At 44.1% G+C, this 288358-nt stretch overlaps 3 protein-coding genes across 3 annotated transcripts; 1 reads left to right on the top strand and 2 right to left on the bottom strand.

The window, feature by feature from the left end:
• The first annotated feature begins 34947 nt into the window (after positions 1-34947).
• LOC134612071 (olfactory receptor 5V1-like) lies at positions 34948-35886 on the top strand. The gene has a single exon (XM_063456451.1). It carries the CDS (start codon positions 34948-34950, stop codon positions 35884-35886), a length of 939 nt encoding a protein of 312 aa, XP_063312521.1.
• Positions 35887-65997: 30111 nt separating this feature from the next.
• On the bottom strand, positions 65998-66963 carry LOC134612072 (olfactory receptor 6F1-like). The gene has a single exon (XM_063456452.1). The coding sequence runs from the start codon at positions 66961-66963 to the stop codon at positions 65998-66000; it is 966 nt and encodes a 321-aa protein (XP_063312522.1).
• Positions 66964-96060: 29097 nt separating this feature from the next.
• LOC134611179 (cytosolic phospholipase A2 gamma-like) lies at positions 96061-218973 on the bottom strand. Its single transcript, XM_063454803.1, has 14 exons — positions 218843-218973; positions 217028-217226; positions 216167-216284; positions 215934-216074; positions 195730-195783; positions 170864-170920; positions 170266-170388; positions 137654-137704; positions 133656-133691; positions 112627-112719; positions 111717-111818; positions 108741-108892; positions 105631-105811; positions 96061-96283 (listed from the first exon to the last, which is right to left on the bottom strand). The coding sequence occupies exons 1-14, from the start codon at positions 218932-218934 to the stop codon at positions 96129-96131; spliced, it is 1554 nt and encodes a 517-aa protein (XP_063310873.1). The 5' UTR covers positions 218935-218973; the 3' UTR covers positions 96061-96128.
• Positions 218974-288358: the final 69385 nt, after the last annotated feature.

Below are 288358 nucleotides of genomic sequence, written 5' to 3' on the forward strand. Positions count from 1 at the left end.
ACAATTTGCAAAGCCTTCTTTTTGTCAGAAATCATATGTTTAGGGAAGAAGGTGGACTTTTCTTTGAGATCTTTTGTATATAGTTGTTGTCTTGTATAGGAATCAGAGAATCGTTTTTTCCATAAAAAAATGTCTTTAAAGATAGTTTTCTAATAAGATGATTGAGATCAATAAACAAATCAAATTGGTAAAATCTGATGTGGGTGCAAATTTAAGACCTTTCTTAAAAATTTGTTTCTGTTCTGTGGAGAGATCTTTTTGTGTTAAGTTAAAAATTCCCTCTACATCAGTCTCCTGTTCCGCTTCTCCCTGTAAGTTAGTTCTTCTTCTCCTTCTTCTTCTTCTATGGTTCTCTGTCTCTTCCCGGGAGATTCTTGGGGGAGTGTCTTCTGGGACCACTGCAATCTGTTGGTAGTTGGGTCCTTCCGAAAAAAACGAAGAAGAAGAAGATGGTGTGTCTACTGGAATGGAGTCAGATCTTGGTCGTACGTAGTGTTTTTTGACGATCGTTACTGATTCTGAGTCTTTTCCTCTCCTATTCTCAATTTAAAGAAAATAGGGTAAAAGGCGCTCGCTATAGAAGATTGTGAGCAGTCAGCAGTATACAAAGCAAGGATTCCCAAAACCTTGTGAATAGAAAAACAGAAAAAAAGGCGTATACCGCGCCTAGTAATTTATGAAATATAAAATATACATACATATATTAATAGTCCAATAAGTCAATAAGTGTGAAACCTCAGAAAAAAAATTAGAATACAAATAATAGTGCAATACAGTAAATACGTTTATGAAATAGTGAATATAACTATGTATAATTCACTCACACTTGTGTGAGTTATAACAGAGCTCAGCTGTGATGCGCTTGGACGGTACGATCCCCATCTCAGGATATGTAGTTGTATTTTTCACGGATATCTCCAAAATACAATGTGCGTCATAGATATAAAAAAGAAATAGCAGCCAATGGTGAAGTAAGAACTAATGATAAAATAAATAGTAAATAGTATTGTACTTACAATTGCTAGAGCATAAAACCTGCTCCAGTGTAAACAGCTTAGGTGGTATAATCCCCACCAAGGATGTACAGGATCCAGGAAGTAGGGATGAATGAGTATAGAAAGTAACTATAAAAAGAATACTTTAATATTGTCAGGGTCTTACCTGAGTTGGGAGTCTGTAGCGCAGATATGTCGCTCACCCTTGCAGATAGCCACAGGCCGAGGTGGTCAGGTAAGAATTCACCTGGCCTGTGGGTCTGTGCACGGGGGCTGTGCAGGATGCAGTACCAAATTCGCAGGACAGGCAAGGACAGAACCAGCAGGATAGTCGAGGGATAGCCGAGGTCAAAGGATGCCAGAGGTCAGAATAAACGTAGTCACAAGCCGAGGTCAAATATACGAAGCAGAATAAACAGGAACACTGGTACGACACAGGAACACTAGATCAAAGACTTGACAATGAGTACAGGGCGAGGCTGGGTTTAAATACCCTGCTGATGAAGATCAGAGTCAGGTGAGATACAGACAAGTCAAGGTGCAGCCCCCGGTGTAGTAGCCAAGCCAGGATGAACAAGACCGGAATCAGTAGTCTCTGGTAAAGCTGCTGTGGCTCAGAGGCAGAGAGCAGGACTAGGATAGATAAGTACCCCGGTTCAAGTCCCCTGTTGGGAATTCCAGGAGCGACCACGTCTGGCCGTCTGTCTCACAGGTGAGTACCCTGACAGTACCTCCCCCTTCAAAAATGACCTCTGGGCGTAAGTAGGCTCCTCATTGAAATAATCCGTCTCTCCAGAGTCACTCTCAGAATCCATCGAGTCCCCATAGTGAAAGTCCTCAGTATGGAATCCCTGATTAGCTCGGGATTTCCCAGTACCAGCTTCTGGTACGGCTGACGATTGGTCTAGGCTCCGGGTAGGGGTGACAAAAACTTCCACAACTTCGGGAGGGACAGTGCTCGCAGCTAGCAGTGCTTTTTCGAACACTTCCAGGTCTTTTTTACAGACCGTAGTGCCATTAGAAGCAATGACACAATCCTTAGGTAAATCCTTTTCAAGTGAGCAGGAAGTAGTGGTGGTACTACAGGAAGCAACTTTGGTAGTAGATGCAGACGACTCTGGAGCAGGAGGTATAGCATTCTCCATGGAAGCCAAGCCTGGACAGGAATAACGGCTCTCTTGTAGCTCTTTAGGCTGATAAGCGGTGTACACCGGACGAAGAGTATTATTACCCAGTCGGAGAGCTGGAGGTCTAGGAGGGCGAACAGGACAAAGCGTGATGAAGTGTCCTCCTTCTCCACAGTAAAAACACAGACCATGGCTTCTCCTTCGGTCCCTCTCCCCAGGTGTGACTTTGCAGTGGACACGTCCAATTTGCATAGGTTCCTCAGGATCAAGTGGAACACAGGATACCTCTGGAGTTTTCCTGGGAACTGGATCATAAGAGGGTATCACTGGGGTGTGGTGATAGTACTCGGTTCCTTGGTGACGTAGACTCCGCGATTTTTTAGTAGGTGGAGCTGGCTTGGGCTTAGTGGTCCTGCACTGTGAGTCCAAAGCAATAATAAAGGATTCCCAGCTGACAAGGACAGGACTCTTCCTCTGCAACATTTGGTAAGACCAAACTTTAATGCGTCCAGACAACAGGTTGATAGCCGCTCTGACCCTGATGAAATCCGTGGCGTAAGTTCGAGGCTTTAAAGAGAACAATACCTCGCAATCCATCCTGAATGACTGGAAGGACGTGTAGTTACCATCAAATCTGTCGGGCATGATGACAAAGGGTTCCGGAGCTGGATGTACTGCGCCTTTAAGAGAAAAAAGTTCCTGCTGCAACTCCGAAACAGTCTGGGCCAGGCTGGACACTTGCTGGAGTGAGGGTGAGCACATTTCTGCGGACTCCATATTGGTCAAGTCTTTTGTCAGGGTCTTACCTGAGTTGGGAGTCTGTAGCGCAGATATGTCGCTCACCCTTGCAGATAGCCACAGGCCGAGGTGGTCAGGTAAGAATTCACCTGGCCTGTGGGTCTGTGCACGGGGGCTGTGCAGGATGCAGTACCAAATTCGCAGGACAGGCAAGGACAGAACCAGCAGGATAGTCGAGGGATAGCCGAGGTCAAAGGATGCCAGAGGTCAGAATAAACGTAGTCACAAGCCGAGGTCAAATATACGAAGCAGAATAAACAGGAACACTGGTACGACACAGGAACACTAGATCAAAGACTTGACAATGAGTACAGGGCGAGGCTGGGTTTAAATACCCTGCTGATGAAGATCAGAGTCAGGTGAGATACAGACAAGTCAAGGTGCAGCCCCGGGTGTAGTAGCCAAGCCAGGATGAACAAGACCGGAATCAGTAGTCTCTGGTAAAGCTGCTGTGGCTCAGAGGCAGAGAGCAGGACTAGGATAGATAAGTACCCCGGTTCAAGTCCCCTGTTGGGAATTCCAGGAGCGACCACGTCTGGCCGTCTGTCTCACAGGTGAGTACCCTGACAAACATAAACAAATAAAAGTGAAAAACCATAAAAGCGTATAAAATATATAAAAGAAAGTCCCACTTAACGCGTTTCGCCTGGTAGGCTTCTTCAGAAGTGTGGTATGGCTTCTTTTACAGTCCGTTTTTATATGTTTCTAAATTGGTGAATGGTTTCCTGGTGTGTCTTCTTCCTGGTTCCTGGTTTCGATTGACACGCATGCGTCATACCGGAAATTACGTAGCATGCGTGTCATACCGGAAATGACGCGGTGCATACGTCATAACGGAAATGGCTGCGGCGGAGGTTAAGGATCCGTGTATTATTGTTGCGCTACTATGGAACGCACGCATCGTTCAAGAATGGCGTGCATTGCGTTCCAAAGCGCTGCTTGTAAATATCCAATAGTGGGGAATGTGGGCATAAGTCCCATCCTTGTATTTGCAGTAATATTATGGCGGCCATGTTTGTAGTGGGCATGGAGGGTAAACAGAAAATATCACTCAGTGTTGATGTTTATGTATACAAACATTGTAGTATTTAGAAAAAAATATATAAATAAATATTATAAAGCACATAATGAAGTATTAAAATGTGTACATAAATTAAAATGTACTAGAGACAATCAATAACAAACTCCTTATATATAATGATAGTGCATTATAGGGAAACCTGTTATTAAAGTGCATATTTAGTGATGTTTGAAGAACAGGGAGTTGTAAAAAAAGATTGTTGAAACTGTTGAAAATAAAAAATGTTAAAATAAAAGAAAATAGGGCTGATAATAGATAAAAAGAGTGATGTTATAAAAAGTGATTATAAAAAATTAAATAAATCAAAATCAACATTCAACCCATTGGGGTGCAAGGTATCTAGCTGGTAGACTCACTGCATTTCAATTTGTCCAATCTTTTTTAACAACATCTCCTCCTCTCCAGTGATTATTAACAATAGCAATCCCAGTAAAAGTAAGGTGTTTAGGGTCATTGTTATGCATGCAAAAATGGGCAGGTACAGAGTGTTTTTTTATACCTTTTTCTGCAATGTTCTGCTATTCTTGTTTTTAATGGTCTAATAGTTCTGCCCACATATTGGAGGCCACACGGGCATTCCAATAGATATATTACGTTTTTGCTGTTGCATGTAATGACCTCTTTAATGTTATATATTTTCCCAGTATTATTTGACTTAATATTAGTAGTGGTTCTTTTTGTTGTTTTCGTTTTTCTACACGCCATTGCATTTGTAGAAACCTTTTCTATCCATAAAATTATCAATTTTGTTGGGACTTGTTCTTGTAAAATTTTTTGTTAAATGCATTTTTAAATTGGGTGCTCCTCTGAATATTATTTTCGGTTTCGCAGGGATTATTTTTTTTTAAATGTAGTCTTCCTTTAATAAGTGCCAGTGTTTTGTAAAAAAATTTTTCAATTGTTTATTTTTATTATTATAATCTAGTATAATTGGTAAGGTGAAATCTGGTTTGCTTTGATTAGCTTGAATTTTAGCTTTGTGTATAAGTTGATTCCTGTTTATTGCAGCCGTTTGATTAATTGTTGATTCGATATGATCAGCATTATATCCTTTTTGTAAAAAACGTTCTTTTAATGTGTTAGCTTGTTTTAAAAACGTAGACGTATCTGAACAGTTTCTTTTAAGGCGCATTATTTGGCTTTTTTGTATACTGTCTAGCCATATTTTATTATGACAGCTATCAGTGCTTATATAGTTATTTACATTTACGTCTTTAAAGTGTGTTTTAGTTTGTATTTTATTATCTTTAATATATATTCAGATCCAGACAGTATACCAAAAAGCCAAATAATGCGCCTTAAAAGAAACTGGGATTGCTATTGTTAATAATCACTGGAGAGGAGGAGATGTTGTTAAAAAGATTGGACAAATTGAAATGCAGTGGGTCTACCAGCTAGATACCCTGCACCCCAATGGGTTGAATGTTGATTTTGATTTATTTAATTTTTTATAATCACTTTTTATAACATCACTCTTTTTTTTATCTATTATCAGCCCTATTTTCTTTTATTTTAACATTTTTTATTTTCAACAGTTTCAACAATCCTTTTTTACAACTCCCTGTTCTTCAAACATCACTAAATATGCACTTTAATAACAGGTTTCCCTATAATGCACTATCATTATATATAAGGAGTTTGTTATTGATTGTCTCTAGTACATTTTAATTTATGTACACATTTTAATACTTCATTATGTGCTTTATAATATTTATTTATATATTTTTTCTAAATACTACAATGTTTGTATACATAAACATCAACACTGAGTGATTTTATTTTCTGTTTACCCTCCATGCCCACTACAAACATGGCCGCCATAATATTACTGCAAATACAAGGATGGGACTTATGCCCACATTCCCCACTATTGGATATTCACAAGCAGCGTTTTGGAACGCAACGCACGCCATTCTTGAACAATGCGTGTGTTCCATAGTAGCGCAACAATAATACACGGATCCTTAATCTCCGCCGCAGTCATTTCCGTTATGACGTATGCACCGCGTCATTTCCGGTATGACACGCGCGCTACATCATTTCCAGTATGACGCGTGCGTGTCAATCGAAACCAGGAACCAGGAAGAAGACACACCAGGAAACCATTCACCAATTTAGAAACATATAAAAACGGACTATAAAAGAAGCCATACCACACTTCTGAAGAAGCCTACCAGGCGAAACGCGTTAAGTGGGACTTTCTTTTATATATTTTATACTCTTTTATGTTTTTTCACTTTTATTTGTTTATATTAAAGTATACTTTTTATAGTTACTTTCTATACTCATTCATATCTACTTCCTGGATCCTGTACATCCTTGGTGGGGATTATACCACCTAAGCTGTTTACACTGGAGCAGGTTTTATGCTCTAGCAATTGTAAGTACAATACTATTTACTATTTTTTTATCATTAGTACTTACTTCACCATTGGCTGCTATTTCTTTTTTATATCTACGACGCACATTGTATTTTGGAGATATCCGTGAAAAATACAACTACATATCCTGAGACGGGGATCGTACCGTCCAAGCGCATCACAGCTGAGCTCTTTTATAGCTAACACAAATGTGAGTGAATTATACATAGTTATATTCACTATTTCATAAACGTATTTACTGCATTGCACTATTATTTGTATTCTAATTTTTTCTGAGGTTTCACACTTATTGGAATATTCAAGAATATATGTATGTACATTTTATATTTCATAAATTACTAGGCGCGGTATACGCCTTTTTTTCTGTTTTTTGCTACCTATTCTCAATTGTTTTTCCTCTGCCATTAGTTATAGGGTCTCTTGGTATTCCATTTTTAACTACTGAACTATAACTTTTTCTATAATTTTTATATGTGTAGTTCCTTGGCCCTTGGGTGTTAGATTCCCAATAGGTGTTTCTATGTTGTGTTGTTGGTCTTTCTCTGTAATCTCTCGTCCTATTCTTACGTTGAGGTGTGTGTGTGTCAAAATGAGAATTTCGCCTCATTCCTATTTCTACAGGGACTTCTCTCTCGTGTTCTTCCACCTTTATTTTGTTTTCTCACATTACCTGTTTTATAATCATTAACATCTCTAAGGTACTTCTTTTTTTTTGGTTTCTATAATGCTGTTTTCAATTCTGTCTACTTTTGTTCTAATCTCTTTAACTATATTGTTAAAAATTTCTGGACTGGTATTTTCAAAAAGATTTTCTTTCCACTTTACGATGTCCTCATTTAGTTTGGACAGGCTTTCTTCCCTCCTAGCTACAATGTAGCCCATAAGGCTGAAAGAAAAGCCATCCAGCCTTTGGTTCCAACCTGTCATAAAGTGTGGATCATCTCTATCCGAGGTTGGGTCCTTTGTGAATCTGAGACCTCTAGGGGTAATTCTTTCATTAACATATTTATTTAAGGTCGCTATTTCCCATTTGGTTTTCATTTATTTAATTAGCGCTTTCTCTAAATTATATTCACTTCTGTCTACATTACTATAGTCTTGTGTTTGAGTTCTGTCTTTCCCTCCTATAAAACACATATCTCTATTGTCAATCCGATAATTCGTATTTTCAAGGAATGCCATTTTAAATCAGACAACGCTCGACTCAGTGAGAGGATACAATCAAAGTGAAAATACAAATAAAAAAACACTCTAAAACACCCGTGTGGTAACCTTTCTATCCACACTAAAATCAAATAGAAATTGTGACGAGACCAATCTTGCCACATTGCATTGGAAGAGTCTGGTTGCCCGCCTGCTGCCTTTGGATTATGGACCGGCAGCTAAAGGGTTAATTTTACTGTGCAGAAGGATTTATTTCTCCCTTTCTGCACAGCCGTTCGGTAGATTCTATCTACCGAACAAACAGCTTCTTTTCAGCCTCCCCAGAGCTGTGGGAAGCCGGCCGGCGCTGTTAATGGGCCACCCAGAAGCTGGAGTGCGCCCTCCATTTACTTCCCTGAAGCCGCGGTTAACCGCGGCTTAACGAGCGTGTGCCGGCAGTCCAAAATTCTTCCTCACTTGACGCGTTTCGCCGAAGCTTTGGCGAAACGCGTCAAGTGAGGAAGAATTTTGGACTTTTATACAGGACTGGTTTTATAGTGTATTATTCACTTTTTACTTATTGTATTAAAGTATATATAATTTTTAAACCATCCAGTCATTTTTTTTGTCCTCCTTCCTATTTAATACTGCTTTGCTGCTATACCTGGGTCCACTATATCCCGAGGTGGGGATTATTCCACCTGAAATTCTCCAAACTAGAGCAGGTCGTTGCTCTAGTATATGTCAGTAGGATCATCTACTTGATGTAGAATTATTAAAAAAACCTTTATTAAACCTGTATTAAATTTCTCCACTAACTCCATTTAACTTCATTATATGACAGATTTTCCTAACAGCATTTAGAATATTAGAAAGAGAATGTATTGTATGTATTTTCTAGAAGGATATGACTAACACCGGAATTATCAAGTTCCTGTAATATGTAACAAAGTATACCATAGCTAGCCCATGCTAATGAAATGTCCATTCTCTAAAAAGCCTGAGAAACTAACCTTGAAGCTAAACGGTGCCAAGTACTCAAAATGGCTGGCTGCCAGATTCCCCCTCCCATCGAGTGAGCCTCGTGCTATTGAAGAATGGCGCCTAAAATCTTATGTCCCATCCCTGTCAGAAATGACGACATCCCATGATGGGAGGATGCCCCACTAACCACTTAGTACTTGAGCCAATTACTAATATAGATGGGAGGGCATTTAACTTACCACTTAATACATAGACCAATTAATGATGTTTATTTGTTGTTATCTTGATATTCTATGATGATGTAATATTGCCTTTAAAAGGGTCTGCATACCTGTTTTTTAACCAGATGCCATTAAATTTTCTGAAGTTATTTTAACCTGAACTGCATGTGTCAGTGTGAATTTACTTCTGCGTATACGCAATTTAATCATCTCAGATTTGGACAGGAACAGATAGTCATTCAAACATATTTGTTTGCTTAAATTAATCTATATCAATTTGGCGCCCAACGTGGGGCTTTGGGTTATGACCTATCTGGCAGCCGTCCAAGAAGACCTGGGTAGATGAATCCTAGGGGAGGGAAGGAGATTGATCACCTCTGAATACACGGAGGAGACTGCAGCAGGCCCGGTATGTTTCTTTTCCCCTTTGATTTATCTGTCCAAGTGTCTGTGACTGCTGCCAAGAGGACATCAAAGACAGGTAATATCTTGCCCAGAGAACCTATACCTTATTTGTTAATACTTTTTACCTGCATTTTTGACTATCTGTTGCCTGGGTGTGTTTGTATTGGTCTGTCTTTAGCTTAAGTGCCCGGGTAGAGTGTTTATCTGTGTACCCCTTTTGGGATAAAGGGGGGGTGGACCTGTGGTAGTTTGCCTGGGGGTCCTCTGTTTGTCTGTTTACCCCTTTTGGGATAAAGGGGGGTGGACCTGTGGGTGTTTGCCTGGGGGTCCTCTGTTGCCTGTTTACCCCTTTTAGGAGCCACGTGGCTGTGGCTGCAGGGAAAAAGGGGGGTGGACCTGTGGAAGTTTTCCTGGGGGTCTTCTTTGCCTGTTTACCTCTTTTAGGTGCTGGGTAGCTGCAGCAGTAAGGAAAAAGAGGAGGGGGGAATCTGTGGAGGGGTGTAGACTCATTGCTTCCTGGGGATTCCCCATGGTGTCACTTTGATAGCCTAGCTAGCCTCATTGTGCACATAACTCTGCTTGCAGAGAGGTGGTACCCTCCAGCTTCGAGCGCTGAGGCTGGTGGCATTCTAATTTTATTTGTGGCGGGTGGATTCAAGCAGGCATTGCTGTCTCCAGCACCACGTGGTAGTGAGACTTACGGGTGGGTCCGTAGGGGCGCTACGGGAGTGAGGGATAGTGGTGGCCACACTTAGTGGACCGCTGTAACAAGGGAGGCTATACAGGATTCGGGTCGGAGATGGTTGCTGTTTCCTGTGGCCGCTGGTAGTGAGACTGAAGTCATTCTCCGAGCGGGGACACTACGAGGTTGAGGGAGGTGGCTTTGGCCACATGAGTAAAGGAAAGGGATTACTGTTGAATTTATTTGAACTGTGATGCATGCACGCATTTACTCTACTTCCTGTTTTATTTACACTTTCCACTCCTATTTCTCTTGTGAGAGAAGTGATTGGTCACACACTTCTCACTTCGCTCCAATCCGTGGCTACCTCGGGTAGGTGGAATTAGTGACTAGTCTACGTTTTGGGAAAACGCACTTGGGGGACCCACCCTTCAAGTGGCAGTCGAGCATTGTAGACACTCTGTTTAAAACCTTCTTTCCTCTATATCTGGGACGCCTTTTATAGGGGGAATGGGACAGGGATTAGGAAAGCCCGGTAAGGGCTGGCTAGCGTGTGATCTAGTTGAGGACAGAGAAGGTGAAGAGATGGTTAAAGGAGTTGAAAGGATTGCTAAGGTGTGTAAGATTGCTGTGCCTTCATGTGGTAGATTACAGCCAGAGAGCTGGCACAGATTACTAACAAGAGAAGAAAGGCAAGCTTACAGATAATGATTTGCTTCATACAAGCAGAAGCCTGGTACATAGTAGCAAGAGCTATTCAGCAGGAAGGTTGGGTTGAGGAAGAACTAGATCACAAAGGGTTAAGAATGTATGTATATCATAATAATTGTTCTTGTATTTTGTGTTAGCCATTAGATGGCAGAGGACCACCCTGGTAGAAGGTGGGGGTTTTGTATTGAGTTTCACTGAGGTTATTACTATATTAGGATTGACCTGGCTGGATCAGGAGAGATTTGCTGTGTTTCTCAGTATAGGTAAATGTTGTGTTTTTGTGTCCCTTTGCTTGCAATAACTGTAACGTAACTGTCCTTCCAGTTCTGACATGGTTAAATCTTGTGCCTGTGGTTTCTCTCCTCTCTTGCTTCCCCCCCCCCTTCCTCCCTCCCTCTCCTGCTTCTGTTCTCCGTGTGCGGAGGTTCGGGGGGGGGGGAGGAGGGAGGGGGTTGCATTCTTGCGATTCAGTTTTTGTCTCTTCAGTGTTAGCAATGGAATTTGTCTTATTTAATCCGTCAAGTCTGTCCATAGTTTAGTATTTCATTTTGCCGAACAGAATGTTGCTTCTCTGATTTATTTTATTAGGCTATAATTTAGTGTAAAGCTGAAATGCCCTAAAAGAAAATGGCCCCTAGAACAAAAGAAGGTTGTCCTTAAGTGACATCAGTCCTGGCTCCTAACCTTACTTCTGCCCTTACCATATCAGTGAGGTCATTTCCGCCCATATATCGTGTCACTTCTGGCCATGGCTGACGAGACCTACTCCTATCATGCTCATCCTATCTTAAGACATGCTGTCTTCCTTAAATCCCACATATTATGAACAAGAAAGTTACAATTACTAAAATAATCCTGCTATTAGTTTCCCTATATCAGAAAAGTGTCTGTGATAAGTGATGGTTAATATGTAGATAGAATATATATATATATATATATATATATATCGATTCACGTGTAAGTAACAAATGTGTTTTAACTTTGTGTACAAAAATTGATAACATGCTGGAAGAAGGGTTATCTTAAAGAATATTTACTAAAAGAAATTTCTAATAAACAAAGATTTCTTGAACAAATGGTAATACAATTAAGGATTGGTTTCAAAATGTTTTGATCTAATTGAAAAGGAACCAGTAAACATTATAAGCCTAACTATTAACAAATGGGTAAGGGGGGAGTGTGTTCCAATCTGTCTTTATTGGATAATGTTTGCCTCCAAGATTAAAGACTGACTAACATTATTTTTGTTGTAAGCCCAGATATTTTATTATTGCATATGCATAGAAGTTGAGACTTTGGGCATTATAATGTATTGATTCCAGATCTGTTACTAGCAGCAAGTGCATTACATAGGAACATAGAATGTGACGGCAGATAAGAACCATTCGGCCCATCTAGTCTGCCCAGTATTCTAAATACTTTCATTAGTCCCTGGCCTTATCTTATAGTTAGGATAGCCTTATGCCTATCCCACGCATGCTTAAACTCCTTTACTGTGTTAACCTCTACCACTTCAGCTGGAAGGCTATTCCATGCATCCACTACCCTCTCAGTAAAGTAATACTTCCTGATATTATTTTTAAACCTTTGTCCCTCTATTTTAAGACTATGTCCCCTTGTTGTGGTAGTTTTCCTTCTTTTAAATATAGTCTCCACTTTTACTGTGTTGTTTCCTTTTATGTATTTAAATGCCTTTATCATATTTCCCCTGTCTCGTCTTTCCACCAAGCTATACATGTTAAGATCCTTTAACCTTTCCTGGTAAAGTTCTATCCTACAATCCTTGAACCAGTTTAGTAGCCCTTCTTTAAACTCTCTCTAAGGTATCCATATCCTTCTGAGGATATGGTCTCCGGCACTGTATACAGTGCTCCAAGTGAGGTCTCACCAGTGTTCTGTACAATGGCATGAGCATTTCCCTCTTCCTACTGCTAATACCTCTCCCTATGCAACCAAGCATTCTGCTAGCATTTCCTGCTGCTCTATTACATTGTACATTGTCATTAACAGCCAGAAACTGGAAAACAAGAAAGGTGAATTAATGTATAGCTATTTATAAAGCTTAACAAAATCTCCATTATCTTTTCCATTTATTTTGCAGAAGACAATGTTATTTGTCTATTTTGTATGTTTTTAAAAAAAAAAAAAATACATTATCAGTGAAGAGTAGAATAAGTTTTATCCCATTTGCGAGACATAAAATTGTGATAATGTATATTTGTGATATAAGTAAGAATTACATTTTGAGATGTTAGAAATAAATAAATAAAATAAAGAACGGAGAGTCAGGGATAGCGTCTGTCTCCACGGGCACAAGTCTGGTGTGGGAGATGTAGTGGGTTAGCCACTGCGGGACACCCACGGAGTGAAGCGTTCGAGGCCTGTGCAGACAAGATGAGCATGTTAGCCTTTTATTATTTTTCTCTAGGGAAAGCATAGGGTCAGTTAATAGTTGTTGTACATGGGCTATTTGCAGCCTCCATAGCGGAAGAGAATCCTACCTGCCTCCTAATTCCTACCTAGTCTTGACTTCTGATGTATCCTCCACTGCTACATCAACTGTCTGCTCCCTTACCTGCCCACCCCCACTTACTCCTTCCACCGATCCCTCCCCTTCATCTACAGTCCCCTCTACTCCACTTTCTCCTCCTACTCCTCCCTCTACTCCACCTTCTCCTCCTCCTACTCCTCTCTCCTCCTCCTTCTCCTCTACTCCTCCTCCTACTCCTCTCTCTACTCCACCTTCTCCTCCTCCTACTCCTTCCTCCTGCTCTTACTCCTCCCTCCTCCTCCTACTCCTCCCTCTACTCCACCTTCTCCTCCTACTCCTCCCTCTACTCCACCTTCTCCTCCCTCTACTCCACCTTCTCCTCCTCCTACTCCTCTCTCCTCCTCCTTCTCCTCTACTCCTCCTCCTACTCCTCTCTCTACTCCACCTTCTCCTCCTCCAACTCCTTCCTCCTGCTCTTACTCCTCCCTCCTCCTCCTACTCCTCCCTCTACTCCACCTTCTCCTCCTACTCTCCCTCTACTCCACCTTCTCCTCCTCCTACTCCACCTTCTCCTCCTCCTACTCCTCTCTCCTCCTCCTTCTACTCTACTCCTCCTCCTACTCCTCCCTCTACTCCACCTTCTCCTCCTCCTACTCCACCTTCTCCTCTTCCTACTTCTCCTGTCCTTCCTACTCCACTTTCTCCCCCTCTCGCTCCATCCACTACTCATTCCTCCATCTCCCCACCACCATATCTATATCCTTTATATGCTTCCTCCCTTCTTATTCCTTACCAATTTCCTCCGCCCATAGACAACTCTGCCTCTACCTGACAACATTATATTCTGAAGAAAAGTTGCTCTGGCCACTCTTCCGCCACTTCCCAGGGGGGAATACCACACTAACGAAAAATTATTTAGACTGGTGGAGGTGCACTTCATCATGAAAGACCTGTTTTGGGCACTCTCAAGGAAATTGTGTGGTCCTGACCCAGATACCCATGGAAGTAAGACACCTGTATCATCACTGGGAGGTGACTGTCCCTCATGTTTTCTTCACTAAGTCCCCAGAAATCTCATGAAAGGAACCTGACTCATTAGAACAAAAACATGAAACACTAAAAATCAATATCAGCTCTCTACGGAGGGGGGTCAGCAAGAGAACTGTAAATAGAAAGACAAATACCCCCAATCTCACACAGAAATAGGTGAGGAAACCTCTTCTACTGCTCCTCATGGTTGCTTTGAACAGATGAAAGAAGAAACAAGATACCTCTCAACAGGTCATGCAGTAGCTTTGCCAGATCCTGACTCCACTCTGTTTGCGGATAAAGAGGAAAGGTACCATACTGGATTTGCTGTTGCTACAGAAGATCAGGTACGTCAAGCATCTTCACTTTCCTCACCCACATCTGCTCAAGATGCTGAATTGACAGCCTTCTCAGTGGCATGCAAAATGCCTGAAGGAAGACATGCCAATACCTACACTGACTCAAGATATGCCCTGGGTGCGGCACATGATTTTGGATCAATCTGGAAGACAAGAAGAAGCACCACTCAGCTGACCAAGCTGCCAACCAAGCCACAAGTGCACCAAGGGAAGTGGACAGAAGGGTGTCCGCTGAAGAAACTTCTATACTCACCATGTAGATCCTATCCACAGATCTCAAGCTTCTGAAAGAATGACAAGCAGCTGCTGACCCTGAAGAAATACAAAGCTGAAAAACAGAAAGGGGCAACCCTTGAAGACGGGCTGTACTCCAACACGCTCAAGTTCTGTTTACCAAAAAAACATGTACTGGGCAGTGGGCCCATGGAACTTTATACCTATCCAAGACCCTCATGAACTCTTTGATCTCTAAATACTCTGAAGCACCTAGAATTACTCCTCTAACCATCAGTTACTGCCGATCCTGTGTCATTTGTGCCAAGGACAGCTCCGGCAGAAGAGGAGGAGAATCCTAAGCACCTAGTTAACTCTCACTATCCCTTTCAAGAATCCAAGTGACTATATCCAGGTGCCAAAGAGCTGCCGGGTCAAATATGCACTAGTTATAAAAGACATTTTGTCAGGATGGCCAGAAGCCTAGCCGGTCATCAATGTGACAACCAAGACCATATACCCAATAGTGCATTGTGAAAGTTGCAGAGATCACTCAGTGGATTCACTGTTCCAAATTCAAGACTCTCTCTGCAACATGGGAAGTAACATTTGTTGATTTTGACAAACCTTTGACTCTAAAGGAAAAATTACTTGTTAGAAGACAAAAAGATATCAACAAGTAGGTGGTTGATGGCCATAATAATGCCTGACCACCTGCCATCGATGGAAAGCCGAGGACCCCAAAAGGAGACCTCGTGAAGCTAAAGAGATCCAAACGCCAAGCTTCCTCAGGATTATCTGCCCATCCTGAGTTTGTGGTGACATTAATATTGACTAAATGATCCGAGTCCACCTACACTGATGTAGCGTGGGACAGGTTTAATACTATGATGAATAAGCAAATGTGCCCTAGCCAAGGTTATTATGTCCATACACATAATACATGACAAGGTACTCTTGACACACCACATTCATGCTTCAGCACACGAAGAGGAGCACGCCTCTAAAGGGAAGTTTGACACATATATACATATATATTGATGCCATAGGTGTGCCAAGGGGGGGTACCAGATGATTTCGCAGTTAAAGGAAAGTTTGAGTCCATTTTCCCAACCGTCACTAATAATAATAATAATATTTTAATTCGCATTTATTATATCTATTGCAACCAACAACGTTTTGTCAACTACACCAGAGATGCCCTCCAGGGCTTGGCCGAACAGTTGTAGGCCACATCCCAGATGACCTTCCAGAACAGAATGGCCTTAGACATGATTCTAGCTGAGAAGGGGGGTGTATGTAAAATACTACCTGTCACCATGACTTGTTGTGCCCATATTCCAGATAACACAGGTCCATATGGTAATGTAAGCTTGTCTATTTTATGATGTCCCTCTGAAGAACTAAGAAGACTTTAAGAACCGTTACTTCATAGGGTTTTGTGCCTTTGGGCTAACATGTCTTCTGGAACTAACAAATAAAGTTTATCTTTTTAGAATCTAACATTTCATAGGGGGGACTGATGTAGAATTATTAAAAAACCTTTATTAAACCTGTATTAAATTTCTCCACTAACTCCATTTAACTTCATTATATGACAGATTTTCCTAACAGCATTTAGAATATTAGAAAGAGAATGTATTGTATGTATTTTCTAGAAGGATATGACTAACACCGGAATTATCAAGTTCCTGTAATATGTAACAAAGTATACCATAGCTAGCCCATGCTAATGAAATGTCCATTCTCTAAAAAGCCTGAGAAACTAACCTTGAAGCTAAACGGTGCCAAGTACTCAAAATGGCTGGCTGCCAGATTCCCCCTCCCATCGAGTGAGCCTCGTGCTAAAGAACAATGGCGCCTAAAATCTTATGTCCCATCCCTGTCAGAAATGACGACATCCCATGATGGGAGGATGCCCCACTAACCACTTAGTACTTGAGCCAATTACTAATATAGATGGGAGGGCATTTAACTTACCACTTAATACATAGACCAATTAATGATGTTTATTTGTTGTTATCTTGATATTCTATGATGATGTAATATTGCCTTTAAAAGGGTCTGCATACCCGTTTTTTAACCAGATGCCATTAAATTTTCTGAAGTTATTTTAACCTGAACTGCATGTGTCAGTGTGAATTTACTTCTGCGTATACGCAATTTAATCATCTCAGATTTGGACAGGAACAGATAGTCATTCAAACATATTTGTTTGCTTAAATTAATCTATATCATACTCTTACTACAATATTTTATATTTACGTAGTAGACCATGTGGCGTATTTTACTCTTGTTTTTCATATAACGAATACTTACACTTATAAACTCACCAACGATCTGGAACCTCAAGAAATCCATAGACGGGGATTATTCCGTCCAAGCTCTTAACACCGAGCTGATATAGCTCCTCAAAGTGTGAGTGTGAATATAACACCTTTGTTCTTGTGGAATTATATCGTTCATACATACTGTACCATTATTTGTATCTTTGTTTCTCCCTTTTTTTTAAGTTACTCCGCTGGCCAGCATTTCTACTAAACGTATGTACAATTTCTGATCTTTAGCGCTGTTCACCTTTCTATTTTATCTGTCTTTTTGCAAGCTTTAGTCTTGCTTTTAATATTTGCATTTTATTGTTATTTTATTTGTTTATTAAAAGAAGTTTAGTCCCCTATTACTATTTGGTGTGGGCATTTCCTCTGAAACCAGCAAAGGATCATCTGCACATCTAAAGGGAGTGGGATCCCTTCTGATCATCCCACAGGTGTCCAGATTGAGTCATACTTTCTGTCTCTCTCCTTGTGAGTACTGAATTATAGATTTTATGTCTTATTATTTCCATACTGTATGATATCGCACTAGGTGCTCGTTTACTATTTCATCTTTACAACCTCCATACTTTACTAAATATTGGGAGAGGGACCTGTGGCATCCACTGACAGAGGATCAATGGACGGACGTCTTCGTGAACACGCATAAATCCTCGATCAGCACCAAATACCAGGAATCGGGAACAAGATGGTAACTCACTGGTACAAGACCCCTGAGAATCTCTCTAATGCGGGCTTCCACTGTGACCCAGATTGCTGGAGATGTGACGGAATTAGGCACGCAGTTCCACATATAGTGGAGCTGCCAAAACATCAAACCCTATTAGAAGAGGGTGCATGGAATTATCACCACAATAATGGACGCAAGTATTGACTTCACTCCTGAAGCCTATCTCCTGCACGTCACCTTAATGCCAACCACAAAGTACAAGAAGACAGTGATACCGCACATGCTTAATGCAGAGCACAGTCTCATACCCTGTCACTGGAAATAGAAGACGTTCCCTTCCACTAGAGATTGGATACGAAGGGTGTAAGAAATACGGGAGATCGAGGAAGTCATCCTCACGTCAGCGGGCAGGACCCAACGATACCACCAGATTTGGTACCTCTGGACAAAATGGCTCTCAGATGGCCTAAATGATGGGCCGGGAGGGAACGGGGTGAACTAAGACCAAACACTCAACTTTGCTGGGGACGGGGGAGTGGGTTGGGGTATGGGGGATGGGGCGTGGGGGGAGATAGGGCGGGGTGGTGGGGGGCTTCGGGGGCACTTTCTACACTGCATTGGTTGCAGACTCGCTCCTCTTTTCTGCCACTTCCTGGTGTTTCTTCCCCCCGTCTCCTCCCCTCCCCCTATTTTCCCCTCCCTCTTGTCTCCTCCCGGACGACGCCTCCGGCGGTGCAGGTTCTGTAACAGACACTCCAGGGAAGTCTACCCCTGATGTATACAAGTCGGGCTATACAACATTCCAGTCTCTACACCGACCAAGACACAAAAGGCCACAGATGGACATACTGCCGAGACCAAAAGGGGTGCAAGGTCCCGGCTAGACATTAAAAATTTGAAACACAAAAGGACAGGAAAGGGAAAATGATAAAGGGGAACGAAACCGAAGGAAGGGAAAAACCCAAGTTAAGGAAAGAAGGCCTAAAACTGCCCACACGTTTAAGAGCAAACATGTCACAGCCTCGGGCAACACTTTGACAAGACTACAATCCTCTCTCTATACTCGAAAGTCCTAGTGACATGCGTTAGACCGCAGCTTATGAGATCAATGAGGTATCCCCCAACTGGTTGTATCACTCGGACACACTCTCAACCAGTCAGTCCTGAGTACACTGTAGTTTTACACCCTCAGACAGGGGCACAGGCAAACCTCCTGAGAACAAGACACTCCCCCTTGCCTCCCCCCCCCTTTTTTTTTCCTTCCTCTCCCTCGGTAGAATTACATTACACTGCCTCCAGCTATATAAAAACGAGAGGACTGGTCCTATATAACTCCTATCAATAGATAAGGTATCAAGATGGATGTCAGCACTCACACAGCTATATCCATAGCAGGCAGTAGTTCTGTTACGATACAAGTTACTGTTAATGTTAATATTAATCTGCATAAATGTTTGGCGGATGTTGTTACAAACACTAGTTGTACTCACGTAAGGATATACCTACAAGAAAATCGATGGGTCCGCAGGAATCTTATTGAGGACACTGTCGGAGCGGGCCCCACCCAGATTTACAATTGTTAATATTAAATTGAGGTCTAAGTCAGGTCATGTGAAAATGTTTTGCTTCTTACCCTAATAGAATAATTTCCTTTGGCTATTATCATGATATAAATAACATGCTTTAAAAGTAATAATATAGACAGAGCATTGCAGAAAAAAATGTAGAAGATGTATTTTTACTGTTAACAGAACCATGATGATTACATATTCCAACAAATTCTCAGACATTGTGTTCTTAGTGTCCTATAATATAACATATAAGAACTACTTTCAAGCAGTTGATGGGTTACAAACACAGGTGTAAATCATCATAAGAAAAAACAAAACAAAACTACAAGTTCTCAGAAGACCAGCATATCCCTGAAGGTTACCCTGTCGCCTGTCCCATTAGCCCTGCAAATAAAGTTATAAAACGGTGGGGAGGTTAAATTTGATAAAATTATAAAGATAAATGCAGAGTAAATGAGAATTCCTTTGAAGATATTATCGTAAACATGTGTTTAGAGACAATATACATCTCTATCTTAAAACAGGTACATGTTATTTGTGACATGCATTTTTTAAATTGCTGCATTTTTATTGTTATGAATGCAGACACAGAAGCAGTGTCTAATTTAAATCCGAGAGACATAATACATTGCATTTTGCTCAAAGCAAGACAAAAACAAAAACAAACACAAAAAAAACCAACATAGTATTTAATTATTTCGACCTGTTTTGTGCAACAAAATTGAGAATTGAGAAAATATTATATAGAGGAACGCTGTGAACTAACTTCACTGTAAGTCAAATCTCTTAATTTCATACATTTATTCAGTCTCTCCTTTAGATGTGCCTAATAAAGTATTCATTTTCTTTTTGAGATTAGCAGAGTTCTGGAGGGTCAACATGAGGCTTAGAAGAACAGGATAACATAACCTAAAATATAAAGGCACAAATTATAGGGGTAATATCAGGACATTGTTCTTTAGAAAACATCATGTAGAGTCACAGAATGACCTTCAGCAGACACATTCTTTGAAAACTATCAAGATGCGTAGAATAGACAAACTGCTGTTATGAGCAGGAAACAAGATAAAGCAATAATAAATTACTACTTTTAGACATGAAATGGGCAGACTAGCTGCACTATTTAGTTGTTTTTTCCAAAATACATACTCTATATTTCCAAATGTGAGTGTTCTATGCATTCAGTCTTAAAGATATCTACCATCATACCGCCACTACATAAGGTCTTTATTCACATTTTCAATCTCTGATCCAGGTTTCTATCAATGAGAAACTAACAGAAAAAAATCAAAAGTATAACATGATATCTCACTTCTTGACTTGACATTATCAAGTGATTTCAGTTAATTTACAGTTTACAGTTAATGATAATGATTTCCTATGGGAAAACATTGGATTGCCTGAGATCACCAAGATTGACCATCTCAGTAATGGAGTCATGGCCAGCTGTGGCGAGTCCGGTGTGGTGTGGGAGCAAATGTAAGTAAACTCACCTATCTCATGATCGGATGGGGCCAGGACCTAAATAGTTAGTTTAATGCTATAGTGCCAGGAATACATGTTTATTATCCTGACACTATAGTGTCCCTTTAATATCGTACTGCATTACACCACAGGAAAGGGTAACAGTCAACTCTTTTCCTGAAATCATGTCTAAGACCTCACAAAAGACTCAAGATAGATGTCAGTGCTGTGAAAAATGCATATTTACTAGTGCAGGGTCTTCTAGATCGTTTACTAAACTTTGCATCGTTGGTAACTGAGCAGAAAATTTAGGCCAAAATAGCAAGTTGAAAAAATAAAAATCACTTTGGCTATTTTGGTTTACAGCTTGCAAATGTCTGTTCAATATCCAACTATTTCCACTTTCTGAATATCCATGTATCAGCAGCTTGCTAATCCTTTATGCTATTGTAAACTTAGCTCAGTTATCAAGGTTTTCGCTTTTTATTATAATACATACTCAAATAAATTATTCCAAATGTCCTTACTTAACTTAGGTTAAGCTTAGCTTGGAGGAAGACGAGGCAGGGGGGATATGATAAAAACATTTAAATACATGAATGGAATAAACACAGTAAAGGAGGAGACTATATTTAAAAGAAGAAAAACTACCACAACAAGAGGACATAGTCTTAAATTAGAGGGACAAAGGTTTACAAATAATATCTGGAAGTATGGAATGCATGGAATAGCCTTCCAGCTGAAGTGGTAGAGGTTAACACAGTAAAGGAGTTTAAGCATGCATGGGATAGGAATAAGGCTTTCCTAATTATAAGATAAGGCCAGGGACTAATGAAAGTATTTAGAAAAATAGACTAGATGGACCGAATGGTCCTTATCTGCCGTCACATTCTATATTTATATATTCTGGGATGTCATTTTTAGCTTATTTACAGATATTAAATGGTTGGAATGGTTTCCTGGAAAATAAGTTTGTTGTCCTACACACTTATAGGGGTGTGCTATGTAGCAAAAAGAACAGGGTATTCAGCCCAAGAGTACATTTTAGGCAACTCCCACATATTTTTACATAAGCCCTCTTAAAACGCCATCCCTCAAAAAAGTGTTTTGTCTACCTTTAACTATCCATAAAAAGCAGAAAGTGATTGAGCTATGTTAATAGGTCATGACTGCAATCCTTAAGGGGTAAAAATAGAAAATAAAAAAAATAAATATATGATGATGGCAAGGATGCTATTAATACATAAATATTTATTCTGTTGTTTATTCTGTAGTAGTAACACCGAAATAATTATTAGTTAGACAGACCGTGGGTGTGTAAATAAAATGCTAATATAAATGTGATTATAATTTGTTATCATGCAACTGGATCAGTAGAATGGGAGTTATTGGAAAATATTGAATTACAGCTGTTATTTCTCTACCAATGTTATATGTAGAAAGAGAAATAATTATTCTAATTACAAATTGCCCAATAAACTAATTTTGCTAATTCTCTCTATGTGCCAAATTAATTGACAAACTTTAAACAATATTTTTCAATAACCAACTTGGTAAAAGTACAATAACAGGGGATTTTTTTGAAAATCTGAAATTTAATTTCTGTTTGTAGGGTCTATCCTAGCGCTGTTGGTACCAGACTGTCTGTGCCACACAGTGAGTGCCAGTAGCCAAGGGCATAGGAACAAAAATGGGAAGGGGGTACTTTCAACAAAGAAATTATGCCCTCTCCCTTACCAAAATTGTGACACAATAAGATTTTGTACAGGCAAATAAAAACACTGCACTATTTTAAAACCAAAATTATAATGAATTATCACATTCACTAAACAATGATTTGTGGTTAAATTAAAAATTAATAAAACAACAGGCTACAATAGAAGAAATTACGTTAATACGTTAGCAGACATTTCCAGCTGTCTAAATTTTTTTGCCTAGTTTTTGCATTTTTTAAAATTAATTGTTTGGTGAATTAATGTGTACATTTGTGTGCACTATCAGTTGTTTGTGCTTATTGATTTGAATATAGATCAATATAGATATAGAGTGCACGTCAGAGCAAATTTATGAGTACAGTTATGGATCTGTGTATAGTGCCTGTAAGCTTTACCGGATATATTTTGCCATCGTCTACGAATTGTTTCATGGTCATGAATGCAAGGCCTTATTTGTGTATATTGAGTCATTGTTCTAAAAATCCTTATTTGGTCAGTGTAGGTGCATGTTTGTGTGTATTTTTATTGTTTGCAAATGTTTGTGTTTCTTTGTAAAGATTTGTAGCACATGTTTGTGAATTGAGTGAATGTACTTTTAATTATTTTTTGTAATTGTGTTTTCATACATGTATTTATGCACTTTAATTTTGTACATATTTATGGCTGTATTTGTGTGGTATTTCAATGATTGTGAATGCAGGGCTCTATTTGTGTGAAAAGTCATTCTATGTGTGTGAATACAGGAGTATGATTGTGAATGGTAAGTGTGTGTAGTTGCAAGGGTTTTTTGTGTGAAAGGTCAGTGAATGTGCATGCAAGGTTTAATTTGTGCAATGTCCGTGTGCAAATTTAGGAAATCTACATGTGTGGTGTGTCATTGTGTAACAAAACAGGAGTGTATTCCTGTAAAACACCAATTTATTTAAATGTATTTGTGAGAATGGTCAGTGTGTGTGTTTGTGGGAATCTATATGTGTGAAAGGTCAATGTGTGTTTGCAGGTGGGTCTCTTTGTGTGAATGATCAGTATACGTTTGCAGGGGTCCATTTGTGAAAATGATCAGTGTGCATGTGTGTTTGCAAGGATCTAAAGGTGGTACTTGTGCAGTGTCAATATGTGTGAATGCAGTATGTTTAGTGTGTCATACTAGGCCCCATATGTTTCCATACCAGTTATCACTGCCCCTTTACCTGTTAACATTAGTGATGTCGCGAACATAAAATTTTCCGTTCGCGAACGGCGAACGCGAACTTCTGCAAATGTTCGCGAATGGGCGAACCGGGCAAACCGCCATAGACTTCAATGGGCAGGCGAATTTTAAAACCCACAGGGACTCTTTCTGGCCACAATAGTGATGGAAAAGTTGTTTCAACGGGACTAACACCTGGACTGTGGCATGCCGGAGGGGGATCCATGGCAAAACTCCCATGGAAAATTACATAGTTGATGCAGAGTTTGGTTTTAATCCATAAAGGGCATAAATCACCTAACATTCCTAAATTGTTTGGAATAACGTGCTTTAAAACATCAGGTATGATGTTGTATCGATCAGGTAGTGTAAGGGTTACGCCCGCTTCACAGTGACAGACCAAACTCCCCGTTTAACGCACCGCAAACAACCGCAAACAGTCCATTTGCACAACCGCAAACTCCCCATTTGCACAAGGTTGGATACCAAGCTAGCCATGTCCCGTTCCTTGTCCTCACTGATGTCATTGAAGGCAGTGGCGGATCCAGAAGCTAATCTCGGGAGGGGCACTGGCAGATTATTTTAAGAAACAATCCAGGCACAATAACCACTACAGCTCTCTGTAGTGGTTTTGGTGCCAGGAGTTGCTGTGGCGCCCTCCCAGAGTAAGTAGTCAAACTGTTTAAAAAAATGTTTGATAACTTACCCATGTCTGCCGGGATAGGGGTTGTAGTGTGTATGTGTGTGAGGGGTGCAGTGTGTGTGAGGGTCGCAGTATGTGTATGAAGGGGTAGTGCGTGTGTGAGAGGGGTGCAGTGTATGTATGGGGTAGCAATATGTATATTGGGAGCAGTGTGTTTGTGTGTAAATGGTGCAGTGTGTGTATTGGGAGCAGTGTGTTTGTGCGTGAGTGGTGCAGTGTGTTTTTGTGTGAGGGGTGCTGTGTGTGTGTATGGGGGGCAGTGAGTGTATTGGGGGCTATGTGTAAGGGGGGCTGTGTGTGTGTGTGTAAGGGGGGCTGTGTGTGTGTGTGTAAGGGGGGCTGTGTGTGTGTGTAAGGGGGGCTATGTGTGTAAGGGGGGCTATGTATGTAAGGGGGGGCTGTGTGTGTAAGAGGGGGGGCTGTGTGTGTAAGAGGGGGCTGTGTGTGTATGGGGGGGCTGTGTGTGTAAGGGGGGGCTGTGTGTGTAAGGGGGGGCTGTGTATGTAAGGGGGGTGTGGGTAAGGGGGGGGACTGTTTATGTAAGGGGGGGCTGTGTATGTAAGAGGGGGGCTGTGTATGTAAGAGGGGGGCTGTGTAGGTAAGAGGGGGGGCTGTGTAGGTAAGGGGGGGGCTGTGTAGGTAAGGGGGGGCTGTGTAGGTAAGGGGGGGCTGTGTAGGTAAGGGGGGCTGTGTAGGTAAGGGGGGGCTGTGTAGGTAAGGGGGGGCTGTGTAGGTAAGGGGGGGGCTGTGTATGTAAGAGGGGGGGTTGTGTAGGTAAGAGGGGGGGCTGTGTATGTAAGGGGGGGCTGTGTATGTAAGGGGGGGCTGTGTATGTAAGGGGGGGCTGTGTAGGTAAGGGGGGGCTGTGTATGTAAGGGGGGGCTGTGCAGGTAAGGGGGGCTGTGTGGTGCAGTGTGTGAGGGGATAGGGGGGCAGATAAAATATATATTTTTTTGTTTTCATTATTAAATAATTAAATAAATAAAGCTAATGTCCCCCCTCCCTTCTTACCTTTGCTGAGGGAGGGGGAGACATTGCTTTCTCTTCCATTCCCTGGTGGTTCTAGTGGGGGAGTGAACTCTAACCTGCAGCTCAGGCTAGAGTTCACTCTCGCGAGAACGGAGCGTTGCCATGGTAACGCTCCGTGCTCGCGAGAGGAGAACCCGGCGGAGCTGCAGGTAAGAGCTCCCCCGGGTTCTCTCTCTCACTCCCTCCCCTGCCGGCCGCCCAGCAATCTGCCTGTGTGGGCCGGGGAGGGAGATCACTGATCTCCGGTCCGTGCAGGCAATCAGCAGGGCTGGTGCTTGGATAGCACCAGCCCTACGTGGGCCGGCAGGGGAGAGCCTCAGGCAGCAATATTTTCTCGGGGGGGGCAATTGCCCCGTTGCCCCCCCCCCTGGATCCGCCAATGATTGAAGGTCTCTTCCTCCACCCAGCCACGTACAACACCAAGGGTCCCCGAAAGGTGACAGGCCCCCTGTATTTTTTTTTTAAATGTACACTATTGTTACACCAGATATGAGTTGTACTGGTGTGACACTGTGCCCTGGCAGGCCCTGAAACGCACACGTGTGAAGGAAACTGACTGCTATTATTTCACAGTCAAATTTCTAGTTTTTTTTTTAATGTACTGTGTACCAGATATGAGTTGCACTGGTGTGACACTGTGCCCTGGCAGGCCCTGAAACGCACACGTGTAAAGGAAACTGACTGCTATTATATTACAGTCAAAATTTTTTTTTTTTTTTAAATGCAAGCTATTGTGACACCAGATATGAGTGGTGGCACTGGGACCACCTTAAAAATATTGGATATCGCTAAAAATCATGATCACTATATACTTTCTCTACAAACCTCTAAAACGATCCAAACTACTCATCCATCCGCTATACCACTTTATCCCACCTAGAACTAGTGCCCAGTTAAAATACTCTTACTTACCCACACTCAGTCATGCCACACACATTTCACCACTACTCTCACTGAATCCCTCTGACTACGGCTAAATTCATCTTCTACATCAGAACACTACTCCTAAGATTGGGTTGTATCCATGTCTCGGGTCTTTCATTTAGAATAGGGGCAGCTTTGGTCTCCTTCAACACTGACACTCCAGTGCATATTATTAAAAGATTGGGCAGATGGAAATTCTCAGTCTACAACCGATATATTCCTCATCCTGAGAAAGAAATGAGGAAAGCTTTTAACAGTTTGGCTTTGTAAATTTGATGCAATAAGTGTGTTTTTCTTTAATACCTTTTCACCCTCTTTGCATGAACCCGATTTACATATATTACTAATATGTTTCTGAACATATATATTATATTATTCACTCACTCACTCACTCACTCACTCACTCTCTGGGCCGGCCTAAGACATCATGCTGCCTAGGTCCAACAATAAATGACTATGGGGGATAATGTATAATAAACACAGGTTACTGGCTATGGGAGGATAATGTATAATAAACACAGGTTACTGGCTATGGGAGGATAATGTATAATAAACACAGGTTACTGGCTATGGGGGGGGGATAATGTATAATAAACACAGGTTACTGGCTATGGGGGGATAATGTATAATAAACACAGGTTACTGGCTATGGAGGGATAATGTATAATAAACACAGGTTACTGGTTATGGGGGATAATGTATAATAAAGACAGGTTACTGGCTATGGAGGATAATGTATAATAAACACAAACACAAAAAAATAATAATAAAAAAAAAAAGAATGCAGCTTCAGAATTAATCTAAATTGTATGCTGTCTAGGAGGTGGGAGGGTCTGGGAGGGAAGGTCTGCTGCTGATTGGCTGGAATGTGTCTGCTGACTGTGAGGTACAGGGTCAAAGTTTACTCAATGATGACGAATAGGGGGCGGACCGAACATTGCATATGTTCGCCATCCGTGGCGAACGCGAACACGCTATGTTCGCCAGGAACTATTCGCCAGCGAACCCTTCGGGACATCACTAGTTAACATCTGTTTCATTCAACAGTAGATAATCCAGACGTTCAACAGGGTAGGAACTTCAACAGGATTTATTAGGAACAGAAACACAAAAAATATACATTTATTTTCTCCCAAGCCTTAGTCATGTATAAATAAGGATTGATGCTCAAACATATATTTTTTTGAGTTCCTGTTTCTAATACATCCTTTTTGAAGTTCCTGCCTTGTTGAGATTAGGGATTCTCTACTTTTGGCATCTTGTTTTTAGGCAGTGGTCCTTCATAACAGAGTGCACAAGGCTGGGCTTTGATTTGCTGTTCCCTAGAGTGCCACATCATATTACTACTGAACTTCTGTTTCAGTGTTATTTTTCTCTCTTCAAGTTGTCTTCATGTAGTCTTTTTTTTTATATATAAATCTTATTTTTCATTAAAGTTTATAACAAGTAAGATAGAGGGAAAATAAATTAGATCTAGGCACTCAGGATTGCTGCAGGAAGGTAGTTAATTGGAACAAAAAGTGCAATGTTTCGGCCTACACAAAGGCCTTTATCAAGCTTGTGTAACATGCTCATCCTGACCTCGCGATGACGACGTCGGCGTGCGTGTGACGTCACGCGTGAGATGCGCATGCACGTTCTTGGGTCAAAGGCCGGGTACGGCCTATCAGATTAATGGGAAATGTATTTAAACTCCTTTCTTACCTTTCCTCATTACCCTGTCATGGTTTCCCTAGTGGTTGTCCGAGAGTGTGTGTGACAAACTCCCCTTTTTAAGTGAGCTTGCCATGAGTTCTTGGAGCGGCCTGCTTGCCAGCCTTCTGCCAACAGACTATGGGCCCTGCAGGGAAACCTGTAAAAGACTACTGAACATGATCAACTCTTAGCACTGATTTCCCCAGAACTGTTTTGGGCATGGGGCCATGCTTGCTGTCGGTCAAAACTATGACTTCCAGGAAATTCCTGAACCCCTGAACCGACCTGGGTGATTTTTGGATATGTTGTTCACTCAGATCAGGTCTATCAGGTATGGGGCTTTGTGTGTTTCCAAAGTACTTTCTGGGGTTTCATAAAATTGTATGTTTTCTCTGTGCTCAGAGATAATTAGGTTAGATTAGTACTGTGCCTGATTCAATTATCTCCCAAGCACAGAGGAGAGATTCTATTGTTTGTGTATAGGAGTGTCTCACTGTATGACTCTGTTTTTATTGGTTTGTTCACTTTGTGTCCCTGTGCCCCACAAGGTCCACCTGGGTGTCGCCCTTGTTGGGAAACTTGCATAAAAGGCTAGTGTGCCTCCATTAAAATGCTATTTTAGCTTATACTCCAAAACTGTGGGAAAGAAGATTTGCTCCTGTGTCTGCTGTTCCAGCTGTCGGGAGACTCAACGGGGAAGTCCTTGTAAGGACTAGAGCTAATTCCCCATCCGGTTCCAGAGCTCCCAGGAATGAGTGTCGTCCAGTACCTGGGGGTACCAGAGCTCATTCCCCATTCGGCTCCAGGAAGGAGGTGGCGGCTCCTGGACCCCAGTCAAGCCATGGTGACAGAGGGCAAGAGTGCTCAAGTTTTACCCACTGTTCCAGCTAGGAAGCAGTCCTTGGCGGAGTTACCCAGTTGGGGTACCAGGTGATCCGTTACAGTGTGTTTCTGATCGTTTATTTCTGGTTATTGACTTTGGCTTCATTTGACTTCCCTGTATTGTGGTATCCCTGACTTTTGGCTTTCTCTCATCGTTGTGTCTCATGCTGCATCCCTGACCTCGGGAAGTATTCGGACTATTCTCTGGTACGTTAAGTTCGGGCACTCTAAGGTCCAGTAAGACGTTACCTGTTAGTCCTAGGCAGGGGCGGACTGACCGGTCGGGCACTTCGGACATGGTCCGAGGGCCCGGCCGGGAGGGGGGCCCGCCATCAGGGGGCCCGGCCGCCCCTTTAAATGCTGCAGCCGCCTGAGCGCTCTCTTAAGAGCCTCAGGCGGCTGCAGCTTCTCACCTCCCCTCCCCTGTAGCTGTGCGGTCCGCGGTCCCGGCCGGAGTGATAGGAAAGTGCTCAGTGTGCACCTTCCTGTCAGTCCGGCCGGGTACAGGAAACAGAAACTTCTGTTCCGCGCGGAACAGGAGTTTCTGTTTCCTGTACCCGGCCGGACTGACAGGAAGGTGCACACTCAGTGTGTGTGCACCTTCCTATCACTCCGGCCGGGCACCGCGGACCGCACAGCAGCTCGGCCACGCTACAGGGGAGGGGTTAAAAAGAGAGTGGGGGGGGTTAAAAAGAGTGGGGGGGTTTAAAAGAGAGAGGGAGGGAGGGGGGCTGTTAAAAGAGAGTGGGAGGGAGGGGGTTAAAAGAGAGTGGGAGGGGGGGTTAAAAAGAGAGTGGGGGGGGTGGTAAAAAGAGAGTGGGAGGGGGGGTTAAAAAGAGAGTGGGAGGGGGGGTAAAAAGAGAGTGGGGGGGTGGGTTAAAAAGAGAGTGGGAGGGGGGGTTAAAAAGAGAGTGGGGGGGGTTAAAAAGAGAGTGGGGGGGGTTAAAAAGAGAGTGGGAGGGGGGGGGTAAAAAGAGAGTGGGAGGGGGGGTTAAAAAGAGAGTGGGAGGGGGGGTTAAAAAGAGAGTGGGGATAGAGTGGGGTGGGGGGTTAAAAAGAGTGGGGGGGTTAAAAGAGAGTGGGGGGGTGTTAAAAAGAGAGTGGGGGGGGTTAAAAAGAGAGTGGGAGGGGGTTAAAAAGAGTGGGAGGGGGGTTAAAAAGAGAGTGGGAGGGGGGGTAAAAAGAGAGTGGGAGGGGGGTAAAAAGAGAGTGGGAGGGGGTAAAAAGAGAGTGGGGGTTAAAAAGAGAGTGGGAGGGGGGTAAAAAGAGAGAGGGGGTGTAAAAAGAGAGGGAAGGGGGTAAAGAGGGAAGGGGGTAAAGAGGGAAGGGGGTAAAGAGGGAGGGGGGGTAAAAAGAGAGAGGGAGAGGGGTAAAAAGAGAGAGGGAGGGGGGTAAAAAGAGAGAGAGAGGGTGGGTAAAAAGAGAGAGGGGGGGTAAAAATAGAGAGGGAGGGGGGGTAAGAAGAGAGAGGGAGGGGTAAGAAGAGAGAGGGAGGGGGTAAAAAGAGAGGCAGGGGGAGTAGGAAGAGAGGGAGGGGGAGTAAGAAGAGGGTGGGAGTAAGAAGGGGAGTAAGAAGAGGGGGAAGGGGGGTAAGAAGAGGGGGAGGGGTGGAGTAAGAGGAGGGCAATTGCCCCCTCCCCTGTCCGCAGGCACCGTGCGGGCAGTCGGCAGGGGAGGGAGGAAGAGAGGACCCGGGAGCTCAGCCTGCAGCTCCTCTGGGTCCTTCTTGCGCGAGCACAGATCGTTGCCGCGGTTACCACGGCAACGTTACGGCTCTTGCGAGAGTAAACTCTAGCCCTGGAGCTACGGGCTAGAGTTCACTCTCAACACTGTGACCACCAGGGATTCCTGGTGGTCGCAGTGGTGAGAGTGAACTCTAGCCCCATAAACACACTGCCCCCACACACCATACACATTTACACACATTGCCTCACACACACATACACTGCCCACCCATACACACACAGCCCCCCATACACACACACACTGCCCCCACACACACCATACACATTTACACACATTGCCTCACACACACATACACTGCCCACCCATACACACACAGCCCCCCATACTAACATTGCCACACACATACACAGCCCCCTCATACACACATTGCCCCACACACCCTACACATTCACACACTACACCCACTCACACACACTGCACCCCTTACACATTGCACCACTGCTCCTATACCCTACTACAGCCTCATATCCCAGCAGACCCCAGGTAAGTTGTCAAACTGTTCTTAAACAGTTTGACTACTTACTCTGGGAGGGGGGCCCGGCCCTCCTGGCACCATAACGACTACACAGAGCAGTAGTGGTTATTGTGCATGTATTATTTCTTTAAATAATCTACAAGTGCCCCAGTAGCCAGCAAGCCAGCCAGCCCAGAGGCCGGCCAGCCAGCCAGCCCACAGGCTGGCCAGTAGCCAGCCAGCCAGCCCACAGGCCACCAGTTAGGCTTACAGCCAGCAAGCCCACAGCCTGCCAACCGCAGCCAGCAAGCCACAGCCTGCCAGCCAGCAAGCCACAGCCTGCCAGCCAGCAAGCCACAGCCAGCAAGCCACAGCCTGCCAGCCGCAGCCAGCAAGCCCACAGCCTGCCAGTCGCAGCCAGCAAGCCCACAGCCTGCCGGCAGTAGCCAGCAAGCCCACAGCCTGCCAGCCGCAGCCAGTAAGCCCACAGCCTTCCAGCAAGCCCACAGACTGCCAGCCAGCAACAGTAATTAAGGTAAGAGGAGCCAACTTGGCCTAGGTATCAGCGAGCTATGTTGTGTTGCTATATTGTGAATAGGAACCAGAGTGTTGGAGACCCCCCTCCAGGCCCCATTAGACTCCATTGTAGTCTCTAATGGGACCTGGAGGAAATTCTTTCTAACACACTCTCTAAAGGACACTGAGATAGCCTCTGCTAGAAAGACCCCCCTCCATGGCCCATTAGCCCTCAATTGTAGTCTCTACTGGGGCCTTGAAGGGATTATTGCACTTTTGTTCCTTGTGTCTAAAGATTGTGTAGGGTGTGGCTGGAGGCGGTGCATGGAGGCGGGACATGGGTGGCGCTTGATGCGGAGTGTAGGTGGGGCCTGTAAGGGGGCCCTTGATTTATTTTGCCCGGGGGCCCTGAGGGTTCTCAGTCCGCCCCTGGTCCTAGGTGTGATACAGCTTGGTAAAGGCCACTGTGTAGGCCCGAAACGTTGCACTTTTTGTTCCAATAAACATGCCTTCCTGCAGCAATCCTGAGTGCCTGTACCTAATTTATTTTATATACTAAACTGGGTTTTGCCAACCATGGCCCTGAAAAAGCACAGGGATTCCTAAGTGTGATTGTCGAATCCTCAGTTTGTGAATTACTAAAGTAACAGAATGGGACAAGCAGGTCCTAAAAAGAGTACAGTTAAAGATCTGTGATGCAGGAGATGTCAGAATCAAACATAAAAAAAGACAACAGACATTAAGGTGTGAATGGTTTACCTCTTTCACCCTTGGCTACCTGGTAGAGGTTAGGGAACAAAACAATGGCTGTGCCATCTACCAATATGAATCTGCCCAGAGAGCAAAGAGGAGGGCTATGGCTGAGAACATGACAGAAATACACCTTCATTGCAATTATTGTTATATATAGGTGTATAGGTGCGTACTGGAGTTGTCAGCAAATCATTGGAATGTCTCTTACATTATGAAGCAATACCCCTGCCCTAGTCAGTTTTTGTCTTATCTCCTCAGTGCGAGTTGGAGATGGTAAGAGTGGACCCAGCAGCCGCTCTGTCCCATCCATCTCCCCAATCCAGAGATACAAATTGCCTGTGTGGGGGTGCAGAGTGCCAATCAAGGATGTGCTTTGGCTTGGTGGTATTTTTTAAAATCGGATAGAGACAATGCCTCCACTGCCTAGCAAGACAGAATAAGTCATGACTCAGGCGGATCTCTCTACCCTCCAGACATATCAGATCACACCAGTTTTCAAAGAGGTAAAAAATGCTTTTGGTGAAATGGGGACTGTTTGGAAAAGTTAGAGCAGTCTTGGTAAGATGTTCATTTTGAGAACTGCTACACATCCCAACCAGGAAAAATATGGGTACAACCACTGTTTGAAGTCTGCCTGAATTTTATGCAGCAAGGGTAGAAAGTTGGACCAGTAGAGTTCTGCTGGGTCCCCCGTCATTGACCATTCAGGTGGTTATATAAAGCTGTAATCCAGGTCCCTCAGTTTATCACCAAATTCCATCTCTTTTAGAGTGGTGAACAAGAAGGTCCAATTAACATGGTCGAACGCGTTCTCGGCATCTGTGGATAGTAAAAGCAGGCATCTAGTCTCGCATCAATCCAGGTGTTGTATGGTAAATAAGCATAGAGTGCTATCTTTAGCCTCTCGACCTGGGAAAAATCCTGTTTAATCTGGGTTTATTAGATCTGGGAGCAGTAGCTGCATTTGTGTGCTAATACTTTCGTGAACAGTTTAACATCCATGTTCAGGAATGAGATAGGACAGTAACTGACACATACTTCAGGATCTTTATCAGATTTCAAGAGAACCGTGATTGTGGCTGCCCCGATGACTTGTTGCAGAACTCTACCCCATCCGCCGCCAACTTATTTAGGGTCTTTGTCAATTTGGCACAAAGTATTGAGAGAATGTCTTGTAATGTTCCTTAGAATCTTTCTTTGTTCCACTTTTTGTCTTTAATAATGAGCTGCAATCCATGAGTGAAGTTTAAGAGCTCAATGGGAAGCCAGCGATAAGGTCATGACTTTAAATTAGATCCTTTATAGCTTTGGTAACAAAATCATTAGCCAACTTGATCTTCTAGTAGACAGATTTACCCTGATTTATATTCATCTTCAGGTTATAAAACCATGTCATGATGGCCCTGAAATAGCACAATGAAAAGCGATTCATGGTTGAAACCCTGCACCATTATTCTGGTAGGCCTTAATCAGTTTACGATCCATGGGTTAGAGGTATTTTTTAGAGATGATAAGGATTGTCTGACAAGAGGAATACAATGTTCTGTAACTCTAGCATTGACACTTCAGTAACCTGCAGATCCTCTTCATTTTCTAAAACAATTCTTATGGGCTTCTTTGTTTCTTCTCCCTTGTATCTATTAGGTAGACAATGGCTTTGATATTGGGGAACCACAGTTCTTGTAGCGTGACACGCACCTCTTTGATTTGTAAACTAGATGACCTAAACATGTATTCAGAAGACATACAAAATATAATAAATATGATGTAAGTATTATCATAAAATTTCAGTGTATCTTGCAGTCAGTGACAAAACTATTGCCAATGCAGCCAGTTCACTGGCACTGTGGCCCGCATGCTGAAGTGCCTATCGGGTGGTACCAGTGTGGTGCTGTGGCCTCGTAACAGAACAAATGGGCCTCTGTAATATCAGCAATGCTGGGAGAAAGCAAAAGCTGGAAACATCCTCCCAGATATATTGGGAGCTGTGTCAGAGGTAGAGCAGGCACAGGCAAGAAGCAGGCACAGGAAGAGGTGTAGAAACATATGCCACTGCTGCCAGAAACATATGCCACTGAACTATTGCACAGTGCTGTGTTCATTGGCTGAGAATTGCGCAGTGCTGTATTCATTGGCTGAGAATATCAGCTGATGCTCTTAGCCAGTGTGTAACCTCTGCACAGCAGGACTTAGCTCAGTGGAGCTTATTTTACCAGGAAATAATGGAACGTGTTCCTGGGTGCACACCCAAGTGAAAGGTACAGCACATGGCTATGCTTGACACATAGACGATCCTTGTTTTTAAAGTAATAGTGTTATAAACCACCAATTCAGTTAACATTTCCATAAGAAAGTAACTCTAGATATGTTGGTGCAATATAAGCATAATGTATGTGATACTATTCCTATACTTATGGCTACTCCTTTAACAGCATTGACATTATTTTTCTACCCTTTAACCTATTTCACTCATCATCAGATGTATTTTTATTCAAAATGTTAATTTTCTTTTGTTACTTGAAATATCCTGTTTTTCTTCTGTTTTCCACAGTCCAATTTTTGTGTTCTATATTTTACTTTACTGTAATGGCATAATGAGAAATGTAAATACATTTCCAATTTGAAAAAGTTGAAAAAAGAAAAATAATAATAATACATTCCACACTTTTGTAGGCATGATAAGATGTACTGGATGAACTGGACAGCAGAGGCAGATTTCACACTTGCTGGTTTGTCCAGTGATGAAAGAATACAGCATTTTATATTTCCTATATTTTTACTCTTATACCTTATGTCAATCTGTGGAAATGTCATAATTGCAACAACAATATGGACAGAACATAAACTCCATACTCCTATGTACTTCTTCCTGGGAAATCTCTCATTCCTGGATATTTGCTACTCATCAGTGACTGTGCCCAAAATGTTGATACCATTGGTTGGTGGGAGCACCAAGATATCTTACACAGGTTGCATGTCTCAACTCTATTTCTATGTGTCCTGCTGTAGCACAGAGTGCTTACTACTCTCTGTCATGGGCTTTGACCGATATATTGCTATCTGCAATCCCATGCACTACACTATTATTATGAACAAAAGAACATGCCTCCAACTGGCCATTGGTATTTGGCTGGTTGGCTTTCTCACATCTATCATACATACAGTCTTCACTGCTCGTTTGCCCTACTGTAATTCTCACATGATCTCACATTTCTTTTGTGATATTCCTCCTTTGCTAAAGCTTGCATGTTCAGATACTTTCCAGAACAAGTTACTTATCCTCACAGCTGGTGGCTTTTTAGGACTAAGTTCCTTTGTACTGACTTTGGTCTCTTATATCCAAATTATTAATGCTATCTTGAAAATACGCACAAAGTTGGGAAGAAGCAAAGCATTCTCAACATGTGCTTCACATCTTGTTGTGGTCATCCTATTCTTTGGCAGTATAAGTTTCATGTACATGAGGCCAACATCCATCTACTCACTGGAGCAAGACCAACTTGTTTCTCTTTTATATGCTGTAGTAACTCCCGCCTTGAATCCTATCATCTATACATTGAGAAATAAAGAGGTTAAGCAAGCTCTAAAGAATATCCTTTGTAAAACTTTAATTCTAAAATGAAACTTGTTTACTCAATTAAGTTTTAGCATTCCAGTCATGTATATGGCTTGACACAGACATATCTAATTATTTTCTTCTCTCCCTTTTATAACTTGTATTCTGAAAGTGCGGAGTGGCCTTCAACAAACCCCTTATGTTGGCTCAATTTGGTCCACCATTTCAGGTGTTTGAGGACATTGGACAGAAGGGAACATCAATGCCTCTGTTGATTTTTTTTTTTTATAAAAATAGAATCTTTATAAAAAAAAAAACTAATTTAGATTGCATAGAAAATTTACTGAAATGTTACTAAAGCTTTCTGAACCAGCTGATTTTTGACAAAATGTTGCAAAGTGCTAGCTTTTCCACAAATTTTCACATCTTGCAATTTCCCATAAATTCATCAATTACAGTGATGGGAACAGGTATCTACTCCTGTGATGCTCAATAAATGTATTTGACATGTCACTGCACATATGCAGATATATTCATTGAGGATCATGTGATCTCATGGGTTCCTACACAGTCCTTTGTTTTGTACTGTCACACAAACCATGTGCACAATAATACAACAGTGATATAGCTCCTGATGTTTCAAGCCACTAGTACCAAGCTGATGTTGGTGCAGTTCCAGAAGATGAGTAATGAGAAGGAAGAAAGCAGGTATGTTCTTCAGTTAAATCTAACTTCAATACATTGCAACAATGTGCAATGTAAATCAGCAGTGGCCAAGGCCAGTAAGGTATTGTCATGCATGAAAAAGGGCATTCATTCTTGGGACGAGAATATCATTTTGCCTCTTTATAAATAACTGGTAAGACCACATATTGAATATGCTGTGCAATTTTGGGCACCTGTTCTAAAGAAGGATATTATGGCACTAGAAAAAGTATAGAGGCGGGCTACAAAATTAATAAAAGGAATGGAACATATCAGCTATGAAGAAAGGTTAACAAATTTAAACCTATTAAGTTTAGAAAAACGTCGCCTGAGAAGGGATATGATAACATTATATAAATATATTCGGGGCCAATACAAACCATTGTGTGGAAATCTACTCACAAACCGGACTTTACATAGGACACGAGGCCATGCGTTTAGACTGCAAGAAAGAAGATTTCGTCTAAGGCAAAGGAAAGGTTTTTTTACTGTAAGAACAATCCGGATGTGGAATACGGATCCATACAGATGTTGAAACAGCTACTGGATGCATACTTGCAAAAACAGAATATTCAAGGATATAATCTTTCAATGTAGGGTAATAACTACTTGATCCAAGAATAAATCTGACTGCCATTCTGGGGTCAAGAAGGATTTTTTTTCCTAGCTTGTTGCAAAATTGTGCTTCAAACTGTTTTTTTTGCCTTCTTTTGGATCAACAGCAAAAAAACAAATGTGAGGAAGGCTGAACTTGATGGACGCAAGTCTCTTTTCAGCTATGTAACTATGTAACTATGTAACATTGATTACTTTAAACAATTGACTTCATTTTGTTGCCATCTGCGCTACATACACATTCAGGGGATCATAACAAATTAAACTCAATAAAACCTGACTTCTCTGACTTCTATGCCCCCCTCCATTGCTGGTTGCAGCTTCAATAAGGAACCATCTGCTACTGGACAGTTGACTCTCAAACATTCATTAGTTTCCTATTTAGAAAACTGGAGAAAAAAACTGGAGAAAGATACAAACAGAGTAAGTGTAGTGATGTCGCGAACACAAAATTGTCGGTTCGCGAACGGCGGACGCGAACTTCCGCAAACGTTCGCGATTCGGCGAACCAGGCAAACCGCCATTGACTTCAATGGGCAGGACATGTGTCAACTTGCCCAAATGCAATGCCGCCAACAAATTTCTTCTGTTGTCACAAACCACTTTGCCGATCTCCAGTTGGTGCGGAGTCAGCCACTGATCCACCTGTGCGTTCAGCAGGGGCGGGCTGGGAAGGGGGGCAGGGAGGCAATTGCCCCCCAGGCCGCCCTAAACCCAGGGCCACCCACACCCAGCAAAGAAAGGAAAAATCAGAATCCCCTGCCTCTGGCTGAGGAGTCAGATTTTTCAACTTACCTCACTCTCCCTGCAGCCTGCAGTCAGTGGAGTCGGCCGGCCTCTCCTGATGATGTCCGGAGGAGGGGGCGTGACTTTCACTGCTCTTCTCACAGGACCGCTGGGGAGTCTGGGAGAAGAGCAGAGGAAGCCACGCCCCCTCCTCCTGACATCAACAGGAGAGGACGACTTTACTGGCTGCTACTGTATGCTGGTTGCTGCTCCTGTTGGCTGCTGTCCATCCCTCCCTGGCCTAAGGTAAGACTCAGGGACGGGGGAAATACACTTTAGTGGGTTTTTTTTTATTCCCCTCCTCAGTCCCTGTCCCCTTAGTCAGCCACTGTCCTCTCCTCAACCCCTGTCCTCTCCTCAGCCCCTGTCCTCTCCTCAGCCTCTGTCCTCTCCTCAGCCCCTGTCCTCTCCTCAGCCCCTGTCACCCTTCCTCAGCCCTGTCCCCTTAGTCAGCCCCTGTCCACCCTCCTCAGCCCCTGTCCCCCCTCCTCAGCCCCTGTCCCCTTAGCCAGCCCCTGTCCCCTCCTCAGCCCCTGTCCCCATCTCAGCACCTGTCCCCACCTCAGCCCCTGTCTCCACCTAAGCCCCTGTCCCCACCTCAGCCTTAGTCAGCCCCTGTCTCCACCTCAGCCCCTGTCCCCACCTCCCCTTCGTCAGCCCCTGTCCCCTTAGTCAGCTCCTACCTCAGCCCCTGCCCCCCTCCATAGCCCATCTCCTACCTCAGCCCCTGTCCCCCCTCCTCAGCCCCTGTCCCCTACCTCAGCCCTTGTCCCCCCTCCTCAGCCCCTGTCCCCTTGGTCAGCCCCTGTCCCACCCTTTCCCTGATCCTTTCCCCCCTCTCAGCTCCTGCCCCCTTCCTCAGCCCCATGCCCCCCACCACAGCCCCATAACACCCCCACTACAGCTCCTCTCCCCCAATTGCAACCCATATTACCCACACCACAGCCCCTTTCCCAAATTACCACTACCACCCCCTGTCCCCCACTACAGCCCTGTCCCCTTACTCAGCCCCTGTCCACTGGTTTTAAAAGTGTAAAGTTTGGGTGTGTGTGTATGAGTATGTCTGTGTGTATGAGTATGTCTGTGTGTGTCAGTATGTCTTTGTCAGTCAGTATGTCAGTATGTCTGTGTGTGTGTGCGTCAGTATGTCAGTATGTCTGTGTGTGCGTTAGTATGTCAGTATGTCTGTGTGTGTGCGCATCAGTATGTCTGTGTGTGTGAATCAGTATGTCTGTCTATGTGTGTGCATCAGTATGTCTGTCTATGTGTGTGCAAGTATGTCTGTCTATGTGTGTGCAAGTATGTCTCTGTGTGTGTGCCAGTTTGTCTGTGTGTGTGTCAGCCAGTATGTCTGTGTGTGTGTGTCAGTATGTCTGTCTGTCTGAGTCAGTATGCCTGTAACAGTGTGTCTTTCTGTGTGTGTCTGTGTGAGTACCAGTATGTATCTCTGTGTGTGTGTCAGTATGTGTGCAAGTATGTCTCTGTGTGTGCCAATTTGTCTGTGTCAGCCAGTATGCCTGTGTGTGTCAGTATGTCTGTCTGTCTGAGTCAGTATGCCTGTAACAATGTGTCTTTCTGTGTGTGTGTGTGTGTCTGTGTGCCTGTCAGTGAGTGTGTGAGTGTGCCTGTCAGTGAGTGTGTGTTTTTTAGTGTGTGCCAAATCAGCAAGTGTGTGTGCCTGTCATTGATTGTCTTTTTAGGTGACTGCTTCCCTTTCCCCCCACACACACACTTTCAATCACATGGGAAAGGTGTTATTACTCTCCTCTTGGTGCAATGGGCCACTTGACTGGATTTGCCCCCCAGGCCTAAGGCTGCCAGCCCTCCCCTGGCGTTCAGGGCGGACATGAGTGCTGGTCTGGTGTGACTCTCTGCTTTCAGGCAAGTCAACCCCAAGACGGCGTGACACTGCCGTATCCGGGATGTGGAACAGTACCTGGGGAGCTGGGGGTGTGCCGTTGATGTGGAGCAACATGCAGCAGCAGAAGAGGACTCAGCCGAGGAGGTTATGGAAGAAGATGGAGTAGGAGGAGTAGAGGAGGTGGCAGCAGGCCTGACTGCAAGTCGTGGCGGTGTCAGCAACTCCTCTGCAGAGCCATGCATTCCATGCTTGGCAGCCGTCAGCAGGTTTACCCAATGTGCAGTGTAGGTGATATACCTGCCCTGACCATGCTTTGCAGACCAGGTATCAGAGGTCAGATGGACCCTTGCCCCAACACTGTGTGCCAGACATGCCATTACTTCCTTTTGCACAATCGAGTACAGGTTGGGGATTGCCTTTTGTGCAAAGAAATTTCGTCTGGGTACCTTCCACTGCGGTGTCCCAATAGCTACAATTTTTTTGAATGCCTAAGACTCCACCAGCTTGTGTGGTAAAAGCTGGCGGGCTAATAGTTCAGACAAGCCAGCTGTCAGACGCTGGGCAAGGGGGTGACTTTCTGACATTGGCTTCTTACGCTCAAACATGTCCTTGACAGATACCTGACTGTGGGCAGATGAGCGGGAACTGCTCAAGGCGAGAGACGGAGTGGTGGATGGTTGAGAGGGGGCAAGGAGGACAGCAGTGGTTGACGTGGCTGAAGATGCTGGACCAGGAGGAGGATTGCAGCTTTGAGTTTGTGTGCTGCTTGTACTCATGTGTTGATCCCATAGGCGTTTGTGATGTGAGATCATGTGCCTACGCAAATCAGTTGTACCTAGGTGGGTGTTGGACTTCCCATGACTCAGTTTCCTTTGGCACAGGTTGCAAATGGCATCACTGTTGTCAGAGGCAGACTCACAAAAAAATGCCACACTGCTGAGCTCTGCAATGACGGCATTCTGGTGGTGGCAACAGCATGTGTTGATTGGCGTGCTGTTGGGCTGACCCCGGGTGCCGATGCAGGCTGTCTGACTGTGCCACTAGCTCCTTGTGACGACCTTCCCCTGCTTCCAACTCGTCTCCTCCTCCTCCTCTCTGTCTCCCCATCTGAACTTTCGCCCTGTTCTTCTTCTTGCCGAGCAGGCACCCACGTGACATCCATGGACGCATCGTCATCATCAACCGCTTCACTTGTATCTGACAACTCAGCAAAGGAAGCAGCAGCGGGTACAACATCATCATCATCACACCGTACGTCCATGTGTGTAATGCTGCCTGCCTGAGATATATCCCTGTTATCTACATCCTCTGGCAATAATGGTTGCGCATCACTCATTTCTTCAAACGGATGTGTAAATAACTCCTCTGACATACCAAGTGAAGCGGCTGTGGTGCTAGTGTTGGTGGTGGCGGCAGGCGGGTGAATGGTATCTTGAGAGGTGCCCGAAGCTAAGCTGGAGGAGGATGGTGCATCAAGGTTCCGAGCGGAAGCTGAAGAAGATTGGGTGTCCTGTGTTAGCCAGTCAACTATGTCCTCAGAACTTTTCAAGTTCAGGGTACGTGGCCTCTGAAAACTGGGCATTATTCTAGGGCAAAAGTGAATCACAGCACCACGACCATGACGGCCCCTGCGGGGTGGCCTGCCTCTGCCTGTCATTTTTTTTTGGATAAGTGGTACTATGCGTGCAAGCTACTGTGCGACCAGATATGAGTGGCACTGTGCAGTGGCAGAGGTTGGCAGAGTACACGCTGTAGGCCTGACACACCCGCTTGAAGACAACTAACTGCTATTCAATCTATAGCAGTGAAAGAACATTTTTTGTTTTTAAATCAACGCTATTGTGACACCAGATATGAGTGGCAATGTGCACTTGCAGAGGTTGGCAGAGTACATGCTGAAGGCCTGACACCCAGACGCTTGCAGACAACTAACTGCTATTAGCTTACAGTGAAAAACTTTTTTTTCTTTTTAAAGGCACGCTGTAGAGACACCAGATATGAGTGGCAAAGTACACTGGCAGAGGTTGGCAGAGTACACGCTGAAGGCCTGACACCCAGACGCTTGCAGATAACTAACTGCTATTAGCTTACAGTGAAAAACTGTTTTTCTTTTTAAAGGCACGCTATAGTGACACCAGATATGAGTGGCAAAGTGCACTTGCAGTGGTTGGCAGAGTACACGCTGAAGGCCTGACACCCGCTTTAAGGACACTGACTGCTATTAGCTTACAGTGAAAAACTTTTTTTGTTTTTAAAGGCTAGCTATAGAGACACCAGATATGAGTGGCAAAGTACACTGGCAGAGGTTGGCAGAGTACACGCTGAAGGCCTGACACCCAGACGCTTGCATACAACTAACTGCTATTAGCTTACAGTGAAAAACTTTTTTCTTTTTAAAGGTACGCTATTGTGACACCAGATATGAGTGGCAAAGTACACTGGCAGAGGTTGGCAGAGTACACGCTGAAGGCCTGACACCCAGACGCTTGTAGACAACTAACTGCTATTAGCTTACAGTGAAAAACTTTTTTCTTTTTAAAGGCAGGCTATAGAGACACCAGATATGAGTGGCAAAGTACACTGGCAGAGGTTGGCAGAGTACACACTGAAGGCCTGACACCCAGACGCTTGCAGACAACTAACTGCTATTAGCTTACATTGAAAAACGTTTTTTTCTTTTTAAAGGCATGCTATTGTGACACCAGATATGAGTGGCAAAGTACACTTGCAGAGGTTGGCAGAGTACACGCTGAAGGCCTGACACCCAGACGCTTGCAGACAACTAACTGCTATTCAATCTATTACAGTGAAAAAACATTTTTTGTTTTTTAAATGCAAGCTTAAGCTATTGTGACACCAGATATGAGTGGTGGCAGTGGGCAAGTGGGCACACTATCCACTGTGAGCCTTACACAGAAGCTGGCAGGCAGGCAACTGCAATTACTACAAAAAAAAAAAGACTGATGTTCTAGCCCTAAAAAGGGCTTTTTGGGGTGCTGTCCTTACAGCAGAGATCAGATGAGTCCTTCAGGACTGTAGTGGACACTGAATACCCTAGCCTAGCTATCAATTTCCCTATCAAATGAGCAGCAGCTACACTTTCCCTCATCTATCTAAGAATGCAGCTTCAGAATGAATTTAAAATGAATGCTGTACAGGAGGTGGGAGGTTCTGGAATGGAGGGTCTGCTGCTAATTTGCTGGAATGTGTCTGCTGACCATGAGGCACAGGGTCAAAGTTTACTCAATGATGACGAATAGGGGGCGGATCGAACAGTTCAGTACATCACTAAGTAAGTGAGAAAGATACAAATGTGAGCAAGTGATTTAGATGAAGTTGTTATTGTGTCTACATTTTCTTTTAAAATATTTTTTATACATTTTGCATCAATAGCCTTATTGTTATTGTTCTTATTGTCTACGTTTCTTGAAAGATTGTGAAACTTAAATGTCTTCTTCATAATGTTTTAAGGATCGCAAATGTCTTACTTAATGCAACACTTAGATGCAGAAAGAGGACAGATAGAAGTATTCCCTGATTGCACACTAGAACCACCAATATAAGTTATGCAAATATTTAATGAACCAATAATAGGCATATATTGCATACAGCAAAAAATACAGAGTGACAATATAGAGGCATAAAAATAAAACAGTAATAATTTACCAAACTTCTCTCAAGCCTAGTCTGGCAGAAACACAGGTCCCCAATACCCCCAATGTTTTGGCACCAACTGGCTGCCTTTTACAAGGTTATAATTTTTTTTTTGTTTTATTGGTTACCATTTCAAGTGTACATTATTGTCTCAGTCATTCTTGTCTCTTTAAACAGTATTTGTCTGTGCACAGTTGTTAAGCTTTAATACACAATATAGCTGTAATATTATTATTCATAACGTCAAAAATAAATAAATGACTGTGCACACACAATGTAAAAATATAAATGCTACCACCATCATTTCAAAAGGTGCTGAGTGTAAACTGAGTGTCATGTTATATTTCATTGGTCTAAACAATAAAAAGCAGTAATAATTATCAAAGTGGGGATGACACGCATATTCATGAACCATAACTGAATAGCTGTATGCTCGATAAAACAATTGCGTCATTTTTAAGGTAAGGTAATAAAATAATGAGACATTAAACAAATTAAAGAACCATACATAAACTGATTACCCACAGCATTAAAACCACTGACAGGTGAAGCAAATGACATTGATTATATTGTTACAAAGGCACCTTTCAAGTAGTGGTATTTATTAGGAAGCAAGTGAACAGTCAGTTCTTGAATGTCATGTGTTGGAAGCAGGAAAAGTGTTCAAGGGAAACGATATCAGTGACTTTTACAGGGGCCAAATAGTAATGGCTAGGTGACTGGGTCAGAGCATCTCCAAAACATCAAGTCTTGTGTGGTGTTCCAAATATTCGGTGGTTAATACTTACCAAAAGTGGAACAAGGGAGGGCAACCAGTGAACCATCATGGATGGCTTATGCTCATTGTGGCAAGTGGTGAGCGAATGCCAGTCCATCTGGTCTAAACACACAGAGCTACTGTATCTCAAATTGCTGAAAAACCTTAATGCTGGCCATAATAGAAAGGTGTCAGAATATCCAATTGAATATCTCTGTACTGCCTCTAATCTGTCCAAAAATCCATTTCCTCTATCAGACCACAATCTGCTGACATCACCATACCTCGTAGCCAGATTACACCACCTTCAGCACATCAATCTCACAGAAACCTCCACTGTCTTGACCTACTGCGATTCTCCACGAAGTTCCAAACTCTCCGTCTCAAACCTCACCTGCCTGGCACAACTCTGCTTCCTCCCTTTACAACGTAATACTCTCCTCTCACCCAGACACCGTGGCCTTCTACATTTAAATGCAGCAATCGTGCCCAATTACATCAAGTTTCACCTTTTCCTCTATATATTTATTTAAAGTTATTTCATAACTATGCTCTCCCATGAACCCAAAAGCTTATTTCACACTTCTATCTCTCTTCTTTTGCCCTGTTGTTCCTCCTTCTCCTCCTACTAACTTGACCGCCACAACCTTTGCAACTCACTTCACTGAGAAGATTTCTACATCTCTCTGCTTTCCCTACCAATACTTTCCCCAATTGCACCCCCTCCGCTGTTATATACTCATTTGCACTTGTTACAATGGAAAAGGGTTCCTTCCCTGCTCTGGTCCTCCCGCCCCACTACCTGTTCCATCAATTCTATTCTCTCGTATCTCATCCACATCCATCTGTTTCTCACTCTTTCTCTTGCTTTGCCTCTCACTAACATTTTAAATCTCTCCCTCTTTTCTGGCATGTTTGAAGGGCATATCCTTTGCCCTTCAAACATGCAAACATCACCCCAATTCTGAAAAAATACCCAACCTAACTTCCCATCCAAATACCACCATATTTCGCTACTGCTGTTTGCCTGTAAGATCCTTAAAAGAGTTGTGTATGCGAGATTAACAGACTTCTTCGAATCCAACTCTATGCTTGGCCCACTTCAGTCTAGATTCCATTCTTGTCACTCTGTCTGAAACAGCTGTGACCCAACCATCCAATGATCTATTCGTTGCAAAATCCCGTAATCTCTATCCTATCCTAATTCTCCTTGACCTTGATGACACTGTTGATCATCAACGGCTTCTTCTCATCCTCTGCATGCTCGGTCTATACTGCTCTCTACTGGTACTCCTTCTACCTCTCTCACTGCTCTTTCAGTGTTTCTTTCTCTGGCTCTGCTTCTTCTCCCCAATCCCTCTCTGTTGGTGTTCCCCAAGGCTCTGTCCTTGGTTCCCTATTATTCTCGATCTATACTGCATCCCTTGATAAACTCATCAGCTCCATTAACTTCCAATTAAATTTCTATGCAGATGCCAAGCAAATCTATCTACCCTCTCCTGATCTCTTGCCGCCACTCTTTACTCATGTCTCTAACTGGATAATAATAAACACGGTATCACCATTTATAATTCCGACTTCCAGTTTAATTTATATTTAAAGGTGTGGTTCCAAGATTTATCCACTAATCTTTTAATAGCATTGCTTTATTTTTTTTTCTATACAATGCTACAATTGTAAGATAATCAATTTTATAACATGACAGGAGTCTTTATATTTGCTTAAGCCTCTCTTTACTAGAACTCCACAGCAGCACATTAACACAGAAAGAATCAACCAATCAGAAAAAAGTAAGATACAATAAAACTCCCCTTCCCATATAGTACTTCCTCTTTCTTTGCTGCTCCTCACCAGCACAGGTCAGGGTACCACTGTCTCTTGCTCTTGTGGGTTGCTGTGGATTTTATATTATTGTAATTTTGTGGATTACAATATTGCTTTACCGATTCAGATTGCCTTTTCTGTAACTCTCACACTCTCCTGCTACCTTTCTATTCTTACTATTTGAACTATCCACCTTGAGACTGTTTTCCTTACTAGGCCTTACTTGCCTCTAGCTTGCTACCTCTTTACTTCCAGAGGTTATTTGTGTGGGTGCCCCCTATCTGTTTTTGTTTTTCCCTTGTTGTGTCTCCTGCTCGGGGACCTCAGGAGGCTCTGCTTCTACCCCCTCCGGTCGACCCTGAGTGTGGGTACCGCGGAGTACGTTTTTGGCGGTCCCACAACTTTAGCACAAGCCTTTTTTTTACTCTCTCCAGCCGCACGCCAGCAATGCTGCCAGGCCAGGTGGAGTATCTACCAGGCATGACGAACCTGACAGCAGACTGGTTCTCCAGACACTGGAGGGAAGCCAGTGACTAGAGACTCCATTGCTCGATTTTCCTGGACAACATGAGGGGCCCATTCACGGTGGATCTATTTGCCTTCCGGACAAACTTTCAGGTTCCGACGTTTCTTCAGTTGGCTCCCGAACCCAGAATGCACTGCGGTGGATGCCTTTCTTCAAACCGTTTCCCCCGTTCGCTATAATTTCCAGGTTTCTTTTGCAGGTACAACGTCAATGGGTCTCCTTGGTGTTGCTGACTCTGCTTTGGCAAGGTCAGACTTGGTTTATGTAACTTCTGGAGTTCTCCCATCGGGATCCACTCCTCCTCCTATTAACCCTCATCCTCTAGTAGTGGACGGCCACCTATGTTTGGTGGCCTGGACTCTTTCCAGGGTAGCTGTAATGTCAATGACTTATCACAGATGGCTAGGGTCCTCCTCTGCGACTCCTGGGTCCTTGGTACGCAGAGATGCTATTTGTCCGCTTGGAACACTTGGTGTTGTTGGTGCCTGGAACAGAGTGCTGATCCCTTCTATGGCCCCTGTATTCGTACTGTTCTGTTAACGTGGCCAGATCAGTGATCTCAGCGGCTCACGTGCTCCTTAGAGGTTCTCGAATCAGGATCCATTGGTATGTAGACTCCTCAGAGGTATCAGACTATCCCACCCTCCGGCGCCTAAGTACACCTCCCTTTGGGATGTAGGTATGATGTGGCGAAACCAACCTCGCCTCTGGGCCCTGGAGAAGCCTGTTTGCCCGCCTCCTACCTGCTGACTATGGCCCCTGGGTTATTTGGGGCATATTGTATTTTATTGTGCGACTGCTGGCCCTTTAAGCACAGTGAATGGTATTTTATAGTACTGCTGCTGGCCCTTTAAGAACTGTCTGGGGACATATTGAGACTTTGGGTAACAATACCCTTTAAGACTATGGCCCCTGAAAACGTATGGACTTTTATTGGGTGTGTATGGCCCTTTAAGAACCGTCTGGGGACATCTTATAACTGTGGTGAACAATGCTCCTTTAAGACTATGTCCCCAGACCTGTAAAATAACTTGTTCCTGGCTTTCTCCCACTTGGTTCAGTAAATAGGGCTTACTGAACCAAGTACCACACAGGCGGACCACCCAGAAGTTAAAGTATGCAGGCAATTTACCTCCTAGGCTGTGAGGTTACTGCAGGTTAATTGCCGACCGCTGGGTGGCCTCAGTTCGTGCAAACGAACACGTGGCGGCGGCCATCTTTGTTCATTCAGATGCGGTCAGCGGTGTATGCTAAAGATTCTGTGGAACTAAAATCGGCTACACATTTTACCGAACACCGCTGACCCTTACCTTCTCCATCATTTCGTTTATTTTGTCGTTTTTCGGCATGAAATTGACCGACCGCACAGCCCAAATCTATGGAACTGTTTTGGGCAGGAAAATGTGCTTGCGGTCGGTCATAAAGGGACCTCCAGCTAACTTTTGATCCACTGGAGGGATTTGCCTGATTTTTGGAAGGGTGTATGTTTAAAGTGTGCAGATTCTAAATATGCAGTTTTTAGGAAGATTGGATGTATGGATTTAAAGTTATAGCACATGTATAAAAACTGTAGTTTTCCTGGCTGTATAATTATGTTAACTGGTTTTCTGAGGGGAGGGGATGTGTGGGTTGTACCATGTATCTGACTGGTTATTTTATGCCTCCCCCTGGGTGTGGCCTGTATGTGTACAATGGTAATAAAAGCCAGGCTGGATGTGCCAGACCAGAGTTCCTGTTTTACCCTCAAAGTGAAGTGTCGTCTCATTATTGGGGGAAGGATTGATTGCATGCTGTTCCAGTTGACTGCTAGGAGTGTACGCCTATTCGTATGGTTCCTATTCAACGGTCTACAGCATTCATATGCTTGAGAGTACTCATATGCTTCTCTGATTCGGTGATTGTGGTGTCTGCCAGAGTGCTTGGAGTCCTCAGGAAGCGCTAGGAGCATCCATTAACGGAGGTACCAAGTCGGGGTGCCAGGCGATCCGTTACATATGGTTTTAGGTTTCCTCTAGGACTGGCCGGATAACCAGGATCTTTCACTACGACAATTATCGGCTACATTTGCTCTGCTTTTATGCCTCATTTCCTTTCGTCGGGTCTCCGATGTTCGGGCGTTCAATATCGACGCATTTACTTTCTAGGTAGGAAGCTGTGCAGTCAAAATGAAATTCAACATTTTATTCAAATATATAATTGTATACTCACAATGGAAGTTCAAGAGAGTCCAACGTGAACTTTAGTGCAAAATATCAATCTAATAAAATCTGATAAATACTTCATAGTTATAGTACGTTTGGATTAACAGTGAGGCTTGCTCCTCAGTTAAATTCTTTATATAAATTGTGACCACATTCTCTTTTTTTTTTTTTTTACCAATCTAATGAGCTTGTTTAGGGACCAATGGCAGGGGCTGTCCATAACTTCATCTCCTCATTAATCAAATCTACCTCTTGGCCAAATTTATTCTGCTTCTATTTACATTGTACCAAGAGTAGCTTCCCATGTGTCATCCCTAACCCTCATTTAATTAACTATTAATCTGAGAAAAACACATAATGGTGTAACTAATTTGGTAATCCAGTTTTCAATTAATTACAATGCAGTGTTGAATGAACATCTGTAAGGGGTGATTTAAATCTCTCTTGATTTAGTATTTATTGCTAGCTGGCTCAAAGAAAATGCAATAAAGAAAACTTAAAAAAAAAAAAATAACAAAAACAAGCAACAAGAACAAAACAAATAAACCCCACAGAAGTAGAGAACACACTCCCTGATCTTAGAAACAGGCATTGGACTTTATTTGTTTATTTCTTCCAAACTATAGTTTCCAATACAAACCATTGTGTGGAAATCTATTCACAAACATGACAATACATAGGACACAAGATCATGCGTTTAGACTGGAAGAAAGAAGATTCAGTCTAAGGCAAAGGAAAGGTTGTTTTACTGTAAGAACAGTAAGGATGTGGGATTCTCTGCCTGAAGAAGTGGTTTTATCAGAGTCCGTGCAGATGTTTAAACAGCAACTAGATGCATACTTGCGAAAACATATTATTCAATTATATAATTTTTCAATTGTAGGGTAATAGCTTCTTGATTCAAGGATAAATCTGACTGCCATTCTGGGGTCAAGAGGAATTTTTTTCCTAGTTTGTTTCAAAATTGGAAGTGCTTCAAACTGTTTTTTTTTTTTTTTGCCTTCTTTTAAATCAACAGCAAAAAAGGCTGAATTTGATGGACGCATGTCTTTTTTCACCCTATGTAACTACATAACTATGTTTCTATTTTATAGGAATTGAATTTCATTTCACTTTAAGATTGTTTTTAGTACTGTTTTGTCTTTCTTTTAGTTATATAGTTTTTGTAGACCTGTCAACACACTTAAGTCCTACAATGAACTCCACTGTTTAAAAACAAACAAAAAAAAACATATTGGTTTACCTGTTAAGAATTATTTATGGAATGTAGAATATTGCCTATTATTATTATTACTGGCATTTATTAAGCACCAACATATCCCATAGTCTACATTAATCTAATTTTTCTTGTACTTATCATGGAATTATCATATGAGGGAACATTTGTGTATGCTTTACTTTTCACGTTTTAATGACAATAATACACTAAAGATTATATTGCATTCAATTGGTGTGATCTTGGCCTTCAGCAAACACAAATGTTAGTGGGATCATGCATTATTATTAAATATAAAATGATTGTGAATTTCATACTGTGGAGGCAACCTAATTAAATTCCGTCTCTATTTTCTTTTCTCTTCTAGATAAAAAAATAATATATCTCCACATGTAATACAATTCCTTTTTTTCAGACCTTCACCATTATACGAACGTATTCTTCCATCTCAATTATCAAAATTGACATTTTCATTCCAATTTGACTTGTCTCTTAATTATTTGTGGAAATGTGAAGTTTAGGCCCAACTGTCTCTTTTACTTTGTTAATGCAGAAATGAAAACTGGACAGCCATTTCTGATTTTGTTCTTCTGGGATTTGAGCAATCTGAGGAAATTAAAATGCTTGTCTTTCCCTTGTTTCTAATTGCATATCTTATGACTACTGTTGGTAACTTTTGGATGGCCATAATCATTTGGACCTCTCCTCAGCTTCACACTGCCATGTACTTTTTTCCTCTTTCTATGTATTTTCCTCAACCATTAGTCCTAAAATGTTGAGCAACGCATCTCTGGTCTTGGGTATGCAGCACAGATGTATTTTGCCGTGTCCTGTGGAAGTTCAGAATGCTTTATACTTGTGTTCATGGCTTATGACAGATGTACGCCTATCTGCAGGCCATTGCATTATTTTATCGTTATGACTAAGCATTACTGTATGCAGTTATTGGCAATATCTTATATTTCTGGCTTTCTTCACTCTATCATTCACACAGCTGCCACTTTCAGTTCTCCAGTGTGTCACTCAGACATTCACCACTTCTTTTGCCATTGCTGAAACTTTTTTTGTAAAGAAACTCTTGTTAATGAGATCCTTCTATACACATTCAGTGGGTTCATCAACACTAGTTGCCTTCTTGCCACTGTGATATCTCACATTTGTATCATGGAAGTTATCCTAAAAATAAACACCTCAGATGGAAGGTTAAAAATGTTCTCCATCTGAACATCTCACCTAATATCTGTGTCATTATTCTATGGTAGTGTTCTATTACATAGTTACATAGTTACATAGCTGAAAAGAGAGTTGTGTCCATCAAGTTCAGCCTTCCTCACATTTTTTTTGCTGTTGATCCACAAGAAGGCAAAAAAAAACAGTTTGAAGCACAATTTTGCAACAAGCTAGGAAAAAAAATCCTTCTTGACCCCAGAATGGCAATCAGATTTATCCTTGGATCAAGCAGTTATTACCCTACATTGAAAGATTATATCCTTGAATATTCTGTTTTCAATTATGCATCTAGTAGCTGTTTGAACATCTGTATGGACTCTGATAAAACCACTTCTTCAGGTGGGGAATTCCACATCCTTATTGTTCTTAGAGTAAAAAAACCTTTCCTTTGCCTTAGACGAAATCTTCTTTCTTCCAGTCTAAACGCATGACCTTGTGTCCTATGTAAAGTCCGGTTTGTGATTAGATTTCCACACAATGGTTTGTATTGGCCCTGAATATATTTGTATAATGTTATCATATCCCCTCTCAGGCGACGTTTTTCTAAACTAAAGAGGTTTAAATTTGTTAACCTTTCTTCATAGCTGATATGTTCCATTCCTTTTATTAATTTTGTAGCCCGATTCTAGCTATCAAGATCACGATCTGTCAGCATCTGTGTTTTATTTCCTTGTTATACCAATGCTGGATCCTTTCATTTATAGTTTGAGAAGTAGAGAAGTTAAGATTGTTTTTATGAAAAAATAGCTGTGGAACATATACATTTCTGATGCCTAATAGCAGAGGAAACAGACTCAAGACCAAAAATAATTTTCAAATAAGTAGACATGTTGATACATGGGCAGAGTTGCTTTCAAAGAGAAAATCCACCCAGTAAGACAAAGAGTTTCAGCCATCAACTAGATACCAAGAAAACAGACAGGTGAGTGAAACTAGTTCTATTCAAACTTAACCTTAACTAATTCATAAAAATAAAATAAAAGATGGAAATTTCCATACAGTCTTTTGAGTGCATCTATATCTCTCTGTATGCTGCTTTTTTCTTTTAGTGCAGACTAACTGGCAAATAAATAGGTGTCAGTAACATGGGCGTCAACAGGAATTTTTCACATAAAGCCAGGGTGAACAGCGTTTTCACAACTATGGTGTCAGGAATACAGGTGATACTCAAAAAATTAGAATAAAGTTCAAAAGTTCATTTATTTCAGTAATGCAACGTAAAAGGGGAAACTAATGCATGAGATAGACGCATTACATGCAAGATAGTTCAAGCCGTGATTTGTCATAAGTGCAATGATTATAGCTTACAGCTCTTGCCAGCAGCTCCGCCGGGTTCCTAATAAGGGATGGCAGCAGCACGGTCCCCCCTTCCCCCCTTCCTATATAAGGTAAGAAGGGAGTGGGGATATTAGCTAAACGGCCCCCACACCCCACACATTACACACAAACAGCACACACACACATACATCACCCTTACACACACAGCACCCACACACACACACTAACAGCACCCTCCTAACATCACCCTGACACACACAGCACCCTTACACATACATACACACACACACACACACACACACAGCACACCCTAACAGCACCCTTACACACACAGCACCCACACACACACACTAACAGCACCCTCCTAACATCACCCTGACACACACAGCACCCTTACACATACACACACACAGCACACACTAACAGCACCCTTACACACACAGCACCCTCACACACACAGCACCATTACACACAGCACCCTTACACATACACACACAGCACACAAAACAGCACCCTTACACACAGCACCCTTACACATACACACACAGCACACACCAACAGCACCCTTACACACACAGCACCCTTACACATACACACACACAGCACACACCAACAGCACCCTCACACACACAGCACCATTACACACAGCACCCTTATACATACACACACACAGCACACACTAACAGCACCCTTACACACAAAACCCTTACACATACACACACACAGCACACACTAACATCACCCTTACACACACAGCACCCATACACATACACACACACAGCACACACCAACAGCACCCTTACACAAACATCACCCTCACACACACAGCACTCTCACACACACACACAGCACCTTCACACACACAAATAACTTACACACACAGCGCCTACACACACATACAGTGCCTGCACACACACAGCGCCTACACACACACTCAAACAGCACCCTCACACACAGCGCCCTTACACACACACAGCACCCTTACACAAACACAGTGCCTTCACACACACAGCGCCTTCACACACAGCACCTACACACACACGCACAGCACCTACACACAGCACCCTCACACACACACACAGCAGCATGTGTGTGTGTGTGTGTGTATGTATGTATCTCTCTCTCTCTCAGTGTCATGAAGGGGAGGGGCATAGTCAGTATCACATAAAGCCAGGGTGAACAGCGTTTTCACAACTATGGTGTCAGGAATACAGGTGATACTCAAAAAATTAGAATAAAGTGCAAAAGTTCATTTATTTCAGTAATGCAACGTAAAAGGGGAAACTAATGTATGAGATAGACGCATTACATGCAAAGAAAGATAGTTCAAGCCGTGATTTGTCATAAGTGTGATGATTATAGCTTACAGCTCTTGCCAGCAGCTCCGCCGGGTTCCTAATAAGGGATGGCAGCAGCACGGTCCCCTTTTCCTATATAAGGTAAGACGGGAGTGGGGATATTAACTAAATGGCCCCCACACCCCACACATTACACACAAACAGCACACACACACATACATCACCCTTACACACACAGCACCCCCCCACACACACACACTAACAGCACCCTCCTAACATCACCCTGACACACACACAGCACCCTTACACATACACACACAGCACACACTAACAGCACCCTTACACACACAGCACCCTCACACACACAGCACCATTACACACAGCACCCTTACACAAACACACACACCACACACTAACAGCACCCTTAAACACAGCACCCTTACACATACACACACACAGCACACACTAACAGCACCCTTACACACACAGCACCCTTACATATACACACACACAGCACACACTAACAGCACCCTTACACACACAGTACCCTTACACACACAGCGCCCTTACACACACAGCGCCCTCACACACACAGCGCTCTCTCACACACACACAGCGCCTTCACACACACAAATCGCCTACACACAGTGCCTACACACACATTCAGTGCCTGCACACACACAGCGTCTACACACACACACAGCACCCTCACACACAGCGCCCTTACACAAACACAGCATCCTTACACAAACACAGCGCCTTCACACACACAGCGCCTTCACACACAGCACCTACACACACACAGCACCTACACACAGCACCCTCACACACACAAAGCAGTATATGTGTGTGTGTGTGTGTATGTATGTATCTCTCTCTCTCTCTATATGGCACAGTCAGACAGCATGCATCGGCACCCGGGGTCAGCCAGACAGCACGCCAATCAACGCATGCTGTTGCCACCACCAGAATGCCGTCATTGCAGAGCTCAGCAGTGTGGCATTTTTTTGTGTGTCTGCCTCTGAAAACAGCGATGCCATTTGCAACCTGTGCCAAAATAAACTGAGTCGTGGGAAGTCCAACACCCACCTAGGTACAACTGCTTTGCGAAGGCACATGATCGCGCATCACAAACGCCTATGGGATCAACACATGAGTACAAGCAGCACACAAACTCAAAGCCGCCATCCTCCTCCTGGTCCAGCATCTTCAGCCACGTTAACCACTGCTGTCCTCCTTGCCCCATCTCAACCATCCGCCCCTCCGTCTCTCACCTTGAGCAGTTCCTGCTCATCTGCCCACAGTCAGGTGTCTGTCAAGGACATGTTTGAGCGTAAGAAGCCAATGTCACAAAGTCACCCCCTTGCCCGGCGTCTGACAGCTGGCTTGACTAAATTCTTAGCCCGCCAGCTTTTACCATACAAGCTGGTGGAGTCTGAGGCGTTCAAAAAATTTGTAGCTATTGGGACACCGCAGTGGAAGGTACCCGGACGAAATTTCTTTGCACAAAAGGCAATCCCCAACCTGTACTCGATTGTGCAAAAGGAAGTAATGGCATGTCTGGCACACAGTGTTGGGGCAAGGGTCCATCTGACCACTGATACCTGGTCTGCAAAGCATGGTCAGGGCAGGTATATCACCTACACTGCGCATTGGGTAAATTTGCTGACGGCTGCCAAGCATGGAATGCGTGGCTCTGCAGAGGAGTTGGTGACACCGCCACGACTTGCAGACAGGCCTGCTGCCACCTCCTCTACTCCTCCTACTCCATCCTCTTCCATAACCTCCTCGGCTGAGTCGTCTTCTGCTGCTGCGTCTTTCTCCACATCAACGGCACCCCCCCAGCTCCCCAGGTACTGTTCCACAGTACCACGCCGTGACCGTGCAGTGACTATGCAGGGTCACGCCGTCTTGGGGTTGACTTGCCTGAAAGCAGAGAGTCACACCGGACCAGCACTCCTGGCCGCCCTCAACGCACAGGTGGATCAGTGGCTGACTCCGCACCAACTGGAGATCAGCAAAGTGGTTTGTGACAACGGAAGAAATTTGTTGGCGGCATTGCATTTGGGCAAGTTGACACATGTGCCGTACATGGCACATGTGTGTAATCTGATCGTACAACACTTTGTGCATAAGTACCCAGGCTTACAGGACGTCCTTAAACAGGCCAGGAAGGTGTGTGGCCATTTCAGGCGTTCCTACACGGCCGTGGCGCACTTTTCCGATATCCAGCGGCGAAACAACATGCCAGTGAGGCGCTTAATTTGTGACAGCCCGACACGTTGGAATTCAACACTCCTAATGTTCGACCGCCTGCTCCAACATTAAAAAGCCGTTAACGAGTATTTGTATGACCGGGGTGCTAGGACAGCCTCTGCGGAGCTGTGAATTTTTTTGCCACGTTACTGGACGCTCATGCGCAATGCCTGTAGGCTCATGCGTCCATTTGAGGAGTCGACAAACCTAGTCAGTCGCACCGAAGGCACCATCAGCGACAACATACCATTTGTTTTCTTCCTGGAGCGTGCCCTGCGAAGAGTGCTGGATTAGGCCGTAGATGAGCGTGAAAAGGAAGAGTTGTGGTCACCATCACCACCAGAAACAGCCTTATCAGCATCGCTTGCTGTACCTGCGGCAACGCTGGAAGAGGATTGTGAGGAAGAGGAGTCAGAGGAGGAATGTGGCTTTGAGGAGGAGGAAGACCAACCACAACAGGCATCCCAGGGTGCTCGTTGTCACCTATCTGGTACCCATGGTGTTGTACGTGGCTGGGGGGAAGAACATACCTTCAGAGAGATCACTGAGGACGAGGAACAGGACATAAGTAGCTCGGCATCCAACCTTGTGCAAATGGGGTCTTTCATGCTGTCGTGCCTGTTGAGGGACCCTCGTATAAAAAGGCTGAAGAAAAACGACCTGTAATGGGTGTCCACACTACTAGACCCCCGGTATAAGCAGAAAGTGCCTGAAATGTTACCGAATTACGGCAAGTCGGAAAGGATGCAGCAGTTCCAAAATCAATTAAAAAGTATGCTTTACACAGCGTATAAGGGTGATGTCACAGCACAACGGGAATCTAACAGGGGAAGAGGTGAAAGAATCCTCCTCCTCCCACGACCACGCCGGCAAGGACAGGACGCTTTACAGATGTGTTGTTGATGGAGGACATGCAGAGCTTTTTAAGTCCTACGCATCGCCACAGCCCTTGGGGGTCCACCCTCAGAGAACGACTCGACCGACAGGTAGCAGACTACTTCGCCTTAACTGCAGATATCGACACTCTGAGGAGCGATGAACCCCTTGACTATTGGGTGTGCAGGCTAGACCTGTGGCCTGAGCTATCCCAATTTGCGATAGAACTTCTGGCCTGCCCCACTTCAAGTGTCCTGTCAGAAAGGACCTTCAGTGCAGCAGGAGGTATTGTCACTGAGAAGAGAAGTCGCCTAGGTCAAAAAAGTCTAGATTACCTCACCTTTATTAAGATGAATGAGGGATGGATCCCGAAGGGACTGACAGTGGGCGATACATTTGACTAAAAAAGGCCTGATGAGGGGGACTACTTAACACACCACTCCTATCTGGTGGCACATTAGATTGCACGCACAGTGCCCCAAATTTGAAGTAGGAGGACCGACCAAACATGTTTTTCCATCACCCGCTTCCTAAAATCGATGCCTTATATACACGTCTCCTGATAGCGGACGTAACAGGGATTAAACTGATAAGAATAGTACTACTTAACACACCACTCCTATCTGGTGGCACATTAGATTGCACGTGCAGTGCCCCAAAATTGAAGTAGGAGGACCGACCAAGCATCTTTTTCCATCTCCCGCTTCCTAAAATCGATGCCTTATATACACGTCCCCTGATAGGAGACGTAACAGGGATTAAACTGATAGGAATAGTACTACTTAACACACCACTCCTATCTGGTGGCACATTAGATTGCACGTGCAGTGCCCCAAATTTGAAGTAGGAGGACCGACCAAGCATGTTTTTCCATCTCCCGCTTCCTAAAATCGATGCCTTATATACACGTCCTCTGAAAGGAGACATAACAGGGGTTAAACTGATAGGAATAGTACTACTTAACACACCACTCCTATCTGGTGGCACATTAGATTGCACGCGCAGTGCCCCAAATTTGAAGTAGGAGGACAGACCAAGCATGTTTTTCCATCTCCCGCTTCCTAAAATTGATGTCTTATATACACGTCCCCTGATAGGAGACGTAAGAGGGATTAAACTGATAGGAGTGGTGTGTTAAGTAGTACTATTCCTATCTGGTGGCACATTAGATTGCACGCGCAGTGCCCCAAATTTGAAGTAGGAGGACCGACCAAGCATCTTTTTCCATCTCCCGCTTCCTAAAATCGATGCCTTATATACACGTCCCCTGATAGGAGACGTAACAGGGATTAAACTGATAGGAATAGTACTACTTAACACACCACTCCTATCTGGTGGCACATTAGATTGCACGTGCAGTGCCCCAAATTTGAAGTAGGAGGACCGACCAAGCATGTTTTTCCATCTCCCGCTTCCTAAAATCGATGCCTTATATACACGTCCTCTGAAAGGAGACATAACAGGGATTAAACTGATAGGAATAGTACTACTTAACACACCACTCCTATCTGGTGGCACATTAGATTGCACGCGCAGTGCCCCAAATTTGAAGTAGGAGGACCGACCAAGCATGTTTTTCCATCTCCTGCTTCCTAAAATTGATGCCTTATATACACGTCCCCTGATAGGAGACGTAACAGGGATTAAACTGATAGGAATAGTACTACTTAACACACCACTCCTATCTGGTGGCACATTAGATTGCACGCGCAGTGCCCCAAATTTGAAGTAGGAGGACCGACCAAGCATGTTTTTCCATCTCCCGCTTCCTAAAATTGATGCCTTATATACACGTCCCCTGATAGGAGACGTAACAGGGATTAAACTGACAGGAATAGTACTACTTAACACACCACTCCTATCTGGTGGCACATTAGATTGCACGCGCAGTGCCCCAAATTTGAAGTAGGAGGACCGACCAAGCATGTTTTTCCATCTCCCGCTTCCTAAAATCGATGCCTTATATACACGTCCCCTGATAGGAGACGTAACAGGGATTAAACTGATAGGAGTAGTACTACTTAACACACCACTCCTATCTGGTGGCACATTAGATGGCACGCGCAGTGCCCCAAATTTGAAGTAGGAGGACCGACCAAGCATCTTTTTCCATCTCCCGCTTCCTAAAATCGATGCCTTATATACACGTCACCTGATAGGGGACGTAACAGGGATTAAACTGATAGGAATAGTACTACTTAACACACCACTCCTATCTGGTGGCACATTAGATTGTGCTGCAGTGCCCCAAATTTGAAGTAGGAGGACCGACCAAGCATGTTTTTCCATCTCCCGCATCCTAAAATCGATGCCTTATATACACGTCCCCTGGTAGGGGGCGTAACAGGGATTAAACTGATAAGAATAGTACTACTTAACAAACCACTCCTATCTGGTGGCACATTAGATTGCACGCGCAGTGCCCCAAATTTGAAGTAGGAGGACCGACCAAGCATCTTTTTCCATCTCCCGCTTCCTAAAATTGATGCCTTATATACACGTCCCCTGATAGGAGACGTAACAGGGATTAAACTGACAGGAATAGTACTACTTAACACACCACTCCTATCTGGTGGCACATTAGATTGCACGCGCAGTGCCCCAAATTTGAAGTAGGAGGACCGACCAAGCATGTTTTTCCATCTCCCGCTTCCTAAAATCGATGCCTTATATACACGTCCCCTGATAGGAGACGTAACAGGGATTAAACTGATGGGAGTAGTACTACTTAACACACCACTCCTATCTGGTGGCACATTAGATGGCACGCGCAGTGCCCCAAATTTGAAGTAGGAGGACCGACCAAGCATCTTTTTCCATCTCCCGCTTCCTAAAATCGATGCCTTATATACACGTCACCTGATAGGGGACGTAACAGGGATTAAACTGATAGGAATAGTACTACTTAACACACCACTCCTATCTGGTGGCACATTAGATTGCGCTGCAGTGCCCCAAATTTGAAGTAGGAGGACCGACCAAGCATGTTTTTCCATCTCCCGCATCCTAAAATCGATGCCTTATATACACGTCCCCTGGTAGGGGGCGTAACAGGGATTAAACTGATAAGAATAGTACTACTTAACAAACCACTCCTATCTGGTGGCACATTAGATTGCACGCGCAGTGCCCCAAATTTGAAGTAGGAGGACCGACCAAGCATCTTTTTCCATCTCCCGCTTCCTAAAATCGATGCCTTATATATACGTCCCCTGATAGGGGACGTAACAGGGATTAAACTGATAGGAATAGTACTACTTAATACACCTTATAATAACGCAGAGAGAGGCAACGAAGAGAGAGGAGTCTGAAGAAGAGGAGTCAGAGGAGGAAGGTGGCTTTGAGGAGGTGGAAGACTAAACACAGCAGGCGTCCCAGGGGTGTTGTACGTGGCTGGGTGGAGGAAGAGACCTTCAATGACATCAGTGAGGACAAGGAACGGGACATGGCTAGCTTGGTATCCAACCTTGTGCAAATGGGAAGTTTGCGGTTGTGCAAATGGACTGTGTGCGGTTGTTTGCGGTGCGTTAAACGGGGAGTTTGGTCTGTCACTGTGAAGCTGGCGTAACCCTTACACTACCTGATCGATACAACATCATACCTGATGGTTTAAAGCAGGTTATTCCAAACAATTTAGGAATGTTAGGTGATTTATGCCCTTTATGGATTAAAACCAGACTCTGCATCAACTATGTAATTTTCCATGGGAGTTTTGCCATGGATCCCCCTCCGGCATGCCACAGTCCAGGTGTTAGTCCCCTTGAAACAACTTTTCCATCACTATTGTGGCCAGAAAGAGTCCCTGTGGGTTTTAAAATTTGCCTGCCCATTGAAGTCTATGGTGGTTCGCCCGGTTCGACCGTTCGCGAACATTTGCGGAAGTTCGCGTTCGCCATTCGCGAACCGAAAATTTTATGTTCGCGACATCACTATCCTTGATACCATTGGTCCACTTTTGCATGTTTATGCTTAACCAGTGGCATATTTTTAGGGTAAATATCCTGGGCCTAGATTGCAATGATGGAGAATTAAATGTATTTTATAGTGGACAACTGCTTTTTTATTCTTTATTCTTTTATTTTTGTATTCTTTATTTTTGCTGTGTTTGAGAATACAGGTGCAACCTGTAAGGCCACAACTCCAATACAGGAGTAGAGATTGACATTGAATTACACACATATTGAAGGCATAAACATATAGTAGTGTTACATTATGTGGCATTTGCTATCTTCGCACTTTGTTATAATGTATAGTAAAATTCAAGCTAATTAAATATGTCTAAGCCCTAAGGCAATTCAACATATGTATTCAAAAGTGTATTATTAGACATGAAAGTGTAAGGCAAGAATAGTTAGATTAAGCTAAATAAAATAATAGAGTTAATCCTAAGGAGTTGTTACAAAAAAGATGAAAACCACTAGAGCCCCATATGATAATACTTCAGGTACTTCCATGTGTTATGAAGCTGCTATATGAGGCATGGATGCAAACTCCCAATACGAGGTCATCTAATGAGCGAGTCCAAGCATCACAGCAGGCCCAGACTTATGCACTCTGCCAGCCCCAGGCCACAGCGAAAGCCTGCATCTTGTATCCAGCCAGTATTGGAAGTCCCAGAGAGGATTGTCCCCCTGAGTGTTAGGTGGCGATGTGAGGGTTTGTCCCCTCAAGGCTCAAAGCCCAGGTAAGCATTGTGGAGATCGGTCCTGCCAGCCTGGTATCGGGATGGAAGCAGCCAATAGCTCTCCTCTGGTAGTCAGGGTGTCACATGTGTGATGACTTTGTGCCTCAGTAGAATGTCCTGGTATCTGGAACAATTCTGCTAGATTTAGCGGTGCACGCATGCCTCATCCGGTTTAGCCTGTTGGAGAGCTGTGTGGTCGGTTTCACAGTGTTGTGGTAGGCAGCCATTTTGGTAGTGTAGCGTGGGAATTTGAGTGTCAAGGAATCTTGTCATTTTCTGCCTCTCATTGTGGGATCCCTCCAGTAGGGACTTGGATGACCCCCACAGGTCCAAATGGGGGGGAGGAGGGGGGCAGGGTCATTTGGAGTGTCGGAGTGCTGATGTGTGAGAATTGGATGTTATAGCAGGGCAGCAGCAGTCCACCCGGCTCCTCTCTTTACTAGGCCACAGATTCCGAAGCTTTGTGTTGCCCCAGGAGCTCCAAAACACCCGATCTCAGAATCTGCTTGGACACCATCAGCCACTTGCGGGATTTGCTGTTTGTTCCTGGCTCTAAAGAGGCCCAGAAGCTATTGGATTCAACTTAAAAAGTCAGTCCCTGCAGGAGCCTCTACTGCCTACAACTGGTTAGCATGGTGGTACAGCCCCACTCCCCCGCTTTTTTATTCTTTAATGTGGCCTTGCAGTGTTGCCCACTAGCCACTTGAAAATTCAGCCCTGATATGTAGAAATTCTCAACTGGTGAGCATTTGAAGGACTCTCCAGACTGGCAATGGCAAGTAACTTTTAGGCCTGTCTAGTAGTGGCGAGCTTGAAATACTATCCATCCAGTTGAGGGTTTTCCAATGGCAGAAAAGCCCTAGAGGTCATTACTCGAAAGGGTACAACTTTTGAATGAAGGTGGCTCCAATCATCATAACCACTATAGTGTGCTGTGGTGATTATGGTGCCAGGAGTGTCCTGCCCTTATATATAGTCAAATCATTGCCTGTGGTCTGTCACGGGCTGCTCTCCACCTCTTCTCTTTTGCCCTAAAGAGCCAGCTAGGAGCTTCCACTAGCTCTCCTGAGAGCCAGCACATTGATTGGGAGCTTTCTTATGGTATGGATAATGAAAATGCAATTTTTACGCATAAAAAAAATGAAACTAAATTATGTGACTAATTAATAACTTTTCTTAAAAACAGTGGCAGAAACCCTAAGTGAATATGTTTTTCTACTTCTTTGGTATATACGTTTTGGATTTCATGACTGCTATGAAACCTACAGTCCCTGCATTTTGCTGCTACATGTCAGAAATACCAGGTGCTTGAGCCCAAAGAAAAACTATATAACAGATAGGTGCAGATGGCATCACGTCTCTCTGTTAGGCTTATTCTCTCTTACCATGAACAGCAAGCTGTTGATGAAATTTTATGTGTCCTGATGAAAGCTCCGACCGGGAGCTGAAAAGTTGACATCTCTGGATTAACCAAGAATAAATCAGATGAACAAAGCCTAGAGTGCCGGTATTTTTTGATATTCCTATATTGCTGTGACTTGGCACCAGGTATTTAATACTTTTTTTAGTAGGAGTGCAAGAGGTTGATCTGTTTGGTATATATCAATATACAGGGAGTGCAGAATTATTAGGCAAATTAGTATTTTGACCACAGCATCCTCTTTATGCATGTTGTCTTGTTGTCTTACTCCAAGCTGTATAGGCTTGAAAGCCTACTACCAATTAAGCATATTAGGTGATGTGCATCTCTGTAATGAGAAGGGGTGTGGTCTAATGACATCAACACCCTATATCAGGTGTGCATAATTATTAGGCAACTTCCTTTCCTTTGGCAAAATGGGTCAAAAGAAGGACTTGACAGGCTCAGAAAAGTCAAAAATAGTGAGATATCTTGCAGAGGGATGCAGCACTCTTAAAATTGCAAAGCTTCTGAAGCGTGATCATCGAACAATCAAGCGTTTCATTCAAAATAGTCAACAGGGTCGCAAGAAGCGTGTGGAGAAACCAAGGCGCAAAATAACTGCCCATGAACTGAGAAAAGTCAAGCGTGCAGCTGCCAAGATGCCACTTGCCACCAGTTTGGCCATATTTCAGAGCTGCAACATCACTGGAGTGCCCAAAAGCACAAGGTGTGCAATACTCAGAGACATGGCCAAGGTAAGAAAGGCTGAAAGACGACCACCACTGAACAAGACACACAAGCTGAAACGTCAAGACTGGGCCAAGAAATATCTCAAGACTGATTTTTCTAAGGTTTTATGGACTGATGAAATGAGTCTTGATGGGCCAGATGGATGGGCCCGTGGCTGGATTGGTAAAGGGCAGAGAGCTCCAGTCCGACTCAGACGCCAGCAAGGTGGAGGTGGAGTACTGGTTTGGGCTGGTATCATCAAAGATGAGCTTGTGGGGCCTTTTCGGGTTGAGGATGGAGTCAAGCTCAACTCCCAGTCCTACTGCCAGTTTCTGGAAGACACCTTCTTCAAGCAGTGGTACAGGAAGAAGTCTGCATCCTTCAAGAAAAACATGATTTTCATGCAGGACAATGCTCCATCACACGCGTCCAAGTACTCCACAGCGTGGCTGGCAAGAAAGGGTATAAAAGAAGAAAATCTAATGACATGGCCTCCTTGTTCACCTGATCTGAACCCCATTGAGAACCTGTGGTCCATCATCAAATGTGAGATTTACAAGGAGGGAAAACAGTACACCTCTCTGAACAGTGTCTGGGAGGCTGTGGTTGCTGCTGCATGCAATGTTGATGGTGAACAGATCAAAACACTGACAGAATCCATGGATGGCAGGCTTTTGAGTGTCCTTGCAAAGAAAGGTGGCTATATTGGTCACTGATTTGTTTTTGTTATGTTTTTGAATGTCAGAAATGTATATTTGTGAATATTGAGATGTTATATTGGTTTCACTGGTAAAAATAAATAATTGAAATGGGTATATATTTGTTTTTTGTTAAGTTGCGTAATAATTATGCACAGTAATAGTCACCTGCACACACAGATATCCCCCTAAAATAGCTAAAACTAAAAACAAACTAAAAACTACTTCCAAAAATATTCAGCTTTGATATTAATGAGTTTTTTGGGTTCATTGAGAACATGGTTGTTGTTCAATAATAAAATTAATCCTCAAAAATACAACTTGCCTAATAATTCTGCACTCCCTGTATATACTTGTATCTGTATTTTAAATAACATTATATGTGAGGGAACAATTAATGTGAAAAGGGTAAATAATCATGGAATAAAAACATAGCAAAATTCCAAGTTAGTTTTGCTTCTAAAGTTAGTGAATTATTTTAGCTCTTTCAATCTTAAACTGTTAATACTACATACAATAAAACATATAGAACATTCCGCTTACTAAAGTATTTGTATTATGTTTACTTCATACATTTTGCATTTTTCTCACCATTCATGTATTTATGTACTTACGTCAACCTATTCTGAATAGTTTCTTATTTGTTATTTCTCCTCTCAGGTAGTGTCAGTAAAGTATAATTTAATTTGTTTTCATAATTTTCCAATATATAAAAGTCATATGATATACCTACAAAGAGAAGCTGTTGGCACAGCAGGGAAGAACTGTACTGGGGATGGAGGGTTTGTCTGCCTTAAGGGACAAGTGGGAAGTGGATATATAGAAAACGCTCTTCCCACATTATCACTCATTGCTGCATTGGATCATGGTAAAGGATCTTTGGTCAGTCTGCCAGGAAGCTGGAAGTTGCATTCAGTGTGTGAAGGCTTCAATGATATGATGCTCAACCTCCTTGGAGTCTCTATGAATATGGATTGTAGCTTTCAGTCTGATCAGGCGGAGTAACATGATTCTCTAGACCTGGTAGTGGCAGTAGCCATGCTATAATAGCAGTAGTAGGCAGAGAGGTTAAGAGAAACACCAGGGGTAAGTGGGGATTAAGTAAAATTCAAAGGGATAAGAGCATGTCAGGAGACACACAAAGGTGAAATGGGGGATAAAAGGCACACAATGGGGCTAAGAAAATACATATTAGGTAGGGCAGGAGGCGGTGAGGGGTGCAGAGATATCTAAAAAAGATGTGGAGCAACACATCAAATATTTTACAATTTTGGGAGGATGTTGCCAATACACAATTTATCCCCATGTGCCAAATAACTATAGTAACTGGGTCATAAACCATCTGCATTTGATCAACTATTTTTTTTCCTCCTTCATTATCTCTAAAAATCCCAATATAATATAAATGGAAGAAAGTCCAACCCTGTGTGTACATTAAATGCAAACTATATAAATACACATTGTTTTTTTTTCAATTCATATGTCTAAAATAAATAAATTAGACCAGGCATAGCAAACAAGCATTTAGTCTCAAGATGCTTTGCCAGTCGGTAGCCAGCTTTTGGTCACTCCTGAATTTCACTAGACCTTAAAATAAAAAGAATTAGTCATTTTTCCTTGCACCTTCTTTAATGCTTGCTTGAATTCTCTGTTTCTGAGTGTGTATATGAGAGGATTTAAAAATGGAGTTATGACAGAATAAAAGAGAGATAAAATTTTATCTTTGTCAGACAAATAGGAGGCTCTTGGCCGTACATACAAAAAGACACAAGTACCATAAAATATTATGACTACAGTCAAGTGTGCTGCACATGTAGAGAAAGCTTTTTGGCGCCCAAGACTGGATGGAATTTTGAGGATGGTCTTGATTATGAATGAATAAGAGATAGTCGAAAAACTGAAAGAGCTGAGCACCACCACCCAGGCAAAAGCGAAGAAAATAGTTTCACTAACCGATGTGTCTGAACAGGATATTTTTACCAGAGGGACAAAATCACAGAAAAAATGATTGATGACATTAGGCCCACAAAAATGTAACATAGCAATTGGAACTGTTAATGTCCAACCAGTAAAAAATCCACTCATCCAAGATCCAACAGCCAGATAATTACATATTCTTTCATTCATAATATATGAATAACGTAGTGGGCTGCAGATTGCTGCATACCTGTCATAAGCCATGACAGTGAGAAGGAAAAACTCAGTAGGCCCAACAGAAAAGACAAAGCAGAGCTGAGTCAAACAACCCATTCGTGAAATGGTCCTGTCTTGTGTGATGAGGTAATTCAATGTTTTAGGAACAACAGCCGTTGAGCACCAAGTATCCAACACAGCAAAATTACTGAGGAAGAAGTACATCGGAAGGTGAAGGTGAGACTCTACTAACACTGTGATAATTATGAGAAGGTTGGTTACAAGTGTTAACATGTATATAACCAAAAGAATAGAAAAGTAAAATAGTTGTAGTGGAACTGAGCCAGAGAAGCCTCGAAAAATGAAGAAGGTTACTTCAGTATGATTTCCAAGTATGTGCCCAATATCACTCATCTATGAAGACAAAGATTTGCACTTCGGTGATAAGATCTGTCAAAAATATTTTGTAGATTAGCAGTTTATTTTCCTTATGATATCATTAAAATGTACAAATGTGGAAGATTTGACACCAATGTGATTACGATTACTATAAGTCACAGAAATATTTATTGGCTTTATTTCAAAAGCTATGATAGATCAGTTCTCAAAGGCTATCTGAAACTGACCATATTCATGTTACACTATAAATGCTGATAAGAGGAAAAATAGCAGATCTAAGCAATTTTAAAGCCGACATCAGTTACTTTTGATACATGACAACTGCTGTCAATGAAATACTTAGGAAATACAGCAATGTAAAAAACTACTTAAAGTGGATGGGTGGAGTGAGTGATAATGGTTAAGTGCAGGCAAGACAGTAAAGATAGAATCTATACAAAATAATAGGGCACCACACTCACTTAATATTTACCAGCTTCATATGGAATATCTCGAATTATAGAGAAAACAGAAAAAACAATTAGTAAAAATTATGTACTTTGTAATGTAATGTATTAAAAATAAGAGTTAAAATAAATATTTTAAATATTGGCACAAAACACGTGTGTGCAATTAGCAATATGAAGCCTGGGTAGGCTTTAAACCCATATGGCTAGCAGCTTACTTTTCAAAGCACAGAATTCATGATACACATAACCAAAGTGCAAGTGTTAAAGAGCAGATTAAATTAAGTAAAGGGTGCTCCAAATGACTGCTAAAAAAGCAGCTGAACCCAACTTTCCTTCACAGCACACAACTCACAACACAGAATTAAAGTGCAAATGTAAAAAGTGCATAAATTGTTCAAGAAAAGTGCTTTGAAGACTGCTTATACCAAATCTCAGGGTTCTTCTTAACAGGGCTCAACACATTTTGTCGATCATCTGACTTCCTCAGGAGATTCTATCTTCTTTCCCGGTCTTCTTCCTTTTAACCCCTTAAGGACCAAACTTCTGAAATAAAAGGGAATCATGACATGTCACACATGTCATGTGTCCTTAAGGGGTTAAATCCGTCTCGTAGGGTGACCGTGCATGCGCGAACCACGCTGAACATAACGCCATACATCATGATGCTCGAGCGGCTGCTTCGCGCATGCGCGGCTGTCCACCCTGGAACGCAAACTAACTTTATTGAGAATTTACACAACCACATCTCTGAACTTGCAAACTTTAAACAGTTCAGATTATTAGCGCTTCGTATTTACATACATGCCTATATTTAAATGATTCACTAACAGAGAGTACTAGCCCAATAGAAGGATATATGAATAGGACTTCATGTATAAAATTTATATCAAAAAAGAACTAAGGAAAATGGAAAAAAATCATGGAAAAAATTAAAACAAATATACTTAAATGAAAAATGTATGCCGGATAGTCCATTCATATATGTATAATGTATATGTTAAAACCCAAATTTTCCAATAACATTAGGAAATTGTAAAACACATTAGGGGCATTCTGTATAACACAAGATTATATAAATGGATCAAACAATAATAATAATTTTCTATTATATAGAGATCTTATACTTCGAAAGAGAGTGGTTGATTATCATATAATATATATCCTTTAAATTATATCATATGAGTATATAAGAGAACTATTCAATGATAAAAATTGAAAAATTACAGAAATTAGTTCATCAGAGGTATATAATATTGTAATGGTTCGGATATTCATATTCAAATAATACATAATATGTAAATGGGACATCTTTAAAAAACATATTTAACCCCTTAAGGACCAAACTTCTGGAATAAAAGGGAATCATGACATGTCACACACGTCATGTGTCCTTAAGGGGTTAAATGACACATATAAAAATTCCTATATAAAAAAGGGAAAAATGGGAAGGAGGAAGATAAAATATAAAATGAGTGAAATAAAATTGGATGAGATGAAAACAAGAAATAATGGTTAATAACATTATGTACAATACAGAGTTTATTCTCTAAAAACCGTTACGTATGTAAAAAAATATATACAAATATAAACAATATGTACGATAATTAATAACATGGTGTACAGTAGAAAAATCGTTCTATAAGAGCCAATATATCTAAATCCGTATTAAGACCTGAAGGTACAGAAGATTTTAATCTGTATATCCACTCTGCTTCCCTCATGGCCAACATTTTTTCTGTATCACCACCTCTCCAATGAGGGGTGATGGTATCAATTCCAATACATACAAAATTGTGGAAATTGAAACCCTTGCAAGTTGTGCAGTGTCTGGAGATGCTATGTTTTAAATTATTTTTGTTAATACCATTAAAATGTTCTAAAAACCTTATATGTAATTTTCTAATGGTGCATCCAACGTATTTACACCGCAGTTACATTGCAATAAATAAACCAAAACATTGCTTTGGCAATTGATAAAATGTTTAATTTAAAAACTTCTTTCGTAACAAAGCTTTGGAATTCCGTGGTCTTGTTGGCTTGAAACTTTCCAGTTTGTTTTTTCTGCTAAAAAGCTAAAATTCTCTTTAAATTTTTCCTTTCCGGGTAAAATGCTTGGAGCTAAAATACTTTTCAGATTATTAGTTTTTTTATACATCACTCATGGTTTATGAGGTAAAATTTTCTTTTCACCCAACGAAACGCAAGTACCTGCGGATTTAAAAGGAAGAAGACCGGGAAAGAATCCCCTGAGGAAGTCAGATGATCGACGAAATGCGTTGAGCCCTGTCAAGACGAACCCTGAGATTTGGTATAAGCAGTCTTCAAAGCACTTTTTCTTGAACAATTTATGCACTTTTTACATTTGCACTTTAATTCTGTGCTGTACGTTGTGTGCTGTGAAGGGAAAGTTGGTGTCAGCTGCTTTAGCACTTGCACTTTGGTTATGTGTATCATGAATTCTATGCTGTGAAAAGTAAGCTGCTAGCCATAAGGGTTTCATATTGCTAATTGCACACTTGGGTTTTGTGCCAATATTCAATATATTTATTTTAACTTTTATTTTCAATAAATTGTACATCATTTTTACTAACAGTTGTGACAGAACCGTCTGTCTTTTATTCTTCCTCCATTCGTCTGTTTGTTCGGTTATTCCCTTGCCCGTACAGTCCCCATGTGTTCCCTTGTTTTATACCGAAGAAATACCGAACAACTGACCACCGGAGAGCTGGTGTGTGCTGCCAATTGACCTCCCAGAAGCTGTGGTTAACCGCAGCTTAATTGACTAACGTTGGGTGGTCGTGGTTACACAGAGCTTACACACGGTGGCAGCAGTCTGCAGCTCACGAACGGCCAGCGGTGCTCCATACCAAACTTATGGAACTGAAAACGGATACTTTTACACACAAACACCGCTGAGACGCCAGCCTTCCTGCTTCTGCCTTCGGCTGTTTAACCGAACACTGGTTTCTGCAGTATTTAACCATGTGAATGCTGTTAACCCAGATAGCTATGCTGTGGAGCCTATTCGTGTAATAAAAGACTTTAGCTCCATGGCTATTGAACCGTATGTGTGTTGTCTGAGCGCCATTCAATAATAATGTGCGCTCAGACCTAAGCTATCTGGGGATATGTTACATGTGTATATTTCAGGTAATAAGTGTAACATTGTATATTTTATTGTATTTTATTGTCCCGGAGTCACCACGTGGATATTGGTGATTTGCCTCTGTCCTGGGAGATAATTGGATTACTTCCCAATTATCTCCCGGATAGAGAGGAGGGAATTGTGATGCATTGTGGGAATGTTTTACCACTGTATGTCTGTCATTGGTACTTGTCTGTCCTGTGTCTTCCATCTGGTCCCCTAGAGGAGTGTCCACCAGGTGGGAGACCTGCATAAATACTGGGCAGGTAGCCCTCAAAAAAACAGATTCCTGTTTTACACTCAATACGGAGCCTTGTCTCGCACTTGGGGGGAATTACTACTGTGGGTTATTTTTTCGCCTGTTCCAGGAGAGGAGAACATCGTATGTTTCCAGTCCGGTGGGTTTGAGTGATCATGAACTGCTGCACTCTTCAAAAGGTGAATCCCTTGACCGGTATTAACCCTCACTATACCAGGTTATACCGTAACAATAGTTTTTTCTGATTTCTCTCTAATTTGAGATATTCCATATGAAGCTGGTAGATTGTAAGGATAACATCATGTAGGTAACCATAAGTCTTATTTAGAATGAGGTATGATATGAGTAATGCATTCAGGCACACATTTTAAATGTTGGCTAAACTAGTTTCCCCTCTTCCAAAAAAAAAATAAGTTTTCTGAAAATGAATCAAAATACACCATGTTACTCTATAAAGGGGCACTGTAGATATTCAGACCACTTCAGCTCATTGAAGTGGTCTGGGTGCAAACTCCCATCACCCTTAACTTTCAACATAAAATCATTGCAGTTTTTAACTCCTCCTCTAGTCGCCCTTTAATATATATATTTTTTTACATATTGAAATACCAGTTCATGCCGCAATCTAGTAAATTTTCAAGGTGCAATGCATGTGAAATGTTGCAGTTGTAATGACTTAACCCCTTAAGGACCAAACTTCTGGAACAAAAGGGAATCATGACATGTCACACATGTTATGTGTCCTTAAGGGGTTAAAAAACAGAAATAAACAATTGAAAGAACTTTCATTGAACTTTAAGACTCAGCCTGTCAGAGCAACTGGCTGCCAGATTCAACACATTGGTGTTAAACCATTTGTTTAACTCCTTGAGGTAAGCCAGCGCCGAGGACCTCCTCAGACCATAACAACTTAATTCCAATTAAGTTGTTATGGTGCTTAAGGTGTTCCTTTAATTCAACCCCCCTAGCTATATTTGTATGGCACATTTATCATTAAAGGATCACTATAGGGTCAGGAACACAAACATGTATTCCTGACCCTATAGTGCTAAACCCACCATTTAGGTGACTTCCCCCCCTTAGCACCCCTATAAAAGTATAAAACTCACCTTATTTTCAGTGCCGCACGGGTATGCCGGCACTGGCTCCACCCCCTTTGTGACATAATTGAAATGGCCGATTTCTTTGCTCAAATCGGCACGGGGCGGGGCCAAATGCTGTTTTGGACAATCAGGACCTCCTCATTGAGATGCATTGAATCAATGCATCTGTATGAGGAAAATTCAGCGTCTTCATGCAGAGCGTGGGGACGCTGAATGGCAGGGCTGCTTACTGTGCAGCCCTGAGCCAGGAAGCCCCTCCAGTGGCCATCTGAGGAGTGGCCACTTGGAGGTGTCCCTAGGGGCAATGTAAACACTGCCTTTTTCACTGTAAGCTAATAACAGTTAGTTGTCTGCAAGCGTCTGGGTGTCAGGCCTTCAGCGTGTACTCTGCCAACCTCAGCAAGTGCACTTTGCCACTCATATCTGGTGTGACTATAGCGTGCCTTTAAAAACAAAAAAGGTTTTTCACTGTAAGCTAATAGCAGTCAGTTGTTTGCAAGCGTCTGGGTGTCAGGCCTTCAGCGTGTACTCTGCCAACCTCAGCAAGTGCACTTTGCCACTCATATCTGGTGTGACTATAGCGTGCCTTTAAAAACAAAAAAAGTTTTTCACTGTAAGCTAATAGCAGTTAGTTGTCTGCAAGCGTCTGGGTGTCAGGCCTTCAGCGTGTACTCTGCCAACCTCAGCAAGTGCACTTTGCCACTCATATCTGGTGTGACTATAGCGTGCCTTTAAAAACAAAAAACGTTTTTCACTGTAAGCTAATAGCAGTTAGTTGTCTGCAAGCGTCTGGGTGTCAGGCCTTCAGCGTGTACTCTGCCAACCTCAGCAAGTGCACTTTGCCACTCATATCTGGTGTGACTATAGCATGCCTTTAAAACCAAATAATGTTTTTCACTGTAAGCTAATAGCAGTTAGTTGTCTGCAAGCGTCTGGGTGTCAGGCCTTCAGCGTGTACTCTGCCAACCTCAGCAAGTGCACTTTGCCACTCATATCTGGTGTGACTATAGCGTGCCTTTAAAAACAAAAAAGGTTTTTCACTGTAAGCTAATAGCAGTCAGTTGTTTGCAAGCGTCTGGGTGTCAGGCCTTCAGCGTGTACTCTGCCAACCTCAGCAAGTGCACTTTGCCACTCATATCTGGTGTGACTATAGCGTGCCTTTAAAAACAAAAAAAGTTTTTCACTGTAAGCTAATAGCAGTTAGTTGTCTGCAAGCGTCTGGGTGTCAGGCCTTCAGCGTGTACTCTGCCAACCTCAGCAAGTGCACTTTGCCACTCATATCTGGTGTGACTATAGCGTGCCTTTAAAAACAAAAAACGTTTTTCACTGTAAGCTAATAGCAGTTAGTTGTCTGCAAGCGTCTGGGTGTCAGGCCTTCAGCGTGTACTCTGCCAACCTCAGCAAGTGCACTTTGCCACTCATATCTGGTGTGACTATAGCATGCCTTTAAAACCAAATAATGTTTTTCACTGTAAGCTAATAGCAGTTAGTTGTCTGCAAGCGTCTGGGTGTCAGGCCTTCAGCGTGTACTCTGCCAACCTCAGCAAGTGCACTTTGCCACTCATATCTGGTGTGACTATAGCGTGCCTTTAAAAACAAAAAACGTTTTTCACTTTAAGCTAATAGCAGTTAGTTGTCTGCAAGCGTCTGGGTGTCAGGCCTTCAGCGTGTACTCTGCCAACCTCAGCAAGTGCACTTTGCCACTCATATCTGGTGTGACTATAGCATGCCTTTAAAACCAAAAAATGTTTTTCACTGTAAGCTAATAGCAGTTAGTTGTCTGCAAGCGTCTGGGTGTCAGGTCTTCAGCGTGTACTCTGCCAACCTCAGCAAGTGCACTTTGCCACTCATATCTGGTGTGACTATAGCGTGCCTTTAAAAACAAAAAAAGTTTTTCACTGTAAGCTAATAGCAGTTAGTTGTCTGCAAGCGTCTGGGTGTCAGGCCTTCAGTGTGTACTCTGCCAACCTCAGCAAGTGCACTTTGCCACTCATATCTGATGTGACTATAGCGTGCCTTTAAAAACAAAAAAAGTTTTTCACTGTAAGCTAATAGCAGTTAGTTGTCTGCAAGCGTCTGGGTATCAGGCCTTCAGCGTGTACTCAGCCAACCTCAGCAAGTGCACTTTGCCACTCATTTCTGGTATGACTATAGCGTGCCTTTAAAAACAAAAAAAGTTTTTCACTGTAAGCTAATAGCAGTTAGTTGTCTTCAAGCGGGTGTGTCAGGCCAACAGCGTGTACTCTGCCAACCTCTGCAAGTGCACATTGCCACTCATATCTGGTGTCACAATAGCGTGCATTTAAAAACAAAAAACCTTTTCACTGTTATAGATTGAATAGCAGTTAGTTGTCTTCAAGCGGGTGTGTCAGGCCTACAGCGCGCACTCTGCCAACCTCTACCACTGCACAGTGCCACTCATATCTGGTCTATGTCTCAGGCAGGCAGCATTACACACATGGACGTACGGTGTGATGATGATGATGTTGTACCCGCTGCTGCTTCCTTTGCTGAGTTGTCAGATACAAGTGTAACGGTTGATGATGACGATGCGTCCATGGATGTAACGTGGGTGCCCGCTCGGCAAGAAGAAGAACAGGATGAAAGTTCAGATGGGGAGACAGAGAGGAGGAGGAGGAGACGAGTTGGAAGCAAGGGGAGGTCGTCGCAAGGAGCTAGTGGCACAGTCAGACAGCATGCATCGGCACCCCGGGGTCAGCCCGACAGCACGCCAATCAACGCATGCTGTGTCCACCACTAGAATGCCGTCATTGCAGAGCTCAGCAGTGTGGCATTTGTTTTGTGTGTCTGCCTCTGACAACAGTGATGCCATTTGCAACCTGTGCCAAAAGAAACTGAGTCGTGGGAAGTCCAACACCCAGCTAGGTACAACTGCTTTGCGTAGGCACATGATCGCACATCACAAACGCCTATGGGATCAACACATGAGTACAAGCAGCACACAAACTCAAAGCCGCCATCCTCCTCCTGGTCCAGCATCTTCAGCCACGTCAACCACTGCTGTCCTCCTTGCCCCCTCTCAACCATCCGCCACTCCGTCTCTCGCCTTGAGCAGTTCCCGCTCATCTGCCCACAGTCAGGTGTCTGTCAAGGACATGTTTGTGCGTAAGAAGCCAATGTCAGAAAGTCACCCCCTTGCCCAGCGTCTGACAGCTGGCTTGTCCGAACTATTAACCCGCCAGCTTTTTTTTTTTAATTCTTTATTTTTGCAGTGCAAAAAATCATAACAGCAGGCGTGTGGTGCCCCAATAGCATTCCTCACGCTGATCATCAACATTTTTAACAATGGGGTTTTCATAAATCCGTGCACATTTTTTAGTTATTTATGTCGAGATTGTCCACGTTTACACATTACACTGAATATACAATTAAAATGTGGTCCTAGTTTAGCTGAGCAGGTCTAACGAAACCTTGGCGGCACAATGCGTTATAAACTTTATGGAGCATTAAATCTAGGCACTGGCTTATCTAACTGATCTAGGACACTTGAATACAAATAATGTAACATCGCTAACTATAGTATAAAATATTCAAAGATCTTGTTACCCTGACTAGGCACAGGAAAAGCATTGAAAAGTAGTTAACAGCTGACTGATGATTAGTATAGTAGTACCTAGTTGGAATAATACTTATAAAAGTTACACTATGTGTACACAGCTAGGGGGCGTCATACAGCAGTTAGCATTGCTAATTGTGCATAGGGAAATCACAGCTGGCTTTCAATACCATAACAGCTAGGAAAAGCATTTTTCGTTGATATGTATTTTTATTTCTTCTTAGATAACCAAAAAATTCTGAGACGACATTGGCAGGGCTATTCACTTGTGTTATCTGTCATGAATTGTAATTTGAATGTTAATTTGAACTGTGGGGCACAAGAACTTGAATAGAAAACATCTTTAAGCCAACTATGTTTTCACTAAGCTTAGTGAATAACTAACATTAACGAGTCGGATTAAACGCACTCTGCACTCGGGGACTGATCTGTTTAAATGACCCCACTCTGGGCCCTAAATGGTAAAACGGGCATACGAAAGGTACACATGGCACTTAAAATCAGAAAATATGTAAAACATTTTTAGATATACTGGAAATTAGTACACCAATACGATTAAGCACGTTGATTAATAAAATAAAGAAATGTTACCGTAATCTATCAAAGCGGCTTGAGAAAATATATGTTTAAAAAGATACAAAAATATCAAAATCTGCTTATAAAAAAGAAATACTGCCTTAAAATTCAAAATGCAAGTATGAATATTAGCACACACAAGCTATCTACCAAATGTGAAAACTATTATTTAGCTTTTCTGGCAACTAAAACTAACATACTACAGAGTTTACTATATTCAGTGCAATATCTAAAGGAAGTACTGGCTAAAAAATTCAATGCAAAACTAGCAAAGTTGTAAAAAACTGTATTAAGTCGGTTGTTTTCTTTTTATCTGGTAAATAAAATGTTTCTACATTATATCACACAGCTATTTGTCGTCTTCAAAAAATTCTTCTTGTGGTTTTGTCTTTCTCTACTTTCAGGATTCATGTTTGCACGTTTTTTTTCAGAATTTGCCAGGAATCTATTTTTGAAGTTGTTCCCCTCCTCTTGACACGATCAATGACCTGAGAGTCTCCGTAAGCAGGGTTGACCTGTTAGTCCCGTTTTCCATTCAAGTTGCGCATGATGTCCCGGCTAGGTTTCTAGGGACAAATGTTGGAGCCTCGGCGTTGCCCCAATATGGAGGGAGCGTGGAGTTTGTTGGAGGCTTCGATGTGAGTAGCGAGTCCGGGGGGAGACCCAGTTGCCCCAGAATTCCCTCTGCCTCCTGCTTGTTGCGTACAGTATGCGTGGCGTACGCATGGCGACTTCTCGATTCAGTAGTTAGGACACGCACCCCTAGCCCGCCAGCTTTTACCATACAAGCTGGTGGAGTCTGAGGCGTTCAAAAAATGTGTAGCTATTGGGACACCGCAGTGGAAGGTACCTGGACAAAATTTATTTTCACAAAAGGCAATCCCCAACCTGTACTCGATTGTGCAAAAGGAAGTAATGGCATGTCTGGCACACAGTGTTGGGGCAAGGGTCCATCTGACCACTGATACCTGGTCTGCAAAGCATGGTCAGGGCAGGTATATCACCTACACTGCGCATTGGGTAAACCTGCTGACGGCTGCCAAGCATGGAATGCGTGGCTCTGCAAAGGAGTTGGTGACACCGCCACGACTTGCAGGCAGGCCTGCTGCCACCTCCTCTACTCCTCCTACTCCATCCTCTTCCATAACCTCCTCGGCAGAGTCCTCTTCTGCTGCTGCGTCTTGCTCCACATCAACGGAACCCTTCCAGCTCCCCAGGTACTATTCCACATCCATATTCTGCTCTGTGTCAGTGTGTATCAGGGATCCTTAGGATAGGTGTCAATCCATATCTGCCAAATGACCCTATGTAGGAGGAACAGTCCCTATTCTGCTCTGTGTCAGTGTGTACCAGGGATCCTTAGGATAGGTGTCAATCCATATCTGCCAAGTGACCCTATGTAGGGGGAACAGTCTCGATTCTGCTCTGTGTCAGTGTGTATCAGGGATCCTTAGGATAGGTGTCAATCCATATCTGCCAAGTGACCCTATGTAAGGGAAACAGTCTCAATTCTGCTCTGTGTCAGTGTGTATCAGGGATCCTTAGGATAGGTGTCAATCCATATCTGCCAAGTGACCCTATGTAGGGGGAACAGTCCCTATTCTGCTCTGTGTCAGTGTGTATGAGGGTCCCTGAGGACAGTTGTCAATCCATATCTGCCAAGTGACCCTATGTAGGAGGAACAGTCCCTATTCTGCTCTGTGTCAGTGTGTATCAGGGTCCCTGAAGACAGGTGTCAATCCATATCTGCCAAGTGACCCTATGTAGGGGGAACAGTCCCTATTCTGCTCTGTGTGAGGAGGAGGAACGGGAAATGAGTAGCTCGGCATCCGACCTTGTGCAAATGGGGTCTTTCATGCTGTCGTGGCTGTTGAGGGACCCTCGTATAAAAAGGCTGAAGGAGAACGACCTGTACTGGGAGTCCACGCTACTAGACCCCCGGTATAAGCAGACAGTGGTGGAAATGTTACCGAATTACAAGTCGAAAAGGATGCAGCATTTGCAAAATAAATTAAAAAGTATGCTTTACACAGCGTATAAGGGTGATGTCACAGCACAACAGGAATCTAACAGGGGAAGAGTTGAAAGTCATCCTCCTCCTCCCACGACCACGCCATATCTGCCAAGTGACCCTATGTAGGGGGAACAGTCTCTATTCTGCTCTGTGTCAGTGTGTATCAGGATTCAGGGATCCTTAGGATAGGTGTCAATCCATATCTGCCAAGTGACCCTATGTAGGGGGAACAGTCCCTATTCTGCTCTGTGTCAGTGTGTATCAGGGATCATTAGGATAGGTGTCAATCCATATCTGCCAAGTGACCCTATGTGGGGGGAACAGTCCCTATTCTGCTATGTGTCAGTGTGTATCAGGGATCCTTAGGATAGGTGTCAATCCATATCTGCCAAGTGACCCTATGTAGGTGGAACAGTCCCTATTCTGCTCTGTGTCAGTGTGTATCAGGGATGCTTAGAATAGGTGTCAATCCATATCTGCAAAGTGACCCTATGTAGGGGGAACAGTCCCTATTCTGCTCTGTGTCAGTGTTTATCAGGGTCCCTGAGGACAGGTGTCAATCCATATCTGCCAAGTGACCCTATGTAGGGGGGACAGTCCCTATTCTGCTCTGTGTCAGTGTGTATCAGGAATCCTTAGGATAGGTGTCAATTCATATCTGCCAAGTGACCCTATGTGGGGGGAACAGTCCCTATTCTGCTATGTGTCAGTGTGTATCAGGGATCCTTAGGATAGGTGTCAATCCATATCTGCCAAGTGACCCTATGTAGGTTGAACAGTCCCTATTCTGCTCTGTGTCAGTGTGTATCAGGGATCCTTAGAATAGGTGTCAATCCATATCTGCCAAGTGACCCTATGTAGGTGGAACAGTCCCTATTCTGCTCTGTGTCAGTGTTTATCAGGGTCCCTGAGGACAGGTGTCAATCCATATCTGCCAAGTGACCCTATGTAGGGGGGGCAGTCCCTATTCTGCTCTGTGTCAGTGTGTATCAGGAATCCTTACAAATAGGTGTCAATCCATATCTGCCAAGTGACCCTATGTAGGGGGAACAGTCCCTATTCTGCTCTGTGTCAGTGTGTATCAGGGGCTCTGAGGACAGGTGTCAATCCATATCTGCCAAGTGACCCTATGTATGGGGAACAGTCTCTATTCTGCTCTGTGTCAGTGTGTATCATGGTCTCTGAGGACAGGTGTCAATCCATATCTGCCAAGTGACCCTATTTAGGGGGAACAGTCCCTATTCTGCTCTGTGTCAGTGTGTATCAGGGATCCTTAGGATAGGTGTCAATCCATATCTGCCAAGTGACCCTATGTAGGGGGGGCAGTCTCTATTCTGCTCTGTGTCAATGTGTATCATGGTCTCTGAGGATAGGTGTCAATCCATATCTGCCAAGTGACCCTATGTAGGAGGAACAGTCCCTATTCTGCTCTGTGTCAGTGTTTATCAGAGTCCCTGAGAACAGGTGTCAATCCATATCTGCCAAGTGACCCTATGTAGGGGGAACAGTCCCTATTCTGCTCTGTGTCAGTGTGTATCAGGGTCCCTGAGGACAGGTGTCAATCCATATCTGCCAAGTGACCCTATGTAGGGGGAACAGTCCCTATTCTGCTCTGTGTCAGTGTGTATCAGGGTCCCTGAGGACAGGTGTCAATCCATATCTGCAAAGTGACCCTATGTTGGGGGAACAGTCCCTATTCTGCTCTGTGTGAGGAGGAGGAATGGGAAATGAGTAACTCGGCATCCCACCGTGTGCAAATGGGGTCTTTCATGCTGTCGTGCCTGTTGAGGGACCCTCGTATAAAAAGGCTGAAGGAGAACGACCTGTACTGGGTGTCCACGCTATTAGACCCCTGATATAAGCAGACATTGGTGGAAATGTTACCGTATTACAAGTCGGAAAGGATGCAGCATTTGCAAAATAAATTAAAAAGTATGCTTTACACAGCGTATAAGGGTGATGTCACAGCACAACAGGAATCTAACAGGGGAAGAGGTGAAAGTCATCCTCCTCCTCCCACGACCACGCCATATCTGCCAAGTGACCCTATGTAGGGGGAACAGTCTCTATTCTGCTCTGTGTCAGTGTGTATCAGGATTCAGGGATCCTTAGGATAGGTGTCAATCCATATCTGCCAAGTGACCCTAAGTAGGGGGAACAGTCTCTATTCTGCTCTGTGTCAGTGTGTATCAGGGATCCTTAGGATAGGTGTCAATTCATATCAGCCAAGTGACCCTTTGTAGGAGGAACAGTCCCTATTCTGCTCTGTGTCAGTGTGTATCAGGGATCCTTAGGATAGGTGTCAATCCATATCTGCCAAGTGACCCTATGTAGGGGGAACAGTCCCCATTCTGCTCTGTGTCAGTGTGTATCAGGGTCCCTGAGGACAGGTGTCAATCCATATCTGCCAAGTGACCCTATGTAGGAGGAAAAGTACCTATTCTGCTCTGTGTCAGTGTGTATCAGGGTCCCTAAGGACAGGTGTCAATCCATATCTGCCAAGTGACCCTATGTAGGGGGAATAGTCCCTATTCTGCTCTGTGTGAGGAGGAGGAACGGGAAATGAGTAGCTCGGCATCCAACCTTGTGCAAATGGGGCCTTTCATGCTGTCGTGCCTGTTGAGGGACCCTCGTATAATAAGGCTGAAGGAGAATGACCTGTACTGGGTGTCCACGCTACTAGACCCCCGGTATAAGCAGACAGTGGTGGAAATGTTACCGAATTACAAGTCGGAAAGGATGCAGCATTTGCAAAATAAATTAAAAAGTATGCTTTACACAGCGTATAAGGGTGATGTCACAGCACAACGGGAATCTAACAGGGGAAGAGGTGAAAGTCATCCTCCTCCTCCCACGACCACGCCATATCTCCCAAGTGACCCTATGTAGGGGGAACAGTCTCTATTCTGCTCTGTGTCAGTGTGTATCAGGGATCCTTGGGATAGGTGTTAATCCATATCTGCCAAGTGACCCTATGTAGGAGGAACAGTCCCTATTCTGCTCTGTGTCAATGTGTATCAGGGATCCTTAGGATAGGTGTCAATCCATATCTGCCAAGTGACCCTATGTAGGGGGAACAGACCCTATTCTGCTCTGTGTCAGTGTGCATCAGGGATCCTTAGGATAGGTGTCAAGCCATATCTGCCAAGTGACCCTATGTAGGGGGAACAGTCCCTATTCTGCTCTGTGTCAGTTTGTATCAGGGTCTCTGAGGACAGGTGTCAATACATATGGCAACGTGTCAATATGTCATATGTCAGGTGTCAATCCATATTCATTGTGATTTAGGAATGTTAGGTGATTTCTGCCCTTTATGGATTAAAACCAGACTCTGCATCAACTGTGTAATTTTCCATGGGAGTTTTGCCATGGTTCCCCCTCCGGCATGCCACAGTCCAGGTGTTAGTCCCCTTGAAACAACTTTTCTACCCATTTTTGTGGGCAGAAAGAGTCCCTGTGGGTTTTAAAATTCGCCTGCCCATTGAAGTCAATGGTGGTTCGCCCGGTTCGCTGGTTCGCGAACGTTTGCGTAAGTTCCCGTTCGCATTCGCGAACCGAAAATTTTTTGTTCGCGACATCACTAATATAGATATATCAACCAGTCTAAATTATATACAAAATCACAACTCATAAGCACCTAATTTTAACTGTAATATAGTTTATTACCAATAGAAGGCATCTGACTTAACAACCAGGTCTAGCAGCTGAATTCGTGAACAGTCTTATAGCTATTAAAACTGCAGAACAGGGAGGATTCCCCTGCATAGAATAATAGTTTAACCTAATCATTCGTATGTATTGCAAAATTTGAAACGAATTTGTATGAAATTACTTGATGAAACATACGAACGTACAGAGTAGAGAAACGAAACGAATGACTGCGTTCGTGCGTTTAAAGCACAAAACTAATACGTATGGAAAACTGTGTGTAAAACCAACTGGAAAAATTTTAACGAATGCGCCTGCAAATAGACGAACGGCTATGTAAGTTAACGAACAGAGAGTTTAACTGAACGGCCAAAGTAAACGAAAACCATACCGTGAAAGCGTTTCACTTTGCGATCGTTGCTTTACGGTAAGTATGTGACTTACAGTTCTGGAATCACTAGCCGTGCCGAGACCAGGCTGCGAGGATGCCAGAAGGAGCCGCGGGATAACAAACGGTTTGGAAAGCGGTCAGGTAAGCGTAGAACCAGAGCCAGGACCACGAGGGACAACAGGTAAGAAACAAGATGGCGGACTGAAACCGGAAGTAGTCCTCAGACTCGCCAGACAATCCACGATAAGTTGGGAGTGGATTGTCAGCCCTTTTAAGGGGAAATCAAGCCCCTTCCACAACTACAGGCCAAGGCCTTAAATATATATTCTTTATTTATGTCTATTACATCTTAACATAAAGCGATACAAGATAAGGGTGGTTAGAGCAAGCATTTTTTACGTTTATTTTATTAAATGAGCTTGGGCTGAGTAATGTATGGACCAAGTAGATCAACAGTGTGAGTTAGGAGCCTTAGCCCACTGAGTAAGACCTTTGCGACTTGTGGCTTTAGGGAGACTATATGACTGATATTCCCAAAAATAAAGGGAATTTGTTGGTTAGGCTAGTGCATTGTAAAGTATTGGGAGTAGGTGGTAGCGCATGAGAGGCACAAAGCAGTTAGCTATGATGAGACTTAGTGCTGCCATGATGGAGGAATATTTAAAGGTAGTGCTTATTAACCCATGAGCAATAAAGGGGGAGGGGGTGGCATAAGCATATCTGACTGGTCACTGAAGATTTGTCTGCAAGCATTATAAAAGTATAAAGTGGAATAACTTTAACAAAATTGCACATGCAAAATAAAGGAAAACAAAACCAAAATTATGTTATCAGTCCAGCGGCACACTCCACAGCAAGGAGGCAAAGCACAGCCTAAGTACACCACTGGAGCCTCATCCTGTGTCGGTTATTTAACAATATTTTAGGTTCCCAACAAATAATGTTTACTGAAGAAAATACATGATGGTCTCAACTATTTGAGTTAATACATTTGTATTTCCAGAGTTCAGATGACCATTGATATGATTGAGAATTGATATCTGATAAATATGTTTTTTGAACTTGAAGAAAAGTTGGTTAATGAAATAACTACTGCATAGTAGTTGTATGTATAAAACAACAGTCACTCACTAGATCTTTGTATGCAGCAGGACATGTTTCAGATCTATAATTGGTAAAATGAGTAGGTAGTCCTACACTATTAAACAGTCCTGTAGACTTCATTTATTATACAAGCCTGATATTATGTGGATTAGATACCATATTTTTAGTGTGCAAGTAGTGGCATGGCAAAGGCAGAGGCAGATTAAGGTTGCCCAGAGCCCTAGGAAGGATGATAGAGCCATTGGGTCCATTCTATAAGTGGTATGTGTGTGTTGTAAGTGTGTGTGGGGGATTAAAGGTGGATTGTATAAGAATGTGTGTAGTTTCTGTGTGTGGAGGAGACAGAAAGCTGTATGTGGTGAGGACGCTGAGTGTATCTGTGTGTGCTGGTTGAGTGATGTGCATGTTGTGGATTAATTTTGTGTCTGGGGAAGTCTCAGTGTTATGTGTGTTTATGTGTGTGTGTTGGGGAGACTGAGTGTTGTGTGTGTAATGTCCAAGTGTGAATGTGGGACGTTTTTATTTTGCCCCCCTCCAGCTTACCCTTTGGCAGGAGGATGTGTAATTCCTGGTGGTTCAGTACAGGACACATTGGATCCCTGGTGGGAGAGCATTGTAGTCTTCACCAATATTGGGTGCAGATCACTCTAAGAGCTCAGGCAATGTGTTAAAATGCTGACTGTGGTGCTCTGTGATATTAGAAAATGCCAGGACCATGAGGGATCTCTTAAAGTAATCTGCACCCAATAGAAGTATAGATAACAAATCTCCTGCAAACAGGTGAGGGGCCACAGGGTTAAGAAGGAAGATCTTTTTCCTGGCTCAAGGAGGGCTCCCTCCCAGTCTGGTCCTATGTAGACCTATGGCTAATCCGGATCTGGGCAAAATTATTTGCCACTGCCCAAAATTATTTGCAGTGGTTTTGATTGACCGCCTGTTAATGTAATTAAAGGGATTGGTTCCAAATATTTGTGTGTCCTCATTACAATCCTAATTGTACATTACCTTTGTGTCTTTATGGATTGGTAGTGATATTCAGGTTTGCATTTGATCCATGAACCTTTATTCCATGTGTTTTTTTTCCAACACAGTCCAATAGTATTTTTGGTTGCAGGAAACAGATGGCTCTCCAACTTAGTTGTCACTATCTGAACTGTGAGTTAGTGTGCTATTTAAGCTCCCCACTCTCCATGGATTAGAGCTATTATAATTAAGTAAATATTTTGCTCAGCGTTAGAGAAAGAGCTAAGGGACATACTGTGTCTCAGGCGTTTTTATGAAAATCAAGAAGAACGTAGTCTTGTTATGTCTCTCAAGGGAAATTATGGTGTTTTTTTCATTTAAGAATCATGTGTCCTTACAGTGGTAAGTTTGTATCTCACATTTAGTGGGTTATTTACTAAAGTGAGAATTCAGAGTGAATTTGGTCTGGATTAGAGTCAGACAGAACATGACCAGATGGCAGAAATCCAGAACAAAAACTTCAAATATTGCCCTGATTTTTTTTTCAACTCAGTATTATTTGACTGCTGGCAACACTAGCAACCAGTGGACAAACAGTTAAAAACCCTCGGTGGTGCGAGGATTAATTATAAGGTTCTTGCTTGCTAGCCAGTCACCACATTAAATAGTTAAAATAAATAAATAAAAAGCATATGGATTATAGAATACCCCCATATTACTATTTAAAACATAGCAGGTGGGCGGTATAGCTGCTAAATGTCTAAAACTATCAAATGGGCAGCCATTCCTATCCAGGCCTCATCCCAAGGGGAATGTGTAAAATAATGGAGGGGTGGTATAGTCCCACCATGCTCCCACCCATGGGCACAGGGTGAGGGACTTTAAAATAAGTAGACCTCATCAATACAAAACCCACGCTTTACAATTGTCAGTGTCTCTCCGCTTGCATCTAACAGCTGGTGATTAGATATGTGCAACTCGTTTCATTCCGAATGTCAATTCGGACAAATTTCGGGCAATTCGGACATTCGGATGCTTCCAAATGTCTGAATAGCAGAATTGCCGAAGTTCCGAAATTGCCGAAGTTCCGAAGCACAGAATTGCCGAAGTACTAATATACCCAGGGGAAGAATGAAGAATGTTACACTGTATACCAGTTTAAATAAAAAGTATACAGACATAGCCAGGATTCAGCTGTAAGCATTTGCAACACTTACAAGAATCAAGTAACACATTCATATAAAATGTAAGTTACTTAGCCAGTCAATGGATGGGAATGAAGAAATAGATAACTTCCTAATTCCCACGGTATTAGGGAGCTACCTACCAAAAGGCTAAAAGACCTAAATTGGTCTTTCAGTCAAATTTACCAATACTAAGTAAATATACCGCGAGTAGGGGCCTGTGGCTGCTCACTGTTAAAAAAACAAACAAACAAACAAAAATATGTCCCCCCTCCCGAACCCCCACCCGTGCTGCACGAGTGGGGGCTTTTAAAGTGAAAGGGGCACCTATTGCCCCCCCCGGCCTTCACCCCTGAGCAGCGGGTGGGGGCCCTGAAGTAAAATCATTGGGGGGAGACCTATTGTCCTCCCCCCCGGCCCCCACCACTGAGCGGCGGGTGGGGGCCCTTAAGTAAAATAATTGGGGGGAGACCCCTGAGCGGCGGGTGGGGGCCCTAATGTAAAATAATTGGGGGGAGACCTATTGTCCTTCCCACCGGTCCCCACTGCCGAGCAGCGAGTGGGGGCCCTGAGCAGTGGGTGGGGGCCCTAAATTAGAATAAGGGAGGGGACCTATTGTCCTCCCCCCCAGCCCCCACCCCTGAGTGGCGGGTGGGGGCCCTAAATAAAAATGTAACACCCCCAGGTGAGTAGGGTCCCCAAACCCCTTGTCACCCACCTCCCAAAGAAAATTAATTAACCCCTAGCTACCGCCCTCACCCTAAAAATAGTGAGGGGGGACCAATAACTAAGTACTAATTACTAAGTAAGTAATTTGACTCACAACAAAAATCTGGTTGGTTGAAAGTACGCTGTGTAACATGACACGGAGCACTATGATTGGTTGGATTTCAAGCTAACCAATCAAAGTGCGTTGACAGGTAAATGTAGAGACTTAGCTGTCAGTCCCTTCATTTACCTGTCAGAGCACTCTGGTTGGATGGCTTAAACCAACCAACCAGAGTGCTCTGAGCTTACTTGCAGGGCAGGGCAAGCAGGGCCGGACTTGCCCACCGGGATACCGGGAAATTTCCCGGTGGGCCGTGGCACCTGGGGCTGGGCTGACAGCCCTAATCATCACTGGTCAGGCTCCTGTAATCCCAGCTGGCCATGTGCGAGCTGTGCGGCACATGGCGGCTGACACAACTCGCACATGGCAGGGGGCCCAGGCGGCTGACACAACTCGCACATGGCCGGCCAGCTGGCCGGGATTATAAAAAAAACAAAACCACAAAATAAAATATATATTGCGGCGGGGGCGGGGCTAGCTTACAGGGGGCAGAGCTTACTGTGCGGCAGGGGCCCTGGTAACTGCAGCATGGGAAGCAGGAAGGAGTCCCTGCTTCCCCAACAACCAGTCTCCAGGGGCGCCAAGGGATGTGGAGGTAAGAAGCAGGTCAGTGTGTGTGTGTGGGTGAGTGTGTGACTGTATGCCTGTGTGTGTGTGTGTCTGTCTGTGACTGTCTGCCTGTGTGTGTGTGTGTGTGTGTGTGTGGCTGTTTGCCTGTGTGTGTGTGTGTGTGTGTAACTGCCTGCCTGTGTGTGTGGCTGTCTGTGTGTGTGTGTGTGTCTTTCTGTGTGTGTGTGGCTGTGTGGCTGTCTGCCTGTCTCTGTGTGTGTGGATGTCTGCCTCTGTGTGTGTGTGTGGATGTCTGCCTCTGTGTGTGTGACTGTCTGCCTCTGTGTGTGTGTAGATGTCTCTGCTTGTGTGCATCTGCTAGTGAGTGAGTGACATTCTGTGTGTGTGAGTGTGCATCTGATAGTGAGTTTGTGTGTGTGTGTGCATCTGCTAGTGAGGGAGCTTCTGTGTGTGTGTGCCTGCTATTGAGTTTGTGTGTGTGTCACGACTACTAGTGTGGTCCAGCACGCAGAAACTATGTAAACATATACATAGGCAAGAAAAGGAAAATAAAAGGACAGAGTGTAAACCGGACCTTAGAATGGCCGGACTAATACGCTAGAGACAGAGAATGGTCAAAGGGAAAGCCGAGGTCAAGGAAGCCAGAAAATACACAATACCGTTTACACAAGCCAAGTCAGGGAAACCAGAATTCAGAATAACCAGGGAAAAGCCAAGATCAGGATACCAGGAATTTAGATTCACAAAAATAAAGCACTCTCAGGAAACCAGGAACAGGAAACCACGACAGGGCAAGGTACTGAGGTGAGCTAGGGATTTAAATATCCCTCTCTAAGGTCTGATTGGTCAGAGGGCAAGCTCTGACCCCAAAACGTGCGTGCGCGTTGACGTTGTGACGTCACGTGCACGTCAGTATGAACTTCGGGGACGGAGCTACGTTTAGATGCGACCACGCGGTCAGTGCCATTTTGGATCCGGGTGCGACGGCCGGAGGATGCAGGGAAGCGGTTGTCGGCTCGCGGACGAGCAGGTAAGCTCGTGCTGTCGGCAAGGCTGTGCCGGTCGGGCACAGCCCTGCCACGCGGTGGGCCGGCAACGTGACAGTGTGTGTATGTGCCTGCTCAGGGATGGGGGCTGGGGGGGGCAATAGGTCCCCCCTTCAGTTTAAAAGCCCCTACTCGCACTGCACGGTTGGGGGTCCGGGAGGGGGGCCCCTTTTTAATTTTTTTTTTAGATAGCTCCCTAATACCGTGGGAATCTACTAATCTACTAAGCGGCTGCAAGAGAACATCTGAAGTCCCAAAAATCCGAAGTCCTGAGGTTCCAAAATTCCGAAATGCTGAAGTACCAAAGTTCTGAAGTGTCAAAGTGCCGAACCGAACCAAATTTTTTCCCCATGCACATCCCTACCAGTTACGTCCGACAAAAAACGGCTGTTAACGACCTCGGACATACCTAGTAAATTCCCACTGTTTTTCCCACAAGTTTTTGACTGTAATATAATAGCAGTCAGTGTCCTTCATAAGTGTGTGTCAGGCCTACAGAGTGTACTCTGCCAGTGCACAGTGCCACTCATATCTGGTGTCACAATAGTGTGCATTTAAAAACAAAAACATTTTTTGAATGTAATATAATAGCAGTCAGTGTCCTTCATAAGTGTGTGTCAGGCCTACAGCGTGTACTCTGCCAACCTCTACCAGTGCACAGTGCCACTCATATCTGGTGTCACAATAGCGTGCATTTAAAAACAAAAACATTTTTTGACTGTAATATAATAGCAGTCAGTGTCCTTCATAAGTGTGTGTCAGGCCTACAGCGTGTACTCTGCCAACCTCTGCAAGTGCACAGTGCCACTCATATCTGGTGTCACAATAGCTTGCCTTTAAAACAAAAAAATTTTTTGACTGTAATCTAATGGCAGTCAGTGTCCTTCAAGCGTGTGTCAGGCCTACAGCGTGTACTTTGCCAACCTCTGCCAGTGCACAGTGCCACTCATATCTGGTGTCACAATAGCTTGCATTTAAAAACAAAACAAGTTTTTGACTGTAATATAATAGCAGGCAGTGTCCTTCATAAGTGTGTGTCAGGCCTACAGCGTGTACTCTGCCAACCTCTGCCAGTGCACAGTGCCACTCATATCTGGTGTCACAATAGCGTGCATTTAAAAACAAAAAACGTTTTTGACTGTAATATAATAGCAGTCAGTGTCCATCATAAGTGTGTGTCAGGCCTACAGCGTGTACTCTGCCAACCTCTGCCAGTGCACAGTGCCACTCATATCTGGTGTCACAATAGCTTGCATTTAAAAACAAAAAAAAATTTGACTGTAATATAATAGCAGTCAGTGTCCGTCATAAGTGTGTGTCAGGCCTACAGTGTGTACTCTGCCAACCTCTGCCAGTGCACAGTGCCACTCATATCTGGTGTCACAATAGCGTGCATTTAAAAACACCAAAACTTTTTTCACTGTTATAGATTGAATAGCAGTTAGTTGTCTTCAAGCGGGTGTGTCAGGCCTACAGCGTCTTCTCTGCCAACCTCTGCCAGTGCACAGTGCCACTCTTATCTGGTGTTGCAATAGATTGCATTTAAAAACCAAAAAACTTTTTTCACTGTTATAGATTGAATAGCAGTTAGTTGTCTGCAAGCGGGTGTCAGGCCTACAGCGTGTACTCTGCCAACCTCTGCCAGTGCACAATGTCACTCATATCTGGTCTCACAATACCGTGCATTTAAAAACAAAAAAACTTTTTTCACTGTTATAGATTGAATAGCAGTTAGTTGTCTTCAAGCGGGTGTGTCAGGCCTACAGCGTGTACTCTGCCAACCTCTGCCAGTGCACAGTGCTACTCATATCTGGTCTCATAGTAGCTTGCACGCATAGTACCACTAATCCAAAAAAAAATGACAGGCAGAGGCAGGGGCCGTCGTGATCGTGGTGCTGTGATTCCCTTTTGCCCTAGAATAATGCCCAGTTTTCAGAGGCCATGTACCCTGAACTTGAAAAGTTCTGAGGACATAGTTGACTGGCTAACACAGGACACCCAATCTTCTTCAGCTTCCGCTTGGAACCTTGACGCACCATCCTCCTCCAGCTTAGCTTTGGGCACCTCTCAAGATACCACTCACCCGCCTGCCGCCACTACCAACACTAGCACCACAGCCGCTTCACTTTAACTGTCAGAGGAGTTATTTAAACATCCGTTTGAAGAAATGAGTGATGCACAACCATTATTGCCAGAGGATGTAGATAACAGGGATATGTCTCAGTCAGGCAGCATTACACACATGGACGTACGGTGTGATGATGATGATGATGTACCCGCTGCTGCTTCCTTTGCTGAGTTGTCAGATACAAGTGAAGCGGTTGATGATGACGATGCGTCCATGGATGTCACGTGGGTGCCCGCTCGGCGAAAGTTCAGATGGGGAGACAGAGAGGAGGAGGAGATGAGTTGGAAGCAGGGGGAGGTCGTCGCAAGGAGCTAGTGGCACAGTCAGAAAGCATGCATCGGCACCCAGGGTCAGCCCGACAGCACGCCAATCAACGCATGCTGTGTCCACCACCAGAATGCCATCATTGCAGAGCTCAGCAGTGTGGAATTTTTTTTGTGTGTCTGCCTCTGACAACAGTGATGCCATTTGCAACCTGTGCCAAAAAAACTGAGTCGTGGGAAGTCCAACACCCACCTAGGTACAACTGCTTTGCGTAGGCACATGATCGAACATCACAAATGCCTATGGGATCAACACATGAGTACAAGCAGCACACAAACTCAAAGCTGCATCCTCTTCCTGGTCCAGCATCTTCAGCCACATCAACCACTGCTGTCCTCCTTGCCCCCTCTCAACCATCCACCACTCCGTCTCTCGCCTTCAGCAGTTCCCGCTCATCTGCCCACAGTCAGGTGTCTGTCAAGGACATGTTTGAGCGTAACAAGCCAATGTCAGAAAGTCACCCCCTTGCCCGGCGTCTGACAGCTGGCTTGTCTGAACTATTAGCTTTTACCATACAAGCTGGTGGAGTCTGAGGCGTTCAAAAAATTTGTAGCTATTGGGACACCGCAGTGGAAGGTACCCGGACGAAATTTCTTTTCACAAAAGGCAATCCCCAACCTGTACTTGATTGTGCAAAATGAAGTAATGGCATGTCTGGCACACAGTGTTGGGGCAAGGGTCCATCTGACCACTGATACCTGGTCTGCAAAGCATGGTCAGGGCAGGTATATCACCTACACTGCGCATTGGGTAAACCTGCTGAAGGCTGCCAAGCATGGAATGCATGGCTCTGCAGAGGAGTTGGTGACACCGCCACGACTTGCAGGCAGGCCTGCTGCAACCTCCTCTACTCTTCCTACTCCATCCTCTTCCATAAACTCCTTGGCTGAGTCCTCTTCTGCTGCTGCGTCTTGCTCCACATCAACGGCACCCCCCAGCTCCCCAGGTACTATTCCACATCACGGATACGGCAGTGTCACGCCGTCTTGGGTTTGACTTGCTTGAAAGCAGAGAGTCACACCGGACAAGCACTCCTGTCTGCCCTGAACGCACAGGTGGAAAAGTGGCTGACTCCGCTGGAGATCGGCAAAGTGGTTTGTGACAACTGAACAAATTTGTTGGCGGCATTGAAGTTGGGCAAGTTGACACATGTGTCGTGCATGGCACATGTGTGTAATCTGATCGTATAACACTTTGTGCATAAGTACACAGGCTTACAGGACGTCCTGAAGCATGCCAGGAAGGTGTGTGGCCATTTCAGGCATTCCTACACGGCCATGGCGCACTTTGCAGATATCCAGCAGCGAAACAACATGCCAGTGAGGTGCTTGATTTGCGACAGCCCGACACGTTGGAATACAACACTCCTAATGTTCGACCGCCTGCTCCAACAAGAAAAAGCCGTTAATGAATATTTGTATGACCAGGGTGCTAGGACAGCCTCTGGGGAGCTGGGATTTTTTTTTCCACGTTACTGGACGCTCATGCGCAATGCCTGTAGGCTCATGCGTCCTTTTGAGGAGGTGACAAACCTAGTCAGTCGCACCGAAGGCACCATCAGCGACATCATACCATTTGTTTTCTTCCTGGAGCGTGCCCTGCGAAGAGTGCTGGATAAGGCCGTAGATGAGCGTGAAGAGGAAGTGGAAGAGTTGTGGTCACCACAAGAAACAGCCTTATCAGCATCGCTTGCTGGACCTGCGGCAACGCTGGAAGAGGATTGTGAGGAAGAGGAGTCAGAGGAGGAATGTGGCTTTGAGGAGGAGGAGGAAGAACAACCACAACAGGCATCCCAGGGTGCTCATTGTCACCTATCTGGTACCCGTGGTGTTGTACGTGGCTGGGGGGAAGAACATACCTTCATTGAGATCACTGAGGAGGAGGAACGGGAAATGAGTAGCTCGGCATCCAACCTTGTGCAAATGGGGTCTTTCATGCTGTCGTGCCTATTGAGGGACCCTCGTATAAAAAGGCTGAAGGAGAACGACCTGTACTGGGTGTCCACGCTACTAGACCCCCGGTATAAGCAGAAAGTGGCTGAAATGTTACCAAATTACAACAAGTCGGAATGGATGCAGCATTTGCAAAATAAATTCAAAAGTATGCTTTACACAGCGTATAAGGGTGATGTCACAGCACAACGGGAATCTAATAGGGGAAGAGGTGAAAGTAATCCTCCTCCTCCCACGACCACGCCGGCAAGGACAACAGACGTGTTGTTGATGGAGGACATGCAGAGCTTTTTAAGTCCTACGCATCGCCACAGCCCTCAGAGATCCACCCTTAGAGAATGACTCGACTGACAGGTAGCAGACTACCTCGCCTTAACTGCAGATATCAACACTCTGAGGAGCGATGAACCCCTTCACTACTGGGTGTGCAGGCTTGACCTGTGGCCTGAGCTATCCCAATTTGCGATAGAACTTCTGGCCTGCCCCGCTTCAAGTGTCCTGTCAGAAAGGACCTTCAGTGCAGCAGGAGGTATTGTCACTGAGAAGAGAAGTCGCCTAGGTCAAAAAAGTCTAGATTACCTCACCTTTATTAAGATGAATGAGGGATGGATCCTGAAGGGACTGACAGTGGGCGATACATTCGACTAAAAAAGGCCTGATGAGATGAGCTGCCTTGGGCTAAAAATGGTCCAAACGCTGCTGTATTTTAGCTCTGAAGGCTGGTTGACTTGCGTGACTTATCCGCCACCAACTAGGGTTCAAGCCGCAATGTTTTAGGGCACTTTCTGCCTGGGAAAAAAACATCATTTTTTCTGGCCGCTGCGGCGGCTGCAACAATACCTAATTTTTCAGGCATGTGTACATGCCTAATTTTTCAGGCCTCTGGTGCTGCACTGTGGCTTCAAAAACCAAACCAAAAAAAAAAGGCACATAACAGGGATTAAACTTATAGGAATAGTACTACTTAACACACCACTCCTATCTGGTGGCACATTAGATTGCACGCGCAGTGCCCCAAATTTGAAGTAGGAGGACCGACCAAGCATCTTTTTCCATCTCCCGCTTCCTAAAATCGATGCCATATACATGTCCCCTGATAGGGCGCCAGCTCGTTATTCTCTTGGGCGCCAGCTCGTTATTCTCTTTTTCACTTCACTAGGGACACTTTACTGCACTATGGGCACTTAGACCCACTATTTGTCTTGCACAGTGTTATTCCTAGCCAGCATCTGTGATGGGAAATCAGGCAGTCATCTAAACGTTTACATTGAGCTTTAGCTTAGAACACCCTTGAAGGTGTTTAAGGAGATTAGGGCTAGTTTAGAGGATTCTTCTTAGACCTCTCTGAGTCTTTATAGCCCTTCTACCTATCCAGCATTTCTGGAAACTAGCTAAGAGAAAGGGTGGCTGTGATACATTTAACTTTATATCACCTTATTGACACTTTTTATGACAGCATCACTCCGGTCTCCATACTCTTTGCCTATACCCATCTATTTAGAGGGAATTTCCTTGCCCCTGGCAATATTATATAATAGGTAATAGTATTACCATTATTACACAATTAGCCACTATAGGGGAATGAGTATAGTATCCCTTTGTTATTTATAAATGATACAATAAAGACTTTTGTCCATTACTCAATTTACTTTAACAAAGGGTACTAACCACGGTATTAGGAAGCATTACTCTGCTTTCCCTTTCTCCCTCTATTATACACCTATGCTCAATAGGATTTGTAGGTATCACTTTATTATAGTTGTCTAACCTTTTCCTATGCCAGTTTTAGATCTCCTTCTTGGGAGATTTTTTCTTTTTTCAGTTTATTAGCATACCTGGGTACAATCCCTCGGTGGGGCTGGCACCACCACCTGACCACATTTCCTCGTTTCTTCCACTCATACCGCTTTTTCCATCTTTGAAGGGGTTTGGCGAAACAAGGAAATAGTCCTCTACTCGTAACAGGGATTAAACTGATAAGAATAGTACTACTTAACACACCTTATAATAACACAGAGAGAGGCAACGCAGAGAGAGGAGTCTGAAGAAGAGGAGTCAGAGGAGGAAGGTGGCTTTGAGGAGGTGGAAGACCAAACACAGCAGGCGTCCCAGGGGGCTTGTTGTCACCTTTCGGGGACCCTTGGTGCTGTACGTGGCTGGGTGGAGGTAGAGACCTTCAATGACATCAGTGAGGACAAGGAACGGGACATGGCTAGCTTGGTATCCAACCATGTGCAAATGGGGAGTTTGCGGTTGTGCAAATGGACTGTATGCGGTTGTTTGCGGTGCGTTAAATGGGGAGTTTGGTCTGTCACTGTGAAGCGGGCGTAACCCTTACACTACCTGATCGATACAACATCATACAGTAGGTCCCTCCCCATTGTGATTTATGGTCCCCACCCACCACGCAGGGGTGGGGGCCAGTGTGGGGGGCAGTAGCCCCCCCCCCCCCTTATCCTTATTTACTGAATATTCCCCTGTATAACAATGTTTGGCATTTAGTGAATATTCCCTATTTTGCTCTGTGTCAGTGTGTATCAGGGTCTCTGAGGACAGGTGTCAATCCATATCTGCCAAGTGACCCTATGTAGGAGGAACAGTCCCTATTCTGCTCTGTGTCAGTGTGTATCAGGGTCCCTAAGGACAGGTGTCAATCCATATCTGCCAAGTGACCCTATGTAGGGGGAACAGTCCCTATTCTGCTCTGTGTCAGTGTGTATCAGGGTCTCTGAGGACAGGTGTCAATCCATATGTCAAGGTGTCAATATGTCATATGTCAAGGTGTCAATCCATATCCATTGTGATTTAGGAATGCTAGGTGATTTCTGCCCTTTATGGATTAAAACCAGACTCTGCATCAACTGTGTAATTTTCCATGGGAGTTTTGCCATGGATCCCCCTCCGGCATGCCACAGTCCAGGTGTTAGTCCCCTTGAAACAACTTTTCCATCAGGGTTAATAATTATATAGGGGTGTATATAAAAAATACCCCTTTCTGTCTCATTAGAGATATCTTTGCCAGAAGCTCAAGGAAGCAGGCTGAAGTGTCAGTGTTAGGACCCGCTTAGGGGGGTCTGCCTTGACGTTGGCAGGCGGGCATTCCCTCCAATGGCCATTGGAGCAACTAAATTACCTCCATTTGTCTAAATATACATAGGGATTAAGGAGAGAGCACAGGTAACTTTTTCTTTTCTTTGGTTTTTACTATATATTGGGGCTGATGTGTACTGTAGTCATTGCTGCCGGCCCAGTAGTATTGGGAGTGAGCGCAGGACTTCTCTTTTTGTATTTGTATTTGTATTTACTTTGTATCACACAGCCTTGTTACAATGCTTCCGCCCATCCCATGTGTTCCCTATAAAGGGTTAATAATTATATAGGGGTGTATATAAAAAATACCCCTCTCTGTCTCATTAGAGATATCTTTGCCAGAAGCTCAACGAAGCAGGCTGAAGGGTCAGTGTTAGGACCCGCTTAGGGGGGTCTGCCTTGACGTTGGCAGGCGGGCATTCCCTCCAATGTCTATTGGAGCAACTAAATGACCTCCATTTGTCTAAATATACATAGGGATTAAGGAGAGAGCGCAGGTAACTTTTTCTTTTCTTTGGTTTTTACTATAAAACAGATAATATCTCAAATACTAACAGGATTTATTTTTTTTAACTGAAAATTTGAATGAAAATGTTATTTTTCATAAAAACCTCTTGTGCACAGATAAATCATCAATAATATCACAAACAGGTCAAGCTCTATTACATATTTTATTTGTATATCTGTCTATGATATTTACCAGACTGTCATAACAAATGCATCAATATCATATTTATATTTAATTGATAGGTTCCAAAAATTTCAATTATAGCTTGAGTTGTGTTTTGTGTTGCATCACATCGGACTGGTGGGAAACGGATTTCTTCATCAGCCATGCTTTCGTAGTTGTTGAAGCATTTCCAAAATCTGATTCATGCTAAATTTAACATTTTCTTTTGAGACTCTCAGTAGATCTTGTACATCAAGGTCTGTGTAGGAATATTTAGAGGTGCAATACCTATCCCTCCATTGTTGCAGATTATCTGTAAACATGTGAAATTTTAGGACCATTGACACATATTATAATAAAACAAAGATATGCATCAACACATTCTACATGTTACCTTTTGCTGAGACTATCAATATTACGATATAACACATTCAGAATGATCTAATATGTTACACGATTGCAAGGGAACAGAATAATTTGACCTCAAACAAAAGTGGACATTCTTTATTAAAACATTGCAATTTAAGAATGAAAGATATATAGACTCAACAATATACATACTGTAAACGTACTAGTATTATTATCATGAACAACATTAATGTATGTTAAGCTTATTTCCATATTCTTGATTTGTACTTAAAAATTGTTTATTTAGAAGATGCACTTAGCAGATATGATTTAAATATACCCTTTGAAAAATAACATAGCATGCACAATAATCCGTTTACACTTCCTTGTACACTCCTAACATTATTGTATGTAATGTTAGGGGTGTAATATTGTATCAATGAATGGGTTATAGAGTGACTGTGCTATGTTTTGACAACTATAGAAATCTTGAGAAAAAAGAAAAGAAATAAAAAGTCTCCTAGGCCCTTTATTCAAAATGGCCCAAAAAGTCCCTGGGCATGCTCAGTTTCCTTTCTAAATGATGGGCATCTTCCACTGCCCCTAATTATCCAGGGGCCACCAAGCACCTAGCTACCCACCTAAAATGCCCTCACACTAATTATGGTATTGGGATGCCAATAAATTTCAAGTAGTCCAGTCCAGTAAAATCCATCATTAACCAGGGTTTTGTTTATGATGGATTTTAATGGACTGGACTTTTTGACTGGACCCGCCCCTCCAAAAAAAAAAAAAAAAAAAAAAAAAAAAGCCACACTGCAATTCAACAGAAAATTATTCATCATCATCCACTGAGCACCATTTGAATATTCATGACAAGAAAGACCTTTACAAACATCAGTCACTACGCTGTGAATGATTGGCTTGGAAGCCAAGCAATCACAGTGCTCTGACAAGCTAGTCTTACCTCACTCAGGAATATGTGTAGATGTATACATACAGTCAGGTATAAGTACAGAGATTGCAGGAAAGCACAAGACTTTGCTTCATTTACATGATACATTACAATCAACCCATTGCGTCTACTGAAAATGCAGGTGGATTTTAAAGATTGCATTGGTAGTAATGGAAGCTGTTGAAACACTAGCCTGTACACTAACGCTTGGTTAATTATTGCTAATGGAAATGTTGATGGTGGTACAACAGATGATGTTGATTTTGGTGGTCGTGGTAAAGGTAGCAGAAATGTTGTTGGTGATGATGGCAACAATGAAAGTGATAAGTCCACAGTGGTGGGTAAACAAATTATATCTTTACCAGATTCATCACTGCCACCATCACCAAAACCACCACCATGCATTGGAAGCACCATTTTGGTACACTGCTCTGCTTTTTCAGTAAAGAGATCTGATATAAGGATGGAGGTCATGGAGGTCATTTAGTTTCTCCATTGGCCATTGGAGGAAATGCCCGCCTGCCAACGTCAAGGCAGACCCCCCTAAGCGGGTCCTAACACTGACCCTTCAGCCTGCTTCCTTGAGCTTCTGGCAAGGATGTGATACCAAATTAGGGAGCTATCTACTAAACAGCTAAAATGTCAAAAGTAAGGGGGGAAAAAAGCTTATTGATAAGTTGCTTGAATTTTTTTTTTTTTTTTATTTGTTTTGGTTAGTAAGGAATTTGGAAATTGGGACTCTTCCAAATTGTTGAGTTCTTCGGAATTCATCCAAAATAAAATTCTGCACTATAGAAATTGCACATATCTAAGGTAATCTCACACAAGTAGCAATGGCACTGGCTACTACTACACAAAAAATATCACTACTGATTTGTCTCCCTCAATAACTGATACAAAAATATGTTGTGAAAATCCTGTTTGGAAATGTAAATGGGAATGTTTTAATGTTCATCCTGCCCTCCCTTCTATTGGTCACTTCATTTGATCTCTAAATAAAACCAGTATTTAGTGGCTTTCAGCAGGTTATATAGAGATTTACCTGACATTAACATCTTTCCACTAGACCAGAGGTTGGTGTTTTTTGGGTTAAAGACAGCTGGTACAGGGAAGAGACAGGCTTTTGAACCACCCTTAAACAGTCAGTAAGAAGTATATACATGTTCCCATAGCGAATAATGGGTGCTATTAAATCCTTTGGTACAAGTAGAAAATGGCATCGATAAGCTTTCACTTTAGGCAGGACAACCATATCCTGTTGGAATTCAGTGAATGGGGGTACACAGGATCAAGCCTGGAGTTCACACATTCACCTCGCTGAGGTACCAGCCACCAGCAACAGCACTTTCTGTGCTGACAGAGCCTGTAAGACCAGAGGTAGGTCACATATGGGCTTCAACACCCTCAGTGGAGGCTTACATTTAATTGCTGCTTGCATGAAGCAAAGCACCAGGGGTTCCAATGCTCAATGGGTACCCATCCATGTGGAAAGTGACGATCTGTGTTCCTCTAGAGTGTTTTAACTCTATGACCAAATGCATGCCAAGTTTTGTAATCTGTAAAGTATTTATAGGACTGTAAGATGATCTTAATGACCATCTCAGGGATGCCTATACTTCTAGAGACACCTGCCTCAACACCAGAGCTTAAGGATCTTGGTGTGTCAAGGGACTTTGGAATAATAGGTCTGGACGTGCTGGAATTTCCCTTGGAGGTTCCAGATTCATCTTACTCATCATAGGGATTTAGGCCTTCCATGGCCTCCTTTGAATTTCCTATAGGAACGTTGAGGACAGGAAAAATACGTACATCAGACTGAGATTCCAAATTTGAGTCAAAGTATCCTGACCTTGAGCATTCTTCTGCAACCTTCCAAAGTGAATAAGAGCCATGAAAATGACTTGGAATTCCATAACATTTGATGGAAATAATGTTCCTTCCCTCATCCACAGACCTTGTGTAACATGGTCCAGACAATGTGTATCTAATCCTTGAAAACTGGAATCCGAGCTTATAATTGCCCAATGAAGTTCTGTTCATAGGAAACCCAGAGACATATTCTCTCTTTCAGCTACCAGGTACAATATAACTCCACTGATGATGACATTGTCAATGGCTGGCTCCAATTCATCTTTCTCTTGTTGAACTGAGATATGAAGGACCTTTGAGGAATCCTGAGATGCCAGTGAGCCCATCTGACAAGTCTGATGGTGGAAGCCAGTATTCCTAGTAGTTGCATCTACTTTCTTGTTGTTACCAAGCTACAAGAAACTGAAAGAGAAAACTTCCACCATCTATGTAATAGTTCCTGAGGAAGGGGAAAGCAGAGTATAGAATATTCCACCCCCAAAAAAGTCATCCTCTGAGCTGGCGTGAGACTGCTCTTGTTGGTATTCATCAAGCAGCCAAACTTCAGGCATTCTGAAAGAACTATATCCCTTCTGTGGGTCTGAGGCTACCAGTAGTAGATTATTCAGATAATGGAACCAGGTGGTGTTCTGGACTTGCAATATCACTATAGGCACACATAAGGTTCTTGGGGCTGCAGTGAGGCCAAATGGTAGGGCACTAAATAGGAAGTTCTCTTCAGAGATAATGCTGAAGATCTAGGACTATTGGAATGATAGTCTTGAGATATATGGAGATAAGGATATGGGGATATGGATCTGATTGACTCCATTCCAAAGTCTCAGTCATTCAGCCTATTATTGGCCCTTCTTAGGTTCACTATAGGCTTCCATGTGCCTTTACTTTTAACATCAGAAGAGAGACGAACATTATCCCAGTAACTGCTCTTGTTAAGAGACCTAAAAAAAATCACATCATCGTCCAGAAGGTTTCATACATATTCCTTCAGTGCTGTACCTTTTGATTCATCTGCCTGAATTCTCTTGTTGGTATAGAGACTCTCGTGTCTGAAGCTTCAGTGCTATACCTTCTTTATAGCTCTATTAGAACCTTCAAAGGCAGGTTACCAACTGCCACAAGTTACCTCTAGAGTATACCCTGCAGGGTCAGTAATTCCATGTATCTCAGAAATGCTGGTCACCAGAGGTTCTCCTGTCTGACCCTGAGGAGCACTCCGCTGCCCTTTTTAATGGATTCATCAAAAGCTTTCCCAAACAGCAGCTCCACTTCAAATAAAATGGCATAGAGGGCAGACTTGGAGGATGAGTCATCATCCCAGAAGCATAACTATAATGCTTTCCTAGCTGCTACAGATAAAGGAATTTGCTCGAGAGAATATCCTAGTTACATCTAGGGAAGCTTCTGTGAAGAAGTCACTTGTAACCTGAAGACACCAGACTACATCTTCAATCTTGGCTCTTAATATCTCTCTCCACAGTAGCATTTAGATCTTTAATCACACTTTTCATGGTTCTATAAACAGCAGTGAAGACTACAGCTGGATGACAACCTGCATCGGCAGGCGTATAAATTTGGACAGGTCTGCGTCCACTTTTGATCCATAGGGTTGCGTAAAAAAATAGCTGAGTTGTCAAGCGGTAGCATCATCCCGCCATAGGTTCTGTGGTCCAGGGGGTGGAAGTAAGTTCCTTGCGCAGATTGGGGCCTTGCGGCCGCCAAATCGCCTTAAGGAAGACTACCATGTCGGGTCCTCAGTCAGAGATGGAGGACCCAACACAGGAGGGGTCCCGGTGGCTTGCCCATAATGCCGCCAGGTGCGTGGCCCCTCCAGTCAGTCTGCCCGGGAGAGAGCCAGCCGTCAGTCTGCAGCTCCGCCGGGAGTGAGCTGCAGACTGAAGTGTCTCGCAATCTCCCGCCTGAAAGAGCATTGCCGCAGGTTACAACGGCAATGCTCTGACTGGAGATCACGAGATTTACCATGTGCTCTGCAGCTCACTCCCGGCGGAGCTGCAGACCAGAAAGCCGGACCACCGGGGAGAGAGGGCGCCCACAGGACCACCAGAGAAGGTATTTATAAATCCTCTACCCCCTGTTACTGTCCCTCCATCCCCCCTATCCTCTGTCACTGCCCCTCCATCCCACCTATCCTCTGTTACTGCCCCTCTATCCCACCGTACTCCCTGTTACTGCCCCTCCATCCCCCAACCCCTGTCACTGCCCCTCCATCACCCCTACACTCTGTCACTCCATCCCCCTACCCCCCTAACCCCTGTTACTGCCCCTCCATCCCCCCTACTCCCTGTCACAGGCCCTCCATCCCCCTACCCCCTCTCACTGCCCCTTCACCCCCCTACCTATTCTCACTGCCCCTCCACCCCCTACACAGTCGCAACCACTCCACCCACCACTCTGTCAAAGCCCCCAAAGCCCCCACACCATGTCACATCCACTCCAGCCCTCTTATCCTCCCACAGCCCCTTGCCATGTCACGGCCCCCACACCCACCCTGTCACAGCAAACCCACACATATTGTCACAGCCCCCCTACCCTGTCACAGTCCCCCCTCACCCTCTCACAGCCCCCCCACCCTGTCACAGCCCCGCTAACCTGTCACAGTCCCCACTATCCTGTCAAAACCCACCTTACTGGCTGTGGGATGACAGCCCCCAAATCCTGGCATCCCACAGCCACCCACACACCCTGTCACCCCTCCACCCATACCCTATCACCCCTCCACACACACACCCTGTCACAGCCCCCATCCACACACCCTATACACATACACTTTCAGCCCCCACACACGGTGCCCCCCTTCACCCAGTCACCTTCACATTAAACCCTCCTAATCCTGTCACTCTCACCCCTTCCAACCATACCAAACTCACCTGCTCTTGCTTTACCACAATTACCCTATCACATTAACCCCCCTTAATCTTGTCAGACTCACCTTCTCTTGCACTGTCGCACACAGCCCCCAACCCTGTCACACTCATCCTCTATCAGTCTGTCCCACTCACCCCCTTCACCCTGTCACACTTACCCTACCACATAAGCCCCTCCAATCCTGTGCTCCAACTGTGCCACTCTCACCCCAAACCCTGTAACACTCTCCCCCCAACCCCGCCACACTCACCCTTCCACATTAATCTAATCCTGCCACATTAACACCCTTAATCTTATCACACTTACCTCCCCTCATTCTGTTATACTGCCTCCTCTAAAAATGGCATGTTCACCCCAACCCTTTGATACACCCCCTAACTATGCCACATGCAGCCTGTCAAATTAAATTCCTCCAATCCTGTCACACTTACTTTCCCTTGCCCTATCACACTCTCTCCTCCAAACATGTCATAATCGTCCCCCTATCATTCTCACCCTCCCTCATTCTGTTACTCACCCCCAAACCCTGTCTCATTTACCCCCCCTCACCCTGTCATACTCATCCTGCCACAGTTACCCCTTTTCTCACTTTGTCACAGTCACAAACTGAAGACATTCATCATACACACATGCACAAAGGTCACAGGCAGTCCCCATAAACACCACACACTGAAAGCAGCTACCCCACACACATACAGTCCCAGACACATGCTCATAAAGACATACATCACACATAAGGATACTCTCAGTCAGACACACACTTTCATGCACATACACAGGTAGACAATGCCAGACACACTCAGAAATACACACACTGGCAATAATGTATGCTCGAGTGCAAGGCTATGTAATCATACCCTGCAGTCATGTATAAATGATTAGCAAAATGACTAATTAAATGTGTTTATTGCAAATTAATTTAGTTTGCAACTTATGCCATAACTACAGTCGGAGAGCTCACAACACAGCAGCACAGGGAGCTGTTTCACTGCAAGCCTCTGAACAATGAATACAGAGACTAGCTCTCTGTATCCAGTCAGGGCCGGTGCAAGGATTTTTGGGTACATAGGCGAAGATGTATTTTTCCGCCCCCACCCCCAAATAACATCTTCACCTATGTGCCTCTTAACCAGCCCCTCTCCCCGTCCATTATTGGTCCCCTCCCTTCCCTATCCCTTAGTGTTCTTCTGACAGTCACACACACTCAATGACAAACACACAGACTCACTGATCGGACACACACTCATTCATTGACACACACACTGATTGACACTCAGTGACAGACCACTGATAGTCAGACACAGACTCAATGACAAAGATACTCTCACTGATTTGACAGACACTCACACACACTGACAGACACACACATACACTGACACACTCATACACTCACATGCAATACTCATACAATCACTCACAGACACACACACACACTCATATAATCACTCACAGACACACACACTCACACACATACACTCACTCACAGACACACACACACACACATACACTCACTCACAGACACACATACACTCACGCACACACTCACAGACAGTCACTCAGACACACATACAGTCACTCACAGACACACATACACTCACACACACACATACACTCACTCATACAGATACACACATACACACTCACTCACAGACACACATACACACTCACAGACACACATACACTCACACACAGTCACTCACTGACACACAGACACTCACACACACACTCACTCACAGACTCACATACACTCACACACACACACACTCACACTCACTCACATACACTCACACACAGTCACTCACTGACACACACTCACTCACAGACACTCACACACACTCACTCACTGACACTCACACACACACTCACACACACACTCACTCACAGACACACACACAGATACACACATACACACTCACTCACAGACACACATACACTCACACACACACAGTCACTCACTGACACACAGACACTCACACACACACACTCACTCACTGACACACACACTCACAGACACTCACACACACTCACTCACAGACACTCACACACACAGATACACACATACACACTCACTCACAGACACACATACACTCACACACACACACACAGTCACTCACTGACACACAGACACACACACACTCACAGACACTCACACACACACACACACTCACACTCACTCACAGACACTCACACTCACTCACAGACACACATTCACACACAGTCACTCACTGACACACACACTCACTCACACAAACACTCACACAGACACTCACTATATATTTTAATAAACATTTTCCACCCAGCCTCCCTACCTGGAGAGCTGGTGTGGATGAGGAGTCATTCCCTGGGGTCCAGTGTGGCTGCTGGGCGGCGTGCGGCGGTGCTGTGATCAGACGGCGAGGGAGCTCTAATCTCACCGCTCTGCTCCCTCGCGCGCTGTCTGCTGATACCGTGGGAGCCGGAAGATGACGTCATATTCCGGCTCCCGCGGTATCAGCAGACAGCGCGCGAGGGAGCAGAGCGGTGAGATTAGAGCTCCCTCGCCGTCTGATCACAGCACAGCCGCGCCGGGGGTCGAGATGGTGGCCTGGCAGGAGGGAGAGCTTCCCTCCTGCCGGTCACGGATATCTTGCGCCCCCGGAGGCGGTGCGCCCTAAGGCGGCCACCTGTGCCGCCTTATGGACGCGCCGGCCCTGTATCCAGTGCTGCAAGCTTGTCAGTCAATACAACTACAGTACCTTATACACACACAATGCAATCCCTATTTTTTTTCCCGTTTTGGATGCTAATGGGGGCCTCGTGTTTGAGTTTCGCCTAAGGCCTCACAAAGTCTAGAGCCGCCACTGGGGTACAGTAAATGAGTAAGAGGAAAATTACAGCTAAACACAAACACCACAGAAATGTAAAAACAGCCCTGGTCCTTAACGGAAAGAAAATTGAAAAACGGTCTGGTCACTAATTGGTTAAAGGGACACTATAGTCACCAGAACAACTACAGCTTATTGAATTTGTTCTGGTGAGTAGAATCATTACCTTCAGGCTTTTTGCTGTAAACACTGTCTTTTCAGAGAAAATGCAGTGTTTACATTACAGCCTAGTGATAACTTCACTGGCCACTCCTCAGATGGCTGTTAGAGATCCTTCCTGGGTCATGGCTGCCTAAAATGCATCCAAACATTCAGTATCTCCTCCCTCTGCATGCAGACACTGAACCTTCCTCATAGAGAATCATTGATTCAATTCATCTCTATGAGGAGATGCTGATTGGCCAGGGCTGTGTTTGAATCATACTGGCTCTGCCCCTGATCTTCCTCCTTGTCAGTCTCCTATCCTATGGGGAAGCATTGTGATTGGATCAGGGCACCATTTCTGATGATGTCAGCAGACAGCTTTTTTTTTTTTTTTTTTTTAGGCAAACAGCATGCAGATCTACAGCTTCTGGCTGTATTTATGGAGACATGAGGGGCCCAGGGGGGCTAGATGGTGGTTTTAACCCTATAGGGTCAGGAATACATGTTTGTGTTCCTGACCCTATAGTGATCCTTTAAATAACTAGATTGTGATAGTTATTGGTAGTTGTGTTACAGTGGTACAAATCTTAAGCTAACCTCCACAATTCCTGCTGTTGAAGAGTGGGAAGTGCATCACCACTGGGACATCTTTATCATTGTCTTCGAATATATAGCAGTTTTGTGATGGAATGTTTTCTTTATTTCCTTCATCTTGAATGCCAATCTTAGGGAATAGAATGTCATTTATTGTACAATACTCTCTGGCTTTAGTTAAGGTCTGTTTAAAAAGCAAAAAAAAACAAAGTTATAGAAATGCAGTAATTAGGATACATTTAACCCTTTTACTACCTTGTTAACATCTGTTTAAAAATTGGCATGAATGGCTTGCAGATTAACTACTTTGTATATAGACTGCCATTTCGAAATGTCCCAAAATTATTTATGGAAATAATGGGGAAATACATGGATTTCAAATAATATATGGTATCACATATTTAGCAATATTTCTGCCAATATCTAAATTATTACAATAGAAGCAGAAATACTTTTATCATGTACAAAATAGCATTTAAAAAAAAAACCACACAGGTATTTTAACTACCTGAAATGGAGTCTAGTTGTTCTCCATTTGGGCTGAGTTACTACCTTAGTGTTGATGACATTTGTTCTTCTAAGTCTAGTTTTGTCTCCTTTTTATTTCTATAGTTCAATGTTTACTTTTCTGGCTTGTTAAAGTAGCTACTTGCTCCTCCACCTTTGTTTCATGGTTTAATTTTCATCACATGCTGTATTTAATATCTAGAGTCATAATTTACTCTTATTTTTGCCTTGGCTCTGTTATTATTATGTTATTATTTATACAGCGCCAACAAATTCTGCAGCGCTTTACAGTTGGTGGACGAACAAACATGTAGTTGTAACCAGACAAGTTGGACACACAGGAACAGAGGGGTTGAGGGACCTGCTCAATGAGTTTACATGCTAGAGGGAGTGGGGTAAAGTGACACAAAAGGTAAGGATAATATTAGACTAATGACGAAGAGAGGAATCAGTTGGGAGCTATTAACAGTTTTATGAAGAAGTGGGTTTTTAATGATTTTTTTTGAAGGAGTGGAGACTGGGTGAGCATCTAACGGAGGAGGGAAGTGAGTTCCACAGGAATGGTGCAGCCCTCGAGAAGTCTTGAAGGTGAGCATCAGAGGTGGGAGTACGGACAGAAGATAGACATAAGTCTTCAGCAGAGCCTAAGGGCCTAGACGGGACATACTTGAGTATTAGGGAGGATAGATAGGTGGGAGCAGCATTATGTAGAGATTTCAAAGCAAGAACCAGAATTGTAAATCGAGTCCTATATCTTACATGAAGCCAACGTAGGGACTGACAGAAGGGTGAGGCGTGGGAGGTGCGGGCGGACAGGAAGATGAGCCTCGCTGCCGCATTCATTATGGACTGTAATGGCGCAAGTTGGGAGCACGTAAGACCACTGAGAAGTGGATTACAGTAGTCAAGGTGAGAAAGGACAGTGGAATGGACCAGCATCTTAGTCGCATCTGGCGTTAAGTAGGGTCGTATGCACGTAATGTTTTTGAGATGGAAGCGGCAGGATTTGGTGATAGACTGAACATGAGGTGTGAAGGAGAGGTCGGAATCAAAGAGAAAACCTAGGCAGCGAGCCCGCATGGTGGAGCTGATGGTAGCACTGTTGACTTGGAGGGAGGGAGACACAGGAGTAGCAACACTTGAGGGAGGAAAGACCAGAATTTCACTTTTGGTCAAGTTGAGTGTAACCCCTTAAGGACACATGACATGTGTGACATGTCATGATTCCCTTTTATTCCAGACGTTTGGTCCTTAAGGGGTTAAGGAAGTGAGCAGCCATCTAGTTAGAAATAGCAGAGAGGCAGTCAGAGACACTAGTCAAGAAGGACGGGGAGAGATCAAGAGAGGACAGGTAGATTTGCGTGTCATCTGCATATAAATGATATTAGAAGCCAAAGGAGCTAATGAGTTTACCGAGGGAGGCAGTATAGAGAGAGAACAGTAGGGGACCAAGGACTGAACCTTGGGGGACACCAACAGAGAGGAGTATAGGAGAAGAAGCAGAGCCAGAGAAAGAAATACTGAAAGAGCGCAGGAAGAGGTAGGAGGAGCACCAGGAGAGAGCAATATCTTGAAGACCGATATTGCGGAGGATGAGAAGAAGCTGTTGATGATCAACAGTGTCAAAAAACGCAGAAAGGTCAAGGAGAATTAGGATAGAGTAGTGACCACAAGATTTTGCAGTGAGTAGATCATTCGGTACTTTGGTCAGTGCCGTTTGGGGTTAATTTTAGAGCATGACGGACCGGGTCCATCATCCGGCGTTAGGTGCTTTCCCAGCATTATGGACGTGGTCTGTCATCCGTCGTTAAGGGGTTAATGGTGTCCTGGTAATCCTTCTACAACTGCTGCACCCACAGGATGATGAATGGGTGCTAAGTGTAGTAGAATAGGTAGATGAATAGTAGAACAGGATTGCAAACTTCCAGTAAGCACTGTCAGATATCAACCTGAAGAAACAGCGCAGATGAGACTAGCTCCAGCAGAGGCTTGCGGTCAAATGATTTCTGAAAATCCGATATTGAGATTGCATGGTTTACAAGTAATTGAGCATGCACAGTGCTAACTAATCATGTTAGCTCTTCGTACCCGATCCAGCACACGTGCGTGGGCGCAGGCCAGCCACAGCTGATTGTGTCCGTGTGCGCACTGAGGGGAGGGAGATTTCACAGTGAAAGTGACCATCAGATCTCCTTACCCCTATACTGCCGACTGGAGTACTGTGCCGCGCGTGCGCACTGGTCCATTATTTTCCCCTACCTGCATGGCTGGCACACCCTCTCTTACCCCAGCTGTGGCTCCGAGCACATGCACAGTGTCTCCCAGTGCCCAACTGGTCGGTTTAGCATTAGGTGGCCTCTTATCCCGCAGCTCTGCCTGAAAATTCCCCCTACTCCAATCATAAGCTCTCTCCTTGTACTAATTCAATATGCATTTTTGATGTGCACTAGAGCTCCTCGACTATATCAAAAATATTCATAAAACCCTCAACTCACCCGTTGTCTCTGTAATATAATATAATCCAGAATGTCTCTCATGCCAATTTTTTATTTAGTTTTTTTTCTTTAAAGGTAATAAATTTGAAACCGATTATTATTTACATTTACCTCAAATGGGTCACCGCTACTAAAATCAAAAGATAGAATGAGGTCCACCTTGCGATTCGGCCTGAGCATTAATGGGTAGGCAGTATTTATCTCCAGGCCAGCATCAATTAAGTAAATATATTCCTTATTGAGCATGTCATTGTTAGCACTACCTGGAAAAAATAATAGGCACTTTTCATATGAACATAACATGTAGTATTGAATTAAGTTTTTGTATCTGTATTATGCAAACTAATGCAGTATTGCAGTACCTCAAAACTCTATTGTATGAAAAATTGCTTTTAGAACAATCCAGCTATAGGTTAATGTACACTGGTTGAGCATACACACTGCTGATGGAATGGATTATACAGTATAAGTAATTTATTATTGGTTAATTCCAGAAGCAGCTAGATGTGGAAGTCCCAATTCTCATGCAACAGGAGACAAAGCCAGTATTTATGGTACAACAAAGATACAGCACTGCAGCAATACGTAATATGAATTTATTAAGCCATAATATGTATTCAAGTTGATGGTAGTCAGTAAGAGCTTGATGCATTTCAAAGCGCACTTAGTTCTTACTCGTATTGAATATGTCATCAACAATCAATAAATAAGGTGCAAAACATATCAGCTTGTTTGCTTCATGACCACTTCAGTGATTTGAAGTGGTTAAGCTGCCTGGAGCTGCATTTTGCTATGAAACACTGCATATGCAGAGATTAACCTCTCTGTTGCTGGAGGTGCAACTATTTGAGTATCTTTAGCTACCCCGGAACAAGAGTTCCAGTTGACTAATATTAATTCTGTGCATATTGAATGAATTATGTCATCATGCACAGAATTCTGGCAATGGGGTCCCCTCCACCATGCTGCCAAGGTCCTCTCCTTAGTCTGTCTTATCCTGCCGGCAGCAAGGTTTGGGTGATGATAGTGGAGGAGAATCAGATGGAGAGGAAAACTTGCCCTCAGTGCTGCAGTGGAGGTAAGTTTATACTTTTTTTTTTTTACTTTGTCTGGTGTTGACACAGCAACTTTAACCAAAACCAGTTTTTTTCTTAAAACACTGTTTCTTGGACCTGGCTAATGTGTTGCCTTTTGTGGCATTTTAGAACAATAAGCTTTCAAATGCCATGTTGACATTCCATTCATTGTGATACACATCTACTTGCAGAACATCATTATGAGATTCTTGAACAAGATTTATTATTCCCCCCCCCCCAAAAAAAACCCCCCACAAAGAAACAGTAGTGATTAGTTAAATATTTTATATATATATATATATATATATATATATATATATATATATATATATATATATCATAAGTCATCCAACACTGAACAAAATGATAAACGCAAAAAAATGAAGACTTTTTTATGTACACAAAAGGCCTGTTTCTCTCAAAAATGGTTTACAAACTGTCTAAATCTGTGTTAGTGATTACTTCTCCTTTGCCGAGATAATTCATCCACCTCACAGATGTGGCATATTAAGATGCTGATTAGACAGCATGATTATTGCACAGGTGTGCATTAGGCTGGCCACAATAAAAGGCCACTCTAAAAATGTGCAGTTTTACTGTATTGGGTGAGATCTGGGTGGGTCTGAAAACCAGTCAATATCTGGTGTGACCTCCATTTGCCTCATGCAGTGCTAAACCTCTCCTTTGCATAGAGTTGATCAGGTTGTTGATTGTGGCCTGTGGAATGTTGGTCCACTCCTCTTTAATGGCTTTGTGAAGTTGCTGGATATTGGCAGGACCTGGAACACGCTGTCGTATAAGCCAATCCAGAGCATCCCAAACATGCTCAATGTGTGACATATCCAGTGAGTATGCTTGCCATGCAAGAACTGGGATGTTTTCAGCTTCCAGGAATTGTGTACAGATCCTTGCAACATGGGGCCGTGCATTTTCATGCTGCAACATGAGGTGATGGTCATGGATGAATGGCACAACAATGGGCCTCAGGATCTCGTCACAGTATCTCTGTGCATTCAAAATGCCATCAATAAAATGCACTTATGTTCGTTGTCCATAAATTACGCCTGCTCATACCAAAACCCCACCGCCACCATGGGCCACTGGTTCCACAACACTGACATCAGCAAAACGCTCACCCACACAATGCCATACACGCTGTCTGCCATCTGCCCTCTACAGTGAAAACCGGGATTCATCCGTGAGGAGAACACCTCTCCAAAGTGCCAGACACCATCGAATGTGAGCATTTACCCACACAAGCCGGTTACGATGATGAACTGCAGTCAGGTCGAGACCCCAATGAGGACAACGAGCGTGCAGATGAACTTCCCTAAAATGGTTTCTGACAGTTTGTGCAGAAATTCTTTGGTTATGTAAGCAGATTGTTGCAGCAGCTGTCCAGGTGGCTGGTTTTAGACAATCTTGGAGGTGACGATGCTGGATGCTGGATGCTGGATGTGGAGGTCCTGGGCTGGTGTGGTTACACGTGGTCGGCGGTTGTGAGGCCGGTTGGATGTACTGCCAAATTCTCTGAAACGCCTTTGGAGACAGCTTATGGTAGAGTCATTAAAATTCAATTTACGTGCAACAGCTGTGGTGGACATTCCTGCAGTCAGCATGCCAATTGCACGCTCCTTCAAAACTTGCGACATCTGTGGCATTGTACTATGTGATAAAACTGCACATTTTACAGTGGCCTTTTATTGGTGCCAGCCTAAGGCACACTATTGTGGCCAGCCGGCATCTTGATATGCCACACCTGTGAGGTGGATGGATTATCTCTGCAAAGAAGAAGTGCTCACTAACACAAATTTAGACATATTTGTGAACAATATTTGAGAGAAATAGGCCTTTTGTGAACATAGAAAAAGTCTTAGATCTTTGAGTTCAGCTCATGAAAAAATGGGGGCAAAAACTAAAGTGTTGCGTTTATAATTTTGTTCAGTGTATATTTTAATTTTATTTTGTTTAACTTTGTTTTTCTTCAATTACATAAAGGGCACAGACTTACCTGAGTCATTGGGATTGTAGAAGAAGTTATGGGTTTTTCCCCATTCCCATCTTGCAAGAGAAACCAAAAAACTATGCGTCATTGTCCACATTTCACAAAGCTCTAAACTCAGAACAAATGTGATGTAAATAGGTATTATTGTTTCAACTTGATTAATACAGAGCAGATATATACTTTTTTATACTATACTATACTATAAAATATGCTATACTTTTTTTTTTTTTTAACAGGACACTGTTATTGCCATTTGGCCATTTCTGTTGATTTTGGAATGTCTAATCCTGATTCCCGATTGCTTTGAGGGACGCAACCGACTAGTCTGAAATGGATATGTTAAATTCATCATAAAAAAGGGGGTGCAGCTAGCTCCAAAAGACAACACTGCATGAATAAGATATAAATGGTACCTTGAGCCTCTGCTGCATCTGTGGCTCAACATGGCTTTCTTCATAAGAAGAAAAGCTCTATCATCTACTATTATTTGCATGAATTTATGGATCCTTTGGGTGCTGTAGCTGTAATCAAGTCAATTTGCTGATGGTCCTTTCAAATGTGCTTCTAATGACTTCCATGGAAGGCAATATTGCTTACTGAGGACAAACAAGAATATAAAGCCGACAGATATTTGAATAACATATCTCTTCTTATTCTGAACATTGCTCTGTAGGGTTTATTCATTATTCTGTGGGTTTATTGTGATTGAATACAGAGTGTTTGACTAACAGGATCTGCAGCCATTATGTACCCCCTTCACATTAAGCTCTTGCTTACATTGCTTTAAAATGATTTGCTATCAAAACATATCTGTTGAGATGTTTTGCATACGTTTGCATCATCATGGGGAACACACATATTATAGGTCACTCTCTTCTTTAACTTTAATTGCATGGCAGCCATTCCAAGAACTAACCTGAATCACTGTGATTGTCATCAGAGTGAAAATACTTTCCCCATTCCCATTTCACAAGTGAAATAAATAATTGAGATACCATTTTACAGCAATCTGCAATCAAAATAAAAAGTGAAGGTTAAAACTTCTTTTAATTAACTGTTAAAAAAAAATTATAACACCACTTGTGCCATATTATAACACCACTTGTTATAACAAATTGTAGATTATGCTAGCTTTAGTGTACCTATAATCTTAATTTTATTAATGACAGGAGGCGAGTATTTGCTTAAGTCTCTCTTTACTAGAACTCCACAGCAGCACAGAAAACAACCAATCAGAAAAAAGTTAGGTACTATAAAACTCCCCTCCCCATGCATCATTTCCTCTTTCAAGCTGCGACAAAACAAAATAAAAGGCAGAGAACATCATGGGGAAGAAACGAAGTCCTAGATACGATGAATATAACGATGTCCACCATCCAAGTGTAACCGTCAAACTAGATAGTGTAGATGGACTGTAAACTGAAACGAGATAAAAAACAGAATCGAACAGGTTGATTATCCAATGAAATGTACTCTGAATAAACATGTAGGTACCCAATGTAGCAACCAAATTAACCTAATATGTAAATATCCCAACCCTATTAATGGAAAAAACCAGACATAAGAAACAAGCGACAGGTAGCAGAGACAACAAACAGAGTTGCATACGTACCTGATAATCTAAACTATAACATAAAACAAGGGAGGGACAAGAATGGGTGGGAAATACTCGCCTCCTGTCATTAATAAAATTAAGATTATAGGTACACTAAAGCTAGCATAATCTACAATTTTATAACATGACAGGAGGCTTCGTATTTGCTGTTTGAAAGCTCAGTTCACCAATCCAACGCTGTTTGTGTCGCTGGTAATTATTCCAGGAAATATCAGAGTAATCCTAATTGGACATTCCAAATACGATAAATGACAGCCGACAGGTCAAAGGAGATGCCAACCGACGAAGTATCTCAAATACGAAAAAAGGCACCCACCGCCGGTAAATCCATTGCACCTGGTGTAGCAACCTGTTTCCTAGAAGTCGGTCCATGAGCTGGCAAGCTGACCTATTAGCCACATTCCTGTAGTTGTATAGCCTCGAAATCCGAACTAGGACTTAGGGTCGCGAGAAGAAAACTGACACCAAGTCTCAACTCATGATCCGTAAGGCGGCTCCTCCGATCGTGCCAGGGCCATTCGGTGATGCGGCCTTGCAGGGAGATCTCCAATCACAAGGAATGCACCGAAGACCACCACCAAAATCGCAATGGAAACCGAGGAGGGTCTTCTTACCTTCCTGTCCTACCCGGTGGGATGTCTCATCCGAGCATAAATTCATAATGCACACAATGAGAGTGTGTCCAAACCAGCCGTATACTAAGTGATTCCAATAGTCCAAACGGACTGTGTAAAACCTCGGACGCCGTAGAGAAAGGGCTCCAAAAGACGTCCATTCAGGGTTCCGAACTGAACTTGAGTGGAGGAACGGAGGTCGACCATTCTGGGAATAGGGAATCCCAGAAATCTTCAAAGGAATGGGAAGAGCAAACAGGAACGCAGATTTCCATCCAGAAATGCCCTCGTCCAAGAGTGAAAGATGTCTGTGTAGAAGTCTGGGTATACCAGGTACCACCATAAGGTCCCGTAGGTCTCCTCGACGATAGTTGAAAAGTAGGGTAGCGTGAATCCAACAAAATGGCTCCCATGAGGAATAACTAGAGTATAGATGGAGGGTCCTCCATCTCCGAACCCTGATCACCAGGTATGCGTTTCGAGGAGACGGGGCAGTCCTGCCATCTTATCCCAAGATCTGATGACCGGGGAGGTCAAGACAAACCGGGTTTCCCGGTCTTACCATGTGAACCATATGTACGGTTTGTACCTTCAGAGCGGGTAAGAGGCCCTCCTTAATCGTGTTACCCGAGCAAGGCAGAGCCCGTTTGCTCCATGTAGGTCCCCATATCTCCCGCCACCTAAAAATGGGAGAAAACTGTCTGAGCAGTTGTTACAATGGTCTGGATATCCAAAAACAGAAAGCAATCCTCTGCTTTCTATGGTGCAGAATATACCCAAACCTGCACTCACATAATACCTGAGTTCCATCCGATAGCCGAACCATCTCCAGGAATGTGTATAGATAAGTGGGGGTCACCCCTCGTCATACCTCTGTGAGAATATCCCTCCGTTGCAGGAGATAGACTAGAGGAATCCAGTCTAAATATGGATATCTTGCATGACCAGGCAGTCCTCTATATCGGAATCAGTAGCACGGACGTCAGATCCACTTGAATGCAGGAGGGACGCCCCTCCATGTAGTCATCGATGTCTAGCACAGGTACAAGCCTGTGTGATGAACAAATGGATGGCACCGTAGGGCGTCGAGTGTATGAGAGAGCCGCGCTCTCTACTATTGTGGTCAAATAACGTGCTAACGTCCGGCTGATAGTCTGAGCGGGCCGTACCCGTAAATAACCAAACAGTAGAGTGGTAGTGTACTGGTGAAGCGCTATAAGATATTGAATTTATAACAATCGTGTTTTTTCCTATTTACAATTGGTGAATAAACTTTGACATGTGAATATATGCATAAACAGTACCTTTTAGGTATATACAAAGGTGTCCTAAGATGGTAATCAGTACCTTAAAAAGAAACAGAATATACCAAACATAGTGTAAACTGTGACAAAAATAAAAATAGATTTGAATAAAGAGGGAAAATTCCCACTCACACTTTGAAGAGCTAATATTGTATAGCTCAATTTGATCGCCTGTGGGGTCCGTGAAGGCGACCCTATCCCTTCTTTTTGCTGGATATTGTTGTCTTTCAAACTCTGAAACGTTAAAACATATATATGGTGCAGTACCGTATGGTTCCAAATGTGTGTGAAAAAGAACAGATTTGTACTCACAGACACAGAGCCATCCACATCGGCTCTGATCACGGGTATATGTGGTTAAGGACCACACACCTTCTTTGAGAGCAGGAACAATGCCACCAGTGTTTATAGAAATATAAGTATATTTATTACATAAAACTATTTATAACAATAAAAAAACTATATATAGCAATATAAAAACACTGTGTGGGCATAAAAAAGTCCAAATAAATAAAGACCGGTATTCTCCAGGTTCCAGGACGCGTTTCGCTTCAACAGCTTCTTCAACTGGATAAAAAAGTCTTTATTTCTTCTTTGGGATCTGTTCCTGCTTTTATACGTCTTTAAGAGTCCAATCCTTGATTAAGAGTCCGTGATTTCGCGGGCTATCTCCATGGGAACGGTGACGCCCTGCGATTCACGTCTCGTTTTCGTGTATTTCCGGGTTTCCGCATCACTTCCGGTCACGTGTCTCTCGGCCGTTACGTAATGCGTTCCACCTTGCGGTTCACTCGGCCGATACCCGGAAGTGTGTGGTACCATTCCACAATGATGAGGGATAGATGTAGGGATAAGAAAAGCATATACATTCTTAATGGCAAAGGTTCACATGAGGAGAAAGGTTGATTTTTCCTAAATCTTATATTTAAAAAGCGGGGGATAAATATATATGATTCTAAATGTATGGGGCCATAAATATATTGCAAAGAGACCAATAGTTTTATATAGAAACATTTTAGCAGCAGGGGAAATAAATCATATACATGTATAGATAATCAGGACCATAAAGTGCATAAATATTTTCCATAGTGAATCCTTGCTATAGACGTCCAAACGGGGCGTTAATAGAGAGATCTAATGTGGCAACTAGGCAATTAATAGAAATGTATACATAACTGGGACCATACAGTGCATAGATTTAGTCTTAAGGGATCCTAGCTATAAGCAGCAAACACGGGCATATATAAAAATATCCTATAAGCAGCAAACACGGGCATATATAAAAATAACAGAACTACAAAGGTATACAAAGACCTAATTAAAATCTATCATAAGAACGGTAACCTCCTAAAATTGAAATAAAACATATATTTATCTTAAAAAGTGGCACATCTCAAAGTCCGTGTTAAGACCATATGGGATGAGCGTGTTTAGTTTAAAAATCCATTCCATCTCGTTCTTACTCATTCTTATGTCAAAATTTCCTCCTCTCCAATCTTTTTCTAGTTTTTTAATCGCAAAGAATTGGGTGCCGGCTGTTTCACAATTGTGGTGAATTTTGTAATGGGCCGAGACACTGTGGTTCTCAAACCCTTTAGATATATTCCTTCCGTGTTCTTCAATTCTTATATGCAGTGCCCTTGTGGTTTTCCCTATATATTGTAAACCACAAGGGCATACCATGCAATAAATGAGATTATTGGAATGGCAAGTCAGGAGTTCTTTAATTTTATATTTAGTTCCGTCTTTGCTAAAAAAATGATTCAAATGTCTCTTTTTGCTGGTGGTTCTCTTGCATGCTAGACAGCTTCCGCATCCAAAAAAACCCTTTTCTAGATTTAAAAATGTGTCATTGGTTTTTCTTTCTTTTAGGAAGCTGGATGTAAGTGCCGTGCGTAAATTGTTTACTCCCCTATGTATGAATCTAGGTCTTTCAGGGAGGAAGGTTTGTGCTACCGGGTCTTGAAGGAGAATGGGCCAGAATTTGGAAATGATATTTCTGACTTTATGATTTTGCGTGCTGTAATTGCATATGAAGGGGATTTCTTTAAGTTCATTGTCCTTTTTTTCTTTGTATTTTAAGAGCTTTTCCCTCTCCATTATTTTTACCTCTTTCCTAGCTTCTTCCAATTTTATTTCCTCATATCCTTTCTCTATGAATTCTTGTTTGATCTTATTTGATTGGGTCTCAAAAGTGGTGAGATCCGTGCAGTTTCTGCGAATACGCAGGAATTGCCCTCTAGGGGCGTTCTCGAGCCAAGGGGCAAAATGACAGCTTTCTCTACCTATGAAGCTATTAGCTTCTACCGTTTTGAAGTGATTTCTGGTCTTAATATTACCATCTTCTATATATATTTGTAGGTCCAGAAATATAATTTCTGATTTGCTCCAGTTGTTGGTGAGTGTTATCCCCCATGTGTTTTTATTGAGATAATTTAAAAATGTCATTAAATCTTCTTCCTCTCCTTCCCAAATAAAAAAGATGTCATCAATGTACCGGCCATAGGTGACCAAGTTCTGCCTCCAGCCATGCTGGCCGTAGATGAACTCTTCCTCCCAATGGGCCATAAATAGATTTGCATAGCTGGGGGCAAACTTGGTCCCCATGGCCGTACCATTGATCTGGAGATAGAACTCTTCTCCATACCAAAAAAAGTTATTTTTTAGGATTAAATCCATACCTTCCAAAATGTAATCTATCTTAGTGCTTGTTAAATCTGAGGTATTGGTTAAGAAAAACTTAGTGGCATTACACCCGTAACTATGTGGGATATTGCTATAGAGGGCCGTAACGTCACTAGTGACTAAAAAACAGTTTGGGTTCCAAGAACATTCTTTTAAAATATTTAAAATGGAAATGGTATCTTTAATGTATGAGGTAGTTTTCTTAACGAGGGGTTGAAGGTGAATATCTACATATTGGGATAACCTACTTGATATTGAGTCTATTCCTGCTACAATGGGTCTCCCCGGAGGATTATTTACATCTTTATGAATTTTCGGTAAAAAATAGAATACAGGAATTTTTGGATATTTGATATTTAAAAAGTCGAATTCTTTTTCATTTAATATTTGTAACTCCTTTCCCTTGTTAAAAAAATTTAAAAAATTTTGATTCATGTTATTACTGGGGTTGTGATTGAGTTTTTGATATGTGTGTGCATCTGATAGTAGTCTTTCGGCCTCTTTGCAGTATAGCTCTTTTGACATTAAGACTATCCCCCCTCCCTTATCTGCCGGCTTAATAACCAGGTCAGTATCTGATTTTAAATCTTTCAGGGCTTGTCTCTCTTGTATGGTAAGATTATAGTTAAAATTATCTTTTTTCTCCAATTTTTTAATTTCCGTCATCACCATGGTTTCAAATGTGACCATTTTTTCAGAGATCATTTGTTTTGGATAAAATGTAGATTTTTCTTTCAGTCTAGTGTGTCTTATTTCCTCCTCTTGATTATATTGTCGTTCTATAGGGTTCCTAGCAAAGTATTTTTTTAGGCACACATTTCTTTTAAATTTATTTAGATCTATATAAAATTCAAACTGGTTCAGAGGTCTATTTGGGGCAAATTTTAGGCCTTTTGTTAGCACTTTTTTATGATGTTCTGTTAGAATTTTCTGGCTTAAATTAAAGATCCCCTTTATGGGATCTAATTTCTTTGTGGCCTCTCTCGTTTTTCCTTTTTGGATATGTTTTCCTCCTCTGGTTCCTCTACACTCGAATTTCTTTGTCTTTTGTAAGGTGTTGTATTGTTTGTAGTGTCTTCCCTTTTGTGTCTCTCTTTTCCCCTGCTCCTCCAAAAATCCTGATCCTCAAATTCGTCTAGGGTTAGGAATCTGTTATGTATGGGTAGGGGTTCTCTCCTTTTCAGGAAATGGGCCGGTTCTTGGTATGGGGACCCATTTTCAATCTCCCTCCTTCCATTTCTTTCCTTTGGTCTCACATCTTTATAAGGAGGTCTCCTTTCGTTTCTCTCCCTCGATCTTTCTTCATATACTGATCTTTTTCTATAGTTTACTCTTTCCCATGGTTTTACATCATATGTTACTCTCCTTTCATCCCTTTCTCTCCCATAGTCAACCCTTTTTTGATATCTTTCTTTATTCTGGGCATATCGTATTCTGGGTCTGTCCCAGTTGTTTAAACGGGTTTGTTCATAATGATCATTATATCTCTGATTATATGATTTATTTTCCCTATATTTCGGATATATTCTTCTTTCTTTATCATCTCTTTGATTATCCGAATTTAGTTTCTCACTTGGGTATTCGTTTGGATTTTTTAGATTATCTCTAGTTTCTGGGTCCTTGTTTGGATGGCTATATTTGGAAAATGTTCTAACTTGGTTTAGCTTGTAGTCTCTCGTGTCTCTTAAATATTTGTTCTTTTTTATATTTATGACTTCTTTTTCTAATTTGTCTAAACTTTCTTTAATTTCCAGTGTCATACAATCAAATTGTTCTTGGTTTAGTTTATTAAAAATGGCATTTTGGCTTCTATTTATCTCTAAGTCTAGTTCTTTAAGGTATTCTTTTCTTCTTTTTATAATGAGGTTCATAGAGGTTATCGAAAAGTTTTCAAGCATACTGTTCCATTCCTCCATGAAACTCGTAACGTCTTTATCGAATGTTGGAGTTTTAAAATATCTTAAGCCTCTTGGGGTGATGCCCTCTTTTAAATATTTTTCCAATGTTGCTATTTCCCATTTTATTTTTAATTCTTTCTGTAACAATTTTTCTAAATGTTCGTCATTGTTGTATGTTATTTTTTGTCTAATTGATTGTGAATCTGACCATTTGGCTATCTCTGTCTCCATTTCCATATATGTTTTATTTCTAGTATCAAATAGTGACATATTGAATATTGCAGCAGCTAAGTACAGTAGGTAAAAAGATAAGAAGAAATTACCAAAAATAGAAGTGCAAACAAAACAGGGTAGTACTAGCGCTAATTTGCTAAAAGTGAATAACGTATGAGCAGCTTTAACACCAAGTTCTTATCTTTAAGAGTGAGTTCAGTGGTAGTGTACTGGTGAAGCGCTATAAGATATTGAATTTATAACAATCGTGTTTTTTCCTATTTACAATTGGTGAATAAACTTTGACATGTGAATATATGCATAAACAGTACCTTTTAGGTATATACAAAGGTGTCCTAAGATGGTAATCAGTACCTTAAAAAGAAACAGAATATACCAAACATAGTGTAAACTGTGACAAAAATAAAAATAGATTTGAATAAAGAGGGAAAATTCCCACTCACACTTTGAAGAGCTAATATTGTATAGCTCAATTTGATCGCATGTGGGGTCCGTGAAGGCGACCCTATCCCTTCTTTTTGCTGGATATTGTTGTCTTTCAAACTCTGAAACGTTAAAACATATATATGGTGCAGTACCGTATGGTTCCAAATGTGTGTGAAAAAGAACAGATTTGTACTCACAGACACAGAGCCATCCACATCGGCTCTGATCACGGGTATATGTGGTTAAGGACCACACACCTTCTTTGAGAGCAGGAACAATGCCACCAGTGTTTATAGAAATATAAGTATATTTATTACATAAAACTATTTATAACAATAAAAAAACTATATATAGCAATATAAAAACACTGTGTGGGCATAAAAAAGTCCAAATAAATAAAGACCGGTATTCTCCAGGTTCCAGGACGCGTTTCGCTTCAACAGCTTCTTCAACTGGATAAAAAAGTCTTTATTTCTTCTTTGGGATCTGTTCCTGCTTTTATACGTCTTTAAGAGTCCAATCCTTGATTAAGAGTCCGTGATTTCGCGGGCTATCTCCATGGGAACGGTGACGCCCTGCGATTCACGTCTCGTTTTCGTGTATTTCCGGGTTTCCGCATCACTTCCGGTCACGTGTCTCTCGGCCGTTACGTAATGCGTTCCACCTTGCGGTTCACTCGGCCGATACCCGGAAGTGTGTGGTACCATTCCACAATGATGAGGGATAGATGTAGGGATAAGAAAAGCATATACATTCTTAATGGCAAAGGTTCACATGAGGAGAAAGGTTGATTTTTCCTAAATCTTATATTTAAAAAGCGGGGGATAAATATATATGATTCTAAATGTATGGGGCCATAAATATATTGCAAAGAGACCAATAGTTTTATATAGAAACATTTTAGCAGCAGGGGAAATAAATCATATACATGTATAGATAATCAGGACCATAAAGTGCATAAATATTTTCCATAGTGAATCCTTGCTATAGACGTCCAAACGGGGCGTTAATAGAGAGATCTAATGTGGCAACTAGGCAATTAATAGAAATGTATACATAACTGGGACCATACAGTGCATAGATTTAGTCTTAAGGGATCCTAGCTATAAGCAGCAAACACGGGCATATATAAAAATATCCTATAAGCAGCAAACACGGGCATATATAAAAATAACAGAACTACAAAGGTATACAAAGACCTAATTAAAATCTATCATAAGAACGGTAACCTCCTAAAATTGAAATAAAACATATATTTATCTTAAAAAGTGGCACATCTCAAAGTCCGTGTTAAGACCATATGGGATGAGCGTGTTTAGTTTAAAAATCCATTCCATCTCGTTCTTACTCATTCTTATGTCAAAATTTCCTCCTCTCCAATCTTTTTCTAGTTTTTTAATCGCAAAGAATTGGGTGCCGGCTGTTTCACAATTGTGGTGAATTTTGTAATGGGCCGAGACACTGTGGTTCTCAAACCCTTTAGATATATTCCTTCCGTGTTCTTCAATTCTTATATGCAGTGCCCTTGTGGTTTTCCCTATATATTGTAAACCACAAGGGCATACCATGCAATAAATGAGATTATTGGAATGGCAAGTCAGGAGTTCTTTAATTTTATATTTAGTTCCGTCTTTGCTAAAAAAATGATTCAAATGTCTCTTTTTGCTGGTGGTTCTCTTGCATGCTAGACAGCTTCCGCATCCAAAAAAACCCTTTTCTAGATTTAAAAATGTGTCATTGGTTTTTCTTTCTTTTAGGAAGCTGGATGTAAGTGCCGTGCGTAAATTGTTTACTCCCCTATGTATGAATCTGGGTCTTTCAGGGAGGAAGGTTTGTGCTACCGGGTCTTGAAGGAGAATGGGCCAGAATTTGGAAATGATATTTCTGACTTTATGATTTTGCGTGCTGTAATTGCATATGAAGGGGATTTCTTTAAGTTCATTGTCCTTTTTTTCTTTGTATTTTAAGAGCTTTTCCCTCTCCATTATTTTTACCTCTTTCCTAGCTTCTTCCAATTTTATTTCCTCATATCCTTTCTCTATGAATTCTTGTTTGATCTTATTTGATTGGGTCTCAAAAGTGGTGAGATCCGTGCAGTTTCTGCGAATACGCAGGAATTGCCCTCTAGGGGCGTTCTCGAGCCAAACAGTAGAGACTGCATCCGTGACCGTTCCTCTCTATGAGAATGTTTCCTCCAAACATGACCCCTGTATCCAGCTCAGTCTCTGGCCGAGGTTGAGGGAGAGGTGCGTCCTCAAAGAACAACTCAGTGTTCGGTTCCGTATCTGAGAGGGGTTCGCTCTCTGCTCCAGAAGATAAAATGTCCTCGGATCGAAGTGATGGAGGGCCGCACCCTCCTGTGATCCAAGCTAGAGTCCCTAGAGACTCAGGGTGACCAACTATAGGGTACACCAAATACGAGTATCAGCATAAGGCTGAGGGTAATCCACGGGAAAACGAAGGAAAAAACTATCAACTGACCGTCCGGATCCCGTGCGCGCGCGCGGGTTCCAGGCGGACCGTTGGTAGTCTGAGGAAAGCAGGAGACGTTCTCCGCAATCCACGAGCACCCGGGAGGTCGGAGGAGGTCAAGTCAGGCCTCTCGACGACCCGAGCGAAAGGAAAAGGAAGCCACGAAAAACGAAAAAGACAACAATAACGTAGATATGAGTAAAAAACGCAAATGCTATCTCAGCTAGAAGGCAAATAGCAGGCCGGAAGGCAAGACAAGTAAGCCCCACTGCACAGGGCCAGGAGCTAACCTTACGGAGGAATAACTACCGATAGCTATATGGATACCGGGAGGCAGATACGGAGTAGTTGATAAAGACAAGGAAAAACCGCGTTCTCCTGTAGGTGACTGAGTACCGGTCCTTGCCTGTGTAAAGTTCTCCTTGGAGATGTGCCCTCGCTGGACTGGCGCAAACCGCGGATGTGTGTCCGGGGTCTTCGTAATAAAACTTGCCCTTCAGGTCTGAGGTTTAGGGCCTTCACCCTACCTTATCCAGATGGCCGTATATTGGTGTCCTCTTGGATAGTATGGCAATGGTGCTTGTCCGGACACCTGCCTATTTCCGTGTCACTGGTGGGCACTGGCTTCTCCTCAGTGATATTCCCCCAGGCCCGCGGCCAAAAGGGGGTTCGGCACCAATAGAGCGGGCCCAGCAGGCCAAACTAATGGACGCAGGATAGTTGGGCAAGCAAATAGGCACCGACATAGTAGGCCATACAAATAGGCACCGACCTAGGAGGCCAATAAATGGGGCACAGACCTAGCAGGCCGTTCTTATGGGCACAGACCTAGCAGGCCGTTCTTATGGGCACAGACGTAGCAGGCCATTCTTATGGGCACAGCAGGCCATTCTTATGGGCACAGACATAGCAGGCCAATCTTATGGTCACAGACATAGCAGGCCAATCTTATGGGCACAGACATAGCAGGCCAATCTTATGGGCACAGACATAGCAGGCCAATCTTATGGGCACAGACATAGCAGGCCAATCTTATGGGCACAGACATAGCAGGCCAATCTTATGGGCACAGATATAGCAGGCCAATCTTATGGGCACAGACATAGCAGGCCAATCAATGGGGCACAGACATAGCAGGCCAGTCAATGGGGCACAGACATAGCAGGCCAATCCTGGGTCGTGTATTATTGTTATATTATTATAACACGTTATTTATATAGCGCCATCCAATTCCGTAGCGCTAACGAGGGGTACTGAGTGAGAGTGGGGACCTCTGAGTTGGATAGAGGCCCCTAAAATTAGTATATCCTCAGAGCATCCTGTGACGTAGGATCCCTAGACCCCAACCCTTTTAGACAGCGTAATGCCGTGTGAATAACCTGAACCGGGACTGGCGGTCCCCCAAGTGCCCAGCAGGGAAATAGTGGTATTCCAGCTGTATTCGGTATAGGTGGAAGTATTCCAGTGACCATCATGGCCATGAATGAAAGATGCACTGAGCAAAACTGTCCTTGAACTGTGAATAGGTAAGCATATGCTCTCACCGATCCGTTAGGAATTCTAGCGTATTATAGAATACCATCATCATACCACCTGCAGGGGATGTGAAACCACGGACACTGCGAGGAGAAGGGATAAACCATAGCCAGATTAATTAACTCCCCGAGAACCTGACAAAATTGTCTTGCATCAGCGCAGACTGGTTTCCCATACCAGTTTGAGACAGAGCCAGGTCTGATAGCCATATACATGCCGTGGACAGATAATTCATACCAGAGCAGTCCCATCAGAGACCTCATAGCTGGACCAGACAATTATATTATTGTCATATTGCCATTATATAGCGCCAACATATTCCTACTCAGAAGCATATGAATCTGAGAGCTAACTAGCACTGACTACCTTGTACAGAGCCTGTACAACTGAGTACATACACACTTGAAACTCACGGAAATCTGTGAAACGCGGAGAAAATAGCAACATGTACAGACTGCAAAACTCCCAGCTAACTGAGAAAGACACTGCCAGCAAAACACAGTGATCTGTGATTCGCACTGACAGCAAACACACAGCAACAGTGACATACACGGTCAGGAAAACGAAATCTAGAAATACATAGTCAGTGAAACGCACAGCCAACTGCGACATACACTGTCAGAAAAGACTAAATCCTGAAATACACTGTCAGAGAAACACAGCAGTCTGTGAAGTGCACTGTCGGCAAAGCTCAAAACGTCTGTCATACACACTGTTAGTAAAATGAAATCTGTGGTAAACAGCGTCAGTCAGACACACAGCAAAACTGCCCATACATGGTAGAAAAACTAAATCTAGACATACGCTGTCAGGAAAACATACAGCGATCTGAGAAATACACTGTCAGCAAAAAAACCCACAGAGCAAAATTACAGCAATTGTGTATATATGCCAAACACCCATCAATCTCAGGTAGAATATGCCAAAAAGCCCATGTCACCTAAACGCTGTAATCTGAACATATACATAAAGGAGAGCTGGCAATCAGAGAAGATGAGAGAACTGGCATGACAGTGAGGAGAGGGGTCGGGGGGGCGAGCGGGAGCAATTGCCCTCCCCTCCCCCGGCGGACACATGCAGTCCGTGGATTGAGCCGGCCGAGGTAGGCAGCCACGTGTAGAGGCTCCGGTCGGCGGTATCCTAATACCGCGACCGGAGGTGAAGCAAACCACAGGAGGGGCAGCGAATTGCTCCCTCCTCCCCCGGTGGGCATGAGGTCCGCGGGTAAAGCCTCCGGTCGGCGGTATCATAATACCGCGACCGGAGGGGAAGCAAACCACGGGAGGGGCAGCGAAATGCTCCCTCCTCCCCCGGCGGGCATGCGGTCCGCGGTAAGCGGACGGCCACGTGTAAAGCCTCCGATCGGCGGTATCAGAACACCGCGACCGGAGGAGAAGGAAACACAAGTGGGGCAGCGTAATGCTCCCTCTTCCCCCTGCGGACATGCGGTCCGCGGGTAAAGCCGGCGGCAGGCGGCCACGTGTAAAGCCTCCGGCCGGCGGGTGTGAGAAAAAAAAAAAAAACAGAGCACCCCGCGACCGGAGGAAAGAGGTCCAGGGGGACAGAGAAGGCAAAATTAAAGGGGATAGAGAAGGATAAACATCCCAGGAGGATGAGGAGAGAACAAATAAAGACAAACTCCCCACAAACCCCAGAGCAGTAGGCAGGGTGAATAAAGTGAAACACACAAAGAAGTCCCCAAATAAAAATAAGTGAAACACTGAAAATATAATTAAAATCCCAAAGCCACCCACTAATGTTAGCAGGAGGCAGTGGTACTCTGACCTGTACTGATGCGGAGCAGCAAAGAAAGAGGAAATGATGCATGGGGAGGGGAGTTTTATAGTACCTAACTTTTTTCTGATTGGTTGTTTTCTGTGCTGCTGTGGAGTTCTAGTAAAGAGAGACTTAAGCAAATACGAAGCCTCCTGTCATGTTATAAAATTATAACACCACTTGTCTTTACCCGTGTGTCTCACTTCCTTAATTCCAACTCTCTCCTTGACCCTCTTCAGTCTGGCTTCCGCCCTCTCCACTCTACTGAGACCGCTCTTATCAAAGTGACTAATGACCTAATCTCCGCTAAATCCAAAGGTCACTACTCCATATTAATTCTCCTTGACCTCTCTGCTGCCTTTGACACAGTTGATCATTCTCTCCTCCTTCAAACTCTTCAATCACTCGGTCTCTGTGACTCTGTCCTCTCTTGGTTTTCCTCCTATCTCTCCCAACGCTCATTTAGTGTCTCCTTTTCCAAGGATACCTCCTCCCCTCGCCCTGTCTCGGTTGGAGTTCCCCAAGGCTCTGTCCTTGGTCCCCTTCTATTTTCTCTTTATACTGCCTCTCTTGGAAAACTTGTTGCCTCTTTTGGATTCAACTACCACCTGTACGCTGATGACACTCAGATATACCTCTCCTCACCGGACCTCTCCCCGGCCGTCCTGCAACGTGTCACTGCTTGCCTCTCTTCCATCTCTGACTGGATGTCGTCACGCTTTCTCAAACTTAACCTCTCTAAAACTGAACTCCTTGTCTTTCCTCCTCCTAATACTGATCCTCCTCTCTCACTCTCCCTTCAAGTCAGTGATATCCACATAAGTCCATCCCTACAAGCGCGCTGTCTTGGCGTCATACTTGACTCTGGTCTCACCTTTGAGTCTCACATCCAGTTTGTTGCCAAGTCCTGTAGGTTCCAACTCAAAAACATAGCCCGCATCCGCCCCTTTCTTACGCAAGATGCTACCAAGGAGCTTGTCCATGCTCTAGTAATTTCCCGCATGGATTACTGTAACCCTCTCCTGATTGGTCTCCCCAAAAGCCGTACTGCCCCGCTACAGTCTGTAATGAATGCTGCAGCTAGACTGATTTTCCTATCCAGTCGGTCCTCTCACACCTCGCCCCTCTGCCAGTCCTTACATTGGCTCCCTGTATCCTATAGGAGTCAATTCAAAGTGCTAACCCATACATTTAAAGCACTGAACAATTCCAGCCCCTCTTATATCTCTTCACTGATCCAGAGGTATGCCCCTCCTCGTACCCTCCGCTCTGCCCGCGACCACCTCCTGACCGCTGCTCGCACCCGTACGGCCAACTCACGCTTGCAGGACTTCTCACGGGCGGCTCCTCTCCTATGGAATAACTTGCCTACTGCCATCAGACTCTCCCCTAGTCTTCAATAATTTAAGAAGGGCCTTAAATCCCATCTCTTCAGGAAAGCGTATGGCCTCCCAGAGTAATCTCTCCCTTACATACCTGTCCCTATGGGATAGTGCTTTGCTCTCTCCTCCAGCTCTGCTTCACTCCTACTTGATATTTCCTATCCTAATGTTTCTAATACCCCACCTCCTATAGACTGTAAGCTCATTTGAGCAGGGTCCTCTTCAACCTATTATTCCTGTAAGTTTTCTTGTAATTGTCTTATTTATTGTTACATCCCCCCCTCTCAAAATATTGTAAAGCGCTACGGAATCTGTTGGCGCTATATAAATGGCAATAATAATAATAATAATAATAATATGATTATTCTGGAGATCCTAATGGTCTTAATTCAAGGTAAACAGGAAAAGGAACAGCCAGAAATAAAATCCACACATTTTATTCACTCCTTAAGGCTATTAAAATGCCAACACATAACAAGATAGTGTGGCTATACTTTGACTAAAGTGCCTCCAGAGATACAAACATCAAACAGCGCTGCGGAATCTGTGTGCGCTTTATAAATAGCAATAATAAATAAATAAATAAATAAACTTGACAGCTATCATATATATGTCTTGTTTTACAACTTTAATAATAATAAACGGAACGAACACTAATATTCGGTGTTTGTTCGTCTGAAATTTCTAGTCATTCATGCGGCTTTCTGATGAATGAATGGATGAAATTCTCGTTCACATGCCCAAGTGTTTAACTGGGCATGGGCAGGAATCTCACAGTGCTATCTAGTGTGGGCAGATGACGTGTCCCACAGGGACTTCATCTACCCAGACAAAGATGGCGGCGCCCTGAATATAGGTCAGGCAGAAAATAAAGATAAAAAAATAGGTAATATGGGGGGGGCTTAGGGACATTTGGGGGTGACTAGGAAATTGGGATTCGGCCATGACAGTGCTGCTTTAACTAATATTTAAGGTGTTTTTTCATTTTTAAAAGATCCTAATGGTCTTAACTGCTTTGGGGACTGTCACAGACAGGAATGGTAGGGTTTACTACACATGTAGATAGGCAGGAGGAGCAAATCTTTGAAAACCAGACTGTGGCGTGTTATAAACATTGCCTATGCAAGGTGCCATTGTTGTTAGTAATTAAAGGGACACTATAGTCACAAGTACCACTACAGCTTAATGTCTCTAACCTGTTCTGGCAGGATTTTCAATGTAAACACTGCATTTTCAGATTAAAGGCAGTGTTTACATTGCTGCCTAGTAACACCCCTTAGTGTAGTCCCGACACCACTGGAGGTGCTTCCTATCTCAATGCTGGGCACATCAACATCTCCACACTATGTATGGAGATACTGCATGCTCCCCATAGAGATTAATTGATTCAGTGCATCTTTATGAGAAGATGCTGATTGGCACAGCATGGCATTTTCCTGTGCATGCGCAATAGCCTTGGTGGAGGGCCAGCTACAGGGAAACTGTCACAGCGAGGGTGAAAAGGTAAGTAAAATTATCTTTAAACTCCACAGCTTGTTTAACACTATAGTTTTAGGAATGCAGTCATGGGAAAAAGAAAGTACATGCTCTTTGAATTCTATGGTTTTACATATCATGACAAAATAACAGTCATCTAGCCCTTAGCTGGTCTTAAAATTAGAAAAGATACAATCTAACATGAACAAGAACACATTACATATTATACAGTGTCATGATCTAGTTAACAAAAATAAAGGCACTATGTATGGAGATACTGCATGCTCCCCATAGAGATTAATTGATTCAGTGCATCTTTATGAGAAGATGCTGATTGGCACAGCATGGCATTTTCCTGTGCATGCGCAATAGCCTTGGTGGAAGGGCCAGCTACAGGGAAACTGTCACAGCGAGGGTGAAAAGGTAAGTAAAATTATCTTTAAACTCCACAGCTTGTTTAACACTATAGTTTTAGGAATGCAGTCATGGGAAAAAGAAAGTACATGCTCTTTGAATTCTATGGTTTTACATATCATGACAAAATAACAGTCATCTAGCCCTTAGCTGGTCTTAAAATTAGAAAAGATACAATCTAACATGAACAAGAACACATTACATATTATACAGTGTCATGATCTATTTAACAAAAATAAAGGCAAAATGGAGAAGCCATGTGTGAAAAACTAAGTGCATCCTTACTTCTTCCATAAGAATTAAAAGGCTAAGTAGCAGAAAGGTACTGCTAATCAAATATCCTTGATTAACTGATCAGCAGCAAATGTGATGACATTTTAACAGTTTGCTGGTCTGGAGCATTCATGTCAAGGAGAAAAGACATCAGATCTTAGAGAGGCAATTGTTGTTGGCTATCAAACAAGGCCATTTCCAAACAAACAATGTATTTAAAGTCCATCATTCTACACTGGGAAAGATTATTGAGAAGTTGAAAACATTCAAGACAGTTGCCAATCTTCCCAGGAGTGGACATCCTAGCAGATTAACCCCGAGGTCAAACCGTGAAATGCTCAGAGAAATTGCAAAAAATACATGTTACATTTCAGATTCCAGAGGCTGTTCATGACAGTACAATTAGAAAAAGACTGAACAACTATGGTTTGTTCAGAAGCTTTGCAAGGAGAAAGCCTCTTCTCTATAAAAAGAACCTGGCAACATGGCTTAGGTTTGCAAAGTTGCATCTGAACAAACCACAAAACTTCTGGAACAATGTCCTTTGGACAGGCTAGACCAAAATAGAGATGTGTGGCCATAAAACACAGCACCATGATTGGTGGAAACCAAACACAGCAAGATGGTGATAATATGGGCTTGTTTTGCAGCCACAGGACCTGGGAACCTTGTAGTCAGTGAGTCGACCATAACCTCCTTTGTACACCAAAGTATTCTAGAGTCAAATGTGTGGCCATCTGTCCTACAGCTAAAACTTGGCCAAAATTGGAAAACAATTACTCAAGTTATTGCTGCTAAAGGTGGTTCTACAAGCTATTGAATCATAAGTTGTACTTAGTTTTTCACACATGGTTTCTCCATTTTGACTTTATTTGTGTAAAATGTCCTGTGTTGTTGTTCATCTGAGGTTGTATTTACCTAATTTTAAGACCGGCTAAGGAACAGATAATTGTCCTGATATGTAAAATCATAGAATTCAAAGAGGGTGCACTTTCTTTTCCCATGACTGAACATGTTTTTTGTGAGGAACATATACTTTCGTAATTCTTTATTTTTGACATGCATCAATATAACATGGATATTGTTCATATACAAGATAATGAGACACAGAGATTGTTATCCAGCAAACATTATGAGAAAACACGATGCATATAAATTGAGAAAAAAAAAAGTAGATTAGAACTTTTGCACTGGATGCCTAGACAGATAAAATTAGTTTTCAACAAGCAATATACTCAGGATTGGCTGCTGGTGTGAGTAACCCAGTAGAGAGGGATCCGTGTGGCTCTGGGTCAGATCAGGGCATGGGTCTACTGCTACCTGATCAGAGGCAAGACACAGTCCCCTTTAAGAGTAAAAAGCCAGAGAGGCAAAGACCCTGCAACCTTGGATTGTATACTCAAACAAAGCGAGAAGTACACCTGCCAGTATATCAGTCACTGGGACCACAAGGATGGGCTTAAGGAGGCGTAGAGATGAAATGCTGTACCAAGTTTCAATCGAAGTGTCAACTGCCATGGCCTCTGGGTTCGCCTAGTGAAACACTCTTCTGATCCTGTAGGGACTCTCCTCTTAAAGGAGCACTATAGGGTCAGGGACACAGACTATAGGGTTAAAACCACCGTCTAGCCACCCTGGGCCCCTCATGCCTCCCTAAATATAGACATCAGCTGACATCAGCAGAAGTGGTAGCCTGATCCAATCACAAGGCTTCCCCATAGGATTGGCTGAGACTGACAAAGAGGCAGATCAGGGGCAGAGCCAGCACAATTCAAACACAGCCCTGGCCATTCAGCATCTCCTCATAGAGATAAATTGAATCAATGAATCTCTATGAGGAAAGTTCAGTGTCTGCATGCAGAGGGAGGAGATAATGAATGTTTGGATGCATTTTAGGCAGCCATGACCCAGGAAGGATCTCTAACAGCCATTTAAGGAGTGGCCAATGAAGTTATCACTGGGCTGTAATGTAAACACTGCATTTTCTTTGAAAAGAAAGTGTTTACAGCAAAAAGAGTGATGGTAATGATGCTACTCACCAGAACAAATTCTATAAGCTGTAGTTGATCTGGTGACTATAGAGTCCCTTTAAGCAACAGAGCCCTAGGTGCTGGTGTCACCTCGGAGATAGGCATGCTCTATCTGGGAGTCACGGACGTATTAGCCGCGAGGCAAACAAGGCATTTGCCTTGGGCGGCATTTTCCAGGGGGCGGCAAAAAACGCCGCCCCCAAATGCCCAGGCAAATACCTTGTTAGCCTTGCGGCTAAATGACAATCCGGGCGGGCTGCTGGTCGGGCGGGCAGCGCTGGCGAGGGAGCACTTCCCCTGAGCTCTCTGCTCAGCTCCCTCGCGCGCCGCCTGCTGAGTGATACCGGGAGCCGGAATATGACGTCATCTTCCGGCTCTTGGTATCACTCTGCAGGCGGCGCGCGAAGGAGCTGAGCAGAGAGCTCAGGGGAATTGCTCCCTCGCCAGCGCCGCCCGCCCGCCCGACCGACCAGCAGCCACTGGACCCTCAGGGAAAAGGAGACCCCCCCCCAGCATTCCCAAAGGTAAGGAGGCTGGGGGGGGGAGGCTGAATTTTTAAAAGAAAAAGTGTGTGTATGTTAGTGTGTGTGTTCGGGAGTGTGTGTGTCTGTTAGTGTGTGTGTCTGTATGTCTGTTAGTGTGTCTGTTAATGTGTGTGTGTGTGTCTGTTAATGTGTGTATGTTAGTGTGAGTGTGAGTGTATGTTAGTGTGTGTGTGTCTGTTAGTGTGTGTGTGTGTGTGTCTGTTAGTGTGTGTGTGTGTGTGTGTGTGTCTGTTAGTGTGTGTGTCTGTTAGTGTGTGTGTGTGTCAGTGTGAGTGTGTGTCTGTATGTCTGTTAGTGTGAGTGTGTTTCTGTATGTCTGTTAGTGAGTGTGTGTGTCTGTTAGTGTGTCTGTGAGTGAGTGAGTTTGTTAGTGTGTGTCTGTTAGTGAGTGACTGTTAGTGACGGTGTCTGTGTCTGTTAGTGTGTCGTTTAGTGTGTCTGTTAGTGTGTGTGTCTGTTAGTGTGTCTGTTAGTGAGTGAGTGTGTGTCTGTTAGTGGTTTGTCTGTTAGTGTGAGTGTATGTTAGTGTGTGTCTGTGTCTGTTAGTGTGTTGTTTAGTGAGTCTGTTAGTGTGTGAGTGTGTGTGTGTCTGTTAGTGTGTGTGTCTGTGTGTGTTAGTGTGAGTGTGTGTCTGTATGTCTGTTAGTGTGAGTGTGTCTGTTAGTGTGTGTGAGTGTGTCTGTTAGTGTGTGTGTGTGTGTCTGTTAGTGTGTATGTGTGTGTGTCTGTTAGTGTGTCTGTTAGTGTGTGTCTGTTAGTGTGTGTCTGTTAGTGAGTGAGTGTGTGTCTGTTAGCTAGTGTATGCGTATCTGTCAGTGAATGTGTGTATTTGGAAGGCGGGGGAGGAGGTGGGGCGGCGGGGAGGGGGGGTCGGTGGCAGGGGGGGCAGCACAAAACCAGGATACTCCACTGCTGGGAGTGATTATATGTGGGAGGCATTGGCTTCAAAGCTTAGCCAAGAATGCTTCGAAATTCGTGTCCAGCTCAATTAGGACATGAGCACTACAGCACAAGAAATAGATGCTGGTATCATCGTCACCAGTGTGGAGGATGGGGGAGAAGGTATGCTCTGGCAGACCCTGCAGATATCAGAGAGTCCTGGGGCAGAGGGATCGTCTGTACTTGGTTTTTGAGTGACAGATTCTGTTGATGTATATATTTTATATGATGTGAGACATTACAAAGTAAATAACTGGAAAAATTTGGATTGGGAAAGATAGCTTAACTGTTTATTTTGCTTTTGATATTGTTTGGTTAGTACTCACCTAATCCCCAACTAAACCAATTAGATATGTTCTTATCTAAAAAAATTAAAACAGACATGTTAACCTCATCTCATGTAAAACATACATTTACTATTTTAGAGTAGGTAGATCATATGAATTTATTAAAATAAACCCAAGACAAAAAAATATATATAAACACAATGCAACAAAAATAAATTAATCTGAGCCCACGAGGCTCACACACAGAGTGAGGTTTCAAGGCAGGAAGAGCCTTTATGAAGGCTTTTCCATGTTTTGAAATCTCAGTAGAGCGCTCAGATTGACTGGCTTGTAAGCCAACCAATCATAATGTTCTGACAGACTTGCCTAAGAATATTCTTAGACAACTTACATTCCTATATGAGAACTACCATTCCAGTCGTAATTCACTTGTTTTCATTACATTTTGTCCATCCAGACAAAATCTGGTGTTTAGTGAATAACCTCAAAGGGACACTATAGTCACCAAAATATCTGAAGCTTAATGAAACAGTTTTGGAGTACAGTTCATGCCCCTGCAGTCACACTTTTCAATTCTTTACCATTTAGGAGTTAAATCACTTCTGTTTATTCAGCCCTAGCCACAATCGCACACTCGCACAGCCTAAAAAAAATTGTTTCCACTGCAGCACACTTGGTGCCTAGTGCTTTCATTGGCTGAGTTAAGGGCTTAACCCCTTAAGGACACATGACATGTGTGACATGTCATGATTCCCTTTTATTCCAGAAGTTTGGTTAAAAAGGATATGTGTTATAAAGGGGGGTGTTGCTGTGGAGGCAGGATTATAGTAAAGACAGATGCAAAACTTCTTAAGAAACTATATTCCAGAAAGCAAAACATACAGCATGTTAAAAACATAAAACATACAGCATGTTAATGAGGTCAAAACCCATGAAATTAAAGTTATTTTAGTGTGTCCTTTTAACTTAATTTATAGAAATATCAACCTCAAATTAAAGTCATTAGTTTCATGGACACGATATATATATTCTAATATGTACCCTTTTTCAATCAACAATAACCTAAAGAAATGGCAATCTACTGTATTTGTTCACACTATTATTTCACTGCAATTACTGACAATATATTACCACATTGGTTGTTATAGCGAGGCCCCAAAGATTTCAGATCTCGTTAAAACTTTACTTACCAATTACACATTGCATGATGCATATTCGGTTTTGTTCCCCTTCCTAGTTAATCCCAGCAATGTCATTATAATTTTGAAATGTAAAGCAGCATCCATGTATACACTAGACAGGAGAGTGGCAGTGTGACAGCAGTCACCATCACCAGGAGATTTAGACAAACACTTTATGCAGGACCCTAGACTACTTCTATGTCCAAGTCACCCTGTGCCCATCATATGTGCAGGTTGTGTTTATAGTTACATTTTTGTGTGTTCTCCTGTCCTGATGAAGCTTGCTACCAACCAGGTAAATTTGGCTATGGAGCCTGTATATCGTCATCTGTTGGTAGAAACAGCTATATGCACTACCTGAATGGCAAGTCTTGTTAATTTGCATATTCAGGTAGATTTGCATATTATGGTTTCTGCAGACAGGTGATATATTTTGTTTTTAATTATCGTTTTCCCCACCCATTTAAAAATATTTCATTATGTTATTATAAGTTCCTCTATGTTGTCTGATATGAGCTGGTTATTTGTATTTTATTGAAGTTGTCACAGTAATCGAAATATAATGAGCATATGAGCTAGTGCCGAGTAAACAAATCCAAAAGAGAGCTAGACAGCAAGTGTCTTTGTAAAGACAGGAGTAACCACAATAAGCAGTGCTGTTGATACCTGCTTGGGAGAGGAACTGAAGAGGCAGAGAGGATGACACCTGACTGGAAAGAATGTGTGGCAAAAATCTGTGCGGCCAATCAGCATCTCCACGAGGAACTTTCAGTGCCTCCATGCAGACCCAATCTAATACACTTTCCCCAAATCCAATACATTGCCCCTAAATCCAATACACTGCCCCATCTCCCTCCACTCTTATACACTGCTCCCTCCACCCAATCTAACACACTGCTCCTTAATCTAATACACTGCCACTGCTTCCTCCACTCTAATTTAATACACTTCCCTCCCTCCCCCAATTTAGCACACTGTCTCCCCTCCCATCACTCTAATACACTGCCCTCATGCCTCCCCCAAATTATTACACAACTCCCCTTCCTCCCTCAAATTAATACACTGCCCACTCCCTCCCCCAATTTAATACACTGCGCCGCTCACAAATTTAACACACTACAGAGGAAGGTCCCACAAGCCCCTCACCTTAAGATGAACCACCCGTCCTCCAGTTCCAGCCCTGCTCTTCTCTGCTCATGCAGGTCAGATGCTCCTCTGGCACTGCAAGCAGGAGGGAAGGTGGAGTGGCTGGTATGCAAGAGCACCCGATCGGCCGTGGGAGGGAGGACAACAATCAGATAGAAAATATCTTTCCTGTTTTGTGGCTGGTTGCAGCCACAACACAAAGTGTCCCCAGAGCAGGTGGGCCGCAAATATATCCATTGGGGGCTGCATGCTTGATTTAAAGTATACAATTTTTGGAGTAACAGCGGCACATCTTTGTTTCTTATTAGCTCTATTTATAAATGTGAAAGTTTTTCTTCTGACAAAATCCGGACTCTCCAATCCAATGCTTCTCATACATGTTTCTCATAAAGCGTACAAGGCCAGCTCTGCACTCTTTCAATCATATGGTGTTTACCTGTGAGAACCAAGTTTTTTTCTCGGGTCTCACAGAGGAAGCGTCTCTAGTGGTTGTCAGAAAGATAGCCACTAGAGGCATGTTTAACACTGCAATGTAAACATTGCTGCATCTACTAAATGAAAAAGATTTACGTTGCAGGGTTACAACTACAGAATCACTACACATTCTTCATTTTGATGCCTTTAGTGGTCCTTATATTTCACCATTATCATAGTCAATTCTCTCCAATTTGGATGTCGGTGATAAGCGACATTGATATTGTGAAAAGATTACTTTCAGAAGGTCATGTTGAAGACATCTTCTTCAGTCCAGAAAACACTACCTGAAATTCAATTTCAGTGCTGCAGCTAAGAGATGTGTTTTGATGCTCTTGATTACAGCACAAAAAGGAATAAGTTACAGAGAGCTAATGACATCGCCGAAGAACTGACCCAAAACTGGATCCCTCTGCTATTTCAGAGGACTGAAAAATTATATCATATCCATCAGAATTTCACCAGGAAACTGTCCACATTATACCACAATATATTGTTTACTATAGTGGTTATGCCTTCCAGATTGTAAAGAAGACCTCTTTGGCTAATAAAGATGCTTTTGAGAAGTATATTTTAAACATGTTACATTCCAGTTAAATAAAGAGCCACTGAGCAAGTACAAGTTTAGAGTATAGGTAAAATCCTTAAAGGAACTCTCTGGGCACCATAGAACATTATCAAAATTAAGTTGTTATGGTGTCATGAGGTCACTGTTGCTTCCTTACCTTTATGGGCTAAACCCATCCCTGAGTTCTATGGAGCAGGAAAGTGTAAAATTAACACACATAAGTATGCAATTACAAAATAACACAATTCAGTCTTAACAACTTAAAGATGTATTCTAAGCATGCTGTATTGGTTATGGTGCCAGGAGTACCCAGGCATTGTCTGAATATTTTCAAACCTTTTGACACTTGCCTGGGTCCCCTGAGTACCAGCCATCTATCCCCATCTTCAGATATAGCTAAAGCTGACATTCATTTTTCAGATAGCATTTTCATATTTAACAAGCTCATCTCTATTTTGAAGAATTTTATTGACTGAAAAGGTCAACTGATGCTAACCACCCATACATTTCCCCAAAGACAGGTAGAATTGATTTCACTAATACAGAAGAAAGAACTTTCGCTGTAGTGATATTTAAAGTGGGGGAGGACCATGGGTACTTGGGAGATCCAGGTAAGTATCATACCATTTAGATTAAAGAGAATTGTAGACAATTTAATGAATACATACATGTTTCCATGCTGTCTTCAATTTCTTTTTTATTTTCCTTTAGTTTGGTGTCTGAAAAAAATGACAAATTCTTGTTATATGGTTGATGATACTGGGCTAAAATTTCAAGTTGATATTTCAGTCTATATTTGAATGCTGCTAAATATACTGATAATAAAATTTGGATTTGTACATATATACACAACAAACTACTCAGTCATCACCTACTAAAAGAAATATACATTTTCTCATAGTTTCTAAATAATTACTAGACAAAAAAAATGTAAATAATAAATGTAAATTTAGAATGTATGGAATTACATATTGAGATTTATATAATTTGTAGGGTATCTTACTGGGAAAAGGGGCTATTACTTAAGTGATAATTGTTGGTAGTGCAAAGTGAATCTCAAAGTTAAGGTCAAATTAGCCAAACTAGAAAAATTATCTAAAACAGCTTTACTTCCAGTTCAGTTACTTTGGTCTTAAATTAAAAATTTTACTTTCGATCCTCGACAATTCACACTTTAGAAATACCTCTTAATTATCTTTAGTAACCCCTGTTATTCTTTCACAAAACAAATCTTGCATCTCATTCAGCATAGCCTGATACAATTCAATTTTAAACATTTTATATCCGAACACTGATTCATTAAATACACTCCAGTGGTGCATACTTAATTTAATTTGATTGTTCAGTTTGTTTTGGAGGGATCTGGAGTATATATTCTCTTGTCTGCACATTTGTTACATGTTACCTGTCCTGATGAAAGCTCCATGTTGGAGCCATAGGCGTGCGCACGGGGTGTCCCCGCGTCACGCCTATGTATTGAGTCCTGCAGGAACAGCGTTCCAGCACTTTTATTTGAGCAGGAACGCTGTTCCTGCTGGCACTCAGTGACCCCAAATGCCCCCTTCCGGCCCCTATGTTCCCCCTGTCATGGCGGGGGGGGGGAGGGGGGGAGGGGGCGCAAGAGGTGAAGGACACCCCCTCCCAGTCGGGTGCCTGTGTCCATCTCAGCCGCGGCGAGGGAGCTGTGTGCTCTCTGCTCCCTCTCGCCGCGCGCCGTTTGCTGATGCCGGAGCCGGAATATGACGTCATATTCCGGCTCCCAGCTACAGCAGACAGCCCGCGCGGCGAGAGGAAGCAGAGAGCACACAGCTCTCTCACCGCGTCTGAGATGGACACAGGCACCCGACCCACTGGACCCCAGGGACAAGTCCACGCCAGCACTCCAGGTAGGGAGGCTGGGTGGACATTTTTTTAATAAAAAAAAAATATATATTTGTATGTGTGTGTCTGTCTGAGTGTGTGTGTCTGTGAATGTATGTGTGTGTGTCTGTGAATGTGTGTAAGTGTGTCTGTGAATGTATGTGTGTGTGTCTGTAAGTGTGTCTGTGAATGTGTGTAAGTGTGTCTGTGAATGTGTGTAAGTGTGTCTGTGAATGTGTGTAAGTGTGTCTGTGAATGTATGTGTGTGTGTCTGTAAGTGTGTCTGTGAATGTATGTGTGTGTGTCTGTGAATGTATGTGTGTGTGTTTGTATGTCTGTGAGTGTATGTGTGTCTGTAAGTGTGTGTCTGTGAGTATGTGTGTGTCTGAGTGTATGGGTATGTGTGTGTGTGAGTGTGTGTGTCTGTGAGTGTGTGTGTGTGTCTGAGTATGTGTGTGCACGCGTATATATATCTGTGTGTCAGTATATATATATACACACACACACACGTGTATAATTTTTTTTTGGTGGGGTGGGAAAAGTGTTCCCACACTTTATTCCCCAGGACCTCTCTGGAGATGTCCGGATCTCCCTTGACGGCTCACGCAGAGTCGGCGCTATCTGAGTGCCGGCTCTGCTCTTAGCCTCCATGGGCTGGCGGGGAGATCAAAGATCTACCTCACCAACCCACAGCAACACGGAAGGAGGCAGGAGAGGACCCGGGGAGCTCTAGACAGCAGCTCTGCCAGGTTCCTCTCACGAGATCTGAGCATTGCCACGGCAACACTCAGATCTCGCGAGAGTTAACTCTAGCTCCGCAGGCTAGAGTTCACTCTCCACTGGACCACCAGGGATGGCACATGGCAGCAAGGATCCCCCCCTCCCTACATAAGGTAGGGAGGGGGGATATTTACTAATCTGCCCCCACCTCCACAATCCCTCCCAACATACAGCGCACACACACACACACACACACACAGCACATAGACACATACAGCACGCTCACACACACACACACACACAGCACCTTTACAAACACACAACACCCTCACACACAGCACACTAACAGCACCCTCACAAACACACACACACACACACACAAACAGCACCCTCACAAATACACGACACCCACACACATCACACAAACGGCACCATCACACAAATGGCACCATCACACAAACGCACACATCACACAAACGCACACATCACACAAACAGCACCCTCACACAGCACAGTAACAGGACCCTAACAAACACACAAACACCCTCACACAGCACACTACCAGCACCCACACAAACACCCTCACCCACATAGCACACTACCAGCACCCTCACCCACACATCCCACTAACACCACCCTCACACCACCCTCACACAGCACACTAGCAGCACACACACACACAGCAGTATATATAGTAAATATATATATAGTAAAATAGAAAAATAAAAATAGAATAAATATATACACATGCGGCGTGTTTGTGCTTTAGGGTGCACACCCTAATGCAATAGGCTGCGCATGCCAATGGTTGGAGCTGAAACGTTGATATTTTATATGGAATAAACAAAAGCTACATTTTACTACTTCAACCAAGTCCCAGGAGTGCGATTGTTTCTACACCCATATATACCTTTGCCACAACCAGCACCGGGCACTACAAAAGTCTTCTTGGAGTGCAAGCTACTACTATGTATGTATTGTGACTCCACAGGCAGGAGCCTTGCCATGCACCCAGACTGAAGGGAGTCATCCCCATAAGAACTATTCAACTATCTATATACTCTCGCAACTGTAAGCAACATGAGGATAACTATACCATACAATCTTATCGTATCTCCAACCTCCTCTATCCAACACCTGGCTGCCTCTCAATTATCACCTTGCGGATGACTTTTTTACTCAAGCAGGAGGCCTCATAGAACTAGCTGAGGTTTTCCAATACACTGAGCAGGATGCAGAAAGGATAAGATGGGAAACGACAAGTACTTATTTACCTAACAGTACGACATTGAAATAAATTTATCATGAACTATTGAGACTGAGAAAAAGGGAAACTGATTTGGACTTACATGGTTTATTCCTCTCAGACTATCATAAACGATTACAGATACCAAGAGGCTTCAGAATCAAGAACATACCTACAATTGGACGCTTAAAGCCCAAGGTATGCAAAAGGTGGATAGCTGTTCTTAATAAGTGCTCATTAGATATCATGCTCATCATTATAAAGGATGTGAAAGAAGACTTGATTGCAGTAAGGAAAAGAATAACAGAATTGGAAAATAAAGAAGCACTGCTGCTATCTGCAGTTGAATCAGCACCCATTGTACTGAAGCTAGAACAAAGTGTCAAGATTTACATAACAGATCTTATTAGATTCAAGAGAGACAAGCAAGAGAAAGTTGCTAAGGACTACAAAGAACACCGTGTGTACAAGTGGTTAAGTGGCCACATGGATAGACCTTGATTTGCACGCCATAAAAGACCCATCTCTAAACCTAAACAGTTCACCATTGACAGAACCTCTGGTGAATCAACCTCCGACTCTGAGACACCTCAGACTAACCCTACCAACAGATCAACCACTCAAGACTCTTTTTTAGACATAGATCCAGGATCCTCAACAAGGATATATACCAGGTACAACACAAGACAAGCAGAAAGCATATCGCTAGAAGGGGCTAAAAGAAGGGGCCAAAAGGGGAGAACGTGTAGCTACAAGAGGGAATACTCCACGCCCACCGAGGTAATCCCGGTATTCAATCTGTCCAATAGAACCCATAATACCGAAGAACTGCAATTACTTTAAAAAGGACTCCTAACTAAGTACCTACTTACTAAGTACCTACTAACCTCCCAGACAAATTCCAAACTGAGGGGGGGCGGGGCCTGACCTGCAAGCGGAGCAGTCGCATGGTGGATGAGCTCCCACCACACAGACTGTTTACAGGGAAATAATGGCTGATACCAGGCCTGAATTGATGCCGGGGTGTGTTACCCATGCTGGGGGCGCCCTGGTGAATCACCCGATACTGGACTCAAGTGTTTCCCGCAAGTGAGAACCCAAGGTGACAGGCAGCGGCCTGCGGTGGACGGAGCAGAGGGGGGACAGGCACTCTCCTCGCCCCTACGCTGGAGGTACTGCAACGCTGATTACCCGCTCCCCCCCCTTAGGACCAGCGGGGGTGATCCCGGTCCAACCCGTCCAGGCAGCAGGGCTACAACGCGAGCTGATGGCAGAGCATACAGGGCAACCCCAAGCTACACAGGCTCATACAATGGCGGATGCCACGTGCGCTCAACACTGCTACACAGACAGCCACAGCATCATGGCACAAATCGAAGCCATACTCGACGCCTTTTGGGCACAGATGACAAGCGAGGAGCACTATACTAAAGCACCAGTGCACAAACCCAACGAGGAATCCGCACATGCTAGACATGACTGCACTGGCCCACGCCTGATGGGACCTAAAAGATTGCGCCGAAGATGGAGATCCCATCTGCTGAAACACAAACAGGCAAGATCAAACCACGTTACGATCACTGCCCGAACGGGCCCACAAGATCAACCCAGATCCTGCATGAAACGGAGACCCGAACAGCAACCAGTAATAAGCCAGCCTCGACCCCACATGACACCATGGAAGGCCCCAGAGAACCAGAAGGTGACTCCACTTGCCTGCACCGTCAGAGCGGGCTTCCACAGCGACGGACGGACGAGACAGCAGCTGGAGCCCACAACGCTGCACCTTGCGGTGCCTCACCAGGACTCTCAACCATCCCCAACACCCTTCAATGCGCAAGGTATCGGCTGACAGGGAACTCACGAACCGGGACATATAGGGGTACAAGCTTAAAGCCTCTACTACTATAGACGCTGTCCATACTACACTGAAACCTCTTGAACAGAGACTTTCCGACGACATTGAACTTTAACGTAATATACACTGTTTATCCGTGTCAAATGTTTCAGAACCTCCATGATAGTCATTTTACACTAGCATAGCGCCTTACAGCACGCATCAGCCATGCTCTTAGATAGCCTGTCACCTATTAACATAATGATTACATATCTGCCTGCCTGGCACCCAGCTTGTTTCACCCTCATGTCTATTTCCTCTCCCCCTCTCATAATAATCTGTGTTGTCCTCAGCCTAGTTTAAGCACTGTATAAACCTAATAATATAGCATAGACTAGGCGGACTTCTTGTAACATACCTACCATTACTGTTATTTTTTGCCATGATATTACTTGCCATGTTTTGCATACTGGCTAGCACCCGATGCCGTAAGGGCTAACCTATGTCTCATGATCATCTCTTGATCCCTAATTGACCCGGTAAATTTATTACTAGATCATAATTGAGACCACATTTACCTACAGCCTTAAGAAGCATTTACATTACTTAATATGTGCAGCGAGTAGGCATTAAACGGGGCAGTCTTTATTATTTCTTTTAAGCTGCGCTAGATGCAGAACAGTACTTGATTACTCTAACCTTCTAACGTTACTCTAACGACTACTGTTTCGCCTTAATTTTTTTTTTTTATAATTCTTTATTTTTAGGTTTTTTGTGCAGGTGAGTACATTATTTTTGTCAGGGCGCCACGACAGCGCATATACATACATGAATGCACATCTTTAGTGGTGGCATAGGTTCCTTGCACTTATTTAACAGGTATAACAGGTGCAACACTAAATGTCAATAGGTTAAATACATGGCAAATAGTCGGTCAACTTTAACATTACATTGAAGAGAAAAAACTGTTAGTAAAGTACGCTTATGTTGCGGTGCTATTTTGTTCGTTATGACAGTTGCATCACATAGAGCAATCAAAAGGAGCGTTATCACTTGCGTAAACCAATCAACGGGATCAGCTTTGTTTGGGATGTGCTCCTGAGAGAGTCTGTCCTAATTTTATGGTGTGTGTACAGTTTAATACAGGCTAGGTTTACTTATGGTATAAAATTAACAAAATAAAACAGTAACTGCTTTTCACGTGAAGATCATATTAAGAAGGGCATGTTATACGAGACATAGGCATAGTGCAAGCTGAGATAGTCTGTCTTCTGCAGTGTAACATGGTTGGGTCGACACACTTGTGTCCTTAATCATATCAGCCTGCTAGAGTGTTAAATGTGGTAGAGTTGGCTTTCGGGTAATGAGAACGTGGATGAGAGGTCAGAATTTGGCAATCATATGATAGTGTAGATTGAACGGTTAGTTGTCGTCTCATGGGAAACATTATATATAGGTTATTTGTAGTTACAGGGGTCCCTCAAGGAGAGCAAACCTGACTTGTTTACTATCAAGCATCTATAGAGCGTTAGAGGTGCTCACTTAGTATCGTGAGCGTCACCTAGCAACCATCTTGTGTGTGGCAGATCTCTGATTCACTTAAGGTCTGTGAGGGTACAGCCAATTATACCATATCCAGCAAGCGGACTCTATTTAAAGTTTTTACCCAATAGTGTAATAATAGATCTGAGTCTGCACTTAGACCCAGAGATAGACTGTGGACCAATTATCTGTAAATATATATACCTGGTTTGTGTGTCTTTCTTGTGTAGGCATTGGAAAGGGGGTACCTTATTATGAGTAAGCATCACAGTAATAAGACAGTAGTAAAACATGACATGCGGTTAGGCGGAACATGAAAACATAGGAAGGCATACCTCCGGTGTCAAGGGTATAGACAAGAGGCGAAGAGCACGCTGTGTAACAGGCCAGCGGTGCTTGCCCTGCTTGGTCATAGGTACTGTTTGGCTATACTGGGCATGGTCTATGGTAGTATTCATTTTGTTCGGCTAGTGGTGTTGTTGTGTGTCACTTGTGTACAGCGCTAGATTACGGTTATGTTGTGTGTGGATGTGAACACTACCGGGTAAGAGAGCCTTATACCTGTGAGGGAATATGCTGGCCTAAGCAAGCGTATTGATAGCGAAGCCTGTGTGGAGTCCGCCTACCTTGCGGGAAAGGGGGGGATTTGGCCCACGCTGCTATTGTAGGGTATTATGTGGTGTTGGATATGCGGCCTGAGTAGTGGGGGAGCATTGCTGCGCGTCTTCAGAGGGCAAGGCCAGTTGGGGGGGGGGGTCCTGTGTCTTAGTGTCAGTGTTGGGGAGGGGGGGTATGAAAACGATATGTAAGAGCTTGTGTCAACTGGCGAATATTTACTAAGGGGGTGGTTTGAGGCTCTTTCAGAGTGACTATTAGTGTCCTTAAAGTTAGAGTCTCTGTTACGGAGTCCCATATCCAGTGGGGGTTTCTCTCAAGACGAACTGAATGTGCTCTTTCAGGTGGTGATCGCCACATACGGGTCAGGTGTGCCTCCCGTTGGTACGAATGGGACGGATCTCTCCGGGTCCCACGAGAGTTGTTGGGGAGTTGCCCTCTCAAGTTCTGCCGGATTGAGGGAGTCTAGTGGTAGGCCCAACGCTTGCAGGAGCGGGGCTGCGTCATCTAAGTCCTGGATCCTGTGGGAGTCTGGTCCCATCTGCACAGTGAGTAAGTGCGTCGTCTGCCATCTGTATTTAAGGTCCCGTTGGCGGAGCAGTGTGGTGAGTGGCTGGAGAGAACGCCGCCAAGCCAGGGTGTCCCTCGAGAGGTCGGCAAAGAAGCTCACCGCCATCCCTTCAAATTGGTGTGGTGTCTTGCCCCGCAGGGCGGCTTGGACCGCCATTTTGTCCTTCCTGGTGCTAAAACGTTGACATTTTATATGGAATATATAAAAGTGAAATTTTACTACTTCAACCAAGTCCCAGGAGTGTGATTCTTTCTACACCCATATATACCTTTGCCACAACCAGCACCAGGCACTACAAAAGTCTTCCTGGAGTGCAAGCTGCTACGAGATATATATATATATATATATATATATATAAATATATATATATAGTGGGACCTGTAGTTGTGGGAGGGGCATGATTTCCCTACTTAAGGACCGCCAGACCCCTCCTCATTACCGTTGTTGGTCTGGCGATTTGCATACCTGGACTTCCGGCTGCAGCAGATCACCATTTTGCCTACCTTTTCTTGTGGATACCTTACCTGCTCTTAGAGTGTCTGCCCGTTTCTGGTTCGAGTTCAGCTATCCAAGGGCTCTGTGATATTTTCCTTCTCCTCCAGTCGCTTCCGCTTACTGTCCCGAAGCTGCAGTAACAGTGACCCTGTCACAGGCACACAGCGTCATCACGGGCCAACTCTATTTCTCATACTTACCTCTGTTTTGTATGCCTTAGTATAGTTTTTCGTTAAAGGGACACTATAGTCACCTGAACAACTTTAGTTTAATGAAGCATTTTTGGTGTGCAGCCTCACTGCTCAATCCTCTGTCATTTAGGAGTTAAATCCCTTTGTTTATGAACCCTAGTCACACCTCCCGGCATGTGACTTGCACAGCCTTCCATAAACACTTCCTGTAAAGAGAGCCTTATTTAGGCTTTCTTTATTGCAAGTTCTGTTTAATTGAGATTTTCTTATCCCCTGCTATGTTAATAGCTTGCTAGACCCTGCAAGAGCCTCCTGTATGTGATTCAAGTTCAATTTAGAGATTGAGATACAATTATTTAAGGTAAATTACATCTGTTTGAAAGTGAAACCAGTTTTTTTTTCATGCAGGCTCTGTCAATCATAGCCAGGGGAGGTGTGGCTAGGGCTGCATAAACAGAATAAATGTAGGAACTGAAGGTGGACCCAAGCACCGGGAAAGATTCTATGAGTCTACTCTTAATAGACGAAAAAATAAAAACACCTTTATTGTAGGGTATAAATTCCCCAAAAGAGTAAAGGAAACTTATAAATAATGCTAACACATCTAATAAATTGTAATTGAGGGAGGTAGTAATGTATATAACTGAGAAAGGAGTGAGCAATTAATTCTTACACAGTTCAATACTTGAAGGTTTAATGGAGACGTCCTCTGAAAAGAATAAATATAGACTTCTCATTGATATTTTGATTATTCTTGACAAAAAGCACTGTTCATGCAAATCCCTGATGGACTCAGGGGCTGCTGGAAATGTCATTGATGTCCAATTTGTCAAGGATAATACTATACCTATCAAGGAGAGACTATCACCCCGAGCCGTTGAAGCTATTGATGGGAGACCACTCTCACAACCATTAATAACACATGAAACCTTACCCATAAATATTTCCATTGGTGCCTTACATAAGGAAGAGATTATATTTAAGGTGATTGCATCTCCTTCTTGTCCTATCATATTAGGATTTCCTTGGCTTAGAAAGCATAACCCTCACATTGACTGGGCTAATGGGGAAATATTAGAATGGGGTAAGGAGTGTAATGAAAGGTGTATATTGCATACACAAATCAGAGGCATCCTATATAAGATATAAAGAAGCCAATAATACTTGCAAAAAGGCAATTAAAGTGGCTAAACTAGAAAATGAGAAATTGATAGCCAAAGAATGCAAAACCAACCCCAAATTGTTTTTCAAGTACATTAATTCTAAAAAAACAAAAAATGAAAGTGTAGGTACACTGAAAACAGAGATGGGTCTGTTAGTCAATGAAGACCAGGAAAAGGCAGACATTTTAAATAATTATTTTTCTTCAGTATATATTATTGAGGATCCTATGGCAAGAGATATGCAAATGTTTGCTGCAACAAACTTGCAGATAACTTGTGATTGGATAACTCGCAACAAGGTACTACAGCTATTAAAGAAAATGAATGTAAATAAAGCTCTGGGGCCTGACGGTATTCACCCACGAGTACTTAAGGAGCTAAGTGGGGAAATAAGTGAACCTCTGTATTTCATTTTTCAAGATTCTTTTGTTTCAGGTATTGTACCGGAGGATTGGAGGAAGGCAGATGTTGTTCATATATTTAAAAAGGGTTCAAAATCCTTGCCTGGAAATTATAGACCTGTGAGCTTAACTTCTGTGACTGGGAAATTATTTGAACGGCTATTAAGGGATAATATTCAGGAATTCATTGGGAAGAACTGTGTTATTAGCAATAATCAGCATGGTTTTATGAAACATAGGTCATGTCAAACAAACCTAATTGCATTCTACGAAGAAGTAAGTAGAAATATAGATCAGAGTGTTGCAGTGGATGTGATCTACTTGGATTTTGCCAAGGCATTTGATACGGTTCCTCACAATAGGTTAGTCTTCAAACTCAAAGAAATTGGTCTAGATGAATATTCTTGTTCTTGGGTAGAACATTGGCTTAAGGATAGAGTACAATGAGTTGTCATAAATGGTAAATTTTCAAGCTTGACAAAAGTGGTAAGTGGTGTCCCTCAGGGTTCTATTTTGGGACCGCTTCTATTTAACATATTTATAAATGATCTTGAAATGGGCATTGAAAGCCATGTATCAGTGTTTTCAGATGACACAAAACTTTGTAAAGTAATAAAATGTGAGCAGGATATGGCCTTGCTGCAGAGGGAGTTGGATAGCTTGGGGGACTGGGCACTAAAATGGCAGATGAAATTTAACGTAGAAAAATGCAAAGTTATGTACTTCGGGGTTAAGAATGCACAAGCAATTTACACCCTAAATGGTAGTGAACTAGGCATAACCACACACGAGAAGGATTTGGGAATTGTTATAGACAACAAATTAGGTAGCAATATGCAATGTCAATCTGCCGTTGCTAAGGCCAGTAAGGTTTTGTCATGTATAAATAGGGGCATAAATTCTCGAGATGAAAATATAATTTTGCCTCTTTATAAATCGCAGGTAAGACCACACCTTGAATATGCTGTGCAATTTTGGGCACCTGTTCTAAAGAAAGATATCATGGCACTAGAAAAAGTGCAGAGACGAGTTACAAAATTGATAAAAGGAATGGAGCATTTTAGTTATGAAGAAAGGTCAAAAAATTTAAATCTCTTTAGTTTGGAAAAACGGCGCCTGAGAGGGGATATGATAACATTATACAAATATATTCGGGGCCAGTACAAACCATTATCTGGAAATCTATTCATAAACAGGGCTATACATAGGACACGAGGTCACACATTTAGGCTTGAAAAAGTTTTTTTTACAGTAAGAGCAATAAGGATATGGAATTCTTTGACTGAAGAGGTGGTTTTGTCAGAGTCTATACAGATGTTTAAACTGCAATTGGATAAATACTTGCAAAAACATAACATACAGGGATATAATTTCTAATGAGTGGGGTAATAGCTGCTTGATCCAAGGAGACATCTGACTGCTATTCTGGGGTCAAGAAGGAATTTTTTCCTAGTTTGTTGCAAAATTGAAAGCGCTTCAGACTGTTTTTTTTGCCTTCTTTTGGATCAACAGCAAAAGCATATGTGAGGAAGGCTGAACTTGTTGGATGCAAGTCTCTTTTCAGCTATGTAACTATGTAACTATGTCACCAAAAGAGTGGAGATTCCTATACAATACCGTGACATTAAAGAAGTATTCAGCAAGACTCAGTCTAATACTCTACCTCCTCATAGACCATATGACTGTTCCATTAACTTACTACCCGGCGCTATGCCACCTAAGGGAGCAGTCTTTGCTCTATCCCCTCAGGAGAGTAGAGTAATGGAGGAATATATTAAGGATTCAATGAATAAAGGCCATATACGAAAATCATCCTCGCCTGCTGGTGTAGGATTCTTTTTTGTATCTAAAAGGATGGTGAGTTGCGCCCATGTATCGATTACAGGGCATTGAACAAAATCACCATTAAAAACGCCTACCCCATTCCTCTTATTGCTGAATTATTTGACAGACTCCAGTGTGCTAAAGTGTTTACTAAGCTTGATCTTAGAAGTGCTTACAATTTAGTGAGAATCAAGGAAAACCACGAGTGGAAGACTGCATTTAATACCAGAAGTGGACACTATGAATATCTAGTGATGCCATTCGGGTTGTGCAATGCTCCAGCGGTTTTCCAAGATTCCATTAACGATGTACTCAGGGATTACATTTACTCATTTGTCTTGGTCTATCTGGATGATATCCTTATTTATTCTCCTGACCTCTAGTCTCACCACTATCATGTTAAACAAGTTCTGCAAACCATGCTAAAAAAACAACTTTATTGTAAATTGGAAAAATTTATCTTTGACCAGTCTGAAGTACAGTTTTTAGGATATAATATTTCTGCCTCGGGGTTTCAGACGGATCCTAAAAAACTAGAGTCTGTTCTACAGTGGCCTTTACCAACTGGTTTGAAAGCTATTCAAAGGTTCATTGGTTTCGCCAATTATTACAGAAGATTTATAAAGGGATTTTCTTCAGTAATAGCCCCCATCACCAATATGACACGCAAGGGGGCTAGTAGTACGATATGGTCTAAGGAGGCTATTGAAGCCTTTGAAACTCTCAAACTGCGGTTTGCCTCCGCCGACATATTGATACATCCTGACACCAGTAAGCCTTTCATACTGGAGGTTGATGCTTCAGAGACAGAGGTAGGGGCAGTTCTCTCCCAGAGGGAGAGCCAGGAAACTCTGTTACATCCTTGTGGTTACTTTTCTAGAAAGTTGTCTCCTGCTGAGCGCAATTACAATATTGGCAATAGAGAATTGTTGGCCATTATTCTAGCTCTCAAGGAGTGGTGACATCTTTTAGACGGTTCCAAGGACCCCCTTTTGATCATTACTGATCACAAAAACCTGGCTTATATAGGAGATGCTAAGCGATTATCTTCTAGACAAGCCAGGTGGTCTCTATTTCTTTCTCGCTTTAATTTTCCTATCACTTACAGACCTGGTTCTAAAAATATCAAGGCCGACGCCTTGTCCAGGCAGTTTGATACTGAGGCTATACTAGAGCAAGAAACGTCCCATATCATTCCCCCGGAATGTATCATTGCGTCCACTGTCCTTTCATTGTCCTCTCCACTGCTTGGCTCCATCATGGAAGCTCAGTCTCAGGCGTCCTGCGGTAAACCTCAGGACAAACTATTTGTTCCATTGGGGGAGAGGGTTAATATCATGAAGGTGTTTCACGACAATGTGTCTGCTGGTCACCCAGGTATTAATAAATCCACTTCTGCTATCATGAGGTCATTCTGGTGGGATTCCCTCAGGAGGGATGTAAAGGAATATGTTGCTGATTAGATAGGGATATTGATAGCTAGGCTAGGGTATTCAGTGTCCACTACAATCCTGAAGGACTCATCTGATCTCTGCTGTAAGGACAGCACCCCAAAAAGCCCTTTTTAGGGCTATAACATCAGGCTGCTTTTTTTTTTTTTTTTCCTGTGTAATGTAATTGCAGGTGCCTGCCTGCCAGCTTCTGTGTGAGGTTCACATTGGATACTGTGCCTACTTGCCCAGTGCCACCACTCATATCTGTTTTTACAATAGGTTAAGCTTTAGATTTAAAAGAAATATTTTTTTTTCACTGTAATAGAAGAGCAGTTGCCTGCCTGCCAGCTTCTGTGTCAGGTTGGATGCCTTGCCCATTTGCACAGCCAGTGCCACCACTCATATCTGTTTTAACAATAGGTTAAGCTTTAGATTTAAAAGAAATATTTTTTTTTCACTGTAATAGAAGAGCAGTTGCCTGCCTGCCAGCTTCTGTGTCAGGTTGGATGCCTTGCCAATTTGCACAGTCAGTGCCACCACTCATATCTGTTTTTACAATAGGTTAAGCTTTAGATTTTAAAGAAATAATTTTTTTTCACTGTAATAGAAGAGCAGTTGCCTGCCTGCCAGCTTCTGTGTCAGGTTGGATGCCTTGCCCATTTGCACAGTCAGTGCCACCACTCATATCTGTTTTAACAATAGGTTAAGCTTTAGATTTTAAAGAAATAATTTTTTTTCACTGTAATAGAAGAGCAGTTGCCTGCCTGCCAGCTTCTGTGTCAGGTTGGATGCCTTGCCCATTTGCACAGTCAGTGCCACCACTCATATCTGTTTTAACAATAGGTTAAGCTTTAGATTTAAAAGAAATAATTTTTTTTCACTGTAATAGAAGAGCAGTTGCCTGCCTGCCAGCTTCTGTGTCAGGTTGGATGCCTTGCCCATTTGCACAGTCAGTGCCACCACTCATATCTGTTTTAACAATAGGTTAAGTTTTAGATTTAAAATAAATATTTTTTTTCACTGTAATAGAAGAGCAGTTGCCTGCCTGCCAGCTTCTGTGTCAGGTTGGATGCCTTGCCCATTTGCACAGTCAGTGCCACCACTCATATCTGTTTTAACAATAGGTTAAGCTTTAGATTTAAAAGAAATAATTTGTTTTCACTGTAATAGAAGAGCAGTTGCCTGCCTGCCAGCTTCTGTGTCAGGTTGGATGCCTTGCCCATTTGCACAGTCAGTGCCACCACTCATATCTGTTTTTACAATAGGTTAAGCTTTAGATTTTAAATAAATAATTTTTTTTCACTGTAATAGAAGAGCAGTTGCCTGCCTGCCAGCTTCTGTGTCAGGTTGGATGCCTTGCCCATTTGCACAGTCAGTGCCACCACTCATATCTGTTTTAACAATAGGTTAAGCTTTAGATTTAAAAGAAATAATTTGTTTTCACTGTAATAGAAGAGCAGTTGCCTGCCTGCCAGCTTCTGTGTCAGGTTGGATACCTTGCCCATTTGCACAGTCAGTGCCACCACTCATATCTGTTTTTACAATAGGTTAAGATTTAGATTTAAAAGAAATAATTTGTTTTCACTGTAATAGAAGAGCAGTTAGTTGTCTGCAAGCGTCTGGGTGTCAGGCCTACTTCAGCGTGTGCTCTGCAGACCTGTGCCAGCGTGCTTTGACAGTTGCCAATCATATCTGGTGTCTCTTTAGCGTGCTTTTACAAAGAAAAAAGGTTTCCAGTGTAAGCTAATAGCAGCCAGTCAGTGTCCTTCAAGCGGCTCTGTCAGGCCTTCCTTCAGCGTGTGCCCTGCACAACCCTGCCAGCGTACTTTGACAATTGCCACTCATATCTGGTGTCTCTATAGCGTGCTTTTACAAAGAAAAAAGGTTTCCAGTGTAAGCTAATAGCAGCCAGTCAGTGTCCTTCAAGCGGCTCTGTCAGGCCTTCCTTCAGCGTGTGCCCTGCACAACACTGCCAGCGTGCTTTGACAGTTGCCAATCATATCTGGTGTCTCTTTAGCGTGCTTTTACAAAGAAAAAAGGTTTCCAGTGTAAGCTAATAGCAGCCAGTCAGTGTCCTTCAAGCGGCTCTGTCAGGCCTTCCTTCAGCGTGTGCCCTGCACAACCCTGCCAGCGTACTTTGACAGTTGCCACTCATATCTGGTGTCTCTATAGCGTGCTTTTACAACCAAAATTTTGTTTCCACTGTAATAGAAGAGCAGTTGCCTGCCTGCCAGCTTCTGTGTGAGGTTCACAGTGGATACTGTGCCCTCTTGCCCAGTGCCACCACTCATATCTGTTTTTACAATAGCTTAAGCTTTAGATTTAAAAGAAATAATTTTTTTTCACTGTAATAGAAGAGCAGTTAGTTGTCTGCAAGCGTCTGGGTGTCAGGCCTACTTCAGCGTGTGCTCTGCAGACCTGTGCCAGCGTGCTTTGACAGTTGCCAATCATATTTGGTGTCTCTTTAGCGTGCTTTTACAAAGAAAAAAGGTTTCTAGTGTAAGCTAATAGCAGCCAGTCAGTGTCCTTCAAGCGTCTCTGTCAGTCCTTCCTTCAGCGTGTGCTCTCCAGAACTGTTCCAGTGCACATTGCCAATCATATCTGGTGTCTCTATAGCGTGCTTTTACAAAGAAAAGAGGTTTCTAGTGTAAGCTAATAGCAGCCAGTCAGTGTCCTTCAAGCGGCTCTGTCAGTCCTTCCTTCAGCGTGTGCTCTCCAGAACTGTTCCAGTGCACATTGCCAATCATATCTGGTGTCTCTATAGCGTGCTTTTACAAAGAAAAGAGGTTTCTAGTGTAAGCTAATAGCAGCCAGTCAGTGTCCTTCAAGCGGCTCTGTCAGTCCTTCCTTCAGCGTGTGCTCTCCAGAACTGTTCCAGTGCACATTGCCAATCATATCTGGTGTCTCTATAGCGTGCTTTTAAAACCAAAATTAGTTTTTCACTGTTATAGATTGAATAGCAGTTACTTGTCTTCAAGCGGGTGTGTCAGGCCTACAGTGTGTGCTCTGCAGAACTGTTCAAGTGCACATTGCCAATCATATCTGGTGTCTCTATAGCGTGCTTTTACAAAGAAAAGAGGTTTCTAGTGTAAGCTAATAGCAGCCAGTCAGTGTCCTTCAAGCGGCTCTGTCAGTCCTTCCTTCAGCGTGTGCGGTCCCTAAAATGGCTGCCATATAAACGTCCACTGATAGGAGACGCGGAAGGTATTAAACTGATATGAACAATACTCCACTCCTATCAGTAGGTCCGTCCCATTGTGATTTATGCCCCCCACCCACCGCGCAGGGATGGGGGCCGGGGGGGAGGAAAGTAGGCCCCCCCATTGTGATTTATGGCCCCCACCCACTGCGCAGAGGTTGGGGAGGACAGTAGCTCCCCCCAGTGTGTATCATGGGCTTTGAGGACAGGTGTCAATCCATACCTGCCAAGTGACCCTATGTAGGGGGAACAGTCCCTATTCTGCTCTGTGTCAGTGTGTATCATGGTCTCTGTGGACAGGGAACAGTCTCTATTCTTCTCTGTGTCAGTGTGTATCAGGGGCTTTGAGGACAGGTGTCAATCCATACCTGCCAAGTGACCCTATGTAGGGGGAACAGTCTATATTCTGCTCTGTGTCAGTGTGTATCGTGGTCTCTGTGAACGGAGAACAGTCTCTATTCTGCTCTGTGTCAGTGTGTATCATGGTCTCTGTGGACAGGGAACAGTCTCTATTCTGCTCTGTGTCAGTGTGTATCAGGGGCTTTGAGGACAGGTGTCAATCCATACCTGCCAAGTGACCCTATGTAGGGGGAACAGTCTCTATTCTGCTCTGTGTCAGTGTGTATCATGGTCTCTGTGGACGGGGAACAGTCTCTATTCTGCTCTGTGTCAGTGTGTATCATGGTCTCTGTGGACAGGGAACAGTCTCTATTCTGCTCTGTGTCAGTGTGTATCAGAGGCTCCCCAGGTGCTATTCCACACCCCTATTCTGCTGTGTGTCAGTGTGTATCATGGTCTCTGAGGACAGGTGTCAATCCATATCTGCCAAGTGACCCTATGTAGGGGGAACAGTCTCTATTCTGCTCTGTGTCAGTGTGTATCAGGGGTTTTGAGGACAGGTGTCAATCCATATCTGCCAAGTGACCCTATGTAGGGGGAACAGTCCCTATTCTCCTCTGTGTCAGTGTGTATCAGGGGTTTTGAGGACAGGTGTCAATCCATATCTGCCATGTGACCCTATGTAGGGGGAACAGTCTCTATTCTGCTCTGTGTCAGTGTGTATCAGGGGTTTCGAGGACAGGTGTCAATCCATATCTGCCAAGTGACCCTATGTAGGGGGAACAGTCTCTATTCCGCTCTGTGTCAGTGTGTATCAGGGATTTGACTATCTTTATTCGGATTCAAAAATTACAATTCCAGGAAAAATGGAACAAACATTTACAAGAACATGTTATGCACATCATAGAAACAACGTGAACCTCTTTAAAGCCACAAACTTAAGACAAAAAGTACGTACACACAATGTGTAAGGGTTTGAAAGAATATTCTGAATCCTTACATGTTTACTTTATCGTTTGTTTGATTTTTGTGAACCATATATAAACTACAAGCAGCGTGAAAACTCAAGTGGCCATGCTGATCAAATTAAATAGTATGCTTTACACAGCGTATAAGGGTGATGTACAGCACAACGGGAATCTAACAGGGGAAGAGGTGAAAGTCATCCTCCCCCTCCCACGACCCCGCCATATCTGCCAAGTGACCCTATGTAGGGGTAACAGTTTCTATTCTGCTCTGTGTCAGTGTGTATCATGGTCTCTGAGGACGGGGAACAGTCTCTATTCTGCTCTGTGTCAGTGTGTATCAGGGGCTTTGAGGACAGGTGTCAATGTCAGGTGTCAGACTCTGCATCAACTGTGCAATTTTCCATGGGAGTTTTGCCATGGATCCCCCTCCGGCATGCCACAGTCTAGGTGTTAGTCCCCTTGAAACAACTTTTCCATCACTTTTGTGGCCAGAAAGAGTCCCTGTTGGTTTTAAAATTCGCCTGCCCATTGAAGTCAATGGCGGTTCGCGCGGTTTGAGGAAGTTCGCGTTCGCCGTTCGCGAACCGAAAATTTCGGGTTCGCGACAACACTAGTACATACCACAAACCTATGTCTTAATACCCCTGAGCTGGGTGCTGCCTTTCATTTCCCTACTTCCTCAGCTAAACCCCAGAAAGTGATTAAGTACAAGCTTGGCCATAATATTGTTTTTTTGGTAAATCCCAGATTTGCAATAACTTCAATGCAGGTTCCTGTCGATTTAGAGCGTGCCGGCTAGTGCATGTGTGTTCTCTTTGTTTCAGGGTACATGCCAAGACGATGTGTACAAATAAATTGTTTCCCAAACCCTACATGGCCTCAATTAATGTGACTTGTTTCACCGACTTATTACGGAACCATCCCTCACCCCACTTCGTGCAGATTTTGGTGACGGGATTCACAAAAGGGTTCCATACAGGGATAATTTACATGCCATTTGGCATTGTGGAATGTAAGAACCTACTGTCCGCCCTCGCCAATCCAATAGCGGTCCACAATCTGTTACAGATTGTATTGGATCAAGGTTACCTACTTGGGCCATTCAGTTCCCCACCTTTCTCAGTATGGAGAACTAACCCTACTGGTAAAAGTTCAGCCAAGCAAAGGTTGATTGTCGACCTCGCTGCTCCCCACTCTTCCACGACCCCCAGTCTAAACTCTCTCATTCCTTCAGAGGAATTTTCCCTGCAGTATGCTACTATTGATAACGCCACTGACACAATCATGACAGCAGGGAATGGGGCATGGCTCAGTAAGACGGACATCATTAACGTCTTCAAGCTCCTCCCAATACATCCTTCTTTGCGGCATTTACACATTATTAAATGTCTGTAGATGCCCCACAGTTATTCACTATGACTATTGAGAGTAACTTATTCCCACCTAGTAGCTTGAGAACCACGATCCAGCTATTCCAATACATGGGGGTCCCTGTCTCCCCTAAAAAGACAGAAGGAACCAACACATTGATTAATTTCCTGGGTATCATGCTAGATTCAGTCAATATGCTTGCCAGTTTGCCTAGGGATAAGATTGAGCGCATCCTATCCTGCATCGATCTATATCTCTCTGCTGGATCTTGTAATTGTACAGAATTACATTCTCTACTAGGCTCCCTCACCTTTGCCATGAAAATGATCCCACAGGGCAGGGCTTTCATATCTAGACTACTCAATCTGTTTCCCTGCTGTAGCGGAGAGCTGATATTCCACAGCTATTCTCCACTTAAGATCCCAGTGAGGCTCAGGAACAAGTATTATAAATCCATAGAGTAGTAATTCCAGCAGGTAAAACAATACAGCAATATCCCAACAGCACTCCCAATAACTGGACGACACACAGCATCAGGAGCAGAACTGACAATTTATTCCCACAAACTCCTTTTAAGACATTCTCCCATGCAAGGGAGGGATTTGCAATAATTAAGTCAGTAGCCAATACAGTAAATGTTAACTCCCACACCTCTCCTCCCCTCAGTGTGACACATAATCCCATTAATTGTACTGTACATTTACCCCAAACCAGGATGTACCCCTAAACCTTTACATAGCCTAAATATTAGGGTACCGCCAGGTAGCCCTGATCTGGGTGAAGAATATATCCAAAATTCACCCAGATCGGACCAGGGGTTCGGGAGTTAGATGGAGGGTGAAGTTTGACCGACCGCACACGAGGTGGTATCCGAAAAGGGTTCCATGTGTTTGGGCCCTGCGGTCGGTCTCCGTTTGGCAGTAAAAATACATAGCAATCTTTGCCATCCACGCTTAAATTTACCTGCATTACAGTTCCCTGGTTCGGTACTTTGTTTCTACCGAACGGGAGGTCGGTTGGTTCTTCCATTCGGTAGTTACGGAACTCTGGAGGTCTCAGCGGTGTTCGGTTGTTTGAGTGTCCGATTTGAGTTCCAGACACTCGACGACCAAACACCGCTGAGATTTTTATGCGTAAGATGCCCGCCGCGCGTGGTTCGTATAACGAACAGCGGCCACCCAGGCATTAACAATTAAGCTGCGGTTTGGGAGAAGTGTGAACGCCTAACGAGGCGCACACTTCCCACTGGGGTGGTCTGATGGTTCGGTAGTTTTATTCCCATGAAACTACCGAACCCACATACGAAAATTACACATTTATTACAGATACATACGAATACAACAAAACGAATGCAGTCTTATGTGAAGATACAGGACAGGCTTAATACAATCCACTACACTGCTCCCCCTTGCCCACAAGCCGGCATACACAGTCTGATCCAACACGGATCGGCTTGGGGATGTCCGGGGTGCTCACGGATCATTTCTCCAAATCAGTTTGTCTCGACAACCCGTCAGCGTTTCCATTTTGCTTACCCGGGCGGTACTGAATGTTGAAGTCAAAAGGCTGCAGCGCCAAACTCCAGCGCAGCAGCCTGGCATTGTCCCCAGCCACCCGGTTCAGCCAGACCAACGGGTTGTGATCCATGAGCAGGGAAAAAGCCTGTCCATACAAATACGGCTGCAACTTCTTCAAGGCCCACACCACAGCCAGGCATTCCTTCTCAATGGTGGCGTAGCTTACTTCCCTGGGTAATAACTTGCGACTGATGTAAGCCACGGGATGTTCTCCGCCATCGGCCCCGACTTGGCTCAGTACGTATCGCAGGTGCTGCAATATTTGGTGCTGCAATCCAAACATGTCTGTGTGTACAAGAAAACGTTTAGTTGGATTGGGAGCTGCCAAGACAGGGGCATTAACAAGTGCATTTTTCAGGTGTTGGAATGCCTGCTCACACCCAGGGGTCCAGGTTACCTGGCGGGGAAGGTTTTTACGGGTCAGGTCAGTGAGGGGTTTGGCCAGGGCACTATAATTGGGTACAAACTTCCTATAGTACCCTGCTGTCCCTAGAAATGCTAACACCTGGGTCTTCGTCTTAGGGGTCGGCCACTGGGCTACAGCCTCTATTTTGGCTGGTTCTGGCTTCTGCTTGCCACAGCCCACTCGATGGCCCAGGTACTGTACCTCGGCCATCCCAATGCTACATTTAGCCGGTTTCAATGTCAAACCGGCTTCCCTGATTCTGTCTAGAACCGCTCCTATACGGGCCAAGTGCTCCTGCCAGGTATTGCTAAATATGGCAATATAGTCGAGATATGCGCAGGTGTAGTCCTGGAACCCATCTAGGAGTCGGTCCACCATCCGCTGGAAGGTAGCCGGAGCGTTTTTCATCCCAAACGGCATGACTTTGAATTGGTACAAGCCGAATGGGGTGACAAAGGCGGACTTAGGGATGGCGTCCGTAGCCAATGGAATCTGCCAATACCCCTTACACAGATCAATAGTGGTAAGGTATTGGCCTCTGGCCATCCGGTCTAGCAGCTCATCTATCCTAGGCATCGGGTATGCATCGGATACAGTTTTTTCGTTTAATCTCCTGTAGTCCACGCAAAAACGTAATGCAGGTAAATTTAAGCGTGGATGGCAAAGATTTCTATGTATTTTTACTGCCGAACGGAGACCGACCGCAGGGCCCAAACACATGGAACCCTTTTCGGATACCACCTCGTGTGCGGTCGGTCAAACTTCACCCTCCATCTAACTCCCGAACCCCTGGTCCGATCTGGAGGAATTTTTGATATATTCTTCACCCAGATCATGGCTACCTGGTGGTACCCTAATATTTAGGCTATGTAAAGGTTTAGGGGTACATCTAGGTTTGGGGTAAATGTACAGTACAATTAATGGGATTATGTGTCACACTGAGGGGAGGAGAGGTGTGGGAGTTAACCATTACTGTATTGGCTACTGACTTAATTATTGCAAATCCCTCCCTTGCATGGGAGAATGTCTTAAAAGGAGGTTGTGGGAATAAATCGTCAGTTCTGCTCCTGATGCTGTGGTACGAGGACTACGAGAGAAGCCCAGGGACTATCCAAGGGTTCAATCACTCCCAGCTGGAGCATCTCCTCAATCTCCTTGCGCATATTCTCCCGTACCGCTTCAGGGATGCGGTATGGGGTCTGGCGCATGGGGAGTTGTCCTTGGGTTTCTACTCGGTGGGTAGCCAGAGGGGTGTATCCAGGTACATTAGAAAAGGTCTCCTGCTTCTCTCGCAGTAGTTGTTGTACCTCGATACGCTCCTGTGGACTCAACCGATCCCCCAGTACAACCTCTCCTAAATCTCCAGACAGCTGTCCGTCTCCCAGCAGATCGGGGAGGGGCAGGCTGTCACATTCGTCAGAAGTGGGTGCACAAATAGCTGTCACCTTCTCTGAGCGTTCCTGGTAGGGCTTCATCATGTTCACATGGATCATGCGTCACCCTCCAGTCCCTGCGCAGGGGCCAATTATATAAGTGGTGTCACATCTCTGTTCCACCACTCTATAAGGGCCTTGCCAGGCGGCCTGTAGCTTATCATGTCGGACAGGTTTTAAAATTAAAACTTTCTGCCCAACCTGGAAGCTATGGTCCCTGGCACCCCGATCGTACCATGTGCGCTGGCGCGTCTGAGCTGCCTGTAGGTTCTCCTTTACCATCTTAGTTAGCGCTTCCAGGCGGTCTCGGAGGGCCAACACATATGGTACAATAGGGGTGCTGTCTGCGCTACGGTCTCCCTCCCAATGTTACCCTCCTCCCAAACAACAGTTCAAATGGGGAAAATCCTGTGGATTCCTGCGGCACCTCCCGGTAAGCAAATAGGAGGTGAGGCAGAAATCGTTCCCAGTCTTGGTGCGTCTCAGCGAAGGTTCTGAGCATTTGTTTTAAGGTGCCATTGAACCGTTCGCAGAGCCCATTGGTCTGGGGATGGTAGGGGCCACTAATTATGGGCCTGACTTGACAAAACTTCCAGAGATGTTGGGTGACCTCTGCCGTGAACTGAGTACCCTGATCCGAGATGATCTCCCTGGGTAAACCCATCTGGGAGAAAATCTGCATCAGAGCCTCAGCCACGGTCTCTGCGTGAATGTTGGTCAAGGCTACCGCCTCTGGGTAGCGGGTGGCGTAATCCACTACTGTCAAAATGTACTTTTTGCCAGATGGGCTAGGTTTCCGGAGGGGGCCTATGATGTCCACTGCTATTCTATGGAAAGGTTCTTCAATTATGGGTAGCGGATGTAACTTGGCTTTACGCCGATCCCGCCTCTTCCCTACCCTCAGGCACGTATCGCAGGTGCTGCAATATTTGCGCACCTCCTGGCTAATTCCAGGCCAAAAGAAACTTTGGGTCAGCCGATACCTAGTACGACTGACCCCCAAATGCCCGGATAGCGGAATATCGTGAGCTATCCGGAGCAATTCGGTTCGGTACCTCTGAGGTACTACAAGCTGCCTTACCCAAAGTTTCTTTTGGCCTGGAATTAGCTAGGAGGTGCGCAAATATTGCAGCACCTGCGATAGGTGCCAGAGGGTAGGGAAGAGGGGGGATCGGCGTAAAGCCAAGTTACATCCGCTACCCATAATTGAAGAACCTTTCCATAGAATAGCAGTGGACATCAGTGGGTCTGACCCAGCTACCTGCTTATCAGATTCCCTATACAATAACTGCCTATCCCATACAAATCTTTCCCCCTACGCCCCAGGGTGGTCAGAGGTAACTTTATCTCAATATACCTGTAGGGTAGGGCCAGTGATCACCTCTGCCGCAAATTCATCAGGAGGGGCCCAAGGGACACAGTCTAGGGAAGGGGAAGGATCTCTTACCTGGACCTCTGGCAGTGTGTTGTAGTCCTGGGTGCGGGCCTGTTGCCTGGTGACCACTGGGTGTGCTTCCTCAGTGGTTTGTAGCTCAAATGCAGACGTAAGTTTGCCCAAGTCATTTCCCAATATCACCTCAGCGGGCAATTGCGGCATCAGCCCCACTTCCACATGTCCTGACCCCGCACCCCAATGCAAATGAACCCTGGCTGTATTTAGCCGATACACAGCTCCCCCAGCAACCCTGACAGCCACAGTCTTATTGGTCTTGGCCCTGTCAGAAACCAAGTGACTTTTGACCAAGGTGATGGTGGCTCCCGAGTCTCTGAGCCCCTGCATAGGCTTCCCTTCTAGGTACACGGTTTGCCTATGGTGCTGTCGATTATCCGCCTGTGCCTGCAGTGGGTTGGCTTCATGCAACACTTCTCACTGTTCCACAGACATAACTGGAACTGCAGAGCCATATGTAATTGGTGTCTCGTCCTGGTAATGATGCGCTGCGGCTCTCGGTGGTGGTGGTGGTGGCCCTGGTCGGATCCAGGTGGTGCGGTCTCTAGACTGTGGGCATTCTCACTGGTAGTGTCCCCACTTCTGGCACCGGTGGCAATTCACAGAAGCAGTTGGGTGATATCTCGGCTGCGCTGTGGTAGGTGCTGGTGGAGGGAGTTGTCTCGGTGGCGGGTGAGAGTTAGTGGAGAAAGAGTTTCCCCCTAGCGGTCGCATAGCAGGTTTAACACTCACTACCTTGTTCTGTCGGCGGGCATCTATAAAATCATCTGCCTTTTTAGCTGCTTCTGTGAGAGACGTGGGGTTACGGTCTCTCACCCACTCCTGCAGCTCTGTGGGGATCCCCTCATAAAACTGTTCCAACAGCAGCATTTGTAATAAGTCCTCCATGGACCGTGCCTGGTTTGCCTGTACCCATCCGAGAGCTGCCCTTTGTAACCTGCAAGCCCATTCTGCGTGCGAGTCCTTTTCCGCTTTTTTCAGTTCCCTGAAGCGCCTCCGGTATGCCTCTGGTGTCCTAGCATACCGGGCTAGGATAACTTCTTTCACACGGCTGTAATCCCTGATTTCTGTGTCTGGTATGGTACGGTAGGCTTCAGCCGCCCTCCCTGATAGCCGTCCTGCTAAGATGGGGACCCAATCTTCCCTATGGATGTTATGCAGCGTACACAGTCTCTCAAAGTCTTGGAGGAAGGCATCTATATCTTCCTCCTCTTCTACATACATTTTAAACGCCTGGTATGGGATCTTAGGCTTACCCTCTTGTACCATAGCTACTGCTGGACTTCTTTCTGGCGTTTGCGGTCTCCTTTGCCGCATTACAAACTCTTGCACCTCCGTTATGGTTTTGGAGATGATTTCCGCTGGTGGGTTTTCCCCATAAAATTACAGTCTGAATTGGACTTGTCTTTGGAACTCCTCTTGCTCTGTTCTGTCTGTCTCATTCCTCTGTTCGGTGAACGAACCATCCTCTGTTCGGTATTCTGCCATCACTTCAGCGATAAGTGTTGCCTTTGTTTTGTTGCTGGCTGGAATACCTCTTGCTTCCAGAAGATCTTTCAGTGTGGATCGCTTTAATGTAGAGTAATAAATCTCCATTAATCCTTGTTCCTCCGTGAGTCTGGATCCCAGCGCTGCCAACCAATGTAGCGGAGAGCTGATATTCACAGCTATTCTCCACTTAAGATCCCAGTGAGGCTCAGGAACAAGTATTATAAATCCATAGAGTAGTAATTCTAGCAGGTAAAACAATACAGCAATATCCCAACAGCACTCCCAATAACTGGACGACACACAGCATCAGGAGCAGAACTGACAATTTATTCCCACAACCTCCTTTTAAGACATTCTCCCATGCATGGGAGGGATTTGCAATAATTAAGTCAGTAGCCAATACAGTAATGGTTAACTCCCACACCTCTCCTCCCCTCAGTGTGACACATAATCCCATTAATTGTACTGTACATTTACCCCAAACCTGGATGTACCCCTAAACCTTTACATAGCCTAAATATTAGGGTACCACCAGGTAGCCCTGATCTGGGTGAAGAATATATCCAAAATTCCCCCAGATTGGACCAGGGGTTCGGGAGTTAGATGGAGGGTGAAGTTTGACCGACCACACACGAGTTGGTATCCGAAAAGGGTTCCATGTGTTTGGGCCCTGCGGTCGGTCTCCATTCGGCAGTAAAAATACATAGAAATCTTTGCCATCCACGCTTAAATTTACCTGCATTACAGTTCCCTGGTTCGGTACTTTGTTTCTACCAAACGGGAGGTCGGTTGGTTCTTCCGTTCGGTAGTTACGGAACTCTGGAGGTCTCAGCGGTGTTCGCTTGTTTGAGTGTCCGATTTGAGTTCCAGACACTCGACGACCAAACACCGCTGAGATTTTTATGCGCAAGATGGCCGCCGCACGTGTTTCGTATAACGAACAGCGGCCACCCAGGCATTAACAATTAAGCTGCGATTGGGAACAGTGTGAACGCCTAACGAGGCGCACACTTCCCACTGGGGTGGTCTGATGGTTCGGTAGTTTTATTCCCATGAAACTACCGAACCCACATACGAAAATTACACATTTATTACAGATACATACGAATACAACAAAACGAATGCAGTGAAGATACAGGACAGGCTTAATACAATCCGCAACACCCGCTTTCAGTCTGATATTTCCCGCATTTCATTCCCGCCGGTGCCGGCTACCTCGAATTTACGCATATGGCAGGAATTTCTAATAAGATGGAATTCCCTTTACTTACCTCTGACTCCCTTACTATTTGTACAGATGCAGCGGCCACCTCAGGCTTTGCGGCTATTTTTGGTGATAATTGGCTTTGGGGGGTTTGGCCTATAGAAGTATACAATGTACAAGGTTTTTCTACACTTCTGCCCTGTTCAAGCTCTATCCTATTGTAGTTGCTGCAGTAGCATGGGGAACAGCTTGGTCAGGTCAGGCGGTGAGATGTTTTTCGGACAATTTAGCCACCTGCCATATAATTAACAAAGGTCGTTCTAAATCTCTGATCGTCATGAGCTTTCTGAGTAAATTGACTTGGCTGGCCACTAACTATAATTTCTTCCTGATATGTGTGCATATTCTTGGCATTCAGAATGTAGCAGCTAATTGTTTGTCTCACTCTCAATTTTCAGGAATTCCCCAAAGCGTTACCAACGACAGCCCTGGTGGCTACCGTGGCTCCGTCATGGCAGGACATGACATTGGATTTGGAGATCTCTTAACGCATGGCAGTCTCCTTTCACAATTAGCTTTGTCTGACAATACTAGAAAATCATACGACAGGGCATTCCATATTTATAAAAGATTCTTGTTGGACTTTCAGGTTGTAAATAAACATTCAATGCATTTCTGGGTGTTTTAGCTGCCCACCTGAAGTACCGACATTACGGCAGTTACATTTGGGCTCCGGACATATTACATTCCCTTATCTCTGTCTATCATTTCTACACAAGCATATCTACAGCGGCTCATACTATTGAGCGAGTTACTTTGTATAGCTTATCACATAGTGCTACATAGAGATACTATTCAACGGTAACATTATTGGAATATTATAATGGGGGGAAAATTAACATTTTAGTTGGGCTTTTAAAAACCATTTACCAAATAATAAAGCTACAGATAAGAAAACAATGTCAAAGACATTTCCCCCACATATTCTAGAATCCTTTACATGTATATTATCATATATATGTTTCCAGGGCCGGACTGCCCCACCTGGATATCAGAAAATTTCCCGGTGGGCCGCTGCACCTGGGGCTGGGCTGACAGCCCTTATCATTGCTCAGGCTCCTGTAATCCCGGCCGGCCATGTGTGAGCTGTGTGGCCGCACAGTTCCCCATGGGAGCAGGGGGAGCCAGGCGGCCGGCACAAAGCTTTTATTATCATAAAATAAACAAAACACTATTGCATCGGGTGCGGAGCTTAGTACGCGACGGGGGCGGGGCTTAGTGTACAACAGGGTGGGGCTAAGTGAGCGGGGCAACTGCAGCATGGGAAGCAGGAAGGAGTCCCTGCTTCCCCAACAATCGGTCTCCAGGTTAGAAGCTTTTTACACAGCGTGGGAACGTTCTTTGGAATTTTTCCACACTGTGTAATTTGACTCATAACACTCTGATTGGTGGATTAAGTAACCAATCAGAGAGTTATGAGTCAAATTACACAGCGTGGGAAAATTCCAAAGAACGTTCCCACGCTGTGTAAAATGACACAGAGCACTCTGATTGGTGGATTTCAAACCAACCAATCAGAGTGCTGTGACAGGTAAATGTAGAGACTTACCTGTCAGTCTCTTCATTTACCTGTCAGAGCACTCTGATTGGATGGCTTAAACCCACCAATCAAAGTGCTCTGAGCCTAATTGCAGGGCGAGGCAAGGCTTTATAAGCCTTCCCCCGCCCTGCAGAGCTCAGTCTGCGTGGAGCCCTCGCCGGTTGAACATGGATTATTATTATTTTTTTTTAATTGTGTCGGTTATTATGTTTTTTTATTTGCCCTTTTTTAGAAGAAAGAAAACATCGAATGGTAAGTTTTTTTTTTTACAGGTACTTAGTTAAAGGTCCCCCCCTCATTATTTTTAGGGTGAGGGGGGTAGGTAGGGGGCTATTTTTGTTGGGGGGGGAGGGGGTGACTAGGGGTTTGGGGACCATTTTTTTTAGGTTCCCCACCCGCCACAGTAGGTCCCCCCCATATCATTGAGTATACTTTGAGAACCCCCCCCCCCCCCCCCGCCCGAGCGGTGGGTTGTCAAAGTTTACTCAATAATATGGAATAGGGGACGGACCGAACATCGCATATGTTCGCCCGCTGAACTGTTCGGGACATCTCTAATATATATATATATATATATATATATATATATATATATATATATGTATATATATATATATATATAAAATATCAGATGTCCCTCACTCAATTTTCCGGTCTTGTGCTTGCCTCGGTGCTGCCTCAGCCGTTAATATAAACAAATAGAAAGGAGTGCACTCAAGGTCTTGATAAAAGTCCTTCAAGGACTGAAACGTCGACTTGATCATCTTTGAATGTTTGCACGTTTGCAAAATAAACTGAATTGATTTTTTCTAAGAAGTCCTCTTGAGTGCACTCCTTTCTATTTGTTTATATATATATATAAACACACACTACATAGCACAATGACTTATGGGGCTGGCATAGATTTTTTTTCCAGGGCTGCTTCGTATCCCCAGTGCGACCCTGTATGTTTCCCCATGTATTGTATATGTATGCATATAATATATATGTTGCTTGCAACTTTACCTTTGCATTACCCATACCATACCACCCTCACATTGTAGACATAGACACACACACTAGTACATGCACACATATAAACACTAATACACAAATACATGTGCACAATGGTACATGCTCATTCTCACACACACAACACACTGATGTACAGAGACACAAATATTGACTAATACAGACATACAATCACAATGTGTATTTATCTTGCTCAGTGTATTTCTGAGTGTATCTGGCATTGTCTACCTGTGTATGTGCCTGAAAGTGTGTGTCTGACAGTGAGTATCCTAGTATGTGAAGAGATGTGGAGATTGGGGTGTTACATGGTGAGGGAGGGTAAGCATGACAAGATTAAATTGTTATGTGACAGGGTGAATGTGGCATGGTTGGGGAGCATCACAAGGATGGCGTGTATATTGCATTACTGAAGTGAGTGTGATAGGGCAAGAGAAGGTGAACGTGACAGGATGAAGGGGGTTAATTGACAGGGTGAGTGTGGCAGGGTGATGGTGGTGTGATAGGATTAGAGGTGTTCATTTTAAAGGGTGAGTGTGTCAGGGTTAAGGGTGAGTGTGGCAGGGTTGGGGGTGAGCATGGCACGGTTGGAGGAGGGAGTGTGACAGGAAGAGGAGTGGGTAGTGTGACGATGAAAGAAAAGGTGAGTGTAACAGTAAGGGGTGTTAATTTGAGTGTGGCAGAGTGAGGGGAGGTGAGTGCAGTGTGGTGGGAGGGTGTGTGTGTGACAGGATCAGGAGTGGTTAAAGTAAGTGTGGCAGGGTTAAGGGGTGACAGTGTGTATGGAAGGGTGACTATGTGGGAGTGTGGTGACAGTCTGTGTGAGGAGTGTTGACAGGGTGTGTGGAGGGGGGGTGATAGTGTGTCGAGGGGGGTGACAGCGTGTGTGTGCATGGAGGGGATGACAGTGTGAAATTGGGTGACAAGAGTGTGGAGGTTGGGTGATAGAGTGTAAAAGGGTGACAGGTGGCAGAGTGTGGTAGGGAGGGGGTGAAGATGGCAGAGTAGGGGTGCCAGGTGGCAGTGCGAGGGATGGGGTGAAAGATGGCAGAGTGAGGGAAGGAGGGGGTGGCAGAGTGAGGGAGGGATAGAGTGGTAGGTGGCAGAGAGAGGGAAGGAGGGGTGACATGTGGAAGATTGAGGGAAGGAGGGGGTGACAGTGGGCAGTGTGAGGGAAGGAGGCGGTGACAGGGGGCAGAGTGAGGGGGTGAAAGGGGGCTAAGGGGGGAATGACAGGGGGCAGAGTAAGGAGGTGGCAGGGGCAGAGGGAGGGGGTGGAAGGGGCTGAGTGAGAGGGTGACAGGGGGCTGAGTGAGGGGGTGGCAGGGGGCACAGTGAGGGAAGGAGGGGTGACATTAAGCAGAGTGAGGGAGTAACAGGGGGCTGAGTGAGGGGTGACAGGAGGCTGAGTGAGGGAGTGAAAGGGGGAACAGTGAGGGAAGGAGAGGTTTACAGGGGACTGAGTAAGGGGGTGACAGGGGGCATAGTGAGGGGATGACAGGAACTAAGTGAGGGGTTGACAGGGGCTGAGTGAGGGGTGACAGGAGATAATTGAGGGGTTGACAGGGGGCTGAGCGAGGGGTGACAGGAGGCTGTGTGAGGGAGTGACAGGGGGCTAAGTGAGGGAAGGAGAGGGTGACAGGGGACTAAGTGAGGGATGACAGGGGGCTGAGTGAGAGGGTGACAGGGGGCAGAGTAAGGGGGTGGCAGGGGCAGAGGGGGGTGGCAGGGGCTGAGTGAGAGGGAGACAGGGGGCTGAGTGAGGGGGTGGCAGGGGGCACAGTGAGGGAAGGAGGGGTGACATTAAGCAGAGTGAGGGGGTAACAGGCGGCTGAGTGAGGGGTGACAGGAGGCTGAGTGAGGGAGTGAAAGGGGGAACAGTGAGGGAAGGAGAGGTTTACAGGGGACTGAGTAAGGGGGTGACAGGGGGCAGAGTGAGGGGATGACAGGAGCTAAGTGAGGGGTTGACAGGGGGCTGAGTGAGGGGTGACAGGAGGCTGTGTGAGGGAGTGACAGGGGGCTAAGTGAGGGAAGGAGAGGGTGACAGGGGGCTAAGTGAGGGGGTGACAGGGGGCTAAGTGTGGGCAACAGTGTGGGCAGCAGTACGAATGTGTGTATGTGGGGGTTTCAGTGTGTGTTTGTGAATACAGTATGGCTAGCAATATTTACTAATAGTGTGTATCTGTGTCTATATGAGTGTGTGTACCTGTCATGCTTTTATGAGTTGTCCATTCTGTGGACAACTTATTACCCCTCCCACCGCTCCCTTTACTAACAATAATACTAATAATAATAAAAGAGTGGGCCCTCTTTTATTACAGGCCTACCGCATCGTCGGTTTTGGCACACCACAACTGACTCTTTCATATTTTCTATGTTGGTATCATATGGTATAAGTTATATAAGTTATATACTGTCATTACAGCTTTCTATGACCTGAACACAAATATAATATCTCTCTCTCTCTCTCTCTCTCTCTCTCTCTCTCTCTCTCTCTCTCTCTCTCTCTCTCTCTCTCTCTCTCTCTCTCTCTCTCTCTCTCTCTCTCTCTCTCGTGTAGCTGTATATATGTCTGTGTATGTCTTTGCTTGTGTAGTGTGTGTGTGTGTGTGTGCAGTAGTTTGTGTTTGTAACTATGTGGATAGCAGAATGTGTAGTAGTGTGTGTGTCATGTGTGTAACTGTGTGTGTGTGTGTGTGTGTGTGTGTGTAAGTGTGGGTAACATAATGTGTGTGTAACAGTGTGGGCAGCAGTACGAAAGTGTGTATGTGGGGGTTTCAGTGTGTGTTTGTGAGTACAGTATGGGTTGCAATATTTACTAGTAGTGTATATGTGTGTGTGTGTGTACCTGTCATGCTTTTATGAGTTGACCATTCTGTCCCCAGTCCTGTCCCCTATCCCTCCAGGAGATCGCTGTGTTCAGTCTGAGTGGATGGGACTATGTAAAGATCAGGCTCTATCAGATAGACCACAGTGATGTCAGAGTCCTGTAGCCTCTTTTTCAGTCAGCAAACACCTTGGGCAACAGGTAGGGAGGGTGCTTCTAACAAGCAGTGCAGGCAGCTTCAGGGCCCCCATCAGGCATGCACCTCTATGTAGGCCTTGTTGAAAGAGTTGAGGCTTACCAACTTACCTTTGTTCAATCACTGACTGTATGTAGTATACGTTAAATGTGGTATACATTTTAAGGAACCTTTAATGTGCTCAAAGTATTAGTATAGTGACAGGTATATTGGGAAATATTGCAAAATTATTTTCTGCCAAAGGCACAAACAGCTCGAATTCTCATTCATTGAGAACATCCAATGTAATTATGTATTTAAGAAAGATTCTTACCATCTAAAAATGGAGTCAGAGCAAGCAGGAGTTCCTCTTTGTGATGAAAATCTGTGCTTTGATGGTCCTCAGAAATCAGGCAGTGCAAATCTTTACATTTTTTGCACTTTAAGGAGCCGATATCTGCATGTGAAAGAAAAAAAAAAGGGAACTTGCTTTTGCACATATTAAAGCAAAGAAAGAGGGGCAGATACACTGCAGATGTAAAAGATGAGCAGTAAAGCAAGGATTAAAAACACAGAAGAAAGATTAAAACAACAATGTATAGGAGCTATAAAAGAAATGGCTAGATGAAAGTAAATTTAGGGATTTAAAGATTTACAATGTACCAGTTTTAAAGAGAAAGAGTTTGAGGGTACCAATATAATTTAAAAAAATGTTTTTTAATTATCTTAAAATTATTAATTATTTATTTATTATTAACTATTTAATCATTTCAAAATCTTATTTTTGGAAGAATGGTTTTGGTAATTTTATTGGAATAAATAAAATAGTTTACAAAGACAACAGGTGTTTTATTATGAGTTTATACACACATTGCTTTTTTAAACTATCATTTCCTTCCTTTTATATAGTTTAGGGTCACCTTATACTGTACCTTTGTCTTCATTAGATGTGGTGCACTTTGCTTCGCTGAGGGTATTATTGAAGTGGCCTAGAAAAAGGGACTGAATTATCATCAAGCTTTATATAAAATGTAGGCATTGTAGCATAGACATATGTATATTTATGTATATGTACATGTGCATGTACTAAATACGGGGGTTGATGCACTTTACATAAATTATGCCCATGTTTCATTAATAAATAATGTCTATATAGGATGTTTTTAATATTTTTGAAACGTCACTTTTTAATGTTACTATTTGATATTGCACTTCTGTAGCATAATTTGCACATTACTTCCTTGTTTGCCTATATCGGCAGAAGCACAGTACTTAACTTATGCAAAGTTAATTTATTACTTTATTTTTCTATCTAGACACTTTATCTAGCACTTTTTATACATCGGCATTTGTTTTTACTTTAAAGTATATTACATATCCCCAATTGGACTGTTTTTTATAGTCTAAAATAACCAGTTTTACACAGTTCACATAATAACAAAAGACAGCTTAGTGCATTTTAGCCTGAGATCGGTTCCATAGCAATTATCAACAAGCCTCGCTGCCATAGCAATGTCATCATGTTATTGCGTCACAATTGGGGGTGGAGCCTGCTTGTGCATGCGCACTGGATCAGGTAGGACGCCTGTCACAACACCCTGCACCTGGGGTAAGTCAATAATTTAATTTATTTCACCTATATATACTCATAATGTATGTTGTTGTTATAATTGTGATCCGGAAGAAAGTCCCTAAATGGGACTGAAACGTTGATTTTTCTTTTAACCCCTTAAGGACACATGACATGTGTGACATGTAGTGATGTACCGAACTGTTCGCTGGCGAATAGTTCCTGGCGAACATAGCGTGTTCACGTTCGCCACCGCGGGCGAACACATGGGCGGTTCGATCCACCCCCTATTCGTCATCATTGAGCAAACTTTGACCCTGTGCCTCACGGTCAGCAAACACATTCCAGCAAATCAGCAGCAGACCCTCCCTTCCACACCTCTCTCCCAGCATCCATTTTAGATTCATTCTGAAGCTGCATGCTTAGTGAGAGGAGGGAAAGTGTAGCTGCTGCTGATTAGATAGGGAAATTGATAGCTAGGCTAGGCTGTTCAGTGTCCACTACAATCCTGAAGGACTCATCTGATCTCTGCTGTAAGAACAGCACCCCAAAAAGCCCTTTTTAGGGCTAGAACATCAGTCTGCTTTTTTTGTGTGTAATGTAATTGCAGTTGCCTGCCTGCCAGCTTCTGTGTCAGGCTCACAATGCATACTGTGCCCATTTGCCCAGTGCCACCACTCACTCACTGCTGGTGTCACAATAGCTTAAGCTTGCATTTAAAACAAAAAAACGTTTTTCACTGTAATAGATTGAAGAAGAGCAGTTAGTTGTCTGCCAGCTTGTGTGTCAGGCTCAGTGGATACTGTGCCCATTTGCCCAGTTCCACCACTCATATCTGTTTTCACAATAGCTTATGCTTGACATTTAAAAAGAAAACATTATTTTTCACTGTAATAGATTGAACAGCAAGTAGTTGCCTGCCAGCTTCTGTGTCAGGCTCACAGTGGATACTGTGCCCATTTGCCCAGTCAGTGCCACCACTCATATCTGGTGTCTCTATAGCGTGCTTTTACAAAGCAAAAAAGTTTTCCAGTGTAAGCTAATTGCAGTCAGTGTCCTTAAAGCGGGTGTGTCAGGCCTTCCTTCAGCGTGTGCCCTGCAGACCCCTGCCAGTGTACTTTGACAGTTGCCACTCATATCTGGTGTCTCTATAGCGTGCTTTTACAAAGCAAAAACGTTTTCCAGTGTAAGCTAATAGCAGTCAGTGTCCTTAAAGCGGGTGTGTCAGGCCTTCCTTCAGCGTGTGCCCTGCAGACCCCTGCCAGTGTACTTTGACAGTTGCCACTCATATCTGGTGTCTCTGTAGCGTGCTTTTACAAAGCAAAAACGTTTTCCAGTGTAAGCTAATAGCAGTCAGTGTCCTTAAAGCGGGTGTGTCAGGCCTTCCTTCAGCGTGTGCCCTGCAGACCCCTGCCAGTGTACTTTGACAGTTGCCACTCATATCTGGTGTCTCTATAGCGTGCTTTTACCAAGAAAAAAAGTTTGCCAGTGTAAGCTAATAGAAGTCAGTGTCCTTAAAGCGAGTGTGTCAGGCCTTCCTTCAGCGTGTGCCCTGCAGACCCCTGCCAGTGTACTTTGACAGTTGCCTCTCATATCTGGTGTCTCTGTAGCGTGCTTTTACAAAGCAAAAACGTTTTCCAGTGTAAGCTAATAGCAGTCAGTGTTAGACTGTTCCCCCTACATAGGGTCACTTGGCAGATATGGATTGACACCTGTCCTCAAAGCCCCTGATACACACTGACACAGAGGAGAATAGGGACTGTTCCCCCTATATAGGGTCACTTGGCAGGTATGGATTGACACCTGTCCTCAAAGCCCCTGATACACACTGACAAAGAGCAGAATAGAGACTGTTCCCCGTCCTCAGAGACCATGATACACACTGACACAGAGCAGAATAGAGACCGGGGGTCTAGTAGCGTGGACACCCAGCACAGGTCGTTCTCCTTCAGCCTTTTTATACGAGGGTCCCTCAACAGGCACGACAGCATGAAAGACCCCAATTGCACAAGGTTGGATGCCGAGCTATTCATTTCCCGTTCCTCCTCCTCACACAGAGCAGAATAGGGACTGTTCCCCGTCCTCAAAGCCCCTGATACACACTGACAAAGAGCAGAATAGAGACTGTTACCCGTCCTCAAAGCCCCTGATACACACTGACAAAGAGCAGGATAGAGACTGTTCCCCCTACATAGCGTCACTTGGCAGGTATGGATTGGCACCTGTCCTCAGAGACCATGATACACACTGACACAGAGCAGAATAGAGACTGTTCCCCCTACATTGGGTCACTTGGCAGGTATGGATTGACACCTGTCCTCAAAGCCCCTGATACACACTGACAAAGAGCAGAATAGAGACTGTTCCCCATCCTCAGAGACCATGATACACACTGACAAAGAGCAGAATAGAGACTGTTCCTCGTCCTCAAAGCCCCTGATACACACTGACAAAGAGCAGAATAGAGACTGTTCCCCATCCTCAGAGTCCATGATACACACTGACAAAGAGCAGAATAGAGACTGTTCCCCCTACATAGGGTCACTTGGCAGATATGGATTCACACCTGTCCTCAGAGACCATGATACACACTGACACACAGCAGAATAGGGGTGTGGAATAGCACCTGGGGAGCTGGGGGGGTGCCGTTGATGTGGAGCAAGACGCAGCAGTAGAAGTGGACTCAGCCGAGGAGGTTATGGAAGAGGATGGAGTAGGAGGAGTAGAGGAGGTGGCAGCAGGCCTGCCTGCAAGTCGTGGCGGTGTCACCAACTTCTCTGCAGAACCACGCATTCCATGCTTGGCAGCCATCAGCAGGTTTACCCAATGCGCAGTGTAGGTGATATACCTGCCCTGACCATGCTTTGCAGACCAGGTATCAGTGGTCAGATGGGCCCTTGCCCCAACACTGTGTGCCAGACATGCCATTACTTTCTTTTGCACAATCGAGTACAGGTTGGGGATTGCCTTTTTTGAAAATAAATTTCGGCCGGGTACCTTCCACTGTGGTGTCCCAATAGCTACAAATTTTTTGAACGCCTCAGACTCCACCAGCTTGTATGGTAAAAGCTGGCGGGCCAGGGGGGCGTGTCCTAACTACTGAAGCGAGAAGTCGCCATGCATACGCCAGGCATACCGTACGCAACATGCAGGAGGCAGAGGGAATCCTGGGGCAACTGGGTCTCCCCCCGGACTCGCTACTCACATCGAAGCCTCCAACAAACTCCACGCTCCCTCCATATTGGGGCAACGCGGAGGCTCCAACATTTGTCCCTGGAAACCTAGCCGGGACATCATGCACAACTTGAATGGAAAACGGGACTAACAGGTCAACCCTGCTTACGGAGACTCTCAGGTCATTGATCGTGTCAAGAGGAGGGGAACAACTTCAAAAATAGATTCCTGGCAAATTCTTAAAAAAAACGTGCAAACATGAATCCGGAAAGTACAGAAAGTACAGTGCTTAATCGTATTGGTGTACTAATTTCCAGTATATCTAAAAATGTTTTACATATTTTCTGATTTTAATGGCCATGTGTACCTTTCGTATGGCCATGTGAAACGTTTTACCATTTAGGGCCCGAGTGGGGTCATTTAAACAGATCATACCTCGAGTGCAGAGTGGGTTTAATCCGACTCGTTAATGTTAGTTATTCACTACGCTTAGTAAAAACATAGTTGGCTTAAAGATGTTTTCGATTCAAGTTCTTGTGCCCCACAATTCAAATTAACATTCAAATGACAATTCATAACAGATCACACAAGTGAATAGCCCTGCCAAAGTCGTCTCAGAATTTTTTTGTTATCTAAGAAGAAATAGAAATGCATATCAATGAAAAATGCTGCGGGCTAATAGTTCGGACAAGCCAACTGTCAGACGCTGGACAAGGGGGTGACTTTGTGACATTGGCTTCTTACGCTCAAACATGTCCTTGACAGACACCTGACTGTGGGCAGATGAGCGGGAACTGCTCAAGGCGAGAGACGGAGTGGCAGATGGTTGAGAGGGGGCAAGGAGGACAGCAGTGGTTGACGTGGCTGAAGATGCTGGACCATGAGGAGGATGGCGGCTTTGAGTTTGTGTGCTGCTTGTACTCATGTGTTGATCCCATAGGCGTTTGTGAGGTGCGATCATGTGCCTACGCAAAGCAGTTGTACCTAGGTGGGTGTTGGACTTCCCACGACTCAGTTTCTTTTGGCACAGGTTGCAAATGGCATCGCTGTTGTCAGAGGCAGACACACAAAAAAATGCCACACTGCTGAGCTCTGCAATGACGGCATTCTGGGGGTGGACAAAGCATGCGTTGATTGGCATGCTGTCGGGCTGACCCCGGGTGCCGATGCATGCTGTCTGACTATGCCACTAGCTCCTTGCGACGACCTCCCCCTGCTTCCAACTCGTCTCCTCCTCCTCTCTGTCTCCCCATCTGAACTTCCCCCCTGTTCTTCTTCTCTTCTAGCGGTCACCCACGTGACATCCATGGACACATCATCATCATCAACCGCTTCACTTGTATCTGACAACTCAGCAAAGGAAGCAGCAGCGGGTACAACATCATCATCATCATAAAAACCGTATGCCCATGTGTGTAATGCTGCCTGCCTGAGACATAGACCAGATATGAGTGGCACTGTGCAGTGGCAGAGGTTGGCAGAGTACACGCTGTAGGCCTGACACACCCGCTTGAAGACAACTAACTGCTATTCAATATATAGCAGTGAAAAAAGTTTTTTGGTTTTAAATGCACGCTATTGTGACACCAGATATGAGTGGCAAATTACACTTGCTCAGGTTGGCAGAGCACACGCTGAAGGAAGGCCTGACACACCCGCTTTAAGGACACTGACTGCTATTAGCTTACACTGGAAAACTTTTTTGCTTTGTAAAAGCACGCTACAGAGACACCAGATATGAGTGGCAACTGTCAAAGTACACTGGCAGGGGTCTGCAGGGCACACGCTGAAGGAAGGCCTGACACACCCGCTTTAAGGACACTGACTGCTATTAGCTTACACTGGAAAACTTTTTTGCTTTGTAAAAGCACGCTATAGAGACAACAGATATGAGTGGCAACTGTCAAAGTACACTGGCAGGGGTCTGCAGGGCACACGCTGAAGGCCTCAAACACCCGCTTTAAGGACACTGACTGCTATTAGCTTACACTGGAAAACTTTTTTGCTTTGTAAAAGCACGCTACAGAGACACCAGATATGAGTGGCAACTGTCAAAGTACAGTGGCAGGGGTCTGCAGGGCACATGCTGAAGGAAGGCCTGACGGCTTTAAGGACACTGGCTGCTATTAGCTTACACTGGAAAACCTTTTTGCTTTGTAAAAGCACGCTATAGAGACACCAGATATGAGTGGCAACTGTCAAAGTACACTGGCAGGGGTCTGCAGGGCACACGCTGAAGGAAGGCCTGACACACCCGCTTTAAGGACACTGACTGCTATTAGCTTACACTGGAAAACTTTTTTGCTTTGTAAAAGCACGCTACAGAGACACCAGATATGAGTGGCAACTGTCAAAGTACACTGGCAGGGGTCTGCAGGGCACACGCTGAAGGAAGGCCTGTCACACCCGCTTTAAGGACACTGACTGCTATTAGCTTACACTGGAAAACTTTTTTGCTTTGTAAAAGCACGCTACAGAGACACCAGATATGAGTGGCAACTGTCAAAGTACACTGGCAGGGGTCTGCAGGGCACACGCTGAAGGAAGGCCTGACACACCCGCTTTAAGGACACTGACTGCTATTAGCTTACACTGGAAAACTTTTTTGCTTTGTAAAAGCACGCTACAGAGACACCAGATATGAGTGGCAACTGTCAAAGTACACTGGCAGGGGTCTGCAGGGCACACGCTGAAGGAAGGCCTGACACACCCGCTTTAAGGACACTGACTGCTATTAGCTTACACTAGAAATCTTTTTTGCTTTGTAAAAGCACGCTACAGAGACACCAGATATGAGTGGCAACTGTCAAAGTACACTGGCAGGGCACACGCTGAAGGAAGGCCTGACACACCCGCTTTAAGGACACTGACTGCTATTAGCTTACACTGGAAATCTTTTTTTCTTGGTAAAAGCACGCTATAAAGACACCAGATATGAGTGCCAACTGTCAAAGTACACTGGCAGGGGTCTGCAGGGCACACGCTGAAGGAAGGCCTGACACACCTGCTTTAAGGACACTGACTGCTATTAGCTTACACTGGAAAACTTTTTTGCTTTGTAAAAGCACGCTATAGAGACACCGGATATGAGTGGCAACTGTCAAAGTATACTGGCAGGGGTCTGCAGGGCACACGCTGAAGGCCTCAAACACCCGCTTTAAGGACACTGACTGCTATTAGCTTACACTGGAAAACGTTTTTGCTTTGTAAAAGCACGCTACAGAGACACCAGATATGAGTGGCAACTGTCAAAGTACTCTGGCAGGGGTCTGCCTGATGCAGCCGCTTTAAGGACATTGACTGCTATTAGCTTACACTGGAAAACTTTTTTGCTTTGTAAAAGCACGCTACAGAGACACCAGATATGAGTGGCAACTGTCAAAGTACACTGGCAGGCAACTGCAGGGCACACGCTGAAGGAAGGCCTGACACACCCGCTTTAAGGACACTGACTGCTATTAGCTTACACTGGAAAACTTTTTTTCTTGGTAAAAGCACGCTATTGAGACACCAGATATGATTGGCAACTGTCAAAGTACACTGGCAGGGGTCTGCAGGGCACACGCTGACGTAAGGCCTGACACACCCGCTTTAAGGAGACTGACTGCTATTAGCTTACACTGGAAAACGTTTTTGCTTTGTAAAAGCACGCTACAGAGACACCAGATATGAGTGGCAACTGTCAAAGTACACTGGCAGGGGTCTGCAGGGCACACGCTGAAGGAAGGCCTGACACACCCGCTTTAAGGACACTGATTGCTATTAGCTTACACTGGAAAACTTTTTTGCTTTGTAAAAGCACGCTATAGAGACACCAGATATGAGTGGCAACTGACAAAGTACACTGGCAGGGTGTCAGGGTACCTGAGGTCTCTACCTCCGAGAGAGGTAGAGACTTAGTCGTTCATCCATCCGGACGGCCTGATTTCCCTCTTCCTCGCGGTCCATCCGGTCATGCAAAGCCGGCCGCGAGGGAGTGACTCCCTTTTATAGCATGACGCCCGGAGGTCGACGTCAGGACGTCAACCCGGAACGACCTGTCACTCAATTGGTTCAGGACCAATCAGGACTCGTCGGAGGTGTGTATACTTATCTGAACAGGGCATTTAACAGTGCTTCTTTCATTAGCTCATTGCCCTGTCGTGGTTCTAGCTTGTTCTAGTCACTCAGTGCTCGTGTTTTCTTGTTATCCCTTTTGGTTTTGATTCGGCTTGTCTATCGCTTACCTGTCTTCTGTTACCCTCGACCTCGGCTTGTCTTTGACTATTCTCTACTGTACTACTTACGTTAGTCCGGCCATTCTAAGGTCCGGTATACGTATCTGGCTACTGTTTGTACTCTGCGTGTTGGATCCCTGTCCCGATCCTGACACAGGGGTCTGCAGGGCACACGCTGAAGGAAGGCCTGATACACCCGCTTTAAGGACACTGACTGCTATTAGCTTATACTGGAAAACTTTTTTGCTTTGTAAAAGAACGCTACAGAGACACCAGATATGAGTGGCAACTGTCAAAGTACACTGGCAGGGGTCTGCAGGGCACACGCTGAAGGAAGGCCTGACACACCCGCTTTAAGGACACTGACTGCTATTAGCTTACACTGGAAATCTTTTTTTCTTTGTAAAAGCACGCTATAGAGACACCAGATATGAGTGCCAACTGTCAAAGTACACTGGCAGGGGTCTGCAGGGCACACGCTGAAGGAAGGCCTGACACACCCGCTTTAAGGACACTGACTGCTATTAGCTTACACTGGAAAACTTTTTTGCTTTGTAAAAGCACGCTACAGAGACACCAGATATGAGTGGCAACTGTCAAAGTACACTGGCAGGGGTCTGCAGGGCACACGCTGAAGGAAGGCCTGACACACCCGCTTTAAGGACACTGACTGCTATTAGCTTATACTGGAAAACTTTTTTGCTTTGTAAAAGAACGCTACAGAGACACCAGATATGAGTGGCAACTGTCAAAGTACACTGGCAGGGGTCTGCAGGGCACACGCTGAAGGAAGGCCTGACACACCCGCTTTAAGGACACTGACTGCTATTAGCTTACACTGGAAAACTTTTTTGCTTTGTAAAAGCACGCTATAGAGACACCAGATATGAGTGGCAACTGTCAAAGTATACTGGCAGGGGTCTGCAGGGCACACGCTGAAGGCCTCAAACACCCGCTTTAAGGACACTGACTGCTATTAGCTTACACTGGAAAACTTTTTTGCTTTGTAAAAGCACGCTACAGAGACACCAGATATGAGTGGCAACTGTCAAAGTACACTGGCAGGGGTCTGCCTGACGCAGCCGCTTTAAGGACATTGACTGCTATTAGCTTACACTGGAAAACTTTTTTGCTTTGTAAAAGCACGCTACAGAGACACCAGATATGAGTGGCAACTGTCAAAGTACAGTGGCAGGGGTCTGCAGGGCACACGCTGAAGGAAGGCCTGACTGCTTTAAGGACACTGGCTGCTATTAGCTTACACTGGAAAACCTTTTTGCTTTGTAAAAGCACGCTATAGAGACACCAGATATGAGTGGCAACTGTCAAAGTACACTGGCAGGGGTCTGCAGGGCACACGCTGAAGGAAGGCCTGACACACCCGCTTTAAGGACACTGACTGCTATTAACTTACACTGTAAAAATGTTTTGCTTTGTAAAAGCACGCTACAGAGACACCAAATATGAGTGGCAACTGTCAAAGTACACTGGCAGGGGTCTGCAGGGCACACGCTGAAGGAAGGCCTGACACACCCGCTTTAAGGAGACTGACTGCTATTAGCTTACACTGGAATACTTTTTTTCTTGGTAAAAGCACGCTATAGAGACACCAGATATGAGTGGCAACTGTCAAAGTACACTGGCAGGGGTCTGCAGGGCACACGCTGAAGGAAGGCCTGACACACCTGCTTTAAGGTCACTGACTGCTATTAGCTTATACTGGAAAACATTTTTGCTTTGTAAAAGCACGCTATAGAGACACCAAATATGAGTGGTGGCACTTACTGGGCAAATGGGCACAGTATCCTCTGTGAGCCTGACACAGAAGCTGGCAGGCAACTAACTGCTATTCAATCTATTTCAGTGAAAAAAAAAATGTAAAATGTCAAGCATAAGCTATTGTGAAAACAGATATGAGTGGTGGAACTGAGCAAATGGGCACAGTATCCACTGAGCCTGACACAGAAGCTGGCAGACAACTAACTGCTCTTCTTCAATCTATTACAGTGAAAAACTTTTTTTGGTTTTAAATGCAAGCCTGAGCTATTGTGACACCAGCAGTGAGTGAGTGGTGGCACTGGGCAAATGAGCACAGTATGCACTGTGAGCCTGACACAGAAGCTGGCAGGCAACTGCAATTACATTACACAAAAAAAAAAAAGCAGACTGATGTTCTAGCCCTAAAAAGGGCTTTTTGGGGTGCTGTTCTTACAGCAGAGATCAGATGAGTCCTTCAGGATTGTAGTGGACACTGAATACCCTAGCCTAGCTATCAATTTCCCTATCTAATCGGCAGCAGCTACACTTTCCCTCCTCTCACTTAGCATGCAGCTTCAGAATGAATCTAAAATGGATGCTGGGAGGGAGGTGGGAGGGTGTGGAAGGGAGGGTCTGCTGCTGATTTGCTGGAATGTGTCTGCTGACCGTGAGGCACAGGGTCAAAGTTTGCTCAATGATGACGAATAGGGGGCGGATTGAACCGCCCATGTGTTCGCCCGCGGCGGCAAACGCGAACACGCTATGTTCGCCCGGAACTATTCGCCAGCGAACAGTTCGGTACATCACTACCTGTTGTTTATACAGCATGGCCATTACAAAGGTGCTTGATTAGAAATAGTTTTTTTGGACCTGTACCATAATATATATGTGTATCTAATCTAATGGTTTAATGTATACTATATAAGATTACACTAGTATGGTTATGACTGTATATCTCAGAATGTTTGTGTGTATATATATGTGAATATATATTGTTATTAAGTGTATGATGTTAGTTATATATGTTTTTAATCCATATGTTTCTATACTGGGTTATATAACTATAATACAAATCACTAGTGATTAATTGATATGTTTTTATGAATGCACTTTGGAATTAGTTTGATTATCACTACTGGCACTCTATTATATTGGCACATGTCACTTTTCATTATCTTGATATGGATCAGTACTTATTCACCTCTTTATTGATATAGACCTCTTCCAGAGGCCTGTCACTTTAACAATGCACTTTATAGTATCTATGTATAATTAGCAGATTGCAATACTTTAACTGCTCACAATAATAGGCACATCACATCATTCTATATTTGACACTCCATCCCTTCTTTGATCTTATTCACCTATTCACTGTATGTTTGTTCCTTTTTATTTCCATAGCAACGCTTTGTTTACCCGCGTCGCTATGGTAACGGACGGACCGCCATCACGTCATCACGTCACTAAGGGGGCGGAGCTTGGTTGCACATGCGCACGGAACACGGCTGGACGCCGGTTAGATGGCGTTTTTCACCTGGGGGTAAGCCAATTTAGTTAATAATGTTATGGATAAATGTAATGTATGTTTGCCATATGTTTTTTACTTGATCCTGATGAAAGTCCTCTATGGAGGACTGAAATGTTGATCGTTGGTTTTTAACATTTATCAATAAACTTTGGACTTTTAAAATCCGTGAGTGCAGCTACCTACTTGGATGATTGGATAAAACAGCCGTCTTTTGCTTGCACCCAGTCATTAAGGGACACTAAAGCGTGAGTGCAGGAGCATCATTTTATTTTTTTATATATATATATATATATATATATATATATATATATATATATATATATATAAAGAGATAAACTTGGCACTCACCCTTTTCAAAAAAAATTCCAATATTCTTGCCTGGGTGCAGACCTCAGCGTAGGTATGAATATTCCAATGTTATAATAAGGTGCACTCACAGGACTTTTTTTCAATAACTTACTTTTATTCTGAGAAGTGAATTACATGTGAAGAAAATATCGTAAATCGACGTTTCGAGATCTTGAAAAAGGCCCTATAGGGGTCGAAAAGTTAGGTACTATAAAACTCCCCTCCCCATGCATCATTTCCTCTTTCAAGCTGCGACAAAACAGAATAAAAGGCAGAGAACATCATGGGGAAGAAACAAAGTCCTAGATACGATGAATATAACGATGTCCACCATCCAAGTGTAACCGTCAAACTAGATAGTGTAGATGGACTGTAAACTGAAACGAGAGAAAACAGAATCGAACAGGTTGATTATCCAATGAAATGTACTCTGAATAAACATGTAGGTACTCAACGTAGCAACCAAATTAACCTAATATGAAAATATCCCAACCCTACTTATGGAAAAAAAAACAGACATAAGGAACAAGAGACAGGTAGCAGAGACAACAAACAGAGTTGCATACTTACCTGATAATCTAAACTATAACATTAAACAAGGGAGGGACAAGAGTGGGTGGGAAATACTCGCCTCCTGTCATTAATAAAATTAAGATTATACGTACACTAAAGCTAGCATAATCTACAATTTTATAACATGACAGGAGGCTTCGTATTTGCTGTTTCAACGCTCAGTTCACCAATCCAACGCTGTTTGTGTCGCTGGTAATTATTCCAGGAAATATCAGAGTAATCCTAATTGGACATTCCAAATACGATAAACGACAGCCGACGGGTCAAAGGAGATGCCAACCGACGAAGTATCTCAAATACGGAAAAAGGCACCCTCCGCCGGTAAATCCATTGCACCTGGTATAGTAACCTGTTTCCTAGAAGTCGGTCCATAAGCTGGCAAGCCGACCTATTAGCCACATTCCTGTAGTTGTATAGCTTCGAAATCCAAACTAGGACTTAGGGTCGTGAGAAGAAAACTGACACCAAGTCTCAACTCATGATCCGTAAGGCGGCTCCTCCGATCGTGCCAGGGCCATTCGGTGATGCGGCCTTGCAGGGAGATCTCCAATCTCAAGGAATGCCCCGAAGACCACCACCAAAATCGCAATGGAAACCGAGGAGGATCTTCGTACCTTCCTGTCCTACCCGGTGGGATGTCTCATCCGAGCATAAATTCATAATGCACACAATGAGAGTGTGTCCAAACCAGCCGTATACTAAGTGATTCCAATAGTCCAAACGGACTGTGTAAAACCTCGGACGCCGTAGAGAAGGGGCTCCAAAAGACGTCCATTCAGGGTTCCGAACTGAACTTGAGTGGAGGAACGGAGGTCGACCATTCTGGGAATAGGGAATCCCAGAAATCTTCAAAGGGATGGGAAGAGCAAACAGGAACGCAGATTTCCATCCAGAAATGCCCTCGTCCAAGAGTGAAAGATGTCTGTGTAGAAGTCTGGGTATACCAGGTACCACCATAAGGTCCCGTAGGTCTCCTCGACGATAGTTGAAAAGTAGGGTAGCGTGAATCCAACAAAATGGCTCCTGTGAGGAATAACTAGAGTATAGATGGAGGGTCCTCCATCTCCGAACCCTGAACACCAGGTATGCGATTCAAGGAGACGGGGCAGTCCTGCCATCTTATCCCAAGGTCTGATGACCGGGGAGGTCAAGACAAACCGGGTTTCCCGGTCTTACCATGTGAACCATATGTACGGTATGTACCTTCAGAGCGGGTAATAGGCCCTCCTTAATCGTGTTACCCGAGCAAGGCAGAGCCCGTTCGCTCCATGTAGGTCCCCGTATCTCCCGCCACCTAAAAATGGGAGAAAACTGTCTGAGCAGTTGTTACAATGGTCTGGATATCCAAAAACAGAAAGCAATCCTCTGCTTTCTATGGTGCCGAATATACCCAAACCTGCACTCACATAATACCTGATTTCCATCCGATAGCCGAACCATCTCCAGGAATGTGTATAGATAAGTGGGGGTCACCCCTCGTTATACCTCTGTGAGAATATCCCTCCGTTGCAGGAGATAGACTAGAGGAATCCGGTCTAAATATGGATATCTTGCGTGACCAGGCAGTCCTCTATATCGGAATCAGTAGCACGGACGTCAGATCCACTTGAATGCAGGAGGGACGCCCCTCCATGTAGTCATCGATGTCTAGCACAGGTACAAGCCTGTGTGATGAACAAATGGATGGCACCGTAGGGCGTCGCGTGTATGAGAGAGCCGCGCTCTCTACTAATGTGGTCAAATAACGTGCTAACTTCCGGCTGATAGTCTGAGCGGGCCGTACCCGTAAATAACCAAACAGTAGAGTCTGCATCCGTGACCGTTCCTCTCTCTGAGAATGTTTCCTCCAAACATGACCCCTGTATCCAGCTCAGTCTCTGGCCGAGGTTGAGGGAGGGGTGCGCCCTCAAGGAACAACTCAGTGTCCGGTTCCGTATCTGAGAGGGGTTCGCTCTCTGCTCCAGAAGATAAAACGTCCTCGGATCGAAGAGATGGAGGGCCGCACCCTCCTGTGATCCAAGCTAGAGTCCCTAGAGACTCAGGGTGACCAACTATAGGGTACACCAAATACGAGTATCAGCATAAGGCTGAGGGTAATCCACGGGAAAAACGATGGAAAAACTATCAACTGACCGTCCGGATCCCGTGCGCGGGTTCCAGGCGGACCGTTGGTAGTCTGAGGAAAGCAGGAGACGTTCTCCGCAATCCACGAGCACCCGGGAGGTCGGAGGAGGTCAAGTCAGGCCTCTCGACGACCCGAGCGAAAGGAAAAGGAAGCCACGAAAAACGAAAAAGACAACAATAACGTAGGTATGAGTAAAAAACGCAAATTCTATCTCAGCTAGAAGGCAAATAGCAGGCCGGAAGGCAAGACAAGTAATCCCCACTGCACAGGGCCAGGAGCTAACCTACGGAGGAATAACTACCGATAGCTATATGGATACCGGGAGGCAGATACGGAGGTGTTGATAAAGACAAGGAAAAACCGCGTTCTCCTGTAGGTGACTGAGTACCGGTCCTTGCCTGTGCAAAGTTCTCCTTGGAGATGTGCCCTCGCCGGACTGGCGTAAACCGCGGATGTGTGTCCGGGGTCTGTAATAAAACTTGCCCTTCAGGTCTGAGGTTTAGGGCCTTCACCCTACCTACCTTATCCAGATGGCCGTATATTGGTGTCCTCTTGGACAGTATGGCAATGGTGCTCGTCCGGACACCTGCCTATTTCCGTGTCACTGGCGGGCACTGGCTTCTCCTCAGTGATATTCCCCCAGGCCCGCGGCCGAAAGGGGGTTCGGCACCAATAGAGCGGGCCCAGCAGGCCAAACTAATGGACGCAGGATAGTTGGGCAAGCAAATAGGCACCGACATAGTAGGCCATACAAATAGGCACCGACATAGGAGGCCAATAAATGGGGCACCGACATAGCGGGCCGTGCTTATGGGCACAGACCCAGCAGGCCGTTCTTATGGGCACAGACATAGCAGGCCGAACTTATGGGCACAGACATAGCAGGCCAATCTTATGGGCACAGACATAGCAGGCCAATCTTATGGGCACAGACATAGCAGGCCAATCTTATGGGCACAGACATAGCAGGCCAATCTTATGGGCACAGACATAGCAGGCCAATCTTATGGGCACAGATATAGCAGGCCAATCTTATGGGCACAGACATAGCAGGCCAATCAATGGGGCACAGACATAGCAGGCCAATCCTGGGTCGTGTATTATTGTTATATTATTATAACACGTATTTATATAGCGCCATCCAATTCCGTAGCGCTTACGAGGGGTACGGAGTGAGAGTGGGGACCTCTGAGTTGGATAGAGGCCCCTAAAATTAGTAGGTCCTCAGAGCATCCTGTGACGTAGGATCCCTAGACCCCAATCCTTTTAGACAGCGTAATGCCGTGTGAATAACCTGAACCGGGACTGGCGGTCGCCCAAGTGCCCAGCAGGGAAATAGTGCTATTCCAGCTGTATAGGGTATAGGCGGAAGTATTCCAGTGACCAGCATGGCCATGAGTGTAAGATGCACTGAGCGAAACTGTCCTTGAACTGTGAATAGTTAAGCATATGCTCTCACCGATCCGTTAGGAATTCTAGCGTATATAGAATACCATCATCATACCACCTGCAGGGGATGTGAAACCACGGACACTGCGAGGAGAAGGGTTAAACCATAGCCAGATTAATTAACTCCCCGAGAACCTGACAAAATTGTCTCGCATCAGCGCAGACTGGTTTCCCATACCAGTTTGAGACAGAGCCAGGCCTGATAGCCATATACATGCCATGGACAGATAATTCATACCAGAGCAGTCCCATCTGAGACCTCATAGCTGGACCAGACAAATATATTATTGTCATATTGCCATTTATATAGCGCCAACATATTCCTACTCAGAAGCATATGAATCTGAGAGCTAACTAGCACTGTCTACCTTGAACAGAGCCTGTACAACTGAGTACATACACACTTGAAACTCACGGAAATCTGTGAAACGCGTAGAAAATAGCAATATGTACAGACTGCAAAACTCTCAGCTATCTGAGAAAGACACTGCCAGCAAAACGCACAGTGATCTGTGATTCGCACTGACAGCAAACACACAGCAACAGTGACATACACGGTCAGGAAAACGAAATCTAGAAATACATTGTCAGTGAAACGCACAGCCAACTGCGACATACACTGTCAGAAAAGACTAAATCCTGGAATACACTGTCAGAAAAACACAGCAGTCTGTGAAGTGCACTGTCGGCAAAGCTCAAAACATCCGTCAAACACACTGTTAGTAAAACGAAATCTGTGATAAACAGCGTCAGTCAGACACACAGCAAAACTGCACATACATGGTAGAAAAACTAAATCTACGCTGACATACGCTGTCAGTAAAACATACAGCGATCTGAGAAATACACTGTCAGCAAAAAAACCCACAGAGCAAAATTACAGCAAACTGTGTATATATGCCAAACACCCATCAAACTCAGGTAGAATATGCCAAAAAGCCCATGTCACCTAAACGCAGTAATCTGAACATATACATAAAGGAGAGCTGGCAATCAGAGAAGATGAGAGAACTGGCATGACAGTGAGGAGAGGGGTCGGGGGGGTGAGCGGGAGCAATTGCCCTCCCCTCCCCCGGCGGACACTTGCAGTCCGTGGATTGAGCCGGCCGAGGTAGGCAGCCACGTGTAGAGGCTCCGGTCGGCGGTATCCTAATACCGCGACCGGAGGTGAAGCAAACCACAGGAGGGGCAGCGAATTGCTCCCTCCTCCCCCGGCGGGCATGAGGTCCGCGGGAAAAGCCTCCGGTCGGCGGTATCATAATACCGCGACCGGAGGAGAAGCAAACCACGGGAGGGGCAGCGAGATGCTCCCTCCTCCCCCGGCGGGCATGCGGTCCGCGGTAAGCGGACGGCCACGTGTAAAGCCTCCGATCGGCGGCATCAGAAACACCGCGACCGGAGGAGAAGGAAACACAAGTGGGGCAGCGTAATGCTCCCTCTTCCCCCTGCGGACATGCGGTCCGCGGGTAAAGCCGGCGGCAGGCGGCCACCTGAAAAGCCTCCGGCCGGCGGGTGTGGGAAAAAACAGAGCCCCCCGCGACCGGAGGAATGAGGGACAGAGAAGGCAAAATTAAAGGGGACAGAGAAGGATAAACATCCCAGGAAGATGAGGAGAGAACAAATAAAGACAAACTCCCCACAAACCCCAGAGCAATAGGCAGGGGTGAATAAAGTGAAACACACAAAGAAGTCCCCAAATGAAAATAAGTGAAACACTGAAAATATAATTAAAATCCCAAAGCCACCCACTAATGTTAGCAGGAGGCAGTGGTACTCTGACCTGTACTGATGCGGAGCAGCAAAGAAAGAGGAAATGATGCATGGGGAGGGGAGTTTTATAGTACCTAACTTTTTTCTGATTGGTTGTTTTCTGTGCTGCTGTGGAGTTCTAGTAAAGAGAGACTTAAGCAAATACGAAGCCTCCTGTCATGTTATAAAATTCTGATTGGAGTTGTCATAAGAGATAATACTGATGTTTTTAAACATACATAACTAGGCCCTATCTTTGTGTAACTAAACCCCCATTATTGTATGCCTAGATTAGGTGTTTTTAATAAAACTAGTTAAATCTGTCAGCATCAAAGTAGCTGTTTAGTAGATAAGGGAGTGCGCTGGATTTCTATTTTTACTCTACTTATTGGCCCCAAGCAACACCCCATTTAAGCATGTTTAGGTGAGTGCAGCCAGTCACTTGTTTTCCCATATATATTTAGGAGTCTAGCCAGCTTCTTGGTTTTGCACCGCCCCCTGTCACAGGTGTCTCATTTCAGCAGGGGCGAAATTATTTTAGGACCGGCCGCGGTGGGCCGGCCCTTTAAATGCTGCAGCCGCCGAGCGCTCTGTAAAGAGCGCTCAGACGGCTGCAGCAGCTTTTCCCTCCCTCCCCTCCCCTGTAGGTGGCCGAGCTGGTCTCCGGTCCGCGGTCCCGGCCGGAGTGATAGGAAAGTGCACACTGAGTGTGCACTTCCTGTCAGTCCGGCCGGTTACAGGAAACAGAAACTCCTGTTCCGCGCGGAGTTTCTGTTTCCTGTAACCGGCCGGACTGACAGGAAGTGCACACTGAGCGTGCACTTCCCATCACTCCGGCCGGGACCGCGGACCGGAGACCAGCTCGGCCACCTACAGGGAGGGGGTAAGAAGAAGGGAGGGGAGGGGGTAAGAAGAAGGGAGGGGAGGGGGTAAGAAGAAGGGAGGGGAGGGGGTAAGAAGAAGGGAGGGGGTAAGAAGAAGGGAGGCGAGGGGGTAAGAAGAAAGGAGGCGAGGGGGTAAGAAGAAGGGAGGCGAGGGGGTAAGAAGAAGGGAGGGGGGGAATAAGAAGAGGGGAGAGGGTGGGGGAATAAGAAGAGGGGAGAGGGTGGGGGGAATAAGAAGAGGGGAGAGGGGGGAATAAGAAGAGGGGAGGGGGGGAATAAGAAGAGGGGAGGGGGGGGAATAAGAAGAGGGGAGGGGGGGAATAAGAAGAGGGGAGAGGGGGGAATAAGAAGAGGGGAGGGGGGGAATAAGAAGAGGGGAGGGGGGGAATAAGAAGAGGGGAGTGGGGGGGAATAAGAAGAGGGGAGAGGGGGGATAAGAAGAGGGGAGGGGGGAATAAGAAGAGGGGAGAGGGGGGATAAGAAGAGGGGAGAGGGGGGGATAAGAAGAGGGGAGAGGGGGGATAAGAAGAGGGGAGAGGGGGGATAAGAAGAGGGGAGAGGGGGAATAAGAAGAGGGGAGAGGGGGGATAAGAAGAGGGGAGAAGGGGGATAAGAAGAGGGGAGGGGGGGAATAAGAAGAGGGGAGGGGGGAATAGGGAGGGGGGAGTAAGAAGAGGGGAGGGGGGAGTAAGAAGAGGGGAATGGGGTAAGAAGAGAGGGAGGGGGGAGTAAGAGGGGAGGGGGGGTAAGAAGAGAGGGAGGGGGGAGTAAGAAGAAGGGGAGATAAGAAAAAGAAGGGGGTGCGTAAGAAGAGGGGGGAGTACGAAGGAGGGGAGATAAGAAAAAGAGGGGGGTAAGAAGAAGAAGGGGAAGTAAGAAGAAGAGGGGGAAGGGGAGTAAGAAGAGGGGGGAGTAAGAAGGAGGGGAGATAAGAAAAAGAGGGGGGAAGGGGAGGGGGAGTAAGAAGAGGGAGAGGGGGAATAAGAAGGAGGGGAGATAAGAAAAAGAGGGGGGAAGGGGAGGGGGAATAAGAAGGAGGGGAGATAAGAAGAAGAAGAAGAAGGGGGAGTAAGAAGAAGAAGGGGGAGTAAGAAGAAGGGGGTGTAAGAAGAAGGGGGGGTGTAAGAAGAAGAAGGAGGAGTAAGAAGAAGTAGGGGGAGTAAGAAGAAGTAGGAGGGTTAAGAAGCTCTAAGGGACAGAAGGGACAGCTCTATAGGACAGGGGGCAAGACAGGGAGCTCTTTCACACTATGCGCACACACACACACACACACACAATGCATCCCTATACATACACAGAAACACACAATGCATCCCTATACATACACAGAAACACAACATGCTTCCCTTACACACAGAGAAACACACAATGCATCCATTACACACACACACAATGCAACCCCCACACAAAGACAATGCATCCTTTGCACACATACACAGAAACAGACAATGCAAACACACACACACACTGCTTTTCTTACATACACACAGAAACACAATGCATCTCTTACACTCAATGCACACACATACAGACACACACCTTGCATCCCTTATGCATACAAACATAGATTCACACAATGCATCCCTTACACACAACCAGAAACACATAATACATCCCTTATACACAAATACACACTGCTTCCACTACACACAAACACACTGCATCACCTGCACAAACTGGTATCCCTATAAACTACATACCCTAAGCACACATATTAGATCCTCTACAATAACTCATAACACATCCACTACACACTCCACTCCCTGTGAGCGAACTCATGGGTGGGTGGAACATATAAGTGGACTTATGAGTGGGCCTTATGGGCATACTCACCGTCAGGCCCTGGGGCCCAGACCTTGAGCTGTGTACGAGGCCCCCAAAAAATGGAGCTGCTTCTAATTCTCCCAGAACATTGAATTTTGTGACCACAGTTGCAAACAGCCTCCAGAGATCCTGTTCTACACCAGACCAGTGGAGCCAAACTGCAGCTCATCATCATCCTCATCTAATTGTAAGTAGGCAATCTAGTATATTAATAGTGACACTAATCTATAATTTACCTCACATTAAAGGGACACTATAGCTTAATGAAGTGGTTGTGGTGTCTGTAGCTGGTCCCTGCAGGCTTTTTAATGTAAACACACACTGTGTGCAGCACTGGCGTTAGTTCATATGGCAGATCATATGGGTGGGGCATTGTGATGTCACATGGGGGGGCGGCAAATTTATATTTTGTCTAGGGCGGCAAAAATCCTTGCACCGGCTCTGATCCTGGGCAGGTGCACCAGTCTACTGGTGACCCACAGGAGGGGAGTTCACTGATTGCACTGCATTCTCCTCCTGCCCAGGCCCTCTGCCCCTAATTTACAGTGGCTCACACTCACAACAAGCAGTGCCTGGAGCCCTTTGCAGAGACGGAAACAAAGAGGTTCTGCGGCAGCTGGCCGTCCTGCAAGCATTACATTAAACAGCTGTTCCCCATGCAGCCACAGGTGGCGTTGTGCTGGTAGACTGTGATTACTCTTCACTTCCTCCCAGCCTACAGAGCAGCGCATGGGGGAGAGAGAGGAGGAGGCATGATTTAATCTTACAATAAATCCTCTAAGCAAACCTTTATAAATTTGGGGGGATCAGCTCTGTTTCCACAGTTTATTGGTGTTTACTCTGATGTCTGTATTAATATTGAGGGATGTCTAAGTAGTAACGTCAGTGTGTGTCAGCAGGGCCAGCCGTTGGGGTGGGCAAGCTGTGCGGTCACGCAGGGTGCCATGACAACAGAGGCACCCGGCGGCCAACACAGCTCACAAGTTGGGTACACCAGCATATTTAATTTAAACGATTCGCTGGTGGTCCACTGGTGCGCACCAGCAGTAGGTGCAGTCAGATCATATCCTCTCCCTCGTGGTTCCAGCGCTCAGTTAGTGAGTCAGAGCACAGGCTCAGAGATTCAGCCTGTGCTCTGACAACATTGAAAGTCAGAGCCGTGAAGGAGTGGGTATGGCAAAGAGCTACTGATTAGCATAACATCAATATCCGTTATAAAACCAGGAAAAGGTGGGCATGGATGGTGAACTGATTTGGTGGCGCAATGGGCCACTTGACTGGTTTTGCCCCCCAGGCCTAAGGCTGCCAGCCCTCCCCTGCATTTCAGGACCCTATTTAAGCCTTGTACTGCAGAGAACTCGAGATGGAAGGATTTCCCCAAGTGAGTAGCTCATTTAGTAGACAGTAGACAGTAGACAGTAGACAGTAGACAGTTGGCAGTGAGAGTAGGACCTGCCAAAGATGGGGTACATTGATGTTTGTGGCAGGCTTATGCAATGTATGATCATATAGTGTAACTAAAACCCCATTATTTTTTGCCTAGATTAGGTGTTTTTAATAAAACTAGTCAAATCTGTCAGCATCAAAGTAGCTGTTTAGTAGATAAGGGAGTGCGCTGGATTTCTATTTTTACTGTACTTTTGGGGTTAAACCAGCCTCTAGTGGCTGTCTTCCGGACAGCCACTAGAGGTGCATCTGCGACACTGGAGTCATATTATGCCTCCATCACGCAGAGCGTCCATAGGAAAGTATTGAGAAATGCTTTCCTATGGACACTTTGAATGCGCGCGCGGCACTGCCGCGCATGCGCATTCCGCTCCGCTGACGTCAAACAGGGGAGCTGACGTTGGCGGGGGAGGAGAGGTAAGGGAGCCCAACGGTGGAATAAGGTGAGTAACTGAAGGGGTTTTAACCCCTTCAGCACCACTCGGGGGACCCTGAGGGTGGGGGCACCCTCAGGGTACTATAGTGTCAGGAAAACCGATTTTCCTGACACTATAGTGATCCTTTAACCCCTTAAGGACACATGACGTGTGTGACACGTCATGATTCCCTTTTATTCCAGAAGTTTGGTCCTTAAGGGGTTAAACAGCCTCTAAGACTTTAACTCTGCATTTTCCTGTTGGACCTAAGGTAACTACTTCAGATGAACCAGTTCAGTTGATTTGTTGCTTCTTCTTGCCTTTCCTGCAAACTACTCATCCTGAAAAAGAAAACTCTGCTCATAAATTACTACTCTAGTTTATATTCCACTACCTGGCTTTTAACAAGTAAGCTTTCTTTGCATTTTATTTCTTAAAGAGATATTACTATAATTTTTCCTGCAATTGTTTTCCAAATCTACTAGTCTGACTCTGATTATTACAGTCCCAGCGCTGGAAACAAGGTACATAATATTTATTTAGATTAATTTTTACAGGGCAAAGGGGGATGGTCAGTGCGCAAGAGAGGAGCCTATAGTCCTGAAAGAATAATTTGTTATTTTTGAGGCTGTAGATTCTTCTTAAGTGTTCTTGTAATTAAAGGACCACTGCAGGCAACCAGACCACTCCAGCTCAATGAAGTGGTCTGGGTGCCAGGTCCCCCTAGTTTAAACCCTGCAACTGAAAACATAGCAGTTTTCAGTTTTCTGAAACTCTGGCCGCGCATGCGCATTTGGCTCCACTCTGACGTCGGCGGGTGAGGAGAGGTCACCAGCACTGAGGGAACCCGGTGCTGCATTAAGGTAAGTGGCTGAAGGGGTTTGTAATCCTTCAGCGCTGAGGGAGGGGGGCCCCGAGGTAGGGGGGCTCTCCAAGAGCTTATAGTGCCAGTAAAACGAGTTTGTTTCCTGGCACTATAAATTCCCTTTAAATATCAACACTTTATTATTATTATTATTATTTGTATAGCACCAACAAATTCCGTAGCGCTTTACAATATTATAGGAGGAGGAGAAAACTTAGGAACTATATGATGAAGAGGACCCTGCTCAAACAAGCTTACAGTCTATAGGAGGTGAAGAATTAAACAAAGTAGGATAGCAATCAAACAAGGTGGGAGTGAGGCAGAGCTGGAGGAAAGAGTAGAGTGCTGCCCTTTACGAGAGAGTAAGGGACAGGTATGTGAGGTAGAGGTTACTCTGGAGGCCATAAGCTTTCCTATAGAGATGGGTTTTAAGGCACTTCCTAAATTATTGAAGGCTAGGGGAGAGTCTGATGGTGGTAGGCAGGCTAATCCAAAGGAAGGGAGCTGCCTGCGAGAAGTCCTGCAAGCATGAGTTGGCTGTATGGGTGCGAGCCTCAGACAGGAGAAGGTCATGGACAGAGCGGAGAGACCGAGAAGGGGCATACTTTGATGTATAGCTGGCATGTTAAATGTAATGCAACAGCAATTTTTTGAGTTTGTTGCTTTTCAGACAAACTTAAAAATTCTAATTATGTAAATTTACACAATATTGATTTTTGTTTATCCTTTATAGATATATTTGGGGAAGGAAAAACTTAGAATAGTATATAATGCCCTTTATTTTGCTATATTTCGCACAGCGTCTGACATTTATCTCACATACAGTAACTGTGATAAATTATATAACTAAAAATGATCAAATGCCCTTCTTATAGGTATTTGTAAGTACCCTGAAGGTCTTACTGGTGACAGAGCTTACTGAAAATGGCAACACAATTTAAAAAGAATGTCTACATTTGAGCATAACTATATTTACTGGATGTGGAATTTAATTAATATATTTCTAGAATGAAGGTATTTAAAGAGTGCAATAACAATATTTATCAATCTCTGGAATGCTAATGTTATGCTAACGGTATGCCATGTGTGCTGGAGGTCCAGCAGCCCTAGCACACAATTAAACATCTCAGAATGTTCTGTGTTTCAAGCTCAGGCACCATGGCCACTTCAAATCACTGAAGTGGTCATGGCGGTTAGAGTAATGCTTTAAATGGACTATTGTGTTTTGCATGACTGTGTTTATATTCAGATGATATTATGACTCTCTAATTTTACAAAGCCTTTGTTTGCAAAGCACACTTTCAATAAAGTATATAGCTGCATATATAGAATGATCAACAGTATACCTACCGTATTTGAAGAAAGAGGTGTTTTTTAAATTCAATTGCTAGCAATATCAAAATTATAGCAAAATCGAAATTCACTTTTGTGGCACTTGCTACTGTAAATTAAAAAAGCATGGGTGTCACCCCTCACTGATTCGCATGTTTCTCCACACGGTATTAGTGTAAGGAAGAGTCAGCAGAAGCACAGAACTGTAGGAAGTGAACATTGCCAGGATGCTACCCTATGCCAATGCATTGTTAGAATGAGAAATACTATCTGAGACTGGAAAGAATTAAGTCAATAAACATTATTTTTTTCCTGTGTTAATAGATATGCAATTTTACATAAATCCAGTAATTTACTAAATAAATTGATCCTTTGAAATGCCTTTTTTCTTAGCAAATCCCTATGTGTAGATTGTGCTTACCCCTGTTGTCCAAAGAATGTATAGTTAATAAACTTATAATAATTGTGCTGTAATGGAAGATTTGAACATGATTCATTGATATATCCCAACAAAACAATTTAGATTTATTTTCACAGTACCTTTGATAATGTCCCACATTTCCTCCGTGCTTGCAAGTGCACTGCCGCATATTCCTAATAAACCAATGCAAATATAGCATTATATCTGTCCATTAGAACCAAATTGATTTAACATTAAATAGTTGATAAAGTACATAAATGAGGTCATTCTGTGGAAGCATAATATGTTGTATCTTTTAATATTGTTTTTGTGTACTTAGTTCTTGCATCTGTCAAGGTTTTAATAGGAAACGAGTGCTGACCAAAGCAGCAACCACTATAAGTAGGAACCCATAAGGCAAGAAAACCAGAATATACTCAAATCAAAGAAAAGACAAGTGTATTATTACATGCAAGAAGCACAAAACAATAACAAATGCAAAACAGATAACTAAATTAAAGGGGCCTCTGGATACAGGGAGCAGGGCCTCTGGATAGAGGTTTGCACAGCCTGTTCTGGAACCCCCAAGGATCCACATGGGAGAGCAGCTGGCTCTGGAACACTGAGCGTAACACCACGGGCTAGCAGTAAGCTTTTGAACACTGAGCATAACACAGGATAGAAATAAACTCTGGAACACTGAGGGTAAACACAGTGTGGTGGAATCTCAGTAAAAATAAATTTACTAGGACAAGATTGCCACATGGTATGTGCATTTGCATATGTTGATGTACCAGTTAAGTCAGTTACACGTAGCTAAGATACAATCAGTAGTGTAAGGAGCATAAGTAGGAATACAGGATATACGAGTATTTCCCCTCCTCCATTGTGCTGGGCAAGCCATGTGGTCAAACAGGATTTTAGTCTCTATTCAGTTGATTAGATAAGAGTATGTGTAGGTTGAACTGATTATGGGAGGAGCTACATGCCTATATAAGGGACCTACACTGTATGATCAGGACTCGAATAAAGAATCTCTTCCTTCCTGAAGAAACCTGTGTCCATCTCTCTGTGCTTGGCTTCCGTCAGTTTCTCCGGTATCATTTGGTGCATTGGCCGGGAAGCTAATCGTTCAACGGTAGCTGAGAAGCAGAGGCGTGAGACGGTCTATCTTTGCCCACGTTCTCTACGGCTGCACCCCTGAACTTCTGCGTGGACCTCCTTTCGTCTCGGCGCCACTGGTCTGTTGTCCAGGAGATCATCGGCCTCCACATAGTAAGTGCTGGGGTGCCCCCGTCGATGAGTGTGAACCCAGGTTCAGGAACGAGGAGGTAAGACGACCGCTGTTTTAGACGGCGGACCCACTAGGGGTATTGGATACCGATTGTGCGGTAGGCCCATAAGGGGTTATTTGGAATCTGCCCCCTCCAGTGGAGGGAAGGAGCGAAGGCCCGTTTAATTTTGGTTTGGAGTCAGGCGGGGTTCTGGTGTAAATAGCCCTAGCCGGACACCGGTGTCTTGTCTAGACTAGCGTTCTAGGGTGTATATTTTGTTCGCTAGGTCGGAGGGACCGGGAGACTAAGCGGCGTCTGTGTAAATTCGGTCCGCTAGATCTCAACCTATCTTGGCTAAGTGGGAAGGCGTGTAAATTTGGAACCCACTAGATTTTTGATAGAGTAAATAGACTAAAAGGGTGCTGTTGTAAATTCCACCCTCTAGTTCGCTATATGTGGTGCTTGGGCAGTGTGGCTAACCAAAACGTATGTAGATAGTTTTAGGTAGTCCATCAAGGTACTGGCCAATAGATTAGTTGGGAATTGTAAATGTGTTAAAGATTGTTGTAGTAGCGTGTATATCTTGCTAGATAGCGTGAGCTCTGCCGTCTAGCGAGAGTGTGAATAGTGTGTAACTGTATTATAGCGCACGGTACCATAACCATGTATAATTACTGATACTGTAAATAAGTACTAATAATTGTCGTCTATGTTGCATGTTTTAACACCATAACCACTACTAATTGTACTGTGACTTTAAATTGTACTTTAACCTATGCTAACCGTACTGTAACTACTGTTTGTAAAGACGATGTTACTGGGGTATGTTATAGACGGGTAATTCAAATATAGGGAATTATAGCGTGGGTGACCGTATAGTTTCGCCACAGGGCACAGTATTAGTTACTTAGTGACTGGTGTAACAGCTGTGTGTGTACGGGAATTCCCTGAGTGTTTTGTTGGGTGCGTTTCACTTAGTAACTGTACCACGTGGTGCTGTTGCCGAGGGAATGGGTGTGACCGTTGGTAGAGTGTTTGTATAGTTTCTGTTGGAAACGACGCTCCATTGTTAAGTATGGGCGCGTCAGATTCAACGATTTTGGATCCCTTAGGATGTATGATAAAGAATTTTTAAAAGGGATATACAGTATGTGATTTGGGGGTAAAGATGTCTCCAGCACGCTTGATTACATTGTGTAGTAGGGAATGGCCTACTTTGGTTGCCGCATGGCCGCCACGTGGCAGTTTGGATCCTAATCTGGTACAGCGTGTACACGTGGCTGTTTCCATATATTGATTGTTGGAGGCAGGCCGTAAAAGACTCGCCAAAATGGATCCGAGTATGCCACGAGGAACAATGTCGCCTCATGGTGGCCAGGACTCGCTTGTCCACTAAGGCCGTAATTACGCCCATTTTGGACACGCCTCCTGAGTCTGAGATCCCTATGCCGCCCCCTTACTCCTCCACCGGAAGAGGAGGTGCTGTTGGAAACGCTCCTCCCCTTGCCCCGTTGTCCCCACCTACTTCCTCCTCTAGCTCAGAGCCCAGCCCTCTTGTTTTAAACCCTCCCCTCTCAGTACCTACCTCTGTCAACTCCACCTACCCAGATTTGGCGCCATTTCTAGTTCCTGGTCAGGCTCCTCCTAGCCCGGCCCGGAATATTTTACTCACCGACCTCCCCCTCAGTAAAGCGTCCCCATCCCCTTGTCTTACTACCCCTTGACCGGAACCCCTAACTGACGTTCCTAAACGAAGCCCCATACTAACCCGACAATTGACCGGTACCCTACAACCCCGACATTATCAAATGCCACTTCGACTGACACCTGGCCCGACACACATTAACGGTGACGGCCAGATACAATATGCTGATCCAGTATTCGTTTATGTTCCCTTCACAACTACTGATCTATTTAATTGGAAGACCCATAACTCCTCATACACCGAAAAGCCTCAAGCCATGACGGATTTGTTTACCTCCATAGTCCAGACACATAATCCCACTTGGGCTGATTGCCAGCAACTGCTTATGACATTGTTTAATAACGAGGAAAGGACAAGGATAAACCAAGCGGCAATTAAAGCGCTGGAAGAAGTGGCCCGTACACAAAATCAGGCCAATCCGGCAGCATGGGCCGCAGCACATTATCCAAACACTGATCCAGAATGGAATATCAATGGCGCAGATATGGCCCATTTAAAAGCATACAGGGACGCTATTATTGCTGGCATGAAAGCTGGGGGAAAGAAGGCGATTAACATGTCTAAGACGGCTGAGGTATTGCAGAAATGTGATGAATCGTCCAGTGTCTTTTATGACCGATTATTGGAGGCATACCGCTTGTATACCCCCTTTAATCCGGAGGCCCCTGAGAATTCCCGGATGGTTAACTCTGCCTTTGTCAGCCAAGCCTACGGAGATATAAAGCGCAAGCTACAAAAGTTAGAAGGGTTTGTAGGGATGTCCATAACCCAACTAATGGAGGTAGCGAATAAAGTGTACATGAACAGGGAAACAGAGACAAAGAAAGAGGAAGAGCGCAAGATGCGTAGAAAGGCAGATATGCTAGCGGTAGCAATCGCAGGCATAGATAGAAGGGAAAAGGAAGTATATAGGGGAACAGATAGAGGCGATAGTAAGTGGAATGGGGAACCCCTGAGTAGAAATCAGTGCGCATACTGTAGGGAAGAAGGGCATTGGAGAAGTGAGTGTCCGCGAAAGGAACAGTATGAGAGAGACAGACCTAGGGCAGGATATGGTAATTATAGAGGCAGAACGAGAGGTAGAGGAGGTCCTGGAGGGAATAATGGTAGCAATAGAGGAAGTGTTAGAGAAGACAGGTATTATCCAGCAGTGCAGAGATCCCGCGATAGAGAAGATAGGGACTTTGTAGGATTGGCTGACACGGTCATGGAGGACTATTGATACCGACCGGGCTCTATCCCCCTTGGCCGAGCGGAGCCTATGGTCGATGTATCAATAGGGGGAAAAAGGAGTGCGTTCATGATCGATACTGGTGCTGAACATTCGGTGGTGACTGACCTAGTTGCTCCTCCATCCGGAAGAACTATCACTGTAATAGGAGCAACTGGAAGGAGTGCTGCTAAACCGGTTCTTAAAAGTCGACTCTGTACATTGGGAGGCTACGTAGTAAAACATCAATTCCTTTATATGCCTGAATGTCCAGTCCAACTGTTAGGACGTGATTTGTTGTCAAAACTACAAGCGCAGATAAAGTTTCTACCAAATGGAACAACATCTTTAAAGTTCAATGGACCTTCAGGTATAATGACAATATCTGTACCAAAGGAAGAAGAGTGGCGACTTTATACATCGTTGACTAGCCAAAACCCTAAGAGTGATGAATCCTTGTTTAATATACCAGGAGTGTGGGCAGAGAACAACCCACCAGGACTTGCTCGCAATATCCCACCAATTCGAATCGAACTGAAACTTGGGGTCTATCCAGTGAGCTTAAGGCAATATCATATCCCACAAAAGGCCAAGAAGAATATACAATCGTATTTGGATAAGTTCATACGGAATGGTATCCTAAAATTCTGTACTTCCCCCATTGTTGCCTGTTCAAAAGCCCGGTACAGATGAGTATCGCCCTGTGCAGGACTTGAAAGCAGTCAATGATGCGGTCGTAAGTATACACCCAGTTGTGCCCAATCCATATAACCTGCTTGCTTTAATTCCGGGCGGGGCTACCTATTTAACTGTCTTAGATCTCAAAGATGCCTTCTTTTGCCTTCGAATTGCTGCGGAAAGCCAGTGTATCTTCGCATTCCAATGAGAAAATGCTGTAACGGGCTCAAAACGCCAGATGACTTGGACAAGACTGCCCCAAGGGTTTAAAAATTCACCCACCCTATTTGGATCAGCTTTAAGTCAAGACTTACTGGATTTCAAGTCCATCCCAGGAGAGTGTGTACTATTGCAATATGTAGATGATTTGTTGATAGCGGCAGTTACAAGAGAAATATGTCAGCAAGCAACACATGATCTACTACACATTCTCTGGAAGGCAGGATACAAGGTGTCCAGGAAGAAAGCTCAGTTGTGTCAGCCAACTGTCAAGTATCTGCGATTCCATATCTCTGAAGGTCAAAGGATAATGGGGCCAGAGAGAAAAGAAGCTGTATGCCAAATACCAATACCCAAGAATAGAAGACAAGTGCGGGAATTCTTGGGGGCAGCAGGCTTCTGTAGGATATGGATTCCCAGTTATGCGATATTGGCGAAACCTCTTTATGCAGCTATAAAAGGTACAGAACACGATCCCTTCCTATGGACCCCTGAACAGCAAAAGGCATTTGAAGATGTGAAGAAGGCTTTGATGAGTGCCCCAGCATTAGGTCTACCTGATCATACACGTCCATTCTACTTATGTGTACACGAGCAAAGAAGAATGGCTGTGGGAGTATTGACACAGTACTTGGGATCATGGCAAAGACCTGTTGCATATATGTCCAAACAACTGGATGCAGTGGCCAGTGGTCTTCCACCTTGTCTAAGAGCTGTAGCTGCCGCCGCCCTGCTGGTAGCCGAAGCTGATAAGCTCACTCTGGGTCAGGAACTCTACGTGCCAGTCCCGCACGCAGTAATAAAGTTGCTAGACTATAAAGGCAATCATTGGTTTAGTAATAGCCGCATGACTAAGTATCAAGCTATGTTGTGTGAAAACCCAAGAGTGCATTTAGAGACTGTTAATACCTTGAATCCAGCTACCCTTTTGCCACAACCTACTGAGAGTCAACATGATTGCCTGGAGGTGATGGATGAAGTGTTCTCAAGTAGAGCGGACCTTCGTGATTTTCCTATCCAGAACCCTGATGTCCAGTATTATACGGACGGCAGTAGTTATGTGAAAGAAGGGATTCGCTATGCAGGATATGCAGTGACTACCATATACAAGGTGATAGAAGCTCGGCCATTGTCAAAAGGAACATCGGCACAGAAGGCAGAATTAATTGCACTAACACGAGCGTTACAATTGGCAGAAGGTTTAAGAGTGAACATCTACACGGACTCCAAGTATGCGTTTTTAACCACTCATGCCCATGGAGCTTTGTATAAAGAAAGAGGACTATTGAATTCAGAGGGTAAAGAAATTAAGTACGCAGCTGAAATATTGCAACTACTGGAAGCCGTGTGGGAACCGAAAGAAGTTAGCATTATACATTGTTGGGCGCATCTGAAAGGAGATGGTGACGTAACCAAAGGAAATCGGATGGCAGATAATGCAGCTAAGCGTGCCGCTGAATCAGGAAGACAGGAATATGTGGAACATATAGCTGCACTTATACCGACTCCACTGTCTCAATGGACTCCAGTTTATACAGCTCAAGAAGAACAGTGGTTAAAGACTGAAGCTGGGAAGTACCTGGAGAACAAATGGTATCAGTTAGAAGATGGAAGAATAGTCATTCCAGCATCACTAGCTGTAGAAATTGTCCAGAACTATCACAACGGGACACATTCTGGAAGAGATAGTATGGAAGAATCTCTCAGAAAACATTTCTACATACCAAGATTGTCCAACTTGACTCAAGCCATTGTACGAAGATGTGTAATATGTGCTAAGAATAACGCAAAGCAAGGACCAGTGAAACCACCGGGAGTCCAGTATATGGGGGGACTCCCTATGTCCGATCTTCAAATAGACTATACAGTAATGCCTAAATCCGGCGGACATCGCTACCTACTAGTAGTTGTGTGTACCTACTCAGGTTGGGTAGAAGCATGTCCTACTCGTACAGAGAAAGCAGGAGAAGTTGTGCGATTCCTGTTGCGAGAAATAAAACCCCGATATGGACTACCATGTTCTATAGGATCGGATAATGGTCCAGCCTTTGTTCACCAGTGCCTACAACAACTGACTCATATGCTTGGTATTAAGTGGAACTTCATACGGCATATAGACCTCAGAGTTCTGGGAAAGTGGAAAGGATGAACAGAACTATTAAGAACCAATTGGCAAAAATGTGTCAAGAAACTCAACTTAAGTGGAATGTTCTTTTGCCTATAGCTCTGTTACGTATTCGTAGTACACCTACCAGAAGGATGGGTCTCTCACCTTTTGAAATCATGTATGGGCGTCCACCTCCCGTACTTGGTAACTTAAGGGGGGATTTGAGTCAGTTGGGAGAAGGAATTACCCGGCAGCAGGTTGTAGAGTTGGGTAAAACTATGGAGGAGGTACAGAAATGGGTACAAGATAGATTACCTGTGAATATTTATCCCCCTGTTCATAGCTATCATCCAGGAGATCAAGTGTGGATTAAAGAGTGGAACAGTATACCGTTAGGGCCTAAGTGGAGGGGTCCTTATGATGTTCTTTTGTCTACCCCTACAGCAAAAAAGGTGGCTGAAGTGACTCCGTGGATTCATCACTCCAGGGTTAAACCAGCAGCAGTAGATTCTTGGCAAGCTACACCAGATCCAGAGAATCCCTGCAAGATCCGGTTAAAGCGCATGACTCAGTCGGAGTAACGAGGAGATATTGGGATTACAAGTGTGTTTAAAGAGATCAGTAAGTGAGTGTTTTGTCGGCCATAATAAAGCCAGACCACTCACCCACGTGACATAGCCAGGGTGTCTCGAAGGGACCTCTGTGAAGGGAAGAGAGGACCTGCAGAACTCCATTCCTTGCAGCCCTTACATCCTGGAAGCTGAGGTGCCATCGCACGGACGAAGACTGAGGATGAAGACGTCGAAAGAAGTGCTCTTGATAATGTGTATTTTTATGTTTTTTATTATTCAGGAAGGTAGAGGTACCGACACACCTAGCTGTGAGGTTTACATTAAGACTACTATAACAGGTAATCCTATTTCCCAGACCCTAATTTGGCATTCACAATATGAATGTAAAGGATATGTATCAAGGTGTAGATACTTAGGTATAGAGTATAGTGTATGCCATTTAGGAGTAGGCGAACCTAAGTGCTTCAATCCAGAGTATCAACCCCGTACAATTTGGTTGACCCTCCGGAATGGAGACTCACAGGGGACCCTAATAAATAAAATAGTATTAGAAACCGTACATTCTTCGGGTGTTCTGCTATTTGATGCATGTAAGGCGATATCAAGTGGTAGAAAACCGTGGAATGTATGGGGGAATCTTAAGTGGGAGAGAACGTATGGGTCTAACGATAAGTATATTTGTCCCAGTAGTAAAAATAAGTACGTAAGTCCAAAATGCCCAGATAGGGATTATAATTATTGCCCATATTGGTCTTGTGTGGGGTGGGCAACTTGGGGACAGACAGTAGATAAGGATATGATTGTTACCAAGTTGCCTACCAAACCGTATTGTAAGTCTATGGAGTGTAACCCAGTCCATATACTTATTAATAATCCTGAACAATTTTTAGATAGGTTTGGTAACTTATTTGGGTTCCAGATATATGGGACGGGTTTGGATCCTGGGACAATATTATTTATAGGGATAGAGACCGATACTGTAGCATCCCAAACTCATCAGGTTTTCCATTCTTTTTATGAAGAGATGAGTGTAGAAAATAAGATCCCCCATAATGCTAAAAACCTGTTTATTGATCTAGCCGAGAGTATTGCTGGTAGTCTTAATGTGACCAACTGCTATGTGTGTGGAGGTACTAATATGGGAGACCAATGGCCCTGGGAAGCAAAGGAGGTAATGTATTCTGGTTCTGAGACAATTGAACAGATAACATCTTCTCAAGCCGATTATCAAATGAATGTTAGAGATAAATCTGAGTGGCGATTAAAGACCTCCATTATAGGTTATGTTTGCATAGCAAGAAAAGGAATAATGTTTAACACATCTGTAGGAGAACTAACTTGTCTAGGGCAAAAAGCTTATGATGATACTACAAAGAATACAACCTGGTGGTCGGCTTCAAATGTCTCAGAACCACCCAACCCGTTTGCAAGTTATGCCAATTTAAAGGACGTGTGGTTTGATCTATCTATCACATCTAGTTGGAAAGCCCCAGAAAATTTGTACTGGTTCTGTGGTAAGAAGGCCTATTCGGAGTTACCACAGGACTGGGAAGGGGCATGCGTGTTAGGTATGCTCAAACCATCCTTCTTCTTGTTGCCTATTGAAACAGGTGAGACTTTGGGAGTTAAAGTATATGATGTGAATTATAGGAAGAAAAGGGGACCCCTAGAGATAGGTACCTGGGAAGATAATGAATGGCCTCCCCAGCGTATCATAGATTATTAAGGGCCAGCCACTTGGGCAGAAGATGGTACTTTCGGCTATAGAACCCCAATATATATGCTCAACTGCATTATAAGGTTACAGGCAGTGGTTGAGATAATTACCAATGAGACATCACAAGCGCTCAATCTCCTAGCGAAACATAATACTAGGATGAGGACAGCCGTTTACCAAAATAGATTAGCCTTGGATTACCTATGGCAGTAGAGGGAGGTGTATGTGGGAAGTTTAACCTAAGCAATTGTTGTCTTCAAATAGATGATGAAGGGCAAGCAATAGCTGAGCTTACTAGCCATTTGGTTAAACTAGCGCATGTGCCTACCCAGGTATGGAAAGGGTATAATCCAAGTAGTTGGTTTGGTAATTGGTATGAGCAGTTTGGTGGAGTCATGCTAATTTTGATGCTGTGCCTTCTCCTACCATGTCTGATTCCTTTGGTAGTTAGGTCTGTGCAGAGCATTATAGAGAATATAGCAGAGAGAGAGGCTGCTGCACAGATAATGGCTATATATAGGTATGAGGCTCTAAATCAGGGAGAACTAGTACAGGAAGAGGAATGTTGAGGGATTCATATCGTTAGGGAGTTGCAAAGTCTGGTCTGGTTCATAGCAACCTGAGGTGTAAGCAAACTATGGTCAAGTGATGCATCTGGAATTGTGAAATATCAGAAGCATCAAAGGGGGGAATGTGGTGGAATCTCAGTAAAAATAAATTTACTAGGACAAGATTGCCACATGGTATGTGCATTTGCATATGTTGATGTACCAGTTAAGTCAGTTACACGTAGCTAAGATACAATCAGTAGTGTAAGGAGCATAAGTAGGAATACAGGATATACGAGTATTTCCCCTCCTCCATTGTGCTGGGCAAGCCATGTGGTCAAACAGGATTTTAGTCTCTATTCGGTTGATTAGATAAGAGTATGTGTAGGTTGAACTGATTATGGGAGGAGCTACATGCCTATATAAGGGACCTACACTGTATGATCAGGACTCAGACTTTGCTGTTTTTTGGTGATATTAGTCCCTCTGAGTCCCGGTCGGTGAATCGAATAAAGAATCTCTTCCTTCCTGAAGAAACCTGTGTTCATCTCTCTGTGCTTGGCTTCCGTCAGTTTCTCCGGTATCAACAGGATACAGTGACCAGACCTAAAACAATATTAATGAAATGGCAAATGAGAAGGGGCAAGTCTTAAAGTTAAACTCCAGTGCCAGGAAAACAATCCGTTTTCCTGGCACTGCAGGTCCTCTCTTCCTCCCACCCCCCAATCCCCGGTTGCTGAAGGGGTGAAAACCCCTTCAGTAACTTACTTGAGGCAGCGACGATGTCCCACGTCGCTGCTTCTTCCGCCGCCGCTCCTCCTAGTGATTGCGTCAGCTGGTGGGTGAGACTGATCCCGCCCAACGGCCGGGGAGACCTAATGCGTATGCGCGGCAATGCCGCGCATGGGCATTAGCGCTCCCCATAGGAAAGCATTGAAAATGCATTTCAATGCTTTCCTATGGGGAAATGAGCGACGCTGGAGGTCCTCACACAGCGTGAGGACGTCCAGCGACACTCTAGCACAGGTTTCCTGTGCTATGATCCAGGAAGTACCTTCTAGTGGCTGTCTAGTAGACAGCCACTAGAGGTGGAGTTAACCCTGCAAGGTAATTATTGCAGTTTATAAAAAAAACTGCAATAATTACAGTTGCAGGGTTAAGAGTAGTGGGAGTTGGTACCCAGACCACTCCAATGGGCAGAAGTGGTCTGGGTGCCTGGAGTGTCGCTTTAACTAAATAGGTAGGATGGAATTGCAAGGCAGGGCCAGTAAGGAACAGAATCAGAACTCTTCAGTGTAGGGTGCAGCAGCCTACAACAGCATCACAGAACGGTAGTGGCACTGTGAGGTACTGCACCAGGCTGAAGAGAGAAAATAGACTTGTGACACTTTGCTGATGTTTTGCTCACTTTTGAATGCTGGCGGTGCTTTCACTCTAGTGGTAGCATGAGACGGAGTCTACAAACCACACAAGTGGCTCAGGTAGTGCAGCTCATCCAGGATGGCACATCAATGCGAGCTGTGGCAAGAAGGTTTGCTGTGTCTGTCAGCGTAGTGTCCAGAGCATGGAGGCGCTACCAGGAGACAGGCCAGTACATCAGGAGACGTGGAGGAGGCTGTAGGAGGGCAACAACCCAGCCGCAGGACCGCTACCTCCGCCTTTGTGCAAGGAGGAACAGGAGGAGCACTGCCAGAGCCCTGCAAAATTACCTCCAGCAGGCCACAAATGTGCATGTGTCTGAAACAGACTCCATGAGGGTGGTACGAGGGCCCGACGTCCACAGGTGGGGGTTGTGCTTACAGCAACCAACACCGTGCAGGATGTTTGGCATTTGCTAGAGAACACCAAGATTGGCAAATTCGCCACTGGCACCCTGTGCTCTTCACAGATGAAAGCAGGTTCACACTGTGCACATGTGACATACGTGACAGAGTCTAGAGACGCCATGGAGAACGTTCTGCTGCCTGCAACATCCTCCAGTATGACCGGTTTGGCAGTGGGTCAGTAATGGTGTGGGGTGGCATTTCTTTGGGGGGCCGCACAACCCTCCATGTGCTCGCCAGAGGTAGCCTGACTGCCATTAGGTACCGAGATGAGATCCTCAGACCCCTTGTGAGACCATATGCTGGTGCGGTTGGCCCTGGGTTCCTCCTAATGCAAGACAATGCTAGACATCATGTGGCTGGAGTGTGTCAGCAGTTCCTGCAAGATGAAGGCAATGATGCTATGGACTGGCCCGCCCATTACCCAGACCTGAATCCAATTGAGCACATCTGGGTTTTCATTTCTCGCTCCATCCACCAACGTCACGTTGCACCACAGACTGTCCAGGAGTTGGCAGATGCTTTAGTCCAGGTCTGGGAGGAGATCCCTCAGGAGACCATCCGCCACCTCATCAAGAGCATGCACAAGCGTTGTAGGGAGGTCATACAGGCACGTGGAAGCCACACACACTACTGAGCCTCATTTTGACTTGTTTTAAGGACATTACATTAAAGTTCGATCAGCCTGTAGTGTGTTTTTCCACTTTAATTTTGAGTGTGACTCCAAATCCAGTCCTCCATGGGTTGAAAAATTTGATTTCCATTTTTTAATTTGTGTGTGATTTTGTTGTCAGCACATTCAACTATATAAAGAACAAAGTATTTCAGAAGCATATTTAATTAATTCAGATCTAGGATGTGTTATTTTTGTGTTCCCTTTATTTTTTTGAGCAGTGTATATATATGATATTAGTAAAAATAGAAAGGTGCGCTGTACCTTTAAAAAATTTAAAGTGCAAATAAGTGCATCAAAATTGTGCAAATAAGGAGTGTCTGTCCAATGTAGTTACACTCTATATGACAAATGTGCAAAATTGCAAGTGAAAAGTGAGCACAAAATTGAAAAAAATAAAATAATAACTTACAATCAATAATATTCGGTTTTCCAATTAGGAGATTGGTACATAAAAGGAAAGATATAAAATCACATAGCATAATATTGTATAAGACTGAAATAAACAACAAAAAAAGGGGTAATAAAACTCATAGGCCTAAAGGCCTAAACATTGAATTTGATCTGTATAATTTTATTTCATGAATTTTAAATGTATTTTTAGATATACCTCGATTTAAGGTTTTTATCTGAGATTAATTATTTTCCTCCTTTTTCCTCCTTTTTTAGTAGGTTACTTTTTAGTTACCTTCTCTTTATACCATAATTTGTCAATGCCTTTTTTATCTATGGTTGTATTATACATTGGGTCACTTATATGTATCTGTAGACATATCCATTTTTAGATATATCCTAACTTGAGATTATTATTATTATTGTTCACCTCCTTTTGCTAGTAAGTTGTTACCTATATATATTCTGTATATATCCAGTATCTCTTTTTAAATAATAGTATATCCAAACATGTGTATATAATTCCATTTATGGTTGTAAAAATATATATTGGGACATTTATATACTTTGAATATTCTTAAAACTATTAGTGTATCCATGTTTGCCTTATTTCCCACCTTGTTTTTGGAGAATATATGGGACTTTACTATTTGGACATTTAGTAGACTCACCCCGTTTGTCTATTACCTTGGGCTATCATTTACTGACTCCACGCCCACTATATGGGCTTTATATGCCAGGACCAGCTATACTAGGACGTGATCTGAGGAAGCCGATTGGGCGAAACACGTCATCACGTTCCTGACGTCATCACGCTATCACGTGACTGTACGGAGCTCCGAACCCGGAAGTGCCTTGCAAAGTGCCGAAAACGTTTTGGAGTGTTCATCTCTGCACAATATTTTATTGGACACTGGCCTTCTATGTGGGAGAGGGCGCCTTTTTAAATTGGAAGAAATAAAGTTCGTCTTATCTAGCTGGCGTCCTGCTGTTTTACTACCACCAAGTCCCATGATGTGGACGATATGCTGAAGAAGTTGGAGCAGACTTCTCAATTCTTTCTCAGCCTATATAGATATATTGAAATATTCCAGAACATTAACTCTAAAGAGATTTTTTGATATTAATAAATATCCAGACACTAAAAAAAGTGACAACCATACAATTTTAAAAAAATAAATCAAATTTTTATCCTAGGAATTACCGTACAAGTGTCATAGACATTTTTGAAAAATCCGTTATTGACTACTTTGATAAACTAGGGAAATGTAATCGAAAACAAAATTCAAACTTAAATTTTAATGAATATAAAGCCCTACAAAACCTAAGAAATAATAAAGAAATAATAATAAAGCCGGCCGATAAGGGGGGAAGTATTGTGATCCAGGACACTACCAAATATCTAAAGGAATGTTATAAACAATTAGAGGATAAAAAGATATATAGGATATTAGAAAAAGACCCAACGTTAGAAATTAAATCTTCATTAGAGATCTTGTTAAAAAGAGGAAAGGATGAAGGTATCTTAAATGATAACGAGTATAAGTTTTTATTAGTTGAATTCCCTAGAGTGCCTGTATTTTACACTCTGCCTAAGGTGCACAAAAATTTAGAGAACACTCCAGGTAGGCCGATTGTGTCCGGCATAGGATCTATCTCAGCTAACCTTTCTAAATATGTAGACATCTGGTTACAGAATCTAGTTAAAGAAATGCCATCATATCTTAAGGACACGACAGATGTAATTAAAATTATAAAAAACACTAAATGGGAAAATGGATATTTTTTAGTAACTTCAGATGTAACGGCACTTTATACCTCTATCTCTCACGAGAAGGGATGTAGAACTATTCAAGATTGTCTAGAAAAATCGAGCAATTTTAGCAATATACATATTTTATTTCTTATAGATAGTATTAGATGGATTTTAGAAAATAATTATTTCAATTTTAATTTGAAATTTTATCTACAACTACAAGGTACGGCTATGGGGACCAGGTTCGCCCCTAGTTATGCTAATTTATTTATGTCAGGCTGGGAATCGGAAGTTATTTATAACAGTCATAACTGGGGGACGAACCTGGTCTCCTACCACAGATATATCGATTATATATTTTTTATATGGAAAGGTACCCAATTGGATTTAGAGCTCTTTTTAGCAAGTATAAATTTTAATGAGTGGGGTTTACAGTTCAGTAGTTCTTTTAGTAGCCGTAATATTCAATTTTTAGACCTGGAAATTTATGAGGAAGCCGGTAATTTAAAAACAATTTTTTTTTTAAAAAAAAGTAGATGCCAATAGTTGTGTTATACAACAGCGGGCACTACACTCCCTGGCTTAACAATATTCCAAAAGGCCAATTACAAAGAATAAGGAGAAACTGCACTGAACAGACTGTTTTTGAAGAGCAGGCGAAAGTAGTAATAGACAAATTCTCTCAGAAACAATATCCCACTGACATACTAAATAGGGCATATGAAGAAACAAAAAACCTGGATCAAAACCAATTAGTTTTTAAAACAAGTCAGTATAACAAAGGACAAGATAAATTCAATAAAATACCTTTAGTTTTGGATTTTAATCAGGATTTTAAGAGAGTTAAATCTATTATTAACAGACACTGGCACCTTTTAAAAAAAGATAGAGAATTGGCGACAATAATTCCAGATAAACCTTTTATCACTTTTAGAGGCGCACCTAGTTTAAAGCAAATTTTGACTTTTAACCATCCAAGAAAAGAAGTGCCCGATACGTTTTTAAGTATAAATAAAAAAGGTTTCTATTCTTGTGGCAAATGTGTAGGGTGCAAATGTAGTAAAAATAATACTGTAAAGGGGATTAGTAAATTTAAGACAAAATATGCCTTGGAAGAGCACATTATTAAAGATTTTATCACCTGTTTTACTAAAAACATTATATATCTTTTAATATGCCCATGCGGACTACAGTACGTGGGTAGAACCATTCGCCCTCTACATAAGAGAATTTATGAACATGTCAACAATATCCGTAAAGGTATAGATCATCACAGTGTGTCCGCTCATTTTAAAAAATACCACAACAAAGATCCTTACATTCTTAGGAATCCAAATTGTCAAAAAATCATGGCGAGGAGGCAATTTTATCCAACAGATAGGGAAAGAAGAGATGAAATGGGTTCACACACTTGATACTCTTGAACCTAAAGGCCTAAACATTGAATTTGATCTGTATAATTTTATTTCATGAATTTTAAATGTATTTTTAGATATACCTCGATTTAAGGTTTTTATCTGAGATTAATTATTTTCCTCCTTTTTCCTCCTTTTTTAGTAGGTTACTTTTTAGTTACCTTCTCTTTATACCATAATTTGTCTATGCCTTTTTTATCTATGGTTGTATTATACATTGGGTCACTTATATGTATCTGTAGACATATCCATACTTGTGATTTTTAGATATATCCTAACTTGAGATTATTATTATTATTGTTCACCTCCTTTTGCTAGTAAGTTGTTACCTATATATATTCTGTATATATCCAGTATCTCTTTTTAAATAATAGTATATCCAAACATGTGTATATAATTCCATTTATGGTTGTAAAAATATATATTGGGACATTTATATACTTTGAATATTCTTAAAACTATTAGTGTATCCATGTTTGCCTTATTTCCCACCTTGTTTTTGGAGAATATATGGGACTTTACTATTTGGACATTTAGTAGACTCACCCCGTTTGTCTATTACCTTGGGCTATCATTTACTGACTCCACGCCCACTATATGGGCTTTATAAGCCAGGACCAGCTATACTAGGACGTGATCTGAGGAAGCCGATTGGGCGAAACGCGTCATCACGTTCCTGACGTCATCACGCTATCACGTGACTGTACGGAGCTCTGAACCCGGAAGTGCCTTGCAAAGTGCCGAAAACGTTTTGGAGTGTTCATCTCTGCACAATATTTTATTGGACACTGGCCTTCTATGTGGGAGAGGGAGCCTTTTTAAATTGGAAGAAATAAAGTTCGTCTTATCTAGCTGGCGTCCTGCTGTTTTACTACCACCAAGTCCCATGATGTGGACGATATGCTGAAGAAGTTGGAGCAGACTTTTACTGCTCCTCCCTTGTGAGTTTTATTACCCCTTTTTTTGTTGTTTATTTCAGTCTTATACAATATTATGCTATGTGATTTTATATCTTTCCTTTTATGTACCAATCTCCTAATTGGAAAACCGAATATTATTGATTGTAAGTTATTTTATTTTTTTCAATTTTGTGCTCACTTTTCACTTGCAATTTTGCACATTTGTCATATAGAGTGTAACTACATTGGACAGACACTCCTTATTTGCACAATTTTGATGCACTTATTTGCACTTTAAATTTTTTAAAGGTACAGCGCACCTTTCTATTTTTACTATTCATACTTTTTGTACGGTGTCTTTTGAGCTTGCACACTTTTAGGTGCTGCTCTACCTTTATTTTTAATATTTTGCACTAATATTTTACACTTTAGCGCCTATATTGCTTGTTCGTTCTTGTATATATATGATATATATATATATACACATAATATTTGTGTTCAGCGAAGTCTCCCGAGTATAACTGTACACCCCATGCACGGGTTTTGTAGTGTTTTTGAAAGTTACAGGGTCAAACATAAGGCTTGATTTGCCATTTTTTCACATTAAAATTGTCCAGGTTGGTTATGTTGCCTTTGAGAGTGTATGGTAATCCAGGAATAAGAATTACCCCCATGCAGCTGCATACATACCGCGGTCGCAGGGGTCACAGCTGCGGCCGGGCCCCCTGGAGTGACGGGCCCGGTCGCAGCTGTGACCCCTGCGACTGGGAACCCGCCATCACCATTTGCGGCCCCGGCCGGTGCGGCAAACTGCCGGTGCCGCCATCCAAGGGGTCCACCGGGTGGATTGTAAGGAGGCGCTGGGCACTTTAACAGCGCGACCAGGCCCCCTGTGATGTGATCACACAGAGCTGCACCTAAAAGGTAGGAAACAGGAGGGTGACTAAAATATTTTGTGTGTGTGTTTGTTTGTGTGTGTGTCTGTCTGTCTGTGTCTTTGTATGTGTGTCTTGTGTGTGTATGTATGTGTCTTTGTATGTATGTGTGTGTATATGTATGTGTGTATGTCTGTGTGTGTCTGTTTGTATGTATGTGTCTTTGTATGTATGTGTGTGTGTGTGTGTGCCTGTCTGTTTGTATGTGTGTGTGCCTGTCTGTGCCTGTGTGTGTCGGTCTGTATGTATGTATGTGTGTGTTGGTCTGTGTGTCTGTATGTATCTGTCTTCTCTGTATGTGTCTATGTGTGTGTATGTATGTCTGTATGTGTGTGTGTGTGTCTGTCGAGGTTTGGGGGGAGGTGTAGAGGGAGGGTGGACCAAGAATCTGTTTCACTCCGGGGTCCCAGGGATTGTGTGTACGCCACTGCCCCCATGATAGCATACCATTTGCAAAAGAAGACAGCCAAAAGTATTGCAAATGGGGTATGTTCAGTCTTTTTTAATAACCACTTAGTCACAAACACATTTTTAACACACAAACAAATATAAATGCTAACTTGGCCAGTGTTTGTGATTAAGTAACTACTAAAAAGACTGGACATACCTCATACTGAATACCCTGGGTAGGTAGTCTACTTTAAAAAAAAACAAACTAATGATTCAGAGATTTATGACAGATAACAGCGTTACAATGTCACTATTGATACATTTAAAAAATATATATTTTGAAACAGCAATGTCCTACTTGTACTTATAGCCCTATAACTTGCAAAAAAAAAAAAGCTAAGAACATGTTAACATTTCACCACGTTGCACCACGTTGGGTATTTCTAAGCTAAGGAAAAAATTTAGAAACCATTTAGCACAGGTGTTTTTTGGCGGTTGTAGATGCGTAACAGATTTTGGCGGTCAAAGTTAGAAAAAGTGGTTTTTTTTTTTTTTTAAATCATCATATTTTATAATTGTTAATAGTAAATTATATGATATGATGAAAATAATGGTATCTTTAGAAATACCATTTACTGGCGAGAATAACTGTATATAATATGTGTGGGTACAGTAAATGAGTAAGAGGAAAATTACAGCTAAACACAAACACGGCAGAAATTTAAAAACAGCCCTGGTCCTTAACGATAAGAAAATTGAAAACGTCTGGTCACTGGGGGGTTAAACTATTATAGTGCTGGAGTTCCTGTTTAAGTCTTTGATCCCCCTCAGAATGGAGTAAAAAGGTTTTTAACTTCCCTTTTCTCCAAGCCTTGGGGAACACTCAGCATCTCCATGCAGGATGTGGAGACACTGAACGTAGGTGCTGCACACACTGACGTAGGTATTTTTATTTATTTTTTTTCCAAATATTCTTTATTGTCATTTTACAGAAAATTAAGTTCAACAGCATTTTTACATTATTTCATACAATATGGTAAATTGGATTATTCCATTGCGTTACCATTCAAGTCCATTGTTAAATGGATAGTCATTAGATTTGAGTATCTACAAGTTAATATTGTCTAGGAATAAATTACTTATCCAAAATACTGTCTTCAACGAGGTGTATCTTACACAACATATTACATAAATATCACATAAAACATACAATGTAAGGACACCTATGGAGATTAAAGAGGATGGGGAGCTCCAATATAGTTTCTTAATATTGAATCAATCAAGAACCATTTTCGGGATAATATTGATAGTATTTTGCTAAGTGAATATAGCTAAATATAGTCTTGCTAGGGTTTTATTTATTTGGAGAATCTATTCTTTATAATAATCAAACCAATTTTTCCATATTTTGTTATAGGTATCAATATTGTTATCTTTAAAATAGACATCCTTTTCCATTACACCTTGATATTGGATTTAAGCTTTTATCTCTATTAAGGATGGAGATTCGGTATGTCTCCAATTTCTAGCCATACACAGTTTAACTGCGATTAAAACGTGGATAATTAGATATAAAGATGGTTTAGCCATTTTTGGCATATCTAGATGAAATAAAAATATTTCTGGGGACAAGGTGATATCTAATTTTAAGTCAGAGATAAGTTTAGAAACTCCCAACTTAAGGATGTCCAGGCCAGTGCAGTCCCACCGAGTATGTTTCAGTGAACCTAGTTCCCTATTACATCGCCAACATACGTTGGAGGAATTTGTTTGAAATTTGCAGAATTTAGTGGGGACCATATACCATCTGGGGATGATTTTCAGGAATGTTTCTTTTATATGTATTTAGGAATTTTTACAGTTCAGCTCTTCTGCTTTACAATGTGCAATTCTATGATGCATTTCCAATAAGTAAAATCCCTTTCTATGCTGTATGTGTTTATTACATTAAAGCTTGGTTGAAAATACAATATGACAGGTATTATTATTTATAATATAAGTGAACAATAACATTTTGCATTCCAACTTACCTTGCAGAAAACAGAGTTCTCGTTCAGGTGTGATCTTCACTGGCTTGCCTTCTTCAAATTGGCTTCCTAGCAACTTTGTGTCCACAAAATGTCTATATGCTGGAAAGCCAGCTTTATGTGGAGTGAACTCAAACCAGGTTCCTGAAATAACATTGGTTTTTCTTAGTAAAAAGACAGGAGACATGGAAATATCTGCATTTTCAACTTTTGCTGGATATTGTGTTGATCTGCACCTGGTTTATGCGGAATGCCATTATCCACATTTTCTTTTTCCACAGCCGCATATATTGGATATGGATTTGTGCCAGTCTCACAGGAAGTACGGTGATCTGAAAGTTTCATCTCATTAATCTGGAGGAGGAGAACAGGTTTAAAACAAACGTATTTAACACGTAAATTATCTCAAAGACAACACAATTTGAAATATTTTAATTTTCAGTATGCCATGTTCAGATGTGATGTCATTATTTTTATATTATGTTTCAGGCATCATTTTTCATTATTACTAAATGGATTAGACTGCATGCAATATAGCCTCAGTTTGCATTATTATATAGTTACATAGCTCAAAGGGACATGCGTTCATCACCATCAACATTATTACATAAAAAAAAAGCACAATTATATATTTTTATTATCTCCTTATCTCCTGGCAATTATGGGTTGTCTTTTTTTTACTTATTTGTTCAGAAGCACCACATATCTGCTAAGAACATGCATAATTTGGTGGTGTGGAATTTTACCAAAATTTTAAATATATATATATATATATATATATATCTTGTGCTTGCAAATGACATCAGGATCCATGAACATAAGCTATGTCTCCATTAATTGCATGGATTTTAGTTTGATAAGCTAAGCTTCCTACCAAAAGAGGGCTTAAAGTTGGCTACTGACAAAGAGCCAAGAGATTCACTGAAAATAGTTGTTTTGTCATATGTATGTGTATTCATATAAGGTGCACAGAGGTTGTAATAGACTGTATACAATATTTTATTTTAATAATAAAAATGACGCCAGTTTTCTTTCAAATTTGTTAGTGTTGACTAATGCGGGAGTTTTTAAAATGTGATATTGAAGAATATACTCACGTCTTTAGTCATCATTTGAATGACCACATACGCCCAAAAAGCAGTTAATGATGCAGTATCCTGTCTCATTATTTGTTCAAACTTCTCCCATGATTTTGTGCAGTCCCACTCATGCTTGCTGAGTTTCTCGCAAATGTTACGTTCCATTTCTCCCATGCTTGCTGACCAATTGTCATGATTATAGAGTGATGTCATGCACCTTGAAAGATAAGTGAAATAAGTATGTGGTTTGTGTGGAAAATCTATGAATCTTACATATGTCTTCCCTGCCTAACTTTTCTACGAAGTTTCACTCTGTAGCTAACAGCCCATACCTTTCATATAATATCACTAAAGTAAGGGAGTATTTATATAATATAGGCATGAAAAAATATCATGAAAATGCCATTCCTGCTTTTACCAAGTATCAGGCATTTAAGATTAAATAGATATTAATTTCTTATTGAACGGACCCTCCGTCAATCAATACTCCTAGTGCTTACCAAGGACCATCAGCACCGCACCAGACACCATAAGAACTGCAGACCCCACGAACCGCCACAGCTTGGTTGGCGGCTCGCCGTCTCCTACCCACCCAGGGCCTACGACAAGGCTCCAGGCTCCAGTGGGTGAACCTCTCTTCCTTCATAGAGTGAAGCAGGAACAGCTCTTAGAAGAGCTAGTGATTAGCATCCAGGGGAGTATACAGAGTATAGCAATCCCCAGTGTGATATGGCAATACCCTACAACACAAGATGAGGCTGCAAGTTGAGGGTAAGAAGGTGTGAAGGTTTATTGAACAGCTTGAGTTTTTATATAGTTTTTCCCCACAAGGTTGACGCCCAGGTGAACCTTGTGGGGCACAGGACACAGAATTAACAAACCAATTAAAACAGAGTCTTACATGCAGACACTCCCCTACAGTGTACACAATTCCTCCCCTCTGCCTGTGATACAATTAACAAAGAAAATGGGCTAACTCAATGAACTCTAAACAGAAAAAACATACATTTTTACAAACCCCAAAAAGTACCCCAAAATACAACATATCCCCTGATAGCCCTGATCTGGGTGAACAACATATCCAGAAATCACCCAGATCGGTTCAGGGGTTCAGGAATTTCCTGGAAGTCTTAATTTTGCCCCACCGTGCACATGGTCCCATGCCCAAAACAGTTCCATACACTCGACGACAAAACACTGCTGGACAATTTAAGACGGCCACTACCACATGTTTGAATCTGTTCCAGTTAAAAGTCCAAGGGGCAGAAACAGTACTTTTGAACATGGGTTATCACAGGGCCCATAGTCCCAGGGTGGGAGGCTGGCAAACAGGCCCCTCAAAAAAACAGTAAAACAGTGGCTAAGTTGCTTTTGTCACAATTATATATTATATCTATCTATAATAATATCCTCAAACAAGAAGAGCTAGAGTTTTTCAAAGAAATCAAAAAGCTAAATTGTTCATACAACATCACAGTTATACTACTATTGCTATTGTTATCTATTACTGTGATGCTGTCTAAATAAAACAGTTTTTTTATTTCTTGAAAAAAATCCAGTGACTGATCTTTCCTTGTTTGTGGATATTGATTTGGAGGGAGATGTGCAACGTGGTGAAAGATTTGGGAGACAATGAGGGCCAGCCATTGGAAAATATCTGTAATTATAGATATGTATATATTTGGTTTAAAATAATTAACAGAAAACCTCTTTCAAAAAATCTGTACAACGGGCTGGCAGGCAAAATTGAAATATAACTTTCTGCGATCACTATTCCTAACAAGGATTATAATACTCTAATATTAAAAATATTATCAGTTAATTATTACATACCATGTAGATCCAGAAGTACCACAAATGTATGTGACTGTATCTAGAATATCTTGATTAGCTAGTTCTGAAAGCACACCCAAGAAACCAATCATAGCACGCAGACCACCGCCAGATCCAAGAACAGCAACAACTGGTACATCGTCCTACAGAAAACATAATCAAATTAACAAATAAAATAAATTAAATATATAAAATGCCACACCATTTTATGGTTATAATAAATATAGGTATGTTTACAGCATTTCAGTCAAACCTTCAATATGGAACCACTTTGGGCAAAAAAAAAAAAAAACAAATTATATGTGGTAGTTTGGATTGTCAGAATTTTGTTTACCAGGGGACGGGGCCTGACCTACAAACTGAACAGATGCATGTTGCAGGGGCTCCTGATAACTCGTCTGAATATTCATAGATACTGAGCCTGTATAGGCACTGCCCAAGCTGTAGAAAAACCCAGGTGAACCTCCGGACACCTTAGCAGAGTCACAACTATAAGCCCGTGGTGACTTTCTGTAATACGCTGGTGATGGAGCCGGGGAGAGGTGGCCATTCTCCTCTTTCTTGCATCGGCAGTGTGGATCCACTAACCTCCTACCCCCCACTGGACTGGAGGGGTGGGAGGGTGATCTTGGAAAGCAACCTGGCTATGTTGAACACAGCAGATGAGGGCAAGCAAGCAGACTGCTGATACACATATCATGGCGGATGACGTGTTCCCCTAACTGCTTTAACAAGAAGCCTGACATTGAGTCCAAACTGGACAGCATATTTGTAACTTTTGGAACCGATGGCATCACCTCCAAGCTCCCATCACAGGAACGCAGTGTTCAAGATGAAAAGAACTTAAAGGCGATGGCAGAGCAGGTGACATCTCCTTTCTGAACATAAATCTACACGGCCGAACTCAGATGAAGCTAGTCACTTATGTGAGAGATTGGCAACTCAGCCTAAATCCTGCTACCTGCTATGGTCTGAATTGGAGTTCCCAAGTAGCCTGTACCCCAGACCACACTGGACCTTGAAACCATCAAGGACAACCCTACAATCCCCACTGGGCCTATTCGGTTCCTATTCGGTGCCTTATGTCTTCGATAAGGTGACCACCTGCCTTCAATCAGGTCTGGGCCTGATACCAGGACTTTTGTGGCTGGCTCATGCACTTAAAACAACACTGTCATGCTGAACTTACATTTATCCCACTGGCTTCCTCTTCTCTTCCTCCCCCTATTGTTTTTAGGGCCCCCACCCGCTGCTTATGGGTGGGGATGGGAGGGGCAATAGGTACTTCCTATTGTCATATAGGGCCCCTTCCCAACGCTCATGGGTGTGGGAACAATAGATCCTCCTCCCTCTTGTCTTTTAGGGCCCCACCTGCCGCTCATTGATAGGATCAGGGGGGACAATAGGTCCTCCCCCATTGTCATTTAGGGGCCCGACGCACCGCTCATGGGTGTGGGAACAAAAGGTCCTCCCCCTCTTGTCTTTTAGGGCCCCCACCCACGGCTCATGGGTGGGGGTCGTGGGGGACATTAGGTCATCCCCCCTTTTGGTTATTTAGGGTCCCCACCCAACACTCATGGGTGGGGGATGGGACATTAGGTTCCCCACCACTATTGTCTTTTAGGGCCCCCACCCACCACTCATAGATGGGGCAGGGGTGGGACAATAGCCTCCCCCTCTTTTGTCATTTAGGATCCCCACCCGCCGCTCATGGGTGGGGGCCAGGGGGGCGACAACAATAGGTCTTCCACCATTGTCTTTTAGAGACCCCACCTACCGCTCATGACTGGGGTCTGGGGGAGGGGACAATTGATCCTCGTCCCATTGTAGTTTAGGGCCCCCACTCGTTGCTCATAGGTGGGGCTGGGGGGGACAATAGGTGCCCCCCATTGCCATTTAGGGCCCCCCTCCACTGCTCATGGGTGTGGGAACAATAGGTCCTCCCCCTCTTGTCTTTTAGGGACCCCACCCTGCTCATGGGTGGGGGCCGGAACAGTAGGTTCCCCCCACTATTGTCTTTTAGGGCCCCTACTTGCCGCTCATGTGTGCGGGGCCAAGGGGGAACATTAGGTCCCTCCCCTTTTGGTTATTTAGGGTCCCCACCCGTGGGTGGGGGAATGGGGCATTAGATACCCCACTACTATTGTCTTTGTTACGGACCATTTCACTTACAAGAGGATAAAACCCAGTTTAAGCGATAATCCCCTTTTCCCAAAAAGGCACAGCTACTGTAAAAGCACCAAAACTCACGAACTGGATATAGGTGAATAAGGTAGCACTCCAGCTGGAACCTCACAAATAGCTGCTAGCAGATGAATAGGAAAAGCAGACATCAACTTACACTCCTTAGCAATCAATCTCCAACAGCATACAGTGAATCCCCCCAAGAACGAGACAAGGCTCCGTGTTGAGGGTCAAGCAGTGGTCTGTTTATTCAGGGCTACCTGCCCCTGTATTTATGCAGGTCTCCCACCTGGTGGACACTCCCCTAGGGGACCAGATGGAAGACTGAAACAGCAGACAGACATGTATCACTTTCGTACACACAGCCACAATACTTTCCCACCATGCATCTTGGTTTCCTCCTCCCTGCCCTGGAGATAATTAATGAAGTAATTCAATTATCCCCTAAGACAAAGGCCAGACTCCATTATGCACATGGTGACACAGAAACAGACTATTACTTTAAAATACATACAGACACATTTTATACATAAAACACAGACATGTAACATATCCCCAGATAGCTCAGGTCTGGGTGCACATTATTAGGTGAATGGCACCCAGATCACACAAATACATTTTAATTGCCATAGAGCCAAAGTCTTTAATTATACGAACAGGCTCCATGGCAGGCTATCTGGGTTACTACAGTTCACATAAAACAAACTACCGAATTTCCCTGCATTCACCAAATTCATACGAATGAGAACCAGGGGCTGGAGGTTCAGCGGTGCCTGCACGTAAAAGTGTCCGATTTTGGTGCATGAAAGCCGGGCAGAAAAGTGTTGGCTGCCCGGGGAGCTCCAGAACAGCGCCACCTAGCGGCCGCTAAGTGTAACAGCGGCCACACAGTTAACAGGCAATTAACCGCAGCTTCAGGGAGGTAAATTGGCAGCACACTCCAGCTTCTGGGTGGCCAATTAACAGCGCCGGCCGGCTTCCCACGGCTCTGGGGAGGTTGGTGAACGGCTGTTTGTTCGGTAGATGAAATCTAGATGAAATCTACCGAACTGCTGTGCAGAAAGGGAGAAATAAATCCTTCTGCACAGTAAAATTAACCCTTTAGCTGCCGGTCCATAGTCCAGAGGCAGCAGGCGGGCAACCAGGCTCCTCCAATACAATGTGGCGAGATTGGTTTCGTCACATCTCTCCCCCTTTCCAAAAAGACTAACAGGGTACCTGACCTCCTGCCGGTCAGTGCCCTTGTTAGTCCAGCAACCCACCCACAAAGCAAAAAAAACAGTACAGCCCACCCACAATAAATAGTTACTACACCTGGGTAGAGGAGAAGTTTGTCCATGTCCAGATGCCTCACCACGGCTGTGTAGGGGACTGGTAGGCTGCCTTGGTGGGTTGCTGAGTGGGCAGAGACCAGCGGTACTCTGTCCTGGTGCCAGCACTACCCCCGGAGTAGTCTGGTTGGAGCCTGGTTGCTGGAGACGGGCTGTCTCCCCCTTAGTTGCATAGCTCTGTCGTGGGGGGGGTAGGACCGACCATCCCTACCCCCTGTGTGGTAAGTGCAGAGACCACGGTCCCATCTGCACTGGTGGGGGGTTTACAGTCTCCCCCTGGTACATTAAGCTGCCGCTGGGGAGAGGGGGTAACAAGCTCCTCTCCCGATAGAACACTCTGCCCATTAATGATCCGCCGCTGGGGAGAGGTGGTAACAAGCTCCTCTCCCATACATATTCCTAGTCTTTGCGGAGGGAGACCGACTGTCTCTCCTCCCAATACAGAGTCCTGCCGCTGGGGAAAGGAGACAGGGCTCTCTATTCCCTGCTGGATACTCTGCCGCTGGAGAATGGAGACTGGGCTCCCAATTCCCGAAAACTCACGCTGCCGCTGGGGAGGGAGGACGCTGCTCTCCTCTCCCTGTATTCCACATTGCCCTCCTGGCACATCACTCTGCTGCTGGGGGGCAGGAACAACTACCTCTGCCCCCTGTAACTCAGCCTGCCACTGGGGAGGGAGGCCACTGCTCTCCTCTCCCTGCACTTCACATTGCCCTCCTGGCATATCACTCTGCTGCTGGGGGGCAGGAACAACTACCTCTGCCCCCTGTAACTCAGCCTGCCGCTGGGGAGGGAGGACGCTGCTCTCCTCTCCCTGCACTTCACATTGCCCTCCTGGCATATCACTCTGCTGCTGGGGGGCAGGAACAACTACCTCTGCCCCCTGTAACTCAGCCTGCCGCTGGGGAGGGAGGATACTGCTCTCCTCTCCCTGCACTTTACACTGCCGCTGGGGAATGGAGACTGGGCTCCCAATTCCCTGCAGGCTCGGTGGAGAGACCTCGGTCCCATCTCCACTGGCCACCTGGGGTTCTTCCCAGTAAAATTGTACAATATCTTCCCAGCTGAAGGGGTCTGGATCTGAGTCTGCGCTTCCCTGTTGAGCCTTCTCACTGGAGTGGAACAGATTTTGGTAGTCCTGTTCCAGCTCCATCTCTCGGGTTACTAGGTGGACCAGGTCTTGCTCAATTTCATGAGTGTCGTCCCAGTCATACCTGCTCTCCCTCCACTCAAAGAGATCACTGAACCGGGCTTGTGTGGGGCTCCCAAATTCAGGCTCTGAGAAAGACTCCCATAACAAGCCAGGACCATCAAACTCCTCTCCCTCTGGCTTGTCATGCTCGGCTGTCCAGGGCAGGTGCTGTGCAACATACCACCAAAGCGCCTGGTAGGCATCCTCCAGCCACATCTCCTGCCACACCCGGAGCTCCAATTCTTTTACCCATTCCTCCCTGGGCTGCTCTCCCAGGAAGGGCATCCGCAGGGCTAGTCGCTCCTGCAAACGCTGATCTTCCTTGGGAAGTCTCTCACCTCGTTGGTATTCCACAATGTCCAGTGCCTGGTACCAGATGCCTTTCCTTAATGCCTCCCGGTCATCCATGTCACCCTCATCGTACTCCACTGCTGGTTCCATGCTGTTGCTTTTAGGGTCGCTGTACTGGGACATGCGTTGCCCTCAAATTGTAAAAATCCAAAGCAATGGTGTTCTGTAGCTGTCCTTCTGGCTGTAGGAACGATCCCGCCGCTTGCCACCAATTGTTACGGACCGTTTCACTTACAAGAGGATAAAACCCAGTTTAAGCGATAATCCCCTTTTCCCAAAAAGGCACAGCTACTGTAAAAGCACCAAAACTCACGAACTGGATATAGGTGAATAAGGTAGCACTCCAGCTGGAACCTCACAAATAGCTGCTAGCAGATGAATAGGAAAAGCAGACATCAGCTTACACTCCTTAGCAATCAATCTCCAACAGCATACAGTGAATCCCCCCAAGAACGAGACAAGGCTCCGTGTTGAGGGTCAAGCAGTGGTCTGTTTATTCAGGGCTACCTGCCCCTGTATTTATGCAGGTCTCCCACCTGGTGGACACTCCCCTAGGGGACCAGATGGAAGACTGAAACAGCAGACAGACATGTATCACTTTCGTACACACAGCCACAATACTTTCCCACCATGCATCTTGGTTTCCTCCTCCCTGCCCTGGAGATAATTAATGAAGTAATTCAATTATCTCCTAAGACAAAGGCCAGACTCCATTATGCACATGGTGACACAGAAACAGACTATCACTTTAAAATACATACAGACACATTTTATACATAAAACACAGACATGTAACATATCCCCAGATAGCTCAGGTCTGGGTGCACATTATTAGGTGAATGGCACCCAGATCACACAAATACATTTTAATTGCCATAGAGCCAAAGTCTTTAATTTTACCACATGACAGGAGGCTTCATATTTTGCATTAACTCTCTTTACTAACTCACATAGCAGTAAAGAAAAGGTGAAAACATTAACCAATCAAAAGAAAGTAGGAGGTATAGTATTCACAGTAATGAGGCTCCTCCCCCTCTTTCTTTACTGCTCCATCAGCAGACAGGTCAGAGTTTTTGGCTCTTCCCTTTTTTCACTATTGTATATGTAATTTTTATATTATACTGTATTTTATCTTATATATGTAGTTTTATATTTGCTACTATTGTTGTTTTCTACCTTTATTTCATCTGCCCCCTTGGGGTTTCGCTCTTGGGGGAGTCTTTTCCCCCTCCCTGTTTTCTTCACAGGGTCTCTCTTCTTTTCTTCACCTCTCGGTCCGCCGGCTTCTCCGCCGTCGGACCGACTGTCTCTCACTTCCCTGAGGGTAACGCTCACCCTCCAACCCCCCCTTTTCCTCCACACGGCTTCACAGCCGTTTTCACTGTAGCCGCACGGCGGGAAACCGTTTTCCCGCTCCTCCGGCGGCCATCTTGGATCTCGCGCCTCGCGAGATCCACGGCCGCCATCTTGGGAGCATTGCGGTCTCCTCATTCCGGCGCCCGTACACACAGTAACCGGACACAACCAGGCAGGGGTCCCCAGGTCAGTCAAATTATTTACCTGTGCTTGGGGTGTGGCCCCATAATCGAAAATACTTACTGCCTACTGGTGCTTTTGCACACTTACAGGGTGAAGCCCTATATTTAATACCGCTGCTATCAGGTGGATTTCGTGCCACCTATATATATTTGAGCATTTATACCTGGGTGTGGCCCAGAAGAAAATCCCAATATTCCCTGCTGGGGAAACTGGTGCTTTTTACTGCCAGAATTGTCATACTCACCCTGCTGGGGTTTTGCCTTTTTTACCTTTCACGGTTTTTTTTTTTTTTTTTTTTTTTTAAACTTTTATTGTTTAATTTTGCACTTGACATCATGTGAAAAGGATATAGGAGTCATACATCTCATAACATGTAATACTTTACAGTATGCACGAGTGGTACAGAAGTTTCAAACTTTAGGGTAGTCCTAGCTTGACAAATTCCTAAAATACATTGTTGTCAGCTTAGAGAACAATACACAGTAGTTCAGTGAGGTATTAGAAGCAGTTTGTAACGGTGTGGTTACGTATATATTAGGTAATCGTCTGAATGGCTCAAAGAAAACCCAAGAGGGTTAAGTATCGTGGAGTGGAGAACCCTCAGAATCTTTAATATACTTGTCCCAGGATGCCCAGGTATATGTGAACACATCGTAAGTGCCAGAGAAGGAGTGTGAGAGCTCCTCCATTTGCCTAAAGGTGTCCACTTTGGTAATCCATTCCCTGATGGATGGGGGCTTGGTTTGCTTCCATTTGAGGGGGATTAGACTATTTGCTGCGGTAAGCAGATGATAGAGTAGGGTACGCATTGATTTTGGTAGAGGGGTGGGGAAGAGCATGAATAATAAGGCCTCAGGAGATTGTGGGATTGCGTAGCCCGTAATAAGTGTTATTATGGTGGTTATTTTGCACCAGTATGATTGTATTACATTGCAAAGCCACCAGATGTGGCCCGGGGTCCCTGCGTCAGTTTTGCATCTCCAGCATAGGTTGGATGCGTTCGGGAAGAACTTGCATATTCTGGTTGGGGTGAAGTGCCATCTAGAAATGCACTTATAGTTACTCTCTTGGGTTATAGTGTTGCTAGAGGACTTAAAGGCATTTTTAAATATGGTTCTCCAATCGTCAGGTGAGATTGTGATCTTTAAGTCTTTTTCCCAGGATTTTGTGAATTCTGGGAGGTTAGCGTGGAGATCCGTCTGTAAACATTTATAGAACACGGTGATGTGTTTCTTTGTCATAGTCCCCAAAAAGGTTCTAGCTTCGAATGCTGTCAATGGTCTGCTACCTTGTGTGAGGGTAGGTTGAGTTTGTAGGAAGTGCATGAGTTGTGTGTATTTGTAACCCTGCATTGGTGTGTGTGTGGGCGAGGGGATTAGATCCGAAATAGGGACCATTCCCTGACTGTTTAGTACGTCTTTCAGGAGTAGTTGCTCCTGTTGGTTCCCGAAATCTCGGTATGCATTCTGTGGAATGCCTGGTTTGAAGTGTGGGTTTCCTGTAATCGGGTACAGTGGGGATGGATGCGGGGCAACATGGTCGGATTTCCTAATATTGTTCCAGTATCTTAGTGTAGGGATTAATGTTGGATGGTCTTTGTGGTTTGGGCGTACTAATTCCAGGCCTGAGGCATGCCATGGTAGCATTCGAATGTGGACTTGTAGGCTGGTTGCTTCTATTTGTACCCACTGTTTCTGGTTGTAATTGTTAGTCCAATCGTAGATACGGGATAGGATGACTGCCCTATGGTATGTCTCTACATCTGGTGCCCCCATGCCGCCTTGTGTTTTGTGTCTCGTTAAGTTTGTGTATTGAGTCCTTGGGTGTTTTCCTGCCCACAGAAAGTTGGAGAGGCAGTGCTTTACTGTCTTGAAGAATGAAGTTGGGATCTTTATGGGTAGTGTTTGTAAAATGTAAAGGAATTTCGGCAAGATGGCCATTTTCAAGATGTGTACTCTGCAGAGCCAGCTGAATTGAGGTTTGTTCCAGGTTCTTAGGTCTCTGTCAATGTTGGCCAATAGTGGGGGGAAGTTGAGGTCGTATGTTTTGTGTAAGGAGTTCGTCAATTGTATTCCCAGGTATCTTACGGAATTCTGTGGCCAGTGGAATGGGTAGGTCTGTTGAAGTCTGGTCTCCAACCCCTTTGAAATGTTCAAGGGGAGGATCTCACTCTTGCTACTATTTATTTTGTAGTTGGATACTAGGCCATATAGATCGATCTCTTGCAACAGGTGGGGTAGTGAGGTTTCTGGGTTTTTTATCGTGTATAGTAAATCATCTGCAAAGGCAGAGACTTTGTATTCCCGGTCGGCTATGTGTAAGCCCTGGATATTCGGGTTGTTTCTGATCCCCTGAAGGAAGGGTTCTAGTGTTAGGATGAAAAGCAGGGGGGACAGAGGACATCCTTGTCTCGTGCCATTAGAGATATGGACTGTGTCTGAGAGTTGGCCATTAACCCTTATTTTTGCACCCGGCTTAGAGTAAATAGCTGAGAGCCACGACAGCCAATTGGGGCCGAAGCCCATGGCCTGCATTGTGGCTGTTAGCAGAGACCAGTCCACCCTGTCAAACGCCTTTTCGGCGTCGATTGTGAGGATAAGGCTCGGGTCCCCCTTCGTCTGTGCATGGTATATAAGGTTCAACACTTTGGTGGTATTATTTTTGGCTTCACGCCCTGGCACGAACCCAGCTTGGTCGGGGTGAACTAGTCCCTGCAGGTATGGTTTGAGGCGGACAGCTAGTATCTTTGTAAAAATTTTAAGGTCAATATTTATTAGTGAAATGGGCCTGTAGCTGCCACATTCCGTTAGGTCCTTGCCTGGTTTGGGGATAAGTGTAATATGCGCTTCTAGTGTTTCTCGAGGCAGAGTGTGCCCATGGTTTAAGGAATTGAACGCCGCTAGGAACGGTTTGTTCAAGGTCTTGGAGAAAGTTTTGAAGTATTTGGCTGTGAAGCCATCTGGCCCGGGACTCTTTCCTAGTGGTAGTTGTCTTATAATCATGGAGACTTCTTCTGATGTGAGTGGAGAGTCTAGTATTTGCCTAGCGTTTGGAGGGATTGTCTGGGTTAGTCTTTTTGCGAGGAAATTTTGGATGGCTTCCGGATCTGGTGGTTGGGATCTTAGGTTATATAGGTTTGAGTAATAGGAGTGGAATTCTCTCATTATGTCTGGCAGTAAGTGGGTTATTGTCCCTGAGGATTTTTTTATGTGGGTTATGTACGTTAGCTGCCTCTCTTTTTGTATCGCCCTGGCCAACATGCGGCCGCATTTTCCGCTTTGGGTGTAGTACTTGTGTCTAGTATATAGGAGCGACCGTTGAATTTTCGTGTTCAGAAGTGTTTGGAGGGTAGAGCGCTTGTCTATGAGTTCTTTATATGTATCTAGGGTCATGTGCCTTTTGTGAGCATTTTCTAAGCGTCTAATGTCCTCCGTGAGAGAGGTAATTTGGGCCTCCCTCGCTTTCTTGTGCCTGGATGCAAGGGCAATTATGTGTCCCCGTACAACGGCTTTATGGGCCTCCCAGATTACTGTGGGTGAAACCGAAGGTGTGCTGTTCTCTTCAAAGTAGTTATTGAGCGTCTCCTGTATTTGGGCGACATGTATTGGGTCGTTGAGTAATGAGTCGTTAAGTTTCCATTGTGATCTAGATGGGAACAGGTTAGGTATCTGGATAGACATAGATAGGGGACCATGGTCGGACCACGTAATGGGGCCGTACTCGCAGGAACGTATGAGATGTAGGTGTCTGTGTTGCAGGAAGAACATGTCTAGTCTCGAGTATGTGTGCTGAACCGCTGAGAAGAAGGAGTAGTCCCGGGAGGTGGGGTGTGTTATTCGCCAACAGTCAAAAAGGTGACGATTGTCAAGGATTTGAACGATTCTAGATCTGGAGGTTGCGTTGTATTTAGTGGACTTGGAAGTTGTGTCTAAGTCAGAATCTAGTGAGATGTTGAAGTCACCCCCCAGTATAAGGATCCCTTCCGTGGTTTTGTCTACTGCGTTCAGATATTTGCGTGTATGTTTGCATTGTTTGCTATTAGGAAGGTATAGGTTGGCAAGTGTCACTACGGTGTTCCCTATCTTACCTTTGACTATCAAAAGCCTACCTTCTGAGACTGAGTGGTGTGATAGGTACGTGAAGGGTACGTGTTTCCCTATCAGAATGGCTACCCCTTTGGATTTGGAGCTTTCATAATTGCTAAAATATCCTGTTGGGTAGTGTTTATTGCGAAGGGTTGGGGCTGAGTTAGCTTTAAAATGCGTTTCTTGTAGGAATGCTATGTCTGTTCTGAGAGTGTGAAGTTCTCGAAGAGCTAGGGATCTTTTGGTTGGTGAATTAAGCCCCCTCGTGTTTAGGGTTGTGATACGTATGGTTGCCATGTTCGGTTGTCTAGGTGAAGTCACTGCTTCTAGGAGTGTTAGATAGTGTAAATGCAGGCACAGTGGATACACTGAAAACAATATATGAGAGATATCGACTCTAGTAGTGAGAGTATTAAGTGCAGATTACAATATATCAACCAGAGAAAAAAATAAAAAATAAAGAATAAAGAAAGAAAGAATATCAAAAACGGATTAATCCAACTATATACAAAGACTTTGAATAAACTCTGGAGCTAGCAATTGAGAGTGCGAAGGTGTTGTGGGTGTGTAGGCCCTTTTAGCCGGTGGCTTTCCCCGAGGGTATTGGGAGATCTCGGGGATACAGATATGGCACCGCTGGGGCTTGTGATGCTGCTGCAGAGTGTCTCGCAGTCTGTGGTGGGGGGTAAATCTAAGTTGTTTTGAGTGATATAAGGAGAGGTGGCGGGCAATCCACCTGTTAACTTATGTGAGGAGGTGGATTTCGGGCGTTAAGTTTTAGTGAGGAATTGGGACACATGTGAGCTTTGCTCGTTATGAATGGGTCTCCTGGCTCAGTTATGTGTCAGGTTGTGTGCGGCTTCGGTTATGGTCAACACTCTCAAAAGCTTTCTCTTGGTGGTGACTTTTCAGGGTACCCGACTCTCCCCCCCCCCACCGCCCCCCACCCTCCCCCCTCCCGACATCCCCAAATACATGTCTAAATATTGTACTGGAGAGGTGTGAAGGGTAAAAAGAGCAAGGAAAGAGGAAGGAGGGAGAGCAGGCCCGCGGCCCATAGGGCCGGGAGAAAGGACAGGAAAGGGAGCAGAAGAACACAGTAGGTTTATCTAGTGGTTTGCATAACAACAGAACCCTGAACCTTTAGGTAGACATCAAGTACGTATGCTCCTTGGTCAGATAAGTTCGTGGGTATTTGGAGCCCTTCAGGTGTGTGTGACAAGATCTGTGGTGTCAAACTCAGCTTTATGGTAAAAGTCACTGGGATCGCACCGATGTCCCTTCTCCGGCTTGATATAAGACATTGACGAAGAGCTGCCATGTCTTAAGTCCAGGCTTCCTGTGGATCAGGCGTTTTCCAGGAGTCGGGGCTTCATATTAGGCTCGTGAGGTCTAATTGGGCGGGAGACTTGCTGTTCGAAGGAGAGGCTGATGTAGCCATGTCTTGTGGGAAATCAGTGTCTCAGTCCCTTTGTGAGTAGTCTTGAGCAGGCTCTTAAGAGTGTGATAACCTGTGAATAAAGACGCTTTTCTGGCAATTTATGTGGTTTTCAGTTCTTTTCTATGTCGTGTTTCCGTCTCAGGTTTCAGAATCGGTGTGGTTCAACCTGTTGCCTTTGCGTGTTTCGGAGATGAGGTTGGTTGTCGTTGCGACGCCTTTTTGGCGGGGTTTGCCATCTTGATCTCTGAGGACGTGGATAATTATGAGGAGCTTGAATCGGGCCGTACCAGTCTGGTATTTGTACATCCGGGAGATTTAAGGTAGAAGTGAACGTGGCAATGTCCTCTGAAGTGGTTACAGTAGCGGAGGTCCCGTTATGGGTGGCTGTTAGGGAGAGGGGGAAACCCCATCTGTACCTGATGTTCCTAGTACGCAGGATATCTGTCAGGGGTTTAAGTGTTCGTCTTGCTTGCAGAGTCATCCAGGAGAGGTCCGGGTAAATTTGTATTTGGGCCCCCATGAACAGTAGCGGTTGAGTCGTTTTTCTGAGTTCGCGGAGGATGTCTTCTTTCACCCCATAATAGTGTAGGCGACAGATTATGTCTCTCGGGGCGTCTGAGGCCGGACCTCTTGGCTTAAGTGCTCTATGGGCTCTGTCAAAGAGGATATGTTCCGCTGGATCTTTGTGCAGTAGGTAGTTGAATAATTCTTGGAGTGTTTTAGGGAGGTTTTCCCCTTCTATTTCTGGCATGCCCTTCAGCCTTAGGTTGTTACGTCGCCCCCTATTGTCCAGGTCATCAATAGCTCTGTACATTAACGCTGATTGCGTATTTTGTGCTTCTAGTGCCTGTTGGACCTGTTTAACTTGTGTGAGTGTGTGGTCCTGATTATCTTCCAGTGATTCTATACGTTCCTCTACCACTTTAACTTCCGCCGCCATGTTGTCTAATTTATTTTGAAAGGAGGATTCCATTTTCTGGATCAAGGCTGCTATGTCTTGTTTAGTTGGCAGATTGCTGAGTATGGCTCTCAGGTCAGCATCTATGTTTGTGGAGGCACTGTCCGAGATGGCTGGGCTTAGTGGGGGTGAGGATGAGGGGTGCTCGTGTAGAGCTTCCGCCGCCATTTTGGGGCCTATCTCGTCGGCTGCGTTTTGCGCCGGATTTTCTTTAAAAAATTTATTCAGGGCGCCCGTTTTGACAGCGGATTGTCTGTGGGAGGCTTGGGCAGGTGTGGTACCTTTTTTGGGGTGTCCCATGTTGCTCTGTGTGCCCGATGGTCGTGGATTGCCCGCGGTCTCCTGCAGAGCTCAGCTAGTGCACGTCCAGCTCGGCTCGCGGTCGGCTCCGCCCCCCCTACCTTTCACGGTTTATATATATATACCTATACCTACCCTGCTGGGGTTAACTGGGTACTGCAGGTACCCCCCTCCTTTTTATCACTAACTGGGACAGACCCCTAGCCCAACTTTTTCTGTGCCTCAAGCTATTACAGCGGCCCAACTCCTATTACCATGGATACACCTCAAAACCCTGCAGACTTCCAAACCATGATTGCGGAAGCCATCTCCGCCTCTATGGAGAAAGCATTATCCAGGGTTATGACGGCGACTGCCGATCAAACTAAAAAAGTCACAACAGCCCAAGCCCATGACTATGATTCTGAGGCTTCAGAATCCCATGCCCAGGCCGACTCTCGGCCCAGCAAACGCCACTGGAAGGGCAAGGAAAGGAATGATAACCTGGGCAAAGGCAAGGCACCTGCCAAACGCCACAGGCCAGCACCACCCACCCCCGCCCATTACTCCTCGGACGAGGGGGTAGAACAAACACGCTCCATGGCTGTGTTAGATGAGTGGCAGGCCGCAGATTCCGATCCAGATAACGACTGGGGTTCGGACACGGGATCCCATACGGGTCTCCTAAAAGGCACCTTTTTGGACGACATCCAACTGCCGGACGACCCCACACCGGGCCAAGAAGAAGGGGAAGCCATTCTGGACCCCACGGGGCAACGTCTATTCGACCCCCGCAACATACGGCACCCGCGTTCGGGGGACTGGACCCCCCCCGACCACCTTTCCAAATTTATGCACCGTTGGCTCCGCAAACCCCTGGACAAAACGGTGCGCAACCGACTACGTTCGGAATGCCCTCGCCCTTCCCTTCCCGACAACGTGGCCCAAACCCCCGAATTCGACCAGGTCATGAACACATTCATGTCTAGGGGTGGCCGCGACCCCAGGAGAGGAGTGGAGAAGGGCTTTCACGGAGTTCAAGACAAACTCCTAGACTCTATTGGCCCACTTTCCCGCATCATGTTTTTGGCGGACGATGCTTTTACAAGGGCTGACGAATTTGATGCCAGTATGGTTAAAGAGTGGGCACACGATATAAGAGAATGGGCACAGAGGTGCTTTTGTTTTGTTGGCAACACCAACGTAGCCCTCTCCTCTGAGAGGCGAAAAGCAGCGCTGCTCCGTATTGACGGAAAGCTGGTGGAATTGGGCACCAAGGAGTTGGGACCGCTTGCACAGGGCAAATTGTTTGGGGAAGCCTTCCTCAAAGAGCTTAATAAGCACGTAAACATTTTCACCTCGCTCAATAAGGCTCAAACTTCAATGAAGCGAGTATTCAGGGGCTACCCCAATCGGGGTGTTTTTGGACGGGCTGGCCGCTACAGGGGCCGAGCAGCCAGCCGTTTTTGGCCCTCTGGCCCCCGCTCACACAGACCCCAACCCTTCTACCCGGAAGTGGGTTTCAGGCAGCCCTTCTCCTACACCCGTGGAGCAGACAGAGGCAGAGGACCTCGTAGCCGTGGCAGAGCACGCTTCCCCACAGGTAAGCATCATCATGCCTCAATGTCCACTAACCCCGTATACTGCAGGTCGTATCGCTCTGTCTTTTCAGAACTGGACAGCCATCTCCACGGACGCATGGATCCTCCAGACGGTCCAAGGCTACATCATAGATTTTGTGGAAACCCCGTCCCAGACCGCCCCTCCGTACCCCATTCAGTGCTCCAAAGAAGATCGCCTTCTAATCGATGGCGAACTACGGGAACTCAGGGCCAAAGGAGCGATAGAACCCGCTCACGACCAAAACGGCTTCTTCAGCAACATTTTCCTAGTGAAAAAGAAATCTGGAGACTTACGTCCGGTTATAAACCTAAGGAAGCTCAATTCTTTCGTAACATACAGACATTTCAAGATGGAAGGCATCCATCTCCTAAGAGATCTGCTCCAAGAAGGGGACTGGTTCACAAGACTGGACCTCAAGGACGCCTACCTATCGGTACCCGTCCACACATCCTGCCGACAGTTCCTCAGATTCCGATGGCAAGGCCGCCCCTGGCAGTTTACATGCCTCCCCTTCGGCCTCAGCTCAGCACCATGGTGCTTCACCAAACTCCTGAAGCCAGTAGTGTCTCGACTACGCACTCAAGGAATTCGGTGCATTATTTACCTGGACGACCTGCTACTGTTTTCCTCAGACAGGTACAGTCTAACGCAACACACACAATATACCACCCGACTCCTCACGTCCCTAGGTTTCGTGGTGAACTTTCAAAAATCGGAAGTATCCCCAGCCCAGAAGATACAATTCCTGGGCTTCGAAATAGATTCCAAGACCAGCACTCTACGGCTCCCAACCTCAAAGATCACAGCCATCAAGAAGGAAATACGCAGAGCCATTCGCAGCCACTCCATTCCACTCCGCAACCTGGCTCGGATCGTGGGCTTGCTATCCGCATCCATCGAGGCGATATTCCCGGGTCCACTCCACTACAGAGCGATGCAGCGCTTGAAGGCTTCCTTTCTCCGCCAGAACCCCTCGTACGACCAAACGGTTCCGGTGACGGAGGAAGTCAAAGAAGAACTGGGATGGTGGCTGGACAGCATGGAAGCGTGGAATGGCCGAGCCATCTTCGGAAACACGCCCGACATGGTCCTGGAATCAGACGCCAGCCTCTGGGGATGGGGCGCCACCTGCGAAGGCAGTTCGACGGGAGGCACTTGGACCTCCCAAGAACTCAAACTTCACATCAACTGCCTAGAACTTCTAGCGGGGTCGTTTGCAATTCGCAGCCTAGCGAGAAACCGGACCAACTGCTGCATCCTCCTCCGGATGGACAATGTGTCAGCGGTCCGTTACATCAACAGACTAGGAGGGGCCCGGTCCAGACTCCTTTCAGAGATTACGAAAGAAATATTCGAGTTTTGCCTTCCCCGGAAAATCTCCCTCATGGCAGAATATCTCCCGGGCGAAACGAACCTGACAGCGGACTGGTTCTCTCGCCATTGGCGGGACAGCAGCGACTGGAGACTGGATCCTACAATCTTCCATCGCCTCTTGGTCAGGAGAGGCCCCCTCCACCTGGACCTCTTCGCATCTCGGAACAACAGGCAGACGGACGAGTACTTCAGCTGGCTACCAGACCCGGAGAGCAAAGCAGTAGACGCCTTTCTCCAACCATGGCCACCCAGGGGCGCTTACGCCTTTCCCCCATTTGCCATGGTGGCAAGGACGATACAATACTTAAAGACGCAACGCGGGTCTCTGCTCCTCATCACTCCCCTATGGCCGAGCCAACCATGGTTCCCGGACCTTCTAGCTTCATCCTACAGGGACCCTCTCCTCATACCGTCCTACCGGACACTCCTCACAGACCCGAGAGGGAACCCCCATCCTCTCATTCTGGAAGACCGCCTCTCTCTAGTAGCCTGGACTCTTTCAGGGGTGCCTGGCAGACCGAGGACTTATCGCAGACAGCTAGAGACCTCTTATGGGATTCGTGGGCACCAGGAACCAGACGATGCTATCTCGCAGCATGGAATTCCTGGTCCACTTGGTGCAGTGAACGGAACTTTGATCCCTTTACGGCACCTGTAACGGCCATCTTGAATTTTCTCTCCCACCTATACTCCGCGGGCAGGTCTTACCGATCCCTCAACGTCGTGCGCTCCGCGATCTCAGCGGCTCACGTTCCGGTCCTGGGTTCACCCGTCGGGAAACACCCTCTGGTATGCCGCCTCCTCAGGGGCATCAGACTTCAAAGGCCCCCCAGGCCCAAGTACACTCGGTTATGGGACGTGGAAGTCGTCCTACAGTTTCTGCGAGACTGGCCAGATAACGACAGACTCTCACTCCGACAACTGTCGGCCAAACTAACACTCCTACTTTGTCTGGTATCGTTCCGCAGAGTTTCGGACGTGCGGGCTTTCGACGTCGACGCCTTTTCGGTCTCCCCAGAGGGAGTTACCTTCCAAGTGTCTCGTCGTACTAAATCGGACTCATCGTCGGTTTTCTACCCCTTTTATCCTACCGAACCGCTGCTTTGCGTGGTCTCTGCTCTGCGTCGTTATGTCCAGGTCACTTCCCTCCTTCGGGTTTCATCGTCGGGACAACTATTGGTGTCTTATGTTAGACCTCACGTTCCCGTCTCTACTACCACCCTCGCCAGATGGATTCGATGGATCCTGTCTCTAGCAGGTGTAGAAGACACCTTCGGTGCCCACTCAGTTCGCGGAGCGGCGGCCTCGTCGGCTTTCTCCGCGGGAGCATCACTGACAGACATCCTACGAGCCGCGGATTGGTCACGCGAAGCGACCTTTCGGACCTTCTATTTCCGCCCAAACTCGGGGGCAGCCACGTCTCTCCTTCATCAGCGTTAAAAATGCAAAATATGAAGCCTCCTGTCATGTGGTAAAATTGAAGATTATGCTAGCGTTAGTGTACTTATAATCTTAATTTTAGTAATGACAGGAGGCGAGTATTTTCCCACCCTCCGCACCCTCGAGGGATGAAATCTCATGTAAGTATACCTATACTCTATATTTTCCTTCATATTTTCTACCTGGTATATATAAGACGTGTACTACCTGGTATATATAATACGTGTACCTTATTTAACTACAGCTTCGTTACTGTTGGTTGTCATACTTAGACTAGGTACATTTCGTTAGAGTTTGTGCTGGGTTTATTACATTACTGCAAACAGTTGCCAGACCGGTTCCTAACCTCTTCCACACTCTCTTTCAGCATAACCTCAAGACATTACTGCTTACACTCAGGATGGACATGTTTGGACCTTCCTTCAGAAACCAGGACTTCGCAATTGGACAAGTCATCTGTTGGTGCATGTTTGGATCACCCTAGGACTTCGTATTTGAAAAGTCACCCGTTGGTGCATGTTGCAAGACTTTATCCGTTCTCTTTTAAAACTTTTATTGTATTTGATGTCGCTCTCGAAAGAGGGGGAGGAGCCTCATTACTGTGAATACTATACCTCCTACTTTCTTTTGATTGGTTAATGTTTTCACCTTTTCTTTACTGCTATGTGAGTTAGTAAAGAGAGTTAATGCAAAATACTCGCCTCCTGTCATTACTAAAATTAAGATTATAAGTACACTAACGCTAGCATAATCTTCAATTATACGAACAGGCTCCATGGCAGGCTATCTGGGTTACTACAGTTCACATAAAACAAACTACCGAATTTCCCTGCATTCACCAAATTCATACGAATGAGAACCAGGGGCTGGAGGTTCAGCGGTGCCTGCACGTAAAAGTGTCCGATTTTGGTGCATGAAAGCCGGGCAGAAAAGTGTTGGCTGCCCGGGGAGCTCCAGAACAGCGCCACCTAGCGGCCGCTAAGTGTAACAGCGGCCACACAGTTAACAGGCAATTAACCGCAGCTTCAGGGAGGTAAATTGGCAGCACACTCCAGCTTCTGGGTGGCCAATTAACAGCGCCGGCCGGCTTCCCACGGCTCTGGGGAGGTTGGTGAACGGCTGTTTGTTCGGTAGATGAAATCTAGATGAAATCTACCGAACTGCTGTGCAGAAAGGGAGAAATAAATCCTTCTGCACAGTCAAATTAACCCTTTAGCTGCCGGTCCATAGTCCAGAGGCAGCAGGCGGGCAACCAGGCTCCTCCAATACAATGTGGCGAGATTGGTTTCGTCACAGTCTTTTAGGGCCCCTAACGGCTGCTCATGGGTGGGGGCCGAGGACGACAACTACGAAAATAGGTCTTCCCCCCATTGTCTTTTAGGGCCCCCACCCGCCGCTCATGGCTGGGGTCTTGGGGAGGGGTAATAGGTCCTCATCCCATTGTCATTTAGGGCCCTAACTCGCTGCTCATGGGTGGGGCCGAGGGGGACAATAGGTGCCCCATATTGTCTTTTAGGGCCCCCACCTGCCGCTCATTTGTGGGGGCAGGGAGGACAATAGGTCATCCCCATTGTCATTTAGGGACCCCACCCACCGATCATGGGTGGGGGCTGTGGGGGACATTAGGTCCTCCCCTTTATGGTTATTTAGGGTCCCCACCCGCCACTCATGGGTGGGGAGTGGGGGGGATGGGACATTAGTTTCCCCACCACTATTGTGTTTAAGGGCCCCCACCTGCCAAGGGTGGTGGGCCAGGGGGGGACGACGACAATAGGTCTTCACCTCATTGTCTTTAAAGGCCACCGCTCATGGCTGGAGTCTGGCGGAGGGGACAATAGGTCCTTGCCCCATTGTCATTTAGGGCTCCCACTCGCCGCTCATCGGTGGGACCGGGGTGACAATAGGTGCCCCCTATTGTCTTTTAGGGCCCCCACCTGCCACTCATGGGTGGGGGCTGAGGGGACAATAGCCTCTCCCTCTATTGTCATATAAGGCCCCCACCCACCGCTCATGGCTGGGGTCCGGGGGGGGGGACAATAAGTCCTTGCCCCATTGTCATTTAGGGCCCCCACTCGTCGCTCATGGGTGTGGTAACAATAGGTTATGGATGTGGTAACAATAGGTCTTCCCCCCTCTTGTCTTCTAGGGACCCCACCTGCTGCTCATGGGTGGGGGAAGGTCCTTCCCCTTTTGGTTATTTAGGGTCCCCACTGCCACTCATCGGTGGGGTGATGGGACATTAGGTCCCCCACCACTATTAGAATAGAAAATAAAAAAGTGCGCTGTGCCTTTAAGTGATATGTGCATACATTTATGCGCATATACTTATACAAAAAAAATGTCAAAGTGTAAAATAATTAATACACTATATAATGTATCATCAAAGTGACCAAGTGATACAATCAAGTGCAAAAGGGAAAACACTTACATAGAAAACTTTAGAAGGGATGATATATCTTCCCAGATGCTGAATGACTTAGGTAGTAAAATGCTCCCCCATTTTACTACCTAAGTCATTCTAAAAAGAGAAAAAAATATTTGCGCAAAAATATATAGAAAGGTAAACCAATCAACTCACAAAAGTGGAGCACTAGAAGTCTGATCTCACTATAATAGCCCAGAAAATTCAGAATGCAGGACCACGATAGTATAGGCAGGACAGCGGATGGATGTATTTCAAACCTTTATTAGCAGCAGCATACAATAAAATCACGTTGGCTCTGTCCCTGTATGGCGAGTCCTCAGACCCTTAGTAAACTTCTGCAGTGTGTTCGGGCACTGGAACGCGGCACAGGTCTTCCAAAAGGTACGGGCTCTCTTAGTGCGTCCTGACGTTGTGCGTCTGACAACGTGATGGAAGACCTTTGGAAGACCTGTGCCGCGGTCCAGTGCCCGAACACACTGCAACTAATGCTGCCTGCCTTTTAAGGTATTTCTATTTTCACTTGCAAATTATTCACTTACTTGATATTTTTTTTGCACCCCCACCACTATTGTCTTTTAGGGCCCCTACCCGCCGCTCATGGGTGGGGGGCGGGGGTAGCCTCCCCCCTATTGTCATATAGGGCCTCCACCGGCTGTTTACGGGTGGGGGCCGAGGATGACAACCACGACAATAGGTCTTCCTATTGTCCTTGTCTTTTAGGGCCCCCACCTGCCGCAAATGGCTGGGGGCTGGAGGAGGGGACAATAGGTCCTTGCCCCACCTACTACTCATACCACTTATAGGTGTGTACCGGGACATTAAGTCCCCCACCACTATTGTCTTTTAGAGGCCCCACCACTCACTGAGAGGGCCAATAGGTCTCCACTATTGTCATTTAGGGCCCCCACCCACTGCTAATGTGTTGGGGCCGGTGGGAGGACCATAGGTCTCCATTTAGTTGAATAGCCCCCACTCCTGAGGCACGGGTGGGGGCTCAGGGGGGACACTATGTCCTCCTGTTATTTATTTAAATAGGTGTCGCACAATGGGTTGCTTAATTGGAGGGGAGGTTTTTCTAGCTCACTGTTTAGTATACACCCCCCTACTCATATTGACCCCCATAGAGTGAGGGAGGACATGTGGGGTGTAGGAGTGCTCCTTGCCTTTTCTGGTTTTACATATTACACGAACAACATGTTTGTTCGAAATTTCTATGAATTAATTTGTCTTTCTGACGAAGCAATGAATAGACGAAATTCCCGTCCAAATTTGAAACAATAGCAAATGCCTAAGTGTTTTACTGGGCATGCACTGGAATTTCACAGTGCTATCTAGTGTGGGCAGATGACGTGTCCCACAGGGCCATCATCTACCCACACAAAGAAGGATCTAGGTTCGGGCAGAAAGTAAAGTTGAAAAAAAGGCAATATAGGTAATAGGTGTGCCTAGGGGCATTTGGGGTTGACTAGGGGGGCAATTATATATAGTGGAGTCAGGAGGAGGATAAAAAAAAAAAAAAACAGATACGGCCATGACAGGAAATTAGAGATTTTCACTTTCTCCCAGATAACAGAGCTTTGCAGGAGGGGAGAAGATGGCAGAGAGGAGTGTGCACAGACTGGGAGAGCAAGCCCCTTACTCTCAACAGCTTTAACCAGCAGTGTGGACATCCAGGAAAGTCACCCTCCAGCACCGGATGGTAGGAAACTGGAGGGTAGCTATGAAAGTGTAATGTTTGAAAGGCCTATGTGTCTGTGTGTTTTGTAAGTTTATGTACATCTGCGTGTCTGTAGGTTTGTCATTGTGTGTTGTCAGTGTGTCTGTATGTTTGTCAGTGTGTGTATCTGTGTGTCTGGTAATCTGTATGTGTCAGTGTGTCAGGACTTGTTCTGTTCTGTTCTGATGTCTGACCTTGGCTTCTGGTATACAGTACTCTTTTTACAATTCTTGTTTAGTTTTTCTTGATTTTTCTGGTTTTCTATTCTATGTCAGTGTCAAGGTTATATTCCCCCAACACGCTAACTATAGGACTAAAAGACAACTAGCTAGACGTATTACCGGTCCTTAAAGTGACCGGACTTAATGTGAATAGAAAATAGGAAAAAAACAGAATGGTCAGACGAGCCAAGGTCAGGCTAGGAGAAGTACGGATAATTGATAATCAAAGCCAAGGGTCAGGGAAACCAGAAATACGGAAAATCAGAGACAAGCCGAAGTCAGATACCAGGAAAAAACAAAGAAAATAAAAAGTTACCTGCGCTCTCTCCTTAATTCCTATGTATATTTAGACAAATGGAGGTCATTTAGTTGCTCCAATGGCCATTGGAGGGAATGCCCGCCTGCCAACGTCAAGGCAGACCCCCCCTAAGCGGGTCCTAACACTGACCCTTCAGCCTGCTTCCTTGAGCTTCTGATGTGTATTGTAGTCCTTGCTGCCGGCCCAGTAGTAATGGGAGTGAGCGCAGGACTTCTCTTTTTGTATTTGTATTTACTTTGTATCACAAAGCCTGGTTACAATGCTGCCACCCATGTGTTCCCTATTAAGGGTTAATAAGTATATTGGGGTGTATATAAAAAATACTCCTCTCTGTCTCATTAGAGATATCTTTGCCAGAAGCTCAAGGAAGCAGGCTGAAGGGTCAGTGTTAGGACCCGCTTAAGGGGGTCTGCCTTGATGTTGGTAGGCGGCATTCCCTCCAAGGGCCATTGGAGCAACTAAATGACCTCCATTTGTCTATATATACTTAGGGATTAAGGAGAGAGCGCAGGTAACTTTTTATTTTCTTTGGTTTTTACTATATATTGGGGCTGATGTGTATTGTAGTCCTTGCTGCCGGCCCAGTAGTAATGGGAGTGAGCGCAGGACTTCTCTTTTTGTATTTGTAGATACCAGGAAAAGACAAGGGCTACAATAAACCACGACAGGGCAAGAAAGTGATGAAAGAGGGAGGTATAAATAGGGTTAGGAGAGAGCTGATAGGCAAGGGAACAAAATAGGGCAATATATAAATAGAGTACCAGTTCATAGGTAAAACATGGTACTGTCACTTTAACCCCTTAAGGGCACATGACATGTGTGACATGTCATGATTCCTTTTTATTCCAGAAGTTTGGTCCTTAAGGGGTTAAGGAGCCGGAGGCATGCCGTACAACCCTAGCGCATGTATGTGCGTGTGTCCCCTAGCGTGTTCCCGGTCGTGCACGTGCACCCGGACGCGTGCGCACACGTCGTCACCTGGACATCAGCAGAACCTGGTCGGAGCAGTGTGGACGCTGGGACCAGAGCGGCGCGGGCCTTGAGGAGGTATGACAGTCTGTTTTTCTTTATGCTAGGGTTTCTGGCTTCATTTTTTTATTCCGTTCCTGAAATTCCCAGTCTCCTGGATTCCTTTTACATTTTTGATTTATGTTGCCATTAATCCTTTTGTTTTAGTTGGTTCTTGCAGGCAGTGGTTTCATGTCCTCTGCCCCTTTCTTTGCAGGTAAGTACTGTGTGTGTTTGATTGTTTATTTAGTCATGCATTTCGAGGCAGTTAGGACCCACCGTAAGTGGAGTACTTTGGCGCAGTGGTGGGCTGCATACATCTTGGCCATTTATGTATGTCTAAATCTCCAATGTTTTACATAAATAGTACTTAGTTATGTCTCCTCTTGTTTTGCCTTGTATCTCTTGTCTTGTTTTATTGTGTATTCCCAGTTCATGTACAGTCCTGTCCTGCCCATGTTCTGTTAATGTTTCCCTTATGTATTGTGTACATGTTCTGAGTTCTGCTTTCTGTCCTTCTCCAGTTCTGGGTTCTTCTAGTTTTGTCTTGTTTGGTGCCCATTCTAGTCTTACCTTGTTTCTAGTACTGGCTACATCTCAGCTTACCATTTAGCTCCTGGTATCCGCTTAAGATGCATCAGGGTTCTGGCTTGTGGCCGCACAGACGCTGGTGCTCAAAACCAGGGGGCGTGTGGTTACCCTGCACCTGACCCTGATCGTCCAATTCCATGCTGAGACGCCTATAATATACATCAGGCCCACAGGGGTCCCGGTCTTCGGACCGCCACCCATGACACAGTGTGTGTATCTGTGTGATTGTATATCTGTATGTATTTCAATGTGTGTATCTGTGTGTCTGCAGGTGTGCCACTGTGTATCTGCAGGTATGCCTCTGTGTGTCTGTATCTGCATGTGTGTCAGTGTGCATCTGTGCCTCTGTATCAACATAAGTGTCAGTGTGTGTATCAGTGTGTCTATGTAGTCTATGTATGTTTGTTTGTCTCTGTATCTTTGTCTGTCAGTGTCGCTCTGTGCGTCTGTATGTGTGCCAGTTTGCTTGTCTGTGTATCTGCATGTGTACCAGTGTAGAAAAGACACTACTTATATAATAGCTTTCACTTCTTCATGTTGTTGGTTTGCTCATCGTGATATTAATATACATATATGTTAATTTTTCTATGTGTCAGTTGCAAACATTAATATGCATCAGAGTTATGTTTTGTGTGTAAGTGTGTGTTACTGTGTGTATGTGTATCATTCTGTGTGTCGCAGTGTATATGTGCACACAACTTAGCATTCAAACACCAACACTATACACAAATACATCCCTGCATTCAAACAGTAACACTACATATAAACACCCCCTGGTATTTAAACAACAAACACCACATACAAACACACATCTGTATTTAAACATCAACATTATATATAAACACAGCCCTGCATTCAAAAAAACATTACACAAAAAAAGAATGCCTGCATTCAAGTGCCAACACTACATACAAACACACATTCACGCACATACTCCTTACAAAACTATGCTTACATTCAAACACACAAACTCTGCTTGGTGCTAAATTCAACTCTGCAAGGATGGGCAAATGGTAGATCTCTAGCTTGCAAACTACTGGGCTGCTGCGTGTGCTCTCCATACTATCCTGCTCTAATTCCTCTGGATCACCATAGAGTAGCTCCTAGGCCAGAGGTAAATGTGTTAAGTCTGCAGTGCTGAGGAAAAGAGTGGTATCATCACCAGATTCATCACTGACCTAGACAATTCTTCCAGCTCAGTAATTTACTTTGAATTCACCCAGAATGTTCATCTTAATGAATACACCTGACAGTTGTTTTTAGTGCCACTGGCAATAGCTGGCTAGGTAGATGCAACTGTAACCTAAAAGTAGCCTCAGAGTAGGATCAATGACACGTCTCCCACTCCCACACAGGCACAGCACTGGTAAAGCACACAATATGACTGTCAATTTATCTCCCTCAAAAACTGAAATCAATGCATCTTGAAGAATCCTGCTTAGAAATGTAGATGTTTTACTGCCCCTCCTTTTCCCCCCTTTACTGGTAACTTCACTTACTCTGGGAATAAAATCAATATTTAGTGTCCTCTAACCATTAATCCCTTCTCGATTAGACAGGAAATGTAGCCCACGTGATTAGACAGACTTCTTGTCAATCATGGAAAACAAAGCTGTTTATTTGCCTCTACCACATAAAAAAAAAAAACATTTTTTTTCTTGCACCAGAACAGAGAATTACAAACCAACAATAAAAAAATATATATATATTTTGATTCGACAATTTGAGGATTTAAATCTCAGGAATTCATCTGACCAGCCAAAATTCAAACAAATTGTAGTTTGGGACAATACAAATCTCTATGCCTAATAAATATCCCTTGCCTTTAAATTAACATTCCTAACTCCTCCAAACTGGAAAGTAATTACACCAATTTACCTTTTTTGGATTAAATCCCAACCTCTGAAAAGCCCCATAAACCTTTTCGAGTCTTGCTGAAACTGAAATTGTTTCTCCATCAAATATATCCATCTCAGAAAGCTCTTAAGATTGCTGAAAGGAAATATAGTCGTTGATATTTATTGTAAATGTATGTTCAAACAACTTTTTGAAGATTATATGATACAATTGAAACTTTAAGCGTTGTTGTGAATAAAAAATAAAGTATCACATTTTTGTAAATATTTTATTATATCTTTTTATGTGAAAACACTGAAGAAATTACACTCTGCTACAATGTAAAGTAGTACATGTACAGCCGGTATAACAGTGTAAATTTGCTGTCCCCTCAAAATAACAACACACAGTCATCAATGTCTAAACCGTTGGCAACAAAAATGAGTACACCCCTAAGTGGAAATGTCCAAATTTAGTGGGGCCATCATTATTTTCCAGGGAGACTCTAGTCACCAACACAACTTTATCTTAATGAAGCAGTTAGGTGTATAGATCATGTCCCTGCAGTCTCCCTGCATGTGACTTACACAGCCTTCCTAAACACTTCCTGTAAAGTGTCATCTAAAGTTTATCCTTCCTTTATTGCAAGTTCTGTTTAATTTAGATTTTCTTATCCCCTGCTATGTTAATAGCTTGCTATACCCTGCAAGAGCCTCCTGTATGTGATTAAAGTCTTTATACTCCTCATGGTTGCTGCCACACACAATTGACACCATCTGAACCAAGATTATCTTCTTCTCAAAGGACCACAGGACATGGTGGTCTCTGAAGTGAGTGTGAACTCACGAAACGCGTAAGGACAAAACTTTCTGCATCTGCTGCAAAAACTGCTTTGCTACTGTGTTGTAGTGGAACGCAGGAGGAGAGAGCAGTGGAACGCACGCTGCACTTCATACACGGTTTCTCCATTCTACCTGTCTCCAAACCGGCCGGAGTGAAGGAGTGTGATATTCACCAAAGCTTTTTAACCCCAGCATTAAAATGTCATTTTAATTTCAAAATTGTGAGTGTTTTTAATCTTTGTTTACTAATAAATCGGTATCAAGCAGTGAGCACTATGGCTTTTCATTTTACTGTTTTATACATTGGCGTGAGGATTTTATTACTCATAAACCAAATATTTATGATATTTAAGTATTTTTTCTCACAATTATTGTACATACATATATTTGGATCAGATATACTGTTCAAAGAACAGACTGTCAGTACTATATCAATCAGCCTTTTTAACAGGATGTGTGTGTATAATGAGTGTATTGTTTGTGTGTGTGTGCCGCCCCCCCCCTTACCTGTGTCCAGGGAGGGGACACACACTAGATTCGCTTGTGGTCCGGTGGCAGGGTATGGTTGCCTAGTGAAGAGGGGTCCAGAAGTCTCCACATACAGCAGTAACATGTCCTCTGTTCTCATGATCCACCAGAGCGTTGCTGCGGGTTACCATATCAATGCGCGCAGGGCCAGTGCAAGGATTTTTGCCGCCCTAGGCAAAAGTAAAGTTTGCCCCCCCCCCGTGACATCACAATGCCCCACCCATATGACCTGCCATGTTAACTAACGATAGTGCTGCAGTGCCGCCGTGTTTACATTAAAAGACCTGCAGGGACAGGCTATAGACACCAGAACCACTACATTAAGCTGCAGTGGTTCTGGGGACTATAGTGTTTCTTTAATGTGAGGTAAATTAGAGATTAGTGCCACGAATAATATACTAGATTGCCTACTTACAACCAGATGAGGATGATGATGGGCTCTAGCTGCAGTCTGGCTCCACTGGTCTGGTGTAGAACAGGATCTCTGGAGGCTGTTTGTAACTGTGGTCACAAAAATCAATGTTCTGGGAGAACGGGAAGCAGCTCAATTTTTTGGAGGCCCTTTACACAGCTCAAGGTCTGGGTCCCAGAGTCCACCTTCATGTTCCACCAATGAGTTTGTTCACAGGGGGTGGAGTGTGTAGGGGATGTCCTGATTTGTGTGTAAGGAATGCATTGTGTGAATCTGTGTTTGTATGTGTAAGGGCTGCAAGGTGTGTTTCTGTGTATGTAAGGGATGAAGTGTGTGAGTCTGTAAGGGGGGGGTGCTTTGACTGTGTGTAAGGGGTGCATTGAGTGTGTGTGCAAGGAATGCATTGTGTGTAAGGGTTGCATTGTGTGTGTAATGCATTGTGTGTTTTTCTGTGTGCAAGGGGTTCATTGTCTTTGTGTGTAAGGGGTGCATTGTGTGTGTGTGTGATGGATGTCAATCTCTCCCCCCTCCCTTGTTACTCTCATTCCCCCTCCCTCCCCTGTCACTCCCCCCTCCCTGTTAGTTTCTTTCTCCCACCTCCCTGTCAGTATCTTTCTACCCCCTCCCCCTGTCAGTTTCTTTCTACCCCCTACCCCCTGTCAGTTTCTTTCTACCCCCTACCCCCTGTCAGTTTCTTTCCCACCCTTCCCCCTGTCAGTTTATTCCCCCCCTTCCCCTGTCAGTTTCTTTCTTCCCCTCCCTCCCTCCCTCCCTGTTTCTTTCTCTCCCCTCCATCCCTGTTTCTTTCTTCCCCCTCCCCCTCCCCTCCCTGTTTCTTTCTTCCCCCTCCCCTCCCCTCCCTCCCTGTTTCTTTCTTCCCCCTCCCCTCCCCTCCCTCCCTGTTTCTTTCTTCCCCCTCCCCTCCCTGTTTCTTTCTTCCCCCTCCCCTCCCCTCCCTCCTTCCCTGTTTCTTTCTTCCCCCTCCCCTCCCATCCCCTCCCTCCTTCCCTGTTTATTTCTTCTCCCTCCCTCCCTGTTTCTTTCTTTCCCCTCCCTCCCTGTTTCTTTCTTCCCCCTCCCTCCCCTGCCCTCCCTCCTTCCCTGTTTTTTATTTCCCCTCCCTCCTTCCCTGTTTCTTTCTTCCATCTCCCCTCCCCTCCCCACCCCTGTTTCTTTCTTCCCCCTCCCTCCCCTCCCTCCTTCACTGTTTATTTCTTCCCCTCCCTCCCTCCCTCCCTCCCTGTTTCTTTCTTCCTCCCCCCTCCCCTACCTCTGTTGTAGCGTGGCCGAGCTCTGTATGGTCCGGCCGGGTACAGGGAGCTTTTGTTTCCTGTACCCAGCCGGACTAATAGGAAGAGCACACTCAGTGTTCACTTCCTGTTAGTCTGGCCGGGTACAGGAGACAGATGCTCCCTGTACCCGGCCAGACCATACAGGGCTCGGCCACGCTACAGTGAGGGAGTGACAGGAAGGAGCGCTGAGCGCTTCCCTCCGGTCAGCCCTTCTCCTCTAGCTGCGCCCAGCAGTGCGCCCTCATGGACGCACCAGCCCGGGCAAAGCTGCAGCCAGGGCCGGCGCTACCTGTTAGGCGGACTAGGCAGACGCCTAGGGCGCCCCTTGGGAAGGGGCGTCGCCAGGAGCGCCGGCCCCCCTCATGCTGCAGCGAGCCTCAGGCGGCTGCAGCTTTGCCCGGGCTGGTGCGTCCATGAGGGCGCACCGCCTTGGGCGCAGCCAGAGGAGAGGGGCTGACAGGAGGGAAGCGCTCAGCGCTCCCTCCTGTCACTCCCTCACTGTAGCGTGGCCAAGCCCTGTATGGTCCGGCCGGGTACAGGGAGCATCTGTCTCCTGTACCCGGTCGGACTAAGAGGAAGTGAACACTGAGTGTGCACTTCCTGTTAGTCCGGCTGGGTACAGAAAACAAAAGCTCCCTGTACCCGGCCGGACCATACAGAGCTTGGCCACGCTACAACAGAGGTAGGGGAGGAAGGGGGAAGAAAGAAACAGGGAAGGGAGGGAGGGGGAAAGAAAGAAACAGGGAAGGGAGGGAGAGGAGGGAGGGGGAAGAAAGAAACAGGGAAGGATGGAGGGGGAAGAAAGAAACAGGGAAGAAGGGAGGGGAAGAAAAAACAGGGAAGGAGGGAGGGAGGGGGAAGAAAAACAGGGAGGGAGGAGAGGGAGGGGGAAGAAAAACAGGGAGGGAGGAGAGGGAGGGAGGGGGGAAGAAAGAAACAGGGAAGGAGGGAGGGGAGGGGGAAGGAGGGAGGGGAGGGGGAAGGAGGGAGGGGAGGGGGAAGAAAAACAGGGATGGAGAAAAAAGAAACAGGGAAGGAGGGAGGGGGAATAAAGATACAGGGAAGGAGGGAGGGAGGGGAAAGAACGAAACAGGGAGGGAGGGAAAAGAACGAAACAGGGAGGGAGGGGAAAGAAAGAAACTGACGGGGGAGAAAGAAACTGACTGGGGGAAACTAACAGGGAGGGGGGAGAAAGAAATTGACAGGGGGGGGGGGAAGACTTTGATAGGGAGGGGAATTGACGGGGAGAGAGAAATTGACAGGGAGGGGGAGTGAGAGTAACAAGGGAGGGGGGAGAGATTGACATCCATCTCACACACACACAATACACCCCTTACACACAAAGACAATGAACCGCTTGCACGCAGAAAAACACACAATGCAACCCTTAAACACAATGCATCCCTTACACACAGAGAAACACACAATGCATTCCTTACACACACTCATTTCACCCCTTACAGACTCACACACTTCATCCCTTACATACACAGAAACACACCTTGCAGCCCTTACACATACAAACACAGATTCACACAATGCATTCCTTACACACAAATCAGGACATCCCCTACACACTCCACCCCCTGTGAACAAACTCATTGGTGGAACATGAATGTGGACCCTGGGACCCAGACCTTGAGCTGTGTAAAGGGCCCCCAAAAAATGGAGCTGCTTCCCTCCAGAGATCCTGTTCTACACCAGACCAGTGGAGCCAGACTGCAGCTAGAGCCCATCATCATCCTCATCTGGTTGTAAGTAGGCAATCTAGTATATTATTTGTGGCACTAATCTCTAATTTACCTCACATTAAAGAAACACTATAGTCCTGTCATGGGCATGAAGGGGTGCTGCCCAGAGACAGCACTATCCCTTTAAATGTAGGAACCAATTAAGCAAAGAATAAATGCAAAAGACACAATGAATAGTGCAAATAAAGAAATATATATTATAGTGAATCAAAGTACAAAAAGATAACAAAACAACATAATAAATATATACAAAGTCACAGAACAAAATGTATATAACAATATAGGATAAGCATGAATAGTGCTGGCAGTGAATACTTAAATAGTCCTTTGGTATGAAGGCAGGATTGTGCAGGCACCACTAGTAATAGGTAGGACACAGATCCAAAGATCACAAGGCAGATATACCAGGAAGCAAGACCAGAGGCAAAATAAATGAACCAGGCTGCAGGGTCAGGATCACTGGAAATAAAGCAGAGATCACGGAACCAGGACACAGGATCGGAGGGCACAGCAACGAAGGACCAGGAGGACACAGGATGAAGACCAGGAGAACACAGGGACAAAGAACAGTATGCAGGATCCAGGAGCCAGAATCACGGGAAACCAGGAACCAGGGAAACAGGAGACAAGAAACAATGATCTGGCCAGGAGTGAGGGGAGAACCCAAACTAAATAGGTGCTAAACAAGGACCAGGTGAAGTGCTAAATGAAAAGAAATGAGGAACAGTGCCAAGCAGAAACAGTGGTGAGTATGAGTACTGCACGAGGGCAAATCAGCTAAGGAGTGGCGTGACAAGTCCCCAGAACCACTGCAGCTTAATGTAGTGGTTCTGGTGTCTATAGCCTGTCCCTGCAGGCCTTTTAATGTAAACATGGCGGCACTGCAGCACTAGCGTTAGATAACATGGCAGGTCATATGGGTGGGGCATTGTGATGTCACGGGGGGGCAAACTTTACTTTTGCCTAGGGCGGCAAAAATCCTTGCCCTGGCTGCAGCCGCCTGAGGCTCTCTGCAGAGCGCTCAGCGGCTGCAGCATGAGGGGGGACGGCGCTCCTGGTGGCGCCCCTTCCCAAGGGGCACCCTAGGCGGCTGCCTAGTCTGCCTAACAGGTAGCGCCTGCCCTGAATGCGCGGAAACGCTTTCGTGGATCGCGAGAGCAGAGGACATGTTACTGCTGGATGTGGAGACTCCTGATAGCAGCGTGAAAATGCGCCCCGGACAACCCCTTAGTGAGTGGCACCCGGGGCGTACCGCGCCTCCCCCCATAGTACGCCACTGACCATAACCACTCCTGGAAACCCATTAGATTGCACTTTATCTAATATCTCCTTTATAATCCATTTCCTTGGTCTGCTTCTCTTCAGCAAACTGTTTGCGGGCATTCTTGTGCATCATCTTCAGAAAAGGGTTCCTTCTGGGACGACACCCATGCAGACAAATTTGATGCAGTGTGCGGCGTATGGTCTGAGCACTGACAGCTGACCCCCTACCCCTTCAACCTCTGAAGCAATGCTGACAGCACTTGTCTATTTCCCAAAGACGACCACTGGATATGACGCTGAGCACGTGCATTCAACTTCTTTGGTCTACCATGGTGAGGCCTGTTCTGAGTGGTACCTGTCCTGTGAAACCGCTGTATGGTCTTGCCCACCGTGCTGCAGGTTTTGCCAATCTTCTTATAGCCTAGGCCATCTTTATGTAGAGCAACAATTCTTTTTTTCAGATCCTCAGAGTTCTGTGCCATGTTTAACTTCCAGTGACCAGTATGAGAGAGTGTGAGAGTGATTGCACCAAATTTAACACTCTCCATGACACTGTGAGGAAAATGGCTAATTGGGCCCAATTGGGACATTTCCATTTAGGGGTGTACTCACTTACTTTTGTTGCCAACGGTTTAGACATTAATGGCTTTGTGATGAGTTATTTTGAGGGGACAACTCATTTACACTGTTATACAGGCTGTACACTTACTACTTTACATTGTAGTAGTGTAATTTCTTCAGTGTTGTCACTAAAAAGATATAATACATTTACAAAAATGTGAGGGGTGTACTCACTTTTGTGATACTGTGTGTGTATATGTATATCTATATATCTATATCTATTGTGTGTGTATTTCACAAATACTACAGGATTTATGGAATAAACAATATATGCAATGATGCATATGGTTGCTAATAAATGGTTATTATATGAAAAATGCAGCTTAAGTTGTTTGGATGATTATCATAAATACATGCTATTACTGGCAAGTTTGTAGTAGGCCTGTTTTAAGAAGAAAAGGTATTAATTACTGCACTAATTTCTACCGTTGTAAGGGAAGATCAAAGCACATAAAACCACTTGAATTTTCTTATATAAACAATAACAAGAAGCATTAGACACTTCTATAAATCTGTAAATCGCATTATACCTACCATTAAGGGATTGTGTATGTGAAATCCATATACTTTGATATTTTTGTATTGAACATTTTGAAATACCAGTGCAAATGATAAACTGCATCAAAACCTATTTTCTAACATTCCATTTTCTTGCATGGATGGAATGAAAGCCTCCGGAAACAATTGTTTCCCAACTTTCAAGATAATTTTCTTCCCTTTTTATTACCTAATGGACCCAGAATTTGGACCAAATCACTTGAAATGAAGGACTTATAAATAGGAGGGTAACCACTGCTAAGATACAAGAGAGAAAAAAAGGGAATACATCCTAGAAATGGTTGTTACCAAGTGAATTAAAACATTACTTTCATTTCTACATGTTAAACTTAAAATTATAATGAAAATAATATAGAAAACAAACATTGCTATAAAGTAGCAGCTAGGGAAAAGAAAGTGTCACAAATAGTATCAAATTGTATCTATAGCTCACCAATGTAGCTCATCACTGTGATATAGCTAGTTCAAATAGAGATCTCCTACAAAAGAGTAACTGTACTTATGGCACAAACGTAAGGTTAATTTAGTAAATAGTAGACATGCAATCCGTTTTGGTCCGACTTTCCGAATTTCATAAGTGCCGAAGTGCTTCGGATTTCTGAAAAGTGGCAAAACAGGAGAGGAAGGGGAAATTAAGAGAATTATGACAGGAATCTAACCCTAACCCTACCCCTAACCTAACCCTAGTAGTGTTAGGGCTTAGGTTAGGTTAGGGGTAGGGTTAGGGATTTGCCAAAGTCCAGAATTTTGGAAGTGCCGAACCAAATTTTTTGCCCATGCACATCCCTAGTAAATAGTAAAATGAAGGAAAACACCTAATACATGATATCCAAATGTCTATCTGTAAACTGATTAGAAAAAAACTATACACTCTGCCTTCAAGGGCACATAAGCAGAGAAAATCAAAGGAGTTCCACTGAATGGTGTATATATAGTAAAGATCAGTGAGTGTGCTGCATATGAAGATTTCCATCTAAAATCATCTTGGCTAAATTAGGGATGTGGCAGAAATGTCACGTGTACAAACAAACTCCCATGCCCCAAATCCCACTAGTACATAGACATCAACAACCTCTTAAACCATAATGTGCTCAAAATAGACGTGCGTGTGACTTAAAGCGGCACTGTCATGCCGAATTCCGTTTTTTTTTTTAACCCCCCTCCCGCCTCAACTACATCCAATCGACCCCCTAGTCATCCCCAAATGCCCCTATGCCCCCCACATTACCTATTTTTTATTCTTTATTTTCTGCCCGATCTTTATTCAGGGCGCCGCCATCTTTGTGTGGGTAGGTGAAGTCCCTGTGGGACACGTCATCTGCCCACACTAGATAGCCCTGAGATTCCCGCACATGCCCAGTGAAACATCTGGACATGCGAACGGGAATTTCACCTATTCATTCATTCATCAGACAGACGAATGAATGAATAGAAAAAATCAGACGAACAAACTAACACTGTGTATCAGTGTTAGTTTGTTCGTTCAGTTTATTACAAGGAGGGAGCTACCGGCGTGCAGCTCCCTCCTTGTAATATGTAACTATAGAAGCGGCAGGGAGCAGAGCTCCCCACCACTTCATAAGCCCCCCAGGATCCCCCCTCACTCTATGGGGGTCAATATGACCCCCATAATAGCACAAGGGAGATTAAAATCTCCCCAATGCCCCTACTCGCTATATCGCGAGTAGGGGCATGTCCACTAAACAGTGAGCAGCCTGTGGCTGCTCACTGTAAAAAAAAAAAAAAAAAAAAAGGGTAATAAGGGGGGGACGGGGGGCCTACTGTCCTCCCCCGCCGGCCCCCACCCCTGGACGGCGGGTGGGGGCCATAATGGGAATGAGGGGGGACCTACTGTCCTCCCCTCAGGCCCCCACCCCTGGGCGGCGGGTGGGGGCCATAATAGTAATAAGGGGGGGGGAGGGGGGGGGGGACCTACTGTCCTCCACCCCCCGGCCCCCACCCCTGGGCGGCGGGTGGGGGCCATAATAGTAATAGGGGGGGGGGACCTACTGTCCTCCACCCCCCGGCCCCCACCCCTGGGCGGCGGGTGGGGGCCATAATAGTAATAAGGTGGGGGGGACCTACTGTCCTCCTTCCCCCGGCCCCCACCCCTGGGCGGCGGGTGGGGGCCCTAATGGAAAAAAGGGGGGGGGGACCTACTGTCCTCCCCCCCGGCCCCCACCCCTGGGCGGCGGGTGGGGGCCATAATAGTAATAAGGGGGGGGGACCTACTGTCCTCCAGCCCCCGGCCCCCACCCCTGGGCGGCGGGTGGGGGCCCTTATGGAAAAAAGGGGGGGGGGGACCTACTGTCCTCCCCCCGGCCCCCACCCCTGGGCGGCGGGTGGGGGCCATAATAGTAATAAGGGGGGGGGGATCTACTGTCCTTCCCCCCCCCCGGCCCCCACCCCTGGGCGGCGGGTGGGGGCCATAACGATAATGGGGGGGGACCTACTGTAGGTAGTAAATCCCCCCCCCCCCATCAAGGTGACTAGGGGTGCCCAAGCCCCTAGTCACCCACCCCCCACCCAAATAAAAAATGCCCCTACCTACCCCCCTCACCCTAAAAAATAGTGAGGGGGGAATAAAATTGCTAACCTGTAAAGTAAAATTAAACTTACCATTCGACGTCTTCTTTTTTCTAAAATCTTCATTTTTCAGCCCCAAAAAAGGCCAAATAAAAACCATCATAGCCGTCGAACTAAAAATAAAATAAAAAACCCGAGCGCAAAAAAAAAAACCCGACGAAAAAGAAAAAACCCGAGCGCACAAAAAAATAATCCATCTTCACCCATGGAGGGCTCCGCGCAGACTGAGCTCCGCAGGGCGGGGCAAGGCTTATAAAGCCTTGCCCCGCCCTGCAATTAGCCTAAGAACACTCTGATTGGTGGGTTTAAGCCAATCAGAGTGCTCTTTGTCATTTTACAAGCGTGGGAAAGTTCTTTGGAATTTTCCCACGCTTGTAAAATGACACAGAGCACTGTGATTGGATGGATTTCAAGCCATCCAATCACAGTGCTCTGTGTCATTTTACAAGCGTGGGAAAGTTCCAAAGAACTTTCCCACGCTTGTAAAATGACACAGAGCACTGTGATTGGATGGATTTCAAGCCATCCAATCACAGTGCTCTGTGTCATTTTACAAGCGTGGGAAAATTCCAAAGAACTTTCCCACGCTTGTAAAATGACAAAGAGCACTCTGATTGGCTTAAACCCACCAATCAGAGTGTTCTTAGGCTAATTGCAGGGCGGGGCAAGGCTTTATAAGCCTTGCCCCGCCCTGCGGAGCTCAGTCTGCGCGGAGCCCTCCATGGGTGAAGATGGATTATTTTTTTGTGCGCTCTGGTTTTTTCTTTTTCGTCGGGTTTTTTTTTTTGCGCTCGGGTTTTTTATTTTATTTTTAGTTCGACGGCTATGATGGTTTTTTATTTGGCCTTTTTTGGGGCTGAAAAATGAAGATTTTAGAAAAAAGAAGACGTCGAATGGTAAGTTTAATTTTACTTTACAGGTTAGCAATTTTATTCCCCCCTCACTATTTTTTAGGGTGAGGGGGGTAGGTAGGGGCATTTTTTATTTGGGTGGGGGGTGGGTGACTAGGGGCTTGGGCACCCCTAGTCACCTTGATGGGGGGGGGGGGGAATTTACTTAGTGCCCCCACCCGCCGCCCAGGGGTGGGGGCGGGGGGAGGACAGTAGGTCCCCCCCCCATTATCGTTATGGCCCCCACCCGCCGCCCAGGGGTGGGGGCCGGGGGGGGGGGGGGGAGGACAGTAGATCCCCCCCCCCCTTATTACTATTATGGCCCCCACCCGCCGCCCAGGGGTGGGGGCCGGGGGGGGGAGGACAGTAGGTCCCCCCCCCCCCCTATTACTATTATGGCCCCCACCCGCCGCCCAGGGGTGGGGGCCGGGGGGTGGAGGACAGTAGGTCCCCCCCCCTTATTACTATTATGGCCCCCACCCGCCGCCCAGGGGTGGGGGCCGGGGGGGAGGACAGTAGGTCCCCCCCCCTTTATTACTATTATGGCCCCCACCCGCGGCCAGGGGTGGGGGCCGGGGGGGAGGACAGTAGGTCCCCCCCCCCCTACTACTATTATGGCCCCCACCCGCCGCCCAGGGGTGGGGGCCGGGGGGGAGGACAGTAGGTCCCCCCCCCTCATTATCTTTATGGCCCCCACCCACCGCTCAGGGGTGGGGGCCGGGGGGGGGGGGACAATAGGCCTCCCTCCCTTATTTTACTTTACGGCCCCCACCCTTCATTTAGGGGTGGGGGGCAATATTTTTTTTATTTTTTTTCTACAGTGAGCAGCCACAGGCTGCTCACTGCTTACTAGACATGCCCCTACTCGCGGTATAGCGAGTAGGGGCATATTATTTACTAATACCAAGTCATTTTTACTTGGTGTTAGTAAATTTGGCTGAAAGACCAATTTAGGTCTTTCAGCCTTTTAGTAGATAGCTCCCTGATACCGTGGGAATTAGGGAGTTATCTACTAAGCGGCTGCGAGATGCAGCCACAGCAATGAATAGGATCGGAGTTTCATTCATTTGAATGAAATTCCGATCCGAACAAAGTACCGAATTGCATCCTAACACCAATGGAGAAACGGCGCTCATTCTGTTAGGATGCAATTCGGCAGTTTTGCCGGCGTTCTGTCTAAGTGACAGGACTTTCGGCAATACTGACAGGAAGTATTATGGGAACTGGGAGGAAAGCTAGGGATCATGGGAAAATTGCTCTGACCAGCGGAAATGAAGCACACTTTGCTCCTCCGCTGGTCAGAGCTGGTCAAGCGGAGGAATCCCATAAGACAAAGAGTCCCTACTTTGTCTTATGGTTTTAAAGAAAACTAAAGAAGACAGGAAGAAAAGAATAACAGATCCTGAGAGAGGGGGAGAAGAGGAAGAGATTGAGGAAAGGTAAGTTCGGCATGACAGTGCCGCTTTAAGGTAAACAAGTTTGTTTCAGTGCTGATAATGCACTGTTGTCTGTGGCTGCAATCGGCCTAACAGCTTGGCTGGAACTCAGTGACAGACCAATGCACCATCCCAATCTCTATGATGTGGGCTGATACCACAATCAGTAAGGAGTGGGTTTAATTTGCTCTTAATCCCACGGGTTAGGGTAAGGAGTGAGAGAGGTTCAAATAGTTTACCAAATCCTAATTTTAACCCTCACTAAACCCTAAATGCTGTATTGAGCTGACCTCTAGACCATTTTTATATCACAAACATTCTGTGGGCCAAGTGTTTGGAGGAGGAATTTCCTTTATCCAATTGAGATCACATATAGCTTGAATCAAAACTCTTGCTTAAGAATTTATTTATATATGTAACATTATACAGGATAAAGCTAAAGATGTATTTTGTTAATTTCTTTCAAAGCAGTAATAGTTTAATTAGTTATTTGTTTCAACTGTCTAAATAAATCTATTTTATTCTTTCTCTGCCTATCCTTTTTTGTTTCATGTATATACCCTGTTGCTCTGGTCAACCATCTTTGAATTTATATTCATATCCTTTAGATATTTGAGCAATTTACTAAATAGTGTTCTGATATCCTATTGCCCATCATTTATCTGATATATTAAAAGACCGTACTGTACATTTGTAAATTGTATGATTTCTGTATGTAAAGATAATCCATCCCATAAGAACATGGACATCAACGTCCTTAACTATTCCAATCTGTAGAAGAATCATAACACTTAGTTCTAGTATTAGAGTTCAATGGTGTTATTAACAAACCCTATTGCTTGTGATACTATACAGGAAGTGATAGATAATCTAAAAGGCTGTTGAACTTCTGCAAGAGTTTCTGAACTATAAATAACAAGGTTATGTAATAGCACAGTTATGTTAAAGGGTCACTCCAGACCCCAAAACAACTTTTGCTTGCTGAAAAGCTTTGTGTGTGTGTGTGGAGTGTGTCCTACTTTTTAATTTTGCAAAAAGTGCAGACTTCAATAGATATTTAATAAATTAACGTGGTTACACCCCCTTGACTTTCGAGCAGACAACAAGTAATGTTACTCCCTGGTTTCATTAGGTCAATGCAGATGACCTCAAGAGGCAACAATTGCCCAAGACACCTGACTTACAAAGACTTTTCATCAAGCTGTATTAGTAAGTCTGTGATTGGAAAGTCACAGAATATGTGGGTGGGTTTAGAAGGGGAGAGATTTCAAAGGCAGCAGACAAAAAAACTGTAGGTTTTGCAAGCTGGTTTTAGATATATCCTCAATGGAAAAAAAAGCCCCAAAAACTATTAAATGCATGCAAGTTTTAATTTGGGGTAGATTTACTAAACAATGATTTAAATTTATTTTGTATTTAGGCAGTGGAAATATGGAAAAAAAACAGATCCCTCTTGGATATGATAGCCCAAAATGACTATTATGGCTATTTAACATTACAATAGGTGGATTTGTTCTAAAGTTCACTTATCCCGGAAGTGATGATCATCCTGACCAGAGACAGGCCAAGAGTAATGGAATAATGATCACTATTACATTCCACATTATCTATACAATGAACCTGCATTGAATAATTTAAGTCAGTATTGTAGCATATAAAACAATTAGTACATTCATTCATACAAACTTTGCATCTCATTTCACTGAGAAGATCTCTACCATCAGGAAAGAGATCTTTAATCTCTCTCCTACCCCTATCAATACATCACCCAACCCAACTCCCCCTGCCATCCTATGCTCATTTGCACCTGCTACAGCACAAGAGGTTTCTGCTCTGCTCCTGTCCTCCCGCCCCACCACCTGCTCCCTCGATCCTATTCCCTCGCATCTCATCCGAACTTTGTCTGCCTCTCTTGCTCTTCCTTTCGCTAACATTTTCAATCTCTCCCTTTCCTCTGGCACATTTCCCTCACCCTTCAAACATGCAACCGTAACACCGATTCTGAAAAAAGCCCAACCTTGATCCCAACTCCCAATCCAACTACTGCTCTATCTCTAGAACAAGGTACTTCCTAGGTAAACAACCTAATAGGGAGCACCAGAGAAAAAGGGGTTAATGGGGTGGCAAAAGGGCATAACCCTGCATGAAGCACAGAAGAGGAAAAAAGAGACGAAGGATATGATCACCCCATAGAGAAATTGGGCTGATCACCTTCAGGCCACCCCAGAGCAATGTCTCAAGCAAAATAATAAACAGCTTTAATGGAATAAAACCTAGTTAAAACCAAACAGCAGACAAAATGCCTAAAAATAGGTGAGTAAATTGGGCTAGGTATCTGCAAAAATATATAGCTGTACACACTTGTATCAAACAATATAGTAAACTCACTTGTAGCAGAGTAGTAGATATAGATACATGTAGCAATGTACACTAAATAATGTCAGGCACCAGAACCCACAGGGTTAACACTCAAATATAGAAATCGAAAGGATAGAGGAGGACATAAAGTGAGAGTGAAAATAAAGTGGAGATAACCTAATAAAGATTATATTTAGAAAGTAAAGGTTAAATCTAACCACAGATACTTCAAACTACTGCTCTATCTCGCTACTGCCATTTGCCTCCAAAATTCTCAAGAGAGTTGTGTACGCCAAATTGACAGACTTTCTCTAATCCAACTCTCTGCTTGACCCGCTTCAGTCTGGATTCCGCGCTGGTCACTCTGTCGAAACCGCTGTGACCAAAGTATCCAACAATTTAATTGCTGCTAAATCTCGTGGCCAATACTCTGTCCTAATCATTCTTGATCTTTCTGCCGCCTTTGACACTGTTGATCATCAACAGCTTCTTCAGATTCTCCGTAACTTTGGTCTATGGGATACTGCTCTCTCCTGGTGCTCCTCCTACCTCTCCCAGCGCTCTTTCAGTGTTTCTTTCTCTGGCTCTGCCTCTTCTCCCCAACCCCTCTCTGTCGGCGTCCCCCTCAGGTTCTGTCCTTAGCCCCCTACTGTTCTCTATCTATACTGCCTCCCTTGGTAAACTCATCAGCTCCTTTGGCTTCCAATATCATTTATATGCAGAAGACACGCAAATCTACCTGTCCTCCCCTAATCTCTCCGCCCACCTTGACTTGTGTTTCTGACTGCCTCTCTGCTATTTCCAACTGGATGGCTGCTCACGTCCTTAAACTCAACCTGTCCAAAACAGAACTTCTAGTTTTTCCTCCCTCAAGTGCTGCAACTCCTGTGTCTGTCTCCATCCAATCAACGGCGCTACTATCACCTCTACCTCGCAGGCTCGCTGCCTAGGGGTTATTTTTGATTCTGACCTCTCTTTTACTCCTCATGTCCAATCGATAGCCAAATCCTGTCGCTTCCAAGTCAAGAACATAGCGCTCATCAGCCCATATCTAACGCCGGACGCGGCTAAGGTACTGGTTCATGCTGTTGTTCTCTCTCGCCTTGATTATTGCAATCCCCTCCTCACCGGTCTTACATGTTCCCAGCTTGCACCGCTGCAATCTATAATGAATGCGGCTGCGAGGCTTATTTTCCTGTCAGGTCGCACCTCCCACGCCTCCCCGCTCTGTCAGTCCCTGCATTGGCTTCCAGTTAGATATAGGGCCCAATTCAAAATTCTGGCACTTGCTTACAAATCCCTACATAATGTTGCTCCATCATACTTATCCTCCCTCATACACAAGTATGTCCCGTCTAGACCCCTGCGCTCAGCCCAAGACCTATGCCTATACTCTGCCCGCATCCCCACCTCTGATACTCGCCTTAAAGACTTCTCCAGGGCTGCACCTATTCTGTGGAACTCCCTTCCCTCCTCTATCAAACTTTCACCCAGTCTCCACTCCTTCAAAAAATCTTTGAAAACTCACTTCTTCATTAGAGTGTATCAATTAAACTGTCAGCAGGTTTCTCATCCCCCACCCCATGACTCCTTTCCTGCAACTGTCAAAAATGACCTACCAAGCACTCAATAAACCCTTCGCTAACAAACAATTTAATTCCCCTACTTTAACCCTTTGTGTCACTATACCCCTCTCCCTCTAGCATGTAAGCTCATCGAGCATGGCCCTCAACCCCCTCTGTTCCTGTACGTCCAATGGTCTGATCTCAATTATGTGTCTGTTAGTCCACCCATTGTACAGCGCTACGGAATTTGTTGGCGCTATATAAATAATAATAATACAAACACCACTCCATGAAATCAGATACGATTGTACGTACACCAGTATTTCCATTATCCTCTGAGCCTATCAGCTGAACCATTCTAAATCCACCCACCCTCCCCTTAAACCAATTGAATGCTTTTTCTCACAAACAAATATACGTAGTGTCAACTCAGAGGCACCCGTTGCACAATGTATCGCAATTGCGCTACCAGGATTTGGAAAGAGTAGCGCCACTTCCTCGTGGAGGTAATAGGGAAAAAATCCTGTTAAAGAAAGAGGTTTGCTGAATGTACCTCTTGGATACAGTGTCACCTCAAGGTCTTAATGAAAAGCTTGAGTGGCACTGGTTCCTCTAGGTACTCCAGCAAACACCCGCTGGAAGGCTGGAGTGTCCTGGAGTAGGGTATGCATAAACTATTAAATATATCTTCCTATGCCTGCACTTTGTTACTCTAAGCTACATGCACAGGATTAGGCACCCTGTATACCCTAGTACCTAATTGGTAATGGGTGGTTCTTTTCTTTATTACTTATCTACTATATATGGTGTGACAGATCCATCTGTACAGACTTGTATTGCTGGTCCATCTGTTTGCCTTTATTTCGTTTGATTTCCTGTCCATATGCCCCTGTTCGTGTGTTTCTCTAAATACCGATTGAAACTACCGAACGGACGGCCACCCAGCAGAGAAGTGTGCTGCTGGTTAACCTCTTGGCCCAAATTAGAACGTTGTGGTTAACCGCAGACACCTCTCCATTCCATCCATATGGGTGGTCGTCGTTCGTATGCTGACCACGAGGCGGCGGGCATTTTGGGACACGAGGAAGATCAGTGGTGTTTGGTGTCGATTCTATGGAACTAAAAGCAGACACTTTATCTACTGAACACCGCTGGAAACTGCCGCCCGCCTTCTATTTCGTCGAGGCATATGAACACCGGTCCGTTCGGGAGTTTTGTAACGTACGTATGGACTTCGCCCAGATAGCCGTCCCATGGAGTCAATTGTGTACCAAAAGACTTGTGAGAGACTTTGACTCCATGGTGATTGAACTGTATACATCGGATCTGAGCGCTATTCGGTAGAAATATGCACTCAGATCCAGGCTATCTGGGGATACGTTACACGAACCATATTTATTCGGTATTTCCTCATTTATGTATTTTAATGTATTTTTCATATTGCATTTAAAATGGCGATTTGCCTCTATCTTTGAAGATAATTAGGTTTCTTCCCAATTATCTCCAGGATAGAGAGGAAGGATTTATGGGTAAAATGGGGAGGGCTTACACTTAAGCCACTGCGCTGGAAGGCTGGACTGCGATTGGCTACTGTCCTATATGTGTTACAGTCTTCCACAAGGTCCCCTAGGGGAGTGTCCACCTTGTGGGAGACCTGCATAAATACCGGGCAGGTAGCCCTCATTAAAGCAGAATCCTGTTTGACCCTCAAGACGGAGCTTGGTCTCGTTTGTGGGGGAATTATTACTTGGAAAGCGCATTTCGTTAATTTTAGCCGTGAAAGGAGTTCGGCTGATTTTAAGGTCGGGTATTACCGCGTTCCCTTAAACTCCATTTGGGAGTTTGGCGGTCGGCCGTGCAGAACCTGCATATGGTTATAACATTATAGACTATAATATTATACACTATACTTTTGCAGCTTTTTTCTTCACACACTGGGTATTATATTCACTTTCACCTTTATCTTTTCATTCAGATTTGATAATGTGGCTTCCTGTGTTGTAATTTTATGCTTATGATCTGTTTTTGATATATTCCATATTTTAAGTATATCTCTTTAAATGCTGTTTATATGAAGCTTTATTTATTGTGATCTGTATAATAAATGTCTGTATTGTATACTCATTTCCTAGCAACCGTGCATCGTACGCAGCGTGCGTGACGTCATGACATCACGCCCACACTTGCCAGAAACCGTAAGAGAGCTCCAAGATGGTGGAGGAAAGCCAAATAATTAGAAACAATTGCACTTGATCTGTGGGGGGCAGCACAAGGGTTCTTAATTTATTGCACAGATTGGTGAGTGTTACTGCATGTTTAAGGACATTTGCATTAAAAAAAAGGGCTTGTGCCTGAAATGTTTGCCTGACTTATATGTCCTTCAAATAAATTATTTGTTAGCACATTGATGCACATTACAACTAGAAGCACAGACCTATTTTTTTCTGTTTATTTTTTCTATGTTTACTTGAATGCTTTTTCTTTTCGAGAATCAATTTGACTTTCACTCCATATTGGTGATGGCCTTCCTATTATTTTATTAGAGCTTGGATTTACAAGACCCCCCAAAATGTCCATGTTTCTCTTTAGAGCAGACCTCTCAAGGTCTAGGAAATGCTACTTGCTACTCAAACATCTTGTGCTAGCCTTGTACATTTGCACTTTAACTTCAAAATGTGTATTACCTATATACGTACATCGATTGACCGTATTTCCCTCTGTTCAACTGATGTATTGGTACAATTACTACCATTAAACTCTCCTTGCTATTTGGACACTAGGCCTGTAAATGCATTTGTAAAATATTACTGAGTGGGGTGATACATTGTGTGTCATGTTATTCCAACCATAGGTAACGTTTTTATTGATATATATATATATATATATATATACATATTTTTGGATGAGCTTTAAAAAATAATTAATATTTTTAAATACACTTTTAAAATTATTTTCAAAATATTAAAAGCTTTATAATGTAAAAAAAAATATAAAAGTAATATATTTTTCAAAATATAAAATTATTTTAAGTTTATCCAAAAATATTAAATAATTTGAAAAGCCTATACAAAAATATTAAATCAGTGCATAATAAAACGATTATCCATAAACATGCTTTGAAAATAACCAATGTATTGGTTTAATCATATGTTTAGGTTCACTATCTTTCCAAGATCTTGTAAGGTTGGAGCTGTACAATTTACCTATGTGGGCTAATCTACAGAATAACATAGTGACATCCAGCATTTTCATAAATTCCATAAACTGGGGTTGTAATTCAGTGACACCCTCATCACTTATTAGACAATAAGGCAAATTTACATCTGAATCATCAATTAACATCTTAACTATTTAAAGGAGCACTATAGGGTCAGGAGCGCAAACATGTATTCCTGACCCTATGGGGTTAAAACCACCATTTAGCCACCCTGGCCCCCTCATGCCTCCCTAAATATAATAAATCTTACTTGTATTCAAGTCTGCAGCTGCATACTTTGTCCCTGTTGCCTTTAGACTAAACAATGATTTATATTTATTTTGTATTTGGGCAGTGGAAATATGGAAACAATCAGATCCCTCTTGGATATGATAGCCTGATCCAATCACAATGCTTCCCCATAGGATTGACAAAGAGGCAGATCAGGGGCAGAGCCAGCACAATTCAAACACAGCCCTGGCCAATCAGCAGCTCCTCATAGAGATGAATTGAATCAATGAATATCTATGAGGAAAGTTCAGTGTCTGCATGCGTGGAGACACTGAATGTTTGGATGCATTTTAGGCAGCCATGACCCAGGAAGGATCTCTAACAGCCATCTGAGGAGTGGCCAGTGAAGTTATCACTAGGCTGTAATGTAAACACTGCATTTTCTCTGAAAAGACTTTTCAGAGGTTTACAGCAAAAATCCTGAAGGTAATGATTCTACTCACCAGAACAAATTCAATAAGCTGTAGTTGTTCTGGTGACTATAGTCTCCCTTTAAAATGAATATGCTTCTTATCTATTAAACATTAATTTACATCTTAACTTCTTGCTTTATGCATCATTAATCATTACAAAATCAGAACTGCATTGTAGCTCATAACCTTATAGAATTAATTTTTTACAAGGACACCCATAGTTCTTTCAATTTTGTTTTGTATCTTTGTAGTTCTGGGCAATTCTTCTACCTTCAGTGGATGTTTGTTTTTTGATGCATTCAAGTCACTTTTTGAACGTCCAAACAAATACCATAATATAAGTATATATAGAAATCTTTATCCATACTTTTTCCAAATCTGAACAATAGGAAACAGACTTGGAGATTAATTTCTGACCAGGACAGCAATTCAGCCAAACTAGTGTTCAGCAAAAGTGTTAGTGTCCAAATTAGTGTTCAGCAAAATTCTTAAATTCATAGCCAAAATATACCTGAAGGACATACTAGACAAAAAATGATTTTTTTCTGAGGTGTGTTTGTTTCAGTATTATCAATTTTGCCCATGGTGCCAAAAAGAAGATAGAGATGATTGATGGGAAAAAACGATGATTGATTACCACTGTATTTAATTAAATTTTGATTTTATTCATAGATCAAGTCAGAATTCATACAGAGTATGTAAATATCTGTCTTAAACAATTTATGATGAAAACTGAACTCAATACAAATCCTGAAGACACATGTTTGCAAGGAAAAAGGTCCATGGGATGCTAATTGGGAACATTTATTGTCATACACACCAGGTTAGGTATTATTGTTTTAAGATTTGAATAAGGTGAGAGAATGTTTGGTACATATTGACCAAAGCAAATTGATTTAAAAAAAATAAATTAATTGATAATCAAACATGTTTAGTGACCCTTGTTTCTAGACTTGTGCACAGTGAGTACTTTCGGTTTGCCAAATAATCATGCTGGGTTAGCACTTAACGCCGGATGACGGACCGGGTCCATCATACGCTAAAGTTAACCTCAGATCGCCGGGTTAACGCTCCTCCTGTCTGCCTCGGAATGCTATGCAGACCGAGAGCACCTGATCGCGCTGTCCCTGCAGCTGTGATCGCTCTGACAGGCTGTCAGAGTGAGCACATGTGCTGCAGGGACTTCTGATCCGCCTCCCTGCTCTTCCGCGGTCAGTGTGAAGTGCAGGGAGACGGATCAGCAGTGATCTTCTCCCTGTGTAGAAAAAAGTTAGCTTAAAATCCCTCCCCTCCTCCCCCCCCGACCCCCCCATCCCTTTACCCATTTAAAATAAAAATTAGTCCCTTCCCTGCCAATTGATCACTGACTACAGTGATCAATTGGCAGGGACTACATTTTATTGTGATCTGATTTTTATTTTTTTTAATCCCTGAGGGTAAACTTTTATTTATTTATATTTATCTAGCTGGGGTTAACGTTGGAAAAAAAAATGGGAAATTTGGTGTTAGGCTAGCTAAAGTTTTTAAAAAGTAAAGTTTTTTTTTTTAAAAAAAAGTAAAATTCCCACACCCCCTTTACCCAGTTCTAATAAAAAAATAGCCCCTTCCCTGCCAGTTATCACTACCTACAGTAATCAAAATATAGATCACAGTATTATACTATGATCAGATTCTTTTTTTTTTTTACTTTTATTTTTTAACTCTCAGGGGTTCAATTTATTTCATTAATTAATGAAGATATTTTAAAATGATATATTTTGCTAGTTGGGGTGGGTGGGAGTTATGGGAAATTGTGGACTTTACTGTTGGTGCTGCTTACTGCTAGTTAGGGGTAAACGGTAAAAAAAAAAAAGTTTAGAAAAAGAGTTTTAAAAAGTGAAAAAATATATTACAAAATGCTCAAACTAGAACAAACTAGAGAAAAAAATGATCCCACGCTATGGTTCAAAATATGCCTTTTGAATTACCCCAGAGTGTATTCTTTAATAAATAGTATGTGTTTGTGGGGAAGTTTGAATAACCAACCAGCTTTAACCCCTTCAGGACGGAGTCAATAGTACACGTTCTGATCAAAACAAAATATAAACAAAAACTGGTATGTCTTCAAATGTAATTCTCCTCATTCATATTAAGTGCACCCACACTTATTATATATCATTTTGTTCAGGAGAAACTGGGCTTTAATTTTTCATGATCTATTCATATTTGAAATATAATTTATTAGGAATAACATTTAAAAAACTGTGAGAAATTAAGATTTAAAAAAAAAAAATGTGTAGACATTTTAGCTGTAAATGTCATAATACCGTTAGCTTTAACTGCAAAAAAAACCACATATTTGGATTCAGCAAAGACTCGCGAGTACAACAGTTTTTACGGTGTTTTGGAAAGTTAAAGGGTCAAATATAGCACACTCCATTTTTCAGTTTTTTCAAATTGAACTTTGCCAGGTTGGTTATGTTGCCTTTGAGACCGTGTGGTAGCCCAGGAATGAGATTTACCCCCATGATGGCATACCATTTGCAAAAGTAGACAACCCAAGGTATTGCAAGTGGGTTATGTCCAGTCTTTTATAGTAGCCACTTAGTTAGAAAAAAACTGAATGGCTGCATCTCAAATGTGCCCCTTCAACATCCACATATACCTGACAAAGGTACATACGGGGGTATTGTTGTACTCAGACAACATAGCTGAGTATCAAATGAAGTATTATACAGTCGTGGAAAGCATAAGGTTTGCAAAATATACTGTGCAAACTCACTTTTTGTGTCACTTGGTACAAGCTAGCAGAAAAATGATCCCACGCTAAGGTTCAAAATAGGCCTTTTAAAATACCCTGGGATGTCTTCTTTAAGAAATGGTATGCTTTTATGGGGTAGATGGATTATATAGCCTGCTAAAATACTCTAAAATGGGACATGGACACAGTGTGAAAATTCAAAATTAAAAAACAAAACTGGAATGGCTGTGTCTCAAATGTGTCCCTTCAATGTCCACATATACCTGTCAAAGGTACATATGGGGGTATTGTTGTACTCAGATGACATAGCTGAGAAACATATGAAGTATTATACAGTTGTAGCACACATAAGGTTTGCAAAATATACTGTGCAAACTCAGAAAAAATGCATATTACCACTTCGTACAAGCTAGCGGAAAAATGATCCCACGCTAAGGTTCAAAATATGCCTTTCGAAATACCCTGGGATGTTTTCTTTAAGAAATGGTATGCCTTTATGATGTAGCTGGAATTTGTAGCCTGCTCAAGTGCTCCAAAGAGGGACACGAACACATCAAAACCCTCCATGAAAATTTACACTAAAAAACCTGAACTTATCACGTCTCTTTTACACAAAATAGTGTCTAGGTCAAACATTGGGCATATTGTTTTCCTCTCAAGATGTAACTGAGCATAATTTGGTTTTTTTTATGACAGTGGTACATATCAAGTGTAAGAAATACTCAGCAAAAATGCAACATATATGTAAAAATGCAATCCCCCCCCCCCACCACAAACATTGACATAACTTGGTGAACAAATGGTGACAAGTTAAGGCACAATATACACCATATAAGATACCATTTGGTGTCTGCTTTATCAGAAAGCCCTTTGTGTGGTTATTTGAACAGTCACACTGCTATAATACCCTAAAATGAGACACAGGCCCGTCAAATCCATCTACGAAAATTTTACTATGGAAACTAAACTAGCCTTGTCTCTTATATGGCATTGTAGCTTCACAGAATAGTGCCAAAGGCATACAATGGGGGTATCATTATACTCAGCAGATGTAGCTGAACACAATATTGGGTTCTGTGCAAGAATAGCACACACCAGCTTTACAAAATACACAAAAACCTTGTTATGTGTATATGCCAAAATAGAGAAACACAATTTTACTCCAATATTTAGCAGAGATTGGCGATGAAATGGCTATGTGACAAGTGTCAAACTAACCTTAGGTAAATAGCCTGTGATGTCTACTTTATATAAATATATACTTTTGTGTGGCAATTTTGTTTTCTGTGATGGCTACTAAACCTACAAGACAAACATACCAAATTCTAAAATTGTTGCAAATTTAAATTTTATTTTAGTCCTTGTATTTTGTGACCTGTAGCTTTCAAAATAAGCTGAAATCCTATACATATTATGTACTCTATAAATCAAGACACATACATTAATTTATTCTTAATTACTTTTTCTAAGCTGGACATATTATGCACACACTCTTATTGCCAAAACTGTGGAAAAAAAAAAAAGATTTTTTTTCTCCATATATTTTTTTTTTTTTTTATAATTAATGAGAATTTATCTACGTATATGTGACATCACATTAAAGCCTTTTTTGCCCTCTAAAAAACAGTATATAATCTTTGTTGGTGAAATAAATAACAGAGATGCAAAAGGTGTGCAAAAATGGCTTGTGTCCTTAAAGTGCACAAGTTTAATGCTTCGTCTCATTAAACTGGTTAACTGGTTATTGTTGTCTGGAGTCCCCTGGTACCATCATTGCTTTCAGCATTAAACAGTTTTTAATGTTTTGATGCTAAACAAGAGCCCCCAGCAGTTCATCCCCTCTGTGCTGCTTTGGCTAATAAGGAAGTATTAGCCTGAGAAGCAATGGCCAGTAATTGGCTGAGTATGTCAGCTGGCTGCTTTTATCCTGTCAGAGCTCCAACTGACTGTATGAATGGGTATGAAAACAAGGAAGCGTGTAATCTCTGTCTTAGCTACACATACAGAAGGGGCCAGGGACATACAGATGACTGTGGGTGGCCAGGGACTCTTATTTTGTGGCATACTATGCGAACATGGTGCAACACTGAATGGAGGGACAGTGCCATGGCACTCAAGGCACTATAACCAATTTAAAGAGATGAAATGGCTATAGTGACTACAGTGTCCCTTTAACCCCTTAAGGACCAAACTTCAGGAATAAAAGGGAATCGTGACATGTCAGACATGTCATGTGTCCTTAAGGGGTTAAGGGTAAGACAAGTTTCTGAAGCTGTGTCCTTAAGGGATTAATATCACAAAATCTGTAACACACTGTTTATGCTATTCTGGTGTACTGTAACAAAGACTGCTGATGCAGCAAAAACACAAAATCTCTATTTATTTTCACTTAAAACTGTCCACAAAGAGTGTCACTAACAAAAACAGAAAAAATAATAAAAAAATTAACTTAATGCATTTCTCAAAAGTAAACTATCTAAAAAAAACAAACAAACAAAATAAAAAAACATACAGAGTGAAACTATATCTTTTAATATGCCTCAAACATAATATATTGGAGATGATAAAATCCATGGCTTCCTGTATTCTAATTCAAATAATGTGTCAGTAGTTGCCAATTTAGTAGGAATTCACTCCTCTTTAAGCTTCTCATACATTGCATTATACTGCACACCCATAAGAAGAAAACAATGTCATGAATTAACAATGTCTAAAGCTTGCTTAGCATTCTTCCCTGCAATAACACCAAAATTACAGAAGAAACTATTAAACATAAATTATAGTTACATTTGTTTTATCACAATATGTATGTACAGACTCCATTTTCCTTCGAATGCAGAAGCAATGCCTCATCAAGTTTTTCTTAGGAGCACTTCTTTGGCCAAAGGAATTTTAAGCAAGCTTTTACCTTGCAAGCATCTCACAAGGTTTTGATTACTATCTCTATTCGTCCATTAAAGGACCACTATAGTGCCAGAAAACAAACTTGTTTTCCTGGCTCTATAGGGTCTTTGGGTCCCCCCCACCCTCAGGGTCCCACCCCCGCCGGGCTGAAGGGGGAGGAAGGGGTTCAATTCTTACCTTTCTCCAGCGCCGGGCTCCCTCTGCGCTGGGGACTCTCCTCCCTGGATTAACCCTATTGTAAACAGGCTGGATTAACCCTATTGATTAACCCTAACCCTATTTCTCTGAAACTGCTATGTTTACAGCTACAGGGTTAACCCTAGATGGACCTAGCACCAGACCACTTCATTGAGCTGAAGTGGTCTGGGTGCCTATAGTGGTCTTTTAAGTGTCCAAATATGTTAGACACTTGCAGTAGTCGGGGCTTTCATTGACATCCCATTTCTTAGCAGAATCTAAAAGGGCATAAACCTGTCACAGACCTCTTTCAGGCTGCATTCTCCGCCATTGGTAAGAGAAATAGATAATAAATAAATAAAAAATAAAGTGTTTTTAGTTTCCTGTTTATTTGATCAACAGATCAATAAACGAGGAAACTGCAAATCACAAGAGATGTATGGTAAAACAAAGCAATTTCGAATCTAACATAATTTTTTGCTTTCTTATATCATGTAAACATGCTTATAGAAGTGTCACAAGTTTACCCCAATTACAATTTGGATGTCAAGCATTCAAGGATGACTTCAGTGTCTTAAATTACACTTGTTTTTGCTGAGATTACATCTTGGACACTGAGCGTCCATGTATGAAATCTGGTTAATTAACAAAGGAACGTATCTTGCCAAGATTCAGCTGTTACAAAATGAACAAAATACATACTATAAATAAAATGGAAGCAAGTAAAACAAAATGGCTTCTAATATATTATTTATTGTTCGCTCTGTCGGTGCCAATCAGGGACCTTCTAACAACCCGTGCCTCATATCCTTCTTTTTTTTCCCCTCATCCTTTCATTTTTCCTTTTTCTTTGATACCCCAACTCTTGGTGTACCTCTTAAAATGATTAAAATCTTCAGGGATAGGAACAGACTAGCGTTTCTTGTTGACTTTTTAAACCATATCTTTCCATGCTGAGAGGTGTGATTATAACTGATACTAATAATTTAGTAATCCTAATGTCATTGATAATCAGAATTGTTTCTACTTATCGAAACGCCTTCCTCAGCTACAATTACGTACAATCCTCTCTTATGTATAATAATCTATACTGCTTATTTAAGTTTCTGTTGCTTGATATACTTGTTATGTCATATCCATTACCATATGTCTCCCGCTGTCTGAGACAAAATAAACAATGTAAAAAAAAAAAAGATAAAACTTAACTCCTTAACTAAGAAATACAAGTGAAAAATTAGATATTAATATGGCAAAATGTTGATAACTATGTTTAGATTAGAAAGTACCAAAGAAAAGTGTCAACTTGATGTACAGTACCTTTGAAAGTTGAAACGGCATCTGTGTCAAAGAAGAATGAGATTGTGTTGCATGTTCTTCATTTTTTATAGATTCCTGAAAGAAGCTGTTGACTCAGCTGAGTTGTCAATCCTCCCAAATTAATTTGTCAAGAATCCACTTGAAAGCATGTAGGTGTCCCGTTGGGGTGAATCTCAGGGCATTAAACTCATATGTGTACATTACAGTAGTACTTGGCATATAGGCAGTTCTGATTGGTCCAGTGTGCTGGGAATATGGTCTGCCCCTCCCTATCCATGGGTGATATTTGTTATGGTTGTATTATTATTTTCATTATTCCTATTTTATTTTTTTTTGCACTTTCATTTTTGATTTTTACAGCTTTTTTTCATTTTTTTTATATATTTAAATTTACTCTTATTCTTTATTATTTTTTTATATAAATAGGTATATGCAAATATTATAAAATAATATATATGACCTTTAAAGCACCTTACATATACATTATTGCACTTGAGAATATATTACTTATATGCTATTTCTATACACTTATATGATTCCTCTTCTGTAACTGTCACTAGTCTAATACTATCCTTACCTTTCTGTGTCATTTTACCCCACTCCCTCTAGCATGTAAGCTCATTGATCAGGGCCCTCAACCCCTCTGTTCCTGTGTGTACAACTTGTCTGGTTACAACTACATTAATGTTTGTCCACCCATTGTGAAGCGCTGCACAATTTGATGGTGCTATATAAATAACATAATAATAATAATGAGATGCACTTTAGTTATTACAATTGAACCCTTTTCACCAATAAGTGCACTGTATTTTATGACAGTTTGTAAATTATCACTATCTATGATATGTGATATGAACTTAGGAATGTTTCATTTTCGTTATACTTGATAAATTAGATTTTAATTATTATTTTTTGTAGTAGATTGCTTCTCACTATAAAGGAACTTTGATATTTATGCCGATACTTTGAGACAGAAGCAAACATTGGTGGCAGTGTAACACAAATTTTTAAGAAGCTGGAACATACGGAATTGCGTTTTGGAAGTCATAAGGTGTTAGCTGAGAAACAAAGAATACACATTAGATGGTCGCCGCTGAGGATGGAGGTGTGGACGGATTGAAGCAAAGAGATTGGTAAAGACAAAATGAACGGCTGGAGGAACAAGGCGGATGCCCACTTCACCACCAATGGACTGAAGTTACTGTTCCTATATAATGGGATTGAGGGAGGGAGGGAGGGATTCAGGTGTTTTTTTTTTGTTTTGTTTTTTTTTACTGTATTTTGATTATCCTGTTTGTTTTTAATTATTTGAGGTCCCTGAGAAAGTTAGTTATTTTATGAACAAAACGATTAGGACCTGAGCTAATATAAAGTAAAATAATATATTTTATTTTACTTTATATTATTTTTTTTGGTATAATAAAAGTTTTATAATTGCTTGGATTCCTGATTTATCTTAGTTCCTGGTTTTAAACATTAGTAAAAGTGAGGATGTCTGTATAGCCTCCAATATATTTAGGGGAGGCACCCTATAGGCAATTTTAAACTACACATACTGTGAGTGCAATCTACTAAACATGTCACTTTATTCATTTGTAACAATATAACACTATGTTCTGTTGATATATTCTTTTCAGATTATACAGCTGTTATTCCATTTCTCTTTCTACATACTCAATTGTTGTGGTAACCATCTGAGAAGGTTACCCTGGGAAGCTGTTCCTTATAAGTTAAGTTAACTTTTTTGTTATATTCACTAAGCACTTGTCGTGGTAAAAGGGGGTGAAGTTTTTTTCATGTTGAATACATGTCTGTTATCAGGGCTGGCCTTAGACCTTCGGGTGCCCTATGCAAAAAATCTTAATAGTACCCCTCCCTGGTCACACCCTGGTCCATATATATTGTGTATAGGTATATAGTTAGTGGTGTATTTAGGATTTGTGCTGCCCTAGGCAGGACGGTGCTCGGGCACCCCCCCATTTAAATTTTGCCAACCCCTTCCTGTCAAGGCCGCACTTTGACTGACAGACGCTCACTCACTGACAGACGCTCACTCACTGACAGACGCATACACTCAATGACAGACGCTTACACTCATTGACAGACACACACTCTCATATACACTGACAAACAATGACATACACACACACTTTTACTTGGACACACACTGACAGACGCACACTCACTGACAGACGTATACACTCACTGACAGATGCACACTCTCATATACAGTGACAAACAATGACATACACACCCACACTATTATTTGGACACACACTGACAGATGCACACTCTCACTGACAGACACACACTCTCACTGGCAGACGCACGCACTCACTGGCAGACGCACGCACTCACTGGCAGACGCACGCACTCACTGGCAGACGCATGCACTCACTGGCAGACGCACGCACTCACTGACCGACACATACACACTCAGTGACTGACACACACACACATTCACTCACATAGACACACACTTAAAGACACACACACACTTACAGACACACATTCACTAACAGACACACACACACACATTCACTTACAGACACACACACATTCACTTAAAGACACACACATAGACACACACATACACACACTTACAGACACATACACACATACACATTTCTCACAAAGAAAAATTATTATTTTTTTAATTTTATTTTAAACCCACCCAGCCTCCCTAGGAGAGCTGGAGTGGATTACTTACCTGTTCAGTGGGGCTGCTGGTCGGGCAGGCCAGGGGGCAGACAGGCAGAGTAGGCGGTGAGGGAGCTGTAATCTTCCTGCTCAGCTCCCTCGCACGCCACTTAGTTATTCCGGGAACCGGTCTGACGTCATATTCCGGCTCCCGGCTTCATTAAGCGGCGCGGAAGGAGCTGAGCAGGAAGAGCTCAGGTGAGTATTCTCCCTGGCTGCCCGGGGCCCGCCGCGTGGGGGGGGGGGAGGGGGTTCAAAAGTGGCCGGCCAGCTCTTGAGTCCCCAGGACACGGGGCAAGCAAGGGATCTGTCTTGGCGTTTGGAGGTGGCTTTTTTTCCCGCCCCCTGCAATGTGCTGCCTTGTTTGCCTCGCGGAAGACACGTCCTTGTATATAGTGTTATTCAATAATAATTATTGAAATAAACAAAAAGAATATTCATTACCTAGCCCCTGTTGTTAATATACAATGAGTGGGACATGCTGATCTCTGGTTGTCCAGTGTGCTAAGAATCTGGTCTGCTCCTCCGCCTCCATTGGTGATATTTGTTATGGGTGTATTGACTGTGTGTGTTATATGTGTGTATTGACTCTGTGTAATATTTGTGATGGGTATTTAATGCAGAAAAATAAGCATGGAGGCCCATGTGTAAATGCAGGTGTGTATTTCTGCAGTGTCACATGCACACAGTCCCATAGTAAGACACACAGTCAGATGCACACAGTTATACACAATCACATATACTGTCAAATGCAGCCCCATGCCCAGGGTCCCAGACATACAGTCACTCACGTAGTTACAGGCAGAAAGCCATACGTAAGTAATCTATTTTCTATAAAATCGAACCCCCTTTTCTCATAACATGTCTTTAACCTGGTCCATTGCTTGTTATCGTATATGTTCAGTACATTCTGAAATTATTCAGACACCTTAATTTTTTCACCATCTTATATTGTAGCCTTATCCCAAAATTGCATTCCTCTTAAGCATCCCTATTTAGGATGGACACTCCCTATTTTGGGCCCCCATTTTTTATCCTAATGTCTCTCTTTTCCAAGAGCACCATATTGTTGGTGTGTCTGAGTGTCTGAGTGTATAATTGAGCTCCACAGCAATAATACTCACAGTGACGTGTCTTTAAACTACAATAAATGCATTTAGAAATCATTCTGTGGAAACTACAAACCACAGGACCCCGGCGCAAAAATAGCCTTGCCCCCCCATAGGTCTACCCCCCATACATCTACTATCCACCCCCCCTCCCCACACACACATGCAGACAAACATATACAGTTGCAGACACACACATAGACACACACACATATACTCTCTCTCTCTCTCACTCTCTCTGGTCCCTGGAGGAATTTATCTTTACTATTGATCCCGTATCTGCTCTACATCTAGTGTGTGATTCAGCAGAGGAAATTGTAGATTATACTAGCTTTAGTGTAACTATAATCTTAATTTTATTAATGACAGGAGGCTTCATATTTGCTTAAGTCTCTCTTTTTTCTAGAACTCCACAGCAGCACCAGAGACAAAAAAAATCATGAATCTATAAAAGGCTTCTCCCAACTAACTATTTCCTCTTTCACGCTGCGACAAATAAAGTACATGAACAATATACCACAAATACAATAACAGGAGAAACAAACATAACATAACGATGAACGCAATGTGAACTAGAAACCGTGGAAAAGTGGGTGAAGCCTTGACCTTTATCCTGTAGAGTAGTCAGATCTAAGAACTGTAGCCAAACCACTAAACTGAAACGAGAGAAACAGAGTCGAAAACACTGATCAGCGAATGAAATGTACAGAGAAAACATGAATCCCCATCGTAAATACTGACAGTATAATATCCCAGAAAGTGAAAAAAACTGAATCCCCATCATAAAATACTGACGGTACCATATCCCAGATAAAACCCAAGTCCCCCAGATAACCAACCTAGCCCAGGAGACCAGGTGAATAAACAACAAGTCAGTCAAACCAACAAACAACAAAGGGAGGGAGAAACTGGGAGGGAAATATTCGCCTCCTGTCATTAATAAAATTAAGATTATAGTTACACTAAAGCTAGTATAATCTACAATTTTATAGCATGACAGGAGGCTTCATATTTGCAGTTTTAACGCGCGGACAGCAAAGACCAAAGAAACACAATCCGCCGTACTAACCTAAACTCTACGAAGATAGCTCCTCGTAACCGTCAGGAAAGCGTACAATGTCTTGGAGAAAAATGCCCGCCATGTCGGTACCTGAAGTCGCAGTGTTACGGACTGAAGTGAACCGATAAAACCTATACGCCCCGCCAATGCCAACCACAACCCAGCGGTACATGAAGGGCGAGAAAAAGGGAAGAACCATTTAAACAAACGGTGACATCGAACACCGCCTAAAGGTGGGAGCACTACCAAAGTAATAATATGACCCTCGAGTCCGACTAAGGCTGATGGACAACTAAGGTCCGAACCACCGAACCCATCTGAAAGAAAAAACAAGGTATAATAACTGAAATAAATCCAGAATCAGTGAATGGACAAAACTGGACAGAAACCACCATAGGAGCATGACAAAAATGTGTGTACCCCCTGGGGAGATGAATACCCATCCTCAGGAACCGTAAAGGGAATTCTAAGCACAGCAAGGCCCGCTGACAACAGTTGTACGCGCTACCTAATCTAATTGATATGACAGTACCCGGCAATAAAGTGACCAAACAATACCCGAACCCTGTAAAAACGGTAGCAAAATTAGGAAATCCGTACCAGACCCAACTACGTCAGGGTCGCCATGCAGATCAAAGTCTCACAATCCCCGAGATCAAATGAGCAAGGGTCCAGGGAATCCAGGAACTGCAGACCGAGGCACCTGTAGAAAGGTCCTGAGACCAAACAAACGGAGGAGACTCGTCCGCGTCTCCGTGTCGAACACTCCTTGAGGGAAGCATCCATCGCTGAGCAAACGGGTCTGTCATCCAGCTGAACTGGTCGGGCCCTGATGGGTCCTCCTCCATGGACTAGAGTCTGGACGCTGGGTCCTCCCAGAGAAATCTATTCCATACGTACGAGAAACTCGGGCAGTGGAGAGCGTAGGAGGCACCCCCTTGCGTCCAATCCGCCCTCCAGGACTCCATTCCTTGAGATGTAGAGGTGGTCGATATTTCCCTGGTTGAAAAAAACGAAATCCAGGGACTGTAACCAGGGAAAACACAGGGAGCGTCTGACCTTTCGGTCTGGGAGGTACTTCGCAGGGGTTCCGGCAAACCCGTCCAGGTAGACCGTACAGCAAGATGTCCTATATCGATGAAGAGTCGCGTCCGGGTCCCAACGCGTGGAAAACGAGAAAGATCTCTTCAGATAGTTCTGGTATTCCTGAATGTCCTCAATTCCTCCCAACCTGCCAACCAGGTTGTATTGTCGCCCAAATGACTGATGCACAAGATACCTATCTCACCAGGGAGAAAATAGAGGCCACCTTACCAGAACTGGGCCCCGCGGTCCCTAGAAGTTTGTTGAGGGCCGCGCCTAATTCAAAGCAACTAATGAATATACGTTCAATCGTAGACTCATGCCGGGACTCCGAGGGGCTCAGATCCCTTTATACCAAGCACCTCCAGCGGTCCAAATTGCGTTTAGGATAGGGTCGTCTGCCACTCCAGACTCGGGGCCACGTCTGGGATGTAATCCGAAAGTGGAGGCAAGTGTGAAATTCCGGGTCAAGGGTCCAATCCCCTATAAAAGGTACGGGTTGGAGCTGAGATAAGCCTCCGTCAAGTATTTCCATGTAAAATAGGACACCTCTTTTACTTCCTCGTATGTTCTGCTAGCACAACTCACTTGTGTAGCGGACTTAATAGCATAGGCACTGCAGTGGGCCGCTCTCAGGATCTCCTGAATACTAGACAAGTGCTTAACCAGCAAAACCGCAGTGCCCCATCGGGGTCTAAATCTGGGTTTGTGGCTACTTTGTTCGGGAGCCCGGCTGGGAATACCGCTCAAATTATCCTGCGGGCTTTTCAAGCCAGCGGTCTATGTGCCCATAAATGCACCGATGGTGCTAGGTGATCGGGCAGAGACCATTCCAAAGTAACCAGGTGAGCAATGGATCGAGGGTCGAACAGGGGTTCGTTTAAGGCGATCCACGAGACGACCTCTTCTTCCAAGGACGTTGTGGCCCCTGTAGTGGACTTTGTTCTACATCTCATGGTGCCACTAGGGTCTGTCATCATAATCCACACCCCCATCGTCCTCTCCCTCCAAGGGGAACCTGTCCGCCCGCCATTCAGCCAGGGCGGCCATGGTGGGGGATTACGGGGACCTTCACCCGTGTGCCACATAGGCAGTGTCGTCTGGCCATCAAGGTCGATCATTTCAGGGCTAGACACTTCTCCGGAGTCTAATCTTTCCGGGCGTCTGGTTCCGGGCCTTCACCCTACCCGTAGTGCTTATGCGCCCTTGCCTGCTCTCCACTCGGAGAGTCTGACTCCTCCAAGTCGTCTGCCTTTTTAAGAAGGCGGTCACTGCCGCGTCCGGTGGTCATCGCCTCCCCCGCGCCATATAGGCAGGGCCGTCTGGCCGATTGCAGAGGGGTTAGCCGCTCCTCGGAGTCTTATCTTTCCGGGAGCCTGGTTCAGGGCATTCACCCTTCCAGTAGCGCTCATGCGCACTTGCCTGCTCTCCTCAAGGAGAGTCTGACTCATTCAAGTCACTGGTTAAGGGCCTTCACCCTTCCAGTAGTGCTTATGTGGCCTTGCCTGCTCTCCTCTAGGATAGTCTAGGTTACGCTCCTGAAAAGTTTAAGGGTGGACCCTGGACGAAGCCTAATTCCACGGAGGAGGTCACTGCCATAGTAGTCATTGTCTGCGCTGTTAACCCGGATAAGGGTTCTCCTGTGCAGCGGTCCCAGGCAAAGTGACCTCAAGGAGTATAGAAGACAAGAGTCACCGGCAGGGAGATAGAGGCAGCACCCCATATAGTGACCGAGGCAAGTTGGGCAGCGCATGCAATGCACAAGCGTGAGTATGTGGTAGTAGGCTTGGCATGCAGACATTCTGGCACAGACAGCACAGGCCAGATCAATGGGGCACAGACAAAGCAGGCCAATCAATGGGGCACAGACAAAGCAGGCCAATCAGTAAGGCATGGACAAAGCCGGCCAAGTCCTGGGGCACAGACAATTCAGGACCTTCAGAGATGTACAGGTGAGGAACTGCGCATTCCATTCTTCTGATAAAATGTACCTTTCGATAAGATGTACATAACACTTCTTCAGATTATTAGCACATAAAACATTTCTGTGTAACTGTAATTAACACTCTTCTGTGTAACTGTACGTAACCTTCTTCCGTGTAACTGTACGCAACCTTCTTCCGTGTAACTGTACGCAACCTTCCTCTGTGTAACTGTACATAACACTCTTCTGTGCAGCCGTACATAACATCCTTCTGTGTAAACATACAATACGTTCTTCTGTGTAACTGTACATAACACTCTTCCGTGTAACTGTACGTACATAACACTCTTCTGTGTAACAGTACATAACATTCTTCTATTTAACTACATAGTATATTACTGTGTAACTGTACATAGCCTTCTTCTGTGTAACTGTACATAACATTCTTCTATGTAACTGTACATAGCATTCTTCTGTGTAACTGTACATAGCATTCTTCTGTGTAACTGTACATAGCCGTCTAGTGTGTAACTGTACATAGCCGTCTACTGTGTAACTGTACATAGCCTTCTACTGTGCAACTGTAGATAATGCACTTCAGTTAAATAGTGCCTGACACTCCGGAAATAGTGAACTTGCATATTGAGTACACCTGTAGTCAGGGAACTCACCAACTGAGTTACCTCACAAGAGGTGCTCCATTGGTCAAAATGATAAAACAGAGCGCTGCAAGCAATCATCTAAACAAACAAAAAAGGGAGGGGATGATTATAAGTGGTAACACTGCCAGTTGTGCCTGTAACCCTTGAGGGGTTGTGCACAGCTCTATATAGCATGCCTGTGATCTATATCATCCACTATAGTCCCCAGTAGCCTGACCTGCCAGCCACATGGGGCACAAAGCCAGGACAGCCTGAGGATGCAATGCGCCCAAGTCATAGCTGAGTCCCAGCAAAGCTACAGCACATGTGCCTGCCATTGACGGAACTAATGCAGTAAGTCTGCATGGGAAGGTAACCCCCCACCCACCCACGCCGTGGGAGCAGTTATACCGCGAGCGGAAGCGTGGGTCGGGTGGGGTGTTGAAGCAGAGGATCTCGCTCGGCGGATGGAGCCGGCGGGCGGGATCCAACACGTGGGACCGCCAAAGTCTTACTCCGGGGTCCCGGCGGTCGGCAACGGAAAGCGGTCGGAAGACCGCTTTCCGGCGGCCGCAAAACGGACGAAAAGTGAAGGGCACAAAGCCACCTGGAAAAGGTAGAGGGAGGGAGGGAAAAAAGGAACCCCCCCCCCCCAAACCCAAGAAAACTGCTATTAGCTTACAGCGAAAACCTTTTTTTGTTTTTAAAGGCACGCTATAGTCACACCAGATATGAGTGGCAAAGTGCACTTGATGAGGTTGGCAGAGTACACGCTGAAGGCCTGACACCCGCTTAAAGACAACTAACTGCTATTCAATCTATAACAGTTGAACACTTGTTTTTTTTTTTGTTTTTTTAAGGCACGCTATAGTCACACCAGATATGAGTGGCAAATGCACTTGCTGAGATTGGCAGAGTACACGCTGAAGGCCTGACACCTGCTTGAAGACAAATAACTGCTATTCAATCTATAACAGTGAAAAACTTTTTTTGTTTTTAAAGGCACGCTATAGTCACACCAGATATGAGTGGCAAATGCACTTCCTGAGGTTGGCAGAGTACACGCTGAAGGCCTGACACCCGCTTGAAGACAACTAACTGCTATTCAATCTATAACAGTGAAAAAAGTTTTTTGTTTTTAAATGTCAAGCTTAAGCTATTGTGACACCAGATATGAGTGGTGGCACTGGGCAAGTGGGCACAGTATCCACGGTGAGCCTGACACAGAAGCTGGCAGACAACTAAGTGCTATTCAATCTATTAGAGTGAAAAAAGTTTTTTGTTTTTAAATGTCAAGCTTAAGCTATTGTGACACCAGATATGAGTGGCGGCACTGGGCAAGTGGGCACAGTATCCACTGTGAGCCTGACACACAAGCTGGCATGCAGGCAACTGCAATTACATTACACAGAAAAAAGAAAAAAAGAAAAAGCAGACTGATGTTCTAGCCCTAAAAAGGGCTTTTCGGGGTGCTGTTCTTAGAGCAGAGATCAGATGAGTCCTTCAGGACTGTAGTGGACACTGAATACCCTAGCCTAGCTATCAATTTCCCTATCTAATGAGCAGCAGCTACACTTTTTTTAATAGATGAAGAATGAATATCAGAATAACATAATAATACAGTCGCATAATATTAACCCCTTCAGGACGGAGTCAATAGTGCACGTTCTGATCAAAACAAAACGTAAACAAAAACTGGAATTTGCGCTATATGTCTGTTCACCCGTAGTTCCCCTCTTTCAAATTATATGCACCCACACTTATTATATATCATTTTGTTCAGGAGAAACAGGGCTTTAATCTATCATTAACTATTCATATATGGAACATCATTTATTATGAATAAAAGTAAAAAAAATGTGAGAAAATAAGATTTTTTTTTTAAATTTGCATTTCCGTCTGACATTTTAACTGTGAATGTCATAATACTGTTAGGTTTTACTGCAAAAAAATGCACATATTTGTAATCAGCGATGTCTCACGAGTACAACAGTACCCCCCATTAACAGGTTTCATGTTGTTTTGGAAAGTTACAGGGTCAAATATAGAACATTCCATTTTCAAATTGAAATTTGCCAGATTGGTAATGTTACCTTTGAGACGGTGTTGTAGCCCAGGAATGAGAATTACCCCCATAATGGCATACCATTTGAAAAAGTAGACAAGCCAAGGTATTGAAAGTGGGAGTTCAGCGAAGTCTCCCGAGTAAAACAGTACCCCCTATGTACAGGTTTTATGGTGTCTTGTAAAGTTACAGGGTCAAATATAGTGCTTGCGAATTAAATTCTCTGCACTTTCTCCCTGTGTTGTCAGGCATGTCAATCAAATTTTAATTAATCAAATCACATAATTACGTTAAAAGATTATTTAAATATACATGTAGAATTTTAATATATATGCATTTATAGGTATTTAAATTCTATGTGTAATCTTTTATGTAATTATATGTATTTATCTATATATATATATATATATATTTGCGGTTATTTGTATTTTATATATATATAGATATACCGTATATACTCGAGTATAAGCCGACCCGAATATAAGCCGAGGCCCCTAATTTTACCCCAAAAAACTGGGAAAACTTATTGACTCGAGTATAAGACTAGGGTGGGAAATGCAGCAGCTACTGGTAAATTTCTAAATAAAATTAGATCCTAAAAAAATTATATTAATTGAATATTTATTTACAGTGTGTGTATATAATGAATGCAGTGTGTGCGTATGAGTGCAGTGCGTGTATGAGTGCAGTGCGTGTATGAGTGCAGTGCGTGTATGAGTGCAGTGCGTGTATGAGTGCAGTGTGTGTGTGTGTATGAGTGCAGTGTGTGTGCGTATATATTAATTGAATATTTATTTCCAGTGTGTGTATATAATGAATGCAGTGTGTGAGTGCAGTGTGTGTGTGAGTGCAGTGTGTGTGAGTGCAGTGTGTGTGAGTGCAGTGTGTGTATGAATGCAGTGTGTGTGAGTGCAGTGTGTGTGAGTGCAGTGTGTGTGAGTGCAGTGTGTGTATATGAATGAAGTGTGAGTGTGTGTGATGCAGTGTGTGTTTGTGTATGTGTTGGTGGGGGTGGGGGTGGGCATTTAATATATTATTAATTATTATTTTTTTATATTATTATTTATTATTTAATTATTATTTTTTTAAATTTTTTTTATATTATTTTTTTTTTTGTATTATTATTTATTATTATTATTATTTTTTTTAATTATATTTTTTTTTCATCCCCCCTCCCTGCTTGATACATGGCAGGGAGGGGGGCTCCTTCCCTGGTGGTCCAGTGTAATTGGTAGTTCAGTGGGGGGGAGAGTGGGGCTGGCAGAGCTGTACTTACCTTTCCTGCAGCTCCTGTCTGCTCCCTCCTCCTCCGCGCGGTCTGTGCAGCTCCCTCTGTCAGCTCCCAGTGTAAGTCTCGCGAGAGCCGCGGCTCTCGCGAGACTTACACTGGGAGCTGACCGAGGTGCTGAACGGACCGGCGGAGGAGGAGAGAGCTGACAGGAGCTGCAGGAAAGGTAAGTACAGCTCTGCCAGCACCCCTCTCCCCCCAGTCTGTATTATGGCAATGCAAATTGCCATAATACAGACTCTGACTCGAGTATAAGCCGAGTTGGGGTTTTTCAGCACAAAAAATGTGCTGAAAAACTCGGCTTATACTCGAGTATATACGGTATATATAGAATGTCATTCTAAGTGTATTTTGTTACCGATATATATATATATATTAATAACAAAATACAGTTAGAATGAAATTACATATGCATATATAATTTATATAAAATTTTGTTTCAATATTTTATTTATTTATTTTATTATTTTATTTATTTATTATTTTAATTATACGTATTTAATATTATATATATAATATACATACATATTATATATATATAAAAATATATTTAATTTATTTTTACACTTGTCTTTTATTTATTTTTTTATACTTCCCACCAGCAGGGGGACTGTCTGATATTTCAAACAGTCCCCCTGCTGGCAGATCCACAGCCAGCTATAGAGGGCCATGTGATCGCTCTTTGAGAGCGATCACATGGCCCCCGGGGGCCTGATTTGCCGTGGGAGGGCTGCCTGGGCTGTGAGGCAGTCCTCCCGAAGCGGATCGCGGCGGAGGTAAGTAAATCTTACCTCCAGGGGCTGGAAGCCGTTACGGCGGGCTATGCCGTCATAACGGCTTTAAAGCCCACTTAACCCGTGACGGCATAGCACGCCGTAACGGCGTTAAGGGGTTAATAACATAATGAATAATATTCTGAACGTCTCTGATGAGCAGGAGTAATTTACAATGATTGCTTTAATAATGGTATAGTTTTAAATTAATACATTAAAAGTCAGCATCGATGGGAGGTGCAAAACCCCTTTTCGGATTTAACATTTTTAAAATAAATTTAAGTTAATTCCCCGTTCCGTATGCAACTTTAACATTAAGCTAAAAAGATAGTTGCTTGATTTTTCAGTATTATTTCCGCTTTTGTTTACATTTCTAAATTAGGGTTAACCCCTTCACTGCAATACAATCTCCATTTGATACAACTAGCTTCCAACGTTTTCTTTAACTACTTATTTCCATTATATAATGCATTATATTACCACCTGCTTGATCTTGTCTATTCAAACATTTATGAAGAGTATAAGCTTCACTCATCAGGCCCTGGGGAGTCAGCACAGCTAAACGGACAAGGGCACATGTATGAGTGTGGGGATGGTGCTAGTGATTGGCTGTATGTGTTTAGGGGAGTGGTTATGTGTTTGTAGGAGGGCAAGGATCATCTTACCTCAGTGCCTTTTGGGATTCTGGCCAGCAAACAACCTCTCTGCCTCTGCTCCTGTTTGTCCTGGGCCTGCATGCTTTACCTGCTTGAGGGATAGATATTGAAGTCCTGTCTGCCCTCAGAGCTGCTGCTGCCCTGGATGGCGGTAGGCACTTTCAGGAGCAATGTGCTCTCCTCCAGCCTGGCCTGCCCGCCGGTGTGGGTTCACCCCCGCGGTCAGACCTCTCCTGGGGCCTCCCACGCGGCTACAGCCTCCTGTAGGCCGCAGGAGCACGGGCCGGCCCTCCCACCCACCTGCTTGGCTGAGCCCTGATGCCTCACCTCGGGCCCAGTATGGGAGCCGGAGCCCAGGCCCAAGGCACCACCAGGCCCGCGTGTCAGCTCCAGTTGCTCCGTCTGACACGCGGCCTGCATCATCTCCCGCCCCCGTGCACCCCCCGGCCGTGGACAGCGGGCCAGGGGGGCCAGAAGACCTGCTAAGGATCCTGGGGGTCTGGGAGGCCTTCCCAGCCCCCACGTGGTCAGCACACGGCAGATCCAGAGCCTGGCCGGTGGTGGTGAGTGGGCCCCTCAGGGCCACGCGGGGCACAGCTGTGCTGCCGTTGGGGGGTGGAGGGGGGTCCCCCTCTTCTCCCCCGGGTTCTGTCAACAATTTCCCCCCTCCCTCCCCCCCCTTGTGCCATCCCTTGTCCCCTCTCCCTCTGGGGTCACCCCCTCCTTTGGTGTTTTTCCTCCTCCCCTGTTGCTGTTGGTCTGTGTCCCCTTCCTATCTCCTCTCCCCCTCCTGTCTCTCTCTCTATCTCCCTCCTTCCTCCTCCCTTGTTCCGGCTGTTCTGGGTCCCCTTTTCCTCTCTCTGCCTCCCTCCTCCCCCCTGTCCCTCCTGTCCCTATTCCTGGTCCCTATGTCTCCCCCTAACCCCCCCCCCCCGGGTACTTACCTCAGCTGCCCTCTTCTGCGGGGTGTGAGCTTGCCTCCTCTCCACGCTCTTCACACAGGATCTGGCTGCAGGATCTGGCTGCAAGGCTAAGCAGTACTGAAAATGCAGTTAACTCTGTCCTGCCTGGATCGTCTTCATTTCCTTTGCCACGGGAGGTTCCTCGGGCAGCGGCTGGTGAGTTCACTTATGTTTCTTCTTTTCAGTCTGGGGGTTGCTCATTGTGGTGTTTCTGTCAGGACTTCCTTAATCAGCCCCCCCCCCCCACAAAAAAAAAAAAAAAAGATTAAAAAAAAAAATAAAAAAAAAAAAATATATATATATATATATATAAAACATAAAATAATGATAAATAAAGGGAGCAGGGTGCGCAAGCAGGTAGGGTGTCCCCCCCCCCATTAGATGGTCATCTCTGGTTAGTGTGGTCCTTGGCGCTGCAGCCACAGGGGGTTTTGACAGTCACGACGTTACCCTCTCCCAGAGTGGGTGGGTATGCTGGCACCCCTGCTACGGCGTCGGGTGCCACAGCACCTGCTGTTGCTGGGGGTCCCTAGCATTAGGTGACCCCCCGGGTGTTGCTGCCGTTTCGCGTGGGTTCGCCTATGTGTGGGTCAGGGCCCTTGGGCTTGCACCTACAACAGGAGGTTCATGGAAAAATTTGGAGGGAAGACTTTGTTGAGATTTTTCCCTCCTTCCCATGGAGGAAGCTACTCCTTTTAATGGAAAAGGACAGGTAGGAATCCGAAAAAGACTAGGAGAAATACCGGTACCCTAAGACTTGCGGGAATTGGATTTGCGCGTTTGCAATCCTGGCCAGTGTAATTGGGGAAAGGGCTCCGCGGAAGTGCTCCGCATTGTTCTGCTACCAGGATACCATTTGGGATGCTTGTCGTACCTATGGCAGTCTGGGGTGGTGGAAATATGACAAGCAGTTCCGTCAACAGTCGGTGGTGCGCCCTTCAATTTCGTGGGACCAGATTGACATTGCCCTCTGGCTCTCCATTGTGATCTGTGCGGCCCCTCTCTTCCTTCTCTGGGGGGGGGTCCTCCTCCTCACCGACCGCACATCAGAGGCCGGGCTGTTGAAATTCAATGACAGTCACTGCAAATAGGGGGCATCGTTTTCTAGCACGAATGTTCCACTGGTGGGGGAGCCCATCCCGCCTCCCAATGCTTCAAGCAGGGTAAAGTTGGCGAGATGGGGGATTTGAGAGATGGCGCCGGTGGTCATGAGCGCAATGCGCCCTTGGCTTGCCAGTTCTAGGAATCGTCGGGCGGCTGGCATCCTTGCTGGATGGGTTGAGCAAGGGTTTTGGACAAATACCGTCTGATTCACCATTTATCGTACCCCTGGGAGGGGGTTTGGTGAATGACGACATCTCTTGGGTACTCTGCCGAGTATCTTATGCATCCTTTGACGTGGCGGTTAACATGGTCAGAGCCATAGGCCCTGGGGCCTTGTTGGCCAAGGGATGCGGATTCGGCCTTCCGTCTACTGCCGGTGCTCCCGGAATGTCACCATCTTCTGGGCTGTGTTTTTGAAGGCATGTATTACGTGGATAGGTGCCTCCCTATCCTGTTGTTACTTTGCATGCTTTAGCTTGTTCTTCGGCTGGGCGGGGAGGAAGGAGGCTGTGATAGGCTCCTTGCTACACTACCTCGATGATTTCCTTTGTGTGGGTCCTGCCGATTCGCCAGCCTGTGCACTGCTGTGACGGGTTCTGGGTGAGGTGTTTAATAAATTTGGGGGCCCATTGGCACACGGCAAGACGGTGGGCCCGGTCACTTGTCTCAGCTTTCTGGGCATTGAAATTACTCTTTGGCAGGGGAATGCTGCTTGCCTTTGGATAAGATTCAAGGCTGGCGGCGCGAGGGGGCCTTGGCCATTGGGCGGCGCGAGATTCAGCTTCGCTGCCTGCAGTCGCTCCTGGGTGAGCTGAATTTTGCCTGTAGGATCATGCCTGTGGGGCGGGTTTTTAACTGGCGTCTGGCTCTGCGACGGCCGGGGTCTCCGGGCCTCGCCATTTATTCGGCTCACTTGGCCCCTGCGGGATGTTTTGGCTGTTGGGGACTCCTTCTCGGCTGCATATCGTGGCCTGTCCTGCGGGCAAGGGCCAGGGGTTTCTGACGCCCACCTCCACCTATTTACGGATGCATTCTGGGCTCTAGCAGCTGTGCTCCTGTGTGGCCGGACAGTTGGCATATCTCTGGACTCACAAAGA

The sequence above is a fragment of the Pelobates fuscus genome, chromosome 5 (assembly GCF_036172605.1).
Source record: "Pelobates fuscus isolate aPelFus1 chromosome 5, aPelFus1.pri, whole genome shotgun sequence".
In the NCBI taxonomy this organism is placed as follows: Eukaryota; Metazoa; Chordata; class Amphibia; order Anura; family Pelobatidae; genus Pelobates; species Pelobates fuscus.

Bases quoted from the DNA above. Each gene is read 5' to 3' on its own strand.
- LOC134612072 (XM_063456452.1), bottom strand. From the start codon at position 66,963: ATGAGTGATATTGGGCACATACTTGGAAATCATACTGAAGTAACCTTC.
- LOC134611179 (XM_063454803.1), bottom strand. From the start codon at position 218,934: ATGATTGGTTTCTTGGGTGTGCTTTCAGAACTAGCTAATCAAGATATT. The intron at 137,705-170,265 runs GTAAGAATCTTT...CATTTTTTTCAG, and splicing joins TCTGACTCCATTTTTAGATG to ACACCAAACTAAAGGAAAAT. The intron at 108,893-111,716 runs GTAAGTCTGTGC...TATTTTTTCCAG, and splicing joins CTACAATCCCAATGACTCAG to GTAGTGCTAACAATGACATG.
- LOC134612071 (XM_063456451.1), top strand. From the start codon at position 34,948: ATGTACTGGATGAACTGGACAGCAGAGGCAGATTTCACACTTGCTGGT.